This window comes from Pempheris klunzingeri, chromosome 3 (assembly GCF_042242105.1).
Source record: "Pempheris klunzingeri isolate RE-2024b chromosome 3, fPemKlu1.hap1, whole genome shotgun sequence".
NCBI lineage: Eukaryota > Metazoa > Chordata > Actinopteri > Acropomatiformes > Pempheridae > Pempheris > Pempheris klunzingeri.
The window spans coordinates 28,059,321-28,338,300 of record NC_092014.1 but is presented as its reverse complement, the minus strand read 5'-3'; the positions used below and the strand labels follow the sequence as shown (position 1 = coordinate 28,338,300).

The following is a 278,980-nucleotide window of genomic DNA, read 5'->3' as shown; positions in this document are numbered from 1 at the left end:
CAGAGCTGGCTCAGTTCAATACCAAATTCAAAACAAGCACACTTCAACAAAAATGTTGTGTAAGCTACCGAACATTTTATAATAGTTAACACTTTAAGCGCCAAAGTCGCAAAATTGCGACAAGCAACATTGCTGAATAAAACAGGCTGTATCTATAAATGTGGTGCCGAATCTTGTTACTACTTTTCACCAGGAGATGGCGGACATGTGTGCCTGTAATCTGAGCAGCATTTGTGGGCGTGGTTCTATTCAAAGTTTTAGAGTAAAAAGAGTTTGTAAAACACCCTCCGGCGCAGAGACGCGGAGGCGAAGCAGTGGTAGTAGTGTAGAGCGTAGCCAGAGCAGATGCCGAGAGGTCGGTTTACCGTCGACGAAGTACTTCGTCAGGTACTGGCTGACTCTGATTCCGAGGAGGAAGACATGCAGTTGTCCAGTGAAGCAGAAACTGACATTAGTAGTGACGGCGAGTCCGCGCGCCATGGTCCACAATCAGCACATGGTATAGCAGATGCTTCACCTCAGCGTGGCCGGGGTAGAAGCATTCTGCGAACGCCAAGCAGGGGACGTGGTCGAGGTGGCAGGGGGGCTCATAACACCGCAAATATGGGTGAATGTAGCGGGGATGAAAACAACCGCGGAAGAAGCCGTGGGAAAAAACACACCTTGAGAGAAGAGGAAGAGTATCAAAAGTGGATCCAAAATTTTGATGAGCCTGTTGGTTATTGTGGAGACGATCTGACAAATTCTGAGCCCATTGATTTCATCTCTCTTTTCCTGAATGATGAATTCTGGAGCCTCATCACCAATGAAACAAACAGATATGTCCACCAGTTCTTTGAAAGGGACATTTTGAAACCAAACTCCAGATTTCATGACTGGTATGATGTGACTGTCCCTGAAATGAAAGCTCTCATGTCACTTCACTTTGCATGGGGCTTGTGGAAAAATCTGAAATTGAGGACTACTGGGCAGGTTTTTGGCCAACTTACACACCTGGCTTTGGCAAAGTGATGGCGAGAAACAGATTTGAAAACATTCTTTCTTTCCTTCACTTTGTAAATAATGATGACCGCATTGAGAGGGGCCAGCCAGGTCATGATAGACTCTTCAAAGTGCGTCCCATAATTGATTTGATCATTCCTCGTTTTGCTGCTGTGTATGGTCCACTCAAGGAACTTTCCTTGGATGAAATGACCATTGCATTCAGGGGAAGGTCAACATTGAAACTGTACAACCCCAAAAAACCTGACAAATATGGCTATAAAGCATTTGTCTTGAGTGAAGTTATGTATTAGAGTGGTGCATCTACAATGGCAAAAATACAAGCGATGAGGACAATTTAGGGGCAACACACCATATTGTCCGTCAGCTGCTTGCCCAGCACACTGGGAAAGGGCATGACGTGTACATGGACAGCTACTACACATCACCAGCCTTAGCTAGTGAGTTAGCTGCTAAAGACACCAGAATGTGCGGGACAGTGGACTGCAACAGGAGAGGGATGCCAAAGGGGCTGAAACCAGCCCAGTTGCCTCTGAGAAGGGGAGATGACCCAGTGTTCATGCTGCACGATAAACTGCTGGCTTGTGCTTGGCATGACACAAAGCGTCTCACTCTGCTGTCCACCATTCATGGCAACGCAGTCACCCAAAAACGGATCCGGACAAAAGAAAATGTGACTGGGTTCTGTCAAATTATGAAACCAGTGTGTGTGGACGGTTACAACTCCTTTATGGGAGGAGTTGATACATCTGATCACACACTGAAAAACTACAAGCAGTGCCATCTTGATCATTGAAGGTCTTTGAAAATAATACAATTCCATATGGCCGCCGACCAGTGCTAAAAGATTATACAAATTGGATCAGTGAATTTATTTCTATCCCAAATTTCGTTTCATACTAAAGATATTTCCCATTTACAGTATGCCTTTATCTCAAACCACTTTAAAGTTATAGCCTTTTGAAACCTTGATATCAAAATTGAACATTTTCCAATATGGCCGCCACCTTGTGACGTCAAAATGTGCAAATTAGATGAATAATTTCACTCCCATCACATACATATGAGTCATGGTTAAGTTAAAGGAAAAAGCAAAAAACACCACTGAATGAACTCCAAAATATTACTCTGACAATTAGTATCCCTCAACACAAACCAGAGTTAGAGTTAAAGAATAAACATAATTTAACCACTACCAGATTTTTCACTCCAGAAATTTGCTGTGCAGGTGCAAACTGCTGCAATGTTAAAGAATCTGTTCCAAAAAAAAGGAGACTTTCTGAGCAGACGTTTTTAGCATCGTAGTGGAACTGCAGTGACTTCAGCTCTCAACCACGGTGGCAGTCACTTGCTTCTGACAGACATGGGCGTGAGTAGATAATAACTGAATTTGTATTTGGGGGGAAAATATAATGAATGACTGAATAATATGCAGTTCAGTTGCACCAGCCGTTACGCTATTGTTTACAGCTGATCTGATGTCAGTCTTCCACCTCATGCACGCTGCTGGTCACGTAAAGGCTTCAGTCATGCTTTACATGCACGGATCCATAATCTTCATTATAATTATGATCTGCCCACAAAACTGCAGAGACTGCTCCGCGCTGCCAAAGTGCTTCTCAGTGCACAGTGAACCTGTGGCTGAATGCTTCCAGTGTGGAAACTGATAAGGAACTGCAGACACTTTAACTAGCTATTGTAAGAAAAGTGCAAAGTAGTTATGTTAAAACCTACTTTAAGTCACATTATGCTTCTCCTCTTGTAATATATAGATTTAGATTTTACACTGGCTGAAATTTAGGACATATAGACTCATGGTATATTGTGCTGGTAAAAAGCTTTGAAGATGAAATAATGTGAATGTGTGTGGGTATTAAAATGCTGATTTCCCACCAGCCAGCTGCTGTTATACTAACACACCTCATTATTTTAAGAAGTGATTGTAGAACAAACTAAGAATAGATAAATAAAAACCATGCACCGTGACATTATTGGAACAACGAGCAGTGCTGTCCCCTTGATTACCCTGGAGCCAGAAGCCACAAGCTAGCCTTCCAGACAACAAGAGGCAGAAATCAATTAGTTATATTAGTAATTATTAGTTATAAATCAAGTTACACTCAATCTGCAATGTTTTACATTTAATATGAGTGACCTGGTGAAGCTCAGGTGTTCTGCACCCATCAGTGGAGAAAGTTAGTGCAGGATAAGTGTCTGAAAACTACATAGCAGCCATCAGCATCATGATGTCTGACGAAGGAGCTCCACTATCAGCTGGCACCACGAGAGCCTTTCCTCGATCCTCGAGTAAGGAAACAGTCTGGGCGGTTCAGGCAAAACTTATGGGTTTACTACTCCGTTCATTACATATACACAATTTATATTTCCTATTCATTTGCTTCGAGTTTCATTTTTAAAGTTTGTTATGAGCATCCCGTGGTATGTGGTCAAAATATATGATGTTCTTTTACTGTATGTAATTGTACTTTTTAAACAAATGATGTATAAAAAACTTGCAGGGAGAGTCAAAAAACCTGGTTCATTTTCCACACTCACTATGAAGATCTTTTTGCTAAGCAATAGAAATTAGACAATATTCTCTGAAATAGTGTGAAAGGCTATTCAACACAAAAGCTGTGCAGCAATGACAAACATTTCATGCTTCTCATGAACTTGTTCCTCATGTTGGCCTGTTGTCACTAAACAGAGGGCGACAGCGCAGACTCTCGTTGTTGTAGTTTTCGTTCAGGTGGATTCTTAAATAAATGACACTAGGAGCACCAGGAGGAGCCAGAGGAAGCAGGTTGTTTCATAGATTACCTGTGAACTACAGTCATGAACTTGCGTCAGGATCTAGCGACTATTTCAGCAAATATGACATCGGTGTGTCAAATATATCAGTGTGGAGAGTCTTTAAAGTGAGGATGAAGCTGTAAATGTTAAAGCGAGAGAGAGAAAAAAGATTATTGTAATAGAATTAAAAGACAGATTAGGGAATAGAAAAACAAAGTATTTTTTAAACCAATAAAGTCTTTAATCTCATCACTCTGGTCTTTGTGTAGGGATTAAAAGAGCAGAGGGAAGTGTTAGTGTGGCTGAGAGAGAGAGAGGGAGAGAGGGAGGGAGGGAGGGAGAAAGAAATAGAGGGAGAGAGAGAGAGAGACGGAGAGAAAGGGAAAGAGAGAGGTTGTTTTAAAATGACATAGCTCTGCACGGCTGCACCTGTTGAGCAGGTTGGATTGGATAACCTTTGCGGGTGGGGGGTCAGGAGGGTGTGTTCAACTGCATAATGACAGATGAAAGGAAGTGAGGGAAAAGGAGAGGGACGTGACAGCTGACATCAGGAGGAGAAAAGCCTGCAGAGAGTCTAGGATACACGCTGCATCTGTAACCATCGCGTCTCTGAAACCGTTTGAGTCCTCGAACAGGTAGGCGACGTTTAGCAAACTTAGAAACACACTTCCTGTGTGTTTCCTCTCACACAGGAATCTGAGTGTCTCACATGTTGTCTCGTACCATCATGTGAAACATAAAGTTCTCTTTCTTGGTAAGTGGATAGTATCTGGACCTTGTTGGTGGACTAAACAGCAGCCTGTTGAACATTTGCAGTAACCACAAAGGTTTTCCACACCGTGGTCTGTTATCTCAGAGTGAGTACAATATGTGAGATAACAGACAATAGTAAGCACTGGTACTTAAATTAATGTTACTTCACTATCAGGAGAAAAATCCACGCACATCATGTTCTTGTGAGGTGTTGTACGGTCCAGGCTGACCACAGTGTTTGTTTAGTGTCCAGTTAAGCACCATCTTTAGCCTTAGATTAATTATTTAGATTAATGTTTGTTGATTACAAGTGTGGGATTGTGAGTAGTGTGGGAAAGAATGGTGAAAATCCATTTAATGGGTGTCGGTGGATATGTGGAGATAAGCTCTCAGTGAGAGTGTAGAAATCACAAATTACACCCAGCACAAGCCAATCTCTTGCTCCCATTCAGGTTAAATACACTCGCTCTGGACAAAAGCGTCTGCTAAATGAGTGTAATGTAATGAGAAAGAAAGTCAGATAACACAGAGTGGGCACCAGGCACTGTGGTAAACTGTCCTCATTTTTATTTACGTTGTAGCTTCACAGTTTCACCGTGCAGAATTCAGCTCAAGACCGATTTCTCAATATGTAAGAATGTCCTGAATGGTCCTGTTGACAGGTGTCGAGGAGCTGCGTTGTATAACGAAGAGAAACAAGTTTAGATTTGTGTCCTAGATGTGACGATCACTTTAGCACCAGCTCCAGATGAGCAGGCTTCGTAATGTGACGATTGTTTGAGGGTGATGTAAACTTCTGGAAAGTCAATCAAAGAAACACAGAGATTTAAGAGTTGGTACTTCTACACTTCTATACGATGATCTCACTGACGCTTGTCGCCAGTTTGCTGTTGCTATTTTTCAATGAATGTAGCTACGTGGCTAGCTAGCTATGTAGGAACATAACATCCCTATTGTTACCTCTGTCTACAAAGCTCTGATTGATCGACAGATCCTCCAGACGGCAGAAACAGTGTCTGTATGAGGACTGAAACCAGTCTTGCATTGAATGATTCATAGATTTAAATCTTTATTTAGAAAATGAAAGGAATGAGGACTATTTGCTTCCTGGTGACAGCGTTCCTGATCAGATTTAGACCAGCATGAATGAAATGTTGATCTGACACATTTGCACATGGATCCAGACCTCCAAAACACACAGTTAACACAGTCTCATTTCCTCTATTCCAGCTGCGATCATTATGCTCAGGATGTTGAACGCCTTTAGCTATGCCTTACCTAAGGGACTCTGGGTGTTATTGGCTTCTCAGGAATAGAAGGCTGTGGAAAGTGTCCCTCTGCATGTGATCAGACACATACTGGCTTAGTTCTGTCTTAAATTTAGAATTAGGATTAGCTGTGGCCAATAGTTAAAGTTAGTTTTAGATTGAAACTGGGGGACAAACACAGCAGCACATGCAAGGTCCTTGTAGCAGCAGTACAAATAGATACTGCATGTGTGCTTGTGTGTGTTGACTCGTATAAACAGAGCAGACAATGTGTGAGAAAGACAAAGATAGTTAAACAGTCTGTCTGTGACTCAACATGATGATGCTGACACGTTCACTGTAAATAACACGTGTCCCACAAGTCATTATTGTCCCGTATCACTACAAGTTTGAATGAAATAAACAAAAAAATCAGTTGAGAGAAATGTAAATTGTTAACTAAATACTCTAATGTATCATGGTTGGGGAACATCTATCCCTGCTGCCAATCAGAGCCAAGTATTCTCTGTGCAGCAACGTTGATTTTACTTTTGTATTTTCGCAAAAGATCTCAAAAACCTTGGGGAAGATTCAGGTTAAAAAAGAAACAAGAGGAAGTGTGGATGACAGTCAGGTTTTGAGTTTGTTGTCATGTTACATTTTAATCATAACCCCATGACAAACATGGACAGGGGCTACACGTTCCAGCCAAGCCTGAATTTCCAGATCTTGCGAAACTACTCGCTTGTATTGTTTCAGTGTGTATGTGAGTGTGGGACTTACCGACACAGCTGAGGTGGCGGATCTGGGTGGAGCCAGCGTTAGCTTTAGGTTGGGCCCAGGGTTCAAATTATCTAATGATTAGGTCAGATAATGAAACCTGTTTCTAAAGCCCACTTTGAAAGTCGATGATTCCACTCAACAGTTATATACTGTACTATACTGTAAATTCCTCTAAATCTAAAAATAAATCTCAGTGAGCAGCCGGACGGATCAGTGCTACCCTGTAGTGTAGTTGCTTTGCTGGGTAATAATACATAAGGATGTAGAAAAAGTAGAGCTGCACGCTGCTGTCGGTGACTCATTGTGTAATCAGCTGCTGCCTTAGTAAACGTGAGTGAAAGCAGAGCCTTTTCATGCGTGTTAATCCAGCCTCACATTATGGAACCTGTTGTTCTACAATTTCGGTTTTAGCAAAAGGTTTGATTCTTATCCTTCCCAACCCAAACACATCACTTTGCATTAAGAAAACAGAATGTCTGTCATTATGGTTTTACGTGTCCCTAACTACGTATTTCTTCCCAATGGACACACCGTCTGTGTGTTGACTAGCTATGGCGATGCCTGCGTCCTTTCTGTCGGAGGACCAGTTCACCTGCTCCATCTGTCTGGACATGTTCAACAACCCAGTCTCAACTCCATGCGGCCACAGCTTCTGCCAGGCCTGCATCTCCTCCTACTGGGACGGAGGAAGAGGAGGAGGGGGAGGGGGAGGGGCCGCCAAGTCCTACCAATGTCCCCTCTGCAAGGAGTCCTTCCGCAAGCGACCAGAGCTCCATATTAACAGAACCCTGAAGGAAATCACCGAACAGTTCAAGTGGATGGTTAACACTGACGTCCCAATGGATGGAGGAGGTGGAGGAGGAGGGGAGGACCTGCATCCTCACCATCTTCATCACCTGGACCAGAGGCAGGGGGAGATGCCGGAGAGCGTCTTTGCTGAGATGATGACTCGTTTTCAGCAGCTGCCAACTCCCGGGGTGGCTCATACCACCCACCCTCATCCCCTCGACCCTCACATCCAAAGCTCCAATCAAGTCAGTGCTCACCTGTCTGAGCACCACGACCCGCCTCCGCCCTACTCACCCCCCCGCAGGTACCAAAGTACACTCCTTAGACCACATTAGCCTCTTACACTCCACACACTTTTCAAAGACTGAAACATTTGTGCGCTTATGAAAGTGATGTTGGCTGAGCCGAATAACAACATGATGAGACAAAGAAAAGTGGAATATTTCTTTTTTTTCTAATTTTCCAACCTTTCCTTACCAATTGGGTTAAGTGTAACAGTTGCTGTGGGGGTGGCGCTAGAGGGTTCATCCCCTGCTCGTAGGCAACATGAACGTAAGCAGTTACATGTCATGACATTACAGTACACAGTCCAGGCTTAAAGTGGTGACTTTTGTCACTGTCATTTTCAACGCTATCACTCGGATTCACCAAAGTTGGAATCCAACACATCAAGTCTTTAAAGGTCGTTCAATTTTTGTCATTGCTCTTTCAGTTAGAAGGATTTAGGCCACCACATATGCTCTAGAGCCTGACATCAATCTGTGGAATTGTCAATTTCATACGGATGTCGAATGCTGTCTGTTGAGCCTAAATTTGACCTTCACAGTATTATTTGAGAGTAAAGCTTGCACCCAGCAGTTATTTGCATAATCTGCCAATTGTTTTCTCAATTGATATCAAAAAGAGGTAAAAAAAAAAAAAAAAAGCCTAGTTGATATATTTTAATGTCTTGTTGTGTTTGACCGAGATTCTAAAACTCACCATTAGTGTGTGGGCTCTGACATCGAGCTCAGCTCCGCAGGAAAGGGGAGCGACGGTACTAACCTCCCCCTTGTGGGGAAAGGCAAAGCCCCTGGGAAGACGTTATTACAGTGAGGTGCTTTTGAAATGCTGACGGCAGCAGAAAGCGGCTGCATAGCTTTCAGGGGAGCGGCCTGACTGAGCAGAGCACTGATGACTCTGATAAATCTGACCACTGATAAATCCACAGCTATGATTAAAAGGGTGTGTTGTCATGTGAGTGTAGCAGAGTTGGTCAGGCTGGCTTTGCTTCATTTCCTTTGCTATATGACAAAGATGACAAATGTAAGGATTTGCTGATTTAGCTAATCCTGACATTTGCGCAGCCGGAAAAATGACTGAAATGATTAATCAATTATTCAAATAATTGCTGATTAATTTTCTTTTGATCAACAAATAGTTAAATTGATTACTCATTGCAGCTCTAATTCAAAGTCGGTTCACAGATCGATGGTGTTTGTCAGCAGCATGCAACCGGTACGGCTACTAATACAGTTTTGCACTAGAGCCTGAAATAAATAAGAAATAAACTGATATTTGTTCATGACATGAGTGTAAGTGTGTTTTAGAGCAGGTCAAATGAACACATGTGGTATGGAAGGGGTCATTCATAGTGGCAAATTCTCTAATCACCCACCCAGTAGTGCAGTTTAAGACTAGAACATTTTACAGAGCTTTTCAGCATCTTTCAGCTAATTGCTTTGGTTTTTTTATGGCCATAACTTCACTTCACTGTCACTCAGCATCACTGCTCTTATCACAGTTGTGTCTAACAGCAAGAGGCAGCTGTTTTCATTTAAAAAGGCACTGATAAGCAGCACTCGGGGAGCATTTAGTAACTAAAGAGCCAGATATTTTCTTCAGGAGCTGGTGGAGACCAAAACAGAGCTGGATGGACAGTGAATAGAGTCAGGGCATCAGAAACATGAGTCCAGATGAACTCTGGTGTTGCTCTGAGCCGGTTGAATGTTTAAATGTGCAACTGTTAATCATAAAAAAAAAGTATCAAATATATGTATGTGATGTTCAGTGTATTGTGGAGTTACGCACACTGTGTGCATTTCTAGTTCCAGTGAAAACAGTTCCTTTAGAGTAGCATACGTACACACAAGTTTTCAAGCACTAACTGTGCATGACTGAAGCACTGCTCTATTTTGATCATTTGTGATCGTGATATTTCGCTGTTGCAGGTACAGGTACAGTCTGAGTGGTCCCAGTGACTCCTCCCCCAGGCTGCCGCTGTGTCCCGTCCACCTGAGAGGTCTGGAGCTCTTCTGTCGGACAGACAACACCTGCGTCTGCAGCGCATGTGTTGAGGCAGCAGAGCACCAAGGACACAACGTCATCCCTGCCAAGAGAGAGTGGCTCATCAAGAAGGTATTTGTGTGTGTGTGTGTGTGTGTGTGTGTGTGTACTTGCACAGCTATCTATGTGAGAACCAATCTGACTTTTAGACCTTGGGAGTGATGACATGTGGCCGTAACTGAGGGTTGCGACTTTGGTTTTAAGGTTAAGGTTAGAACCAGATTTAGGGTAAGGGGTTTGGGAATTAATCATGCCAATGAAAGTCCTCACAAGCATTGAAGTAGAAGGTGTCTGTGTGTGTCAGTCAGTGAGGGAGAGTCGTCTAGCCGGGCATAAAATGGTGTTTTCACTGCAACTGCATGATGAAAAGAAAGGTTTGTTTGATTGATGTTATATCAAAGGTGATGAGCTTGGCAACACCATGTACTGTATGTATGCCATAACTAATAATGAATGTCCCAGGTGATTTCAGGTCAGGGTCAGGCATGTTACATCCAACACAAACAATCGAGCTCTTGCATTAGACATTAAAACAGTGTTACTTAATCCTTTCTCTCTCTGTAAACAAACGATCTGAACCAAGACCACTGATACTGACCAGCGTGTCCTCTTTTTTGCTGCGATGGAAATTCTAATCTATTAGAGCTTGTATGTCACACACACATACACACACACGGACTGCACGTGCACCCGGCATGCAACATGTGACAGGCTTCAGGGTTAGGATAAAGCTTATAGTAGCTATTATCCTAAGTTAAGATGTATGTTTTCTATCCTCTCCAGTCCCAGTTAGGTATTTCAGAGGTGGAGCTGAAGGACCTCATCTGTGAGAAAGAGAGGAAATTGGAGGAAATACAAAACTCCTTACGAGAGATCCAGGTGAGTTTTCGGTCTGTAACAAGGTGGGTCGTTTTTCAGATTCAGAACTCGTTTAAGAAACATTTGAAAATCAGCAGTCTTATTCAAACCAGATTGTCCTTCCTGACGGCTGAAGAGGAGGTCGTGCTCACATAGGAGGTAGTCAAAAAACAGATTTATAGGTTAGGCTGAACGCATAAAACACACGAGCAGCAATCAGTCCAGAACCATCAGTCATTTATGACCATCACTATGGTTGCTTAGCCTGAGTGTTGGAAGGCATTAACAATCCCATACTTACTCATTTTACCCATACAGAGATGGTGAATTCAAAATTGCACCACCTCCTGCACCATGTGCTGTCATTTCATGGCCTCCTGATAAAAGCTTGCTAACCCTCCAAGACTTTTCATTCCTCGTGAGTAGCTGCTCCCTAACCTGGCCAGTAAAATATCATTTGCTGTTTTCCTTTTATTCAGGCTGCTGCCGAGAGAGAGACAGATGGAGCTGTTGGCGCGTTTTCCAAGCTGATCTCCAGTGTGGAGCGCTGCCAGGCTGAAGTCTTGGAGGTAAATACACTGACCAATCTGGAGAAAAAGCTCAAGGCCTTTCCTGTTTTCATTGAAATCAAAGTATGACTAATAGAATCTAGCATTATTATTATTATTATTATTAACAATGCTAACTCAGCTGCATGGGAAACATTTTTCCCGTTACCTCCAGGTGATAGAGATGACTCGGCAAGCGGCTGAGCACAGAGCTCAGAGTCTGCTGCGAGAGCTGGAGGAGGAGATAGCTGAGCTGAAAAGGAGGAGTACAGCACTGAGCCAGCTGGCTCTGTCTGAAGACTTCATCCACTTTCTCAGGGTATAGATGAATGAATGGGTAGAAGTGATAAATATACAAGACTGCACTAGTTATGCATTCAATAAATCTAATTCAGCCATTAAATGTAGAAACTTACTGGCAGCAGCGGTAATGGGAGAGACGCTGAATGTCTTGGAGACATTCTCCATCTCTTTTTTCGGACATTCGTTCAAACATCACACCATCACAATGACCCTGGGTTTATGTCATGCAAAAAAAAATCTACTCAAAGTTGTCACTGTTCATTCTTTTAATGATCCAGGCCACATCTGTTTTTGACTCGATGTTCTGGCCCTGCAGGAGTTCCCTGCCCTGTCCACCCACCCTCCAACGAAGGACTGGTCCGGTGTCTCTGTGGTGTCTGAGCTGACCTCGGGGGTGTTTCTCAGGACTGTCAATCATGTGATGGAGCACTTTCAGGAACAGATGAGGAAACTGCCAGAAGCCTGTAAGTCTTTATTCAGACTTAGAGTGGAGTGTCAAGTTAACAGGTTGAATTTGAGTGAAACATTCTGCCATTGAAAACTCAAACAGCAGCTAAAACTGAATGATCAAGACCAAAGATGGATTCTTCTTTACATTTTATTTACAGGCCTATATTACATTCATTATATCTTTTCTGCTTTGACTTGCACGACCAAATGCATGAGCTGTACTGTTTTGGTCATTGTGGCAAAGGAAAAAACATCTCTCATGTATTTAGATGCTCTAATATTGTCTAATATGCCTTTCTGACTCAGAGCTTGGATGATGTTCACTGATGACAGCTGAAATGTGCTTTTCCCTAATTTATAGGCCAGCGATCCTCAGTGGACCAGTCTGTACCGAGGCCCAACTCAAGTAAGATTCTGATGAGCAAACAGCACAAAGTGTTGTTTATTTCACTTTTTCTGATCCTTTTGAATTCAATGCATCAATAAAGAATGTCAAAATAAGTCAAAAGTCAGTTTACTGTCTGTTCTTCGCAGAGGTACGGAGGGTTCAAGAGTATGCAGGTAAGGATTGTGCAGTCCTTTTCCCTCAGCTGTCACATGTTGGCCTTGTGGTATTTTCTTTAGCTGCACTGTCCATTAGTCTCATCACCAACCATCACTCTCAAAATCTGTCAGCTGACATCACTTTAGACCCCAGCACAGCCCACCCACGCCTCATCATCTCAGAGGATGGGAAGCAGGTGCACTGCGGTGACCGCCATCAGCTGCTGCTGGACAGCCCTGGACGCTTTGACCGGGTGGTGTGTGTGCTGGCCCACCAGGGCTTCAGCACAGGACGCCATTACTGGGAGGTAGGTGGGACACAGTGTGAGGCTGTGTGCATTTCAGTGGTGACGGCGAGCGGTCGATAGAGGGCGCACATGCAGGCTTAACTCAGAGTCAGCAAGATTAATACATTCATATTAAATACTTGAAAAGGGCATAAATGAATTAGTTTTTACTTCTTATGCATTTCAATATTACTTCAAGTAAAAGGTATACAGTACTGAAACCACAAAATTACGTATTTCATATGTCACAGCCGCCATCTCTGACTGCACTATCTGCATTGCCGTCACTATCACAGAGGCCTTTAAGCATTAAGGAGAAAAACAGAATATGACAAGTCTAGCAAATATTTTTTTAATGTAGTTTCAGTATCTAAAGGTCCCATATTCTGCTCATTTTCAAGTTCATACTTATATTTTGTTTTTCTTGTACCAGACTGGCTGCTGCAGCTGTTTTCAGTCTATTTCTGAAGGCTTCATTTTAGCCTCACATGATTAACAGATCCCCTCATGACATCATAAAAGGAGCCAAATCTAAACAGTGTGTTTTCACACACATTTAGTGAAAGATGGAGCAGGTAAAAAAGAGAGAGGATGTTTTCTTTCTCTCCGTTTGGCGGCCTGTAGACACACTGGGGACATGTTTATGTTGAGAAGATATTAAAAAGTGTGTTTCAGATAATATGGGACTTTTAAATCTAAATGTTTAAATTCAGATACACTCCAAAGTTGGTTTTGTTTGGATTAGTTTGGATAACAGATTAGTTCTCCAAATATTTTACAGTTGATATAAAAACACATTTTGAACATTTTAATTGTAATCAGCATGTGTTCATCATCAGAGTGAAATGCTCACAAACATACAGTAAGTCCATCAAAATAGGTGATCTGTACTATTTTATGATTTTATAGAACATATATATTGTTCCACTTATTTCTAATGAATCCACAAAATCACTATTAAGGCTTTTCCAAAGGAGAGAGTTAAGCTATTATTAGATCAGGTAAAATCATCTGCAAATTATTTCATTGATAAAAAAAAAAGCCCTCATTTTTAGAGTTATTTGACTTGATTCTCTGTATTGTTTTTCTTCTTGTCATTGATTTAATTAGTGCTCTTGGATATCAGACTAAAATAAAAAAAATATATAAATGAACAGATTGAAATTTGCAAAGAGATAACTGCAAACTGTTACTGATGAAGCTTTGGTCAAAAGGAGGAAAGACCAAATCGAGACCAATATTAAAATCAGCATGTTGACCTAATGGGTCTGCACTTTTTGCAGTCAACTGTAAAATGCCCTGTTCCAGGTGGAGGTGGGTGGAAAGACAGACTGGGACCTGGGAGTGGCGAGCTGGTCTGTCAATCGGAAGGGCAAAATCACCGTAAGCCCCACCCACGGGTACTGGTTCCTCAGCCTGCGGGATCGAACCGATTTCGCCTTCCGGACAGAGCCGTCAACCCCCCTTACAGTCAACCTCAGACCCTCCCGGATTGGGATCTATGTGGACTGTGATAAGGGACTGGTGTCTTTCTACAACGTGGAGGCCAGAGTTCTCATCTACACGTTCACTGATTCTTTTTCTGGCACCATCCATCCGTTCTTCAGCCCCTGTACTAATAGATCAGGACGGAATGAGGCTCCACTAATCATTTGTCCCGTTGCAATGATAGAGTGAAATGAGTGAGCCAACAATTCAAGGGAATCCAATGCAGAATGCCTCCATGTATGTTGGAAGAAGAGATACACAAACACACCTCAGAACAGACTTCATTGCAATAAAGTCGGTAATGTGCAGGCTACACAGGTTACTTCAGGCTACGGTGTCACGGATGTGCCTTTGTTAGGGGCCAGTGCCAATGCTTTTAGACTGAAATCAGCAGTAGCCCAAAGTTTCACCTTTTTGGCAGGGGAACAACACAAGAAGCTTAGAGATTTTATGGCTAATGTGTTTAGTAACTCCAATATTCATTCTTTTAGTAACTACTGAGAAAAATGTCTGCCTGTTCAGCAGCTAGTTATTCAGCTTTCTATAATGTGAATTCCAGGATATTAAATGTTCTTTCTGTTGTGATCGCAGTAATATTTGTTCTTAAAGTACACTGAGGTAGCAGATCACGTGGCATGATTATAATGAAGCAAATCACACTCACTAATAGCAAATGGTAGAGTTTCAGAGTCAGTATATTATGAAATCAATACAGGGTGAAAGATGTGAGCATGACAAAGTCTGTAAAGTTGAGAGTATTTTTTCTGTTTTTTGTACTGAAGCCTGTGTATTAAATGAATATATGATACAAAAAAATAAATGAACAAACTAATTGCACCATCTGCTGTATTAATTGTGATTAATCACTTATTTCTCTGGAAACTGAAACTTGCAATGATGGAGAATAAAAATGTAAAATCACAAAAATCATGTTTCTGAGGAAGCAAGGATGCTCCGTTTTTCCTGACTGTCACTGCTTTCCTGTTAATCGTTTCTCAACATAAGTGTCCTTGACATCTCTATTGTGTGTTTGTCTGTAGCCGGAGTGGAGTCGAGGAGTTTACTCAGGGTCATTCCACCCACACACCTGCAAACATCACACACCTATTCCTGATTGGCAATCAAGCCGCCCACACCTTCCCTGCCTATTTAACCCAGCTCTGTTCATTCCCTCGCTGCCAGATTGTCCGTTTCTGACGGTGCACTTCAGGCTCTCGATCCAGCAATTCCTTGCTACGCTAGATATTCTCCCTCTCCCGTCAGCTACCCTGGTCTCCGTCCCGGTCCTGCTCCTTGTCTCTCCAGCCTGTCTACCCTGGCCCCCATCCCAGCCCTGCTATCTGCACCTCCAGCCTGCTTCCCCTGGTCCCTTCCCCGTTCCCGCTCCATTTGTGTTTCTATTAAACCTGATTGTCTTCGAACTCAAACAAGTTCAGTGTCTGCATAGTGGGTTCCGCCAGTCCGTTCCGCTTAACAAGCCATGCATTTTAAAGCAGTAAATGTCCGTTTATTTTTACCTACATATGATTCATCAGAAGGAGCAGAAGACATGAGGGGCACCTCTATAATATCTGATTCTGGATGAATCAGAAAAGTGCATGGTCTAGACAGTATACACAGGTGAGAGCATACTTTATTCATAGGCAGGTATACATCAGAGTCCCGATGGACTGATGGTGCAATAGGACACATACTGTATGGTGGCAGATTACAACAAAGCACCACATAATGAATCCACACATCCATAATCAACAATGTTAAATGGAACAGGAGAGGTGATCAGAATCGTCACGTTTAGTCATCAATGTGTCTTTGGTAGATTACAGGCATTGGAGCTCCATTCCAACACTTACAGTAAACATTCATATTGAGTAACAGGCCACTGGTATGAGAAAGTATGACTATGAAGTATGAAGACTTCTGCAGCCCTGATACTGATTCTGATTCTATACAGAGTACCTATCGATCCCCGTGTTTAATCAAATATCTGTATGTCTCACTGTGTGAAAAAGACTAGGATCTTTTCAGACTGGACTTTAACATTGCTTTCCTAACTTTGCAAAAGTAAACATAACAAATCAATACACAGATATACATTTACTGACCTCCTATTTATCATTAAAATAATAAATAATTGGGGGAAAAAAAATCTTCCACATTAAGAGGAATCACATTTTAAGTGTTCAGACCTTTTAAATGCAGCTGTATGGATGCCGTACAGGTCCGGCAGTCTCAGTAGTTTGTCTTACAGCCTGGCTCTGGACAGCAGCTCTGGTCAGGGGCTTCTTGTTTGTGCCCATCCGGTCACACGCACAGACACATCGGTGGCCAACACTGGCGGCCGTCTGCTCGGAAGTTGCAGTTACAAGAGGTTCTGTCTGGTGGCCCGCTCTAGCCAGAGTGCCGCACCAGTAACATACCACCGTCCACTCCTTCTCATCTCTAGTTGGCCACGACACAGCCAGTTTATATATCTTATAAGGAAGCACGGAGGTACTGTCACTAGTCAGCCATTAAATCACCTTTCTGTCCTGAAAAGGAGTAGTAAGTAGCAAGATAATCCTTATTAGTGTGTTTGATGGAGTCAGCCGTGCTCTGCTGACACATGACGCAGTACGCACTTGTAGATATAAACATAGAATTGAACTGAATAGATTAGCCCATTGTCATTGATCCCTGATGCAGCTGTCTGTAGTCAGTATCGGCCCGATATCCGACACCAGTATCCGGTGTGTCTCTACTGTGAAGCCTATAAGCCTCAACTAGACTTTGCAAAACTGATTGAACAATGTGAGGAAAATATCTAAATGTGACTTTTCTGAGCAATTATGTGATTCAAAATGCGAATATTGCCAATAAAAACCTTGTTTGTATAAACCGTAACCATGACAATTCTGACATATGTAGCAGGTGCCTCTTGTTCATGTCCTCCCTGGCTTCTTCATATCCTTGTGCCAAATAAATGTGACACGAAACATCAAAAAAAAAGTACCATCTTACATTTAGTAAGTAACTTGCTCTAACTGTGCTGTTAAGTCACGTCCTATAAAGTCACTAAAATTTTGGGGTATCAACAGGAATCCCTTAAAGCTTGCCGAGACATTGATAAATATTTACGAGGCTATGTCTTATGGCTTTTTATGACCAGTCACTTAATATACTGCATGGTAAGGGTTTTCATGGAATACATTACTCAACAGATTGTATGCTAAAATGCTAGCATGGGGCTCAATACTGATTCAAATCAGACAATAGATCAAAATGTTGGTCTATTCCTGTAATAACTAACACCTTCTGGCAACATCTTCCATTTTCTGAAGTTACAATGTAATGAATAAAGTACAGTAACAAACAAATAACACACAAAGGCCAGTTATTTACCTGGCCTATCCTAATTATTTGCTCAGAACAGTTCATTTGGCTACACTTCATGACATACAGAATAAATCGTGCAAACAGAGGCAAAAATCCCCCAACCTGTTTCTATCATTTGCTGATGTAAGCAAGTCATAATACACATGAAGAAGGCTACGCTGATGTCAACAGAAGAGATGCATAAGGCAGATCTTCTTTTCTTTTCCAAATCAGAAAATCAAGTTAAGTACTCATTAGTAAATACTTATTTCTAATAATAATAATAATAATAATAACAGTAATAATAATAATGATTATAATAATGGCATTTCCTGCCAGATTGTATTCTGCACCACAAACAGTCAAACGTTCATATAACACAGTCTTAGAAGATGGTGTTTGGACGACACATTCTGGTTTATAAGATGACATAATAAAGACATTTTTATAGTATCATGCTATTTAATACTTTGTAATGAAATGTCCCATATCATACACAGCCACTACATAATAAATGACCCCCGTTTTGTTATCCGACAGTAAAGTGAGATGGTGGACAGGTCGATTGATTAAGAAATCCGCTGAGCAGTCACAAGTGGCTCTTCCTGCCAAAGTGCACTTGATCAAATGACCCCAGCTGAACTGTTGTCACTAAGGTTGAATCAATTTTCTTCACATAATATATCAATAGTACAATCAGAATTGGTGCAATAGTAAAAGTAAGGTGCAGTCAGTAAAATATTTGGTGGCAGATGTGGGAAACTACAACAGCAGCGGTGAATGTGTGTCATCCTGCACAAAGGATGCTAACTACAACTTGTTGCTTTTAGCTAATTCTATATTGACATTTGACTTATCTGCAAATATTAGATTATTATGAATTTCAAGCTTACTGCCTGCAGGTAGTCAACGTAAGAGAAGACCTAAGAACTGTGAGTGGCTCCAGGCCAGCTGGCTCTGGTTTTAAAGCCACTGACGATAACAGAGGAATGACTGACTCTGTCCAGCGACATTCCCCACTGAACTGATCAAATAACATGAATCACTGCACCATTGCCATTATGGAAGTCTACTGTTTTTCTTGATGTAAATCACAAACATTCATTGTACTGTGTTTTCATGAGTGTTCTTTATGGTGGGTGGTGCACATTGGTAAGGAACAAGTGAAACATTTTTCTTGTTTGGCTTCTGTAAAATGATAATCTATCTTATTTATACTTAACATGTGGGGCTGTCTGTGTGTGTGTGTGTGTGTGTACCATGTCTTACTCCTTTTGGGGACAACTGTAAGTCATACAAATTTAGGGCAAAGACTTAAGGGTTTAAGGTTTGGGTTAGTTTAAGACTAGGTTGAGGTTGGGGTAGGGTTTAGCTAAGTAGTGGTTATGGTAAGTCTCCGGGAAATTAATGTTAGTGAGTTTAGTGCCTTCCAAAGTGATGGAAACACAACTATGCGTGTGTGTCCATGTGTCAGGGTGTGTGTGTGCATGTGAGACGCTGGCTAGTGTTCAGTGCTGGTTTGTTATACCTCTGTGCAACAGAGGCCTCATCATTGTCTAATTTGAATGGCTGTTGTCAAATGCCCATGTTGAGCTACAGGCTGGTTTTTAAGCTGTCTTGCCAAGGATACCAAGCTAATATTTATATATGACCCTGCATTTTTGATTGTTGTAAAAATGAATCCACTTTGATTACAGTATTTGACTGACCTGTTCTTTTCCAACAAATACTTTGGAACGCCACAATAGGAGAAAATAGCTTCACAGACCCATCATTTCCCAGACAAGTAAAGCGGTTTGTAGATTGGGGATTGGTGCTTCCATAGTACCACTCTGCACATCGATCCAGTCTCTGAATAGCACTCCTGTTAGTATATACATACATTATATATCTTATACGTGTCTTGTCATCATATCTTCTTACGATCACTGCTGTGCTTTGCGTGGGCATCTTTCAGGGTACTCAGGCACCTCACCCCCTCCTGCAGCATGGGAGTCCCGTGATGTGGGTCTGGTCAGAGGAAGAGAAAGTAATGTTAGGTTGTTTTCCTAAGTGACTTTAACTATTGCCGTCAAATGTAAATGGGATTTAGTACAGTCTAAAGTCCTAATGTACTGTAACACTGTTTCATTTGGCTCCTTTAAACTACAAAAAACAAAGATAGAACTCCTGCTTGTGTTCATAGACATCAAACTCCAAAAGTTAACTTTTGCTTAGGCAAAATAAAATCAACAATAATAATTCAGATTTAGTTTTTTCAACATCCACCATAAAAAGGGAACACACATATATAATATTAATATTGCAATTATAATTATATGAATATATTTTAGTGATGATAGTCATGTGCTCAGCCCTGCACTAGGCATCACATGACTGCAGTATTGCAGTAATACGTTTATTGTTACAGTCCTAGCTCACATTGGAAGAACTGAGAGCAGATTAAAAAATGTATTCACTTTTGAATGTGCTGTTGATGTATTTGCATCACGAGACATTTAGGAAACGCCTCCAGCTGGAAAATGTTCAATGAAATGGAGCGTAGATTCATTCATGCTTCAGTTACTGGCTCAGGGTGGCATCACACTGGAGCATATATGTAGTGTGTGTGTGTGTGTGTGTGCACATACCAATGACTTTGGCCTGGAACCGGACCTTCAGACTGCTGTCTTTCCTCCCTTTGGTTACCAGGGTGATCTCCTCCTGCAGCACACCTTCATGGTGAGTCCTGTACTCACACATGACTTTCACTCCTCCTAAAGAGAGGGAGGGAAGCAGCATGGAAAGAGGCCAATCAATCAGGCAGCGCTGGACAGGTGTAGAAGGTGGGGAAGGGTATTTTTTTTTACTTATGCTTCAGATGCAGTTTAAGATGTAATTTGTCTGTGCAGGATATTGCTAATTCAGCTCTACATCAAAACGCTTGTCAGTCCCTTGAGCTACATGGCACATGTTTGGTGCACAGGGTTCATGAAGTTTCTTTGGAAGAGTGGGGAGGCTGACAGTGTCAAAATCCCCCCCTAACCTCTGCGCAAAGCTCGACAGCCATTTTTATGATCGCTTGTAACAACTGCTCCACTGGTTGTTTCTTCTTGGAGAGACGTGTCCATGACATAGAGCAGCGTCTATGTTAGCACTACAGATGTCACATGCACAAGGGTGACCCCATATTTTCCAAACCAGAAACCAGGACACTTAAGTGTACACACACACACACATATGTTGAATTTGGAGAAACCACCTGTAATATTAGTTTTGTTGAGCTATTCAAATTGTTCTTGTTTGAGCTGTTCATTGAACACAGCTGAAAGTCTGTAGAATACTAATTTGCAATGGGGGTTGAATAATTTTTAGTGCAACTGTATGCATGCAGCGTAGGCCTTTTCATCAGGATGAGGGACTATTATTTTAGCACTTAGCACACCTAACAAGCACGCCTTTCAACACCATGGACAACGGGTGCAGCATTTTCGTTGCCAGGAACTTTATGAGGGAAGAAGTCTTCAGCATGACAGCCAATCAACAGCACACTGAGAGGTTCAGTCAGACAGAGGCCTTGCATTCTAGGCCTTGACAACAACACACGGTTGGTGAGGTTGGTGCATTGTTTATGTTGATGCATGGGACAGAGCATGATAAATGTCTATGTAAGCCTGAAAATATGTATGTATGTATGTTTCATTCATCGTTACATTTGGTCAAAACTGGGACATTTAATGTTTTACAAATATTTGACAGGACTCGGGACACCCATCTGGAAACCAGGACAGTCTGGGACATCTGATCACTGTAGCTTTAGCTGCAGGCTTGTCAGCTGCCCTGCTAGCACCAGCGTCAGCATGGGAAGGCCATTACTGATGTGATATATACATCAGAAACCTATGGCTGAGTACACTCTATGAGCTCAGCTGATACTGGATTTTTGAGGCCCATACTGAAAGGTCCGATAACAATATATCAGCAAATAGCAGAACATGAACAAACAAATATGATACAGATCCCTGAGATGTCATGACCAAGACACATATTAAGTTGTCCCACACGTTTTCTGGTTGCCAAACTATGCAATTATCTCAAAACAAGTTTTGCATTTCTGTACAATTTCTTGTTACTATCAGTCGACATGATGTGCAGTAGGCTAATATCAGTGGATAGAACCACCTAGCCCTTATTTGCCTACCTCTGGACCATAATAGTGGACCGGTTGCAGTTTTAACCTGATTATGGCACTGGACGATCATCTGAGTAATTAGGATGAACTCCCAGACAGTTCATCCTAAATACTTGGATGATCATCTAGTGCCATAATCAGGTTAAAACTGCAACCTGTGAATGTTGAATGTCTTTACAGAATTTGTGCCAATCCATCTCATGGTTTTTGAGATATTTCACAGGGTAAGCGAGAACTTTGGCCTGCTGGTAGTGCTAGCAGAAAAATCAGGGGGTGACAAAAACTAGGATTCACCTTCTGGGAACTTATCAAAATTGGTAATCATTAATCAGTTTGTAAATCTGACATGTGTCCATTTGTGTCGGAGGTTATGTATGTGTGTTGAGAACTTCTGCTAATGCAGTCTGATGATGACAGAGTTTTAATATCTGTGTCTTCCACTGGATCATGAAAAGACACTGCAGAAAAGGAGGGACAGAGTAATATCAAAGAGAGGCAGATGGATGGATAGTCTGAGCAATGAGTCACAAAGCACACAGCACACAGCCAGTCTGGCAAGTCCTCATGGTAGGACAAGAAGCAGACAAACCAAAACCTCCCCACCTCAACCATCCATACATTCTGTCATGCCAGGCATGTTAGGCTCTATCAACCATCACTACACATGCCAGTGTGGCCAGAGATGGCACAAGCCTTTTTCCCCCTAGCAGTCTGTGACCTCTGACCTTTTTGTCGCCACCATCAGTTCAACAAAATCTAATGGTAGATTACCAAGGAATTTGCTGAGCACATTCATGCTACCAAAGGAATAACCCTTTTTGATTTTAGTCACCCCATGGCCATTCCTCTTGTGCTGCCCTCAAGCCAATGATTACAATAGCCCTTCCACGGGTGACATTATCAGCCTGCATTAGATAAAATGTAGGGGTCTATTTTGGTGTGGGTGCGATGCTAAAGGCTGAGGTGACCAGATTAAATACCATCCAATTTGGGAAATAAATCCATGAGTCTAAAAGCTTATCAGTATGTATTATATGACCCTACAACCACACCAATGATTTTATTCTACAACCCCATGACTAAAGTGACCGAGTATTTTTCCAGGAATGTGCACTTGCATATCTATGATTGTACAAAGCAGCATGTTACCGAAGAATCACCCAATCCTACAATTAACCTTTTTAATAATGAAGCAAGGGACACATAGTTATAGAAATGCATTTGTTTGAACGTACCCTCCAGGGTGGAGTTAATACGATGAACGCGGAGGCCGGACGACCTCCGAGTTGGAGAGGAGGAAGGAAGACAGGAGAGCTCTTTGCCCAGTGTAGGGACATCAGGGACAGTGAAGACAATCTCATAACAGTGGTGGCTTTTTAGGAAACCAGCCTGGGGAGAGGAGGAAGAGTGGGAGGGAGATAGGAATGTTTGTGTGGTGACTTATAATAGTACCTATATACACACACACCCACACACGTACACACACACACACACACACACATGCACACACCTTGACCAAGTAGCTGCCATCCTTCTCAAGAACAGCAATGAGAGTACAGAGGTTTGACTGATCGTCTCTCCGCGTTGGAGAGCCGGGGGGCTCGTCATCATCGGGGAAACGCACCCCACCTGCCTTGGAGGTGGAGCCTGGTGACGGAGAGAAATTACAGCATTACAACATCTAGATGCCCAAACTAGATACAAAACAAAAACAGAAATGTGTATTTTAATAAATGTTTAACAAATTCCTGTAAAGCAGGAAGCTGAAGATGCATGCATAGATGTAGCAAAGCAGATGTGAGTCAACAGAAACTTCTGGATAAATTAACAGCATGTCCACTATTATTTAAGGCATCACAGATGCATTTACGCTCAACTGCAACTGAATGTTTGACTGTTATAGTGAAGCCAGATCACATAGACCTTAAAACACATTGCATGATTTTGTTTGGGCCTGAGGACACATGTTCAGTGTCAAAAAGTGGTGACATTGACAAATGTTAGAAGTGGCCTGAGAACATTTTGGGGTGTAGTAGTGTGTAGTGTAGTGGGAGCTCTAACAACATTGGAGCATTTTCAAAGATAAAAATTGACCATCACATCCTGTTACAGTGACTGGAACACTTCATTGGCATAAAAGGAACTGCATTAAGATGGTTAAAGTCCTATTTATTAGATCGATTTCAGTTTGTACATGTTAACAATGAGTCCTCTGTCCACACTTAGTCAGACATGGAGTTCCACAAGGTTCAGTGTTTGGACTGATACTATTTACATTGCTATGCTTCCTCTGGGTAATATTATCAGGAAGCACTCCATTAATTTCCACTGTTATACAAATGATACCCAATTATTCTTATAAATAAAGTCAGATGAATCCAATCAGTTAACTAAACTTCAGTCTGCATTAAGGACATAAAGTCCTGGATGAGCAGCAACTTTCTGCTGCTAAACTCAGACAACACTGAAGTTATTCTGCTCGGCCCCAAACACCTCAGAGACACCTTTTCTAACAATATAGCTACTCTGGATGACATTCCTCTGGCCTCCAGCTCCACTGTACAGAATCTGGGAGTTATTTTTGATCAGGATTGGTCCTTTAACTTTTTCCAGGGCTGCCTTTTTCCATCTATGTAATATTGCTAAAATCAGGCCCATCTTGTCTATGAATGATGCAGAAAAATGAGTCCATGCATTTGTCACTTCTAGGTTGGACTATTGCAGCTCCTTATTATCAGGCTGCCCCAATAAGTCCTTAAACCTCTTAAGACCCGAGCTCTTGTTTGATATGCATTTTTTATTTCTCCTTGCTATTTGGGCTTATTGGACCCTGATAAGTATAAAACCTAAGCATCATCTTTTTACATGGTGTAGTTTTAGAGAAACATTATGTCCACATATGTGGACAATCGGTCTTAATTTCCAGAAAACACAATAAAGTCACCTTTGTGCAAAACTCTTTATTTCCACCCTGAACATAGCAGGTTTTTTTTCCTGACTGCTTTTGCATGTATTTATAACACATACAAAACATATTTTGAACATGTTTTGAAAATCACGGTGCAAAAAACAATATGAAATATCAACAATTTTGCCCACATACACGTCCATACGGCCCCAGCTAAGCAGAATTAACTACTATGGTAATATTACCCAAAATGTGATGTCCACGCATGTGTACGCCAGGTCTTAAGAGGTTAAAGACTCTCCAGCTGGTCCAGAACTGCTGCTCGTGTTCTGACGAGAACTAAGAGAAGAGACCACATTTCTCCTGTACTGGCTTCTCTTCACTGGCTTCCAGTAAAATCTAGAATAGAGTTTAAAATCCTTCTCCTCACCTACAAGGTTCTTAATGTTCAGGCTCCATCATATCTTAAAGAGCTCATAGTACTGTACTACCCCACTAGAGCACTGTGCTCCCAGACTGCAGGCCTACTGGTGGTTCCTAAAGTCCTCTAAAGTAGTGCAGGAGCTTTCAGCTATCAGGCTCCTCTCCTGTGGAATCTCCTTCCAGTTTGGGTTCGGAGGGCAGACACCCTCTCTACATTTAAGAGTAGACTAAAAACCTTCCTTAGTGATAAAGCTTATAGTTTAGAGCTGACTCAGGCCTTGGAGCAGCCCCTAGTTATGCTGCTATAGGCTTAGACTGCTGGGGGACTCCCATGATGCACTGGGCTCCTCTCTACTCCTCTTCCTCTCCATCCTGATGCTTCATGTCTCTTTAATGTCTGTTAATTTATTAGTGACACTCCTATTGTTAGTGCTATAGTCGCTGTTAGTATGTTGGTTGCTCTCTCTCTCTCTCTCTCTCTGTCCAACCTCCACCCAACACGGACCCTGACAGAAAGCCGCCCACATCTGAGCCTGGTTCTGTTCAAGGTTTCTTCCCACTGTTGCCTAATATAATATCTGATGCTGCTCATGTGGGGATTCTTGAATCCGTAATTTTGAATTTGTCGGGTCTCTGTTAATTAAAGAGTTTGGTCTAGACCTGCTCTTGAGATAACACTGTTGTGAATTGGCGCAATATAAATAAAGATTGATTGATTGATTTGCCCAAACAGTTCCAGTTTAGTCTCATCAGACCAAAGGACAGACTTCCAAAACTCAACTTTACCTTTCAAATGTTCACGGCAAACTGGCTCTGATGTGCCGCTCTTTGAGTAAAGGGGTTCTTCCTGAAGCCCACCATGATGAAGAGCCCTCACAACCTCTTCAACTCCAGAAGAGGCCAGGTCAGCAACAATCATCCTGGCAGATGTCCGGGGCTTCTTGCTGACATCTCTAACTAATTTCCTATCCAGAGTTCTTGAAGTTTCTTACAGAATTTGTCTCCTTGTACTTGGTAATAATGCAACTTACAGCTGTTCTAGATACTGTAAAACGCTTGGAAATGGCAGTATAGCCTCCCCCCTCATTATGAGCCTCCCTCCTTTGTCTTTGGCATGGTGAGTAAGAGTAGTCCCTCTCAATAATGTGTTCAAGTGCTCTGTTTGGAGTCCCTTAAGTAAAGCTCAATGCTGATTGGATGCTCAGGTGTTGTTTGAAAGCAAAAATTCACACGAGGGCCAATATTTTTGATCACCCCATTTTTCCCTATATTTGATGTAAAGCAAGCCTAAAAATGTATTTTACATTCCAAAATACCAATACTAAAAGCTTCTAAATAGCACTGTCGTTTGATTATATCAAGTTCTATCAATGATGGAAACATTGGGCAGAATTTTAGGAAAATGTTCCATAATTCCTGGGGGGCTAATAGGCCTCAACTGTATTTATATAGCACGAATTCATAACAGCGTTATCTCAAGACGCTTTACATGAAGAGCAGGTCTAGACCAAACTCATTAATTAACAGAGAGACCCGACGATTCAGGAATTCAAAATTAAGGATTCAAGAATCCCCACATGAGCAGCATCAGATATTATATTAAGCAACAGGAAAGAAACCTCGAACAGAACCGAGAAGAGGTGGGCGGCTTTCTGTCAGGGTCTGTTTTGGCTTGGAGGTTAGAGAGAGAGAGAGAGAGAGAGAGAGAGAGAGAGAGAGAGAGAGAGAGAGACAAAACAAACAGCAACCAAAATACTAACAGCAGCTATAGTGCTGATCGTAGGAATATGACTAATAATTAGAAATATGGTAACATTGAAAAACTTAAAGACAGAAGTCACACAGGTTGAACACTATCTGACTCTTGTGGAATTGGTCTGGTTTTATATTGAATCATTTTTGGTCAATAATCTCATGTAAATGTTCATTTTCAGGGCATGCCCACATCTCCAATGTCTAAACTACAGAGAAAAAAGGAGAGAGGGAGGCATCAAACGCTGAAAAGTGAGAACGTGTTTTAAGTTTTCCTGCATTTACACTGCTCCCCTTTCTTTTCCCACCTTTTCCTGTGGATTCTTGGATTCAGTGTCTAAACTACAGTGAACTGAAGTGAACACTGGCCTCTGCTGAAGGCCAAACTACTGCCAGTCAATGGGAGCACTCACACACGCAGGCACACATGAGCACTGGCGGTGTCAAACTTACCTTTTCTTCCTGTTGCCATGGTAATGTGGTTAGGAGTAAGGAAGTGTCAGACAGTAGCCGCGCGGTGTCATCACTGACCTCCTGAGTATGAGGACAGACAATGACCAAGAGGGACACGGAGAGAGACAGCGCCACATGTTTGAGCTTGTCAGATCTGACTGTGTCGGCTTTGTGCTGCGTCATGTCATGTGAGTAAAAACAGCTTGTAGTATCGTCAAGTCGCTCCCTTCGTGTCTTTCGCAGTCCCACACATTGCTGTCTAGTCTACTATATCCACAGAGCAAAAGATGCTGACATGGGAATAAACTACAGGATGTGCTCAGAGTTTCAGTTGTGTTAGAGGAGCAGGCTTGTGGCTTGTAAAACTGCAGGATAAATGTGGGTAAGCTAAGTTAAAGAGCAGCACTTGCCCCTCACTCATTAGTACAAAGTGCCCTTGAAAAAGGCCCCTAACCCCGAACTGCCCCAGGGGAGCTGCTCATCAGCAGCTGACAGATGAGACTGTGGGCGTACCGGGCAGCTCGTGTGTGAGAGTGTGAGCGGGGTGTTCCTGAAAAAGAAAGCATTGCCGCATTGCCTGAGTGATACTTGATAAAAATGTATAACAGGACCTAAAAATAGATATCTGCCATTTAGAAAATAGGACACTTGCACTGGTGTCTACAGAAATAAATAGATTACTGAGTATCACCAAAGCCATGAGACAGCCTGAGGGACTTCCACAGTAGTGACACACACAGCAGTGAATGTGCAGGCTTCAGACAAAGCAGCCTACCTGTCAATCATCTAACTGGGTCTGGGTCCCTCTTTCCGATCTTCCAATCGGTCTCTCATTTTCTACACAACCACTGTTTGTGCCACACCATGACTAACTGTGGGGGGAGATCAGGGAGGCTGGAGGCTGCAGCCGGGAGGAGGCAGAGTGTGTCCCTTCGGCCTTTAGACGTGGTAACACGGCACATCGGACAATCTAGTTTGTCTGGAGCGAACCAAGGCCTCAACTGTGTACTTGTACTTTCTTCAGTTACTGGGCAGCGCTGAGTGGTGAGCTCCAGATAAATACTTTTCATATAGATTGAAAAAAATAGAAACTACTGCTCAAGGCGGTTGTTTCAATAAATGTACGCATTTCAGCGTAATGTTTCTCTGTGCTGACACAGAGATGTGGGCCTTTATTCTACATTGGGGAAATTTGCAATGCATATTTGTAATATATATTTTGTAAAAAGATTTATTGTATTTTCTAATGCGATGAAAGAAGAAGAAAAAAAGCAGATGCCCCGAGGCAAATAAACCCAAAGCTATGTGCACAGAAGAAGGAGGCCTGCTGGTTCTTCCCTCCTTTGGTTTTCAGATTGGGTGAAGCTGCCCTTTAACTGGAGGCTTGTGGCACACACTGAAGCCTCTCTTCACTGTTCCAACACTTTGATGTTTTTCTCATGCTGATTATTTTTTGGATGGTTGTTCTAGAGGAGGTCTTTTTTTCGGATTCTTTAAAATAGTGTGTAGTGTTAAAGATGACATGAACACTGTGGAATGACTTTGGCTAAAGGGGCTACAGACTCTTTGTCATCATGAGTTCACACAGGAGGATTTCTGAGGAGGAAGGCAGCAGCTCTGCTCTTAAACGCATGACATTTTCACTGAAGGTGTGAAACGCGGTGACTGACTCTGATCTACTGACTGAAAGAAACCATCAGAGGGGGTGTAAACACAGACACACGCCCTTCAGTGACAGCAGCATCCTGCAGCGAGCCTCTGCTGCCTCCGGAGAGAGGAGAGGAGGACCTACCTCTGGATGGAGACGTGCTGGACGGCTGCGGCGCTTCTCCACCTCCGAAACAGCAGCGGCGACGTGGCATCATTTCACCCCGAGCACCGGCAGCATCTGTCTGTCTGTCTGTCTGTCTGTCTGTCCACAGACTGTCTGTACAGGGAGAGAGGAGGCTCAAACACGCCTCATGCGCGCGGCCGCTGAGAGGTCCCGCGCCCGCGCGCATGGCGTGTAGCTAATAACAGAGAAGGTGTGGGGACAACTGTCTGTCTGTCTGTCTGTCTGTCTGTCTGTCTGAACTATAAACTGTCTGTCTGTCTGTCTGTCTGTCTGTCTGTCTGAACTATAAACTGTCTGTCTGTCTGTCTGTCTGAACTATAAACTGTCTGTCTGAACCATAAACTGTCTGTCTGTCTGTCTGAACCATAAACTGTCTGTCTGTCTGTCTGAACTATAAACTGTCTGTCTGTCTGTCTGAACTATAAACTGTCTGTCTGTCTGAACTATAAACTGTCTGTCAGTCTGTCTGTCTGAACCATAAACTGTCTGTCTGTCTGTCTGAACTATAAACTGTCTGTCTGTCTGAACTATAAACTGTCTGTCAGTCTGTCTGTCTGAGCCATAAACTGTCTGTCTGTCTGAACTATAAACTGTCTGTCTGTCTGTCTGTCTGTCTGAACTATAAACTGTCTGTCTGTCTGTCTGTCTGTCTGAACTATAAACTGTCTGTCTGTCTGTCTGAACCATAAACTGTCTGTCTGTCTGAGCCATAAACTGTCTGTCTGTCTGTCTGTCTGTCTGTCTGAACCATAAACTGTCTGTCTGTCTGTCTGAGCCATTCAATTCAATTTTATTTGTATAGCCCAATATCACAACAGAGTGTCTCACAGTGCTTTACAAAGTTCACTGAAATAAACAAGTGTAAGTGAACAAACAATCTAATAAAGAGTCCAGCAGTCGATGAGGCCAGTGGATCAGTCCGATGGATCAGTCCGAGGCATCACCTGCCCTTTATGACCCTCCTTCTTCGGGAAGGAAAAACTCAAAAAACCCAGTGGGAAAAGAGAAACCTCCGGGAGCACCACAGTGAAGGAGAGATCCAGCTCCCAAGGACGGACAGGCTGTAGCCTTGGACAGACGCACATCCATTGGCTGATGGAGAACCACATCAGGGGGACCAGGACCAGGATCCATAGGAACCAGAGAACCACATCAGCAGGACCAGGACCAGGATCCATAGGAACCAGAGAACCACATCAGCGGGGCCAGGACCAGGATCCATAGGAACCAGAGAACCACATCAGCGGGGCCAGGACCAGGATCCATAGGAACCAGGGAACCATAAACTGTCTGTCAGTCTGTCTGTCTGAACCATAAACTGTCTGTCTGTCTGTCTGTCTGAACTATAAACTGTCTGTCTGTCTGTCTGTCTGAACCATAAACTGTCTGTCTGTCTGAACCATAAACTGTCTGTCTGTCTGTCTGAACCATAAACTGACTGTCTGTCTGTCTTCAGTGACAGTTATAGGAAATATGACAGACAGCAGTTCTTATGAAAGCTTCCTACAGAACCTTTCTGCGCTGTGGTTCTGTTGAAGTCACTGTGTGTTAATGTGGCAGCCAAACTCTGTTTTGCTGTAACCACAAGATGGGATTAGCTTCATCTGACAAATCATACTGCAAGTTGCTGTCTTTACCATAAGACAGTAGAGTGTGAACCTGCGGAGCATGGCAGCCACACTGAAATCTTATTTCAAATTCAAAGACAGTTTTGCAATATACACAGAAAACGTCAGGAGAGAAAGCTTCACTTTGACTTGTGTTCAGAAAGGCCTAAATATTCTACTGGTCTTGTAGCGGCCATGTGGGTTTTTTTCTTCGTTTAGATGCAGCAAAAAACCAGACCAAACCACACACACCTGCTAACGTTCTTGGTGATAGAAAGCCAAAATACTATCACTATCAGGGACAATACATCCAGAGTGAAGGTATGACAGTAGTTTTTTCTGACCAAGTTGTTTATGTCAGATTTTGGTGACTGGACACACATGATCTTAACTTTAGCAGATTTGACTGTGACCCTCCCTTTATTCCTCAGTGGAAATAGGTTTTGATGACAATGTACGACATGTAAGTCTTCCATTATGTATGATGCACACAGCAAAATACATATGGCACCTTCATTCTGATTTGCCAAGAGTAGAATAGATCTGTAATGTTAAGGTCTGTATTGTCTGTGATTAAGTGGTGCATATTCCCCAAACTAATTTGCACTTGGTCCAATTCGTGTGCTGCAGATGCTGAAAGCGGCACTTACATAATGTGCCTTTTCAGCCGGCTAGCTAGCCAGCTGTACACCGGGGAATCGCCTGGCTTTTGCTGAGAGTAGGGAGGGCATGTGAAGCTGATGGCTCTACTGTGTGGATCCTGGGGCACTGTTTTCACTGGGGGATGCGGGTCAGTAGATACCTCCAAACTATAGGACAGCTGCTAGTTAGAATTAAATTTTTCTTTCTCCTCGTACTTGTGAGCACAGAATTGCATCATAGTATTGGAGATTGAAGACGCATTTGACCAGTAACTTGCCCGACACTGTTGCTGTTTTGTAAGCTGAAAGTTTGCAAGAAGGTTTGATTCAGTGGTGACTTTGACTGATGAATCATCATTTTTCAGCTGATACTGAGGCTGAGTTACAACTAGCAAGGTCATAGAGAACAGCAGTCCCATTTATCTAAAGCCGGTTTGATGGTTAAAAACCAAACAAGGCAAAATCCCTTAAACACATTTGTGAGATTGCGATTTACATGCTTTCATGATTAATGTATCTCTCTTAGTAAAGAATGAGATCATAATCTTGTTTAATTTTGGAACTAGGGACGTTGCATTTAAATAGTCAGCTCAACTTGTATTTATTCATTAAATGTATTTATTCTGTGATTGCATGCAGTTGATGTAATAGCATATGCAGTGATTTGCCAGAATATGTTAATAAGCGTGTACAGACACACAGATGTATCCTGTCATCACTGGGTAACACTGGTGACAAAACTCCCCATCTCTCAGTGTCTTAGAGCTACTTGAAGGTAGACAAAACTTTGTAACTCTATGGTCAGACATTCTGCACTAACTACATTTTCAAGCATAAAGTACATAAAATAGTAGCTGACTGAGATCATGGACGGAGCGTTGACTCATCATCCAAGCAGGAGAACACGGGCAGAGGTCATGACCATGATTAGGCAGGCTTCTCTTATCTTAAGGAACTAATATACAAAATGGAAACAATGCAAGTAAACTCTCTCTTTATGAACAATTGTCATTGTATGTTCATGTGAGACCTAAAAAGGCTCTGATGCGTTTCAGCAGAAATGCTTCGTCAGGGAATCAAACACATCTCATGGAAGAAAATGGCCCTTTGATAGTGGTACACCACCAAAGGTACTCCAGCTTTCCATTATCCTAACTTATGCTTCCTCGCCTCCTCTCTCCTCCTGTGATCCTCCGCCATCATGGAGGATCTTCTGATCCCTTAAAGGCACCTTAAGGAGAGAGGAAGCTACTGGAGGAGCTTAAAGCGAGGTGTTGGAGGAGTGGGGGAAGTGAGGAGACATGCTGCCACAGTGAAAGTCACCCCATGGTGTTGTGTCTTAGAGAGGGTGTTGGCAATTCACAAATCCAGCAGATGGCATAGTTTCCCCCACAATATTTAACATAACATAGTGAATACAGACAGTGGTTACTGTTGTGGAAATTATTCTATTGGTGAGAACTGAAACTTTGGAACAGGATGTCTTTTTGAGGTTTATTCTTTGCAAAGAAGGTCAGACTGCTGAATTCAGCAGCCTGGGCTGAATAGTGGGATGGCAGGGAGCCACATTTCAAAATCTCATGGTGTGTGACAACTGCATGTCCTGCTTGATTTTGTCCAGTGGTGGGATTGCATGATGCAGAGCCAACTAGAGAATGAGCTCAGAGTTAGGCAGTGGAGGTTCAGAGAGATCTGTGCAGGGGGAGCAAACTTCATCAGCGTTTAACAGTGATGTTAGACATGTCAAGTAACACTATCTTATATCTTAACCTTTTGGCAAAATGTGATGTTTTCTGCTCTAACAGAATGAGAGAGACAGAGTGAGGAACCAGAGGAGTAAGATCAGAATAGCCAACAATGTCCCTGGATGCCATAACAGCTTTCTCAGCTTCTGCTACAGCACAGAGACAGTGTGGCTACGGGGTCACGTTTGGCTAAGAAGTAGGCTACAGGCGTAAGTCTGCCACTGTAACAACACTGACGTCATACATCCATTTCTTTCATCAACCGTCTGTGTAAAGGGTCTGGTAGGATCAGGCAAACCTGAGGTCGGTGGAGTCTGTAATGTTATTTTCAAGTCATCGAAAGCTTGGTTTGCTTCAGGTGTCCATGTAACCTTATCATGTGACTGCAGACCCTTACCATGCACTATTGCACTGAGAGAGGCTTCCAAAACTGCATAGTTAGGGATAAAGGTTCTGCAGTAGGAACACATTCCTAAAAAGGAAAGAACTTGTTTTTTGGTGACTGGTCTTGGTATATTTTGAATAGCTTCAACAGGCTTGGGTGAGAGGGATTTGCCCTCTGCTGTGATCACATGACCCAAAGAAGTTACCTTTGGTGTACAAACTGGAGTTTGGAAAGGTTAACCTCATGACCTTCCACTGACAGCTTGAAGGTCCAGTACAAAAACCTCCACTCAGTAGGCTGATCAGCATCACGTATCTTTTTAAAGGAAAAATGGGTGTGTTTAGACTGATTTAGATTCTGTCCAAAACAAGTGTGTGAGTGAAAGACTCACTTTTGCATTCATCTTTGTACCATTTTCTTAAAAGTGTTTTTACCGCCGTTTTGGCTGCTTTTTTAACCAAGGCTGTCACGGAAACAACCTGTGTCTTTAGAGAAATATTGCAATGAGAAGATAAAAAAAAAAAAAAAAAAAGAGGGACAGAGAGATGTTCCATTAAACAAACAGATAACAAGCAGTAATGTGTTGATCCTAAAGGCCTCCTATTGGTTCACTTCATTCAAAATGTGTTCCAGCCTGGTCCAATTATGTCAGAAGTGTTTTCATTTTTTATCAAGGAGACGAGCATTTAATTCATCTGACATACATAGAACACACACACACACACACACACACACACACACACACACATTGATTCAGTTGTTGTCACCTCACAATTACTCACCATGTATAAAGTTCTATCAGTCCCCTGCTTACTTTTAGACAGATTAGCTTCAGTACACAATCCTTGTTCTGCCTCCAGGAGGTCGGGCTTCCCCATCCCTCCCTCCTTCATTTACAAGAAATGGAAGTGGTTCTTATAAATGGCAGCAAACACTGCACATCTCCCCCTCATGAAATGAAAAGGAACTGCATTCTAGTCCAAATGAATACATTTGCTTAAAGTTATGAATGGATTTGCATTTCTTCAAGTCTGTCGTAATGCAACACTCACATGGCTATATGTGCATTTGAGTAACAAATCTAACTTGTTTTTTATATTTGGCTTTCTAAAAGAAGAACAATGCAGCCCTTCCACCCATCATTGTCAGGTGTAACGGTCAGTGCCACGTCTTCAGTAATAATGTGAAGGATCGCTCTCAGGTCACTGAGCTGCTCCAGAGGATCAGAAGAACGGAGGCAGCAAAACTTTCTCAGTTTTTAATTACAATTAGCTTGAAATCCCCAGTTTGTAAAGCAATGTAATCCGATGTTGTTGCTCAGTCCTAATGCACATAAACACAACCAAAGACCAAGGTTTGACCAGCACACACAACTTTTCATGTAATATATAACAGTGGAACACAGTTCATTGCAATAAGCATTTATTTTACATGACACTTTGAATACACGGAGATACTTGAGTACAGCAGTGGTTGCCTGGACATAGCAAGAAGCTGAAGTTGGTAAAAAGCAAAGAATACACAGAACCAACTACATTTCCAAGCATATAATAGGTGTGACTGTGATATGTGGCCATACTAAAAAGAAAGGTGGTTTGAGCGAGCAAACAGACACACAGGGTTCTTAATGATTGACATGATTAACAAACAAAGTGACTTTTCTTGTTCAATACTATCTTAAAGAATGAATAAACACCATGTGCTTGGCCTAGTCTTACCAAATTAGAAATTGAATCCTTATCATTTCATCTTTATCAAGGAAACAACCATTTAACTCATCTGACTGGCACCGAAGACACATACACACTTAACATCCACCACGTGACTCTGTTTAAACGAAGAGATTCAAGAGGTTTCTAGAAACATTTGGGGACAAATGCTAACTACCCTGAAAATGTTTTTGACTTACAGTTTTACTACCCATTACTTAAACACGTGAATATGAGTAGAAGTTCTTAAAAGGCTCTGAAAATGGTAGCTGAAGATTTTAAGTTGAGATGAGAATGATTAACTTATCTAACCCCACTGGCGTAACGAACAAAGACGACAGGATGATTTCACTGAACTGATTAGCAGATTACACACCAAGATGAAGATTTCTTTTCAGCCATATTTCTGGCCTCATTTGCATGTCTTTCCTGCAGCAATTTAATTTCCTCTCTCAGTGTCAAGTCATGCTGCGCCTTTATTTCATTCAGCATCCTTTCTTTCTCCTGTCTGTCTCTCTCTCTTTCAGCTTCCCTCTCTGTCCTCTGCCTGTTTCTCTCCGAATTCCACGCTTCCCTCTCCAAGTTTCTCTCCCAATTCCACTGTTCCCTCTCCCTGTTTCTCTCCCAATTCCTCTCTTCCTCCCTATTTCTTCTCTCCCTTTCTCTGTCTGCCTGGAGTTGTTCATTAATTGTCTTCATTTGTTTTTCATATTTTTCCTGTATTTTCCTCTCCAGCTCCTCTCTTTCTTTACGTATTTCCTTTTCTTTCTCTTTCAGGATGCGTTGTTTCTCCTGCTCGACTGCCTTCTCAGCCTCTTGGAACATTTGGTTGGTGTAGTGGCTTCCCCCATTCTTCTGGACTATATTTCTGATCTTCTGGAGCAGCTCAGTGACCTGAGAGCGATCCCTCAGCTTATTATTGAAGACATGGTAGTGGCCGTTACACCTGGCCACGAGTTCCTGTATGTCTAAGCTCTCATCCAAGAAGTTCTCAACAGTGGTGCCCTCAAGAAGGTCGCCACCAGTAAAGAGAACCATGCTGTATCTGTCTGCAGCCTGGCCAAAGATTTCTTGAATCTTTTGCACCGTCTGCTTTTCCTCTGCAGTGAATCTGCCCAGCCTGATGACCACCAGGAACACATGGGGCCCAGGAGCACCATAAGAGATACACTGGCTCAAATCTTTTGTTGTTTTGTCCATGTCAAACCTGGTGTCAAACATGCCCGGGGTGTCGATAACAGCAACTTGCTGCCCTTCCACCACAGCTTTGCCCTTAGAACAGTCTACAGTCATGGACTTTGCACTGAACTTTGACTCAAAACACTGTCGCCCCAGAATGGTGTTTCCAGTGGCACTCTTCCCATTTCCAGTCTTCCCCACCATCACTATCCTCAGCTCCTCCTTTTTTTGCTCTGTACGGAAAAAAAATACATAATATTAGAAAAGAATGAATCCTCTGGATATTCATAAGCCTTCATAAACCACATCAATATCATGCAAGCTTTTATATTCTGTGCTGAACTGAAGTGGAGACGTTTAGGTCCATGATATAACATGGGACTCTTGTGGAGCTTTATTGAACCCTTTAATTGAAAAGGTCCTATATTCCTATAATATATTATATTACCAGGAGCTGGCGTAAGTGAGCAAAAAACAATGTCAGATTCAGGAGGTTGTCAGTGGGCGGGGACAGTCGGCCTGTTGAAGGGCTGGAGGAGGTCACATGCTCAACAGATCCCTTATGACATCGTAAAGCAAACCAAATCTAAACACTGTGTTTTCACACACATTTACTGAAAGATGGAGCAGGAGAAAGAGAGAAAGGACTGTTTTCTCTTAGTTTGGTGGTCTGCAGGCACCACAGGGACACATTTATGGTGCAAAGAAAGTAAAATGTGGATTTTGCATAATATGGGACCTTTAAAGCTTAGATATAATAGATATGCTTTTATCAGCACATTGGACTTGAGACACCAAAGTATTCCTACATTCCTCTACATGTTTCTCAATTCAAGTGAGTCTGTTTTCCAGCAACAGTATTTGATTTTTTATTTATATATATATATATATATATATATATATATATATATATATATATATATATATATATATATATATATGTAAATGTGTAAAAATGTCTCCATTCTGGCAAATCTTTTTCTTTTGATTAATATGTAACTGAGATTTTCAGTAAATGGTGGGAAGCTACGAACCAGGAGACTTCAATAGATAGTTGCCTTAAGGATGGTGTGTCCCGATTCAGGGGCCCCTGACGAGGTCTGTCTCATTTCATAGAATGCTCTAAATGTGTCCTTGAAGTCTACTTCAAGATAAGCTGCCTTCCTTCGCAGTTAAGGGAAAATCAAAGCTGATAGTTGGGAGAAAACGGGTGCCCTGCAGCTGCGACTTCACTCAGGGTCGCATGAACTGAAGCAGAAACATGTACTGTACTGTTTCAGATCTGTGTCTATCGCTGAAGCTGCATGATTGAAACTCATAATCGCAGAGACGAGAGGAGAAAACATAAAGGATGTGAATATTTCTACAGCTAATGTATAATGAGCTCATGTCCGGCAGGATTTGCCCTCTCTAAAAAAAAGGGATGCATCTCTCTGTGGTTTATTGTCCGCATCATTAGAGAACTCTACCACAGCATCTGCATTACAATGTGAAGCCTTGGTGATTTTAAGAAAGTTACACAGTGGTTAATTCATTAGCATACAAGAAACAACAACTCAGACACCTATTTACCAGTGGACAGTGAGCAAAATGTGATATTGTAACTGCTGCTTTCTTCTATATCCACCCATGCTCTCTTCCAATGTTACTTCTTTTTTAACATTCACTTGCTACTTACTAAGTCACGAGAAGTGATGCTTTGATAATCAGGTGTCATGGTGTTAACAATGAGCCGAGAGGAAGCTTCAGACTGCTGCTGGATACCATAATGAAAGAAGGAGCATCATGACTTACCGTTGCAGTATTTGCTGGCCATGTTTGGGTCACAGTGTGCAGGTGCTGGCAAAGATGCAGAGCTGAGAGTCCTTTGGCTGCTTGTGCTCTTTGTCAGATGGCTTCATTGCAGTAAACCACGCCTAGAAACACCCAGCAGACTTCACAGTGAAAGTGAAACTGAACCGTGGCTCGTTCTGCTACAGCAGGGAGACATTATACAGCCATTTTTATCACCATGTAATTATTATGGCATGACTTTGAACAATTTTTACAACTCTATATTCTATTCATTTTTCAATGAAATTAATATGATTAGTTTAATTTAATTTATTTACATACAATAGCTAAACATTTAAAAAGTGTATCAGGACATACACACATATGTTTTCACATATGTAACCTGCAATGACAGTCACACTTTGATGAGTGCGTGTAGGACTGTAGCCCTGAACAGTAAGAATTTCCTGCTGAGGTTGTTTGTGTATCAAGTGTTTCCTACAACTCGCTGGTGGATTCTGTTGTGGAAATTTTTGTATTGTATGAATAAAGAAGAGTCTGATGTCTGGAGTATACGTTTTTTTTTTATAAGGTTTAATTGTCTTGCAAGAGGAAGAGACAAGTCATCGCAGGAGTGATACAAGGTTCTTCTCCGAGCTAATCCCGGGGTAGGAGTTTCATAGTAAGTTTGCTCCTTGGCGTTTGCGTCAGTCTCCTGGGCAGGTGCTACCCCTTGTCAAAAAGGGAGTTTTGCTTGTGCAGAAGACTGAGGCAAAGGGAGTAAAGTTGAAAAGTTGAAACATTGTCTGATCTTCAAGGTCAGTTCAAAATGGAGGAAGATACTGTTAAGACCATGTAAGCTAAACGAGCATATAAGAACTGATGATCATGAGAATATGTAACACACAGAGTATATGATTACAATTCCTGCTCAGTGTGCTATCAATGTATGGAAGACCACATCTGAACTGCTAGGAATAAACAGGTACATGAATGGGGGAAAAAAAACATTTTAGAAAATGTCACTAGCAGGATTATATTTTTCATCACCAGACAGCACTGACATGTTGAATGGCACATTTAAGTCCTAATGTTATCTTCATATTGTAACTAAAACACCATGAATGAATGAATGAATGAATGAATTATTAAGGAAATAAATAAAAAATCCAAAACACTGCAAAGAATTATGAGATGGCACTAAAGAATGTTACGTGACGGCCATGTACCTGGAGTGGGCTCCTCCTGTCTGACTCACTTCAAACAGGGACAGTCTTAATGAGGGCAGATCCACACCGCAGGAACCATTTGGTTTATTTCTGTTGGCTTTGACCGTCAATAGAAATGTGTTGGATGCAGTACGGGAGGGAACACGTCTTTGTGCTGTCTGTTTTTGTGAAAGTATGTCAGAAATCTTTGTGGTATCTACCTGTGTGACAGAAAGGTGTACGGCTGCTGCAGAGCTAAAGAAGGTGGACAGGACATTCACTGACAGGACATGTCTGAGTGTGGCAGAGTTACAGCTCTCTCAAACATCTTCTCCACATACACTACTCACTAAAAGTTAGGGATATCCAGTTTTCAGGTGAAATTTCAGGATGAACCTAAAATGCATTCTAACCTTTCCAGGTGAACTTAATGTGACCTTCTCTAAACCTTTGAATGCACATGTCCAACTGTTCAGTGTCTCAGTACTTTCTGCACCAGCTGCTGTTCTCTAACAAGAAGCTTAACAGCAACATTCACAACAGGTTTGATCCATGAATCCACCAATACATTTCCTGCTTCAGTCAGAATTGGTATTTAAACAGTCCTCCTCATCCTGCTGTTCACATTCTGACATCATGAGACCAAGACGACACCTAACAGTTGATCAGCAGCACCTCAACACTGGAGGCTTCAAACAGGAAGTCCTCAGACGGAGGTGTTCACTGAGCTTAGAGGGTCACAGAGTGTCATCAGGAGGTTGGAACAGTGATACAGAGACTGGAAGAGTCACAGAAAGGAGAGGAGTGGACGTCCTTTGGCCACGTCCCAATTTATTGAGACACTGAACATGTTTTGTTGTGGTATACCTACCACTGTTGGTAGATTTTCTTTCAATAAATTGTTTAAGATGAAGAAATTACCAGTGCATGCTTCTACTTAAATGCCCTACTTTCATGATATAATATCACTGTAGCATTCACTTTTTACATTTTCCATATATTTCACCTGAAAGTCGAATATCCCTAACTTTTTGTGAGTAGTGTAAGTGTGTCTATGTTCCCACATTTCTAAGTAATGTAACTATATAATAGAGAAAAGTATTTCTGTGTGTGTGTGTGTGCCTGAGGCCTCTTTTCTCCTCATTGGGTTAATCCTAACTCTAACCCTAACCCTCTAACCCACAGACATACTTTTCTCCATTATATAGTTAGATTACTTAGAAGTGTGGGAACATAGGGATGACCCCAAGTATGCCATGTATCTGCTCAGTCCAGCCCCTTTATGTGTGTCTTTTATATTACCTCAAACACTGTCAAAATACGGCTAAGTCTGAGTTGATCATTTCCTGATTTATTACTTATTTTGTTGCACAAGATGTTGTACACAGAGCTTGGAGTTATTAGTAGCTAGTTGTAGTAATCTTTCATTGAAACGTCAGTCAGAATCAAAATTTGTAGAAATACATGAATGAGCTGTGAATTAAAGAAAGAAATTTTAGGTAATGATAAAGACAAAACAGTGATTTCTTGGTCGTGCAGGAATTTAAAATCATTTGTTAAATATTAAACCTTTTAGGCCTACACGCTCTCATTAATTAAGAATTTAAAACTTTGTAGCTCAGTGAGTTCACATATTGATCCCCAATTACAATGTAATTGACATTTTCACAGATTGTAGCAAGGTTGGAACTTCCGTCCGCTTAATGACGCAATGAATTGATCATTTTTACTTGTCCCTGAGTTTCAACTTTATTATGTTTATATTCAATGAAAGAAAATGTTCAAATGTACTGTATATGCCCACGGCCCCCATCACCTCCCTCAGTCGGTACTCTTTTACTTTTAACATGTCAGTAAATGTGGAAGAGTAAAAAAAAAAAACAGCACTGATGGTTATGCACAACCATGTTTGTTTATTACCAGATTATTGCACGCAGGTTCCTAGCTGTATAGAACAGAACAAAAATGGAAATGAAGCGAGAACCATGGTTTAACATCAGAAATGATGGGAAGAAAGTTCCTGTGAGTATCCATCACTCTACCTTTCATTCAACAGCACATACTGTACACACACAGTGTGTGGAATGATCTGTACAATAAATAGTCACACCTGCTTCACATGCCTTTTCTTAAGTTACAACAGTTTAATCAAAATGTACATGAACATACACGAGATACACGTGAGTATTTGTCAAAGGATGAAACCGGTGAAGTGGGGCCTGAAGCTCACACAAATATAAAATACCAGTAGCACAGATTCAAATAAAGCACCATCTAGTAAAAGCCTGGTGTCTTACTGCAAAGTGCTCCAAACTGAAGTGCAAAAATAAAGAATTTCCATGATGAGCCCTGGAAGAGTTTCTTCCTCGAAGCCCCCCAAAGCAACAGATATCAGTCTCTCTCTCTCTCACACACACACACACACACACACACACACACACACACAGGTCAACTGATATAAAAATGTAGGTAGGAGGTAAATCATCTTTAGTAACATTTATAAATATTGCCCATGTAGCTGCTGTTATTCAATTAAATAGAATCAAAAACAATGTTTTCACATATGGTCAGGTACCCTCAGCCACAAACACCTGACAAACACCCCCTCCACCCCCCCCCCACCCCCATTCCCATGAGTCATTTCTGGTCACTTCATAAAGAAGCTGGCAGTAGAGCAGCGTGTCCATCCGTAGTGGGCCTGCAGAGGGGCGCTGCTAAGGCTGCCACGTGACACAAAAGACGAGTCAAAATTGAAGCAAGACGTCTGTCTGTGAGCTGTGACGCACATTTACAACGGACGGCTGGATCTCTATTTCACTGTCAAACCGAATCTTCTGGGGTTGCTCGCCACATCTGACCTCTTTTCAATCATGTCACAGATCTCAGCATCTAACTTGATGGATACAATGTTGTTAGAAAAGATAGAAATTACAGTTGTGACAACAAAAATACGACCCAAGTTGTAATAAACTGCAAGTATACTTCAACTCAACTCGTCAAATCAGCCACACGCACTTTTTCCAGGAAAGCCTCTAGAATTGAAGGCAGCGTAGTTCAGTGCAGACTGAGTTCAGTTTGATTTGGTTCAGTAGTGAAGGGGTGTGTGTCACCGCTCTGTGTGGGTGGGCAGTGATGTGTCGTGGACCCTGACTGAGCTCTGCTTAGACCACTTTGCTTGAACCACAGACTGTATAAAAGAAATGAACGTAGCTCCCGGGTGCTAACAGTGAAGCCGATGCTGAAGAGCCTTAAAGCTGCATTCTCTCTAATGTCCAGCAGGGGGCGACTCCACTGGCTCCAAACAGAAGTCTGATTGGATGGAAGTCAATGAGGAAAATGAGCCGACTTTTCACTTGATTTATGAGCTCAGAGAACATTTTCCTGGTGAGTTTATGGTCTCAGTTGTTAGTTTACAGTCTTCTTGAACACAGCAGGATGTTCACTTAGTAAATTATGGTCCCATTTAGAGGAAAATAGACGAGGAAAAAAGAGTCACTTCTGGCTCCAAAAAAAAAAAACGGCCAAAATGCCAAAATTGAGGCTTCAAAACAGCAGTCCAGAAACCATGGGGCGACGTCACGGTGGCTACGTTCACTTTTAGAAATACAGTCTACGGTTCAAACCCTGCTCTCCGCCTGCCTTAGCCACCTCGTACTTTACACATCCACCACAGGTGGCACTCTAATCGCCAACTACTATACTATGTGTTTACTGTGACAACACAGAATTAACAACACATGGCAGATGCTGGGGTCAGAATTGGATTCTCAGTATTAGCAAAGCAACATTCAGTGTTGCTTTGTTTGTCTGCTAACAGTTAGTGCTGGTGCATGTCACGAGTTCAAAACCAAATCCCCTCTGAGCAGGCTTATGTCTGGGCCTCCGGCAGGGACCGGCCAGGCTCACATGGCACTGAGGGCCCAGCCACTACTAGTCCGTTTGTGTTGCGACACAATAGAGCTTTGGTTGCTGTGGTGACTGTTGTTGACGAGGAAACGCTGCCACCAGTTATGGTACCGTTGAGGTTTCGGTATGGCCGGTGCCGTGGTAACGAAGCCCTTCGGCGGGGGACAGGCATGGCAGCTGAACCACGGAGGCACACCGAGGGGAGACTCAGACCGACCAGACAGCAGCCTGGACAGGAAAGGACCTCATCTTGCTCAGAGGGGTCACTAGGGTCAGACGACAAGACCTGGGCTCCGCTGTAACCATTAGCCCGTCCTCCCCCATCCCACTGCACCTGCTGCCCAATCGCAAGGCCTGAGCCGTTGTTGTTGTCCAGCCGTGGCAGCGGAGGCAAGGTGGGCGGCCCATTGGAGATGGGAAGTCGCCAGCCGTTGGTCCGCAAGGAGGAGGAGGAGGAGGAGGAATTGGAGGTGAGCAGGGGTCTTCCAGCTGTGGAGTCCAAGACTTCTGCTGGCTCTGGAGACTTGGTACAGTCCATGGGCTCTGTTAGACATTCACTCTCCTCCTCCTCCTCCTCCTCCTCCTCCTCCAACCGCTCCAGAGACACCATCTCCAGCTCCACAGACAGACCTGAATCCTCTCCCATCCCGTCCTCCTCCTTTAACAACTCTCTCTTCTCAGTCATCTCCCCCTGATCTAGCTGCAACCTTTCATCCACCCCTGTGTTCTTCCTCATCTCGTCCTCCACATCACACCCCGTCCCTCTTTTAGTTGACGCCACTCTGACATCCTCGTCCTTTTCCTCCTTCCTCTCTGTGTCTCTGGGCAAGGCTACAGTCCGGCTGAGCTCTGGGGTGCAGGGGAGAGACTGGCATCTCCTTGGTGGTGCTCGTGCCCCCGGCATCCCTCTGTGAAGGTGGGGGGAGGCGCACGGGTCCCGAAGTGCCGGCAGGGTGAAGGTCAGGGAAATGACTGACTTGCTGGGTGTGTCTAAGAGTTTACACCGGCCCCCGTTTAGGTCCTGTCTGAGAGAGAAGGGGTTGACCCGCACAGGGGTCCCAAGGAGAGGGGGGGTCAGGATTCCCGGCGGTAACATGTCCGACTGGCTCCTCGCCAAGCCTTGCCGTTGCTGGCTGCGGTCACCAGGGTGACAAGGAGAGCTGCGGCGCCGGTATGGGCTGACGTGTACCGCTACTGGCTCTGAGCAAGTTTAGGAGGGAGAAAGACATGTAAGCGAGGTGCAAAATGAACAAGGACAAGGACAAGGGAGGTAGAACATTCAAATCACATCAAGAATGTGTAACCCAAGCTGCTAAGAGGGTTTTCTGCATTGCAAAATCAAAGTGGGCTCGCTCTTTAGGGTGATTTAGGGAGGAGGGTTTCCCATAATTTTGAAATTCTTATGTGGTGTTACTGGTATTATATGGAACTGATATTTATAGAATAACATGCCACTTTAAATGTACGGCACCTTTGAGGTGGAAACACAATGCCAACCAGTCATGACAAGTCACGACAGGTTCATCCGCTTTTCCACATCACATTCTCTTGCCGGTTTTAATCAGACTGTGTGCTTTTAATTGCGTGGAGCTACTGAGAACATTCAGAGGAGCTCTCTTTGTTTTCCTGGTTTTGCTGCAGTATAATGTGGAAAACCTCCAGGGGAAAACCTGAGAGGGGAGACGTGTGAGAAGGGAGGGGCTAAGTACTGTGCTACTTTTATTGAAAGTTTTGTTTGCAAACCTGATCTCAAGGTTTTCTCTTGTAGAGAAAGAAATATCCCCAAATCATTAACCCTCCAGTCACCAAAGAGGAAACGGGGGGTTAATAGGGACACAGTAGGTCTTTTCGGCCCCCCACCTGCACAGTTATTTGAACATAATACACCCCCGCCAAACCCCCGGTGAATCAGCATGTTGCTATTTTGTATAAATGAGGCATTTCCCTGCACTCCCTCCTGCAGCACTGTATATATCATATGAATTCATATGACTTGAGTTTTGGAAATCATTCATTTGATCCTTTTACCAAGTGCAATAGGTGTCTCTGCCTGTCCGTCCCTGTCCATGCCCTCCAGCGTGAAGACAATGTCAGAGAAGGACGGTCGCCTCTCTGCACTCATCTGAAAACAGCACAAAGCACCAAAGCACAGGTCCAGAGACGGCGAGGTGATGACGAGTACATTCACATTAACACAACTTTTCTTTTGTGTGTGTGTGTGTGTGTGTGTACTTACATTACAGCAGGTGACAGCGAGGCTAAAGAAGGCAGGTGGACAATCCCCAACCATGTTCTCAAATGCATCCACGTCCAGACCAAAGTCCTACACACACACACACACACACACACACACACAAACAGATGATCCCCTCCTGTCTCCCTCACAGCAGAGATAACTCTACTGTTCTATACAGTTTTTATGGTTATACTTATATATACTTGATACACAGCAACAAGACATGAATCAATAAATGTATTTCACTGAGTCACCAGTGAGTCTGTCTGCAGCTAGACTCTCAAACTACTGGACCAATCAGGCTAATATATATTTTTGTGCACACTTCTGCGTGTATGCTGAACAACCTGTGGTCTTTTACCGTCACTGACCGCCGTCTCCTGTGAACCAGTCGGTCAGGGCCAAAGGTCATCCACAGCTGCTTCAGCCAGACATCGCAGAGCTAAAGGCGTTCCATGAGGCTAAAAACAGGCCTCACCTCGTTTATTCAGCGTACATTTTGGCTTTTGTTGTGGCTCAAAATCAGCATGGAGCATCTGCAGATGATTTCCATACCCGATATGCTACACACGACACAAAGTCAATAAATCCCTGTTTCTGTTGACTTCCCTGCCATCATGGCTGTGAGTGAGCCGGCGTTAGCAGCTGTTCCCCATCAGATACTGCTTCCTTAGATCTAGGTCAGGTTATGGTTAGGTAATGGTTATGGCTGTTGCTAGGTTTAGTTAGGTTATGGTTAGGCTAGGATTAGGCGTCCTTCTCTCAATGCTGACTGAGGAGGAGCTTCATCTGGACCACAAACTGCCGCTAGTCCTAAAAACCAGTTTGGAAAATCTTAAAGTAGCAACATGTTTCTGTCAGTGAAGGTTAGGGTTAGGGGACACATCACACCTTCACATCCGACACAACCAAACTAAATCATAGGCAGGAAAAGAGCCCAGCGGGATGGCTGTCGGTTAAATCCACTGTTGGACTGCAGACTCTTACCTCTGTCCTGGGTAAGAAGTCAGGATCGGCTTCGATCCGGGCGATGATCTCACACAGGATGATGCCGTACGCAAACACATCCACCTGAGCAGAGAAGAAGTGCACACGTGGGTTGAGGCTCAAAGATTAAAGTAAACTGAATCCTTATGGGTGGAAGAGGACTGGAAGTGATACTAAGAGTTTCAGGAGTGATTTTTAAAACCCTTTTCACCCACTTGAAGTTGGCATTCCATAACTTACAGCGAGTTCATTGGGAGTGGCAAACAAATGTAAATTAAGTTTTTCTTTTAGGAACTCTTAAAAGTGAGATTACGTCATTTTTCTCTTTCTCAAGTCTGTCTGACACTTTTGTGACAAAGAGTGAGCCAAAGGGTTCTCCTGGTGAGGTATTGTGTGTTTAGCTCTTATTTTACTGTATATATGGCGTGTATCTGTCTAAGGTTTGCTAACATTAGCCTCTACAAGCTACTGGTCACCAGGCTGCAGCAGCAAAACCACTGACTGTACTGAAATGACCAAAGGTGAGTCTTAGTGTTTACAATTGAGCTTCTTGTAAGAGCAAGAACTGTTTCATCCTTCTTTCAAAGTTACATAGTGTTGCCTTATGTACTGTGCTCCAGCCTTCCAGAGCTTTGCAGAAACCCAAGAAGAAGCCCGTTTACCTTCTCGTCGTACAGCTCTCCTCTCAGAACCTCAGGGGCCATCCAGTAAGGGGAGCCCACGATGGCCAGCGGCTGCTTCCCCACGCCGTCGCTGCAAAGACACCGAGGTTTTTTTCTGTGAAGTTAGGCGCTCATTCGGATGGAATCAGATGGTGTGAGCTAGTGCTGTGATTTCAATTAGAATATTTTTCATAGTCTAGATACACAGCTTTTGTTCACACTGCGATTGTCTTTAATGCTTCGGTGTTGCGTTGGATCATATTATTTTGATGCACAGAGGAAAAAATATTAAAGACACCTCTTTGCCAAGTATTGATTCATAAATGTATGAATTATTAGAAGAAAAAAAATAAAGCCTTATCCCTAATAAAGAAATGTAGTGTCAGCTCACAGTAACTCTTCATATTTGATTTAGACATGATCTCCTGTCGACAGCTGGAGGGAATGTTTTCTCGCTCACAACATCCTGCTTTCTTGCTGGACAATGTTTTCACGTAGGATTTGATTTTCAGAAGACATCAGGATTCTGGGTTTCACCCCACTGACCTGTAATCAGGGATCTTCTCTGCCAGGCCAAAGTCTCCCACCACAGCAGTGAACATGCCGTTATCACAGCGAACCAGGCAGTTCTGCACAGGAAAACAGTCAAGAGGTCACATCTACAAACGTCTATTGGTAGGAATGTGCCGGTTAAATGTTTGAATTAAAATCACTATGTAACACCATTCACTATCATTAAGTAAGCTACCAGGAATGGGCACTTGTATGTATTTGATTGGCTGGATGACACGGCGCTGGGATGCTGGTAATAAATAATAAAATGATAAAACAGAAGAAGTTCAGGGTAGAACAAAATAAAAAAAAAAAGGATTAAAAAAATACATAAAATCAACTAAAATACAGTTACAGTGTCTGTTTAGTGGCTCTCCTGCTTCTCATTAGGACTCTGGCAGCAGTGCTGTTACTGAAGTTATCTAAAGGTCTTTCTGTATTTGTACAGCACCTTTCTAGTCATTTCGACCACTCAAAGTGCTTTTACATCACAGGAGGAATCTTAAGTTGGAGGAGACTGTTCTTTCACACACTGAAGCTGCTTCAGGAGCAAGTTGGGGTTCACTGTCTTGCCCAAGGACACCCCGACATGCAGACTCATAGGAGCCGGGGATCGAACCAGCGGCCTTCCGCTTGATGGACGACCCTCTCTAGCTCTGAGCCACAGCCGCCTTACGGTCCATGCTGCTGGAAACGACAGCATGAACGAGCCTCTCGAAGTCATGAGAGCGCTAATTCTTGCTATTTGTTTGAGATGATGACATGCTGATTTATCAACAGCAGCATCATGCCAGACGTGTATGAGGGCTCTCCATGTAAAGATCGCTTTTGTACGTATTTAATGTTGGATCAGCTGATTAAACAGTTTAGTTCATGCTCCTTACTTTATGGTTGATCATCAAATCTCAAACAAACTATTACTGTGATTGGCAGATGTCAGCAGCAGTAACCAGACATCGTGGTCAGCGTTTGGGGTAGGGAGGAAACAACGTGACTTTCCCACCCCTAAAGAACGGCGCTGATGTTAGCAGTGTGCATCTACTGTCTGTAAGCGGTACCTTGGAGGTGAGGTCTCTGTGAAATATGCCCTTGCTGTGCAGGTACTGCAGCCCGCAGGCGATATCCAGAGACAGACTGATCCTGACGCCCCACGACAGGTACAGATCACTGTCCAACAGCTGCTCCAGGTTACCTCCATTTATATACTACAGAGAGAGAGAGGGGGGGGGCAAAAGAGAGAGTGAACAACAAGAGACAGCAGGCTCTGTTCTCTGTCTATGAGCCAAACGCCACTGCTGAAGCCACACTGGACATGTCTTCAGTTAAACTGCTTTGAACACAGTGTGATGGACAGTCAGCTCACACACACGCACACACACACACACACACACACACACACACACACATTTGTGCGTGTACAGCCAATCAATAGCAGCAGTCAAAGGAGGCACCAAATACATGAATTATTTATTATTTACTTCATTTTAGTTTCTATTAAGATGATATATTTTGCTGTAATGTGAGCAGACTTCCTGAAGCACGACATGGTGTCTGACTAAATGCTACTGTTCCACTTCTCGTTGCCTAAGATGACCCTCCCCAGCACAGTAAACAGTCCTCCGGTGGCAGGCTCTGTGGTATCCATGGTAACCAGCAGCTTGGGAAAATCTCTTTGTAAACCACCGGGTATACCATAATCTAAAGCCAATACTTCTAAGATGCATTTTGTTTGTTATTTCAGCGTTAAGTTATTTCGCCATGTGGTGTTTCAGTTATTGTATCTATAACTATCTGCGGCGTGACCACAGACGTGTGAGCCTTGTGTCCGTATGAAAGAAGAGGGATGGTTTTACCTCAGTCAGAGCGTGGAGCTGACCCTCGTGCACACAAACCCCAAGAAACCTGAGGACAAGTGACAACATATGATTAAAAAAAAAAAAAAAAACTTCCCCCACTCCTCCCATCATCACATCAGTGTTTCAAAACCACTGGGAGGCAGAACATTTGTAAACTCTGGCGACCTCTTGTGTTCCTCGGCGGTAGTGAAAAAGCGCTGTCGCAGTGCGATGTGCACTTTTAAGATGTGCTGATCAGGGGCCACATTCAAGTTTAGCATTCAGTCCAGCAGCTCTGCCTCAGCAGCTGGTTAAGACCCTGCTGTGTTATCAGCGGTGCAGGATGTGGACACCATCACATACGTTACCTCAGCCAGTCTTTTGTGCATCCTTCACAATATGCCTAAAGTGCTGCTTTCCAATATTTACTGTATTCTTCTGTGGATGAGTTTGTTCTCAGTAAGTGGTGAAGCTGCTCTTCACAATCGTCCATCTGATTTCATTCAATTCGATACAACATGACCGCTGGTGAGTGTTTCCTACCAGCTGCACTGTTTTTACACATTAAGACAGTATACGCTACCTGAGTATGTTGGGGTGGCAGAGCCTGTTCATGAGCTGCACTTCCCGTAGCATGTTAGCTTTGTTACTAGCCAACGTGTTCATTTTCAGCGCCATCACCTGCCCCGTGATCCGATGCTGCACCTGCAAAACAACCGGAGAAGGTTTTACAGTGAGAGGGCTGCTCAGAGGATTCAGTCAACGAATGAACACAGAAGAATTCATCCAAGTCTTTCCGAGCTCAGTTCAGCTCATCGGCTCTGTCGGTACACGTGATTTATCGGGAAACATCCCATTCATCTGCCACATGTAGGATTATCTGACAGGGGAAAAGATGAATTGTTAATAATGTGATTTCTTCCTCCGGTAGCGGCAGATCACAGATGGATGGTTTCAAGGAACACAGCCGATGAATCTGTAAACAGTTGGGTGCCACTGCAGTGCATGTAGGGGACCATCAAGCAAACAGGAGACATGTTAACAAAGGTAGAATTTGGATTCCCCTGGTTTTACTAAGGCCACAGGAAATTCTCCCCCTCCAGAGAGCGAGTGCAAACCTCACCAGGGGTGAGGTTGTAGTGGAATGTTCAGAAAGCTGCACTGTTTGTATTAACTAACACAAATATAGACTAACCAGTCTCAGGCTGGGTCCTTTAGTGTTTGGACATCCGATCTGATCCTTACACTACCCTAAATGTTGTATGTGAGTAATAAGCTCCTGACACATTGAAATAACAGCCATAGCTACTAAATACAGCCCTTTTTATTTCTCGTGAGCTAAAACGGATCGACTTAGATCATCGATCTGACATGGCTAAAAGTTTAAGTTGTAGAATGTGACGTCTTAAACGGATGTGATCCACTCTGTTGGACACGTTGGGCTACAAAACCACTCTCGGGTGTACAGAGGTGTTAGAGACAAAGCGCTGTTTTGGCTTGTCATCGCTTTACTCTTTGAGTTCTATAGCTATAAGCTTTAAGTTCATTTCAGTTTAAACTGTACACAGCAGAGAAGAGAATCAGTGTCACAGAGCAGGAACATCGCTGAAACGTGTGAAGCTGCAGGCGCAGTAGGTCTGGGGTCACGTGTGAGACCAGGTGGGTCATTGACTGCAAACTTCATCCAGTGTCTGGACCTGCAAGTGCATGGATCTGTGTCTGTGTGTTTGTGTCTGTCTGTGTGTGTGTGTGTGTGTGTGTGTGTGTGTGTGTATGTGTGTGTGTGCGCGTGTGTATTAATAGCGTAACTCTAATAGGCTTTCTGGATTTCCCATCACTCCTCCTGATCTGCACAAATCCACTGGGCCATTACTGATGCCTCACCCAGCAGCAGCCAGGAGGCACACACACACACACACACACACACACACACACACACACACACACACACACACACACACACTGCAGAGTTAACTGGAAAACAGTAGGCTGGGTTTAACAGTAATAATAAACTTAATGTACTGCATGCATTTGAAACTCAAATTCTCATCCATTACCACTGATTGGTGCTCTTTCAGTCGGGGGGGGTGGCAGCAAGTGCAGTGGGACACGATCTGACAATCCTTTTTGTTACGTCCTACATAAACACTGTGCAGTATGGATAGAGCCTCAACTACAGACCTAGTTTGAAGCTACCATTCACCTCCATAAGTCTTGAGAAAATCGTTTCACAGCAGCTCGTTGAGGTAAATGAAGAATCAGCACTGACTGGTGCAGGCTGACCATGGCAAACAGTCTCTCATGGCTAAGAATGATACTGCAGATGGAGGGCCTTTACATACATGACTGCATGAAGGACCTTTTTCCAAAGTTACATTTACAATAAATCTTTAAAATGAACCCTCACCCATCCAACAGTACAGGCTGGCAGTGAGGGGCGCCCCTCTACACACCTGGTCCCTGTTTGTGGATGTGAGTGTGCAAAGCTTTGGCTATTTCAGATAAGAGCAGAGGAATGTGCTCTGGAATCCACTTTGTCTAAACCCTCAGCCTGAGCTCCAGCCACTACGCCACATGCCTTTACCGTGCGTGGTCAGGACCGGGGCAGGCGGAGGCTGTGTGGAGTCTTGATGTGGTGGTCAGGAGGTGATCAGTTACATACGTACATGAAGGTTACCGGGGAGGAAACAGTAGGATGTCCACCAGTAGTAATCTACTTAGTCTGGACAGTGGGGCCTGTCCTCTAATCAGCCACACACACACACACACACACACACACACACATAATGTCAGTGCAAAACACAGTATACACCACTGAGCACATGCAAACATTCATCTATGTGTGTGTGTACAGTATGTAAGTAATATAATAAACAGGAGTGTCATGTGAGGAAGCTACAGTCAGGACCCTTCAGGTGTGTGTTCTTAATGCTGTGCAGTAATCCATGCTCAAACAGACAAAAACACTGAAAACACACAACGGGGGGGGGGGGGGGGGGGGGCTTCAGGTGCTGGAGAGACGCTGAAATTAATGAAATATTTGATTCAATATTCAAATTCCATTGTTGGATATCTGTATGTTGTGCTGTGAGGAGCTGGGGGGGGTGAACATGTGAGAGAGTGATGCAAATGACCTCAGCCAAAAATGAAATCATTCATTGTCCCCATCACAAGGACGTCCAGCGGGGGGCTGGCAGGTGCTCAGATGATACGGCACACACAGTGACATACTGCACCGTGGTGGCCAAAGGTGAACCAAGAAAGCAAAAATGACACATAGGGTCTGGTTCAGCTTGTCAGATGTGATGATTCGCCGTTTCTCTAATTCCTTTACCATTCATTAACATCTCTGGGTTTGGGACTGTGACACCGTAGAGACGCACCTATCCAACCTGTTCTCTTCCAACATCAGTTTTGATACCTTAGCTCCTCCACACAGTACCAATCTGATGCCAGTGCTTACACACACACACACACACACACACACAGTGCTCACACACACTGTCTCAGACACCAGTGATCATCAGACTGCTGAGTCAGGGCCCTGCTCAGATGAAGAGCAGCAGTAAACATGCCTGTTGTTGTTCCAGCTGACCTGCAGAAAGTGGCTCCCCACTGGGGGACTTGGTGAGACTGACCTCACATCAGCAGCCTCACACCCTGACCATGAGCTCTCATTGGTGCCACTGACAGCTTGTGGTTTCATCAGCAGACCAGGTCACGTACCTTGAAGACCTCTGAGAAGAAGCCTGAGCCGATCTTCTCACAGAAGAAGTCGTCGATGCGGGCCAGACTGGACACGGCGCTCCGCAGGGCTCGGTAGGAGGACGGGCGGATCCGGTTGGGTGCGTGGATGCTGTGGAGCGGCGGCTCATCCAGGCCAGCGTGCCCCTCCTCGGGGTCGCAGAAGCAGCACTCAGCGTGGTAGTCCATGGTGCTGGTGGACCACCTCGCTCCAGGAGGTCCGGCTCTCTCCCACTGGGGAACCGCAGTGTCTGTTAGACCGCAGTAGTCCTGGGGCACGGGGTGGTGGAGGCCCCCACCACCATGGTGTCAGAATGATCTCCTGTGGGCTATATGGCTGACCCAGTGACCCAGTGGTAGTAGAGAGAGGCTCTGAGAGCATCAGCTCTCCGGCTGCAGGTCTGCTTCTGCTCCCAGCTCTGACGCCCCAGCAAAGATGGAGAAGTCTCACTGGAGAAAAGTGAAGTCACTTCAAACGTCCAAGTCGTCAGTTCTACGAATTCCCGCAGCCCCTGAACGTGGCCTCACCGTACGTGAGGAGGCTCGGGTCCCTCCGCCATCCCGACACTGAGGAGGCTCGGACCGTGGATGCTGCAGCTGCACCGTACCGGGGGAGGAGAGGAGAGGAGAGGGGGGGAGAAGAGAGGAGAGGGGAGGGGAGTCACACAGAGACATCATAGAGACTTCAGCCCTGTGACACATCTACATGTCTATGTAATAAGTATGTAGTATGTATGACACAGGCTCCCGTGGCCCCTCTGCTACGGGAGCCGCTAGTGGCCACAGGGAATCAGCGCTCTATCAGCGATAAGCCATAACCTCCCCCGGATAACACGGACCTGCACAGGCTTAGAGATAATTACAGGCCCCATTCAGCCTCCACCCCCCCTTTGTTCCGACTGCGTGTTGTAAATACTGATGTGAGCGGACCTAAATCAAACACAGAATTTCGCCTTTCGGGATCCCACATTTCTCCCGGCCAGTAAAATAAATCCTCCTGCTGGAGCTAACGGGAGCTGTCAATGACAAGCGGGGCAGCAGCGGCAGCCCGGCGGCTTACCTCCGTCCTCACGGCGGCTGGATGGGGGCGTCGGCGTGGGTCCGACTGTCGGAGGAGAACCGGGGCCGCGTCCGTCGCTCGGCGGTGTCGGTTATCCCGTGTGGGTCTCTGCCTCCCGAGCCGCTCGTCGGGACGATCACCACCATGAAAGAGCCCGGAGCCAAGCTAGCCGGAACACAGGAGCACAGGACTTCCTGTTGGAGACTTCACAATAAAAGCTGGAAACAGGCGACATAGGGTGCATATTCTTCTCTGATACTGTTAAATGTCTTTAAAAAAATAAACTATCATTATTTCTAATGATTTATTTGAATTATTTGTACTGATGATGTCTAATGGTCTGTGAATATTTTTGCCAACGTCACTGTAAACACGATTATGTATCAGTCAATTAACAAGTTTACTTGGGGAACAATTTCACTTTTGTCATCAGGGTGAGGTGAATGCAATTTTAAAACAGGAACATAGTAACTACGACATATATTCAGCAGTAATAAGACAACCTTTTACAGGCTAAATGAAATGTAGACTGTGTTAATAGTTTTAAAAGTCTGCTGATAGCACTGCACTGACCTCACGTGTGGTATGAATTGTTAAATGTGTGATATGAGAGGACAGGTCTTGACTTATTTGATGAAAACTGTACTAAAATACACACAGCAAGCTATTGAAAGAATGTGACTACATAAAAACAATTTCATGTGGTGAAATAGTTGAAATAAATTCTCACTAGTCAATGATTTCCCCCTTAGGCCTAGTTTCAGTTATTATTTCGTCCCTGTAAGACCTTTGTTTTGAAGGCAAGGTGAAGCTTCCTGTGGGTCTCCCTCTGACTCTGTGGACTTTGACAGCTGGCACACACTCCCCAGGGCTGATTGGAGCACAGTCACACCCTGACAGCTGACCTGGAGTCAGTTAGCTCCGGCCAGACCTGAGATCTACTGCGACAAACCGATCCTAGACCAGCTGCCTGGACGGGAGTGGAGAGCTGACACACACACACACACACACACACACACACACACACACACACACACACACACACACACACAAATAATATATATATATATATATATATATATATATATATATATATGTATAATATTAGGAAAATACTGGTATTAATAAAGCATCTTAATAATTAACCACAGAGCAGATAAATAAGAGAAAAGATAGGCCATCTTCATCTCCTCCTCCTCCTTCTCCCTCTCCTCCCTCTCCTCCTCCTCCACCTCCTCCTGAGCTCCCGTCATGCTTTTCCTGTTCACGTTGGAGGAAGTGATGAGGGAGCTGTGCACGCGCCCACACACGCGCCCACCGGACGTGCATGGGCCCGCACAGCGCCCCCCCCTAGGAGGAGGTCATTCCTGCACGGTGACAACATAATCCGGTGCCACACTGAGAGCAGAGAAGATCACACCTGAGTGATCACACCTGAGTGATCACACCTGCAGTGATCACACCTGCAGTGGGACTGTGGAGCTGCTGCTTTAATAACACTGGAAACACGACAGTCAGAGCAGCAGCGGCCTTCTCTGCTCAGCCCACTGATGAAGGTGATGAAGGTGATGAAGATGATCAACTCTGCGTGCTCAGGGGGTGACGTCACTGAACGCAAACAGCAGAGACTGGTGCTGCGTTCAGGTCAGATTGGAAAATAGGTAAATATAATAAGAAGCGTTCTCACACCCCTCCCCTTTCTGCCACCCACCCACACATGATGGCAGGGTGCTTAGACCAAACCAAACACTGTGATCACAGTTCACATACGGTATTGTACCCACAGTCAGTAAACACACCATCTGTGCCCGCTTCTCAAACAGGGGCTGTGTGTGGACAGACTGACAGGCAGACAGACAGACAAGTCCTGCAACACAGCCATAAATTAGGAACAATAACAATGAAAATTAGGATTCAAAATGATTACACAACAAATATTTAATCAACATTTAAAATTAACAAATTCTTTCCCCAATATTTTTGAGTGAAATGTATGAGATAGTCAGTGTGTTACCATACCTCTTTTGACTCAGAGCTCTGAGCTCTGAACACATCACAGACAGCAGGGAGACAATACACTCATTATGGAACGACCATATAAATCACTAACAACAGGCAGCATTGTAGTTAGTGTCACTGCTGACTGCTGAAAATATCTTTTATTCATCCATTATCTAAGATTCTATTGGGACAAAAATAAAGCCACTTCTTTACTGAATGGATTATGCTGTTTTACAGTAAATGTCACAGATTTTGTCTGATGAATCAGAGTGCACACAAGCTGAACTAAAATAATCACACATACTAACAAATACAAACAAATACAGCTAAAATCCTGCAGTGAACTATTAAAGTCCAGCCTCACTGCTTTAGCACCTCTTTCTTTCAGATGCACTGATGTCCCACACAAACAGATGCATTTTGGGTTGGAGGTGCACCATATCTACCTTACTAACATCTGAAAGTTTGGAAGCTCCACACAGAGCCAGAGCACAATGGTAAACATTTCAGTGGAATGTAACAGAGCCAAGTTTACCAATGATTTATGGAATAATAAATGATCAGACAGGTATTATTACATGACAATGAACCAATCAGCAGGTACTAGTTCTGTGCTCTGACCAATCAGCACCTGTTATGGCACATTCGTCCTGATTGACCTCCGCTCTTCGTCCCGCCCCTTTAAATCAGTCTCTCTTTGCATTTTCACCGACTGCAACTGCAAAGCTGAACCAAGCTACCAGAAGTTCACACAGTTATACAGGAAGCTAGGTTTTCCACCTTCAAATTAAAAGCAGATTTATAACTATTTGGGTGACAAAACGCACCAGTGGGTATAAATAACAGATAAAAGTAATTAAATATTAAGCAAAAACACAATATTTACTTAAATACATATAAGAAATACATTTAAGGGCGACACAGTGCATGCCGTTTTATTATGAATGGTTTTATTTTTAGTATCTTAACCGGAAGTTTGCTCTGCGGCTACTTTGTGAATGTTGAGCATCAAGCTAGCTCACACTGTTAGCTAGCTAGCTAGCGTTCAGCAGTCAGTCTGCGCTAACAGCTTCACCACCGGCCCACTCCTTGTTTCCGGGGTTCGGTCCCGTTATAGTTTTAGAGCGACTGTTAAATTGAAAATGGCCCTACTAACGCCATTACTCGCTTTTCTGTACCACCTGCCGCAGGTGTACAAGTGGCTGCTGAAGCCCTACTACATCGCTTCTCTCTTCATGTCTATAGCCTTCCTAGCCGTCCGCAAGACGCCGGGCATCTGCGACCACCTGGCCACACAGCGAGAGGACGGCAACTCCTGCGACTTCGACTGGGTCCGTAGAAAATGCAAAAATCACAAATTTGCTTTTCAAAGAATTGGTATCAGCTGTTTGTCCAGCTGGTCAGTGGGCAGACACAGGTCGTTGAGCAGGCTGGCAGCAAAGGCCAGGTGACATTAGCTGCAGGGACAGAATGACAGGCCAAACTACGGTCAAAAAACTGGAAATTCATGCTGGTTTGCTTATCGGCAGATATACAAAAGACACAAACGCGAATTTACACGTCATTACAATTAATCAAGGCATTGTATTGCATACGGCACAAATAGACTCTGTAAATTAGCGTGTCCAAATGTAGAAATAACTTGGCTAGTGGCATTCAGTGTTGTTTCACCGAGCTAGCTAGTGTTAGCTTTAGTATTGACGTCCCTTAACGATTATCAATAGCTGTGGGGATCAGTACAGGACACTATATATGTCCACGTTTTACATGAATTTAAGCCAAGTCTTGTATTAACTCTGGATCCCCCCAAAAAATGTCGTATAACTCAGACTCTCAGACAAGTAAAGTCTTAAAGATCTCAGTGTTTGTTCATGGGATTTGCTGTGATCTCTGCCAAGGGAGGGTCGACCTAAAGCCACGGTGGCCTCCTGGATGCACCTGCTGCAACTGTCAAGGTCTCCTCATAGACATCCTGCATCCATCCACTGTAGTTTGATTAACTGCATTGAGTAGCTTGTATTTCATGTGTGCCAGATTTCCCCCCCCCCCCCAACATCCCAACCCATTCAAAGATATGCAGTAATTATTATTCACACATTGTACAATTATGGTGTCACAGGTCTGATTCTATGGGACTTTCCTGTGTGTGATTTTAAAATGACCAAGAAGTCTGATATCAAGGTGTCCCACCGGGATCTAATTGATTGATGATATTACAGTAATCTGCATTTTTAAATATGTTGGTTATTAACATCTTGGATCGGAGCACGGCGGCGTAGTTCTCGAAGGATGAGACCTGTATGAACAGACTGGTTAACGCAGGCCGCCACAGTTAAGACGTGTCATGTTTGTGTTCTCAGAGAGAGGTGGAGATCCTCATGTTCCTCAGTGCCATCGTCATGATGAAGAACAGACGAGCGAGTGAGTAAATGTCTTCTGTTCAGAATTCTTTTTTTTTCCTGAACAGCAACTTGATGATCCGTCATGTTAAAATCTGACGCATGGATGATGATAGTATGTCCCTATGGTCCACGTGAAGTTACAGGAAGTGCAATGATACAAGCACTGGGCCTCAAGTGGCTCCTGAACTGTTGGACAGAGGGGGGGGGGGGCACTTACAGAGTGTTTATTTTAATAACATGTTCTGTGGGAAATGGTTTGGTCTCTCACAGTTTTTCCTCTGTGACAAGAATAAAATTCTAGAAGAAATGTGTGACATGTTTTAAGTTTTCTTCCTGTGTTTTAGGCCACAGTAGCACTTCAGCTATTGTCATATTCAGATAGAAAATCCTGACATTTTTCTTTAAAACCCTTGTTGGTCTCAGAAACGCCACTGACACAACGTTTCCCCTGTATCTGTTCACATCAGTAACGGTGGAGCAGCATGTGGGCAATATCATCCTGTTCAGCAAAGTGGCCAATGTCATCCTGTTCTTCAGACTGGACATCAGGATGGGACTGCTCTACCTGACGCTCTGCATAGGTCAGTACAGCCTCTACTGTCTCACACACACACACACACACACACATCAGCTGATCCTCTGTTTCCTGTCTGATAGCACACACACTGTCCAGAAGGGAGGGGCCATGATTTTTAATATTTGAATAGTAGTGAAACTGTGCAGCTGTGTTGTCTACTTGTTTACCGGCGCCTGGTGGTTACCATGATGTTAGTTAATGTGAATATCTTCCAGCTAATGTGTTTCTTCAAATGCAGTTAGAGGTTTGATCTGTTAACTGGCTTCACTGCAGCTGCACTGCGTTTTAAAGCTGAGGTGCGACCCTAAATGAAAATGAATGAAATGAATCCCTGCCAACATCAGAGCCCACGCTTTAACCCTTCACAGTCTGGGGTAAAACGGCGTTTTTTACTACTTTTCATTTTCCCTTTGTGTTTCCCAGTAAAACTGCTGAGCTTGCCTTTCTTTGTGTCTTTCTTTTCAGCACAACCTCACCTGTGTGATTCTACAAGTGTTTATTTATTTTGACATAATATATGGACACACTGTATGTAAAAGTGCAAAAGAAACACAAAATCTGAGTAGGAACTAGTTGGATCTTTGGAGGAGCGGGGGTCTGCGCGGACACCTCCTCTCGTTCGTCTTCACGCGCAGCATCCACTTCATCCTCTGAAAGGAGTCTTCCTCAGAATCAGAACGTTCTTCCCCAGATTCAGCATCTTCTAACTCGTCGAAGAGCTGAAGTGCGGCTCTTCATAACTTTAGTGTTAATAGGCCGATCGAGAAAATTCAAACACCTGTGAAAAGTTTGAAGTGTCCGCTTTCCAACAGTCTTTGAATGGAGCACCTGCGTGCTTGTGTCACAGCTTTACGTTTTCAAACGTGCGACATGTGACTTTGACGCCTTGTTGCGGTCCTAGACTCCGCAGGGTTAACAGCAGATATCTTCTGGAAGAGGGCTGGTGAGAGTCAAAATATTCCATTAGAGATGCTTGAAGGGCAACTCGACAGTAAATGCAGATGTAAGACATGCATGTGTTTCATTGAAGCAGCCATCCTACATGTACATGAAGCATTATTTGGGAATCTCGAGCCACGTCGATGAACAGATGATGATCCTGTACCCACTGAGCCCGCACACAATAGACAGGACTGTTTGCTGATTGTTGTTCCAAGTCATAGTTCCATTTATAAAATGTCAGAAAATCTTGATAAATGCCCAAGGTGAAGTCGTCCGATTACTTGTTCTGTCTCACCATCACCAACAAAATGAACCAAACCTGTTTCAGCACTCTGTGAACGTCTTCATAGACCCAGACCTCATTCTGCTGCTTCTCTGTGTGTTCCAGTGTTCCTGATGACCTGTAAGCCTCCTCTTTACATGGGACCAGAGTACATCAAATACTTCAGCGACAAAACTATCGATGTGAGTAAAAGTCCTGCAGCGTGTGTCAGCAGGTCATCTGTTACCAGGAGCGCAGATCTGTCATATTATCTATTATGTTATGATCAGAAATCAACTGTGTGTGTGTGTGTGTGTGTGTGTGTGTGTGTGTGTGTGTGTGTGTGTGTGTGTGTGTGTGTGTGTGTGTGTGTGTGTGTGTGTGTGTGTGTGTGTGTGTGTGTGTGTGTGTGTGTGTGTGTGTGTGTGTGTGTGTGTGTGTGTGTGTGTGTGTGTCCAGGATGAGCTGGACAGAGACGGCCGTGTGACGTGGATCGTTGAGTTTTTCGCCAACTGGTCTCCGGAGTGCCAGTCCTTCGCTTCTGTCTATGCTGATCTCTCCCTCAAGTAAGACTGCGTCCACCCGCTCACTGACAGCCTGACGTGACGTCAGCCAGAGTAACTTCACCGCCCTTGTGTTTCAGGTATAACTGTGCCGGCCTCAAGTTTGGCAAAGTGGACGTTGGACGTTATGGAGAGGTTTCCAAGAAGTAAAGCTTTTTTAATTTCTCTTTGTTCTCTTCAGTCTTTAAGACGTCAGACAGGACTGAGGGGGAAAAAAAAGTCTCATTTGGGCTGAACTGTGTTCTGTAGGTACAAGGTGTCCACGTCCCCGCTGTCCAAGCAGCTCCCCTCCCTGGTGCTGTTTCAGGGGGGGAAGGAGGTGATGCGGCGCCCCCAGGTGGACAAGAAGGGTAGAGCTGTATCCTGGAGCTTCACTGAGGTCAGACTGGACAGGACGCTTCAGACTAAACACTGTTTCTGTGCTTTTGTGTCTCAACTATTGGGGTCACGTTTCTCACGCTTCCATATGTAGGAGGGGGGGGCTCCTAAAGCCTGTCCAGTGGAGGTGATGGAGGACGCGGTCCTCGCTCCACACTCAGAATGAAAGTTCAGCTGAAGCTAATTCAAAGCAGGGATATTGTTCTTAAACTATGGGAGATCCCCACTTGTTCTACTTAACTCAGGCTGCTGCTGCTGCTTCACATCAACTTGAGCTGAACTGGGGACGGTGCACTGTGACCCCCCCCATCACCACCACTCAAACTGCTGTAGGATAACCAATAACTCGTACTGGTGGTACTGGTACTGGACTGAATAACAGACCATGACAAACTCTGAGCCGCTTCTTTCAGTTTGACCGTCTGAATACAAATAAAATGTAAAGTGGAATCTAACAGTTTCTGTCTGTGGCCTCCAGGAGAACATCATCCGGGAGTTCAACCTCAACGAACTCTACCAGAAGTCCAAGAAGCTCAACAAGACTAAAGGAGACAAGATCAACCAATCCCAGTTCCCGCCGGTCCCCGAGGAGGAGGAGGAGGCAGAGCAGCAGGGGGCCGACGCTCAGGAGGAGGAGTACGAATCCAAGAAGGACAAGTAGGCCGCTCGCCATCACTCAGCCCGGACTTCTGGACGGAACTGGTGGCTCTCCTTCCCCCTCCTCTTCAAAATGTTCAGTTTGTTCACTCGTGACTCAGGACTGGTGCCCCCACCTCCCCCAGAAATATTGTCCTACTGAGAACAGGTCCAGGCATCCATGTTGGCTTGTGTGTCTGACCTTTGATCTCTCAGAGCACATGCGTGCCTGGACTTTGTGTTTTTCTGCTTTGAAAATGAAAATGAAAATGACCACAGTGCTGCTGCCTTTCTGCAGCACCATCAACTCTGAGCCTCCTTCAACCTCAGCAAGAATCTGACGCCGGTGCAGCTGCACTGAGCTCACTGTCTCCCCCTTATTAAAGAACACATAGAACAGCTGTAGGCTTCAGCACAGGAGCAAACCGGGCTACGACAGACGAGCCTTTGAGGGGGGGTTGTTACGTTAAAAGCTGGTCCAGCATCAGTGTGAGGCCTGAAAATGTGCTCCGGGTTCATAGAGTCTGCACTGCACATTTCTGATGGGTAAAGCTGTGAAGTCTGAGTGATTTAGGAGAGCCACTCAGTGAATGTGATGCTACTTTTGTTGTTTTTTTCATTTCAATTTTGTATGTAACTAATTTAATGCAGAGTAGATTTTTTAAAATCATTGTATGATTAACTGTATGCTCGTGTAAACTAAGGCAACAAAGTAGGTTGGCAGGAGTCATCGGCGGTGTTTAAACAGTACATTCGGCTTCGTGCTGGTTTTGGTTCAAAGGGAAAAGCAAGTGGGGGGGGGGCCCTGAACACCACCAACACACCTGCACAAGTCCTCCGGAGGCACCCAAGTTCACCAGTGTTTGGGCAGCAGTCCCTGTTTGTCTCCAGGCACCTGAACAGACCTCGCTAAGCTCTTCTGACGCAACATTTCATTTCCTTGTATTTTAAGGACTCTCCTCCGTTGTTGGTGTTTCCTTCAGTGTTTTGGCCTCTTCAGCAGAGACGACTTCAGCTGTCAGTTCACACGTCATGCTGCCTACATCCACGTCATGCTGCATGGCTAACCTGTGACACACGTTCTTATTTGAAAACACTTTCAGGTGACACTTTTTTTTTTTTTTGTTAACCACAACCCAGGCAGTTCCAGAGCTTCAGCTTCCACTGGCATCCATGTTTTACCCGTTCTGACCAGGCACAGTGTTTGAAGCTCCCAAAGCTCTCAGGACCCCAGCAAACAAGTCAAGTAGAGGTTGAATTTAAAGATGATAATCTCTTTGTCTTCTGTTTTCCCGGGCGTGGAGAAATCCCCCCCCCGACTCTAAAGTTAGTTGTGGGCCCACCACCTCGTGGTTAAAATCAGGTTGGGAATCGTAGCGTGTCTGCCTGGCTTTAGTCTGTTTCACTGTCTCTGATGATGTTCCGCAACAAACGGTATCAAGTATCAGTGAGAGATTTCGTCCACATCTGTACGTGTGGCCCCCACCTTCACACCACTTCTGTATTTCCACAGCTCCACTTGTTGGCCAATCAGGTGAAACACTCGTCCTGCCTGCTTGTGTGGCTGCTGGACAAACTGGGAGCACGTTGGCAGCTTCAGACTCAAGTCTGGTCCTAATAGAACAACATCACATTCCATGACATTCATTCACACTTTCCTTTTTCTAGTTTTGTTTTCTATTATTTTGTATTAATTGCCTTCATGTGATGGGTTGTCAGACAGGATGCGTCTCCCTCTGAGCTGCTGCTTCTGGTCTTTTTGGACCAGAGAAAACTTGAGTTTTTCAGGCATTTGATTGAATTTCCCTTAATTATTTCCTGTTTTTTCTGTTTCTCGTTACATTCCTAATTTTCAGCTTTTTTTTCCTCCATTGCAGTTAGTTGAGAAACATACGCACATATAAACTGTTTAGATTTGTTTTTGAAGACACTGACTTTATTCTTTAACGATTATTTTATTACTAAATCTCTTTTTGTTATGTGTTGTACACTTTCGGCATTTGATTTGAGCTGCATCCCGAGGCTTGTGTGTATATTTGCTCCTGAACACCTCAGAGGAGTCTGGCCTGTTTTGTTATTCATGCAATAAAACAATGTGTACGTGAGTCGTTTCACTGCAGCCGTCATTCTTCAGACAAATAACAGTTTGACTCTTCCTCTGAAGCCTTCAGCGTGGCTCATGTCCTCATGACGGCGTGACCACTGACACAGAAAGCCCTGCTCAGTGCAGCACTTCCTAATATTGGTGCAAGTTTTGCCTGTTAAAACAGTTTCATCACTTTTCACTTTGAGACATCTGTGGATTTCACTCAGGAACTGTCAACTTAATTTGCTTTATTTCTGCTCCTCTGCATGGTTCCATTAGTGGCCTACAGCTAAAGCTAAATGCTCCGCCACGTTTCCCAGCTGTGTCAAGTAGCGTTCAGGTAGCGCTCTGTGGCTCCACCACTGTGTGAAGTCGTTGGGAGTCAATCAGTAACGTCAGGGGCTGCAAAGCTAGACAGGGAGTGAAAGGTACCCTTGGGAGATTTCTTGCAAAGTGACAAAGGTTATATATTAACATTCGGTGTTCTGTTGTAATCTTTAGCTCTGACAAATGTGCTGAATGCATTTCCTCACTCATCCAACATGTGCAAAGGGGATTATTTGGCGTCGACACATCCTGGTCTCCCTGCTGACAGTCGTGCCTTTGATGGTGCACTGCTGCATGTCTCGGTCTGTTACTGCCGCCAGTGGATCGGTGAGACACTGGAAGAGAATCCGGCCGTGGAACAGAGAGCTTTGGTCACAAAGTAAATGTTTAATTTAGTTAGAATTACAAAAGGTTTTGATTTCTCATAGCAGCTGCTGTAGTGGATGCCTGTTAGTCTCAGAATGTGGAGGCTTCAACCTCAGGAACACACTTTCAGAAAGACTGATGACAGAAATTTCATTGCTCTCTATTGGCAGAGGACCAAATGTTAACTGGGCTTCATCGCACTACTAGAGGTCCGAGAAACCACGTCTGCTGCTCCGACCTCACGGGGTTTAGAAATCCAATCAGCACGAAAAGAGCGACTGCGTTCCACCTCTTTGTTTTAAGTTTATTATCAATCCTCCAGCCTCGCACCACATCCATCCATCCATCATCCATCCATCATCCATCCATCCATCCATCCATCCACAAACACACACCCGAACAAACAAAACTGTACAGTACACATATTTGTCACATCTTTGATTTGAACTCGTTTCCCAGCCCAGGAAAAGAAACCTTCAGCTCACTGTCCTCATCTACCGTCTGCTCTGCTCAAGGTACAGCACAATAACAGAGCAGAGACTTTTCCCTCCTGTTCAATTCTCTGCTAGTACTTCATGTGTGTGTCCTTTATTCCACTGTAAAATGGGCAAAGAAACAAAGGCTGGTGTAACTGGTTCAGTGTACAGCTCAGCCCCAACAGCTGGACTTGATGCCATAAAGCCGTCAGACACATTTGTGAAAGTCCAACACGTCAGATCTTTAGCAAACAATGATAGTTGATGTTTATGAGGGAAAAGGAAGACTTGGCGGCCACTACGTCATCACAGCTTCAGCAACATGTTTTAACCACTGAACACATTTTCTCTTCTGGAAATGTTTTCTCCCATTTCTGTTTGAACTGGAGATCACCTCCCCTGGCACATTCAGGTTCGACTCAAAGACACACAAAAGGACGTCTGTAGCTCGTCCACAGTTTGACTGGTGAAGAAGAGTATTAGGGCCACTGTGAGAGGAAGACTTTCAGAATAAAGTCCAAACATTTTCCACCGAAAACAACATCCTGTGGAGTGTAAAAGGACGGCGAGGAAACGCTGGACACGAGGACATCCGATCAGCTCGGGCTAATCACAACATACGTGTCTTTGTCCACAGAACCTGGTTTTTGTCCGAATGACTTTGAATATTCCAACCTCTCATGAAATTAAGCACTTAACACTTCCGACTTACTTTAGTAAGATGACTGTTTGCTGCTAAAACTACTTAACCCTTTATAGGGCACTCATTGACATACATAGAATAGATCATTACAAGACTTTTTTTCTTTTGTGAGTTTTTCAAAAAATGTTTAATGTTATGGTGAAAATCAGGGTCAATGAAGTCACCATATATGGTTTCTTGCCGGTCTGTCATGTAGCCTGATTGATTGTTTTTGAGAAATCTCGTAAGGTAAGGGGCAGGCATTTCGAACTCCCACTTAAGTTACCAAATATGGTCCCTTGCCCGATAAAGGGTTAAAGTAATGAAAACACTTTATCTTTTCATTACTTCCTTATAAAATTCAGATGTTTTCTCATACATTTCTGACTTTGTCTCTTAAAGTTGACAGCTTTATCTTTTAATGGCTTTTTTACTCTCGTAAAAAATGTTTCTGTCTATACTAAGAAATCTCCCACTCTTTTAAACGGTGGCCCTAATACTCTCAGCGTAGAACAGATCCTTCCCGTGTTCAATCTTTCCAGCCAACTGCTGCGTGAAGTCATTCCCGGAGATGCACTCTGGCTGTGAGACCATCTCACAGACGCGGTTGTCTGCCGTTTCTTTTTAAATCCGATGTGATCTGGGAAAATAAGACATTTAGGACATCTCAACACCGGATCAGCTGTGGAGCCTCAAGCTGAACCAGTAAGAAGGGCTCGTTTTTCATGCTTCTGAAACGGACAACACAATTGCTCTTCTGAGTCAATATTAAAAACTCTTCATTTATCAATAGCTATATTTCCATATAAATCCATATAAAACAATTCAAATTAAATAGGTGACATAAAAAAAAAAAAAATACACTTGAATTTTCAAGGCAATTGCTCAAGGAATTAATTTTCTAGAAAAATCTGCCTCGTCTTAAGGACTCCATTGACAACAAAAGGCCAAACATGATTTCCTTGCTCACTTTTGTTTCCTCACTTCCTGTTTGTTCAAACAGACGACATGGTCCACAGCCAAACACAGCGGCCGCTCGTGGCTTGTAATAACAGTGGTGCATGCTGCAGTCCACTATGAACGCCACTTTAAAAAAAAAATCCACATTTAAAATCACATCATCCTGTACAAACATGGAATCATATTCACATCTAGGAATAAATCAACAACTGAATCAAACAAACAGCATTTTGTTTAGTTTTTTTCCTCTCAATGTCACTATTCACGACAGCCCCCCCCCCCCCCCACCCCCACCCCCGTTAAAAAGGAAAGTCAATTCACGCAGCGACATCGAGTGAAAAGTTCATGGGTGACGTTCCTTCCAGCTGCTGGCAGATTGTCACAGTTCCACCGTAGATCGTCCAAACCGCCTGACTGGGAGTTGTGCATTTCCACGACTGACTGGGAGGCTGCGAACGAGACGACGGCCTCGAGGAGAGTGACAGCAGGCTGCAGGGAACCACGACGCAATCACACCACACTGCAAGTGGTGGTTATGAACTAACCAGTGGGTCCAGAACTCGTGTGAAGAGCCTGCTCTGACTGAGTCTGATATGACTGCCGTCTGCCTGAACACACTTTGCGCTTAACTGGTCGTCTAAGGGAAGCCCTTAACTTTGACCGAAACCTACTTCGATTCGGATCGGGTTCCACAGACTGTGCACAAGTACGTTCACCATCGTCGTCGGGGTTCTGCGTTCAATGATGTGAGTGTGAAAATGGTGAAATTGGCGGTGAAATGTTAAACGGCTGCACCAATTTGTACCTAAATGCAGCTTCAGTCCAAGCGTGCTAATGTGAATGTCCATGAGCCGGTTCTCGCTGGTGGCCCCAGCGAGGATGGAGCTCCTCACCCTTGGCAGTGGTGACGCCGTGCGCTGCTTGTGTAACTTGGCGAGTGCCTCCTGCTACCTATTGAGCTACAGTGAGGAGAAAACCCACAGCAATGAGCCAAATCATGGTTCCTGTTTGGTCCTGTGAGAGTATAGCCTGGTGCCACCAAGTCCTGGCACACATCAGCCCAGTCCGAGCTGGATGTCTGGAGGCAGGAGAGGTCCAGTACAGTTAGGCTCCTCAGCCAATCAGCCAGAGGGGAGTGAGCAGAGGACAAAATGGTTTAACTCATCTTCAGATGTCTGGTCAGATCATGAAAGCCAGCGTCTCTCCCTCAGTGGCAGAGAGAGGCCGCTGGGCCTCCAGCTGGAGCCTGGCTGCCACTCAGACAGAAATCTCGTAGGTGGTGCCACCAACGCCCGTCACCTTCTTCACCCCCCCACCCTGGGGCTTATGGGCGGGGCTCTGCACCAATGCTGAGCTGGGATAGGCCACTCCAGGCCGGGCGGACACGCTGACTGGGTGAGAGGGAGAGGAAGGGGCGGAGCAGGAGGAGGTGGAGGAGAAGGGCTGGCCGCCATTGGTCCGACTCAGAGGTTTCATCTGGATCAGCTCATCCCTGATTTCAGATAAGACAAAAAACAATGAAACTATCAGTGTGGCGGCTCAGGGCAGGAAGTCCAGAGGTCATGTGAGGCAGAGATTAAGACTGCAATGACACCAACTGTCAGAAAACAGCTGCTCACTCCCTACAGTACATAGTACATGTGGTCTGCACCGAGAAAACACTTCCATCGCTGCTCTGACGTTTTCCAAAAGGACCAAGGGCTCGTACAAACTGGCTGGTACCAGTTACATGTGCCATGCTGTCATACGGCCCGGAATGAAAATTAATACCTGTTTCAGCATCCAGTGTAAAGAGTGAAAGCAGAAAGAGTTATTATCCTATTTAAAGCATATTTTTCCCCTGGAGTATTCAACAACAGTTCCTAATGACACAAATCATCAATCATTAGTACACATTACTGTGGGATGGATGTGTCACACACTTTAATGGACTTCATGAACTGCTGAAGTACACAAGGAGGATACAAACTCATGACACTGCAGCGTTAACTGCTCCTCGCTGTGTGAATAGTGTTCGCAGACAGATTTAATGGTGTCTTAGCTTTTTGCTTAAGTCACATGTGTAATAATCCTGCGGTCATTTCATTTGCTTTCACGCTGTAAATGAACCCTGCGGTTCAGAGCCGCTCTGACCAGCAGTCACCACTGTACTGTAGTAGTTGGTTAAGCTTTAACACATGCAGCTTTCACTCTCCACACAGTCCACTTCATCACAGCGAAGATACACAATCAGACATTCACTTGGATACAGAACCGCAGCAGTAAAACGAAGCTCATGCAGCTGTGGAGTCACAGCAAACAGCACAAACAGTGAGCAGGATGGAGAAGCAACAGACAGAAACACACACGTCCACATGTCAGAGACCAAACAGTGGAAATGTCCTCATGCAAACGTTTGACTGTGCCAACAAGAGCTTATCTGGTACTGAGCTACAAAGCACAAGTGTTGGATCAGGTGCTCTTGTTCATTTCTGGAAAGACACACACAAAGACACCCCCCCCCCCCCATTTCTATCCATCCAAACAAAGCTGTACAGTACACGTATCTGTCACGTCTCTGATTTGAACTCGTGTCCCAGCCCTGCCCAGTCAGACCCAGGAAAAGGAACCTGTCCTGACTGTGCTGGCTGACACCCACCTACAGCCCACTGTCCTCACCCACCCTTCGCTCTGCTCCAGGCACAAACACACACACAGTCCCATATACGTGCTGTTCTGTTACATATGTTTGAGGAGACGGTAAAAATCTAACATCATCTCATGTCTTCACTCACTTTACTATCAGTTCCACCGCTGCCACTTTTACACAACCTTCATTCATAAGTTGTTGAAAGTAACGTAAGTGTAATACTAACAGAGCGTGATAACATTAACATTAACATTAACTGCTGAACCATTACAGTTAGAGTTATTTTGAGCTTTTTATTCGGGCACACATCTCCTGTAGTGTGTATGCACACAGGTGTAGGTAGGTGTGTGTGTGTGTGTGTGTGTGTGTGTGTGTGGTACAAGAGAAAGCGCTGACCAAACAGAAGGTGGTAATAATGAAGAGGACAGGAACAAACAGGCAGAACACAACAACGTCACACAGTGAGAAACCTCACAGACAGATGAAAGACAGGCAAAGGGAAGAGAAGGAGAACTCACAGGAAATCTGGCAGGAGGAGGAGGAGAGAGGGGAAGAGGAGGAGGAGGAGCAGTCAATCAGGTAGTCAGGTTTTCAGGCGGGCAGGTGGTTTTTTTCAAGGTTAGCAGCAAACCAATCGTCCTGACAAAAGGCGAGACTCATACTCACTTCGGCGCTTGTATTCCTCCTCCTCCTCCTCCCATCCCTCCACTTCCCCCTCCTCCTCCTACCCCCGCCGCATTCGCTCCGGCTGACGCGGAGGCCTTTCGGACCAGCCGGTACTGCATTTCAGCAGCGGCAGCGCTCGAGTAAGACAGCGACTTGCCCAGAGGTGGGGGGTGCGGGGAGCGGGGAGGGTGGGTCGTGGAGGTGGTGGAGGAGCCCAGTGGGGTGTCTGTGGAGCGGGTGCGGTAGGGATAAGCGTGGTGGGGTGGAGCGTGGGGGGCAGCGAAGCGGGGAGGGCGAGAGGTAGAGGAAGAGGAAGAGGAGTGGTGGTGATGATGGGAGTGGTGGTGGTGGTGGTGGTGGTGATGATGGTGTGGGGGAGGCGGGGCAGACGAGGAGGGGGGAGCAGAGGCCTGCTTGGCGGGCGGGGGGAGAGCAGGGTGGGGCTCGCCCAGTAGGCGCTCCCTCTCTGGAGGAGGCGGTGGGGAAGAGGACATGGAGGAGGAGGAGCGATGGAGGAAGGGGTGGTGGTGGTGGTGGGAGGAGCGGTGGTGGTGGTGGGGCGACTGGGAGGCCTGGGAGTGCATCTCAGCCACTCTCTGTTGTGACGACATGAAGGGGGAGCTGTAGCCGCCTGCTGCCGGCGTGCAGGGTCTTCCAGAGGAAACCTCAGGGGCCACCGAACCTGCCGCCACGCCTTTGTCGAAATCATCACCACCTGCCAGCAAGCTGTCGTACGACAGGCTGCCGTTGCGGGACGGGTGGTCAGGTGGGGGTGTCTGATTGGCTAAGCTCTTGAAGCTGGCTGAGGTGGTGGTTGCCTCGGAGACGTGGGCAGCACCTGCTGAGGTGTGAGTGGAGCTGGAAGATCGCGACGCCACTCCCGATAGGACGGTGGGGTCGGAGAAGGAGGGATATGAGCGTCCGCCGAGAGAGTAGCCAGGGATGCCCCCTCCTCCTGGCTCTCTTCCCCCCTCCCTCCTCTCCCCTCCTCCTCCCCCTCCCACTCTGTCCGATGAAGTGTCCCTCCGGTCCAGGCTGGGCTGGGAGCGGAAACCAGGCTGCTGGCTGGCCTGGAGGAGGGAGGAGGTGGAGGAGGAGGAGTCCCTGGCACTGCCAACACTCTCCCCTCGACTTAACTGGAGGAGGCAGGAGGAGTGGGACAAAGAGGAGGGAGGGGGGTGAAGGAGACAGTGGTCAGAAGGAGGGAGAAGAAACAAGACGCTGAGCAAATCAGCGCAGAGAGTTACATGGGAGTTTAACCACGACTCTCTGCTGCACTCTGCTCCCTCTAGTGTTGACATCCTGACACGACACCTCAACGTTTCCTTGTCAGACTGGAACGGACCTACTCCTGACATTGTTGGTGTTAAGCTTCATACAGCTCATTTTTAATATACATTCTTTGTGTTTACTCTGAGAGCATCCCCGCACAATGTTAAGATGAGGCCGAAAACCTCGAAACATGGAGAAGTTAAGGCTCTGCACACTTAGGTCCAGTGCAAGTATCCAATAATTATGGCAAGCTTTCTGTCACTGGAGACCGTCATCACAGCGATCAGGTGATTGCTTTTTAAAACGGATGCATGCACAGTTTCTGTGTTGTGGTTTTAGCTTACTCTGTTGGGCGTGCTCTGACACCCGACCGACGCCCACACAGCACCAACAGCACTGTAGAAGCTCAGTCGCTACATGCCTGCCATGAGACACGAATGTTTACTACTGTGTTTAAAAGCTGTGAAAAGAGTATGTTAAAGTTCACCACAGCTTCTCTACCAGCAGCAGCAGGTGGTAGAGATTTAACATCATACCTGCTGCCCACACTTCCATCTAACCAGCCATGCCAACATATCACCATGTAGCTGTTAACTTCCCCAGTGGACTCAGCTGTTCTCTATTTGATGTCATTATAAACTTTTGCCTTTATAAAGGGCTCCCCACCACAGGCATGTCTTGATATTCATAACAGTTAACGTGCCAAGATCATAAATATGCTTAAATTTCCATGACAACATTCTTTTAGTACAATGTTGTTGTGAGGGTTTAAAAGTCACTAAGAAAGCACCAGAGACTGAGTGTAAAATAGAAAGTAGAAAATAAATAACGCATTTATGTTTGCATTGTTCATCGGTACTAACCGCACAACAAGTGTACTGCAGGGGAGTGCAGAGGTCACAGAAGCCATTCATTGTAATTAATACAAAATATTCCACGTGAAATGGAAAAAAAAAAAACTACTGTCAAAAATTGAATTGAACAGACATAATTAACAGAATTCATTTTGTCAATACTTTTCTAGGCAGTAATGACAATACAGATTTGTTACTGAGATTAAGACACTTCCTCCTTGTATCTCCAACATCCCACAAGACAGGAAACTAGTTGATATTCGCTATTCATTCCTCTATCTTAGGCGTCTGGATTTTTTCTTCATGAAGAGACCATCCCAGGTGAAAAGAACATGAAACATCAAAATTAGAGATCAAATGTTGCTCGTGATACATTACTGGAAGGATAAAATTGCCAAATGATGGTAAACTTTTGAGATTCTAGTCGTGTATCTGAGCTGCAGGGGGAACATTTCTTGAGGCACGTTTATAATCAGGGAGGAGAAAAAAAAACGAAAAGGAAAGTCAGAAAGACATTGTTGGAAGCTGGAACAACAAACTAAAGAGAAATGAAGGAGGACTAAAACAACGGTGATGCAGAGTGCTGGACTGACAGGTGGGAGGGTAGGGAGCAGACATGGGTACAAATACTGAGTAGAACCAACTTATCTGTACCAGTCCAAAGCAGTCAGGTACAGTCCTTCATTCAAACAAAACACAGAGCCTTGTCCTCCTGTTTGACTCATGAATGATGAATCCAGCCACTAACCATTTCAAATGTATTCAAACAGTATTTCACCCACGTCCAGAGCAAACAGAAAGGGACAGGAAACAAAGTTATAAGTGAAGATAAGAGGAGGGGAAATGCTTTCAGAACAATCACTTACTGATACTGATCAACAGAAAGCCACTGAGAAACCAAACCAAGATGGCCGACAGGAAATCAAAAGGAAAAACAAAAACAAAAAAATATGAGTGCACAGATGATTTTTCTCTCCCATGTTATTGTCCTCGCACATCACCTGGCTGACTGTCCCGTGTGTTAATGTGTGCGTTACCTGGTTAGCATAAGCATGTGTGAGCGCTGTGTGGTTCTTGCCGGGGCTGTAGGTGGGCCTGTATTTGTACATGGTGGGGGTGGGAGGGGCTTTGTTCAGTAGGCTGCACTCTGCAAGAGGGTGGGGAGGGAAACAAGGAAACATATCACTGTGAATGAGCGCACAATTGAACCAATGTTCAGTTTTTACGATAAGAAGACGAGACAAAGTTCATGTGCAGATGAGGGGATGAGAGCCAGAGCTGTGGCAGGAAGTGAGAAAGTCTTACCCTCTGCATTTCCTCTGGTGATTCCTGGGTAGCGGAGCTCTGGCTTAGGAGGAGGAGGAGGCTCGGCGTCACACGACTGGCTCTCCATCATCTCCAGACTGGACTTTGACTGCAAAGAAGAGAGAAGTTAGATAAGAATCAAAGACAGAAAGTCTAAGAGTTGCATTCAGTTGCTTTGTAACAATCAGCAGACACTGTTATTCCAAGGCAGTGACTGATTTATAATTTCACAAAAGGTCTACATTTCATTATTATTACACTATACAGAACAGCTCCTTGGGGAAGGGTTAGGGTCAGGGTTATGTGAGGGCAATTCCCAGGCTGTGGTTAGCCCACGACAACCTCCACCAAGCACCGTTTTCCACACTTTTGCAACATTACAACAATTTCTCAAAAATTTACACAAATAATTGCAAATGACATTCGGGGGTAGCGACTTAGCTGTGCCAGAGTTAGCCATAAGCTAATTTATATACTTATCCCTGGGAAGGAAACAGAGAATAAAATATCTGATAATACATATACCACCCTGTTGGACTGACAAATGTACATAATACTGAGTCCTGACATCAGGACTCAATGATTGAGCAAACTTGCTGGATCTGGATCTGCCTATATGCAAACTTCGCTGGTGCAGATTTGAATGAGAAGCATCCTTACATGAGACATGTTTACCAACAGATGAAGACAAATCTTTTTTTTTTTTTTTCTTTAACATGTTTAAATCAAACAAAATAATGACAATACTGCAGTATTTATGGCTCTTTAGTAAAGTTTTGACGAGCACCCATTCTGCTGTTCTTACCCGGTGCAGGTCTCCCTGTATGCCGTTGTCCAGGATCTTTGCAGCCAGCTGGGCCTCTGTGAGCTGTGGCCGCAGAAAAGGAGGTTGCACACACACACTCTGCACACACTTCTTCCTGCCCAGATACCTGCAGAGAGCGCAGAGACAGTGAGTGTCCACGTCCTAGAGATCTAAAGGCCAAAGTGTGCTGCTGTTTTAAGCTTTGTTCATCATTGGTGCGGTTTTCAAATATCATAGACTTAAAACACTTGCAAATACTCCACGCATTCTCAGTTCACACACATTTTTGGTGCTGTGTCGCAGAGGGATGTTGAGAGATTACAGGTGGACACGTGCCTTTGCACGGTTATGTAATGCTTATCAACAGCTCATCAGAGAAATAGTTCAGTTATAAAGAAAACTTTTTTAAAAAAGTACCTTGGTGCTTGTGAGCTGCAGAGGACATGAGAGACGTTCTTCCAGCAGCCATTGGTGAACGGGTTCACACCGCCTCTAAACTTCCCCGTTACCTGGAGAAAAAGACAAAGAGAGCGACGACAGAGTTACATTGAAAAATGAGCATTCAGATGTGCATTCACTCAAAAACTGAAGAGGATGGACAAAGATTCTAAAATATGTCACCACTTTCAAAGGTTTCCAATTAATGTGATTAATTAATTAATTAAGGGAACTACAGGATGTCTGGGACCCAACAACAATTTTACCGGTCACTGCTGCACATGGACTGAAGCGCTGAGTTTCCTACCTGCTCATTGGTAGTCCTGCCTCTGGCCACAAGCACTATGTGGAAACCTGTGAGGCCAGCAACAGGGATGAAGAACAGGCCTGCAACGCACATTACAGCCAGCCTGAGAGCACGGGGGTCAAGGGAATATCTTACAGAGACCAGATTCAACAGACACACGAGGACCATTGGAGAATACTTAGATAAATAGATTTCACAGCAATATGCCCATTGGATTTAGTTATTTCTTGTGTACTAATGGACAGCTTGGCCTGGTGGTGGTGTTTGACACGTACAGTAAGAGTCACCAAAACAATTAGAATTCATCATGGAAATCTGTTGCTCTGGACCAACCCATCTTTGTCCTCTCTTCTAAATCTCTCAAGCAGCATCTGGACTATGAGGATACTTCAATGTGCAACCAAAGACAGGCCCTTTAAGCCAGTAAAGGGCGGGGTTGCATTACTTGACTTACAATGTTGAGTGAAACCGTCCCACATCACACTGAAATGAATCCTCGGGACATCTGGTACAACTATAACAACTCGTTGAAGCCAAGGAGGAATTTCAGTCATTGCTGAGATGAACAACGCTGTAACTGAACTGCACAACAAACCTAGAATGGTTAGGACAAAAATACATGGGACGGGTCCTCAAAGGATACGTGACAATGGCGTGCAGGCGGTCGATGTTCTGGCGATGGTAGAGGATGAAGAGCAGGCCAAAGCCAAACACGGCCATGATATGAGCCGTCAGAGACAGGAGAAAGAGGAAGAAGTAACGGTAGTTCCTCCTGCCGATGCAGTTGTTCACCCACGGACAGTGATGGTCGAAGTCCTGCAATATGAAGGTTGGAGGACACTGTGGTAAGGAAACTAGTACAGTGGAACACATGAGTGTGTGCTGTTCAGCATGAATACAGTTAACAGAAAGGCTCATCCGTCCTTCCGTCCTGCTACAGCGGTTCACATTAGCATACACCATGTGAAGTGGCATGATAGCATGAACATTAAATTCATTTCAATGTCGTAAACATAATAACACGTTTTTGTGGTCTTTGAATGCTTCTACAGTCTGCAGTCAGGTCTCCATGAGGTAATCTAAAGTATGGCTCAAATGAAGATGTCTACCCTGCTGCTGCTGTAGCCCATCTTGTGCTCTGCAGTTGCAATGACTGTCTCTATCCGCTCAAACCCGTCTGGCCATTCTCCTCTAACCTCTGTCATCAACAAGGCATTTTCACCAGGAGAACCGCTGCTCACTGAATGTTTTCTCTTTTCAGACCATTCTCTGTAAATCCTTAAGATGGTTGTATGTAAAAATCCCAGTAGTTACTGTAATACGTCTGGCACCAACATGCACACCACACTCAAAGCCTCTTAATTAACCTTTCTACCCCATTTTGATGTTTGGTCTGAACTTCAGCAGTCCATCTTGGCCATGGCAAAGTGCCTAAATCAAGCCCAGAGGAACTGAAGCCAATTTTTCCATAGACTTACACTGTGAAAGAGACGTCTGTAAATCATCCGATAAATGTTTTGTCACAACCGCCGCAAAATTACTTGTTTCACCATCAGAATTGAATCCATTCACATTTGTAAAGTCTAGAAGAGTGGCACGATTAATCACTTTATCCTTCTATGCTCTGTGGGCGCAACGATGCAGAAGATCTGGGTACTTTTACTGTATCCAGTTCCCTTTACACATTCGATCCAAGGCCACTGAGGAGGTGGCCTGAGGAAGTGGCCTTGATATGAGTGATATGATATGATCATTCTGTTGATAAGAACAGCTGCAAGGTTTAGCTAATGCTAAGCTTGTTACTGCTATCCTGGCAGTCCTTCAGGTTGCCAACCAGACCGTCTGTAGTACAAAGCAGAGGTATGATCACATATACTCATTTAAACAGTGATTTATGGTTTTTCACACCAAGGGTTAAATCTAGCACACTCTTGCTGTGAAAGGAGCAATTGGAAGTCAGTCACCTTCAATGACTCATATACCACAAAGTATAAGGTCTAGGGATAAAAACCTTTCAAGAAACCATTATAGGAAAGCCAGATTTCAGGAGGCATATTGTTGAAGCTGATGTTTTGTCAAATGTATGTAAAGTGGATCGGCTTTGCTAATTTTACGTACGTGGGCCTACTTTAGGCTGTGTGTGCATGATGCATCTGTTGAAACATCACTTAGGGCGATATTAGTGTTCACAGTCTCTAAATTATTCTGCGTAAATGTTGAATGGGTGAGTGTCAGCACACCTCGACACAGTTGTCACAGACAGAGCAGTGGGAGCACCGTGGTGGCCTGTAGAAGCGGCAGGTTGAGCACCACTTCATCCTGACCTGGATCCCTCTGATCTCTACTGTCTTGTAGAGGGGAGCACGGAAATCGTCCTCCTTGTCCTCGTCCTCCTCAGCTGCAGAGAGACAGAAGCACCAGTCACTGGTTAGTGCAAAATCTGATGACACCAATGTCACGTTGCACAAACCTAAATAATCTACAGGTCTATTAATTAATCAATCAATTGGGCATTTTTTGTGGATCAGTTCTTTGACTGCTGTGAGCACTGATTACATTTAAATCAAACTACATAAAATACTGAATTGTTAACTTCAGACCTTACCCCTTTACTGACTCTGTCTGACACAAACAGAACGGTTTTTAAGACCATTTAGTTTGAAATAATATAAATATAATAAAATAATATATGTTGTAAAAGAAGCCAAAAGGGAAACCTGACATTTTGCAACAAGAGTAATTGCAGACAATATACCGACTTAGTATTTAGTCTCCTATTTGGTGCCACGTGAACAGCGTGGCACACATACATGTCTTTCAACCAACAGCATACACTCACCTCTTGGGAAGATGCCGGGGTCCATGAATGTGGCCATACAGAAGTTAGCCAAAACAAACAAGAAGATGACTCCATTGTAGATGGGCACCGCGACTGAGAAACGCTCTGAAAGCCACGGACACCTGAAACATGAACACAGAAGACTGTGGCTGACGCTCAGAGGAAGAATCAAACAGAGATTCTGTCACATTATACGACTCCGTTGTAATGAAAGTGAAGGTGTGGTCCCCAGAAGAAAATGCCACTTGTTGGTCCTTTTACAGGCTAATTATCATTATCATCATAAATGAATACGTTTGTTTGATGATGAGGTCCAGAGCATTGTTCTCCATATGTGGATAACTGGGAGTTGGTTTGATTTGATTTCACACGAGCTTAGATTTAAAGTTGGTTTAAAATTTCCATGGATATGTGCATGATGATTCAAAGTGAACTGAATCATTGCTCAGGCCCCTTAAAGGATAAGGCTGGCAGTTTTCTCTAGTTCTCTTATCTTGTCTGGTTAACAACTCCCATGAAAAGACAAAAACCAACAATGTGTTAGTCCGTCTCTCAGTACTCCGACTCCCCTACCCTGTCTGTTCCTCAGCATCAAGCCCATTGGTTCCTACTGAGGATGCAGATCTATGAAAATGACTCCCTGATACACAGTTGAATTAAATTCCCTGAAACAGTTTGGGTTAGGGTTAGGCCACTGTTGTTTTTAACTAAATGTTACTCAGACAGGCGGAGATGGTGTATTTGTTGGGGAGCATTTTCAGCGAAGGATTAATTCATGTTTGGAGCTCTACAGAGTATTTGGGGCGGCAGGACGGTGTGTGTGGGACTAAGTCAGAATAAACTGCAGCGTGTGTGCTCATGGTGATGAAGGAACATGCCACCCAGGGCACCAGTGTGGCTCACTGATGTGTTTTTAATAGGTTTTGGACAACACAAGCTCTGTGGTGCAGATATGTACACGATACTCGTCAGTAAAATAAATTCATTGATGGTTTTGGGCTTTTCGTGGGATTTGTTCATAGTAAGAAAATTATCAAATATCACCACGTCGATCCTTAATCCCAATCCATTGGCCCAAACAGTTTACAATTATGAACCCACACAAAAGAAATGACATTAATTAAAACTAATAAATAAGAACCAACCCATATTCGTTTGGGTTAACAACGGCCATCTAATAACCCTAACCCAAAACAGACTCAACAATATTTTGACTGTCACAGAACATATACAACCTCTCTCCGATATTTTGTGATCTTGTGCTCTCAAAAAACAAAAAAAGAAATGTGCTGTAACTACAAAACTGTAGTTGGCACATTAGACGTTGTTAGCTAGCAAATCCGCTACTCAAACTACCTTTATGAGCTCTGGTCTGGCTTCAGACCGGAACACTGGCTACTCCAATGTCTTGTTTCTCCATTTCTACTAATGTGTCAGTAAGATTTTAGGAACATTAACTATACTCACAGTTTGCTTCCAGTCATTGCGCTAAGCTATTCTGAGGCAGCACGTGCTTGGCAAAATGTCGAACTGATTGGTAGGACTTTTTGACAGTTAACGAGAAAAATGGTTTTGGAATCGATATACCTGGTAATGGTAAAGACTGCGTGCTATTATTTTTCCAAATGGAAGAACAAGTGAGCATATCAAAGTGAATTAACACGGTACTACTGCTTGATGATCTCAAAGGGTGGTTTCTTTGTTATTTTTGTATTATTCCCTCATCTTTCAGATACCTCTCAGCCTTTTTGTGAAGTGCTGTATTCATTTACTGCTGAAAATGAGAGGGAATGTGAAAGGGACTGCAGGGATAAAAACACTGACAGACTGAGGGAGAAAGAATCAGTGAGAGACTGGATGATGGGCTTTTGTCAGGGTGACAGATGTTGGCCTATTTTCTCCTCACTAATCTGAAGCACAGAGCTGACTGCCCACCACATTGACCACACACACAGATTAGATTTTCTCACATGTGCACGCACAAATACACACAGAGAGGTGGGCAGGCGGGCGGGCGCGCACGTATACACACACACACACACACCTGTCAATCTGACTCTCACACATATGAACAGACACTGGTTCTCACCATGATTTTTCCCATCACACACTCACTCTCTGACAAACACTCATAAATCCACTCCAGAGCGAGGTGTCAGCTAGATTAGTGATGACAGCCTATAACACCATTGACTTAGCACTGTCACAAACACTCATGGGGCTTGAAGGCCACACTGAGGCACATAAATCTGAAATGTGAAAACGACCTAGTTATCTAAATGCGAAGAACGAGGCCCTGCTGGATATCATCTCTTATACATTGTAATGATATATTTTTCAGCTTGGGAGATGAAATAGTCCTATCATCGTGGCTTATAAACGGTCCTGTATGTGAGTGAGACAGGAATGCTAATAGTCAACATTTAACCATTAGCCGACAATAAGTAAAAGATAAGAAGTTAAAAGATATATATTAATATTGCTTATACAGAGATTGTACAATGTATAAAGACAATAAAAAGCAGCAAAAGTACAGTGTAGAATAAGGCAGGTGAGGCAGATAAATCTGAAAATGCTATGACGTGTATTCGGGTTGTTTCTGGAGAAGTTCTGCATTCATAATCGAACTGCCTTTAAAACCAGCTGAATCTCTTTTTGTTGACAGACAACAAAGTTGTTCAGGCTCTATGTGACCTTCTCAGGACAGACGCAGCCTGGTTACAGTCTGGACAGACAGATCTCTCTAGGTTAAATATCCGTACTGCTGACCGGCTAAAACGATCCTGTTGGGGGGTTAGGGCGTTGACCATGAACTGCAGTGTCCCTGGTTTTGTGTCTGGTTGATGACATCTCTTGCATGCTGTTCCACACTCATTTCTAAACTGTCACCATCAAATAAGGCGACGAATGCTCCAATAACCTGTTCAATTTTAAAAACACAGCTCAAGGTCCAATTTGCTCTCGGATGAAGTTATCTTGCATGACAATGCGCTCTTATTTTTAAACAGAAGTCAACATGAATAAAGTCAAAACTGTGATCAGATCTAATGTGACTGATTCAGTGCTGATTATATTTTTGTACTCGTGACTGTCTGCCGTGTCAATGTGGCTACTGACAGGACATCTTCACTGCAGCTTCACAGTAGTTCATTTAAAGCTGATTTACCTACGCAATGAAAACAAAAAGATTAAACTATGACAAAATATTAAGCCGTATGGCAAATATCCAGTAAACTGGGATCAGTAAGCGAGCTGGAAACACACTTAGATACTCTCACCTAAGACGGTTGTTAAAGCAAATCCAGCACATATTGAGGAACTATTTGTCTTGCTCGTGTCCAACTGTTGAATCTAAGTCCAATATTCTCTCTCCATTTTGTCCTGTTTTGATTTCTTCCAACTCCTGAGAGAAACATCTGGTTCTTGCTGATAAATGCTCCACTATGTTCACCAGCTAATCACCAATTTAGTCTGCCGTTAGGTGCTGGGCAGGTAGTGCGTGGAGAGTTTATCAGAGCTTTTTCACTTAATGACAGCGGACTGCTGCAGCTGTAAACAATGCTGCTAAGAGATACACCAAGAGACAGTAGAGCCGGGGGCCACAAAACATGAACAATGAGCTGAAAGACGTTTCCACACACGAGCTGAGGGAACTGCAGAGTTGGTGACTCTCAGTGGGTACGTAGCCACAGGCGACACCGCTCTCATTATACAGAGTCATTTGCCCCACTGTAAATATACAGATAGATTAATACAGCTTAAAGGACAAGTTGCTCTGATAATACAACACCAAGCCAGTCAAACAAACTATCCACGTACAAAGAACAAGGCCCCACTGGAAACTATCCCTTATATGCTGCTGCATGTGAGATGAAATCATATCAATGTGGCTCATAAGCACGCCTGTATGTGTGTGAGATAGGAATGTTGATAGTTAACCGTTTAACCCTTAACCCACAATAAGACTTTTGACCAGCCAATACTAACTGTTAAAAAATACACATCAATATAGCTTAAACAGAGCTTGTACAAAGTATACAACCAATACAGTCTCCACACACCAGACCCTTTGACTGCAGCAGTAGATGGAGCTCACAGCCTGAACAGTGCGCACCCTCAGCAACGTCTATGAGGCACTTCAATTAGCAGTGAGAACACGCCCCTGGCAGCGGACTAGAGGGACACGCAGCAGGACCAGAGGCAGATAACTGGCTAGAGATCGTGAACTTGAGGTGGTGAAGAGCTGGGATTGCAAAAGCGCAAAAATGGCAGCCGTGGGTGACATCACAGGTGAGGAACTCTGATTTTAAATACATCAACAAGTGTATTACACATGTGAGAAGGAACACTTTGTTTAATGGGCTTCTATTTAATGGGTCACAGACACCCATTCTACTGGTACACTGTCATTGTCGGTTAACGGTTAACGATCGGTTAACAAGGGTTGACTGTTGGTCAGGAAAAAAAAATCTAAATTAGCATCCCCAAATGGGAGACTGTTGCCACTTACGTGAAGCAGAAGAAGAGCGTGGTGGAGCCAACGAGGAAGAAAGTGGCTGCCGATACTGGGACGTAGCGGGAGGGTCGCAGGGGTCTGCTGGGTGGGACCACAGAGTGGGGGAGGGGTGACGAGGATGGACCCCGCCCTCCACTCTTACTGCTGCCGCCTGGCATCACTTCCTGTGTGTGGCGGTGTGTGTGTGTATGTTCAACGACTCCTATGCCAAGGAATTAGTCATTCAGAGTTCAATGCTTTGGTATTTTGTGTGAATTTGCAGTTTGGGGGCAGAAATGATGGTGCGACAAAAAGAAAAAGTAAAGGAGAGATACAAAAGTGATGGAGGGACAGTTGAGGAGGGCTTCTTCTTTCACGTGGAAAAGAGGAAAACACTCCTCTGTATCACCACTCTGACAAAGGAGGAGGAGCAAGCGCTTGTTTCCTTGGGTTCTTAGGTCAATCCTGATCTACTGTGTGAGGGATTAAAAGAAGCTTACAAGTCGCTCTGCTGTAAAAGCCTTGTTTTCCTTCCAGTCAGGAAAACAGGTGGGAAAGCGGGTGGAACAAATAAGCCACTGATTGTAAAGAGGAAAAAGGTGTCCAGCTCTCTTACAGAGTTGCAGATAAATTTACAACACGAGTTTGACTCTGCAATGGATTGACAGTTTGGGTAGAACAATGTCATTAAATTACAAATGCAGTCCAGTAGAAACTGATAATTCTGAGTAAAATCAGTCTAAAAATAAAAAATCTGCTTGTTGTACAGCAATGTGGAAAAAGGCTTGGTGAAAATCAAGATAATAGTGCAATTTAAAAACATCGCTGTTTTTTAGATGTAAAAAAGGATTTGGACACAATAATTTCTTCAAAATCTTAGGTGATTGGGTGCTGTGAAAATCCAGTCAAATCCTAACAACAGAAAACCTCAACTAAACTGATGAACCTTGCATCTGATGCGAACTGGTCCAGTTTGACTGGATTGGTCTGTACATGGGGTTTAATGAGGTACACGAGTTGGCAGAGGTAGACCTGTGTTGGTAGGAGATGGGACTTACAAGATGGAACAACAGCAACCGCAAGAAATGAAATGAAGCTGAGAGAAAGAGAAAATGGAGAGGAGAGCTGTAAAGAAAAAAAGACTAGGATGATAATCTGATTTAGCTTTCTATTCCTTCCTCTGTGACTTAGAAAAAAGTGTAGGTCAAGGTGGGTTTCAATGGGCCTTGTTTATACCCAAGTCTGTGGTAGCAAAATGTATGGAGATTCCTATTCACTTAAATCTTTTTAGCACCCAGAGACCGGCAGCCTGGGCAGCTGTAGCAATGTGAGAAAAAGCCTTGTAAATTAAAGATGACAACCCCTTGCTCTCTGTTAGAGATGGAGACAGCGTGCTTTCAGTCCAGGACTCGTATTAGAAACAGGAGTCTGTAAGCGGGCCAGTGGAGTAGCCTGGTTTTCCTGTGTCGGGGCATCCCTAAACCCTGCCGGTGGCCGATTCAAACCACCTCACCTGCCAGCTGCACCAGGGATGTGATTGGAAGACAAAAAGCAAGAAGTGATGGTGTGGCTCTTTCCAAAATATCGGAGGGAAAATCCAGTGGAATATCCATTAGTATCCATGTAAATGAAATTTTTGAGGAAGCACTAAAATTACAGCGTTGATCTAGAGTGCTGGGTGTTATGTGGGAATAGATAACAGTATTATGTCACATCAGCCAGCAATGGCAAGACAGAACAGCTCAGTTCCCCCACTGGTCTCCTTGTTCCACTGTGTTAGTGGACGGCTGCGCCTTTTAGTTATGTAACTGTCGGCCTCCCAGCTTCAGGCCATTTACTTTTTTGTCCTCTTCTCCAGGGACTTCCAGGGCCTTCCCTCTGCTTCCTTCCCAGGCAGAGATCACTGAGGCTTGGATAACACTGTCCCACGACAATCCCTTTGGAGGTTACAGCCTCCCTGCATCAAACGTCCTGACAGTGACCTCAACAAAAATGTGAAAAACTGTGGCTTTTATGTGTTAGATGGAGATGGAGACTCCTTGGGCCATTTGTTACTTGAAGTTTTTCAGGTTTGTATCCTTCTCCTTCTCTACCCTTGAAGCAAGCAATTATCCCCATGCAGTGCTGATCGGTGGCCTCCTCGTCTGCGATGTGGATCGATTTGTATATACTGATAAAACCCAGAGGTGGCAGTATTGAATATCAGCTGCAACAGGTTGCCAAACGCGTGAATCCAGTGTGATGGTTGGTCAGGATCCTGCACCTACAACGTAATGAGAGGAGGAAAGGCTTCGTTAAAGACACTGCAGTATGTAAACATTTATGTAACAAATAAGTTACAGGTACTGTATTTTAGATTTTTTACCCACTCTCTCTGCAACAATAAAGTTCAGTCAATCCATGCAGTAAGGATCATGTGTGATGTGTGATGACAATATTATGTTTTCGTATCTACAACACTATTCAACATATGATTGTGGTTCTGAGCTGCTGCTGCTGCTGCACAGCTACTCACTTATCTACACTGTCTTCACATTCATTAAAACAATACAAACTGAAACTTAACCATACCCCAACAATCACCGGTGCCTGACAACAATTCTAGGGGAAACTCAGACTTCCTTAACTCTTGCTAACAGTGTCTGCGTACCACCAAAAGATTGAAGGACAAATGGTTTAGGGCGTCTCCACAGCAGGAACTCTCCAGGGGACCATGAACCTTTTGAGGAACTCAGGAACTAAATCTACGTTTATACAATTTGTCCACCACGAGCAGATAAATCCACCTGATGATATGTTGGCTGATATTGCTAGCTGCAGATATATCGTATCAGTGTATGTGGCCTTAAAAACCTTTCGCTAAGTCCTGCCCTTTGAATGCAGACTGGCCAGTCATGTATCTATGCTACACTACATTACGCTTTTTTGTAACAGTGAATAAAGATCTGCCCTGCTTATCAGGACCACTGCTGCTTAAAGAGAGACCTTCTGCCGGCTATCATTATAACATGGGTGGTATGTAAATGCGGCTAACCGTTTAACTTTAGAGCTAGTTGTAGTCTCCTTCTAATTTCATGGTCTTCAGTCTGGATGGCCAGGTGATGTGGTGGTTCACTTTTCCACTGTGATCCGTAACGTTGGGCTTCTGTCTTTATCTTTTGACCTGGTACTGGCTGCTCAGTCAGTTTGACATCCTGGATATTAGGGATGGGCCATGATATTCGAATATTCAAATATTTGTTAAATAATTTTTTTAAAAATCGAATAGTTTACACAACTATCGTCTTGTTTTAAAAAATATATTTTCCTCAGTTTTTTTTTACCAACAGTAGATTAATAAGGGGCACTGAGATAAAGCCTGGGGGTAGTTGTGAACTATTTGAATAATCTTTGAATCTTCTTCACTGTGACCTAATGGAACCTACATCCCTACTGGGCATATCCTTTAAACTTAATATAGACCTTTCTGTCTGCTTCGCTTTTTCTAAAAGTTAGACAACATTTCCTCAGGAAGTGCAGTTCCAACAGCTCCAACGAATAGCAGAAGATAACAACGAGGGGACGGGGCTTAGCAAAGGGTCACGAGCTTTAGATGCAGCCCAGGTGAAGATGCATCAAAATCCAGAGCATCTTGCTCTAGGCTTCATTTCAATTATTTAATGTAAAATTGACTTGTATCACAATACAGCTGGTGTTTTCAAGAATCCAAAAATCCAAGCTGTTCAAAGTTTGTTTGTACACATGCACTGCAACCCTGAACTTATCATCACCCGCAGGAGCTGTATGTGAGAACACAAATGTCCGAATCAGTTGGAGCGGACATTAAAGGGGCGTTACTCTCCCAGTTCCCTGGTGCAAAGTCTGTGCAACGTCTGACTGAGCCCATGTGTGAATATAGCAGGTCATTGTCTGGCAATTAACAGTGAGTATGTGGACGTGTTAATGACGTTTCTATCATGAGATTGGCAAAAAGGCAGAAGAATAAAAATATCCATTCTCTTTTCTCTGACTCTTCTGTCGATATTGTGGACACATCCAAATACACGTAGAACTGATGTCAATGCAAAAACGAAGGAAACCACAACGCCATCTTTGATGTGCTGTAAGCAGAACTTTAGAGTACTTTTTGCCTCATGTCTACATCCAGAGCGCTCTACCCAGGCGCCAACCCTGACCTGAAGACCAGACAGAGTATTTTCAGTAGATGGAAACACGTCTTCCACGGACACTCTGCTTCCTGTTGTTGTGTATTACATGTGTGAAAAGGCATCAATGCTCACATGAGAAAACAGCTCCTTAGTAGGGTGCAGTGTGTATCAGCTCATCCTCACAGGATTCCAACAAACTACTCAGCGGATCATTTCCTCTGTATTGTATACATTGTATACGTAAATATATGTAAGTAAGATTGAGTGTTCAAACTTTAGCAGAGATCCTCTGCAGGCAGGTTGTATGTGTGATCAACAAGAACACTTTCACTCTGCGTGACCAATAAAGCTACCACCTGCCCCTCGCCTCCTCTTATCTTCATCATGGAGCACTCACAGCTCAGCAGCTTAGACAGAGAAAACTGTTTGCAGAGACAGACAGAGAGACACAGTCCCTGTACGCAGTTGTTCACTTTATGGACTCAAGACTTCAACCCTTCAATCAATAAGCAGATGGGTGCACCTGTTCAGGCCAGGCATGATGGATGGACCTGTCCTCCTAGACTTTATCTTTATCGCTTCCCCATTCATCAACATTAACTGGGCTTAACAAGCACAAGCTCAGCATTCAGGTGTGCAAGGAGGTCTGATAGCACACACGTGCATCCTACCGGGCAAACTAGCAGGAAAACAAGATTGACTTGATAGGCTGCTATAGTGGGCCACGTTATGACATGTCAAGGCCGACATTAAAGTTTGTCAGTCTGATAAATGGACCTGTTACCTTCAAGTGGCATGGCGCCCAGTACTGAAAAGACTGTACTATGAGGGATACATGTGCTGTGACATGTTGTAAAAAAAAAATAAATAAAATCAAGGATTGCACTGATGAAAGCAAACCAATAAATCCCAGCCTATCACACTCAGAGACTACACACACAATGAGATGATTGACCTTATTAAATGCTCTCAATTCACCCGAAGCTGTATTTCAGAGTGGAAAATGTACTTGTTAAAATGTGAGCATCTACCAGCCACTGACAGAGAAATGTTCTAATTCACCAGCCACTCAATAACAAATCATTATTTTGTGTCTGAAATCTACCAGCCACGCTCATGTTCTGCCAGCGTTTGGCTGGTGCCCGGTGATAATGTCTCACCCTGGAACATAACCAGCTTTACTGGCATTTCCTCAAGCTCCATGAAGATGGACAGTAAGATAGTTATTTCCTTATCTGGCCAAAAGTCCTTTCCATGAGGTCTGATCAATACTCCCGTCGATCTAAAACACTGCATGCTCTCTCCATCAGGCAGACTCTCTGCCCTGTGAATGCTAGAAAATCCCCAGACACAATGGCACCTTCTCTCATCCAAAGAAGCCTACAGCATTGCCAGCACTCACACACACACAAACCCTGGGTGTGTATGGCCCGCTGCAGTCACGGCAGCGCTGTAACCACAGCAGTTATAAGCACCACACCGGCTAAATGATGGCTCCCTCCCATAGATGCCAACAAAAAGCATCCGTGAGCCCAGCAATGGTTTGCCATTTTAATTGAATTCCGCAACGCTAAAACACTGTTTTGAAGGGAGTAGCTTACGGATAGCTCAGATGCAGGCAGAGGATGCCTCATAGACACAGCTGGAGCAGGTAACACGCAACCCCTCCAATGGCTTCAGTGTCACGGCCCGGCAGCGCTTGGTTTGACAGCTCAGTGGTTTCACGGTTCAGCCCGGCAGAGATGTGCCCTTCTCTTTTCGAGGCGGACTGGACGTCGGGCCAAACTACACTGAAAACCTCCCAGTGTCAGGTGGCGGCAGTGATGAGCAAATGTACATGTTTCAACTCGTCTTTTTTTTTTTTTTTTTTTAGCCCTTCCTAGATCCTGGTGGGATCCACTCGGCTGTAAATCGGCGTGCATCTGGGTTTCTTTACCGATAAGCGAATCGGCCGATCCCAGCTAGATGTAGGGGACAGAGGGCGGCGTGACGCTCTGACATCCAGCCCACATCGGACAGTGGCTAATGTTGAAGCCGGGGTGGGGACCACAATAGCGCTGTAGACCTTGGATCAACATCAGCATTGAGCTACCACATACACTCCGCCGTCCCGTTTACAGAGGAGAGTCCATATTAATGGCTCAATGCTGACTGTAGCGAGTCCATAGTGGCGAAATGAAAGTAGGGTGGAGACAACTACTGTAAATGAGTCACAGCGGCAGCACGATAATGGAAATGATCAAACAAGGAAATGTATTTGCACACAAGCATTACACCAAAGCACAGTCCATTCGTGGTTTAAGGGAGAAACGGAGTGACTGGTTAGGCTCAGTGAACCGTGTATGTAACATTAACATTAGCTAGCCTTCAGCTACCCTGGTCTCTGCCGGGTAACCGTGGCTAGCAGCAGGCTAACAATTCAGCTCACCTGTGAGGGGCTTCACAATGACTCTGGGTCCATAGGCGCTGAATGGGATGTGCCAGCCTGGGTGGTGTTATTTCCTCTCGGGGGTGTAATCAGCAGAAACAACTCGTAACATCCATAATTATCCATACGGGTCACTCAGCGGTGCCAGCGAGCTGTGCGGGTCTTGCTTAGGTGGCTAGCTAACCCAGCGCCAAGCTAATTTAGAGATAACGTTAAAAGGTTGGCTAGCTAGCCAGCCACCGATACGCCTGCCGTTATTTTACTACGGGCAGTTAGCTTCACTAACTGTTAGCTAGGGCTGGGAGCTGCTTGGCTTTTTAACTTCTTTAAAATGGCTAGCATCTGTCTGCGGGCGTCTCCGCCAATACGGAAGTTAAAAAGAAGAAACCCTCGGGGATGTAATCCCAAAACAATTGTGTGCTCTTCTCATATTTCCATAATATTTGTGACCAAGAGATTCCCAGCGGCCGACATATTTGCCAGTACTACAAAACTCTTGATGCCAGGGTCCAACAGCAGAATTGTCGCAATGGAAATAGCGCTGATTGGACGACACGGCTGTCAATCAAGCAGAGAGCGAATTCTATTGCATCTCCAGACAAGAGCCCGCCCCCTGATAAGGAACGTCACGATTGCACTAAATCGTGATTAAATTTATTCCCCGGCGCCGCAAAACGCCGTCCGGGGCTTGTTGACTGAGTTGCAAAAGATGGTAAAGCCTTGGTAATATTTTTTATTGTCACTAAGCATGGTTGGCACATAAGCTGTCTCTGACATGAGGTTTTAATCCTCTCATGTGACACACTGACACAGTAACGTATGTTTGTGTGCGCGTGTGTGTGAGTGCACGGACAAGTGCACAAAACTGTAAGAGCCTCAGTGCCCACAGAACGAGAATAAACATGCACTCACTCACTCGACTTACTCTCTCTCTCTCTCACACACACACACACACACACAGGCAGGCTACACAAAGGGGAGATTAGAATGACAGCAGGGGCAGTGGGATAAACCCACACCACCAAGCTCCTCATCAACACACACACACACACACACAAATCTCCAAAATAATAGCAAATCCAAAATCCTGCCACCAGGAAACCATACATGGAATTGAATTGTGGCTACCCGTGTGTGTGGTGTGTGTGTGTGTGTGTGTGCGTGTGCCCCTTCCTTTGAATTTGGCACAGAAATCCATAAAGCTCTTAAACTAAAGGGGCAATCATGGCATTAAAGAAAAACAATGCATGATTTTGTGATGACCCATTTCCCATAGGGGGTCGACAAAGAAAAATATTTTTCATTATGTGCGCCTCCATATGAAGCTGTGCAAAGACCTGACTGTTAAAGCACAGGCCTATCTTAGTACAATACTATAATGCTGCAATACCATAGTTAATCTGTCCACATACTACAATTATCATTATTATTATTATGGTCTTGATCTGTGAGGGTCCGAGTGGAACACAGCTGACACTGGACTTCCACATTGATGGTTGAGTCTGAAACTTGGAAATATTGAATAAGTATGGCTAGTCTTACCAGTCAGGATCTATTTTCAGCCTTAAACTGATTCGTTAATATAGCGATGGATCATCACACTGGCTCTGAAGGCCAGCAGGAGCCTGGTGAGGAGCAGCAGGAGGAGCCCTGCTCCAGTCTCCTCTGCCTCCAGGAAACAGTCATGCAGGTTGTGCCAAAAGTGTTGCAGGGTTTCTGGCTGCATCCTCCCCTCCCTCTCCTCACTCACTCACTCACTCACTCACTCACTCACGTGGCTGTGGAGTTCACAAACAAAGGTTTGGTCATGTGGTCCATTTCTGTAATCATCACGGACCATCAGGCCACACACTCACTCTCTCTCTCCCCATCAGGATGAGATGGTTCTTTCCCTCTCAGAGAAGGTCAGAAGCCAGATGTGCTGGTGGAGGAGCTTCAGGTCAGAGGCACTGACCATCATCATGTCAGAACCATTTAACTGTTCAAACACTACATCTATTTTTGCAGAGGCTACTTGAACTTGGCTTCGATTCTTCAGTCCTGGTCACCTCCACGACATCAATACAGCATAATCTGAGTTTGGGTCATTTGTATGGGAGGTAATCAGTCTTTGGTATTTGACTTTGCTGTTGCAGGGTAATGCCACTGCAACACAGAACCAATGTTGTAAGAGGGGCTGAAAGTCTGCTGCGATGGATGCGTATTCTTTATAATTCATGTGTTCACAGAACAAGAACAGAAACACAACTTCAGTGAGCATTTTCAATGATTTTTAATTCTTTTACATTTTTCTACAGCAAACCAAAGCAACATTGCAAATCAAGAACCCAGCCCAGAACCCGAATAAATGTAACACAAAATACACCCTCCTCTTTTGAGAAAAGTTATTTACAGTCAGCAGTTCTTTTGAATTATTTTCTCTCTGGTCATTCAATTTTGAAGACAGTGAAGGCAGAAAAAGGAGGATTTGTCTGTTGCCTTTGTAAACACAACATTCAAAGTTGGCCCCTCCTCCTCAAGGACACCGGGGGCGCCTGCCTTACAGTGTGGCATCTGATCGCTACGTTCCCACCCTCACACTGTGCACACTGTTATTGGCTGGGGGCTACACACCCACTGCCCAAAGGTTGACACCCAGAAACGTCCTGATCACAGCAAAATAAATCCAATAAATAAAATCCAGACAGAGGGCAGCAGGTTCTCTGCAGATACAGACACACATTAGTAATGACTGAGAGGGATTCTTTTTGTAGGAGTTTACAGGTTGTTATCAGCACAATAAGTCTGTGTAGATGCTGTGACCAAAATGACTTTATAACCACTAATAAACAATGAAATAATAACCCACATTAGATGGATACAATAAAAGCAACACCTGTACATTGCAATCCAATACAAAGGGTTTACAATAAATATTATCTTTCCCATGTGCTGCATAGTTTGTCAGAATAAAAGATGTATCCAGTGTTTTTGTATTGGACTGCATTAAATTATAAGATGTACCTGCTGCATATTCTGTCAAGTCTGTCTATAGGTGGCTATCAGGTGAGCAGGTGCATGTCAAAAAAACGTGATTTCTCGTAAGGTGTTTTCTTCATTTGTGTGCGTGCTGCCTTCAGATCAAGACACCTACAGGACAGCAGATTGCACTTTGTAGGGGCTCAACCCAAGGCACTTCCAAAACATGCAGATTATGTCACACATACAAACACATATTTCAAATATTTTACATATTATGACGTAATGACTGGATAAATCTTACCATTGAACTAATGTCATACTTTGCTATTAACACTGTACAGATTTAACTAGAAGCCGCGCTGTGCTCTCAGCTTGCAGCCATTCACAACAAAACACGGTTTTCAAATCTTTATTGATCATGGCGTGGTGGCTTTGCTACATTCTAGTGCCTCTTGAATTTAATCAGTAAGATAAGGTAGTTTAGTTACTCTCTACTACCATATTACAACATACTTCACTCATCTTATATGAACTCCTTCACTGTATCTTATAGATTTCATCACTTCATTTTCGTTTTTGCTCCAAACAAGTCTGTGCCTGCACAGAATCTCAGAAAAGCTTTAGGAGAGGAGAGGAGGAGGAAATGCTGTTGCAGATATCCCCTGGGCTAAGATAAGGGTTGGCAAATTACATTTCTGTGACATCTAAATCTAATTGAAATTTGTCACGTATGAAACCAGCACCTGCACTAACTGTTTGGTGCTGATTATCGGTCATTTAATACCGAGGTTATGTTCTGTGACATCAACTCCTCCTCCTGCTCATTTTTGTCCAAAGAAAAACTGGCCTGAACAGAGCTGTGATTGGCTAAAACATCCCTGGATTGTGAGGTCATGTTAAACAAGAACAACAATCTTACTAAACTGACAATACAAAACACAACGCACTTCTACATGATTGTGACTATGAACACATTACCACACGAAAGTAATTTTGTAATTCAGTGAAACATTCAGAGAAAGTTTTTGGCATCAGTTTAGAGATTCAACAGTTGATATGATACTTGTTATTTAGACATTCACAAGTTATGGGTTTGGACTTTGGAGTGGTGTTTCTGGCTACCCGTTGGATGTAAGTCTGATATTCACTCTCCTTTTAGCTCTGTTTTGGTTTCCACCAACTCTTGAGGGAATTGTCAGGCACTTTAGCTGCTAAATGCGCCACAATGTTTGATGTTAGACTTCAGTTGTGTCTGTTTGCCTTTTGGTGCCGAGCAGGGGGTGTACACTGGGGGTTTTACAGCTTTCTTTCTAGAAACAACACTATGAGATTGGTGAGGTTGAAGCAAAACAGCTATACCATGAATGAATGAATGAATGAAACTGACTATAACATGGAATCGCCGCTCTGTGGGCTCACCACTTGCAAGGGCCATCACAGGGGCCAAAGTGTGGTCCTGGGCATGCGCGACCCCCTGCATCGCGGACTACATCTCATCTGGCCTGGGAACGCCAGGAGGAGCTGGAAAGCGCTGGTTGGGAGAAGGATGTCTAAAGTGCCCTGCTTGAGTTGTTGGCACCGCGACCCGACCCTGGATAATTGGAAGACGATGGATGGATGGAAATTATAGCTGATTTAATGTGGCGTATTGTTGTTTAGAACCTTTTGACTATGAATGGTCATGAAAACAAGGGAATAAACTAAATAAAACCCTGCTTGGATCTACATGTTTTACAACAAAGTAGTGCAAGTGCAAGCCCTAAACCTCCTAAACAAATTCCCTTACTAATAGGTTTCAGTTACCAAAATGGATATTCAACTGAATTTATAAAGGCACTTATCCTGACTCCCCTAAAAACTGAAACTTGTGGTTTTCACATTTCTGTCTTTTCTGAGCTTTTAAGGTGCTGGAAGGTGAATTTTTTTTAATTTTAACGGAGCCTAGCAAGCTGTTTCCCCCAGTTTACAGTCTTGCTAAGATAAACTAATCGGCTACCGACAAACTAATTAACACAAAAGTGGTATCAATCTTGTATTCAGCTGTTCTAACTTCTCCTCTCAGTGGACTCAGGCTGTGTGAGTGGGAGGGGCAAAACATAAAAAGGGCACCAGTTGCATGTGGTGGGACACCAGCCTGCAGAGAGATACATTTAACACAGTGGACTGAGAGTGATCACATCTGTCACATTGATCACTATGGGTGGATGATTATTATGACAAAATTGTTTTCTTTTTCTTTATTTGTCACGCGTATACCATCTATTTAACATTTGTGTATTTATTACATGAATATAACGTGACGAAATGGACATATTCTCTATTTATCATGTAACACATTATGTCACATTATCAATCCACCTGATGAGGGCGGCTCCACCCACAGCTGCTTTCCCCATTCACTCTCTGTCTCCATCACCAGCAGCCTCGACTGTTTTGTGTGGTTTGAGTCGACCGTAGAGGGTAGTTTGGCTGCTGCATCTCGTTGGCTCGTTTTTGGAAGTATGTTAAAAAGTTTTGAGGAGGTGACGTTTCTTTTTGAGAGAGAATGACTTTCTGTTTCCTGTCATGATTTCAGTGTGCGATCAGCTGCAGCCTCAGATACCCACATGTTACGGTCAGGGGGTACATGGGGGTAAACTACTGACTACTTGACTACTAGAAGTGAATTAATAAAAGAATGTTTATATTGGAGTGATTCTGTCCCAAGCTGTCTGATCCATATAAGTGTTAATCACTGTAACCACGGTCACTTTAAGTGGTTTCCGATGTAATAATACATTTTTAAGTTTAAAAGTTTTGTTATGTACAACATGTATGATGTGTAGAACTACTATATCTCTGTAATAAAGGCATACAGTAACTATTAACTATTTAACCATTTCCAGGCATCCAGGGGCCAACTAATATTTCAGCATGTGGGGCAGCCTGTATGGTACTGTATCACACTTTCTCCACTGGAGGGGCATCCTGGAGGGGCATCCTGGAGGGCACTTCATCAAGCTTCATCATGGCAAGTCTGCCATACAACAATGGTCAGGGGACCAGTGTCAGCAGTGACTCTGGCTTTGCTTGCTGTTCATACAGGCTATGGAGAGATCTCCTCCTGATGAAAAGTAGCTGTTCTTATTCCATTTAAATATATTTTATAAGTTTATCTAAGGCAAATACGAAGTTTCAAGTTAGACACACACTGACGCCTCAGATAAACTCAGGAAAACTCATTTGCTTTTTTTTTTGAACAGTAGATTTTGTTCCCCCGTAAGTTTCATTTAAAGTGTATTAGGAAGGGATCCTTCAATAGCCGGTATAAACATGAGGAATGATTACAGCAATCAAAACCTGTTTCACTGTACATACAGTATGGTGCCTGAGTATTGTTTTAAGACAGACTTGAGATATTGTGAAACTATCCTTTAAAGTAGACATTAAAAACATGTCTAAATGATCTAGTTATGCCAAGATAACATATAGTGCTCATAACTGAGTATGTGTGGGCCTGCTTTGTTGGTTTGCACTATTTACCTTAATCGATTATTTAACAAGTTCCAATCCCATTCAATAACCTACAAAAGTACATGGCCACTAGTAAACAGTATAAAACATGCAGAAACATTGGTATGGTCCTAGAATTTCGTCACACGGGTCAAGGGTTTGGGGACTGGAGCCTTTCCCAGCATGCAGCCTGTTATTTGTACACATTCTGAGGATGGAGCAGAGCTGAGGTCCCAACACAAGACCTCTATGTTGTGCAGTGACAGTGCTAAACACTGAGCTAATTTTAAAGGACGGGATGATGGACTTGTGTTTTGTTTGTTTTAACTGAAGAAAACTTGTTTTTTTTGTCTTGTTTTTGGTACTTGTTATAGTTGTCAAACCAGAATGAGGTTACATGTGTGTCCTCAGAATAGTCATGAACTACTGCACAACTAACACTGGAGTATAACTTGATCATTTCACTCGTAGCAGCCGCCTTAAACTGTACATCCGTTTGGTGTGTAACCATTAGTTGCTCGCCCATTGGCTTGGCTCTTAGCAGTTCCACTATCTGATTGGGTTAGAGGAGCGTTCGCTTTGTGTGATTGGCTGGCAGCCAGCTTATCACACTTTGCCTTTGCATTGATCAGGTTTCTACGGTGATAGAACAGATAGCCCGGCAACAGGAAGCCAGCCAGGGAGAAGATGAGGAGGCCCAAATTGATCTGTTGTAAAAAGAGACGTGTCAGTGCCTGTAACAAACCTGCTGAGAAACTTGCCATGTGTATTTGCACACTCCTGCCTTCTCTCCGATCGTGTGTGCGTGTGCTTCCTACCCAGTAAGGATCTCCATGGAGGTGTCCCACCATCAGCATGAACAGGGGCTGCTGGAGCAAGGCGAAAGCAGCACTGACCATTGACTGCATGCCCGTCAGTGTCCCAAAGTGGTTGGCTGGATATCTACAGTGCAAATTGGAGATAAAAATGATTAGCAATCATTACGAGAATTATTTTTTTTATTTTTCACCGCCAAAATATGTTAACCCTGACACGACAGGGTAATCAAGTATAGATTCAGAGGTACAGTATGTATCTTACACCGCGTGTGTTATAGGTGCAGTTACTTCTTACAAATAAACTTGCCCCTTTACACTCCAAGCATGTGGAAAGTTTTTATTGTTAATGTTTGAGCAAACAATTACTTTTTTACAGGTTAAGCGCACCCAGAGCAACATGAGCATTCATTTAGGGTCATTATTCATTGCGGATCACTTGTTAATATAAAAATATTTATAAGTACAGCTTTAAAGGGCACAGATACTCACACAGCAGCATAGAGACCTCCACAGCAGGAGTGGATAAATCCTCTCACTATGGTATGCAGAACAAACGACACCAACTAAGACAGACAGAAGGACAGAGAACAGATTTATAAATGACCCTCAGAAGTGTCTCTGTGTGCCTCTTTATCTGCATGTCTGTACATTCATAGGCTGTATTAATACTGTTTTAGCATGCATGGAAACTTTGACTTGTGTATTCCTATGCAGTATTTATCTAACCTGTATGAGAAGGTTGTCAATCAAGGAAATTACTCCAAAGGTGACCAATAGGAGGTTGGTGAAGATGAAAGCTCTCATGGCATTGGTCAGTTTCTGGACCTTTCTGTCTCTCTTTGTGGGATCTGATTGGCTGAAGGGGACAAATGTCAAAAGAGGCTTATAGCTAAGGAAAAGGTGTGGATGAGTCCAGGATGCAGATGAGTCTGAAACTGTGTTGTTGTCAAGAGGGATTTTGTTTACAGTGCAGTCAACCAGGGGTGCCTGCAGGGCCAGCGTGGACAGCACCCAGTCTTATTCTTTCACTGCACATATGGCATGTGCATATTGAAAAAAGGTATCTGCAGCAGCCTAGCCTGCACAATAAATGCTTGTCTTTCTGACCGATATCCAACAATGTATATATATATATATATGTCGCAACACAATGCCTACACTTAAAAAGAACCGCTGAGACCGCTTTGTACCTCTTCTCTGCTTGTGTGTTTGGCTTTTCGTCTTCACATTCCTTCATCCTCCAGTCCATGATGTAGCCAATCATCGGACAGGTCAGCAGACACAGCAGCTGCATTGTGCCGAAGATAGATGAGTAGAAACCAACTGTGGAGGATATGCGGAGATAGAGGGAAGTCCACAGAAACATATGGAGAGAAATAAGTCAGAGACAGATTGATGCCTCAACATCCAACACGTATTACCAACATTTCGGCCTCATCAGTCATTAATGCTCTGATGAGGCCATGTTAGCATGTTTGTTGACACGGCCGGAATAAATTGGTGAAATTGAGATTAGTCAACTGAAGATCTGTGTGTGAGCTGCCTATGACTTTTAGGTATGGAATAGTTAGGGTATATTTCATTTGGATTAACATCACAAACATCACAAACTTTTCAAATACAGCATGTATTTTAGATTTTAGAGTATAGTCTACTGAGGTCATTAAGCCCAAATGTTATAAGGCTTCATTCCATGATGTGAAGGTCTAAATGGTATTTCAAAGCCCTCTAAACTCTGCTAGAAAGTTCTGACGGACAAATACTGTATTCTGGTGGAAAAATATAGTGTATGCTTTTAACCGTTCCCGTATTCCCAGAGAAAAACCAAGGACATGACCTCAGGGACCTCAGTGACGGCTATAGCGCTGCCTATTGTTCAAGTGATGAACACAAGATCACAACAACGACGAGTGGTACAGATGAAGCCGAAATTACTTTACTGTATTTCTCAATATGAGTATTGCTATTTTCATAATTACTACTAATAAGTGTCTTAATAACAGTTTCTAGTGCCCACTGGTCTCCAAATGCTCTCTCCAAGAGCTGACATGAATACATTTGCAAGAAGACGTCAAGTGCACACAGAAAATACAACCAGCAGCATCAGTCAAAACCTTCTAGTAACTCCACCGGTCAGCCCACTGTGGATAGTAGCCACATATTAACACAAGTCAACCTACCCTGTTCCTCCACCTCCTTCTGCATCTCTTCTGAGGCTGAAAGAGACAACAGCTGTTAGTACTTAAACTGAAAAACTCTATACTATTTACTATAGTACTATATAGTCATGTAGGTTAGGATTCTTACGGTTAGGGTCACCGTGGGTGACCAGGAACTCGAGCATCTTGTTCATGGCACCCATGAAGAAGATCAGCCTCAGCTGGGTCATCGCCATGGTGATGACACTCCACAGGAAGATGGGAGAGCACATAGAAGTACACAGCGGCAGCGAGGCTGAAGGTGGAAAGGCACGTAATGTGTGAATGCAGCCATGAGGTCAGATTGAGAATAAGTTGGGGAGTAACGCAGGTACTCAGACACTTCATCTGCATTGTAACAGTTCACCGTGGGCTCAGTTTCATAATTAGTTCCCAGAAAGCACTTTGTACAGTTACTTTCTCTTTTCTTTTCCATGGCATTTTGTTGCAGTGTGCCCAACCCTGGAAGACCTGGGGTCAGTGTTACATTATTAGCACGCAAATTGAGGTTCATGGAGCTTACTGACATGTCAGTGTCCTCATATTCACTGAATCAGTGTCCTAATTCACTGGATAGTTAGTCACTGCGAGCAGAGACAGGAACCGGTTTGAAACACTCCCGCAGTGTGAGACAGATGGATGAGACTAATAAAAACGTTACACTTGTGATGACTGACACGTTCAGTTGAAGCCTCAGGGAGTTTCACACTACACTAAAAGAGCCAGTTTCACTGTTAAAAGTAGTACAGTAGAAGTAACAGAAGAGTTCATCCAAATGTTCTCAATTGTTCTGAGGAAAAAACGTGTTGATGTGTTGCCAAAAGCTCTGGTGCTGAATCCACACGGTGCACCGGTTTGCAGTTCTGTTGATTGGTGGTGGACGGCTTTAGTATTTGCTGTAAAGTACACAGCCAGCTGGCTCAGTCTGAGGCTGTGGTACAGCACACATGTAGCTGATGGTAGAATTAGGGTTTGTGTCTGTGACTACAAATTTAAAACAGAGCCTGCATTACAAACTGTGTTGTGAAGTTTTAAAGACAAGGGTGGGAGGTGAACAAAGACGACGTGGAATTGCATTCTTTGGAACTTGACCCATAGTGGGGGTTAAAGTCAGGATGCATCTATTTTGACCACTGTTTTTTACTGAATCTGTCTCTTGGGATTCCCCCAACTTTATGGACTTTCTTATTGACACCTGAATGATTCCATTCTCTGCATTTCACATGTTGTGTCACACAAATACATAAATGTAAATACAACAAAGATGTAATCTTGACAATGACGTTCCTTACCCTGGGTTGTGCTTTGGGAGTCTGCCTGCTCGGGCTTTTGCTGATTGGCTCCCATCGTGTCTTCCATGACAGTCACATGGGTGACGTACCTGTCCCCGGTCATCTTGTCCTCTGTCACAACCCCACTCAGCTTCACCTTTTTACTGCTTAGAGAAGACAAAGAGATCAAATGTATAAAATGAACGGCATCTAAACTCACTCCAGCTCTAGCCTAATGGTAATGCAAAGGGAAGGGAAGTAATTATCTGCACCGATCACCACCACAAAAACACTTTAACCTGGAAGTGACATAAAAGTGACAATATCAATAATCCTTTTCCAAGGTGACACTCGATTTTCGGATGTTCAGTAAGTAATCAGTCAGCCTTTTTAGATTTTAATATAAAGAGATTATTTAACCTGATTACCACCAAAATCATGAGGTATTATTCTCTGATGACTGTGAACATTAAGACCAATTTTCACAGTAATCTAGCCAGTAGTTGTCTTGCTGTGACTGGATTCTCAAAGTCCTGACACTCTCTCGTGTATCGACTGTTCACATGTCAGAGCTGCAGCCTCATGTACATGTATTTACTGCCAGATTGTCTTATGTGATTCTGTCAGTCTTCTGTGCCACCTGCCTCCGTCCTGCCTGCCTGCTTTGAAGGGGGGTGTTATGGAGTAGCACTGTAAAACTCATCAGTGGATTCTCCAGGGAACCTGTGACTACAGGAGACATAAGGGGTACTGACATGTATCTGATGTCTTCAGGGGCAGGGAAGGACTCAGCGGGCCAGTTGAGGAAGCAGTTGAGAAAGACCAAGCAGGCCATACCAGTCCAAACCCACATGATGATACGGAACGACACGCCAAAGTCATAAATCAACTAGAGAGGAGTGGAAAGATGAGGAGAAAGAGGAGGTGTGGCAGGTAAGGAGAGAGGGACAGATAGAAGAGATGGGGAGGGAAGACAACTTGTTACATAAGTTCAACGTATTGAATCATTCTAATATTCAAGTTAATCTGCTGCTCAAAGGTCATCAGTGAAATCCCACTGCCTCCTCCCTTCTTCTCTTCCACTTCCTCTCTCTCTCTCCCTTCTTGTCTTTTGTGTGCCTTCCCTTTTATCTTTTCTTTCTAAAAGGGGTCTGGTTTCTCTCTCTTTCCTTGTTAATGTCCTTATAAAACCATGCAGTCCTTCAGCCGCTTCTTTTACTGTTTATCAAGCATTTGTCAGATTTCAGAAGTCACATGTATTTTCTCTGGAAAATCTATGATTATGTTATTGACTATCGGGTGACATAGAGTAATGTGATAAGCACAGCTGGCAAAAGATGTTTTGGGTTGAATATTTAATGATAAAGCTGCACAAGCAATTCAACGTATTTTTGTGATGCCTGTTGAATGAAAAGTTAATCTGTGCTTTTTTAAATTTGCCAGTAGATTTGAGCGCGTGCGTGCGTGTGTGTGTGTGTGTGTGTGTGTGTGTGTGTGTGTGTGCGTGTGTGTGTGCTTGAGCACCTTGACACCCGGGAAGGTGACGGCTGAAGAAGCATAGGAGCCAATCATCAGGGAGAGGATGGTTGAGCGTATATTCCCAAACATGTTCGGCAGCTAGATGAGAGACAGATGAAATGAAAGAAGACCAAACTTGTGAATCAACCATACAATCAATCAGCAGTAAAGGTGAAAAATGTCACTTTTATCAACCATTTGTATAGAACAACATACAATGTTAAACCAGCTGCAAAATGAACTGAACAGCTGTTCTGAGGAAACTAAAGTACATTCAATGATTCAATGCACTTTACAAACTCAACCAGCAGGCAGCGCTACTGTGTTCTTATGAGCACTACTGTTTCATCTGAGGGGGCGAAAGTTGAGCTGACTAACACACACACACACGCACACACACACACACACACAGAAACAATATGGTTCAACAGCAATATATGGGATCTGTATTTTCAGCTCGAACTCCAAAAGAATGCGCTTTTACCACACACACACACACACACACACACACACACACACACACACACACACACACACACACTTTGTTATGACAACTTGGCATGCGAGTGGATGTGTGCATGTGAACATTCTCTGGCCATGCAGATGGTAGGGTTTGGTGTTTGGTGTGTGTGTGTGTGTGTGTGTGTGTGTGTCTACAGACTCCACTCTAACTATAGATGCAGCTGGAGTGCTGCCAGTCACACAGCACACTGCACGTTGCTCTGTTCACACTACAGGCCGTAATGCTCAGTTTAAACCTACTGCTCATATGAGATTTGTTTCGATGACTGTGCATTTCTATTCCGGGACGTCATCACACCAGTGGTGACTGGTGTACATCCTACACCAGTATGAAATCAGGCCACGTCCAGAACACCCACACTGACACCCTTCTGTTTCTGAACTGTCCTTATTAGTCAGATTTTCATGGTGTCAAATCCAAAATGCTTCCACACATGACTACATTCAGAGGGTGATCAGCTGTTCAGCATGGCTCGTAGATTCATCCATTTTGTATTAGCAATGCTAACAATAGCCTAATTTACTGATAGAAGACAATGTGCGGTGGATCTTAGGAAAGTAGATCCAATACTCAAATGGTCATTTGAATTTTGAATGAAAACTGACAGCCCACACACACATTTTAACATCACTGTCTGTGACGTGTCAAAACGTAGCGTAACAAAGAATCTGCAAATGGATTCAGCGACATCATTTACAAGGTAACATCAAGCCAACGCTGGTTAATGTCAGCTGATGCACAACATAAGACTGTAGTGGTAAAATCCAAACTAAAAAATTAGAAAGTTAAACTGCCATTTTCAAAAGACAATAGCTGCACGTTTCAGTAATTCAGTTCTGGTGACGTTAATGTGGCTGGAGGAAGGGATTTCTTTCATTCCATACAATGATATGAACATACAGTGTCTTTGTAGAAGTGTTCAAAAAGTGTGATGTAATAAATCTTGGGTGCTGTGACTCGGAGGGCTTTTGTGTGCCGTCTCAAAGGTCTACACTGACATAGTCTACATTCAGCGGATTAAAGCTGTCCTACTCTGTGTCCAGTTGCTATGTCGTTCAAATTGAAACCGCTGTATCCACAGGAAGTTGTTTGGTGTGTGGGCACACTATGCTCTCATATTTTTATGTGAACTCTATGGACAAAAGTAGCTCTAAGACACAATGTACATGTGGAACAAGTGAGATGTTTGCAGGTTGTTCAAAATCAAACTGCCATGCCATGTTCAGAGTGAGATAAGTGATCAAATGTCCATTTACCCAGAATGAATTGACTCATTGTCTCGTCTCTTGTCCTCATCGGTCTGTCTGTTCATCAGCCCAGTGTGTCAGCTGCTTTTGTTTCATACTGCCTCTGTGTCCCATTCCTGTGAAGCTTTCAGCCACCCGACACCTTCTGACTTTCCAACCTGCCTCGGTCAGCTGACGCCCTAATCCACCTGCTCACCTGTGTCCTGTGTATTGTATCACCCTGTTAGCGAACATGCAAGCCCCCTGTTCCCCTGTTGTTAGTTGTCAGGCAGTCAGTGTTGCTTCAAGCCTTTGCTTTCTATCCTCTTGAACCTGAATCCAAAAATCCAAATCCAAACGCTGACTGGGCAGCATGGTGGTGCTGTGGTCAGCACTGTTGCCTCACAGCAAGAAAGTCCAGGGTGTGAACCCGGTTTGAACTCGGGGTGTTTCTGTGTGGAGTTTGCATGTTCTCCCCATGCCAGCGTGGGTTCTTTCCGGGTACTCCGGCTTCCTCCCACAATCCAAAGACATGCACATTAGGTTAATTGGTAACTCTAAATTGCCCGTAGGTGTGAGTGTGAGAGTGAGTGGTTGTCTGTCTGTATGTGGCCCTGCGATTGGCTGGCGACCAGTCCAGGGTGTACGCCGCCTCTAGGCTCCAGCTCCCCCCGCAACCCTGACGGATAAGCGGTATAGAAAATGGATGGATGGATGGATGGATGGACTCGCTGACCATTAAAATGACCAAAGTGTTTCTGTCCTCCTGGTTTTGTGTGTTTGGGTGATAACATTAGTTGCAGTGGTGGTAATGATAGTAGTAATAGTGGTGGTAGGTACAAAATGTATATTGTACCCTCGAGTACTGAAATGCCTCATGGTAAGGATGTTGATGACCAAATATGACCTTTATGTTTGTCGCTCCGTCTACAGTCCTCAGCTGAGGTCACAGCTCTCTGCTCTGACTCTCTCTCCTCCGTAATGTTTCCATGCCGTTTCTACTTTTGTTTTCCATTCTTATCTGCCCTCCCCTCTTTTCCTGGCTCTCCCCCTCTCTTTCCATTAGCTGTCCATTAGCTTTCCATTTGTTCTTGCCTGTAGTTCCCAAAGCCTGATTGTTATCATTCTTTCTTTTATTCTTGTTTATCATTGTTTCCCCAGTATACAAGCATTTAATCAATTTCTTGAGGAGTCATCAGTATGGTCCAATTCTACAAAAAACAACTTTTAAGTCAGATGCCAGTGCTTTTCAAATAGTACAGTACAGTTACAGTTAGGAAAAAGATCATGGTAAACTATGGTTGAATTATGATTACAAGTAGGCAACAAAACATTTTTAAGCTTAGATTAAAAGACAGGCGACTTATTATTATTATTACTTATTACATTTTACGTGCTAGTAAACCACAGAGAGGAATGAATATCTTTCCTGTAGCACCACCAGCAGGCCAGGTTTTACTCATCCACTGAATAGTTTGACACCTAGTAGATGGATTGGCACAATGTTTGGTAGACATTAATGTTCAGCAGGGAAATGAACTGCAAAAAATTCTGACTTTTCATCCAACACCAACATCAGACCAACATTTCAATTTGTCCAGTACTTTGGTTAATGCCCAACTACCTGCAAAGCTAATGACTAAGATGGTGACTATGGTCATGTTAACATGGGAGCATTTTCTCAGTACACTTTCAGAGTCTTTCTAAATATCTAATATAACCAATATTGACCTCTACGTAGATTCCTGGAATTAAGAGATTTTAGGCCTAAGCTGTTGTATTTGGTTTACCCCGGTACAAACTGCCTCAATAAAGTTGACAGAGAACCAAAAATGTTGTCTGCTAGTTAGGTTAGCTGGGAATGTACACCGTTCTCGTCAGGTAGTTACGTAAGAGCTTATCAACGAGATAACACTCACACACACACACACACACAACAGACAACAGACACAAACACACACCAGACCAGGAATGACAGCAGTCAGGCCAAAATGACCATGTCAAGTCCAGGACATGGTCTAGGTCAGAGAGAGAGAGAGAGAGAGAGAGAGAGAGAGAGAGAGAGAGAGAGAGAGAGACAGAGAGAGAGAGAGAGAGAGAGAGAGAGAGAGAGAGAGAGAGACAGAGAGAGAGAGAGAGAGAGAGAGAGAGAGAGAGAGAGAGAGACAGAGAGAGAGAGAGAGAGAGAGAGAGACAGAGAGAGAGACAGAGAGAGACAGAGAGAGAGAGAGAGACAGAGAGAGAGAGAGAGAGAGAGAGAGACAGAGAGAGAGAGAGAGACAGAGAGAGAGAGAGAGAGAGAGAGACAGAGAGAGAGAGAGAGACAGAGAGAGAGAGAGAGAGAGAGAGAGAGACAGAGAGAGAGAGAGAGAGAGAGAGAGAGAGAGATCATGTTGACAGGGGGACAGGGCTGTGGGAGGGTGTGTTGACCATCCATGGTTTGGATTGGATGAGAGGTCGCAGCAGAATTTAGAACAAGTGGAACAGCATGTGCTGCTTTCCAACACACACACACACACACACACACACACACACAGACACACACACACACACAGACACACACACAGAGGAACATGTGCGTATAATCACAGGTACACAACTCAACAAACAAAGCGGTCAAAAGCACATGTGCCTCTGGAGCATGAATAGGCCTGTTGATCTCTGCGGCTGCTGATAGGCTGCTGCTCTGCTCTCTGGAGGCTGAAACCTTTAAGTCAGCATTTACACTTCTGGCCACGCCCCACTCTGTGATGTCACAACAGGTGTTTTGACTGTGACAGATAAAAAGATGGGACAGTGGGTATAGGGGACGTCCTGGTGACCCAGCGGTCTTTGTACCATTTTACTGTGACGTCCCAGGTTCAAGTCCAGACAGCAGATCCCTGTCCTATGTCCCCGTCCTCATGTTTCCTGTCACCCTCTACTGCTCTCTGCATGACATGACTCCCAGCTTCCCTTGCTCTGATGATGCACTTAGACTTCCTGTCAGTTGGACATTCAGATACTAAATATCTTATGTTATTGTTCTTAGTTTCATCAGCATTAACAATAAAATGTCAAAGAGGACTGAAAGTAAGTTCATGTTTCCAGGCTGTCGTCATACAACTAAACTTAGGAGAACTCAGGGACGCAGGACGGAGTGAAATAAGATTCTGTGGGGTTCTGTGGGTGTGTCACTTCGAGAGACACCCTTCAAATTACACACAATTCATTTGATACACTTATTTCATCTGATCCACTGCTGGTGTAAGACACTGGTTGGTATAGAAGGTAGTGTGCAGTGGGTTTATGGGAGCAGCTGTCTGCTACTGCAAACAAAACAAAGCATACAAGCAATAGACCTCATTCACCAACCATTCCTAGGAACAAATTTCTTTATAACTCAAATGACAAATGACTTTGTGTACTTTTCTACTGACTGTCATCATCAGTTGAATTTACTAATATGAGCATCCCCTCCCATGTTTGCTGCATGCTGTTCCCCTCCTGCTGCAGTGCCTCCACTTCAGAACTAGAGAACTTTTTCTTACGTTTGGAGCTCCTCACTCTTTTCTGTGTGTGGTTTCTGTGTGTGGTTTCTGTGTGTGATTTCTGTGTGTGCCCTGCAGTCTGATGGCCTTTTGTGGTGATTGGTAAAACATTAAACTTTGGTAATTAGGGACAACTGGATGAGCTTTCAACTTATGAGGACAATGGGAAACATCATTATAAGAGCAGAGGTGGGAACAATTCTGTGAATTATTAAATCCGGTGTAGACTTTTCTTAGGACCTTTCTTAAGAACTTCTTTTTTCTTTAAGAAAAAACATAGGAAGATATTGGTGAATAAGATGAAAGACACTAAAACAGAGCTGAGAGGAACCACAGTGTTGGATGGTAGCTCTTTTTAGTATCGTCCTCCACATTATGCATAGTCGATGCATAGCCCATCGTTAGTATAAAATTATCAAGGTGGAGCTTCAAACAGAGAGCATCCCATGTTACAGTTGTATTTTGTATGTCAGTTGTGGGCCTCTAAGCCCACTTAGACACACTGTATTAACCTTTTCAGCAACAAGGAGGTGCTCCAACACCGTTATTTTGTCCTTTAACGTCCTGTCTAAAGTGGGAATGGTTTGCATTTTATAGATTGATATGTGTTGCTTGTGATTACCCTGCACCCATATTTTAGCCAATATCCAGCTTTTATGTATTTAGTGACGGGTGAGACAGCACCAGACAGAACTTAATCCAATGGGGCAAAACACACATTGAATACATACAATGGCAGCAAAACAGCAAAAAAACACAACAAAAAAACAAAGGTTAGGACTTCTGATGTGGGGCATGTGTGTTAGAGAAGCACATGACAGCCTGTGGTGGAGGATTCAGGTCTTTTGTCTCTATCTTTACTTTTTTAATTTTAGCTTTTCTTCCAAATTTGGCCATAGCAGTACACAGCATGAGGGACTGACAGAGCTGGAAGAAAATGAGAGACTTTCTCCTCCAGCAGACGGACAGACAGGGCTGCTACAGTGTGCCAGAGCAGCATTCGGTGGATCAGAGCCGGGATCAGCTGTTCATGTTGCCGTACCATAAGAGTCATAGTGACTCATCAGAAGCCATGTGACGTCCTCAGAACGTGGAGGTGTGCACCCAACTTTGGGAAAATTATAAGGTTGAAACCGACAATTGCAGCACAGCAACTGCATTTTATGAGACAAAACTGGCAATGGACTGAACTAAAACATGGATGGCTATGTGATATTGGCCAACGCAGCTAAACTCACCATGTCAGTGAGAATACCCAACAACTTGTGGAGATAACAGAGTGTTGTGGCATTTCGTCTGCCAAGTCCTTTATTTCTATATATATCTGGACACCTCCCTGTGTATCATAGCACATGCTGTGGTCTATGGTCTTTTAGCAGAAAAAACAAAGTTGGCTGTGTTTGAGGTCAGTTTAACTCCTGGTGAGCTCTTAGTTAGCTCTCAGTCGTATATAAGAATGGTCACAGAGGAGAGTGGATCAGACCCGCTGCTCCTTCCTAATGACAGGAGTCAGTCATGTCTGGAGGGATAATATATCCTGGGAAGGATTCCTCAGAAGGGCACTTTAGGAGGTGGCTAGGGAAAGGCATGGCTGGGCTACTTTAACTAGCCTGCTGCCACCGCGACTTTGTAATGTAATAGAGAGTAGCTATCTTTCTCTGTTTTCTCTATTTTGAAAAGTAACTGTCCTCTGCACTGATTCAGATGTGAATGCGTTTTTGACACCTCTCAGCTAGTTTACAAGCGTGTGTGTGTGTGTGTGTGTGTGTGTGTGTGTGTGTGTGTGTGTGAGAGTTGGACTCATACTGTGAGTGAGGTGAAGGTCAGGCAGATTCCTCCAAAGCCGTTGAAGGAGACAGCGAGGAAGATGAGGAAAGACAGCACTGATGGAACACACGGCAATGAAGGAAACTATGAGATACCATGAAACTTTAAAGGTTCATTCAGTGTTTTTTTTATGATGTTGGTCTTTTTTTCCCTGTCTGTCATAATCTCTGATTGCACATGAAAAGTGTGTGTACACACAACTTCGGGAATTTATGTTTACAACAGACAATTTGGGTCGTAATCATTTTAACTGGCTTGATCTTCCAAGTTAGTAAAAGTTTCTACTCTCCTTGTCCTGTTGGAGTCTGGTAGGATCACTGTTAGGATCACAGAAGTACAGAAATAACCAGAACTTCTCTTTAAGTACTGTTTCTCTATTGGATTGAAAGAAGAGCATGATGATTGAAAGTCTGACACGTCGATGTGCTGTCTTACCTCCAGGGTCATAAGCAGCGGCAGCTATCATCGCACAAGAGGCTGCGAAACATGAGCTGAAATATGGACACAGGACGTCAGAGCACATTTGGTGTTTGGTTTCGATGTCACTTCGATTTAATAAGTTGAAAAATGTCACATTCAGATGAAAAGCCAAAAAAAGGTCCGTCTGTCATACCTGCCAATGAGCCTCAGTGGACGAGGCCCATATCTGTCCATCAAGATCCCCAGAGGTAGAGTGGCTGCACTCAAGAGGAACGAGCCAATGGTGAAGCCAAGATTCAGAACCTCTTCCTGCTCCACACAACTCGGCCAGTCTCCTCTCTCCATGGAAGTCACGTTGGTGTTGACAGTCACATTTTCTGGATAGGGTCATCAGGACAGGGTAAACTGTTAAAATAAGAACTGCTAACCTGCGAAACCACACAAGACTGTAACTCATGTTGCGTTTGCTCTGGATGATGTGTTTGGTCCACCTCCCATACAGACAGCCTACTTGGCTGAGGTTGGGTCAATCGTGACTGCGTCACAGCTTTTGGTCCGTGCGTGCTGAGAACACCCCCTCCTTCCCAACCGAAAGCGAGCTGACAGGCCTCAGACTGATTTGCATTTAAAGTAGGTCTGGTGATGTCAGGCTACACTAAAGTTGCTTTGCCAACCATAACACTTCCTCGCTGGACTGAGAAGACTAGACAACATGAGCTATGATTAGAAATAAACATAATATACGACTACTGACAGGACCCAGATCACTCAGAACCTGTCAGTGGGAAGGTTCAGAGGTAAAAACTAGGGGTTGAAACAGCACACAGTTTGGGCTGTGATTGGTTGGAAGTTAATTTTGTCCATTTGTTATCAGCCACAACAGATCGTAGTGTTTTTATTTTAGAGATCCTTAAACTTTACAGGTCTCTCTCTGTAGGGATCCTTTCCATAATGCTGTCAGACACTTGGAATAACAATCTGAGCCTGTCAGTGGATCAAACAAGCACTTTTAGTGGACCTACTGTGATCAGGTGCAGTTGTCCCACAGGATTGGATGATGTTTTTTTTTTATTTTAAACCTAGCATTAATTTCGAACCCAAAATCTGTATAAATGGAGTCCAGGTTTAAAAAGCAAGTTGTAAATAGAAATAAAGATAATAATAAAGAAGTTATCCTTTAACTTGATGAACCCAAAATGCAAACATTCAGGGATGATGCCCTCACAGAAACACTTGGTAGTCTTTTTGGCAGAAAACTAAGAAAGGATTTATTTTTCCATTATATTTGTATCAAAAACAAGCAATAATAAGAATCAGCTGCTGATTTGCTGTTGTGTCTCTTGGAGAAATCAGCCCTCAAATGGAAGATCCACCTCACTCATGGTCTCCTCAAAGAACCAGAAGCATCGGCAGAGCACAAAAAAATTCAAGCATCCTGTCCATGGCACTGACTTTCACAGAGGCCACATAGGCAGAGGCAATCAACATGTGACCATGAAAGACAAAACAAAACTGTATTTTAGTCAAACTGCAGCTTTGAAACGACCCGAGACAGGCAAGCGTCTGACAAATCTGACAGTGGATTATCAGCGTAACATAGACATAGACATGGTGGTCTTACCAACACAAAGGTGGGAATAGAAGCCTTCGTTTTTCAGCATGATGAGCAGTGAGCCCCAGCCCAGCAGCACAGCAGAGAAGAGTAGGTTCTCTATAATGGCTGTGATGGCCATCCACCACCTCCTCCGGTAAGCCTGGGCCAAGCTGGGGGCCATGACAGCTGCAGACACACAAGGAGGAAGAGGAAAGCATTAGTCCACCAAACAGCAGATAGGAAGCTCTGCTAGGAACCACCAAGTACAACAAATCCTTACTTTGCACCAGCTTATTTCACTACCTCAGTGTCGCATTAGAGGTTCATTCAGATGAGCAGCAGAAAATCTTTTTCTGACAGTTTACCCACATTATCTACAACTTCATTTGGAGGTGAGATGTAAAGTCTCTCAAAGTTTGGGTGATAAATTTACTCTTTGCCATCTTGTCCTCTTCCAAATGTGTCTTGCTAACCTGGAGGTTTGTTTAAAACCTGCCTGATGCTTATTTCCCTGTTGGACCTACAGTACTAGCAGATAATACAACAGTATCATCACCGCTAGAACTGATGGCCAGGGACACAACATTAGAATTAACCCTTTATAGGGCACTCATTGAAATACTTAGAAATTCAAAATTTCAACCCTAGACCATTACTGGTGGTCATTACAAGACTTTTATTTTACTTTTGGGAGTTTTTAAATTTTATTTAAAAATTTTATGGTGAAAATCAAGGTCAATTAAATGATCATATATGGTTTCTTTTCAGTCTGTCATGTAGCCTGATTGTTGCTGATTGGCTTGGAGAAATCTGGTAGTTCTACTGCCTCATGGTGAGGGAAGGGGCGGCATTTTGAACTCCCACTTCAGTTACCAAATATGGTCCCTTGGCCGATAAAGGGTTAATGTTGTAAAAGAGTTTTAGGGCATCTTATTGCTGCAGTAAAATTTCACCAGTTACTTATTTAAAGTACGTCAATTTATATGATGCTAAAATCCTGCAAATCTGAAACCATCAAGAAGCGACTCATTGATTTGCAGCGTTTCCCACAAACACCAGATATTAAAAGGCAGCTATCTCATTTTAAACGGTGTTGCAAATCTCCATCATGTCATAGTATACAGTGACGTCAGCTTGTGAACCTGAAAGGAAGCAAATGAAGGACTAACGAGATGATGGCAAGATGAGAGACCAAAGAGGAAAAGGTTTGACCTTGTTTGATCCGATTCTACTGTAGCTGGAGCTATCAGGTGTCATCAACTCATGTGCACACGCCCCCACGTGCCCTCACACACACACACACACACACACACACACACACACACACACACACACACACACACACAGACTTGCCATAACTTACCATAACTACTACTTAACTACTTAACTAACCCTGACGTGAACCACTGACCCAAAAATCAATGTTTTACCAACTGGGAACACCAAATCAATTGGTCTTAGTCTGGTGTGTGTGTACCTGAAAGTGACTTCAGTCAAACCACCCATCCACCCATCCACACACACACACACACACGCACACACACACACACAGAGACACACACTCTCTCTCTTTCAGGTTGAACTAGAAATCAATAGACCCAGTGTTCTTCCCATGTATGAGTGTGTAAATATTTGATGGACTTATGAGTGTGTGTGTGTGTGCGCAAAGCTTTGGAAAGCAGTGACTCAACCTGTGTAAGGCACATGTTTGCACACCGGGAGTCCTGCCGACCATGGAAATAGCAGCTCTCTCTGTCAAACACACACACACACAGACACACGCACACACACACTGTGAGCGAAACACCATTCGGTCTGCGATGAATTGTGTCATCATTGCAATGTGATCATTGCTGTAATGAAATGTGTTGCTTCACAGATGAAAAAGCGCTGCATACCACATCCTTAAAAAGGTGTGAATTTCCTTTGAGTATAATCATGGAATTATAATTCACAATCTCGGGTCATTTCCATGCAAGTTGGGTCCCAGTAAGGATGCCCCCAATATGAGAGCTACCCCCCCAAAAGCCACTCTAGTGTTATTCCCATTATAGTCATTCTCATATTACCATGGAACCCTCTTCAGAGGGTTTGCTAGCTTGATCACTTTTCCCTACTTGTGCTAACGCTGTCTTAGTATTTCCCACTATCCTGCAATTGTCACTTGTGGCCACATTGGCAGCTGTCCAGCTAAAGTCACCCATAGGCTGTCTTTAGAGCCAGATCACGAGCCTTTAAGGGTAAGTGAACACAACAACTGGCCCAGGTTGGACCTGATGGAAAATGTCACACAGTAGACACCTTGGCACACTGGTGACCCACACAGGCACACACGAGGCTGGATGCAGTGTTTGAAATCCCAGCACACTTCACCCACAGTATGTGGGGCCCTCAAGGACATGCTGGCTGTCCGTTGTCATCACCACTGTAGCAAAATGTAGCTTTAAATGTCCGTCATTATTACGTTAAATAGTCTGAGTACAAATGTTTGTCATCTTCATTAGCCGACGGCAAAAGATCATTTCCATTTTCTAATGTTTCCTCCCCAAACATATTCCATCTTATCTCATCTGTCTCCTTTAAATTAATGCTACAGTTTCTCTTTTAATGTTCCTGCTGTAATTTGAAGACAGTTGTCTTCACCTACACTTGTGCAGCCAGTTACAATAAACTCTAACAGAGGAGCAACCAACAGAGCAGTTTAACCCTTGTATGGCGTTCGGGTCTGTGGGACCCGTTTTCATTTTTTTATCAAGAGCAAAGTGATATGATTCATTATTTTTTCAAACTCAGACTCATTGGCCTTGACTCATTTTGATGAGTCTGAGTTTGAAAAAATGATTGTTAATGAATGATTGATTAATTGTATAGTTTTTCTTTTGATAAATAACATGAAAACGGATTATATCGGGTCCACAAACCTGAACACCATACAAGGGTTAAGGAGCTCTGGTTGGCCAGCCATCGTGTTCAGGAAGAGTCTCTCTTTTCTGCTGACCGCTCAGGTGATAGAGCACAGCTCTGGTTATATTTTTGTTGTTTGCATTTTAATGTTAAGTTTAGGAGTGACAAATGAGCAGACAACAGCAACAACAAACAGAAACGAAGGTAAAAAGTTCAGACATCCAACATATTTGAACAAAAATCAGCTTCTCCTGCAAATGTCCCCTAAAGAGATCATAAATATCGTGCTAGGTCAGATGTGCTCTGCTAATGAGCACAGTTAATGTGATCACACATGTCGACAGCATGTCCTTCCTCCTCTCCCTCTCTGAATAACCTTTCCTCAGCCGAGTTAATAGAGGACTGTTTCCATGTCACAGCAGCTCTCCCCCATCACAACAAGCTACAGGCCATCTCCTCATCCCAGGTCATCACCAGGGCTTACTTTCCCCACTCTCTGCTCCCTTTCCAGCGTTTTACATGTTGGACAGATTGACTCACTTGAGGAGCTCCTACAGTTCTCTTGACAGGAAGAATGACAAGATAAATGCACATCAGAGCCAGTGATGACTGACAGGAGAGGAAACTATCTGATCCTAATGCACCTTTAACAACACGACCCTGAGTCTGAGTGCCTGCAGAGCACCGTCCCACACAGCAGCAACGCTCCTCACCACAGGCTCCCTGAGGAGGCTCCTTCACATTGGTCTGCAGGGAGGAAGCCTTCCCAGCGAAGGTACGTGATTAAAGCCACTTACTTTACGAGGTGGATGGTCTGTGTTTATATGGTGGTGATTCAACACGTTCTCTTCACAGCTGCCTCTGTTTCCCAACAGGACAAAGTTTGATCCTCTTGCTAACCTTTCTTTTTCTTTCTTTCTTTCTTTCTCTCTAGGTGTGATATCCTTCTCTCTGTGTGGCAGCTGTATTCACTGGCACACGTGCACTCACAGTGACTCTCTCCCTCTCTCTCTACGTACAGTATGTCTATAAATGGAGCTCAAGTCTTGCCCGCCCACCCCACTGACCTTAACAGCCACACACACACACACACACACACACACACACACAGACACACACAGACACATTATCAGGTACACAGCACACTTTTTTTGTGTGTGACTTAATTGCACCAGAAGCTTTGCTAAATAAATAATTGAATAAATGTGTCTTATTTGCTTTTAATTGTTTGGTTCCTGAAAAGCTGACATGTTGGAGAATAAAGTTCTCAGCACTGACGTACAGCAGCTCTCTCACTGGCCCCATCATGTGGTCAGATACTGTACGTCTCTGAACACTTTCATAAAAAGCTTCTTTCTTTTTTTTTCCATTTGAGGTCTATTAGTTAACCAGAACCATTACCAACATGGTCTTTTCACACACAGCACTTGTCCTGCAGTTAAGAGCTGGTAATTGTGAGTGCTGCTGGTCGACGTAGGACGTAGAAAACATATAACACACATGCCAGACCTTCAGGACCTCTGCAATGTGAATGCAGCAGCAGACTTGTGACACCGGTAGTGGAGCTTTTGTAATGTGTCAGACAAGCACAGCACACTTGAGTTTGAACCATCTCATGTTTTTATTGTTGTTTTCATCCTGTAACATCATTTCCAACGACAACAAGCTCTTCCACAGTAGGGCTGAGGAAAATTTTTTAAATAAAATCCACAAAATGGCGCTCCCTCGCGTGGCTTCAGTGTGAATGTTGTTGGTTACTTAGCGGTGAGGAAGAGAGGGACAGGAAATGGAAACGAAGAGAAGATTTGAAAATGTTTTCTCTAATTACGACGTCCTTTGGATCATTATTCAATCAGGCGAATCAGTCGAGAACAACTTTTCACTTTATTTATATTGTGACAGTCTGGAACCATATAAACCCTCCTTTCCTTTCCACTGATTCTTCTCCTACATACATAGAGTGAGCTGATAAGAATAAGAATAAGAATAACAATAGTAAACAGTGTTTGCCAGAGCTGGGCTGTCATGGCATAATACACTCAGAAATAATGTATTCATAAATAATCATATAACAATAATAAACAACTCAGTACTTAGTGCATCTACATGCGTTTCTTTTGCTTTAATGTTATCAAAATGAAAATAGTCTATTGGAACAAACGTCCTCTTAATATATTTTTGCAATTGTCAATCATGTGAGAAACATTTTGGACTAAAAATTGAGCATAAATAAAAAAACAAACAAAAAAAGAGGCAGAATGTGGGCAGCAAGGACGCAACAACTTCTCCTGGCTTTGGAACATTGACGAGGAGTAGCGACTAAAATCAAGTTAAACTAAAAGAAGAAACAACAACAACAAGTGAGCTGTTCTAACCTGCATAAGTGCTTCTGACCTCAGAGAGTTTGCTTCTCTGTTTTAAGCAAAAGGTTCATGTTTTTATTACAGTGGTATCATAAGAGAGTTAAGTTGTCATTTTAAAAAAATACAATATTAAAACAGAGTCACAGTTTTACATGAAAAAGAAACAATATTACAGGAGTAAAGTCACGGTGTTATGGAACAAGCAGCCAGAATCAAGTGTGGAGACGCTCTGCAGAGTTACATCACCAGGGAAGGGGAGCCCGACGTGTACACGGTCCCACCAACACAAACCTTTACCAAGCAGAAATAGAGGCTGCACACATTGTGACTTTACTCTCATAATGTCATGGATTTCTTCTCATGAAAGTCTGACTTTATCTCAAAACTATTTCTTGTAAAATTATGACTTTAGTCTCCAACTCTTAGATTTTGTTTCTTAATCTTAGGGCTAATACTCCATTTATCAGGTCAAATGTGACATACAGCAAAAGTTACTGAACTACACGAATAAATAATGCTTTCCTCACTAACTAAAAAATCCCTTCTATGGCAAAGAGAGTGAGATGCCACAATGGCATCATGGGAGGAAATGGCAGATTTGGTCACTGATTCGCAAAAAAACAAAACACCACACATTTAGATGAAACACTCACTCACTTAACGTCAGGCTCAACGTCAGGCTTAACGTCAGGCTTAACGTCAGGCTTAACGTATGACTTGTGGTACGAGATCATTGGGAGTCTGTACATTACAGCTCTGCTAGAAGCATCGACACTGACAACGCAAACAGAGAGGCAGACCTGTGGTACAGAACTGAGTAAAGAACTGAAAAACAAAACAGTAAAATGTGTGTGTACTGAGAACAATAAACACGTATAGTTTATTTTAAGCCATAACATAAAGAACCATATTAGTCCATTTATCTCGCATACATGTAGCTACTTAACAATGAATATAAATAATATGATGAACAGTACTAACTAATCAAACTGACTGAACTCATTCATCCTGGAGTGAAGGCTTCAATTCAGCTCTGGTCAGCCTGTGAAGCCACAGGATGTGTAAAGAAGCAGCTGAAGTCTTATCAAATCAACTTACAGTACATCTAAGACTTGAAGAGCTCCTCAGTGTCAGTAACAGCCAATGGAGAAGACAATGAGGGGTACTGAGCTGTAGAACTATCAGAATAAAGGTCTAAGTGACTGGCCTTCAAGAATATAAATGCTATGATGAACTGTACTCCAAACCCCTTTCCGACCTGCAGACACCCAGCTGTGCGCCCCCCTTTACACCCCGAGACTCTGCAGGAAGTGGTGCGTGTCTGCACACCGAAGTATTCTTTGAAGCATTTAGAAACGTGTGATGCACCTCGGCGTGTATTCTGGTCTAATAGTCATCCGTCACAGGCTGAAAGCTTGTTTTAGGGATCTACGAGGAAGATTTAACAATAATGTGACCAAATATTTGTGCATTGCAGCATGGCGACCGTTTGGGGGATTCTGTCGTACATCTATTCATGTGGCCTCATCACCTGTTCCCGACCACACATTATTACTGGTGAATTACTGTGTGGATGTAATGTAGCTGTGTGTATGCATGTGTGTTTGTGTGTGTGTGTGTGTGTGTGTGTGTTTGATTCTGGACCATGTATTGCTTTTTCCCCTTTCTTTTATGTGATTCATTCATTGTCATCTAGATATTTCATCTAAAAAGGTGCCATGTGTAGCATTTTACCATGAATGAATCGATCATCTACATGCTGTTAGCATTTCTCTGAGCTCAGTGAACTTTTACACCCTCTGGTTATTTGAAGTAGTGTTTAGTTTGACCTTTTCAGGAGGCCGCTGCACCAGCGCTTCCACAGTTCCATGTTAGCCTTGTTGTAGTGTCTGTTTTCTCTAAGTGGAGGCTTATTCATCACCGACTGAAAACCAACAAAAAAAATGTTAGCTTGTTAATATTTGGTCCTTTAAAACTAAAAACTAAAATATCTGACACATCTGACTTCACAAAAACGGTTTCATTACGATGGGAAAGCTTTCATCTCATCTCACAAAGAAAACAAAATATCTCAAATTTACAGAACCTTATGATAATAATCTCACATCACATCTTTTTTTAGGGTAGCTTAATTATTTCCCTACCACTCTAAACTACATGAACAACCCTCAAACAAACTGATTTCTCTCTGTGTTTATATATGAGCACAGAAAAGTCATCCCCACATTTAAAAAAAGGTCTACTTTACTTTATTTGGACACCTAAAACTGTAATTTTCCAGCTGGTGATGATTTCGTGCTGACTGCATTTGTATTGTACACGTTACTTAAATCTTCACTACCTAAGACGAGTTTTATTGGTGCAACTTGATCTAATAAACTACTAGTGGCCAGTGGCCAGTGGGCTAGCAGTCACTACGAACTTAGAGGGACTTTACACACAGTTTTAGTGAAGGTTTTACAAACAGCTGGTGCAACACAATCCTGGTCAAGGTCAAATGAAACAATCGGAGAGGGAAATGCCATTATTTGGAAAATTGGTGCAACAAGCCGAAAAAGTTCATAATCCAACACAAAAACTGATTATAGCATGCTAACATGCTAATGTTACCTTTGCTATTTTAAAATGCAAAGGTTAGCAGGTGAGCATGCCAAGTTAGCATTAATGTTCAGCTTTACAGGAGCCTGTCACAGACATATTTCACTCTGGACCGACAAACTGACTGATGGTAGCATCCTAGGAGCCAGAAAAGGAAGCTCGTACAAGTAAGTAGAGTCTAGGTGGGCCAAAAGCGATGATGACTTGGAGAGGGGCCATGAGCTGCACATAGCACCTTTTACTGATAAAGAAGAGATGGTCTAAAACCGCCCTGCACTTCCTTTTTTGTTTTCTGATTGTCTGCTGGCTAAAGACTTCCCTCTTCATCCTTTACATTCTTGTACGTCAGCAAAGTATTTATGCTCTCTGCTGGCCTCGTTTCCGCTCACCTCGCCCTCACACATTCCACACCCCCCCACCCCCAATCGTTGGCATTTTACTCAACCAGTTCCTCTGTCTTTCCTGTCTCTCACCGCTTCTCACCACAGTCCACCTCTCTTTCTCCCATCACTCCCAGAAGATGTTGGTGATGTCAGAGTCCAGGCTGAAGATCCAGATCACTAGTGGTGCAGAGATCAGGACAAATGACCAGGACACGCCCTTCACTGACTGACGTAGCCTTGTCGTCATTGCTCCGACCAATCCGACGCTTGGCCCCCTCCTCTGCATCTCCTCCTCCTCTTCCAGTGACTTTATGAACAACGAAGGAAAGGTTTACACACAGACCGCTCTCAGAGACCACACCCTCCCCACATTAACAGAAGCACTGTTGGCTACACCGTCCACTGACCTGGATCTGGCTTCCTTGCTCGATGTAGTTACGAGCCAGAAATTTAAGAACCTCGTCCATCAAGATGACAGGAATGGACATCTTCAACACCACCACCCACTGAGGCCACGACAGAGGGCGTATCTGGAATATCACCTGTCGGAACGGACGGAGGGAGCGGTGAATATTCAAGTCCCAGATGAATACAGGCACGTTTTTTTAAAGTGTGGTGCATGACACACGTCAGTGCAGCTGTGCAACTGTAATCAGGTGGTGAGTTGTTGCACTAACTTTTAGAGCAAACAATCATATCGGTGGAACCTTCGACCTTCAACCTTCATGAATGCTTACCGGCAGAGGGTCTACATATAGGATGAGGAAGTGTAGAGCCATGGACAGACAGATGGCCCCCACCAGCCAGGGGTTTGACCAGGGAGGCATTTTTAGCAGGGACTGGTTCTCTGAAAGACTGCACAGCAGAGGAAAGGATGTTTTTAGAAAAAAAAAAAAACTACCTACCTGTGGTTTTACACCAAATCATTACATATGGAGAAAAATGTGTCTCGTAATTCGACTGTGTGTCCCGAAGCTAACTTATGTCTTGTAAAGTGACATTTCAGTGTGCAATGATTTGTACAAATGTGTACATATTCACGAATTCAAATTTTTAAAAAAGTATGTATATTTTTCCTGTGTCCACATGCATTAGTTCCAGTAAGATGTGATCTAAATCTAAAATCATCTGATGAACATTTGGATCATGTGACACGTGAACATTCCCTGACGTAGTTTTGAGACAATCTCTTTTACTCTTTTGAATTTTTGAGACAAATTTCACCGTTTTCGGATGTGTGATTCTCACGCTGGTAACTACCCATCGACACCTTAGTGTCTGTCTACTGAGGCACTTTCTACGGTGGTGGGTTGGAGCAGCTCAGCACTTAGGGAACTCAAATACCTCGGCCTTGATCACAACACAAGAAAGTATTATAAGAGCTGCATACGGCGCCAAAAAGAAAAAAAAAAAACTAAGCACTGCTGTAAAGAGACGTCTGTAAAACTGCTGCCCAGACGCCTCCAGCTCTAAACATGGTAGATTATTGCTCTTTGAGTTGTATATCTTTAAGCCACGTGGGTTTAATCTTTGTAAACTTTCCCAAAGCCCTGAAAAATCACTGTTTTCACGAGCCATTCACCAGCATGGCTGGGCCAGAGGCATGATGGGATGGATACTACTGCGCATCTTCAGTGGGATAACCTGCGTAACCGTATTCTTATTTGACAGAATGGGCGCCATTTTCCGTCTGGTATGCAGTTCTTCTAATACATCCTTGCTATAAGCACACCCTCTCATGTAATATTGCTTAACTATGTACTGGCCAGTTCAGCTGACGTTACTTGCTAGAGCAGTAAAGAGTACTTTCATTATATCGGAGTCTGTGGATGTGACCGATTGTTTTCCAGATATTAGTCAGATGGCACACAAGCCAATCTTCATTTTATATTATTAAGAACACAAATCTCTCACCATAATTAGCTGTGTCGTACAGGACAGCACTGTGGGATATGTAGTTTAGTATGTGAGCGTGTTTGCTTTGTTTTTACCTGTTCAAGGCGTTGCACATCTCTATGGTAACCAGGACGGACAGGGCCATAGTCATTGGATATGGAGACTCAAAGACTGAACACTGCACACCAGCAAACTCAGCGTGGCCTTCACTGCACTGCAGGTAGTGGGACTGTGGAGAAAACACATCCTCCTGCTTACATGTCTCACTCGCCTACCGACACAAACATTTCTAATGTTGTGATCCTTTCGTCCAGCTTCTATCCTGTAGGTCACAGCTTTTAATCAGATCTTGACTGATTCATCGTCAAGGCCAACATTTCTTCTATATTCCATTTTATTATGTTTTAATAGAGTCTGCTGTGGTCATACGCCTTCACTAAGTCCTATTTTACCTAAGCTGTTGGTAATATTATCATAACATGCATAAGCTGTTACTTTTATGGTCTTATTTTTAAATCTTTATGCAAGACATAAAGGTTAACGTATAACATAAAGGTTAACGTGATGCTATTTTACTTATTTTTCACTCCATGTTTACGGTGACAAGAAGTTCTCAGCTGCTTGTCCTGATTGTGTTAGTGCCACAAAGTGTTCGGTGGCTGTGTAAGGCCGCATAGCATGACAAGTATGAAGGAGGTGTAGTGATGGGGAGATGTGTGTCTACCAGTTGATAGAAGGAAAGTTTTGGTCCGTCGTGGGCTGCCATAAACCACCAGGCAGCAGCTCCGACAGTGGCTGCTCCCACATAACCTGCAGAGGAGGGAGGGAAGGAGCATTTAAAAAAAAATAAAAAATGATCTGGACATTTTTGCTTATGTGTTCAACTGATCATAATTTGATGATGTGCTTCTGCTCTGGGCTCATGACTCACATCCGATGATGAGGTAGCGACAGAACAACCAGCTGGAGATCAGCGGCTCTTTGGGGGAGCGGGGGGGGCGGGACATGATGTCCAGGTCTGGAGGGTTGAAGCCCAGAGCTGTTGCTGGGAAACCGTCTGTGACCAGGTTGACCCATAGCAGCTGGACTGGGATCAGCGCTTCGGGCATGCCCAGTGCTGCCGTCAGGAAGATACTGAGGAGGCAACAAATATTCATCAGCTAAGTGTCCCCGTCAGTCTGTAAAGTTAGGATGTCACTTGACTTTCTTAAAGCTTTTTGACCAAATGCTCTGCATCAGCATATATGAGCTGTTGTACTAACCAGACCACCTCTCCTATGTTGGATGATATCAGGTATCTGATGAACTGTTTCATGTTGTTGTAAATGGCTCTGCCCTCCTCCACTGCGGCCACGATGGTGGAGAAGTTGTCATCAGCCAGGATCATCTCAGAGGCTGACTTGGCCACCGCAGTGCCGCTGCCCATAGCAATGCCGATCTCCGCCTTCTTCAGCGCTGGAGCGTCATTCACCCCGTCACCTGTCTGAAAGCGTGAGACAGGGGAGGGATGGGGGAGGATAACGTGGTGACGTGACAGGAGAAGGAGTGCAGTCACACTGGTCACAGAGAACAGGGCAGGACTCTTACCATGGCAGTGATGTCACTCAGGCTCTGCAGGTACTCCACTATGCGACTCTTGTGTGCTGGTTCCACCCGGGCGAAGCACCGCACTGTCCTGCAGGCCTGACGCTGCAGGTGAGGGGGCAGCTCATCAAACTCCCGCCCCGTCAGGCCCCCATTTATCCCTGCACTCTCCTGCTCCTCTTCCTGCTCTGTGATGATGCCCACCCTCCGACAGATAGACATGGCTGTCCCTTTGTTGTCACCTGGAGAGAAGAATTAAGAGTGACAAACTGCTGATTGATTACTTGTGTACTGATTACTGTTTACTGCCAATTGTTGGTTTGTCCATATGTGATCAGAGATAAAGAAAGACACAAGGTTTCCAAACTAACCTCAACGTTCAGTTCAGTTCATAGATTTAAGATGCAAAACAGAATAAGTAACAACACATTCCAGGCAGTCGTGTTGGTGAAGACTGATGTATTTCTAACTAAAACAGGATGATGGGTGAGAGCTGATAGGACATTTTTAAAGTGTAAACAAATAAATTAGTTAAAAAGGCTGATTGATTCATTGTTTTTGTATCAAAATCATGATTTGAAAGAAAAAAAAATTCAAATTGCGAGAACTTCCATTTTAGTTGTAACCATTTGCAAATGTAACTTTTTTGGTAAGTAATAATGTCATTGTTAATAATGGAATACACCAGTGATCATACTGGTACAGGACACGAGATAACTCAAGAATGGTCTAAGTTAAAGCAGCTGGGGCCGCTATATCCTGATCTTTCAGTGAGTCATACATTTCCAATAATACAACTAACAGCATCTTTTTACTAGCCCTGTCCTGAAAGCCTCAGAGCCTCATAGGAAATGACATGTTTTCACAGGCTAGGTGGTATTAACCATGACAGGGACACTGATCTTTATGAGTAAAACAGGTGGAATGCCGCTTAAACAAGAGTTAGGGGAAGCCCATCCTTATTTTGGTTGGTAACTGCTAATATTGCAATCTAAATCAACAGCAGTGATCAAAAACAAATCACAGTTCCCACTTACTGTGGACCCAAATCCTTCATCCCTGTGCAGGTAAATGATCCACATCTCTGCTGTTGTCCTGAGAGTGTGCTGCGTCTGTGTGGGTTAGTGTATGTGTCTGCACGCATGTAGTGTACATTTGATGATTAGATGTGTGTGTGGTTGTGTGTGCGGAAGCTTACCTGTGATCATGATGACTCTTATGCCAGCCTGCCGACACATTCGCACCGCACCCAGCACCTCTTTCCTAGGGGGGTCCAACATGCCCACACAGCCCACAAAGGTCAGGTCCGACTGGGGAGAGGGAGGAGATTGAGGTAAGGTGAAGAGGACTAGTTCAGCTCCTCTACTTTCACCATCAGTTCAGTTCTTTATTTAGAGCGACTGAAAAGGAGGGACATGCTCCCTCGGCAGCTGGAGCAGGTTTTTTTTTTTTTTTCCAATATTTTATTTTCAATTTTTTTCATTTTTGAACAAAACAGAACAAAGTGAACAGGCTCTGCACAGACGAAGACAGACATACAAGAAAGGGAAAAAAAAAAAAAAAAAAAAAGCCAGAGCAGGTTTTGACAATGTAGGTAATCACTATCTTACATCTTCATCATCATCATCATCACCTCATAGTTAGCAAAGGCCGCCGAGTTCTCCAGGTTGAGGCAGTGGATCTCAGGGGGTGTGTCCCTGGTTGCCATGGCGAGGCAACGCAGCGTGTCTCGGCCTGATCCCCATTCCCGTACAGTGGACAGGAGCTGCTCTCGAACTGCCGGGCTCAAAGGCACACGAGCAGAACCGCTGAGCCGGATGTAATTACAGCGCTCCAGCACACTCTCTGGAGCTCCCTGAGGAGAGACGGCGTGCGGAGGCGTGGGGGGGTAGTTAGACACCGGACGGAGGAAGTCATGACAGTCATAACCCAGTGCATCATAGCGAGGGGTGTGCAACTCACCTTGACAAACATCTTGGCTCCAGACGCAGACCTGGTGAGTTTATTGGACGAACAGAAGACAGACATGGACTTCCTGTCTCTGGAAAACTCCAGCGTCAGCTCCTTTCTCATCAGCTGCTTTATCACCTGAAAACAACCAATGATGATAAAAAACATTCAGTGCAGTGACTTGATAGGCAATCACACACAGGGGAGAAGGGAAAGCATGGAAAAGCTTTTAGCACATGGAGGTCATGGGGAAATGGTCGATGAGCCGTTTCCAACAGAAGTCTTTCTTTCTGTCTAGCACACACACTTACTGAGCAGCACGCTGTAGCTCTCTCAGCAGGGCTCAGTCCTCTCATGTCAGTGTCAAACACGTTCATTTTCTCCACGAGGCAGCAGAGGGCAGTCTCCGTAGCCTCCCCCACCTTCTCAAACACACCCTTTGCCTGGAACACACACACACGCACACACAGGAACAGAGGCTCGGTTATGCTGTAGACTGTCCTCTTTCCTAACCAGTATATATTGGTGGCACATACTCAGAATCAGCCTCCAGCTGTAAATGCTGCACAGCCGTATACGGTGATGTATGACGGTCTGAGCCGTAGCTGCAGTCATGTTTGCATGTCTTACCTCATTGTAGTCCAGTGATGAGTCATTGCACAGTGCACAGATGGAGGCCATCTCCACCAGGCCTTCATACTGACTGCACGTCACCACTGAGCCATCCTTATAACTGGGAAGAGAGAAGGACGGGCAATGACAGAGAAAAGAGGAGCAAAGGCATACAGATTATAGCAAAAAGCTATAAGCCGATCCACAATCCATACACTACCAAGGGTTAGATGTTAACGGATAACTACAGTATTTCTAAACCTGCCCGTATTTTTGCATATTTTGGGTTTGAAATGAATGGTAGGTAGAAAAGTTTTGAAATTGGTCCAGTATATTTCCTCAGCCTGCAGCAGAGGGTGGGCGCCGAGCGGGCTTTGTGTTGTAATCCTTTGGGGCAATTGCGCCCGATCAAGGAGCGCTCACTAAAAGTGCTTGTTTTAGCCACCGACATGCTCAGGTTGTTATTCCAGGTGTCTGACAACATTATGGAAATTATTTCTACAGAGATGGACCTCAACCACAAACCCCTTTTGCCATATTCAAATCCACCAGACTCCACTGAAAAAACCCACTAACAAACTCACTGATCAAGACCAGCCGCTGCCGTGTTGTATGAGGTAAAATTAGTGTTACTGGGCGTTACACAAATATTGTTTTGGATCCTAACTAACCCTCTAACACACCAAATCCACACAATTATGTAAACAAACCAACTAATCGAAACAATGGTAGAACAGCAACTCCCGTGTAAAATTCTGCTTTTCTCAAAGGCATCTGGTGGCTTTGAACCCTGTGATATAACAGCTGTTTGTGGTTGAACCAAAAGGATCTTGCAGGTTTGTCTCTGTAGGGATGCTTTCCATAATGTTGTCAGGCTCCGATTGTTTCTAAAGTGATTGAAATGTCAGGGGCAAAAATAAACATTTTTAGTGGATGTACTTTGACCTGGTGCAATTGCCCCGAAATAACATCACAGCCCTTGTAGCTCGTTCACCGTCCGTTCTCAACGGCTGCCGGAAGTGATCTACTGGCCGAAATTCAAACGGTTTTGTACCTTTGTACGCCATTTTGAACCCAAAATATGTGAAAATGGTTTCAAAATACCGGAGCTGTCCTTGGGGTGTTATAGGTTAAAGACACTCACACTTCCCCTTCTGGGGCATAAGTAGATCCAGTCACTGTGAACTCGCTCAGTCTGCAGCGCTCCCCCGACACACTGTCTACAACAAACATCTAAACACACACACACACATTGACAGACATTGCAGTGGTTGATTAGTTTGATTATGTTAGAAGATCACATCCCAACAGGCTATTCCACCTGAAATGTGTTAGCAAATAAATGGAGAAAAGAAATATTTACTAAATAGCATTTGCGTTAGAAAGAGAAACTACGAGCAGCAGGCTGGTGTGTATGACACATGACCATCAATGAATGATGGAATTAGTGCTGCGGAAATGAGCATTATGTGTTTGCATAAAATCTGCATAAGCTGATACAGGATCAATCTGCCGTTTGACATACGAATCCTTACAATAGTTTAGTACGGTGCATCTGAAGCTGATATTCTTCAAACTAAATATGCGAGTGGTCTGATGCAATATTACCTGCCAGAGACAAATATTCCTCCAGTAATATCAGTCTGAAAACGTGTCTTTGAGCACATACGTGTGATATGTACATTTCCACAGCAATAACTCCTTCACTACAACAAGTCACATCATACTCACCAGCGGGGAATTGACAGTAAATCTATTTAACCCTTTGTTAATGTAATTAGTTGTTACTTTGGAGTACAAACTACTTTTTTTAGATTTTAAAGTGTTGAATGCTTTTGCCCGCTCCCCTCATGTATTACTGATCAGTGCCACAATGACCACTCAACAAAATGCATCACATAAATCATATGAGAGCTGACTGGGGCTGACCGGTCCACGCACAAACTTTGATAAAAAGGTGGAGTCAGCTCCAGATTTACCAGCCTGCTGTGACACTCCCTCCCACATACTTACCCTGCAGACTGACATCTGGTTGGTGGTCAGTGTTCCCGTCTTGTCAGAGCAGATAACAGAGGTGCAACCCAGCGTCTCCACTGAAGGCAGGCTGCGGACGATGGCGTTCTTCCTGGCCATCCTCCTGGTGCCCAGTGCCAGGCAGGTAGTGATGACTGCTGGGAGGCCTGAGAAGAAACCCAACAGGTAGACAATGGTGATGATGAGCCTTTCTAGTAAGAGAGGGGGAGGTATTTGAACATCCACACATCGAGAGAAGCTTCACTGTCTTTTGGAGCACCTATATTTTTGTCCTAACTCTAATTGTAAAACCACGAGGAATACACATCTGTACAATGTGAGTTTTCTGCATAGACAGATGGATGAGATGTTCGACCTTCTGGGATGGCAGCTACAGCCAGTGCGACTGCAATCTTGAAGTAGTAAACAGCTCCTCTCAGCCAGCTACCTCCGTGGACGGGGTCATTAAAGTGTCCCACATTGATGGCCCACACTGCCACACAAATCACACTGATGACCTGCAGGTTACAGCAAGACAAGTGTTAGGTAGTAACGCAGACAGATTCATCCTACGGGTTGTAGAATCAGTTTTATAAAGTATCGAAAACAAAGACAAATTCAAAGTTAGAGTGCAGAGTGACCCAAAGCACTGAAATACACATAAAAACACACGGGGTCTTGCCTTAGACAACTGCTCTCCAAACTGGTCCAGTTTCTGTTGCAGCGGGGTCCTCTCAGGGTCAGTGGAGGCCATCTCATCTCGGATTTTACCGATTTCTGTCTGCACCCCTGTTGCCACAACAACCCCGATGGCTCGGCCCGCTGCAATGTTGGTACCCTGGGCAAAAGTCACGGCATAACTTCACTGTCTGACTGTCAGGCTTGTACATTTGGTTCCATCACAACACACCACAGTTGCTAACATCAGCGAGTGTGACCTGCATGTTGTTTTTATGCTTTGTCTATTTTCTCACATTGAGCAGTCAAAAGTCAAATCTAATATGTACGAGTTTACTGAGTGTCCTCCTCTCCTTTATTAGCATTAGCAGGCTCTTCATTGTGTGTGAGATCACACAGTGAGTGCGGCAGAACTCAGATAACCTGCAGGTCTGCAGCCTGTCAGAGTGATGGCGCTAAATAAAACATCAATGGCTGTTGTTCTTTGACCACAGACCACCTGGTGACTCAGCAGCCTTTGAGCTCACACACACACACACACACACTCAGACACACACACTCAGACACACACCATGGCTTTGTCCCATCATAGGGTTAGGGTATATATATATAGTCTTGTCATTTTGTCATTGCCTTTAAGATTTTACCATTTAATATTTCACTTTTAATTTCATACTTATCATATTCTCCATGTTTGTGTTCTCTCACAGAACAAATCTTACAGAGGATGCTGTTTAAGAGAGGGGATAGTTATTTAGATGATGGAAGGAAATAAAGTACTTAAAGGATAAGGCTGGCTTATTCTTCATTTTTCTAACTGTCAACAAATCCCATCAAATGACCAAAACCAACAATGTGTTAATCCACTTCTCAATCCTTAGTAAGATCCTGAAACAGCTGCTCACTAAAGTTTTCAACAAACGTTAATCAAACAGAGGAACTAGTGCCTTTGTTGGGGACTACTTTCAGTGACGGATTAATCCACATCTGGGGCTCTAGTTGGGGGGGAGGGGGGGGGGGGGGGGGCAGGACAGTGTATGAGAGACTGAGTCAAAGTAAACTACACAGTGTGTGTTCAAAGGAATGGCAGTAATGAAGGAACATGTGTGGCTCAGTGAAGTTGACAGTAACAAACAAACGGAGTATTACCACCTTTCTCCTTTGATTTGAACTTAAACACCTGAGCACCTGGCAGTCTGCTTATTAGTCCTGTTCACTTGATTGATTTTTGCCTGCCTGCATTTTAAGTTGATTGTATCTGACTTGGGAAAAGGAGGAGGCAGATGTAGTTGTTGAGACTCACAGAGAAGAGCATGTTCTTCTTGTCCTGGTTGACAGCTCGGGGATCTGGTACAGGGTCGGTGTGTTTGAGCACTGACACAGACTCCCCCGTCAGAATGGATTGGTCCACCCTCAGGGTGGTGGAACGGATGGACGTCAGCCTGATGTCAGCTGGGACCTTATCACCCACTGGAGGTGTTGGGAACAAAGACGAAAAAAAAGAATAATTGCATGAGCCAACAATGGTGACAAAACAAATATGGCTCGAAACTGTAGCAGCATGACAAACTCTGTAATACTTTTATACGTCTTCAGCGTAGATTGTGTAGCATAAAGATGTCAGCCCTCCCTTTTAGTTTTTGTTTTAAAAAGGAAGGGTTAAAATCTGGATCACTGCATTACTGCAGTGGCTCCTGACTTGTGAACTTGCACATAATACTGTAATGTGGGCAAAGGATTTTATTTTTTAAACGCTTTAGCCAAGAAATCTGTCCAAGAGATCTCATAGACCCTTTTACATGTTAAAAATAAAAGGCATGAAAATCCATTAAGATGAAGGATAGGATCTATAAAACATAGCTTAGCCTAGTTTTAACAGACGAATGGACATCTAGTCTGGGCTGTCCTGTTATCAGCTGCTGCAACAATGAACCTCAAATATAGGAAAACAAGTATCTGATGCATGAAATAACTTTTCTAAAGCTCCATTAAGATTCCATTCTCAGCGACATGCAGACAAGGACCCACCAGGGACGGCTTAATGGCCAAATGACAACCATTAATTAACATTACCTGCTTCCTTAAGAAATTAAAGGTATCCTTTGGAGTTTTCTTTTTGGAATATTTGCCTGCATTATTTATATTAATGTTTACATCAGCTAGCAGTTCTCTTCTTCTTCCCTGACTTGTGGTGGCGCTGTTGCACAATGTGACATTCTAGCAGATAAAGTCTCCAGCTTCCTCCCACAGTCCAAAGACAAGCAGGTTAAATGGTGACTCTAAACTGTCTGTAGGTGTGAGTGTGAGTGTGAGTGGTCGTCTGTCTCGGTGTGCCGGCCCTGTGATTGACTGGTACCAGTTCAGGGTGTAGCCCGCCTCTCAACCAATGTCAGCTGGGATTGGCTCCAGCCCCCCCGAGGCCCTTAAGGATAAGCGGTATAGACAATGGATGGATGGATGTCTATAGGTTTTTCCCCCACAGTTGGCCTAAACATTACTTAAAATGGGTAAGTCATGGAGACGTTTCCTTGTAAGTTCAGGACAAGTTTTTTGCTCTCTGATTTCTGGAGTGATGATTGAATGTACCTTTATCTATCACATGAGAGCTTTACACTCCTACTAACTTATCTTAGTGACAGTTTTTCACTTTTGATTTGATGGAACATTTTACAGTGTCTTTATGTAGTTTAACAGGCCAATTCACTGGTATAGAAAAGTTCTATTAATTCATGCATGCATGGGATTTGGGAGGATCTTATTGAAGGCACACACCAACAGTCTTACAGTCTTTCCTGGAAAAGATCTTGACTCGCATACGAGCCAAATCCAGGCTCACGTGAAACAAGTGAATGAAAGTTTCACAAAAAACCTTTCACTTGTTTTCCAACAGAATCCAAGAAGAAATCATGAGTTAGAAAACATGACTGCTTTATGCAAATACGGACAGATTGCCACGCATGAAAGGTTAGCATTCTTTCTTCTGGAAGAGCACAGCCATTCATAAACTGTTTACAAGTGTTTATATGTGTGTGAGTGACTCAGAGAAACCCAGAGAGAGAAATGAAGAAAGAGAGGCTGCACTCGTATACGAGCCTTTGGACGAGACACTGGACATTGTTGGCGAGGGTACTGAAATGTTTCCCTAGAGCAGAAAATACTCCTACGTACAAATTATGTATTACATTAAATTCCTGTGTATAATCCTCATATAAGAGCATTGCTTCAAAAACTGGTGATGAAGTCGTGGAAGTTGCCATGTGCCACAGCTGCACAGCAGCTGGATGATGAGCACGCAGGAAGTTATTACTAACGATTATTAGTGCATTGTTGTTCATTTGCATATACTACCCAAACTGTAATGATACGAAGCCAGTTAAAAATCAGGGAAGTTTCCCTTTAATATCCACCCAAGTTATGAACACAATCTGCCAGCAGCTTTAGTCCAGAAATGTGCAGCTGGGCCCAAAAGCTCATGTCGGTCACTCAGTTACATTTGGCTAAAGATGTCAGAAGGAATACAGGAGTCACATCAAACACAGCCTCCAGCTCAGTGCTGTCGTTCCAGCTCTGATTAGTGTCACTGAGTTCCCATGCTCTGGAAGTCAAATACTTTTACTACAGATAGCAGGGCACTGGATCACTAACACACACACACTGACGCACACTCACACACACTCACTCCTAACCCTGTTTCCTCTCTCTGAGCAGCCTGAAATAGCAGTGGGTATCTGGAGGATTCAACAGTTTCCTTACTGGGTCAAGATCGTGTGTGTGTGTGCGTGCGAGAGAGAGTGTGTGTGTGTGTGTGTGTGTGTGTGCGTGTGTGTGAGAGAGTGTAGTCTACAGCTGGACTGATTTTATCTGTGGATACAACTGACCTCAATGTGTTTATTCAAATACATAAACATTTTCACATTTCAGCTGATAAAATGTGAAAATGTCAGTGGACCAATAGGATGAAGTCCCATCTGGTCACATCTGTCCAGCTGTCATCTTTGACAAGAGAAGACATTTGGAAATTTGCCGATGACCATCTTCTCTAATGTGACTGGTCACAGTGGTGACAAACCAGAGGCTACATGAGGTTCACAGACACGGAGCACTGAATTCAAAAGCTGGCAGTCTGCCTTAAGCTGAAGATGCTGTAACACCCGAAAACACTTGAGAAAAAAAATAGGAAGAAAACACTCCAATGAAAAGAAAAGGCTTACACACAGGGCCATCGACTTAAATGTCACATATAACCTTAACATGCTTTTCAAAAGATAGAAATAATTGTGTCAAAGCCTCCTATTCTTGTAACGTAGTTTAACTGTGATGAACGTGTACTACAGATTTTGAGATTGGGCCTTTCAGATGCATTCCAGTCAAATATTTTCTGTGAAGGCCTTGTGTGCCTCTCACTGGGTTACCATGGCGATAACAGCCAGAGGAGAGAGTAGAGATGTAGCGGCAGGCATGCAGATTAAGATGTTAGCCAGGAATGACTAAACTAAGAAGCCACTGTGTTATTTCAACCTCGTCTAAACAACCGTGCAGTGGAAATATACTGTGAGCTGTAAACACGTCGGTCTTTCCAAGCTACGTGCGGACGCTTGCCCCATTATGACACGATGAGCTTCGTGGCTGCAGTGGTGACGGTGCTGACCGAAACTCTGAAACTCCACAGAAAAGGACGACCCTCCGTCACAACAATCCCAAACCATTTTATCACCAACACTGCTGCCTATAGCAGGCAAGAGGAAAAATGAAATCTAAGCCATCTAAGGCCATTTTAGAACACTGAAATCAATGCTTTTTAAAGCTTTTCAAGGCCTGAAGATACCCTAAATGAAGAGCTGGCAGGGATTATCTTGCAGTACAACCACACATGCTGGACTAATGGATGCTGAGAGCAGACAGGGATTTAGGAGCTGATGGAGAACAAATTATTGAGGCCGCTCCAAATGAGCGCTAATGATGCCTCATATCTGCACGCTCGGCTCAGCTCTGATCGCTTTTGGTACCAGGTACTTTTCTCTGTGTGGGCGGGATTCTTGGCTGATCGTCATAGTGACACTGTGCCATGTTGTTTCCCACAAACACACAGGAACAATGGAGGTGTTATCCTTCCTGCCCTGACAACTTCACTGCTAACCTTCCTCTCTGCGTGGCATGAATTCAGTTCCCGGGTACCAGGTATTATCCACAACTTTCACCAAAAAAGAACGAGTCCAAGCAAGTCAAGCTGAGCCAAGCTGAGCCGTACCGTGCAGTGGAAACGAGGCTTAAATGGGCTTTTGTTTGACGTCTCCTCTGCCCCCTAGTGGCCAGAAAATGAATCAGCGTAGCTTTAAAACACCTTCTAAAAATCTCATCTCATCTCATCTCGTTTTCTATACTGCTTATCCGTCAGGGTCGTGGGGGAGCTGGAGCCTATCCCAGCTGACTTCGGGCGAGAGGCAGTGTACGCCCTGGACTGGTCGCCAGCCAATCGCAGGGCCACATACAGAGACAGACAACCTTTCACACTCACACTCACACCTACGGGCAATTTAGAGTTACCAGTTAACCTAATGTGCATGTCTTTGGATTGTGGGAGGAAGCCGGAGTACCCGGAGAGAACCCACGCTAGCATGGGGAGAACATGCAAACTCCACACAGAAAGATCTCGGGCTCAAACAGGGATTCGAACCCGGGACCTTCTTGCTGTGAACAGTGCTAACCACAGCACCACCATGCTGCCCCCTTCTAAAAATGCCACCTAAAATACCCCGCACTAAACTCCGTGAAGCTTTTGCTGAGCTTTTGTTTTTGGAGGTTGTAAGTTGTGTTGTTGCACTGCAAATGTTTTGTTCACATTGGACATAATATTGTAAACCCACAATATGCAGCAAGTACATGAATAGTGGTCATATGTTGATCGGCTGTATGATCTAGGCAGGACAGGTGGCTGTACAACTTGTATATGTCTGGATTATTTTCATAGCTTCTGGGTAAAATTTGTATACTGATGCAAATGAATCCCTTTTCACCAAGATGTGGCTGCTGGGTTATGGTGCAGGGCTTGTTTTAGAAGTTTCTATGGCTGTTTTGATACTTTTTCCACGGTGAAACGTCACCATTGGAATACCTATGAGACATAAATCCACTAAAGGTTACATTTCAGGCCGACAGAGGGTGGACACTATCACCTCCAACAGTTTTTAACGTGAAATAGAGAAACAGCACATTTTTCACCTCAGGCAATCTAGAAGACGGTGACAAGACTTTTATAACCAATACATTTTTCATTATAAGTATTATCACTACTACTACAGTATATGATGGGGATGATGCTTGTGCCATTTGTCTACATACCAGCGACTTCCACAATGTCTCCAGGAACAATGTCTCTGGCTCTGACCCTCTGGACGCTCTTCTTGTCCTGTCGGTACACCTTACCCATCTCTGGCTCGTACTCCTTCAGAGCCTCAATGGCATTCTCTGCATTGCGCTCCTGGGGGACACAGCAAGACACAAGGTTTCTGTGAGTTCCTTTCAATTGTCGATGTGGAAAATCACTCCCAGTCCCTCATGCATGTGAAGACAAAGACATCAGGGAAAGGGAGGCCGGGGGCAACAGGCATTCTAGACGATGGCGAGGTCTTTCCACAGCAGGCAGTTCTGTTTTTAGATATGAGCGTTTTTTTTTTTTTTTCCTTACAAGGGGCACCATTGAAGAGTTCACGAGTGTGCAGTATTCCTGTAGGAAAAATTTCCCACATACACAGATCAAATACTGCAGCTGGATTCTCAACATCCATTTAAATGTTATAATTCAAGCATCACACCACCAAGCAGAGAAGATGACAAACACAGAAGCTAAACCGAAGAAACAGAAGCCTTCCAACAAAAGCTGCAGCTGCCTTCATTTAATCTTTGTTAAAACCTTAACTAGGTCAACAGGAAACATCAGACCGAAAAAAGAAACAAATAGTGGCCAGAGTCTCTGAAAAGAACTGGAGGACATGTACCAGGCCTTGACCACATTAGTTCTGGCTAAGTGTACCTAATAAAGTGACAACTGAGCGCAGGACCACAGTTTTGAGTTGATGATTTAAGATTTTATCATGTTTCTCTCATGACTTTCACTTTGTGTCCTTGGCAGCCCAAAATGCCACCATCAAAACACCCACTGGTTCCAGGAAGCTAAAGATTAGATTCATGGGGAGATTTAGCGGGAAGATAACAACAGGCCTTTAGCAGAGCAGAGACTTGGTTAAACTTGGTTAAAGTGAGAGAGCAGAATGGTTTGTGCAGATCCAGACAACCTGACTGGACTCCAGCTCCTGCCCCAATTATGACTTCATCACCTTAAATAAAGCTGAAAAGACAAACGCCGGCAGCTCAGAGAATGTTGTGAATTTCACTTCAGGAGTTTGAGATACTTGGCGGTCGTTTCTTAGATCAATTCATTTTCGATGCTCCAATCAAATCGTGAAATTCCCAAATACTCGCAACCTTAGGAACGACAAGAACTGTGATCGGTCAGCTCAGGCTGCTGGTGTTTCATCCAACACGTTTCTGCTGCAAGTAGAGAACCACCAACAGAAATATAACATGGATCTTCTCTTTTTCTGTGACACACATCTGACGTCAGATTGTCATTTCAACAGTCACGCGGAGGAGTGGCACCATACTCATGCGAAACAAGGTGAACCATCACACCATCACTCTGAATCACAAAGTAAAAGAAAACACAGCCACGGTGGAGAATAGAATTACCGGATGATACGGCCTGATCACGTACAATAGCCTGTGGAGACATCTACCACTGAGGTATGAATCACAACCAATCTACAGCGGGACCCCCACTGACCCCTTGTGTCAAGGAGAAATCCAGCTTTGGACTAGTTCGGGTGACATTATAGCTGTGAATCCACCAAACCCACACACACTGTTTACCTGCCACACTCCCACAATAGCATTGGCGATGAGGATGAGGAGGATGACAAAGGGTTCAACAAAGGCTGTGATTGTTCCCTCCCCTTCTTCGAACCAAGCCAGGGTCTGTAAGATGAGACGGAGAGAAGGTGAAGATTTCTTCAGTATGGCTCTGTGTTATCAAACACTCCTGTCATGTATGTGTATTCATGGCAGGGTGAAACTAATACATCAGATTACATAAAATACTTGGTGTAGAGAGGATGGTGATAACTTGTGTACGTGAGTGTGTACGAGTTTGTGCACACAGTTGTGTTTCCTTACAAAGGAGATGCACGCGGCCAGCAGCAAGATTCGGACCAACAGATCCTCAAACTGTTCCAGGACCAGCTCCCAGAGTGACTTACCTGCCAAAGACAGGCTGTCATTTAGATGAGACAGTGACGATTGACAGATCGACAGACAGACAGATCGACAGACAGACAGACAGACAGACAGACAGACCGACAGAGAGACAGACAGCTCACCTTCTTCAGCTGGTAGTTCTGTGAATGAGGAAAGAGTTGAAGACAGAGAAAAACAGTTACATCATCACCATTGGTACTTATATAAATTACAATGCAGAACAGTCATCAGTCATGTTCCTGGCATTTGGTGCATGCGTTCTTTTCCTTTCACAGCACGACTAAACTGATTGCTTGCTAACACTTGAACATGATGCAGATATACAGAACGCCTTTTAGTGAAAACAGAATCTATAATGGATATGAAGCAGATTGACGACACACTACATTTCATCAATGCAACTGTAGCATATGAGAAGCCTTTTTAAGCCAAATTATTCATATGAACATGGTTTTTATTATAATGACGGTTGTCGTTTTTTGGTAGTAGCAGCAGTGGTAATAATTGTAATAATTTGATCATCATCATCATCATCATCACCATCGTCACAGTGTGACATTTAATAACAAAAGACGGATGAAACCCGCTGCTGTTTTACTGATATTTGGCGACAGTGAATACTTGATATGTTTTGAAGAAATGCAGTGACTGGAGGACAAAATAAAAAGTCTCCATTTGTACCGTTGGGTCCCCATCTCTCCCTGTTCTTCTTCAGCTGCTCACAGCTCAGACCTGTAGACTCATTCACGCTGAAGAAGCCTAAAACCTCCTCCACCGTCTTAGTGTGAGCGTTATCCATCACTACGGAGGGAGGACAGAGAAGACAAGGCAATTTTAATATCAGTCAGTCTTCAAACCGTTATTTTATCAACACACAGAGGCAGCAATAAAACCGGAAGAGCAGTTCAATACAAAAGCTGTGTAGTCTAGTCATCCTTCCTTAAAATGAACACTAAAGCAAAATAATTTGGCTTCAATAGTGCTGATAAGGTTGTTTTTTTTTTTGCTGTATTAAGCATTTTCTACATTTTACTATTTTCATGATCACAAGTTATAACATATTTCATAAAATCCAGTGCTGTCCCACAGACTAAGATGTTCTTATTAGTCCTGTTTAACTTCATCAGAGATGGAGCACGCCCACTGGAACTAATCTGGTTTTCATTCAATAGGCTGTATCTCGGTATTACACACACTTGAAGGATGGCCTGTGTTTCTCAGCACCTGCAATAAGAATGACACACTGTTACAGCATTCATCGGCTGGGGAATCAAATGCACTACATAGCCAAGCAACCGCACAAACTGGTCCACAGAGTCCACAGAGACAAACAGGCCCACAGCACATGAGCTGTCATCCATAGGGTGTGAGCTGGCTCTGAAAAACATCTCCCTGTGTTGCATCAAATTGGATAATATCTATTTCTGTGGGGTGTGTGTGTGTGTGTGTGTGTTTTCTATGCTGTGTTGCTCTGGAAGGCTACTTGGCCTCGGTTTTTCTCACGTCGCCCCAGATCTCCATTCAAAAATGTGACAATTTAACGCATTCTTGCCTGTAGACAAATCAGATGTACCTGATCGAACAAGACACGAATCCTTGACAAACAAACAGGAGACGCTCCTCAGTTCGGTGTACAAATACTGCGCCCAGTGGACACTCACTCATTTAGACATGAATGTAAGGCTGATTATTCCCGTAATGTCCTCCCCCCGCTGCGGCCATGTGTAAGCGAGCAGCCTGGAATAACTCAAAAACTTTCTCACATCATTTAAGTGCTTCACGGTCGGTCATTCATCACAGGGCTGCTCTAAATGACTGGCACAGGCCCTCAGCCGGGTTGTGAAAACCAGGCCTGTGTTTAAGATGATCAGCTCTGACGTTATGGTATCGCCCTGAAATCACTGGTGCCGATGTCTGCACCTGCAGAATAGCCCCGCACCCCGCACTGGAGCCGGGCACTGCGCTCATCCACGGAGCTGTAGCTGCTACTAATAATTCAACTTGGGGCCATTTGCTCCACATTGGTCGTTAAATACTTTCTGGCCGCTGTTATCGTGAGAAGCTCCGGCTGAATCCCGGACGACATGAGACGCTGGACTGATGCAGGTTGACGTGGCTGCACGGTGAAGCGGTTTTCCGCCGATGAGCCATGTGTCAAAGGACAGGTGGAGACCCGGAGGATGCTGAAGCCTTCGGCCGTGAGCTAGCAGATGGCCCGTGAGCTACACGGCTGTCTGTGCTAGCTCTAGCTAGGAAGCTAGCGGGACGCGTTAGCCTTAATCCCCCGGAGATGAACAGGTCTCTTACCGGAGCGCCTGGTCGTCCGTGAGTCCGCTGTCCCCGCAGTTCTAGTCAGACAGGTCGTCTGTCAGCACCATGCGCCCTGGACCACGGTCCTCACAGCCACCACAAGAGCAGCAGCAGCAGCAACACTTGGAAAACAGAGTTTTTACGACAGGCTATCTAGCTCAGTTTTACTATGACAGACGCTCATACGTGGAAAACACGACTTTTCCATTGACACAGTGTCTGAGCCCAGGGGGCAGCGTTAAAAAAACAAACAACGTAAGGCTTATTTAAGGCAATACTTGTCTAAATGTGGTTCCAGACTAGTTCGTCCCTACAGTGTGGTGTTATTGCTCCTTATCCTGGCTGCAGGAGTGTCTGTGGGTCAGTTATGTTCAGCCTACAGGCTCCAGCAGCCAACACTGTCAAGCTGACCGACCACAAAGTGCCACTTCCTGTCTGAACTGTCAAGGTAAAGGCTTCTCCGTGAAGAAAACTACATGGCAATATGTAATGTTAAGCACATTTCACGACAATGAATGTTTCATGGTGTTTTGTAAAATCCCATGACCACCTCACAGCTCTAGTTCCTCCAACACTAGTAGGTTTTGGGGCTTTTATTTTAGATAGGGGTCGTCGTACTTCCGGTATCATCGCGGCCTGTCTATTCTCACTTGGCGCTTCTGCCTCTTAATGAACGTGATTAGCGGAATTTGCGAATGCAAAACGAGCCGAAAACAAACCAATGAGAGGCCCTGGAATCAGACTGACGTGACGCATTAACCAATCACCGTGTAGGAAGTTCTGAAGGCCCGCCCACTGGAAGCTTTACTAGATGCTCTCGACCAATCAGCGGGCAGTGCGTCTGCGGCGGTGCAACAGATCGACGTGCGAACCAGTCGGTGTTGAGTTGCGGGTGTTTGACGACGCTGCAGACCAATTGAACGGCGCTGGAGGCGGGATAATACGACAATAGTACGGTCCGAAATGTTACATGTGAAACTCCTTTTCACAGTAAAATCATCCGTTCACTGTGGATTCATACTAAAATTGATAAAAGTAGCATCATTTTTCACTTCAAAAGTCAGAAGTTGTTGTTTTTTCCCTCTCAGCAGCATTCTCTATGGATATTCAGCATATAAAGAGAGGCCTGTATATTCAAAGACGTGTTGGATGTGTATTATGACTAATATGTTCCAATAACCATGCTCATGTCTGTGTTGCCATGAACCTGAACCACAAACACAGGCCAACACAGACCTCTCATGGATACAGTGAATGGTGAACTCTTTCCAACTGCTTCGCTCACTCATCCACTCCCTCGCGTATCTTTTTTTCTTTTCATGCTCTTCATTGAGTTGGGATAAAAACAGAGCGTTAAGTGTTAAGTAGGTCAGCTATGAAAAGACAGAGGCAAATGTATGTCAGTGGGAAGACTGCATGGGAGACACCAGAGGGAGGAAAATTATGTGAATGTGTCATTTATGTCTCCTTCATCATTTTATTTCTGCAGTGTCAACAGTGTGCTCCCCCCCCCTCCCCCCCCATTACACATCACAACACACTACTACTTTTAGTTTTTTTAATTAAAAGTGTTAATAAAAAACACAATGTGTGTAGAAGACAACAAAAGAAAAGAAACTGAAATTAAGATCCTCCTCTGTCGCTCTTCTTGAGGTTTCTCCCTTCCGATATTTTGCCCCCATTCTGGGAGGTTTAAGGACAGGAAGGTGAATCCCTCTGAGACACATCTGTGATTTGGGGTGATATGAATAAACCTGACTGTGGTTGGAGAGTGCGCTTGTTTCTTTGTGTTGTGACGTCTTCCTCACAAAGGATATTCGCTCCATAGGCTGAAAGACAAAGAACCAACAAAAGATGACTAACTTTATTAACATGGATCTGTGTCTGGGAAAACAAAGCAGACCCAGACCGTCTGAGAGGTCTGGATGGTTCAAAGCGAAGCAGCAGGTCAGAAACATACTGTGGCCCTGAACCACTGAGTACTTTATGAACCAACAGTGGTGTCTTTGACAGACAGGAGACCAGCACAGAGACCTGGGACCTAAGGTGATCCGGTCCACTCTGTCTGTCTCAGTGAGGACTCGAGCAGCAGCGCTCCGGATTATCTGCAGCTGTCTGGACACCTCACAGCAGCTGGACACCATTACAGAGGTCAAGCCTGAAGGCAAACGTCCTTTAATGCTTGATATATTCTCCAGGAGATGGTGGACTGACTTTGTAATGGCCTGTTAAAGTTCAGCTCACATGGAGTTTTGGTTTTTGACATTACTGTTTAAAGCTGAGCGCTCACTTTAAATTGTTCTTCCTTGGCTGCACAAATAATTATTTCAGTCTTGCCTTTGTTTTATTGAACAAAATCCTGGCATGTCCAATGCTCAGTGCTTGTATTGAACCACAGTCCCCTGGGTGCTAGTGGGATAAAACAAGACCATATTTAACGCAGTGGCACTTGATGTCTTAAATGTGTGTTTCCATGCTGCCATGGGCTGAGTTCTCCAGGGAACATGCTTTAGGTGTGATGTCACCGTGGCGGGAGTTGATACAAACCTTAGGTCGTACTCTGGGCCGATGTGTGTCTGCAGCAGCAGGTATCTGATCTCCTCAGGTGGGTTCAGACCATGAAGTTTTGCTCTCTCCCATCTCTGCATCCTGCTGATACCTGGAGAAAAAACCCCTTTATGGTCAATGTGCTGAACTGTGGCCAAACTGTGACACGTGCAGTCAGTGCTGGTGTCTATGCTGAGAATTCCTGAGGTTTCCTGGCGTTCATTACATTCGTACAGTCTGTTTGATTGGACCTGGTGAAGGGTGTGCTTTGTCTTTTTGTTACAGTCAGGCTAGCAGCTTCCCATCTCTGAGCTAAGCTAGGCTAACCCCATCCTGGACATGTGTCTGTACAGCACACCGCCAGATTAAACTACTATGGACCTTCTCATTTGACTAACAGAGCTTCAGAGCCTTTATTCTATTTAACATGCAGCACTTGTACTAAAGCCGGTCCTCATGTCATTCCTTTTTCATACGATTAACTACACAGTTCAAACAAATGCTTCGTCTATGCTGAAGCCAGATATTTGACAGTGTGTAGGAATGTTACCTGTGCAGGGCCCAAACCTCCAGTCCAGATCAAACTGTCTGAGCTTCTGCAGCTCCTCCTCTCGGGCCGCATCACTTTCAGCCTCTGCTCCAACAAAAACATCCACAGAGACTTCCTGTCACTGCTACCGTGTGTCACAACATCAGAGAAATCTAACACTGGTCTAACTTTGATCACATTCAACTGAAACTGAATTTTCTCTCTAATGTTACAGCCTTATTTATAATGTAAAATGGACATTGCATTTTTCATATACTATGACACGAATCGTACATTTCATATGTTTTTCATAGTGATGCTGCAAATAATTCACTTCTGTTTGGCTGGGGGGGGCATCAGACACAGCACAGACCCCATGACGGGGCCTGTGTACCAACACTGTGCTGCTCCTCACCTCTCTCTGGTGGCGAAGGAGGAGGCGTCTTCTCTCGTTTACCTCCCCTCTTTGCTTTCTTCACCACCTTGAATGAATCAGTTATCAGTCTGCGCTTGGTTGTCATGGTGACTGATCTGGAACACACACACACAGGATGAACTTTACTGTATGCTTTACTTTACTGATCATTGTGCTTTTTAACAGTGAATCAGGGATTTTTCCCCCTTAGATAACAAAAATAATTCTATTGTGAAAAGATATTAACAGTCACCTGAAGGTTGTGATTACCTTCTAATCGTTCCCTACTGATTTGAACATTGCTGACAATATTCAGATACATGGGGTCAGTGACAAATATGGGTTGGCATGATGAGCGATTTAAAAAATGTTTTAAAACCTTGTTTTTAAGAGCGTGCATCGTGTTTTTTAAAGTGTGCATTTTGTATTTTTGATGGCTTCATGTCATTTCAAATGACATTTGCACCATTTTTTTTTTTTTTACAAAAGGTGTCTGTGTGTCTGAAGATGTCAAATATTGTAACCGGAAAAGAGTGATGAATTTTAAGGTGTCACATTAAGATAGATTCTATTAGGCTTATCTCTAAACTTAAATTTCATGTGTTTCTACAATATTTTTAGTGGGACATTTGCTGAGAACACCTCTTGTTTTCTGAATAATCTTTGACAAATGATGTAAAAAAATGGTTGAAAACCACGTTTTAACGCTGCAGTAGATGATTACATTATATTCCACATTCATTTCCATGTATATTATCATATTTTTATTAGAAGTACTGGTTACGCCACCTGACTGTGTGGCTTATAGAGCAAAAGGCCATTATTTGCTGAAGAAATTGACAATGGAAATCGAGCACAACAGTCGACAAGATCAACTGAACTGGTCTGATTTTGTGAACTGATCGGACAACAAGAACCAGCTTGTGTCCTCTACTGCTGTGGCTAACGCTGTGTCCTAACAGCAAGCGAGTGTCCGACGGTCACATCTCACATCATCACACAACATCAGACGCTCTCTGTCCACACTGAGCCCTTCTGTTGTTGTCACCATGGAAACAAACCACGTAGCAACCAGCTGATCAGACTGGAGACGTCACCATGTGAACACAAAAAGCCTGACGTCACATCACTGACCCAGATACAGCTGCACTGCAAATTAGGTGTATTGGAAAAATGCACAGACTTGCAGCTGTTTTGAGACTGCAGTCGTCTTTAAGAGTGTGATATTGTGCTGAATTTGGAGAAACCACCTGTAATATTAGATGTGTTGAGCTGTTTCAGCTGTTCTTGTTTGAGTTGCTCATTGAACACAGCTGATAGTTTGTGCTGATGGTACTCTGAGGCATGTTTGCTCAGAGGCAGACTAGTAGCTGCTGCTTTTTATTGAGGGTCACACAGCAGGTTCAGTAAGGATGCACTTCAGGGACACCTCACCCCTGCAGCTTTTAGCCTGCGTGTGCTCCACTACTACGTCATCCACACCCTGAGCATCGTGTCTGGGCGAGGCCTGTGCCACTTCCGCTTTTACCTTTCAAAATAAAACAACCAAGCAAACGGGAAATAGAGCGATAATGCTCTGCTGGCTTTGGTAAAGCGCTGTTCCTGTTCGTGTATCTTGCTGTTAATAAGGGGCATGAAATCACACACAGACCAGATGAAGGAGACCCACATCCGCTCCTCTGCTCTGCTGTCCTTTGGTCGGACGGTGAAAACAGGAGCATGAAGCTGTTATTACACCGTAACAACCAATTATTACTATTCTATTATTATCATCTAAATTAGAATGCTTACTATAACTATTCACTATTAAACACGGTACTCAGACGCCCTCATCGCTTCAGAGCAGAGAGCAGAGCCACAGAAAGTCTGCAGGAAGTGACCCGTGTTTCATTATGAGCACGGTAGTGAACACAGCAGGGCTCCAGCTGCAGGTGGACGTACCTCAGTCTTCAGACAATAAAAGCTCTATCGGTGCAGAAAAAACCAAAGACCAGCCGACCAAAACAATGACGACGCTTCTTCTTCTTCTCCTCCTCCTCCTCCTCCTCTTTCTCTTTCTTCTTCTTCTCCTCTCCTCTCCTCCTGCCTGCGCCACATGTTTGGGCCCTTTGCTGCCGCCTGCCGTCTGTGTGTGTTATGACACCCTGACAGGAGGGGGCGCTGTGTCCCACTCATCTGGAAGTTTTCCCTGATGTTCAGACAAACGTGTGATTCGATGAGTCACATTGTAAAAACACCGTTCAGCAACAATCAGCCTGCAGGACTGTTTAAATGAGACAGTGGGAGGGAAGGCTCAAGGGTCGCTACACTTCAACACTACAGCCAGAATACATACGGCTATATGAGTCTTACAGATAAAGTGTATCTGTATTCATTTTTAAAAGGCCATCTTACATTGTTACTGGCTTGTTCCTACATCAGGGAACAACAGGAATGCTCATAAAGCCCCAACGCACCCCCGACTAGATACAGGATGTCCTGTTTCAATATGTCACCGTACAGAAGGAAGGAGGTCATTTCATGTTTTCTCTGATCTGCCATTCAAACAGAAAGATTGGGCTGATGATGACAGCATTATTTTTGATAGTGCTGTTATTGTGTTGCCTAAGTTGACCCTGTAGAATATATATATATATATATATATATATATATATATATATATATATATATATACTGTATGTGTGTGTGTGTGACGGATGATAGAAATATGAGAGCTATTTTTTTAGAAAGCAGAGATTTTAGCTAAAAAAGTTTAAATGTGGCACCAGAAGAGACATCGTTGAGAAGATAGAAAGCAGCAGCTACAATCACTTATTATGTGCACTACTAAGCCAATAAAACTTTATGTCAACTATAATTTCCACTTTGATTCTCTCCAAGGTACCGAAACATGCTGCATTTGTTGTCATGAATGAGTTCCTTCATTCACCTTGACGAACAGCTCAGACGCAGTAGAGTGTTCAGCAGCTCTGTCTGCTGCTGTTTTCATTTAATCTATTTACAATAATCACGAGAACAACAGCAGCAGCACTGAGAACAACGGCCAACAGCATAGTTGTGTATAACTGTGATGATAATCGTTTATTTACTCCATTGAGACAGCTGGACTCAGCAGTGACGGCTGAAGTCTTCACCACTTCCAGCCAAAAGAAGACCTTTACTCTACTTTATTCTATGGAGCCCCATATCTTCCAATTAGCTCCCACTAAGTGGTGGCAGAGTCCAGTTAAAAGTATACTGACGTGATCTTAGTGGCTAATGCTTCGATCATACAGACAGATGTAATCTTTACAATGAAAATGGTGGTGATGGTGATGATGATGATGGAAGTTAACCTAATGATGATGATGATGGCGGTGAGTGACAGGACGGCAATAGCAGCCTCTCTCTTTTTCACTGGGCGTTAATACCAAAATCAATACAAATCTTTTTGACCTGTTCTGCAGCCTACTTCCTTAGTATTTCCCTCTTTGTGTCTCCCTCATCCCTCCATCCAGATAGACCACTTACCATCTAATCTAATCTAAGGTGTGTGTGTGTGTGTGTGTGTGTGTATGCTGCTGGCGAGAAAAGCCACTTTCTCTTTGTCTGTGTTTAAATCAGAATCAAGTGGATGCTAATGACAGACTTACACTTGTGGAAATGCAGTTCACATGTCGTGGTTTGATTCCTTTTTGTCTTAAATGGCAGTGTGATTTTATAATGAGCAACGTTGTGACAGCATAAACCTTTGTCATAACTGCTACCTTCATTTAAAAGGACACCATTGTTTTGTCTGCAGTAGAAAGAGCTTATAGTAGCACTAAAGTTATTTAATGAAAAATGGAATTGGACATTTGGATTCCTGGTGGAATCAAGACACAGCATGAAAGTCTGAAAGTGTGTTTACTGATTATTTGATATATTCACATTTCACTACAGAAGAAAACCCTGAACAAGGTGTACCAGCACCCCTCTGATCTTAGATGTATATTTCTATATGCAAATTATGCAAAATGCACTTTTTTTTAATGTATTTCCAGCCTAAATATGCCTCCCCAGTGTGTCTAGAGACCCTCAAAGTCTGAGAAAACACCATCCCCTCCCTGCTCCTCCTGCTCCATCTTCCAGTAAATGTGCATGAAAACGCTCCATTCAGATTTGGCCCCAAGCGTGACGTCACACGCAGGGATCTGTGAGCCATGTGATCTCCTTCAGCCCCTCAGCAGGCTGGTGGCTCCTCCCATTGAAAACCTGAATCCACCTCGCTGTCCTCCATTGCTATGTGGCCAACGCTGCTCTGTTGGCGACTCAACGAAAAACCCGCTGGGGTCAGAAAAGCATTTTCCTCATTGACCATCACTGTAATCTGTAACACTCTGGACAGGACATCTCCAGCTATAACTGCACCAACTACTAATCTTAGTATTTTACACTTCTAAGCCACAGAGGTTTAACCTTTGTCAAACTTTTCCAAGGCCCAGAAAATTCATATTTTTTTTTAATGACGTCACTGCAGTGGTACGAACCATCCACCTGTCTGGCTGGGCCAGAAGTTTGATGGCTTATTCAGTGGGCCACATAAACGTAAGGATTTTATGTTCTATGCAACATAAAATTTAACAGAAATAGTTCATCATCTTTGGAAACATGTTTGTGCGTATAAAGCTTAGCCCAGCTACACACAATGACTGGAAACAGGCAAACAACTAGGCTTGAGAATCAAAAGCTCTCCAATGAATGCAGTTTGTTACCTTGGCACAGAGCTGAGCCGTCTGTTTCCCTGATTCCAGTCTTTGTGTATGGACAGTGGACGAGGCTGGGCTGGATGACGGCGTCTGTGTGTGTGTGTGTGTGTGTGTGCGTGAGAAAAGTATCCTCTCCATCTTCTTGGACACAAGTCGTCAGTCTGACTGGCGACACTGGAAGGACATAAACAAGGTGGCTTCCTGCTCTTCTCAGCTTTTATTTTATGTGCGCGTTAACCTGCTCGCCCCCCATCACTTTGCTCTTTTACCAGTTACTCCCCCCTCATTGTCTTGCCCCCCTCCTTCATTCCTTCCAATCCTTTCCCTGATCCCACTCCTATTCTCTGTTTCTGTTCCCAAGCTGCATCCTCCTCCTTTTCCTCCTCTTCTGTTACCTACTCTGCCTTGCTTTTCCCCTCCGTTTTTCAAGGTTATAACAGTGCAGATCGTTAGAGAACACACTTAACAGTTACAGGGCTAATAGTTCTAGGAAAAATAATTAATAACATTTTTACCACTTCCTGGTTCTCATCCAATGGCAGTCCATTACTGACTTGTCGTGAGTGACTGCCGTTCGGTGTTCAGAGAGCGTAGATGGCATTAGACTGAAGGCAGCTATGATTGAATCAGTGTGAAACATTATCTCCTGGATGTGGTTTGTGGTGTGTGTTTGGATGTAGAGACTGATAGATGTGGCTAGCTAGTAGCTTTTTATCCAAGGATGTATGAGGTCTGCTCCACTCACTGTGGTCAACCTGTGATATGATGGATTTAATGCAGTTTCAATGATCAATTATTTATTGTAGAACTGATTAACCACATCAACAGTCCAGGGAAGACACCATCACTAGTTGCACAAAAGGCAAAGGAAAAACACACGAAACACACTCTCCCTGCAACTGTTAGTTTGCCCTCAGTAGGTGTGGGCCCCCGTCATCCCAGGCGTTAGACGTGGGCCGACGTTTGTCCGTGTCACCTGGAACAATATAGAAGCTGTTACAGATCACTGTTGGTAGGTGTGGTATCTGCTGTATGATGTGACAGCACTCTGGTTAAAGAGGAGTTAGCTTTAGGGCAACACCACCGTTTGGCTTTAAGTAAGGTGTTAAGGTTAGGGGAGCTTTGTCGCCACGGTGACAGTAGCAAACATGCGGTTAAGGTTTGGCAACGATTGTGGTCATGGGAAAAAGAACGAAAGAAAGCTGACTGTCGGTTGGAAACAGGTAATTATCTTCCAAAACCGATCCAGCACCATGGACGGGGACGACAGTCATGAACGAACAACTGTCTATTTTCTCCACCTGCTTCAGTTTTGAGGTTTTTAATGTTCAGTCCACTTTAGTGCCAGCATCACGAAGAACTCTGTCGTTGGTAATGACAAATCTGATATGCTGAACTGTTTTAACGAGTATTTTCAGGCTCTCTGGTTGATTCATCCTGTGAAACCCTGTCCTGATGTTCTCATGAACGGTAGCCCTCCTTTTAACTCTTTGCCTTTTACTGCACAGGAAGCACATAAATATTTCACAGGAGATTGATGGACAGAACTTTTTGCAGTCACAGGACTTTTACATGTTGTCTGTAACAAATGTTCGCACAGAGAGTGGGAAAAGGGCCTTTAGGTATTGTTGGACTTTGGCTCATACTACCTTACTTTGTCTATGTGAGAGCCTCGTCCTGCGTGTTCGTTTGATGGAGCAATAGGAGAAGATATTTAGGCTTCAATCAGTTTTATTGAAGAATACAGCAAAAGCAATACAGCATGCAGAGCTCTGGGCCGATCTACGCTTCCCTGACAAGCAACAAGGTGTCTCTCCCTGACCCAGTGTTTTATAATACAAATAAAATGCAGATATGGGCGTTCCCGTCGTCTGATTGGCTACTGCTGGGCGTGGTTCCAATGTCGTTGGTGACACCCCGATTCCTCGTAGTACCTAAACTCCCCAATCCTTGCCAACATCCCGGGCGTAACCTGAAACTCAGCGATTAGGGAGACAAACATCCTATCTTTGCACCACACACGTTACATATTTTGATTAAGCCTGCACAGTTTATCATTCCTTCGTCCAAATAAGGAGCTGTTCTGCACTGAGACCTTCAGTTACATCCTATGGTTCCTGTTTTCTTTCATAACACTGAGAGCATGCACAATGTATTCTCTCAGACTCAGTTACCCCCCCCCCCCCCCCCCTGCTCCAGTACTTCTTCCATTATGCAGCTACTCAACTTATAACTATTATAAATGCATCTTATAAAAGAATAAAGATTAACCTGTGAGCGGTATTAAAAATGAGTCAAGTGATTAAGGATAACATAACACAGTAAATAAGTGCACAGTATTATAGTATATTATATAGTTTTAAAACTCCATGTCCTGATTTCTTTTAATGCTTTGTAATTTATGCCTAGCTTGTACTAAACCTTGGTCTTTGGTCTGCTAGCTTTATTTCTTTTGCTGCTTCCTGTTGAAAACTCTTTGAAATTTTGTTTTTTTTTATCTCAATGGGACCTATCCTGGTTATATAGAGGTTAAAACATTTAAAAACATTTTTAATTTAGGCTTGTTGTGTTCAGGTAGGTTTCCCTGTGACTCTGTTGTCACTTAAGTCCAAAACAGTGGTTACACTTACTGATTAAAGTAAAGAATTATATAGCTTTGGTTGGAATAGGAATCATGTTTGTCGTGAAGTTTACACTGTGAAATTAAAAAGCAAATGCTGCAAGTCAAAAAACAGATATGAAATAGATACATCTCTAATTAAAAAAATGAAAAATGAATACATAAAATATACAAAGAATATGTCAATTATGTCTGTTTAAAAGGAAAGAGCCGTACAGTTTGTGCAGGAATGTGAAAAATATGAACCATGGAACATACAAATGGCTGAATTTGTCCTGATTCAGTAAATATTCCCATCACAAAACATTTGCTGTAGTTTTTTTTTTTTTGCTCCCTTGACCGTAAAAACCCCCACTTCAGCATGAATGCCCATGGTGCTGTGAGAAGATGAGGGAGGGGAAGTTTGAGGAGTCATTTAGATAATGGAGGGGGGAACCCGAGAAGGCAAAGAAGAAAGAGAGGGGAGAGTAGCTGAAGAGAGAGATAAGGACAGAGAGAGAGAGAGAGGAAGCTGCTTACTTGTTGACCAGTTGGTCATCGTGATGCATGAGGTCTGAAGTAACAGGGAGGAACATCAGCTCTGAACATTACTGTCACTGGCAGGACATTCTCGCACGGATTCCTCAGCTGGGTTTTTCAAAGACAACTCGACCTTTTCCAACGAAGAGGAGATAAAGCTCCTGGATGTCTGGATACTGCTCTCAGTTTTGGACCTGAAATATCAATAATTTTTCTTTTCTTTCTCACTACTAAATAATTATGAAGATGTCAGCCACATTGTGATCTGCTACACGCACACACACACACACACACACACACACACACACACACACACACACACACACACACACACTAGCAGCTGCGCCATTTGGAGTTCAGTTTCAGCCTTAATATCCACAGTCCACACATAGTGGGATTTTAGTTTTCTAAAAAAAGTCATATCACCCACAGAAAACACAGTGAAACGGTTTTCTTTTGTATTTACTCTCTCTCACACACACACACACACACACACACACACACACACACACACACACACACTGCTGGGATGTGGTCTTGTATAACAGACTTCTTCACCTATGAAACCACCAAGTCGGTGGTGGTGAAGAGCTGGACCATAGGCATCATCAACCGTGTCGTCCAACTCATCATCATCACTTACTTCATTGGGTAAGTATTTCATTTTGTCGTTATAAAGATTTACATCACAAAAATGTTTGCCCATGGAATGTCATGGATGATATAAGGGTTATTAAATCACACACACATCCTGATTGATTGACTACTCGTTCCTAAGTAAATACTGCAGTGGTGATAAAAGGAAGCTATAATGTGTTTAAAGCTAAAATGACACATTATCATATTGTCATATTATACTATCATAAAGGATTTCATCATAGTTGTAATTACGCCACTGTGATTTATTCAAATATGTCATACATTAATGCAAAACTAACTAACTAATTCAGATTTAACTCAGTCTCTCCCTGTACGTTTTCCCACAAAATGTGATTGTATTTTTGTCCACAACACGTTTGTCTTGCAATGTGGAGTTGTGCAGTATTGACGCAGCATGTGGAGAGCAAAGATCATTGCTGTTTATCTCCCTCCCAACCATTCCTCACCGATCACCTCCTCACGTAGTTTATGAGTTCTCGGTATCAAGGTATGGTTATTCAGCCCTGTAACCGAAGGTCTGCCACACAAATCTGAGCATCAGCATGTACACAACACCAGCAAACTTCTCATGCTAACAAACGCTAGTGTTTTGTGGTTAAAGCAATGTTTTAATGTGTCTGTCAGCTTGATTTCAGCTAATTGTCAGATTTTGTATTATTTATGGTGTGTGTGTGTGTGTGTGTGTGTGTGTGTGTGTGCTTCAGGTGGGTGTTTGTCTATGAGAAGGCCTACCAGGTGAGAGACACAGCTATTGAATCCTCGGTGATGACCAAGGTCAAAGGTTTTGGAGTGTACAATGACAAGGTCATGGATGTTGCAGACTACGTCACTCCTGCACAGGTGGGACGGACGGATGGCTGGATGGACAGACACGTGACTGACAGTAGACAGAGACAGAGTTGGTGATGCGCCATGTGTGTGTTTTCTGCAGGGAGCTTCGGTCTTCTGCATCATCACCAAACTGATCACTACAGAGAACCAAGTCCAAGGATACTGTCCTGAGGTCAGCTACTGTCACTGCCTTTACTGCGACACTCCCACCACTGCTGTGGCCTCACAGTTGTTATCACAGTTATTATATAACTACTGTGCTTGACTTGAACTCGTTACTACTACTCATAATAAATATAAAATTTCTTCTAAAACTGACTCATTAACAGAGGAGTGTAGCAATGCAAGGTGTGAATGTAAAGCACCTCAGATAGGAATGAAGAACACAAACTATGCTGCCGAAGGGAGACGATGAATGATGAATTTACAGGACATAATCTGCTTATCTCCTGTTCCATTGTCTGAGGCCGGATGGCACGCCATCATGCAAAGTATAGCACTGTAGAAAACATCAGGTCAGGTATGAGAGGCATGTTAAGGCACATACAATAAGAGAGCCAGTGCTTTACAAAGCTTCTAAAGATACCACTCATGGACCTGTCCTGCCTCACTGGCTAAACTCCTGCCCATGTATCGACTGCTCTCAGCATGTGGGAACAGGCTGGTGTTCTTCACTGTTGTGTCCGTTAATGTGATCATTTCTGGGTGTAACTGAAAGAAACTAATCCATATCTGTTGATTTGTATCAAGATCCCTCTCACTCTATGTCATTACCTAAGTGCTTAGTTTAAATGCTTTGTCAGGTCATGTCATGTCAAGTTTTCAGGTCAGACTGCAGCCCGTCTGTTTCATACATATCAGTTACGACAGGCTCAGCCGCTGCTTACGCTAAGATACAAATGTGTGCATCAGTGTTATTTTATGTGTAACTGACACTGACACTCATTAATGATGTGACCTGTGCTGCTGCTGCTGCTGTCATTGACCAAGGTGCCGTTATTTTTGGTGACTGCTGAGGAAAGCTCCTTGTGTGGTGACAGTATGCTGGGCGCTCGGTGGCATCAAGAGACACACCAGTGGGCACATTCATCATAACTCTGTCTGTCCACTGTCTTTGAACATTATGTTTTTCCCCTTCATTTACTTTTCATACAATGTTCCTGTTTGTAGATGGAGCTGGGCCAACCCCCCAGATTGTCATGAGGGTCCCATTTTTCAGTGCCCTCTTCAGCTCCTGTCCACCAAATTTCACATTTCAGTACCAGATTACTTTATAAATGGAAAAATGGTTAGAAATAAGATTAATTACCCTGATTAGGTTTAGCCTCCTGCTTTAGGCTCTGAAGTCTGGAGGCAAGTATACTGATACCAACCAGACTTATTCATCATTGACTATGATAATCAACCTGGTTTTTCATCTATTAACTTCTGACTTTGGCTGCAGAACTTTTTAAAAAGCATTTCCTGCTGGTGAGGAGTGATGACCACGACCCCCACGGTGGGTGATGTCACAGAAGTCCTGCTGTGACACCGACACCGAATCTCACTCCAAACTAAATTGAAAAGTTTACAATGTTTAGATAGATTTACGTTTTTTCACACATTGTAATCTTGAATAATACAACATGTCTTCCATATTCAGCTGAATGTTTGTATATCTGCAGTATATTGATAATGTGTGTGTGTGTGTCTTACCCAGAGTGAGAAGAAGTATATTTGTACCGAGGACAGCAGCTGCACGAAGCACCTCAACAAGCCAGGAAGTTATGGTGAGATCCTCTGTCTGTCTCTTTTTCTTTTCTTGTCATGCATATTTCACAGTATAAGATGAAATCAATTACAGAATTATTACTACTGTTACATTATTGCATATAAGTTTAATCAATACTGCAGAAGTGGTAATTACTTCTGTACATAAAATGCATTTCTGCTTTTGTAGTTTGCATAAAAGCTTTTCTTTTCCTGGCCAGGAATTCTCACAGGAAAATGTGTTTCTTTCAACGACACCATCAAGATGTGTGAGATAAAAGGATGGTGTCCTGCCGAGATCGACACCATCAAGACGTAAGGCGATACTCTGCATGTGATAGAGACCTTTTTACAAGCCTTTGCTATTACGGTTCTGAACTGAATGAAGAATGTTGACCTGAAACTACGGTGGCTGGGAGGTGCAAAACAATTTTACAATATGAGAAACACTTTTACAAAGCTGGAGACAAATTTACATTTTAGAAAACATTTTTACAAATCAGAAAACAAAATGACATTGCCATAACACATTTACAAGTCCTGAGACAAATTTACATTTGAGAAAACAAATTTACAAGACGTGAAACACTTTTACAAGCGTCCGAAACAAATTTACAAGTAACTTTTTCAACCGGAAAGGGAATGTACCGCGTTAATCGGCTTATATGTTCGCCACAAAACGGGCAAAAGACCGCTTGACTGCCGTCCATCGTGTTGGTACATTCCCTTTCCGGTTGAAAAAGTTACTTGCGGCCGAAACAAATTTACAACTAGCTTTTTCAACCGGAAAGGGAATGTACCAACTGTCAAGTAGAACCGGAAGTGATAAGGAGTTCATGGCGACCCACGATGGACGGCAGTCAAGCGGTCTTTTGCCCGTTTTGTGGCGAACTTATGAGCCGATTAACGCGGTACATTCCCTTGCCGCTTGTAAAACTGTTTCGTCACTTGTAAATTTGTTTCGGTGTTTGTAAAAGTGTTTCACGTCTTGTAAATTTGTTTTCTCAAATGTAAATTTGTCTCAGGGCTTGTAAATGTGTTATGGCAATGTAATTTTGTTTTCTGATTTGTAAAAATGTTTTCTAAAATGTAAATTTGTCTCCAGCTTTGTAAAAGTGTTTCTCGTATTGTAAAATTGTTTTGCACCTCCCGGCCACCGTATGAAACATTGAGAGATTCGATGATAAAAGTCATGTCATGTTTTCAGTTCAGACATGTCACTACGTTGTGGCAGTGCGCTCTTTAAAGGGTCACTAACCTCTGGTTATGTCAGCTCATGCTGGTTGGATCAGCTTTTGAGATATCTGTCATTGCAGTGGAGGTGAACACGGGTAGAAATCGAAGTCTTGCCACACCACGGAGAAAATTGTGTTCTGGCTCTGTGACAGTCAAGAAAATTAACAATGTGCCACGCAATGCTTTTTGTATGTCTTTCTGTCTTCTCTCTTCTCCACATGTTCCTCTCTTCCTCTCTCTCTCAGTACACCAATGATGGAGGTGGAGAATTTCACCATTTTCATTAAGAATAGCATCCGCTTCCCAACCTTCAACTACACCAAGTACGACAATCATCATTTTAGAGATGCTGATGATGCTGATGACACTGATAATGAAGTCTAACATTTTGACTCAATCACATGTCCGTATGTGTGCAGAGGGAACTTCCTTCCAACCATCACTGACAATTACATCAAAAAATGTAACTTTGACATGGTCAACAACACCTACTGCCCCATCTTCAGAGTAGGAGACGTGGTCCGCTACGCGCAGCAGAACTTCACCAAACTGGCAGACAAGGTAGAGTCAAAAGGTGTTTTTAAGGGTTTTGAGCCAAGTCTGAGCTGTGTCTGTAAAAGGAAACTGCCAGTCAAGGCAGATGATTTTTTTGGTTTATCAGAACTGCCAATTACAAGGATACATTTTCCCCTCAAAGCTGTGTCAACAGTTTTTATGGAAATGAAATCTGATCATTCCTAACAACCATGCAAAGAGTGTGGGTGCTGCCTCTGGCTCTCTTATCTAGGATGGTTGTGGGGTTTTACCAGGGTACCACTTGAGACTTGTCATGTGCCCATGTGTGCAAGGGTCCACGTGGATGCAGACGTCCGTGTGCAACCCAAACTTTGGGAGTATGTGGACTCTGTGTAGTAAGCATGCTGACTGTGCATGCTCCAGATAACATAAGAGATACATTATGAAGGGGGAGTTGTGCAAATGTGTGCTACCATTGCACACATTTATTTAACTCAGCTTTTAATGAATACAGAGGCAGCCAAATTATATTGAATCCCTGGCAAGAAATTGCACGTTTGGGAGAAATTTTGATATTCAGAATTGGCTCTTCTATCTGATGATCAATCTGATTTTGATGTCAAGTCAAAGTGTGGCTGGACTGAAATACAGCCATTCACATAGCTCTCTCTCTTTTGAAAATTCTGTTAGGGAGGAGTAATTGGAATAAAGATCGGCTGGATCTGTGATCTGGACAAGTCAGACGACCAGTGTAATCCCTCATACTCATTCACCCGACTGGATGCCATGTCACAGAAGAACGCCGTGTCACCAGGCTACAATTTCAGGTATGTACATGTGGTTGGACTCTATCTATCTATCTATCTATCTATCTATCTATCTATCTATCTATCTATCTATCTATCTATCTATCTATCTATCTATCTATCTATCTATCTATCTATCTATCCGTCTATCTATCTTTACAGACCTTTTCTTTAATATCAGACCCGTGCTTCTGTAACCCCAACATCAGCAGTATTTTATCATCTGCACATTGATCCATAATCTTAAATGTTTTTGTCTTTAATATAAAAATGCTGAGATTTGTCTGGTTGCACAGGTTTGCCAAATACTATAAGACGGAGAATGGGACGGACTACCGCACTCTGGTTAAAGCTTATGCTATTAGGTTTGATGTTCTGGTCAATGGGAACGTGAGTATATGTGTGTCAGAGTTTGTGTATCAGCTGCTCATTCCCAATCAGTATAACAAGCTTTAAATGAGTCCACGCAGAGGGAATTTGCATGCAAGAATATTGACACAGGGATATTGATCTGTACGCTGTCACTAAGGGTTCCTCTTTGAAAATACTAAAAGATTTTGTTGCATATGTTTTTTTTTAGTTACATTCCTATTGTTAGTGCTATAGTCACTGTTAGTACGTTGGTTGCTGTTTGTGGTCTCTCTCTAATTAAAGAGTTTGGTCTAGACCTGCTCTTTATGTAAAGCGTCTTGAGATAACACTGTTGTGAATTGGCGCTATATAAATAAAGATTGATTGATTGATTGACAAGACTTCTACATCGCTTTAAGCATCCTATGTACTACAGGTTTGAGGTTTTATATACAATACATCTACACGCAGTCTTGACAACGGTGCGACCTTACTGTTTGGTCGTTGGACACTGAAACGGTCATTGTCTTTAAAATAATTTTAAATAAAATGTATTATTATAATTTCAGGCTCGGATAAAATTGCTATGATCAGTGAAATCTGATTATTGGGTAACACTACATTAACATTTCTGGATAGCGGCCGAGGTCCGCCTGTGTGGAGTTATTTGTGAAATGGAAACTGTGTTGAGAGAGGCACCTACCTGTCACCTTTGGAGACAGTGATAGTAGAATTAAACTAATTGAAGAAGTAATTACTTGCACTCATGCATTTAGAAAGTGCTAGTGATGCCCAGGAGACTGAAACTTGCTGACAAAAGCACCGTTCTTCCATTGTAGGCAGGGAAGTTCAACATGATCCCTACGCTCATCAACATGGTGGCAGCCTTTACGTCAGTGGGAGTGGTGAGTTTAGCTGACACAACAGTGTGAACAGTTTTCTTCTCAGAACTGATAAATGCAGACAAAATAAAACTCTATTATGTCAAGTATAATTTGACTTAAATACATGCCACTGACACCAAGCTGTAAACTGTGTGGAGTTTTAAAACGTGAATAATTAGCTTTGAGGAGATTTGGGGCTGCTGATGGGCTCCGCAACAAAATCTTACAGTGAATCTTTACACTTTCATCTCTACTTGGGTGGTACTAAGTTCTTTACAAGTAATGGTGATTCTTCTTCTTCTATTATTATTAACGTATAGGGCACTGTGCTGTGTGACATCATACTGCTGAACTTCCTGAAAGGAGCGGAGCAGTACAAGGCCAAGAAATTTGAAGAGGTGAAATACCCAGTTTAACAGTTCACTTACGTAATTTGATCACAAATTTGTCATTAAATTAGATCAGTCACAGCGTTAGATATCACAAATACAGGGTTTGTTAACCCTTGAAGCTGCATTAATTATTTTTAGCCACTCAAAGTTTCTATGGTTAACTCGTTAGTCCAGCATTTATGCTCCTTTTAGCTCTGTTTTGGTCTCTGGATTGGTGCTGAGCAGGGAACAATGTGTTTATCAGAGCTTTTTCACTGAGAACAGCAGCCTGCAGCGCTACTTGATGAAAGCAGAGTTGCACTCCAGAAAACCAATGTTACAAGGTTCATATTACATTTAATGATTTCATCCATGGATCATATAAAGATAGTGAGTAGTGCAGCTTTAACTTTATCAACTGTAAAAGCGGTGTGGGTTCAAGCTTCTGAATAGGGTGAAGGGTGTATGTGTGGTAACATAATAAGCATCTCTCCCTCCCTCCCTCCCTCCCTCCCTCTGTCTCATGTAGGTGTCGGACAACCCGCTGGGGTCCCGGAACAATGGGCTGTACCGCTCACAGCTGTCACTCAGACATAATGAGACCATCAAGAGGTCCAGTGACTCAGGAGCGTTTTCTATTGAACATTACAGCTAAATGGACAGGAGCAACAACCAGTGGTCAGATGGTCAGGGAGCAGTGGACTGAGGAGGATAGACATGGGTGGATTCAAATATTATCAAGTTTATGCATTCAGGGCCCCGTATTTCTATAATACAGCACCTCACCTATATGGTTATGTCAGTGTCAAAAGAAAACCATCTTAAGGGCCTTGAATTGTTGCTATGTCACTCTTAAATTTTCCCAAACTGCTACAGATAATTACAAACTAAGTTAAAGAAAAAACAAAAGCATGAGTGCATGAGGAAGGAAACTTTCTTTTGTGTTTAAAAAAGTTCAAATTCAGCCTGAAAGATGTCGTGTTTGAGTTCTCTTTGCTGGTTTTGTACTTTGAATTGAAACTGCTGAAATGCACCACATAAAAAGTCTCTCTGATGAGAAAGCAGGAATAAACAAAACAACTTGCTTGGCCCTCTTTAGTATCTCCATTGTGGTTCCTACTCTGATTTACTCTCGATAATGGAGCTGGATTGTGGTTTGGTTTGACAAAAGCAGGCACTTTGTCTCTGATAACAAGCTGGATAAAGCCACAGCAGTGATCTCTAATGTATGTGTAATGTGCACGTGAGGGTCTGTATCACATAAGGACCAAATGGATTGCAATAAACTTTAGCAAAGATGCTGATGTTCCTGTCAGATTGATTGGGTTGTCCCGCACCATCATCAAGTCAGCATGACTTGATGATGCTCGCTCCTCATCCTGGGGATGCTTTGTCTTTGTGGTGAAGATTAAACCAACAGGACATTATCACGACCAGTTCCATATTCTTTTGCATGTCTCTTTGACTTTAGACTTTAGACTTTAGACTTTCTTTATTTGATCCCCCATAGGGGGAAATTTTCTTGTTACAGCAGCAACAATATAAACAGGGAGAGTGAAAAAAACAAAGCAATAGAAAAGACAAAAATAGCAAAAATAAATGTAAATATAAATATAAATATAAATATAAATATAAATATAAATATAAATATAAATATAAATATAAATATATGGTTGTGATGAAATGAAATAAATATTTACAACATTTCTACATTTAGATTGGAACATCCCCATTATATGCGATGCTCTCACCATTAAATACATAAAACTACTGTTGTGTTTCTATGGTATCATGAGAGTCCATACTGCCGTCTCTGGTCATTACTGTGTGGACTTTTTGCCTGTAGCCAGGAACAGGAATGAATTCAGTTCATTTCTTCCCAACAGATCAACAGCAAATATGATCAAATACCAATGAATGCAAATTCTACTCATGACCTCCACAACAACGTGGGAATGTAACTTAAAGTGAATGACACCATGCAATGGGCCTTTCTCAATCTGCGTTCTTGTCCGTACCAAGTACTGCTCCAATTCAAAGTCCGCATCAAGCCAAGTACGGTCCCAATGCCCGGATGTGATCTTGATCTAGATGCGTATTCAGAGCTGAGATGGTGACGTCATCAAGTCTGCTGCCGTTCCAAATGCAGAGTGACCGCTCTGTGTCCTCCAGAGTCTGGACTCTGGAGTCTTGCCCAGTCCGAACCACCAAGTACTCAAGTCTGAACTTGGCGTACTTGGAAAAGGCCTTCTGTGTCTTTTAAAGAGTTCCTGTTTAGAGGCACACAGTAAGGGAGAATGGGAGAACGTTCTTCTAGCTGTTTTCAAGCTGCTGTGTTTTTTTGTGATAAAAGTTTGTATGCAAGTAGGCATTTCATAATGGAACAGTTATTAAAAAGATGGAAGATAACAGCTTTAATTTTAGTCTGATTTTCAGTTTCAAGCTAAATACATGTGGTAGCTAGCAAAAAAAACCTTCTTATTAGATGTTATATTCACAATGAGTTGTCATGAAACTGGCTGTAACAAAAGAACAGAATATTTCCAACACTGTGAATTCCTTCATTTTACTTCAAATTAAGAAAATAATTCAAACGGACAATCATGAATCATATTCATGGTTTCAACAATTAGAAAAATACAATGAGTATTATAGAGATTTGGTGTCTCTAGTTTAAAATCTTAAACTTAAGCTTAATCTTAAACTCTCAAATTGGTCCGCAGCCTATTACAGCAGGACTAATAAAGGAGCATCTTGTCTTATCTTACCTCATAAGTGTCTTGTCTTGAGCCTCAACAGCAGAAAACTATTTCTTGTGTGCTTCATTACTTTCCAGACGGTCCAACACGTGTCAGAAGAGCCTGGAATCAGAAGTTATTTAGCTGCAGTTAACACAAATCAAAGCTGGAGTTGCACTGTTGTGGCTATGTGATTGTAGGACATATCACAGTGTCAGTGTGTTGGTTTTCATCTCTGCTGATGGAAACATGCCAAATTAAACCTTAACGTTCACATGAATCTCAGTAACAGTTTAAGTTCTCACAAACCTCGTGATGAATACACAAATAGCAAGAAAGTAGATGTGAGGAGAGATGTATTTAGAGGACTGGGGGATGGATGAGTCACAGGAAACACCAAAAAGACAATAAGCAGAAGCTGTGGAGAGAAAGAAAAGTCATTCAATAAAGATAACCACACAATATGATGTCTTCTCATGGTCCTAATGCAGCATCCTACAAAGCATTGTTGTGTTTGTTGAGTTTCACTCCAAGATAAAGTCAGGATGGTATGATGTAGTTCAAGACAGATGATAAGGAGGATGATACAGACGGAGCAAAGCAATGTTATGATGCCGGATAAGAGATTGAGGCTGTGCAACAATTGTGTGCTGGCTCAACAAACAATAAACTCAGTCAGAGATAGCAGGCATCACACACACATGTTGAGTATATATATATATATGTATATATTTATGTGTGTGTGTGTGTGCAGGTGTGAAGAAATGCTGTAATTAATGCTTTCAACAGTGTAAAATTTAATTGTTTTCTAAATCAAATCAATATTTGGTGTGAGCCACACAGAGCGGCCATCTGAACAGAGCTGCCCACTGCTTCATGTATGAATCCCACTTCCTTCCTCTGTCTGCTGGATGCTTGGTTTCCCAGGTTGTCCATCTGATGTGGATCTGTGCCACATTTAGACCTGAATAAAAAGATCAGTGTTAGAAGAACATGTAAAAACATCCAGAATAACTCTCTTGTCCTTTTTCCGTGTCTTATTGTCTCTGCAGTACTTCTGACTGGATGATGTGCTGCACAGCTGCTATTGTGACTCAAACCTCCAAGAGGAGACCTCCTCCACCCAGTGAGAGGCTCAACCAATCACAGGAGGGGGACCACACAGCCCTATTAGCAGCGGAGACTGGATAAGAAGAGCAGCCATCCTCTGCACCACTCATCTGTTACTGTACAGAACCAGGAGAGAAACATGCCTGAACCCGCCAAGGCTGCACCCAAGAAGGGCTCCAAGAAGGCCGTGTCTAAGGCCACCAAGACCGGCAAGAAGAAGAGGAAGACCAGGAAGGAGAGCTACGCCATCTACGTGTACAAGGTCCTCAAGCAGGTCCACCCCGACACCGGCATCTCGTCCAAGGCCATGCTGATCATGAACTCGTTTGTCAGCGACATCTTTGAGCGCATCGCCGGTGAGGCCTCCCGTCTGGCTCACTACAACAAGCGCTCCACCATCACCTCCAGGGAGATCCAGACCGCCGTCCGCCTGCTGCTGCCCGGTGAGCTGGCCAAGCACGCCGTGTCCGAGGGCACCAAGGCTGTCACCAAGTACACCAGCTCCAAGTAAGCAGCTCAGCTGCTCCTCCAACCCAACGGCTCTTTTCAGAGCCACCCACTTCAAGTGAAGACCACAAACTACCTTCCTCTCTCATTCAGTCATTCTGCTTCATCTCCTTTCTGCTCTTTCACTTTGGCTGCTGTTTCTGTGCTCCACAAACAGAAGCAGGTGTGGAAGCTCCTCCGTCTCTACGTGCTTAGAAAGTACACTGAGTGGACAGTCTCCTCCTAAAACCTTATTTTTCACATCATAAACGCTTCGCCCTCTTAGCCTGGAGCTTCCTTCCTCACTGGTTCTTTCCGCCACCACAAACTCACTCCTGCTCCAATAAACCAAACAAGAAGCGCTCCGTGCCCACGCGCTGCGTCATGCGTAAAGACGCACCACAGAGCCCCGTGAACGCGCCAAAGGCACAAAGTATAACGAACACAGAAGCTCACGCACTTTGTGTTGCTAATTATAGAGCTTAGTGTCCCGTATGTTTCAAATATCGGTGGTGCAGTGAGGCTAATGGATAGATAATCCAGTAAAGGAGACCATGAGGCAGAACAAAGTCCAGTCTATTTCTCAGCCTCTGTGTGATGGTAATGATGTTGCTCAGTGTACTCTGCACTCTATGGAGCCAAAGTGTCCTACGTGTTTGTGGTTCATCCTTCAGTCAGAGTGGCATATATACATCCTGTGTCCATGTTTAGCCAGCAGAGGGCAGTATGAGCCAACAATGGGACATTCATTTATACTGGGTTCATTTGGAGAGGTTGTATATCCAACCTGTCTTTGATTGTTTCAGCAGCTCTTCATTATTTCACATGTCCATAAAAAGGAAATGAAGCACTGGACGATACTCTGACCAGTGCAGACAACCGTTATTCACCATCACGGGACGTCCGTACCTTCTGACTGAGGACAGACACACATAGCTGCAGCTCACCAGCTTTAACGCACACAAAGGCTCCAAACACAGCAAACAAGAAGGTGCAACAGCCTCTGTGATGGGATGAAGGCTGGGGACACAGAAAGCCTCCTGCTGGGAGAGAGGAGACGGAGAGAAGATAAAGAGGAATACAACTAGTCAACCAGTCAGAGAGCAGGGAGAAGAGCAGGAAGCAGCAGTGCAGACGTCTTCCTCTGTCGTCCCTCCATACAAAGCTGGAGGATGAAATTCCTCTGCTGGATGTCAAAACTACAAAGATGTTCAGTTGTTAACTGTCATGGTGATGAGAGACAACAACAGCTGCTGAAGGACTGCTGGAGATCACAAGAGACGTGGACCATCTGAAAAGGACTTGGACTCTCAGTGAGCATCAACTGCAATCATGTCTGGACTATTTTTTGTTATTATTATTATTGTATTTATTACAGCAGCAACAGAGGCAGCAGCAAGACAGGCTTAAATAGGAACAATAAGCAATAGTAGGAAAACAGGACAAAAATAAGACAATAATACAATTAATAACAATAATTAATATCTACACTATGTACCCCTTTAAAACAAGAGGACTTTACTACACAAAAGAAGAATACAGTACTATGAGGAAGGTGAGTTGAAAATAAATAAGTGATTATTGCACATTAACATCAGCCAGTGATGCTGCTGTTAAAGAGTCTGATGGCTGATGGGAGGAATGACCTGCTCCTCCTTCTTGCAGGGTGGGGGCCTCCGCCTGCTGCTGAAGGAGCTGCTGAGGGCCCCCACAGTCTCATGCAGAGGGTGAGAGGGGTCGTCCACGATGGATGGGAGTTTCATTAACCTCCTCCTCTGGACAGAAGCGGCCCTCCTGACCGGTCCGTTCAGTCTCTTCCTGTCCCTCTCCCTGCTCCCTCCTCCCCAGCAGACCGCTGCATAGAAGACTGAAGACGACCACCACAGAGTCATCAAAGGTCTGGAGCAGAGTCCTGCACGCTCCAAAGGACCTCAGTCTGCTCAGCAGGTGGAGACCACTTTGGCCCTTCTTGGACAGGACATCTGTGTTGTGACCAGTCCAGTTTGTTATTGATTTGGTATCATCTGATTGATTGGTATTTGTTATTAGAGGAGAAGATGCCCCCTAAACAAGAAGAACCATTCCAGCTCATCATCAGCTGCTGCCCCCAAAATACTAAACACTGAATCCTTTCAGCTCCATTTGAGAGTGGTTTTCATGATCAGCTCCATCAGGAGCTGGAGGTCCTTTTTGATCCCACTGCTTCCACAAAGCTGTCAGAACAAAGCCAGATAGTTGATCTGAGCTCTGTAGGATCTGAAGTGCTGCGTTACTCTGAGATCTCTCAAGTCCAGATCCTCACTGTGAGCACTGCAGAACACAAAGCATCTACTAGGCTGCCACAGACAGCTGCTGTCATCTACTGCTCAGTGTGTTTGCTCATCAACACTGACTGTAACTACAAAGTGTGACACAAACAAGTGGCAGCGAGCGCACAGATGAGCGGAGCACTTTGCTCATGTCAAAGTGTCCTGAGCAGCAGAAATGTGGACAGCCACGGTGAGCAGCTCTGACAGGAAGTCTGGCTCAAGGTCACCATGAGCCTCGTTCATCCTCACTGTGTTTGCTGCTCCCAGAATAAGTGTAGTTTATCACACAGTGACCATCAGCAGGCGCTTGTTTCTACTCGGAGTCCCTGAACAAACATGTGGGCCAGCTGCTAGACCACCTTTGGAGGAGCTCCGGTGCATTTGACAGTGTTTTAGCAGAGAAAGGAGAGGGAAAAGCTGCGGAGCGGTGCCGGCCACGACGGGGAGCAGGTGAGGTTTGGAGGCTCCCCGCAGTAAATGCAGAGAGCTCCGGAGCTGTGCGTGAGCTCAACACGGAGAGACAGTGGTCCGCTGTGGGCTCCTTCTCTGTCAGCCTCCAGCACTTGTCCCACAGTTAGTTGGAGCCTTTGATCGGGGAAGAGAAAACACAAGTGGCGGCGTTCAGACTGCTCAGAGGAGCCGCGGGCTGGGCTGACTCTCCACGGTTCTCATGGTGTGTTTAAGTTCCGCCTCCTGCTCCGGACTCTCCAACACTCCAGTCACACACTCCGACCGCTCCGTGTGCGAAGCGAGCGTCGATTGAACAATGGCAGAAGTGGCTCCAGCTCCGGCTCCGGCCGCCGCCCCGGCTAAAGCGGCCAAGAAGAAGGTCTCCAAGCCCAAGAAGCCCGCCGGCCCCAGCGTCAGCGAGCTCATCCTGAAAGCGGTGTCCGCCTCCAAGGAGCGGAGCGGCGTGTCCGCGGCCGCCGTCAAGAAGGCTCTGGCCGCCGGAGGCTACGATGTGGACAAGAACAAGGCCCGCGTCAAGACCGCCATCAAGAGCCTGGTGGCCAAGGGCGCCCTGCTCCAGACCAAGGGGACCGGGGCCTCCGGGTCCTTCAAGATGAACAAGAAGGCCGAACCCAAGCCCAAGAAGCCGGCCAAGAAAGCCGCTCCCAAAGCCAAGAAGCCCGCAGCCAAGAAACCCGCAGCGGCCAAGAAGCCGGCAGCAGCCGCCAAGAAGTCCCCCAAGAAGGTCAAGAAGCCCGCGGCGGCGGCGGCCAAGAAAGTCGCCAAGAGCCCCAAGAAAGTCGCCAAGGCCACCAAGAAAGTCGCCAAGAGCCCCAAGAAAGCTGCCAAGAGCCCCAAGAAGGTGGTGAAAAAGGCCCCTGCAGCCAAGAAGTCTCCCGCTAAGAAGGTGGCCAAGCCCAAAGTCAAGAAGGCAGCAGCAGCCAAGAAGAAGTGAGCTGTCATCACTCTGCTCAACTAAACACCCTCAAAAGGCTCTTTTAAGAGCCACCACCATCCTCAGAGAGCCTCTTCCTGCTGCTGCTTCTTCCTCTCACTAATGTCACACATCACCATCATCATCATCATCATCATCATCATCATCATCACTGTTACAGTGAGGGGGGGGGGGGGGGGGGCTGATACATTGAGACAAATACAGGCTTTTACAGCTTCTTTCTGCTCACAGCTGGATCTTCAATCTACTTCTCATTTATGCTTCATTTCACACTCACTCATCGTTTCACTCTTTGTCACACTGGAACATTTCAGGACTTTCTCATCATCTTCTTGCCTTTATTTCTTTGCTCTTTCTTCTCTTACACTCCTCGCTGGCACAACCACAAGGTAAAATCACCTTCTATTCAGCCTCAGCTCACTAATACACTTGTCACAGCAGCACGAGGAGAAACTCATCAAACAACAAGAGAAGAAAAACAGGAGCTCAAGTCACTGCTGTGATTAACAGCACCACACTCAGTGGACTGCTGCTTTTGGCCTCCATGAAGAAGAAACACTAAACACTACACCAGTGGAACATCTTCTCAGTGTACAACATGGGCCAGTAGAATACAGGATGGGATCAAGTCATCAAGTGCAGCAGCACAACACAACATAGAGGACAATCAGAATCAGAATCACTTTAATAATTGCTTTTTGTTACACACAGCTCCAAGAGAATAAGAATAAGAATAAACTTCAAACACAAAGTAAAATATAAATATATAAAAGTATGAATAACAAAAAAGATGTATTAAAAATTATTATTACAAATTATTACACAGAGGTAAATTACTGCACCAGGTGAGTCCAGAGTCTTAGAATAATAATAATAATAACAATAATACCACTACTAATAAAAATATATAACAACATGCACAATCATAGTAAGGCGCTGTACTATAATACCAATAATACTACTACCACTACTACTACTACCAACAATAATATATAACAACATGTACAATCAGAGTGAGGAGTTGAATCATATAATAATAATAATGATAATAGTAATAATAGTAATAATATATAACACCATGTACACTCAGAGGGAGGAGTTGTATAGATTAATGGCCACAGGCAGGAATGATTTCCTGTGGCGCTCTACATTAGTCTGGCCCTGAAAGAACTCCTGTATCTAACCAGCACTTCATGGAGAGGGTTGGACACATTGTCCAAAATAGCTCCCACTCTGTGAAGCATTCTCCTCTGTGACACCACCGTCAGAGAGTCCAGCTTCACTCCCACAACGTCACCGGCCCTGCGGATCAGTCTGTTCAGTCTATTGACGTCCTCTATACCCTCAGCCTGCTGCCCCACACCACAGCAGAGAAGACAGCACTGGCTACCACAGACTCCTAGAACATCCTGAGCACAGTCCTGCAGATGTTGAAGGACCTCAACCGCCTCAGAAAATAGAGGCGGCTCTGGCCCTTCCTATAAAGGGCATCAGTGTTCCTCCCCCAGTCCACTTTGTTATCAATGTGTACCCCCAAGTACTTATAATCCTCAACAATGTCCACACTGACCCCCTGAATGAAAACATAGTTAGTGCAGCAGAGCAGCTCAATACTGTCATCCTGCCATCTTTCTCTTTACATGCACGGTGCACTTTACCACCACTGCTGCTCTTCCCTCAGCTATTGTCTTGTTATAGTTCATTACACATGCTTACTTACATTCATTTACACCCTTTAGTTCAGTTTTACAGTCTTACAACTTGCTTAGTTTGTCTTCTTACAGTCTCGTACTTTGTTATAGTCTACTAGTAAGTAGGAAGACATTAGGATTTGGGCTCCTGTTTAACATTGATTCATTGATTGATTGAGTGCAGGTGGTTGTAAAGTAATAATGTGGAGGCTGCTGCAGGAGAGGCTCTTTGGTGAGAGGTGTGTGTGGCTCTTAAAAGAGCCGTTGTGTGGGTCCAGATCCGGGTCTGGGTCTGGGTGTGGGTCCAGATCCTGCTTACTTCTTGGCGGGCTTCTCGGTCTTCTTGGGCAGCAGGACCGCCTGGATGTTGGGCAGCACGCCGCCCTGAGCGATGGTCACTCCGCCCAGCAGCTTGTTGAGCTCCTCGTCGTTGCGGACGGCCAGCTGCAGGTGACGGGGGATGATCCGGGTCTTCTTGTTGTCGCGGGCGGCGTTTCCAGCCAGCTCCAGGATCTCAGCGGTCAGGTACTCCAGCACAGCCGCCAGGTAGACGGGGGCTCCGGCACCCACACGCTCCGCATAGTTGCCTTTGCGCAGCAGCCTGTGAACGCGGCCGACTGGGAACTGGAGCCCGGCACGGGAGGAGCGGGTCTTTGCCTTTGCTCGGGCTTTTCCGCCGGTTTTACCGCGTCCACTCATGATTCACTGCTTTCTAGAGTCGGGACTCACAGAAACTGTGGCCCCGGCACACACAGCCCTTCGTTATATGCCCGCCCCAAGGAGGGCGGCCTCCCGGGACACTTTTGGCGGACTCTTTCAAAGACTTTCTGTCCAATGAGCAGCGGGCACCCGGGCGGTGTCTCCCTCCTCAGGGCGGTGCTGAGCTCCAGGAGGAGCCCCTCACCAATCAGGAGCCGGAGCTCTGGAGCAGCGTCACCGTTTCACAGCTTAAGAGCAGCGAGTCTCCTCTCTGGGCCGCACTCTTCTTCTTCTTCTCCTCCTTCTGCTCCTCTGACTGAGACGAAGCACACAAATAATGGCAAGAACCAAGCAGACCGCTCGCAAGTCCACCGGAGGCAAAGCCCCCAGGAAGCAGCTGGCCACCAAGGCCGCCCGCAAGAGCGCCCCGGCCACCGGCGGCGTCAAGAAGCCCCACCGTTACAGGCCCGGTACCGTGGCTCTGAGAGAGATCCGTCGCTACCAGAAATCCACCGAGCTGCTCATCCGCAAGCTGCCCTTCCAGCGCCTGGTCCGTGAGATCGCTCAGGACTTCAAGACCGACCTGCGCTTCCAGAGCTCCGCCGTCATGGCTCTGCAGGAGGCCAGCGAGGCTTACCTGGTCGGACTCTTCGAGGACACCAACCTGTGCGCCATCCACGCCAAGAGGGTCACCATCATGCCCAAGGACATCCAGCTGGCCCGCCGCATCCGCGGAGAGAGAGCTTAGACTCTCTGCTGCTGCTGCTGCTGCTCCACAAACCACAACGGCTCTTTTAAGAGCCTCCTCACTCTCTGCTCAAGAGCTTCTTCCTCTGCTGCTCCTCTTCACTCACTCTGGGACCCGTTTACTGCTCACAGTCCACCACAAGTCACCCCCCCATCAGTAACACTTTACTTCTAAAAGACATCAGTGCTGAAAGCAGAGCTCCTCAACCTTCTCTGTCTCCATTATTCACCTCCTTTACACTCAGTCTTAAACTGGTTGTACTGTGTAAACTTTGCTCTTCATGTTGCATGATGCACAAATACACTGCTCACAAAAAGTTAGGGATATTTGACTTTCAGGTGAAATATATGGAAAATGTAAAAAGTGAATGCTACAGTGATATTATATCATGAAAGTAGGACATTTAAGTAGAAGCATGCAATGGTGATTTTATTCATCTTAAACAATTTATTGAAAGAAAATCTACCAACAGTGGTAGGTATACCACAACAAAACATGTTCAGTGTCTCAATAAATTGTACACCACCTTTCTAGTCATTCTGACCACTCAAAGCACTTTTACATCACATCCTCATTCACACATTCACACATCATTCATTCAGGACGAATCTAAGTTCACACACTGAAGCTGCTTCAGGAGCAAGTTGGGGTTCAGTGTCTTGCCCAAGGACACTTCGGCACGCTGCCTCATAGGAGTCATAGGAGCCGGGGATCGAACCAGCGGCGTCCTGGTTGATGGACGACACACTCTACCCCTGAGAGTGCTGCACTGTTCTGTGCTCACTTTAACCCTCCTGTTGTGTTCGTTTCAGCGAACACTCATAGTTTTCCCGGTCACATTTTATTCCATTATAAATCCACAACAATACGTATATTATCACCTAATGTTGTATTAGATCTTTTCATCAAATACATCACTTGTGAGCACTACAAGTTTTAGTTTTAGTCTCACTCATTCATTTCCAATGACCGGGAACACCATGGGTGTATACAAGTTCCATAAAACACACACATTTTCCTTCACTCGTGGACCCCTGAGGTCCAGGCCAGACTGATCAGGGAGAGGAATGAGGGAAGTCTGTATGAACATTCTTCCATTTCTGCTATAAGTTTAAATGTGGTTAAAGGAACTGTCCAAAGTGCCCACAGATCAGTTAATACTAATTAATGTGTTCTTTTGTCTAATGGTGTAACTCACATGTTCATGAACATCCAAGGATGACCAACTAACCAATTACAACTTTTGAGGATGCTGCTTCAAATCCTGTGATAACACTGCAATTCACCAATGAGTGAGAAGACTCAGGAAGTCCATATAATTAATAATCTGTGTCTAATAAGTTAGAAACTAACCAACAGTATATTCAATCCAGGTCTGTTTAATCTGTGTAATGTGACAACAAGAGTAATGGAAGTTAATACAAACTTGAGAATGTTAAAGATTAGGTCATAGTGTGTCATGTCATTCAGGAAGTTATTTGGTAAAGACTTAATGAATATATGTATTGGAAATGAAATATCTTGATTCTGTATACCATGCAGTGTTAGGAATGAAAATGGATTTGGAACATAGTGAATATGAAACAGAAATCTAATTTAGTACGTCTAAACTTTTAGTGATGACACAGGCGTCCCTCTGTCAGAGGAGAACAGGCCCCTAAGATGTCTTCCCTTCTGTCATTGCTTAGCTCTTCTTTTCTGCTTTGACGTTTTATTTTTATTTTTCCTTTTAAGTTTTACTTTGTTACTTATAATCTTTGTGCCTGCTACCTTCAAGTTAAACTTTTGTAGACCGTTCTTCTGAAGTTATAGCTGATCACTATGACTGAAAGTATAACAGAGTTTTCTTAAAGTCCTCTTAAATACCTCCTGAAACACCAGCCAGAACCAAGTACTTTTGATAGCAACTCTCGTTTTGATAACTCTGAACTGTTGCGTGTGACCAGCGACAACTGTTTCTTAGTGAGCTTTAAATGAGTTTTGAAGCTGAGGCCAACATCAGATCCAGATCCAGATCCAGATCCAGCACCCTGCCTAGTAAGAGCTGAACACCACTGGCTGTCCTGTAGTCCGAACGGACCGACAGACGCCACCGCCAAGAACCAGCACATCCTGATCCACCAGAACCTTCAAGTTCCCGAACCACGGTGCCGAGTGAACTGAGCCGACATCGCCAAGGCCCTCCAGCCTCCTGTCTCAGCCTCCAGAGAGAGCTCCTCTCTCTCCTCCTCCCCTGGAAACCTGCCAGGGACGCTGACAGCTGACCCTGCCTGTGTGACTGCGGACCACCGCTGGATGCATCGCTGCTGGACCAAAGGCCCACGTGAAGTATAACAGCTGGTGCTAGTTCACATGTGGTGTCAGTGTAGCTCTGAGATCTATCTAAATCTGCAGGGAGAGTAGTCAGTGGATCCTCTGTGGTTCTAACTACAACGTTCTTAAAGTCAGACAGGTTCCCCTCGTCCTCCGGTACAATCTGTATTCAGTTTCATTACACTATCACCAATCCAAAGGTTTATCAGCAATGTTAGTCTTCTGTCCTGATTGTTGTCTGTCTAGAGTCATTTCTGTCTCATCCACCTTTATAGTCATTAGTGTTCTATGTTGATATTTAGCATTTATTAATAAAAAGGTGTATTAACCACCACTTCGCTGCCTGGATATTTCTTCATAACAAGGTCTAAGAGGATCAATGCCACTGAGAACTTACACATTTAGAACTGAGACTGTCTAATGTTTAATGCTTAATTCTTAAGGTTAAAGACCTGAAGCCATCTGTGCTAAGAAAATAATAAGTTGAATTTCCCGTCCAATGACGGGTGGTGCCCCTATTGATACGACAGCTTTTAATTAATTAATTAAATGGTAGTCAACCTGCTACCTTTATTATGGTGCCCCAGTGAGAGGCCTATATTTGCTACAACAACCTAAATAGTGAATTTCAAACAGTAATCCCTCTCATGACTCCCTCCTAAAGGAAGAACCACTGTCGTTATCTTCACTGCAACATGCAGCTTGGTGAGTCGCCCATCACTGTAAAACTAAATTATAAATGATGAAAAAAGACTCCAAAACAAGATTCGCTCAAATAAGCTAGGATAAGATAAGCAAAGCTATCTGCTATGGCAGCAGCCTCTGGTTGCTATGCACACAGTATTTTATTTCTATTTTTGTTTTTATTGGATTTCATTTCCTTTTGGTCTGTTTCATTGTTTTCGTCTCGTCTACCCAGTGAGAGCAGCGCTGGTTGTTTCCTGTGTTTTGTGTGAACTGTTCTGTTAATCAAGTGTCTCAGGTGGAGGAACAGCTGATTGTTATTCACACAATGTTACAGTTCATGTTTTTCTTCCTAGTTTCTTCCTCTGCGCTTGGATAGTCTACCAGGTTTGATTGGTTTTGTTTACACATATTATGACTGTACTACATGTGCACATGTGTTAATAGCCAAAAGTGATAGGAAGTACAAATGTTACACTATTATATAAGTAAAAATATTTCAAGTTTCATTATTGGACACAAGAAGTCTCCCACTTCACTGAAACGTCCTTTGTGTCCTCTATGTGCTTGTGTAAATGGTACATTGGACCATGAATGGCCTCCAAAAAACTAAATCCTGGTTTTCTGTTCATGTGAAGAACTGAGATTTAACCCTCCTGCTGTGTTCTGGTGAAATCTGACCGATTTACAAGTTTCCTCTCTAAAAAAGTGCAGTAAATTTCATCCGTTTGTCATGAGGGTCCATGACTTTGTTCACACATGACATTTGAACACATGAAATAAATCTGAAATATTTTTATAAAAATGTGTGTGTTTTATGGAACTTGTATACACCCATGGTGTTCCCGGTCATTGGAAATGAATGGGTGAGACTAAAACTAAAACTTGTAGTGCTCACAAGTGATGTATTTGATGAAAAGATCTAATACAACATTAGGTGATAATATACGTATTGTTGTGGATTTATAATGGAATAAAATGTGACCGGGAACACTATGAGTGTTCGCTGAAACGAACACAACAGGAGGGTTAAAGTGAGCACAGAACAGTGCAGCACTCTCAGGGGTAGAGTGTGTCGTCCATCAACCAGGACGCCGCTGGTTCGATCCCCGGCTCCTATGACTCCTATGAGGCAGCGTGCCGAAGTGTCCTTGGGCAAGACACTGAACCCCAACTTGCTCCTGAAGCAGCTTCAGTGTGTGAACTTAGATTTGTCCTGAATGAATGATGTGTGAATGTGTGAATGAGGATGTGATGTAAAAGTGCTTTGAGTGGTCAGAATGACTAGAAAGGTGGTGTACAATTTATTGAGACACTGAACATGTTTTGTTGTGGTTTACCTACCACTGTTGGTAGATTTTCTTTCAATAAACTGTTTAAGATGAATAAAATGACCAGTGCATGCTTCTACTTAAATGTCCTACTTTCATGATATAATATCACTGTAGCATTCACTTTTTACATATATTTCACCTGAAAGTCGAATATCCCTAACTTTTAGTGAGTAGTGTATTTGTGCATCATGCAACATGAAGAGCAAAGTTTACACAGTAAAACCAGTTTAAGACTGAGTGTAAAGGAGGTGAATAATGGAGACAGAGAAGGTTGAGGAGCTCTGCTTTCAGCACTGATGTCTTTTAGAAGTAAAGTGTTACTGATGGGGTGGTGACTTGTGGTGGACTGTGAGCAGTAAACGGGTCCCAGAGTGAGTGAAGAGGAGCAGCAGAGGAAGAAGCTCTTGAGCAGAGAGTGAGGAGGCTCTTAAAAGAGCCGTTGTGGTTTGTGGAGCAGCAGCAGCAGCAGCAGCAGCAGCAGCAGAGAGTCTAAGCTCTCTCTCCGCGGATGCGGCGGGCCAGCTGGATGTCCTTGGGCATGATGGTGACCCTCTTGGCGTGGATGGCGCACAGGTTGGTGTCCTCGAAGAGTCCGACCAGGTAAGCCTCGCTGGCCTCCTGCAGAGCCATGACGGCGGAGCTCTGGAAGCGCAGGTCGGTCTTGAAGTCCTGAGCGATCTCACGGACCAGGCGCTGGAAGGGCAGCTTGCGGATGAGCAGCTCGGTGGATTTCTGGTAGCGACGGATCTCTCTCAGAGCCACGGTACCGGGCCTGTAACGGTGGGGCTTCTTGACGCCGCCGGTGGCCGGGGCGCTCTTGCGGGCGGCCTTGGTGGCCAGCTGCTTCCTGGGGGCTTTGCCTCCGGTGGACTTGCGAGCGGTCTGCTTGGTTCTTGCCATTATTTGTGTGCTTCGTCTCAGTCAGAGGAGCAGAAGGAGAAGGAGGAGAAGAAGAAGAGTGCGGCCCAGAGAGGAGACTCGCTGCTCTTAAGCTGTGAAACGGTGACGCTGCTCCAGAGCTCCGGCTCCTGATTGGTGAGGGGCTCCTCCTGGAGCTCAGCACCGCCCTGAGGAGGGAGACACCGCCCGGGTGCCCGCTGCTCATTGGACAGAAAGTCTTTGAAAGAGTCCGCCAAAAGTGTCCCGGGAGGCCGCCCTCCTTGGGGCGGGCATATAACGAAGGGCTGTGTGTGCCGGGGCCACAGTTTCTGTGAGTCCCGACTCTAGAAAGCAGTGAATCATGAGTGGACGCGGTAAAACCGGCGGAAAAGCCCGAGCAAAGGCAAAGACCCGCTCCTCCCGTGCCGGGCTCCAGTTCCCAGTCGGCCGCGTTCACAGGCTGCTGCGCAAAGGCAACTATGCGGAGCGTGTGGGTGCCGGAGCCCCCGTCTACCTGGCGGCTGTGCTGGAGTACCTGACCGCTGAGATCCTGGAGCTGGCTGGAAACGCCGCCCGCGACAACAAGAAGACCCGGATCATCCCCCGTCACCTGCAGCTGGCCGTCCGCAACGACGAGGAGCTCAACAAGCTGCTGGGCGGAGTGACCATCGCTCAGGGCGGCGTGCTGCCCAACATCCAGGCGGTCCTGCTGCCCAAGAAGACCGAGAAGCCCGCCAAGAAGTAAGCAGGATCTGGACCCGGACCCGGACCCGGACCCGGACCCGGACCCAGACCCGGATCTGGACCCACACAACGGCTCTTTTAAGAGCCACACACACCTCTCACCAAAGAGCCTCTCCTGCAGCAGCCTCCACATTATTACTTTACAACCACCTGCACTCAATCAATCAATGAATCACTGTTAGACAGGAGCCCAAATCCTAATGTCTTCCTACTTGTGCAGCCTACAAGTGAAACAGTCTGAGGTGGAACATCATCTTTGTGTCCAGCTTCAACACACATTATTGTGGCAAAGTGCAGGATGTCCACATGAACCACTGACACAAGTGGCATCAGTCCTGTTTGAACTCAAAGTCTTCAAATGTCCCTCTCAGTATAAACTCTGCTGAGTCAAAGGAGGCTCTTCCTGCAGAGGACCTGTTCAGTCAGGCTGCACTCACTGCTCCAGCTCTTCATCCACAGTATTTCCTCAACAAACTCCTGAACACTAGTTGTGAGCAGGCCGTTGGTCCACACGGTCTGCTTCTCTGGACACACTCCCTCCGCTTGGTTTGTGAATATTCTACCGGTGCCATACTCCACCAGTGTTTGTACTGAGGATGTTTATTGTCATGTGCACAGAAGCAGACAGTTAGACTGTACAATGACATTCTTACTGTGCAGGATCCCTGAACAAATACTATCTAGTAGACTATAACAAAGTATGAGACTGTAACAGACTGATCCGCAGGGCCGGTGACGTTGTGGGAGTGAAGCTGGACTCTCTGACGGTGGTGACACAGAGGAGAATGCTTCACAAAGTGGGAGCTATTTTGGACAATGTGTCCAACCCTCTCCATGAAGTGCTGGTTAGATACAGGAGTTCTTTCAGGGCCAGACTAATGTAGAGCGCCACAGGAAATCATTCCTGCCTGTGGCCATTAATCTATACAACTCCTCCCTCTGAGTGTACATGGTGTTTTTTGTTATTACTATTATTATTTATTATTATTATTATCATCATTATTATTATAATTATTATTATAATTTATATAATACAGCTCCTCACTCTGAGTGTACATGTTGTTATATATTTTTATTAGTAGTGGTATTATTGTTGTTATTATTATTATTATTCTAAGACTCTGGACTCACCTGGTGCAGTAATTTACCTCTGTGTAATAATTTGTAATAATAATTTGTAATACATCTTTTTTTATTCATACTTTTATATATTTATATTTTACTTTGTGTTTGAAGTTTATTCTTATTCTTCTTCTTTTGGAGCTGTGTGTAACAAAAAGCAATTATTAAAGTGATTCTGATTCTGATTGTCCTCTATGTTGTGTTGTGCTGCTGCACTTGATGACTTGATCCCATCCTGTATTCTACTGGCCCATGTTGTACACTGAGAAGATGTTCCACTGGTGTAGTGTTTAGTGTTTCTTCTTCATGGAGGCCAAAAGCAGCAGTCCACTGAGTGTGGTGCTGTTAATCACAGCAGTGACTTGAGCTCCTGTTTTTCTTGTCTTGTTGTTTGATGAGTTTCTCCTTGTGCTGCTGTGACAAGTGTATTAGTGAGCTGAGGCTGAATAGAAGGTGATTTTACCTTGTGGTTGTGCCAGCGAGGAGTGTGTGAGAAGAAAGAGCAAAGAAATAAAGGCAAGAAGATGATGAGAAAGTCCTGAAATGTTCCAGTGTGACAAAGAGTGAAACGATGAGTGAGTGTGAAATGAAGCATAAATGAGAAGTAGATTGAAGATCCAGCTGTGAGCAGAAAGAAGCTGTAAAAGCCTGTATTTGTCTGAATGTATCAGCCCCCCCCACTGTAACAGTGCTGATATGATGATGATGATGATGATGGTGATGTGTGACATTAGTGAGAGGAAGAAGCAGCAGCAGGAAGAGGCTCTCTGAGGATGGTGGTGGCTCTTAAAAGAGCCTTTTGAGGGTGTTTAGTTGAGCAGAGTGATGACAGCTCACTTCTTCTTGGCTGCTGCTGCCTTCTTGACTTTGGGCTTGGCCACCTTCTTAGCGGGAGACTTCTTGGCTGCAGGGGCCTTTTTCAGCACCTTCTTGGGGCTCTTGGCGGCTTTCTTGGGGCTCTTGGCGACTTTCTTGGTGGCCTTGGCGACTTTCTTGGGGCTCTTGGCGACTTTCTTGGCCGCCGCCGCCGCGGGCTTCTTGACCTTCTTGGGGGACTTCTTGGCGGCTGCTGCCGGCTTCTTGGCCGCTGCGGGTTTCTTGGCTGCGGGCTTCTTGGCTTTGGGAGCGGCTTTCTTGGCCGGCTTCTTGGGCTTGGGTTCGGCCTTCTTGTTCATCTTGAAGGATCCGGAGGCCCCGGTCCCCTTGGTCTGGAGCAGGGCGCCCTTGGCCACCAGGCTCTTGATGGCGGTCTTGACGCGGGCCTTGTTCTTGTCCACATCGTAGCCTCCGGCGGCCAGAGCCTTCTTGACGGCGGCCGCGGACACGCCGCTCCGCTCCTTGGAGGCGGACACCGCTTTCAGGATGAGCTCGCTGACGCTGGGGCCGGCGGGCTTCTTGGGCTTGGAGACCTTCTTCTTGGCCGCTTTAGCCGGGGCGGCGGCCGGAGCCGGAGCTGGAGCCACTTCTGCCATTGTTCAATCGACGCTCGCTTCGCACACGGACCGGTCGGAGTGTGTGACTGGAGTGTTGGAGAGTCCGGAGCAGGAGGCGGAACTTAAACACACCATGAGAACCGTGGAGAGTCAGCCCAGCCCGCGGCTCCTCTGAGCAGTCTGAACGCCGCCACTTGTGTTTTCTCTTCCCCGATCAAAGGCTCCAACTAACTGTGGGACAAGTGCTGGAGGCTGACAGAGAAGGAGCCCACAGCGGACCACTGTCTCTCCGTGTTGAGCTCACGCACAGCTCCGGAGCTCTCTGCATTTGCTGCGGGGAGCCTCCAAACCTCACCTGCTCCCCGTCGTGGCCGGCACCGCTCCGCAGCTTTTCCCTCTCCTTTCTCTGCTAAAACACTGTCAAATGCACCGGAGCTCCTCCAAAGGTGGTCTAGCAGCTGGCCCACATGTTTGTTCAGGGACTCCGAGTAGAAACAAGCGCCTGCTGATGGTCACTGTGTGATAAACTACACTTATTCTGGGAGCAGCAAACACAGTGAGGATGAACGAGGCTCATGGTGACCTTGAGCCAGACTTCCTGTCAGAGCTGCTCACCGTGGCTGTCCACATTTCTGCTGCTCAGGACACTTTGACATGAGGAAAGTGCTCCGCTCATCTGTGCGCTCGCTGCCACTTGTTTGTGTCACACTTTGTAATTACAGTCAGTGTTGATGAGCAAACACACTGAGCAGTAGATGACAGCAGCTGTCTGTGGCAGCCTAGTAGATGCTTTGTGTTCTGCAGTGCTCACAGTGAGGATCTGGACTTGAGAGATCTCAGAGTAACGCAGCACTTCAGATCCTACAGAGCTCAGATCAACTATCTGGCTTTGTTCTGACAGCTTTGTGGAAGCAGTGGGATCAAAAAGGACCTCCAGCTCCTGATGGAGCTCATCATGAAAACCACTCTCAAATGGAGCTGAAAGGATTCAGTGTTTAGTATTTTGGGGGCAGCAGCTGATGATGAGCTGGAATGGTTCTTCTTGTTTAGGGGGCATCTTCTCCTCTAATAACAAATACCAATCAATCAGATGATACCAAATCAATAACAAACTGGACTGGTCACACAACACAGATGTCCTGTCCAAGAAGGGCCAAAGTGGTCTCCACCTGCTGAGCAGACTGAGGTCCTTTGGAGCGTGCAGGACTCTGCTCCAGACCTTTGATGACTCTGTGGTGGCGTCTGCAGTCTTCTATGCAGCGGTCTGCTGGGGAGGAGGGAGCAGGGAGAGGGACAGGAAGAGACTGAACGGACCGGTCAGGAGGGCCGCTTCTGTCCAGAGGAGGAGGTTAATGAAACTCCAATCCATCGTGGACGACCCCTCTCACCCTCTGCATGAGACTGTGGGGCCCTCAGCAGCTCCTTCAGCAGCAGGCGGAGGCCCCCACCCTGCAAGAAGGAGGAGCAGGTCATTCCTCCCATCAGCCATCAGACTCTTTAACAGCAGCATCACTGGCTGATGTTAATGTGCAATAATCACTTATTTATTTTCAACTCTCCTCATGTTACTCATGTTATTAATTGTATTATTGTCTTATTTTTGTCTTGTTTTCATACTATTGCTTATTTTTTCTATTTATGCCTATCTTGCCCCTGCACCATTTTTACATCTTTCACATCTTTCCATTTTTCACATCTCTAAAATACTAAAAATAATCTAATAACAATGCTTTAATTTGTCACATGCCCTTCAGGAGGCCATATTGAAACCCTTTTTTGCAGACTTTCAAAGGAAAAAGCTTTGCCATTTTGTTCCACAAAAAGGGTTTGAAAACATAATTTCCTGGCCCCTTTCCATCTGGAAAAAAATGTATTCGCACTAATAGGTGAGTAAACCTTAATGTTTGATAGTTTAATGTAAATTATTTGTTAATTAAATAATGGAAACTTGTTAAAATGCAACTCTTGCCCTGAGGCAACAGTGAACCATTATGGAATCACCATGGCAGCATGAAATGTTGGTAGTGTGTGTTGAAGGTTATATATGATCAAAAGCATACCATTCATCATCATTTTCTTTTTTTATCTTTACAGTTTAGCAAAGATAAATTTGATGTTGGTTGCAGTAAAGTAAAGTTCAGGCTGTCTGAAGATTCAGTCGTACAGGTCATAGTTATTCCTGAGGAGTTGAGCAAAAGTCAACTGGACTTGTTGAAGGTACTTGAAGACGTTTCTCCTCCCATCCACTATACTCTGTAGGCCAGAGTCTACTATTACAGTGACCATTGGCCTCATAGGGTGGAGAAAAAGGACTGGTGCAAATACCCTGGATGTAAGGATATAGTGGAAGTGCAGTGCACAAAGTGTGTCACCTACCTGTGCTTCACTCCTGAAAACACACAGTGAAAAAAACCTGCTTCATAAGGACAGAGCAGCAACACCATAAATTATAGTGACGCATGTCAGGTAAGACACAGGAGACTGACAGGAAACATGCACTGAAATGAAGCAGTGATGATCAAACACTGGAATTTGACACCAGTTTCTTGTTTTGCAAATGGTTATGATCTTTGTTTGCATAAGTAGTTCATGTAAAGTTCAAAGAATTATGCTTGGACAGTGCTTCTTTTCCTTTTAATGTGAAATGTTATCTGGAATACAGACCTGCTGAAACAATCAAAGACAGGTTGGATATACAACCTCTCCAAATGAACCCAGTATAAATGAATGTCCCATTGTTGGCTCATACTGCCCTCTGCTGGCTAAACATGGACACAGGATGCATATATGGAAAATAGAGACGGGGAAAGGTTCTACAGTCTTTGGAGCGCTCAGGGGGCTCTGTGGTGCACGGAGCGCTTCTTGTTTGGTTTATTGGAGCAGGAGTGAGTTTGTGGTGGTGGAAAGAACCAGTGAGGAAGGAAGCTCCAGGCTAAGAGGGCGAAGCATTTATGTCGTGAAAAAAGGTTTTAGGAGGAGACTGTCCACTCAGTGTACTTTCTTAGCACCTGCTTCCGTTTGTGGAGCCCAGAAACAGCAGTAGATCTATCATATAGTTTAACCCTCCTGTTCACACCAGCTACCTCTGACAAGTCTTCACTTTTACTAGTAATGTTAATAATGTTGCACATTATGTAAATATATTAGTAATAGTTTATTATGTTTTTTCCTCTCAGTGTAAAGTACAATTTTCATTGTACAGGAAACTTATTTCTGTACTGTACACATGACAATATACACTTTGAATCTTTAACAGGATAGAGATGAGATGAAGCAGAATGAGAGAGAGGAAGGTAGTTTGTGGTCTTCACTTGAAGTGGGTGGCTCTGAAAAGAGCCGTTGGGTTGGAGGAGCAGCTGAGCTGCTTACTTGGAGCTGGTGTACTTGGTGACAGCCTTGGTGCCCTCGGATACGGCGTGCTTGGCCAGCTCACCGGGCAGCAGCAGGCGGACGGCGGTCTGGATCTCCCTGGAGGTGATGGTGGAGCGCTTGTTGTAGTGAGCCAGACGGGAGGCCTCACCGGCGATGCGCTCAAAGATGTCGCTGACGAACGAGTTCATGATCAGCATGGCCTTGGACGAGATGCCGGTGTCGGGGTGGACCTGCTTGAGGACCTTGTACACGTAGATGGCGTAGCTCTCCTTCCTGGTCTTCCTCTTCTTCTTGCCGGTCTTGGTGGCCTTAGACACGGCCTTCTTGGAGCCCTTCTTGGGTGCAGCCTTGGCGGGTTCAGGCATGTTTCTCTCCTGGTTCTGTACAGTAACAGATGAGTGGTGCAGAGGATGGCTGCTCTTCTTATCCAGTCTCCGCTGCTAATAGGGCTGTGTGGTCCCCCTCCTGTGATTGGTTGAGCCTCTCACTGGGTGGAGGAGGTCTCCTCTTGGAGGTTTGAGTCACAATAGCAGCTGTGCAGCACATCATCCAGTCAGAAGTACTGCAGAGACAATAAGACACGGAAAAAGGACAAGAGAGTTATTCTGGATGTTTTTACATGTTCTTCTAACACTGGTCTTTTTATTCAGGTCTAAATGTGGCACAGATCCACATCAGATGGACAACCTGGGAAACCAAGCATCCAGCAGACAGAGGAAGGAAGTGGGATTCATACATGAAGCAGTGGGCTCAGGTTGGACAAAACACTGAGGCCCAACTTTGTCCTAAAGAGCTTGAGTGTGTGAAAGGAGGGTCTCAGGCCTTTATTGCTCCTGTATGAATGAAGTGTGGATGGGATGTGTAGAAAGGTGCTTGAGTATATCAGAGGGAGTCAGCTCTCCATACAGGTGTGGGGACTGAGGGGGTGTCGGTTCAGGTGTTCAGCAGTAGAAGTGGTCCGACACAAAGATCCTGTCCTGGTGTGGGTGTGAAGCTGCTGATGAGCTGCAGGCTCCTCATCCTCCACTCACACAGAGAGCAGACTGGATGGAGCTCAGCTCCACTATGAAGACCTGAAGAGTCTGAACAGGGTTCAGAGACTTTGGTGTTCACTCTAGTTTCCACCATGAAGCTCTGGTTTCTTCTTACTGCAGCTTTAAATGACACTTTAGTACAAAATGTGATCTGTTGTTTAGTTTGATGATGGTATTTGATCAACACTCCTGTTCTACATCCAGTCATATGACACCTTAACCATTATTATACTACAGTAACATGATGTGACAGCACAATGTGAGGGGACCAGGACATTTGAGTGAGGAGCGAGTAACCGGTGAGACGGAGGACATGAGCTCTGTGGGACTCGGTGGGCGGCTCTGAAAAGAGCCTTTGGGTTGAGCGGGCGGTCGGTGAGCGGGTTTAACCTCCGAAGCCGTAGAGGGTTCGGCCCTGCCTCTTGAGGGCGTACACCACATCCATGGCGGTCACGGTCTTCCTCTTGGCGTGCTCGGTGTAGGTGACGGCATCCCGGATGACGTTCTCCAGGAAGACCTTGAGCACACCGCGGGTCTCCTCGTAGATCAGACCGGAGATCCGCTTGACTCCGCCGCGGCGAGCCAGACGGCGGATAGCGGGCTTGGTGATGCCCTGGATGTTATCACGGAGGACTTTACGGTGCCGCTTGGCGCCTCCTTTACCGAGTCCTTTTCCTCCTTTGCCTCTTCCGCTCATTTCTGCGTCTCTTCTCTCTGCGGTGACTACAAACAGTCTGCTGTCGGACGGCTCACCGGCGATGGTTGTATCGTAACTGCGGACGTGAAAGAGGACACCTCCTCTGGGCGGAGCCAACCTCAGCGGCCCCTCGTCCTTCTGCACTTTGAGCAGCTCCGAGTCAAAAGTCTTCCTCTGGTTTGTCTCGCTTTGAAACGGTTTCCTACATTTTGTGACAAGAAGAAAGACAGAAAACACAGAAGCAGCAGTGAATCAGCTGGAAGCTGCATCAAGTCACACACATCTGCAGCATCAGCACCTTTTCATCACTGAAGATAATAAAGGTTATGTTTGCTCATTGATGCAGCGTTGTGCTCTGACTTGAATGAGACCCAGCAGTGTCCTGCTTGCTTCTCCTTACAACAGGTTCAGGTGCCTTGTTGCTACTTCTCGTTCCACCAGCGATGTTCCCGAGTGTCTGCCTGTCCCCGTCTATTGTGATGAACAAGTCACTGTCACTGACATCTGAATGAGAGCACGTCATCACTTACACATTCTGTCTCTGTGTCAGTCCATACACCTGCACAGCCTCCATCAGGTCCCTGACTGTCACTCCCATCTGTGGGTGCTGCCACAGGTAAACCAACCCTTTGTGCTACATGAGGCAGATTAGATGTTTGCTCAACCTGGGGAGCAAGGACTTCCTCAAAAACAACAAAAGCAGGTGCTGGTGACTCTGGGATCTCCTCAGCTACAGGCTGTGCTCTGTCACTTAGTTTTAGTTCTGGGTTTGGGAACTGGTTTTGCTCATGGCCTCAGTTCTGATTTATGAACTTTCTTAACGGGACCTCCCTCAAAGGGTTCAACGGTGTGTGTGGTGCCCTAGATGTTAAGTACCTTGTAGACTGTTGGACTCCACCCGTCTTTAATCTTATGTCCACCTGAAGGTCTGTGATGAAGGAAAACCACCTGACCAACGTCTACAGGAGGACAATACACCTTCTCATTTTGCAGTGCTGTCCTCTCAGCTGCTTTCTGCTCTCTGATGTGCCTGATTGAGTTTCTGCTGTTGAACAAGTCCTGTTTCCTATCTGACACACACTCACGCCCTGGTAATGCATCTACTTTGAGATGTGTGTTGCACCCAAAACTGGGCGTGAATGCGTTATGAGCATCTCTTCAATTCACTGGAAATGCAGAAACAAGCACATTTGCTCAGCCTGGCCGCATACTGCCGGATATCTCGATCTGATGGGGGTGCGTGTGCACCCGTGCACCCTAAAGACCCCTCAGCTGCCCAGAAGTGCCTGTGTGAGCCATACTCATTTTACCCACCAATAAACCTACTAAGATGTGACTAGCACTTTTGTGCATGAGTATAAATCATATTACAACTGCAAAATAACTAAAACATGAGGATGGGGGTACCCAGTGTCCATTCCGCAGGTCTTTTATTTCGACTGCAGTCAAACTGTACAATGCTGCACTATAACCTGCTGCACCAAATACAATCATTACTCAACATAGTATGACTGATATTTTACTGGTGTTACTGAAAAATGCACTTTATTACTCAACCAATCCATGTTTCCATCCCACCCTGTTGTTGTGTCTTTATAATTGTTGTATTACTGTGTATATAATGTTTCTTTTTGTGTATATGAGGTTTTTCTGTATATATGTTTATTTAATTTTCTCTTTCTTAACTGTGTGCTTTATGTCTGTCCTTTGAGCTGCAATAACAGCAAACTTTCCCCATTGTGGGATCAATAAAAAACATCATCTTTTCTTCTCTGGTGGGAGTGTCCTCAGCAAATCATGGAGTGTTCGATCGTGTGGCCTGTAAGGAGTTGTCCAGGTTTTTCTTTTAACCCTGCAGAGTTTACACAGCTCTGCTATGACTTCAATCTCAAAATGTCTTCCTTGGTCAGAGTGTAGTCTCTCTGGGACCCCACATTTCATGAACCACTCCCTGAGCACAACTGTAGTGTCAGCTTTCTGTTCTTCAGTAAGATGTGCTTGAGTGGATGCACCTCCACCGTTTCAGCAGTTGTCACACTTGGCTAGAGAGGACTGCTCTCTCTCTGGGGCTTGGCCTCCTCCCCCGATCCCAAAATGTCCTGAGTCCTTTCAGGGTGGGATCACTGGTCTGAAAACGTATCAGGTTCTCTGTGGGATAACCTGGCAGTGTGGGAGTGTTGCCTTGCCCAGCACTGATCTCACCACACCAGGACTCCACAGCATGGATCTGCCTCACTTTGTAACACTCAAGGCCTCTAGTGACAAGACTGCAATCCTGTACTGACTCTCATCCTGTTTTAAATATCAATACATCTGTCAAAATCCAAATCAGTGGCTGTTTCAGGCGTCTGTGACAGCATTGCTACTACCTGGACAGTACTTAACCTCAAAATCTTCCCACCGAGCCACCTTTTCAGCAATTGCCCATTATAAGGCAAACAACTGTACTGTACTAGTACTGCTGTAGTTCTGGTAGCCTATAGCAGCATAACTAGGGGCTGGTCCAAGGCCTGAGCCAGCCCTAAACTATAAGCTTTATCACAAAGGAAGGTTCTTTAAGATATGATGGAGCCTGACCATTACGAGCCTTGTAGTTGAGAAGAAGGGTTTTAAACTCTCTTCTGGATTTTACTGGAAGCCAGTGAAGAGAAGATGATCTCTTCTCCTAGTTCTCGTCAGTACACTTGTGACCATGTGACAGAGACAGGATGTAGTCATACTGTTCTTCTGCTGTTTGTGCTCTGGATCTTAAAATCCTACCAACCTCTTCACTAAACTCTTGTACAGATAAGTGGGCCATACTCTTCACTAGATGGTTGTATCTGGCATTCTCTTGGAACATAGACATAGGAACGTTAACTATTAACTCTGATATTGCAACAAAATGTCTTCAGTGTAAATTAGAACTCTAAACCATCAAATGTTTCACACGTTTCTCAAACGTTGTGCAGGTCAGTGTGACCTGACAGACTGGTGTCTCCTCATTGTTTTAAGAAGCAGGTGTAATATCTTGATTGTAAGAAACAGAGAGTTCTTGTTCTGTAAACATATTCCTGATAGACACAAGCCTACGCAGACAACGCTGACGGCTGGTGGAGACTGACGTACAGACCCTAGCGTCCAATCAAACAATGGTTACGTGTGATATTGTGATACTCTGCCCTTTAAAATCTGTTGGAAAACCCAGTTCTTAGCTCCTCTGACCAGAACCAGTCATGAGCCCGGCGCTGCCTGAACCCCGGCGTTGGATTGCATTGTATTTCACCTGTGAATCTGAATTAAAGGCTCTTCTGAGACCGACTGAACCCTCCGGCTGTGATGTCAAAAATCTTGGGCTGTCCATTAAAGAATACGGGTGCTTGTGTTTCCAATAGGAATGTGTGGGTACTCTGTTACCATTTGCCCCATGAGCCAGTGTTTCACTATCTAACCTGGTAAACTCATCTTGTAATCTGTTGAGCTCTTGCATCTGAATCTGTATTTCTTCTCTAGCATCTCTACTTGTACCTGTTGTCCGATCTGACTGCTGCTCTAACTGACCATTGTTGTTACTTGAAGCACCTTCATCACCACATCTACTAGATATGGTGAAATATTAGCTTTTACTCAGTCCAGTATAAATATGAATGTTCAGTATAAATCGTGGGTCGAGGATACTGCGAAGACGGCCTCTAACTTGGAGCCCTGCTAAATCTTGCTCTTTGCAACAACCTGCTCAGGTACTAATGAGTCGTTTTGATCAGGGAGCATCCAGACAGACTTGCCTCTTAGACTCAAGCACCAGTAAAACTCACTTGCAATCTTCACCACTGCTGTATTTTCTCCCATAAAAAGAAACCACTCCGCTGCCAAATGCAAAAAGTCTGTTTTAGCTGCAACCCTTCTCCTGGTACCAAAATTATTTCAGGGCTTCGTGTAGCTTTGGTTTTTATTGATGGCCACATTTGCAACTGGTCCATGAGTCCTTTACTCGACTCCAAACACTCACACAAGGAGAACTATTAACAGAAACACAAAATAAAACCAGATAAGTGCACATTTAACAACCATAAACCCACAAAAAATGACCAGCAAATATACAACACATCACCGTAAAAGACACTCCCATTACAAAAAGTTTCACCAAAACTGAACTTCCTGGAGACTGTCTGAAGGTAAATGACCATGTGTGGAGCTGTGCAGACTTCAAATGGATGTAAAACCTGCACTATTTCTCTCCCAGAGTCCAACAGCATGTGTGGCCTTATGCACTCTAACATTACCATGTAACTGAGAAGACAGTGTTTGACACCTGGCAGCCAAAACTCCACAACATGAAGTCCAGAAGTGTCTAAATGAAACCTTCTTGTTAAAATATGATCAGATAACATTCTTTAATTATCTGGACAAGAACATTTGGTGTGTCTTTGCCTCCTGCTCTACATGACGGGGTCGCAGCACTGAGCCCTCTGCAGGTCTGCAGGTTGTCCACACGGAGACAGAAAAGACCAAGATGCACCTGGCGGGTGTAACGATGTGTAACTCAATGGCGCCGCCTTGTGACCACAACCAGTAATATCAGGTGACTGTGTGAGCCCGTTCACAGTCTGCTTCACCTTTGGATCAAATGTCTGAATAGATCGACCACCTGGTTACAGATCTATAGGTGATCAAACTCAGTGGGCAGGAGGCCGTCTGGACCAGGACTTTTCCCCACATTGAACTGTCTGATGACCTGAACCACCTCATCTTGACTTTATTGTCCAATAAGTGATGGAGACACTTTCTCTAAGAAGGAGCTTCACAGTAGCTGAGTGTGTTTGTAGTGTCTCATAAGCATGAGCACATGGTTCTTTAACCACAGCATCACTGCTTCTGAACAGAGTTCAGCATTTTACTTTGAACACGTTTTGGTTCAGATTTAAGAGCGTGGACCACATTTCCTCTGTTGTCTAATTGTTCATAATAAAAGTGATCTATTTGTGTTTTTATCTAAATTTGACAGTATCTTCTTCCAGTATTTTTTATTTTAATAAACAGTTTCATGAATACATCAGAACTAGTGTGTGTTTTTAAGTTAAAGTCTTAAAGAAGTCTGTTATTCCATGTTTTGATGTTTCCCATAGTTTAATATCAGATTTAATGAGGATATCTGGTTACTATAAGTAGAATTAATTCTTTATCTCTTAAACTTTACTGAGGGTTCAGAGACACAGATGCTTTAACTAAAACATGATCAGATCATCATTTGAAACTGGTCCATACTGGATCATTTTGAAGTTTGTGGATACATATATTCTGTCTATAGGTTTTTGTTTTGGAGTGAAATCTGGTGAAGTCAGTTCATTTACCAGAGGTTATCTTCTGGTCTCAGTTTCAAGATGGTTGTCATCTGACAGTGTCTGACAAGCATCTCTTCCAGCAGCAGCTTCCATCAGCCAGACTCCACCTTCATATGCTCTGCATGCTGCCTGCCTTTGATAATAGCAATAAAGAATCAAAAAATTTCACTTCAATTCATTATAAGCTTCACATAAAGAGACAAATGAAGGGACTACAGGGCTTTTACTTACTTACTTTACTAAACAGGAAGTGTCATTTAAAAAAATTATTTACGTTTCCATTTTCCAAATATGTGACAGAATCATCACATATGGACTTTGAAACTATTAAATGCATGGACTCATTTTTCTGCATCATTCATAGACAAGATGGGCCTGATTTTAGCAATATTATGTAGATGGAGACAGGCAGCCCTGGAAATCTGTTTAATGTTGGAGTTAAAGGACAAATTCTCCAAAAATAACTCCCAGATTCTGTACAGTGGAGCTGGAGGCCAGAGGAATGCCATCCAGAGTAGCTATATTGTTAGAAAAGGTGTCTCAGAGGTGTTTGGGGCCGAGCAGAATAACTTCAGTTTAATCTGAGTTTAGCAGCAGAAAGTTGCTGCTCATCCAGGACTTTATGTCCTTAATGCAGACTGAAGTTTAGTTAACTGATTGGATTCATCAGGCTTTATTGATAAGTATAATTGGGCATCATCTGCATAACAGTGGAAATTAATGGATAATATTACCCAGAGGAAGCATAGCAATGTAAATAGTATCAGTCCAAGCACTGAACTTTGTGGAACTCCATGTCTGACTTTAGTGTGGACAGAGGACTCATTGTTAACATGAACAAACTGACATGATCTGAGAAACATCAGTGATGAAAAGGTGCTGATGCTGCAGATGTGTGTGACTTGATGCAGCTTCCAGCTGATTCACTGCTGCTTCTGTGTTTTCTGTCTTTCTTCTTGTCAGAAAATGTAGGAAACCGTTTCAAAGCGAGACAAACCAGAGGAAGACTTTTGACTCGGAGCTGCTCAAAGTGCAGAAGGACGAGGGGCCGCTGAGGTTGGCTCCGCCCAGCGGAGGTGTCCTCTATCACGTCCGCAGTTACGATACAACCACCGCCGGTGAGCCGTCCGACAGCAGACTGTTTGTAGTCACCGCAGAGAGAAGAGACGCAGAAATGAGCGGAAGAGGCAAAGGAGGAAAAGGACTCGGTAAAGGAGGCGCCAAGCGGCACCGTAAAGTCCTCCGTGATAACATCCAGGGGATCACCAAGCCCGCTATCCGCCGTCTGGCTCGCCGCGGCGGAGTCAAGCGGATCTCCGGTCTGATCTACGAGGAGACCCGCGGTGTGCTCAAGGTCTTCCTGGAGAACGTCATCCGGGATGCCGTCACCTACACCGAGCACGCCAAGAGGAAGACCGTGACCGCCATGGATGTGGTGTACGCCCTCAAGAGGCAGGGCCGAACCCTCTACGGCTTCGGAGGTTAAACCTCATCCTGGTCCGCTGATGCTGAACCACAAAGGCCCTTTTAAGGGCCACTCACCTCCTCTAAAGTGTCTCTCCTGCTACAACTGATGGAAACTCTGCACATTAAAAGCACTCAGTGAAACACAGAACGTGATGCACAGAACAAGAAAACAACAATAACCACCAATATTTATATCCATCTATCTAAACACAACACACACATCTGCTGCTGTGTGTTCAGCTCCGTCAATAATCAAGTGTTCATGTTGTGGAGCTTTGCTCTGGTTTAGTGACACTATTGAAGGTCCTCTGGCTTCAGACTGGAGGTTCCTGCTGGAGCGAAATGACAAACTACTATTAAAGACCATCTGAAAAAGAAACTATGCTGAATTGTGAGCATTTCTAATTTTGCTCCTGCAAACTGTTTTGGTTGCTCACTCAGTGAGTAAAAACGGCTGTACTTAGTCTTTTATGCACATATTTGTTGCTTAGTTTTCCCTGCAGCCTCTAGCTAGTTGCCAAACCAACATCAGTGCTGACAACACACCCAGGGCTGTTTGTCCTTCACAGAAAGATGGTGAAAACTAATTTAAATGTTAAGTACATACCTCCACCTGCTGATGTTTCACTCACCTCATTCCAAAATATCAGCTGATGCATTACATTTCGCAAATATACACACATACACAGCACGTGTACAAAACAATCACCAGTGATTTTTAAAATCAAAAGACATAAATATAGAAAATGATTAACAAAGATTTGTCAAATGATGAAACATTTGTGTCTAAAAAGACAAGAGAAGTGACATAAAAATAGATAGTGAAGATAACATTAAGTACAGAGTAACAGTGTCCTCCTCACCTGAGCTGTAATGTTGGCTGGCTCAAGGTGAGCTAGTGGTCAGGAGCACGAGCCTCTCATCCACACATAGATTCATGGTTTGTGTAGCTTGATAGAAAATATGATTGTGACTTCTTTTGTCTTTCTCTCACTAGAAGTACTGTGGGGCTCAGTACTGATCTCAGAATGTGAAGGAAAAGCTCTTCTTTGTTTTTCATGTGGCCCCTAACCACATGGGGTGGAAGGGTTTTCTTTTAATCACGAGGGGCAGTGAGGTGCTGGTAGCTACTTTAATACCTGACCACTGTTCCCCCACCAGCGTCTGTAGGTCATGATGCTGGCTACAGGCCGTCTGTCTGTCCTCTGCTCCTCCACACAGGAACGGTTCATATCTGTCACAACCTGAACTCACATCAGTCACATGGCTGCTAGGTCACCACGTGCCCACAGTCAGAAATCAGCCAACCTGGAAACATCTGGAAACACAAACTACATCCGTTTGTTTGCTTTTTCGTTTTCCTTGATCATGAAAAGTGTTATTTTCCAGGTGGTTTTGGTGACGACAAAAACAGAAACTCTGACCCGTTTTTCAGCCTCCTGTGTGTTTTCAGGTTGAGTGAAATGACTGAGAGAACAGATGAAACACGGAGCCTGTAACACATATTGATTGTAGTGATGTCATCTTGTGTCTCTCTGATCTTCTCCCAGTCTGTCTCTGTGTTCACAGGACCAGCTGCTTGATGATGGCGCGTGCTCACTCTGAGCACAGCACTCTGACCAATCCTGTGCGAGCAACAGCTCACCTCATTTGCATGGAGCGCAAACAAAGGAGGCGGCTCGACGCTGTAAACCTTATAGTTGTCAGGAAAACTGCTCTGTAGCCAACATGCCAGACGCCGTGAAAGCTCCCAAGAAGGGCTCCAAGAAGGCCGTGTCTAAGGCCACCAAGACCGGCAAGAAGAAGAGGAAGACCAGGAAGGAGAGCTACGCCATCTACGTGTACAAGGTCCTCAAGCAGGTCCACCCCGACACCGGCATCTCGTCCAAAGCCATGCTGATCATGAACTCGTTCGTCAGCGACATCTTTGAGCGCATCGCCGGTGAGGCCTCCCGTCTGGCTCACTACAACAAGCGCTCCACCATCACCTCCAGGGAGATCCAGACCGCCGTCCGCCTGCTGCTGCCCGGTGAGCTGGCCAAGCACGCCGTGTCCGAGGGCACCAAGGCTGTCACCAAGTACACCAGCTCCAAGTAAGCAGCTCAGCTGCTCCTCCAACCCAACGGCTCTTTTCAGAGCCACCCACTTCAAGTGAAGACCACAAACTACCTTCCTCTCTCCCTCAGTCATTCTGCTTCATCTCCTCTCTATCCTCCTAAAGATTCAAAGTGTATATTGTCATGTGTACAGTACAGAAATAAGTTTCCTGTACAATGAAAATTTTACTTCACACTGAATGCCTTGAGTGAGAGTAAAAACATAATAAACTAATATAAATATATTTACATAATGTGCAACATTATTAACATTACTAGTAAAAGTGCAGACTTGTCAGAGGTAGCTGGTATGAACAGGAGGGTTAAACTATATGATAGATCTACTGCTGTTTCTGGGCTCCACAAACAGAAGCAGGTGTGGAAGCTCCTCCGTCTCCAAGTGTTAAGAAAGTACACTGAGTGGACAGTCTCCTCCTAAAACCTTTTTTCACATCATAAACGATAAGCCCTCTTAGCCTGGAGCTTCCTTCCTCACTGGTTCTTTCCGCCACCACAAACTCACTCCTGCTCCAATAAACCAAACAAAAAGCTCCAAAGACTGTAGAACCTTTCCCCGTTTCTATTTTCCATATATACATCCTGTGTCCATGTTTAGCCAGCAGAGGGCAGTATGAGCCAACAATGGGACATTCATTTATACTGGGTTCATTTGGAGAGGTTGTATATCCAACCTGTCTTTGATTGTTTCATCAGGTCTGTATTCCAGATAACATTTCACACTAAAAGGAAAAGAAGCACTGTCCAAGCATAATTCTTTGAACTTTACATGAACTACTTATGCAAACAAAGATCATAACCATTTGCAAAACAAGAAACTGGTGTCAAATTCCAGTGTTTGATCATCACTGCTTCATTTCAGTGCATGTTTCCTGTCAGTCTCCTGTGTCTTACCTGACATGCGTTGCTATAATTTGTGGTGTTGCTGCTCTGTCCTTATAGAACTCCATGAAGCAGGTTTTTTTCACTGTGTGTTTTCAGGAGTGAAGCACAGGTAGGTGACACACTTTGTGCACTGCACTTCCACTATATCCTTACATCCAGGGTATTTGCACCAGGCCTTTTCTCCACCCTATGAGGCCAATGGTCACTGTAATAGTAGACTCTGGCCTACAGAGTATAGTGGATGGGAGGAGAAACGTCTTCAAGTACCTTCAACAAGTCCAGTTGACTTTTGCTCAACTCCTCAGGAATAACTATGACCTGTACGACTGAATCTTCAGACAGCCTGAACTTTACTTTACTGCAACCAACATCAAATGTATCTTTGCTAAACTGTAAAGATAAAAAAAGAAAATGATGATGAATGGTATGCTTTTGATCATATATAACCTTCAACATACACTACCAACATTTCATGCTGCCATGGTGATTCCATAATGGTTCACTGTTGCCTCAAGGCAAGAGTTGCATTTTAACAAGTTTCCATTATTTAATTAGCAAATAATTTACATTAAACTATCAAACATTAAGGTTTACTCACCTATTAGTGCGAATACATTGTTTTCCAGATGGAAAGGGGCCAGGAAATTATATTTTCAAACCCTTTTTGTGGAACAAAATGGCAAAGCTTTTTCCTTTGAAAGTCTGCAAAAAAGGGTTTCAATATGGCCTCCTGAAGGGCATGTGACAAATTAAAGCATTGTTATTAGATTATTTTTAGTATTTTAGAGATGTGAAAAATGGAAAGATGTGAAAGATGTAAAAATGGGGCAGGGGCAAGATAGGCATAAATAGAAAAAATAAGCAATAGTATGAAAACAAGACAAAAATAAGACAATAATACAATTAATAACATGAGTAACATGAGGAGAGTTGAAAATAAATAAGTGATTATTGCACATTAACATCAGCCAGTGATGCTGCTGTTAAAGAGTCTGATGGCTGATGGGAGGAATGATCTGCTCCTCCTTCTTGCAGGGTGGGGGCCTCCGCCTGCTGCTGAAGGAGCTGCTGAGGGCCCCCACAGTCTCATGCAGAGGGTGAGAGGGGTCGTCCACGATGGATTGGAGTTTCATTAACCTCCTCCTCTGGACAGAAGCGGCCCTCCTGACCGGTCCGTTCAGTCTCTTCCTGTCCCTCTCCCTGCTCCCTCCTCCCCAGCAGACCGCTGCATAGAAGACTGCAGACGCCACCACAGAGTCATCAAAGGTCTGGAGCAGAGTCCTGCACGCTCCAAAGGACCTCAGTCTGCTCAGCAGGTGGAGACCACTTTGGCCCTTCTTGGACAGGACATCTGTGTTGTGTGACCAGTCCAGTTTGTTATTGATTTGGTATCATCTGATTGATTGGTATTTGTTATTAGAGGAGAAGATGCCCCCTAAACAAGAAGAACCATTCCAGCTCATCATCAGCTGCTGCCCCCAAAATACTAAACACTGAATCCTTTCAGCTCCATTTGAGAGTGGTTTTCATGATCAGCTCCATCAGGAGCTGGAGGTCATGTTTGATCCCACTGCTTCCACAAAGCTGTCAGAACAAAGCCAGATAGTTGATCTGAGCTCTGTAGGATCTGAAGTGCTGCGTTACTCTGAGATCTCTCAAGTCCAGATCCTCACTGTGAGCACTGCAGAACACAAAGCATCTACTAGGCTGCCACAGACAGCTGCTGTCATCTACTGCTCAGTGTGTTTGCTCATCAACACTGACTGTAATTACAAAGTGTGACACAAACAAGTGGCAGCGAGCGCACAGATGAGCAGAGCACTTTCCTCATGTCAAAGTGTCCTGAGCAGCAGAAATGTGGACAGCCACGGTGAGCAGCTCTGACAGGAAGTCTGGCTCAAGGTCACCATGAGCCTCGTTCATCCTCACTGTGTTTGCTGCTCCCAGAATAAGTGTAGTTTATCACACAGTGACCATCAGCAGGCGCTTGTTTCTACTCGGAGTCCCTGAACAAACATGTGGGCCAGCTGCTAGACCACCTTTGGAGGAGCTCCGGTGCATTTGACAGTGTTTTAGCAGAGAAAGGAGAGGGAAAAGCTGCGGAGCGGTGCCGGCCACGACGGGGAGCAGGTGAGGTTTGGAGGCTCCCCGCAGTAAATGCAGAGAGCTCCGGAGCTGTGCGTGAGCTCAACACGGAGAGACAGTGGTCCGCTGTGGGCTCCTTCTCTGTCAGCCTCCAGCACTTGTCCCACAGTTAGTTGGAGCCTTTGATCGGGGAAGAGAAAACACAAGTGGCGGCGTTCAGACTGCTCAGAGGAGCCGCGGGCTGGGCTGACTCTCCACGGTTCTCATGGTGTGTTTAAGTTCCGCCTCCTGCTCCGGACTCTCCAACACTCCAGTCACACACTCCGACCGGTCCGTGTGCGAAGCGAGCGTCGATTGAACAATGGCAGAAGTGGCTCCAGCTCCGGCTCCGGCCGCCGCCCCGGCTAAAGCGGCCAAGAAGAAGGTCTCCAAGCCCAAGAAGCCCGCCGGCCCCAGCGTCAGCGAGCTCATCCTGAAAGCGGTGTCCGCCTCCAAGGAGCGGAGCGGCGTGTCCGCGGCCGCCGTCAAGAAGGCTCTGGCCGCCGGAGGCTACGATGTGGACAAGAACAAGGCCCGCGTCAAAACCGCCATCAAGAGCCTGGTGGCCAAGGGCGCCCTGCTCCAGACCAAGGGGACCGGGGCCTCCGGGTCCTTCAAGATGAACAAGAAGGCCGAACCCAAGCCCAAGAAGGCGGCCAAGAAAGCCGCTCCCAAAGCCAAGAAGCCCGCAGCCAAGAAACCCGCAGCGGCCAAGAAGCCGGCAGCAGCCGCCAAGAAGTCCCCCAAGAAGGTCAAGAAGCCCGCGGCGGCGGCGGCCAAGAAAGTCGCCAAGAGCCCCAAGAAAGTCGCCAAGGCCACCAAGAAAGTCGCCAAGAGCCCCAAGAAAGCCGCCAAGAGCCCCAAGAAGGTGGTGAAAAAGGCCCCTGCAGCCAAGAAGTCTCCCGCTAAGAAGGTGGCCAAGCCCAAAGTCAAGAAGGCAGCAGCAGCCAAGAAGAAGTGAGCTGTCATCACTCTGCTCAACTAAACACCCTCAAAAGGCTCTTTTAAGAGCCACCACCATCCTCAGAGAGCCTCTTCCTGCTGCTGCTTCTTCCTCTCACTAATGTCACACATCATCATCATCATCATCATCATCTCAGCACTGTTACAGTGAGGGGGGGGGGGCTGATACATTGAGACAAATACAGGCTTTTACAGCTTCTTTCTGCTCACAGCTGGATCTTCAATCTACTTCTCATTTATGCTTCATTTCACACTCACTCACTCATCGTTTCACTCTTTGTCACACTGGAACATTTCAGGACTTTCTCATCATCTTCTTGCCTTTATTTCTTTGCTCTTTCTTCTCACACACTCCTCGCTGGCACAACCACAAGGTAAAATCACCTTCTATTCAGCCTCAGCTCACTAATACACTTGTCACAGCAGCACAAGGAGAAACTCATCAAACAACAGGAGAAGAAAAACAGGAGCTCAAGTCACTGCTGTGATTAACAGCACCACACTCAGTGGACTGCTGCTTTTGGCCTCCATGAAGAAGAAACACTAAACACTACACCAGTGGAACATCTTCTCAGTGTACAACATGGGCCAGTAGAATACAGGATGGGATCAAGTCATCAAGTGCAGCAGCACAACACAACATAGAGGACAATCAGAATCAGAATCACTTTAATAATTGCTTTTTGTTACACACAGCTCCAAAAGAATAAGAATAAGAATAAACTTCAAACACAAGTAAAATATAAATATATTAAAGTATGAATAAAAAAATATGTATTAAAAATTATTATTACAAATGATTACACAGAGGTAAATTACTGCACCAGGTGAGTCCAGAGTCTAATAATAATAATAACAATAGTACCACTACTAATAAAAATATATAACAACATGCACAATCATAGTAAGGCACTGTACTATATAATACCAATAATACTACACTCAGAGTGAGGAGCTGAATCATATAATAATAATAATAATGATGATAATAATAATAATAGTAATAACATACAACAACATGTACACTCAGAGTGAGCTTGTGCTTCTTTTAGTTGGCACACATCATGCAGATGCTATACAGCAGATGCTCGTGTCTCTCTGAACAATATAGACATACTATGGGACGGCCTCTTCTGATCTTACACCAATCGCTATGTCTTCAAATGTTGACAACATACCTGTGCTGAGCGTTGTTGCTAACGCTTGTGTAGCCTGCAGGGAAGCAGCAGAATAATAACCTCTATGACTCCTAGAAAGAGGTGAGAGTTGTGAAAGACTGTAAAAGCATCCAGCACTGAGGGTCCAGCACGTGCTCCTTCTCATTCTGTCACCTCTGTATTGTTAGTGACCGTCATGGCGGACGAGGCCTCTAAACTAAATAGCCTGGAAACTGTGGACCTTGTGCCTTTGGCCAGGATTCTCCCAAAAGAAGTGTAGAGGATCCAACTAACAGGGAAACTTTTGTATGAGTTTGCTGAAGAGTCCCTGATGATAGTCAGTGTCACTATATCTGTCACTGTCCAACCTACTCACAAACAAACTTATGAATTGTTTTCCTCTCCTGCTGCTTAACTTTAGTTTTCTACACCAGTGCTCAACAGTTATCCACTTTGTCCTCCTTTACCAGATGAGAGACTCAGTGTGATGTCTGATCCAGAGGACAGAGTGCTGAATACTGCAGAGTTTATACTGAGAGGGACATTTGAAGACTTTGAGTTCAAACAGGACTGATGCCACTTGTGTCAGTGGTTCATGTGGACATCCTGCACTTTGCCACAATAATGTGTGTTGAAGCTGGACACAAAGATGATGTTCCACCTCAGACTGTTTCACTTGTAGGCTGCACAAGTAGGAAGACATTAGGATTTGGGCTCCTGTTTAACATTGATTCATTGATTGATTGAGTGCAGGTGGTTGTAAAGTAATAATGTGGAGGCTGCTGCAGGAGAGGCTCTTTGGTGAGAGGTGTGTGTGGCTCTTAAAAGAGCCGTTGTGTGGGTCCAGATCCGGGTGTGGGTCTGGGTGTGGGTCCAGATCCTGCTTACTTCTTGGCGGGCTTCTCGGTCTTCTTGGGCAGCAGGACCGCCTGGATGTTGGGCAGCACGCCGCCCTGAGCGATGGTCACTCCGCCCAGCAGCTTGTTGAGCTCCTCGTCGTTGCGGACGGCCAGCTGCAGGTGACGGGGGATGATCCGGGTCTTCTTGTTGTCGCGGGCGGCGTTTCCAGCCAGCTCCAGGATCTCAGCGGTCAGGTACTCCAGCACAGCCGCCAGGTAGACGGGGGCTCCGGCACCCACACGCTCCGCATAGTTGCCTTTGCGCAGCAGCCTGTGAACGCGGCCGACTGGGAACTGGAGCCCGGCACGGGAGGAGCGGGTCTTTGCCTTTGCTCGGGCTTTTCCGCCGGTTTTACCGCGTCCACTCATGATTCACTGCTTTCTAGAGTCGGGACTCACAGAAACTGTGGCCCCGGCACACACAGCCCTTCGTTATATGCCCGCCCCAAGGAGGGCGGCCTCCCGGGACACTTTTGGCGGGCACTTTGAAAGACTTTCTGTCCAATGAGCAGCGGGCACCCGGGCGGTGTCTCCCTCCTCAGGGCGGTGCTGAGCTCCAGGAGGAGCCCCTCACCAATCAGGAGCCGGAGCTCTGGAGCAGCGTCACCGTTTCACAGCTTAAGAGCAGCGAGTCTCCTCTCTGGGCCGCACTCTTCTTCTTCTCCTCCTTCTGCTCCTCTGACCGAGACGAAGCACACAAATAATGGCAAGAACCAAGCAGACCGCTCGCAAGTCCACCGGAGGCAAAGCCCCCAGGAAGCAGCTGGCCACCAAGGCCGCCCGCAAGAGCGCCCCGGCCACCGGCGGCGTCAAGAAGCCCCACCGTTACAGGCCCGGTACCGTGGCTCTGAGAGAGATCCGTCGCTACCAGAAATCCACCGAGCTGCTCATCCGCAAGCTGCCCTTCCAGCGCCTGGTCCGTGAGATCGCTCAGGACTTCAAGACCGACCTGCGCTTCCAGAGCTCCGCCGTCATGGCTCTGCAGGAGGCCAGCGAGGCTTACCTGGTCGGCCTCTTCGAGGACACCAACCTGTGCGCCATCCACGCCAAGAGGGTCACCATCATGCCCAAGGACATCCAGCTGGCCCGCCGCATCCGCGGAGAGAGAGCTTAGACTCTCTGCTGCTGCTGCTGCTGCTGCTGCTGCTCCACAAACCACAACGGCTCTTTTAAGAGCCTCCTCACTCTCTGCTCAAGAGCTTCTTCCTCTGCTGCTCCTCTTCACTCACTCTGGGACCCGTTTACTGCTCACAGTCCACCACAAGTCACCACCCCATCAGTAACACTTTACTCAGCTGGATAAACTTAGCTTCTGACTAGTCTTCCACAATCAACTACATCCATGTTAATATTTCTCATATTTCAACTCCAACCTAAAGGCCCACAGATGCACTAACAACAAAGCACACGTTCATCAGTGACTGATATATTTGGTTTTTCTACTTCTTTATGTTACAATATTATTTTGGTTGTTGAGGGAATTCTTCTATTGGTGAGAACTGAAATAAAGACTGTGATACAGAAGGCCTTTCTGAGTTTTATTCTTTGTGAAGACGCTCAGACAATCAGAACAGAGAGTGAGACAAAACCTACTGTAACACAGTAATATTTATGTGATAGGAGGAATGAGAGAGAGCAGAGACATTTGCTCCCACGATAACAAGCTCTCACCACTACCTGTTACCTTGCACTTACACAATGTGCACAGCTGCATAGTAAACATTGAAATAGTTGTACAAGGACGAGGTTGTTAGCTCTCCTCCACTCAGCTGGATGGTGAGAAACTTGACTGCTATCATTTTCCCATGACATGGGAGCTCAAGTTGTGTTGTGTGTGTTTAATAGTGACAGGAACAGTGACAGAGAGCCATTAACCTCCACTGTTATTTTCTTGTTCCAACATTTGTTCTGTGCATCACTTGTGTTTCACTGAGTGCTTCTAATGTGCAGAGTTTCCATCAGTTGTAGCAGGAGAGACACTTTAGAGGAGGTGAGTGGCCCTTAAAAGGGCCTTTGAGGTTCAGCATCAGCGGACCAGGGTGAGGTTTAACCTCCGAAGCCGTAGAGGGTTCGGCCCTGCCTCTTGAGGGCGTACACCACATCCATGGCGGTCACGGTCTTCCTCTTGGCGTGCTCGGTGTAGGTGACGGCATCACGGATGACGTTCTCCAGGAAGGAAATATTAGAATTACTGGGAAACTGGACCATGGCAATCAATAGAGCAAACACCCATAGTTGCACTGGCTGAGTCGTTTGCCAAATTCTTACAATAATTCTTAACATTATAAGAGTCGTACAGAATTTTACTCTGATGGCAAATCAGGCTTTGACGGATATATATTATATATAATTATAAGATATAGTATTGAGGGCTCCTGTTAATAACCTGTCCCAGTGAACAGGGGGAGAACTGTGTGACTTGAGCAGGTTGGTAAGTTGAACCACCCATTGTTTCTGGGTAGCCGTAGAATAAACGGACATTTTTGGAGAGTCATACATTTTACTCACCCTGTGATGGATAGAAGCCAATGGGCTAAGTGGTAGGCACATACAAGTTCAAGTTTTTCAAGGTATCATGAGTCTTGTGTCAGAACAATTACATTCAAGTGTGGCAAAATTGCAAATGTTGGTATTCTAAGAAGTTACAACATGCTTCCAATCTGGGACAACAGCCATTATAGGAGAGCTTGGATATGATACAAAAGTATCTGGCAAAGCAATGGTGTGTCCCTACTACCTTCTCCTGTCGTCTAAAGGCTCTGATTAAAGAATACAAGCTAATGTTAAAAGTGGGGTATGCATCTTATTTTAGAAGCATTTTTTGTGATATTTGTTGAAATGTTCACTCCATCCTCTCACAATAGCAATCAGTAATTGAAATAGTTAGAAAAAAATAATCAGTAGCTGTGGCATTCACAGCACTGTAAGAAGATGTCCACTTTGCCTGTGTACCTTCTGTGCTTGCCTACTTACAGTCAGGTCTGTAGTGGCCAGTGTCATCTTCTTTGCCGTTGTGTGCTGGGGGGGTGGCATCGGGAGCTGTGGTACCAACAAACCCAACAAGCTTGTCAGGAAGGCCAGCTCTGTGGTGGGGATGGAAGTGGACAGCGTGGAGGCAGTGACAGACAAGAGGATGAGAGGAAAGCTGAAGGCGATCACGGACAATCCCTCTCATCCCCTCCACGCCGAGCTGAGGAAACTCAGGAGCACGTTCAGCCACAGATTCCTCCAACCAAGAGCCTCAAAGCGACTGGGCGGCTCCTTCATACCATCAGCCGTCAGACTGCACAACACCGCAGCACCCAGCACCTCCCAACGGCAGAGACTGTCACCGTTTATCCACAATAGCTCATTTTGTAAATTTCCACTATTCACCTGTGTACATACATCAAGATTTGAACTATATTTTTTAATTTGCACTATATTTTATTCTTGTACATTCTTTTATTTTGTACATTTGTATTATATTTTGTATATTGGTATTTATTTTATTTTCTTAACTTTTAACTTCATTTTCCTTTTTCTTTCACTGTAATTTTTTTCTGAATGGAGCTGTGTGTATATGTGAATTTCCCCTTTGGGTTATATTATTATAAAGGTGCATCTTGAATCTTGAATCTTGAATCTTAGGCCCATAAATATTTGGACATTGACTCATTTTTCAGCCTTTCAGCTCTGCACACCACCACAATGGATTTGAAATTAAACAATCAAGATGTGGTTTAAGTGCACACTTTCAGCTTTAATTTGAAATCCAAATCAGGTGAACGGTGTAGGAATTACAACACATTTTGTATGTGCCCTCCACCCTTTTAAAGGGACCAAAAGTAATTGGACAAACCAACATAATCATAAATCAAGTTGTCACTTTTAATATTTGGTTTTGGTCAATGACAGCCTGAAATCTCAAACCCATAGACGTCACCAGACGCTGGGTTTGGTCCCTGGTGATGCTCTGCCAGGCCTCTACTGCAGCTGTCTTGAAGTGCATGCTCAATTGGATTCAGATCAGGTGATTGACTTGGCCATTGCAGAACATTCCACTTCTTTGCCTTAAAAAACTGTTTGGTTGCTTTCACAGTCTGCTTCGGGTCACTGTCCATCTGCACCGTGAAGCGCCGTCCAACTAGTTCTGAAGCATTTGGCTGAATATGAGCAGATAACATTGCTGGAAACACTTCAGAATTCATCCTCCTGCTTTTGTCAGCAACTTTGTCAACTCTAGACCTTTTATCTGCTTCTTGTGGATGACATAATGAGGGAATAACACACACCTGGTCGTGGAACAGCTGAGCAGCCAATTGTCCAATTACTTTTGGTGGAGGGCACATAATAAATGTGTTGTAATTCCTACACCGTTCACCTATTTGGATGTAAATACCCTCAAATTAAAGCTGAAAGTGTGAATTGTTTCATTTCAATTCCATTGTGGTGGTGTACAGAGCCAAAATGCTGAAAATTGTGTCAATGTCCAAATATTTATGGACATGACTGTATGTGCGTGATCTTCCACTAGGTTAAAATGAAAGTGCAACCACAAATTGAGCTGTACCTTAGCAATGGACTCCTGCTGACTGACTTTATGCTGGGAGTTAACCAGTGAGCACCAGTCATTATTGCAAAATGAACGCCGACAGGGCGATGCAGGGCCACAGTGTGAAGCAGAGTGGTCTTTCAGGGATTCGTTTTTCAATAATAGCCACGCTGTTCATTATCCCTTACATTTTTGATGTGTTGACATTATTAGCTTGCTAAAACATGCTATGAAACAGCATAAGGAGACACCACAGGAAAATAACGTTCAAATAGTTTATTTAAGTAAAGTGTACTTAAGTGCATGGAATTTAAAATGACACATAAAACAGCCTTGCATAAAAGCTTTCAATTAAATAGTTACGTCAAATTGCAAGAAATGTGCAATAAGCCAAGTTAAATTAATGTTTTCACAACACTTGGTGCATAAGAACAACACCAAACAAACACATAGCTTATTTCATTGAGAACTGTTAACAGTAGAAAAAGCAGAAGATCTCCAGAGCTGCATTTTAAGTGCATTAACATAACTTTTCAGATACGTGCATAAAAATGAATTAAGAAAACACAAGTGCATTTGAATTTTTTGAAATGTGAATAAAAGCAGAAAATAACTCCACAAAGGTATAGCTTGGTTTTAAAAAGAGCACATATTAAGAGATTGTTTGTCTAAAAACAACTGATCAAGTAAGACCAAGTGGTCCAAAGCCAATAGGCTGTGTGTGTGTGTGTGTGTGTGTGTGTGCGTGTGTGTGTGTGTGTGTGAAATATCCACCTTTGTGCTTATGTCCATTGTTGCCCTAGTGTAGCTGCAATGCAGCTGTTCAACAAGAACGCTCCATCAAAACTCAGTGAATGCAGTAGTCAGTGCCTTTGTGACTCTCTGTTGACAGGTCTTGTGATATTTGTAAAGTTACTGTGGTTCCTTTTGCAGAACATCTCCTACAATATTTTTGTGCCTGGTCTTTCTCATGCTGTGGGGAAGAGAGTCAGGACATCCACGTTGGAGGCGATGGTTCTCTGCACGAAAATAGTAGATCGCCCCCTCTGGGTTGGGAGTGAGTTGCTGCCCTAAGTGAGGGAGTTCAAGTATCTCTGGGTCTTGTTTAGGAGTGAGGGTAAAACTGAGCAGGAGATAGACAGACAGGTTGTAGCAGCATCAGCAGTAATGTGGGCACTATACCAGACCATTGGTGGTGAAGAGGGAGTAGAGTCGGAAGGCAAATCTCTTCATTCACCAGTCGATCTGTGTTTCAACCCTCACATATGGTCATGACGTCTGACTAATGACCAAAAGAATGAGATTGTGGCTACAAGAGGCCAAAACGAATTTCCTACTCAGCACACAGTTATCCATAGACCCGAAAAGTTCCAGTTTTGTTTCATCGCTCCACTAAACAGAATCCCAAAACTTCTGTGGCTTATTTATATGGTTTCGAGAATATTGGAGCCGACTTGTCTTATTCTTTTGGGTCAGTAGTGAGGTATGTCTTGGAGTTAGGGCATGGAGGCCTTCAGCAGTTAGGATGCATCTGACTGTAGAAACTGAAATTTCAGTGCTTACTGCACCAAGTCTTGCTGCAGGTCTTTTGCAGTCACTTGTGGGTTATTGACCACCCAGAAATCTGGTGGCAGTCGTTAATAGCTTCCTCTTTCTGCCACGTTCAGGTAATGTAGCCAGTGTGATGATCTCCTCTTTTTGGACAATTCTCGACACACCCATATTTCTAACATGAAACCAAATGTCACTGTGAACAAACCCCTTGCCAGTCTTTTATGTGTTCTATGTCAAGCTCACCTGATGCTACATATATATATATAATTTATACAAACATGTTTTCTCACACACACACACAGTTGCAGTTACATATGTTTTACAGTTATAGTTATTATGAGTGATTTATACAATCTCTTATACAGCTCTGTTGAATACTCAATTCTGATTGGTCAATCACAGCATTCTACAGTCTGTTATTTTTGTATAGCACACCATTGCCATGTATAACAGACTGTTGCTATGGGAGCCGCTCTAATAGTGGAGGGAAGAAAATAATGTTTTCAATAAAATTTAAAACTAAAATTTAATAAAGTTTTTAAGTCCGTATTTTGAGTCAAGTCGTTGATTTCTTTGGTGCAAAGCCGTGTAATTAGCGGGATAATGTACAGTACCTTCTTATTTGAAAACGATGCATCTCTAGTGTCATTGATTGCCTTATCCTCATCACAGGCCATCGTAGACCTCTGTAGTGCATAGTTCAGTTCAAAAGACACAAGCACCTCTTTTCTTTGTAGTCATTACAGCACTCATTTGTGGAAATGTGATGTGAAAATTATATCGTTGAATAGTCTTGAAAAGAAACATAAAGCATTGCAACAACTGCTACTGTAAAATCAATGTAATAGCAAAATAAAACTGGAGGAAGACTTGTGTAAAACAATCATTTATTTGTCTGTGGTGTGATTATGAAATATTTTTAAAAATCAAACACAACCTTACATTGTACATCAACAGCAACATATTGCCTATTCTTAAAGCTAGGCCAGTTAGTGATCGTAATGACCATTCATTAAAGTTTTATTTCCAGTAGCAATTCCAACTCTCTTTATTTAGATACAATCAACCATACAGTATATTTTTAACTTCATAATGCCACTCAGTTTGTCATCAAGTGACAAAAGAAGAAACCTGAACTGATTCTTACATGACAACTTGATCAAATTCCACATTAAAATATATCAAGATCCTGGATTTAATTGGAGAGTTTTGACTGAACAGCCACACAAAATATCTTTTACAATAAATATGGTTTGAATCCCATAATTCAGTACTCTAGTCCTGTTTCCACACATTGCAGTTTATTGTCAATAGCGCATGTTGTACTCAGACTCACTGGCACTGCTGCTGTTGCTTCGTCTATTCCGCTGCCTTCCACCATCAGACTTCCAGCTGAGTTCTTTGGATGGGTTGAGGACCTCCATCCCAGTCTCTATTCCCAGGAGTTGCCTTTGCACCAGTTTATAGTACAGCCCCTCACTGGCCATCAACTGACTGTGACACCCCTGCTCAGCCACACAGCCCTTGTCGATTACAATGATGTTGTCTGCTTTCTCCACTGTGCTGAGCCGATGGGCAATCACCAGCACTGTATGTTCCTGCATGATGTTATTTAGAGCCTGCTGAACCTGCAGTATATACAACAGAGATGAACAAAAATGATCACAGAGATTAGTCAACACACATGTTAATGTTAGTCCTTTTTCAACCACTCAAAGCGATTCATCACAACATCCACACTCCATTCAGAGACTGATGGGACAATCCTGGCATCAGGAGGAAACTAATCATTCACACACCAAAGCTATGCTTCGAGAACAATTTGGGATGAGCTGCTTTAACTCTGTGCCACAGTTTACTACTGTAGCGTGTATCTCGGGGCCATGTTACTAGAGCACTGTGTTTCTTTTTTCTGCCTCCTGTACATCAGATTTCATTAGGCATTAGTAAATGTAGGGCTGCACTTACGATGTGCTCACTCTCTGCGTCCAGGGCACTGGTTGCCTCATCTAGGACAAGAACAAGAGGGTTGCGGATGAGTGCTCTTGCAATGGCCACCCTTTGTTTCTGCCCACCTGACAACTGGGCACCTTTTTCTCCGACACCTAGGGAACATCAGGGAGCAATAATTCAGCTTCATGGCTGCATCTTTATGAAGGCCAGATATGTGTATGTATGATATGATATGTATGATAATATGTAGCTGCCCTTTAGGCCAATGCAAGCATGCAAATTCCACACAGAAAGACCCCAGGTTCAAACCTGAAACCGTCTTCCTGTGAGGCAACAATGCAAACCACTGCACCACCATGCTGCCCCTGATACTGATATTCTTAGATAAAATCAGCTGGATCCAATCCCAACCTTCTTTCTGTGAGGCTAACCACCATGCCACCCACACATGATGGTATTGGAAAAACATAAATCAACATCTCTCTAGCAAGCCCACTGATAATTATGTGTTAGTGTTTGCTTCCATCTTGATGACAGTAGCTCATCAACCATTTCATTACTAATACATGAATGGGTGACTTTTAAATAGATGCATATACTAATTACTTGTCTCATAGCCTTTAGGGAGGGCAGTGATAAACTCGTGAGCATTAGCCCTGGAGGCAGCCTGCACCACAGCCTCCATGGGGATGTCAGTCAGGCCATAGGTGATGTTCTCTCTGACCGTCCGCGCAAACAGCACAGGCTCTTGGCCCACAAGAGCTATCTGCAGAAGTAAGACAGTAAATGCATGGCGTTATGAGTGAAAGACCTGCATCCTAGTGACAGTGTAGTACAGTCAGCTTAGATTTGACTGCCACAAACGGGGCAGGGTGGTACACACCTTGTTAATTTTGATCTTTTGTTGAGATTTGCTGACAATAAGGCAAATAAAGAATAAAAGGACATGTTCTAGCCTGCCCCAAATGTTGAACTCTGTCAACTGACCTTGGAGTGGAGGTAGTCATGTTGGAAGGTGTGAACAGGTTTTCCATCCAGCAGCACTTGGCCGTGCTGAGGAAGGTAGAAGTTTTCCAGCAGACTCACACAGGAGCTCTTTCCACTCCCTGAAGGCCCCACAAGGGCGGTGACCTCCCCGGGCCGCAGAGTGAATGACACATCCTGCAAAACACAGTGATTAAGGACATTTGAACACATTTGCCATCATAAAAAGTTGATAAGTTGATATATTGGATTAAGGTTTATCAACACATTGTGGCAGCAAGATAACTCAAAACAAACCTTAAGAATATCAACCTCAGGGCGTGTTGGGTAGCCAAAAGTGACGTCTTTAAATTCAACTAGACCGACGCATGTGTCTGGAGCCTCTGTGCCATCAGCTGGGTGTTTGGGTTCCCTGTCCAGGTACTCAAAAACCTTCTCAGCAGCCCCCACTCCCTGCATGAGGCCTGTGTACACTGATGCAATACTCTGTAAGATACATACACACATGACATTGGGTAAATGGATCAATGTACTTTAAATGCTTTCATACACAACGCAATAATAAACAAGTAATAAACAGCTGAAATACCTCAAGACATTCTCCAAGCTCGAGCACGTATATGAAAAAAGATATCAAGGCACCACTACTCATCTGACTTGTCACTACTAGGTGACCGCCATAGTAGAGGACTGCAACCTCTAAAGCAAGCTCTGAGATCTGGAAAAACAAACACCCCCACCCTATTAATGCCCACACTGTAACCTATCAATAAATACATATTTTAAATCTTCATTCGGTGTGGCAACTGCTGATACCTACACAACTGGACCACATGTAGCAAGCATAGGCCAGTGCTTGTTTTTTGTTGAGCTGGAACATGACCAAAAGTTTGGCATAGTAGGAGTTGACTTCCCCACACTCGTTGGCAAAGCTCCGTACTGTCCTCACAGCTGAAATGGTTTCTTCTGCCACTTTATTGGCCTCTGCAAGGGTTGTTTGCACCTCTTTGGCCAATTTCTGCAAAGAAAAATGCAAAGAAGTTAACTGAAGGTAATCTGCAAATGAAATGATCAACACAGACACAAAAAACCTCTTTACCTTGTAGTATTCACCGTAAAGTTTAGAGACGAGGGCGATGAAGGGGAACCCCATGATGGACACCAGTGTGAGCTTCCAGGACATACTGAACATGAAGACGAAGAATCCAAAGCCCTTGATGACGCTCCGCAGGAAAATGTTGATATTCTGGGAGATGAGGTCACTCACCTGGGTGGTGTCAGCTGACAGACGTGAAATAATGTCACCTATAGGGTGTGATATAGGCATGTTATAACATTAGAAGGACTGCTCTTTGGTCAAAGAAGACCCACATACAGAGGGAGAAATCAATAATCCAGATAAAAGGGGTGAATGGATGTATAGTCTTCCTACATCACCTGTGTGGTTTTCATCAAAAAAGGCAATTTCTTGCCTCATCAGAGTTCTGAAGAGATGGTTCCTGAGTCGAAGGTTTAATCTTGCAAACGTCAGGGTGAAGACTCCTCCACGTATACCCATTGCAAGTGAACTAAAGAGAGAGTAAAGATGTCATTTAAGTCTGGCATTTCTCTGGTTTGGGACGTGACTCATGATGTTTGGCTTCAAATCTAGTCGAGCAGCTTTCACACATTAAGTCATTAAGTTATCACACTCTTCTACCTGATCCCTCCAAGCTCTGTTCAACAATGGCAAAATGTCAAAAAATAATAAACACTGTTACAATAAATATAACCTAGTGTACAACAGTCTCTAAACAAATGCCTTTGTCACCTTACATTGATCTGTAACTTGGCCAGTTATTTTATTTTGAAAAAGCACACAGGATAACTCCACCTGTACTCACCTGATTAAGGCCAGCACTGACAGTGTGATCACAGGCTTAGCAAAGTACTCCATGCTCTGGTGAACCACAATGCTCTCTATTGCTTTCCCACAGTAGTAAGGTATGAAGGCCTCGCCTGCAGGTTAAAGACAGAGACTGGAACATTTTTGGGTCTTACTGCAAGTGATTTACCAACAAAAAAAAAACGTGACCGTTAATGTCTCCAAAATAATTCTCTGTGTAAGTAATTTTGAGAGTTTCTGGTTCCACATTCTCAGTTACGATCATTTTGATGGAAATGTTTCTTATTTTCAGATATTTCACAGACTGCTAATTATTTTCTCAATTTAACATCCAGACTACTCAGTAATAAAAATTAGCTGCAGCCCTTGTTAAGATGGTGAGGCATTTTACCTTCAGTCTACTCTTTATGGAGCACTGATTTGAATGTGGAATATGTCCTGAAAAACACTGCGTCTTCGATAAGGTGCGGTAGAGTCCATTAATGTCTGGGCATATATAAACACTACTCACTAAAAGTTAGGGATATCCAGCTTTCAGGTGAAATTTCAGGATGAACCTAAAATGCATTCTAACCTTTCCAGGTGAACTTAATGTGACCTTCTCTAAACCTTTGAATGCACATGTCCAACTGTTCAGTGTCTCAGTACTTTCTGCACCAGCTGCTGTTCTCTAACAAGAAGCTTAACAGCAACATTCACAACAGGTTTGATCCATGAATCCACCAATACATTTCCTGCTTCAGTTAGAATTGGTATTTAAACAGTCCTCCTCATCCTGCTGTTCACATTCTGACATCATGAGACCAAGACGACACCTAACAGTTGATCAGCAGCACCTCAACACTGGAGGCTTCAAACAGGAAGTCCTCAGACGGAGGTGTTCACTGAGCTTAGAGGGTCACAGAGTGTCATCAGGAGGTTGGAACAGTGATACAGAGACTGGAAGAGTCACAGAAAGGAGAGGAGTGGACGTCCTTTGGCCACGTCCCAATTTATTGAGGCACTGAACATGTTTTGTTGTGGTATACCTACCACTGTTGTTAGATTTTCTTCAAATACATTGTTTAAGATGAATAATATTACCATTGCATGCTTCTACTTAAATGTCCTACTTTCATGATATAATATCACTGTAGCATTCACTTTTTACATTTTCCATATATTTCACCTGAAAGTCGAATATCCCTAACTTATTGTGAGTAGTGTGTGTATATATATATATATATATATATATATATATATATATATATGTGTATAAAATAAGGAGAAAAAAGACATTTGTGGTTTTTAATTTTAACATGTTTCATTTTAACATTGAGGTTAAGCTATTGTGACTTAAGTGGAAACTCACATACAGCAGAGATGATGAGGAAAAGGATGGCTACAGACAGCAGCCCCCCGTCCTTTCTGCAGTAGCTTAGCAGACGTCCCAGTGTCGCCCCAGAGTTGGTCTTGTCCTTCTCCTGGCTTCTCTCCTCCTTCACCTTCCTCCTCTCACACCCGGCCTCCTGCTCCTCCTGATCAGCTGTCTCCAACAGCTTTTCAGTGTCCTCGGAGCCCCCTTCTCCTCCTCTGCTGCTGCAATTGTGACTGCGTGCATAGTTCGACTCCATCCCCAGCAGCCTCCATGACAGCACAAGACCCAGAGAGGAGGCACAAGTCCAGCACATCAGGCTCAGGACCCAGGGTTGGTGGGTCAGAGGCCAAATCTCAGACAGTATCAGTAGCTTGGCCAGGGTGAAGGTGATGATAATTAGGCAGATGAGGAGAATAAGTGTGTTGAGCTTAGTGACCCTCTGTGGACCGTCTTTCCTATTCCATGACACCCCGATGGAGGCTCCCAACAGGAGGGAGGCTCTGAGCAGTGCAGTGCCCCACAGGTCCAACACTGACTGGAGGATGTTAAAGTTTAGGGCATCCTTTGTGAATATGCTCAGGTGTGATCCGTGCGTGTATAGGACAGTTGTCACAGCCACGTCCAGCAGGCTGTACAACACAGAGCAGCTCACCGCTATTTTGATTCCCATGCTGAGTATTACGATAGAGTTGTACAGAGAGTTATGATGAGCACAACCAATGTTGCAACTGTCCCACATGAAAACAAAAGAAGGCGGTTAGTATCTAGATTGAAATGTAGGAAATCTGGTCGAAACTTAAAGCCATTACATTCATAGTCAGATTGATACATAGTGCAAAAATCATTCAAGGCTATCTATTAGTTCACTCTGAATTTAGCAGACATCATACAACCAAATACGAATATCTTAATTATTTCTTAAAACGTATGTTTACTTTGAAGGACTGCACTTCCTCTCCGGTAACGTTACCTCAATGATGATGATGATTTTACATATGTGTGTGTGTGCGTGTGTGTGTATATATATATATCTTTTTCTTATTTTTATATTCTTATATTTCTATTTATGTCTGGTGGTATGTTATATGGGAGAGGTCAGACGAAATCTCACTGTACTTTGCTGTATGATGACAATAACTCTGATGATCCAGTGAGGTTGCAACACATTATTACATTATTTAGTAGCTACGTCAGCTAGCTATTAGCAGGCGGTTAGCTGCGTTGCGTTGGGTTTCAAATAGCTCTATGTCATTAAATCCCTTACTGTTCGACCAGTTGTCCATTCAATACACTGCAGTGTGTCTCTACTCAGCACACAGCAGCGTCAGTGTAGTACTTACAAACACGTCTCACACCCTCAGTCAAGTCAGCTTAGACAGAAATCATAGACTCCGCTGAACACCGGTATCAAAGGTCGTCTATTTTACAGTAGGTTTGGAATATGTCTCAACGGCACGTGACATGCGGAAGTCCACTTTGTGAACACCTAGTGTGACAAGTCCAGACTCTGGAGGAGGCATGACGTCACCGTCCCAGCTCTTAATACGTATCTCGTCCGGTTACCGTCTCTGAAATATAAACACTTAACAATTAAACGGAATATGAGATTAAACAAAACTCTGTATCGTTTGTTTCCGCTTTAAAAACCACACTAATATTTAAAAAAAAAATCCAAATGTTGTCAAATCGTCCATAGATTTGAAATTTAAAAACTATAAACTCGCTATAATAATATTATAATTATAGTATTATATGCTTTGTTATATTTCTGATTGTAAACTCAAAATGGTGCATTAGAAATAATATTTTAAATTCCTATAGGAGTTGCAGGGATTGATAATTCTAGTACTAATTGATTTAAGGTCTCAGAAAAATAGTACGATAGAAGTGAATATCTGGAATACCTAAAGTCACTATGAAAACTTAAGTAAGCCTTTGTTAAAACTGCAATAATAAATATATATATTTCGTATCGACAGTGGATCAAAAGACTGAGAAATGTGAAAGGGGGTGTTTTGTAGTCTGCAGTTCCCCTGAGCTATAATATGAACAGATAACATTCTTTAATTATCTGGACAAGAACATTTGGTGTGTCTTTGCCTCCTGCTCTACATGACGGGGTCGCAGCACTGAGCCCTCTGCAGGTCTGCAGGTTGTCCACACGGAGACAGAAAAGACCAAGATGCACCTGGCGGGTGTAACGATGTGTAACTCAATGGCGCCGCCTTGTGACCACAACCAGTAATATCAGGTGACTGTGAGAGCCCGTTCACAGTCTGCTTCACCTTTGGATCAAATGTCTGAATAGATCGACCACCTGGTTACAGATCTATAGGTGATCAAACTCAGTGGGCAGGAGGCCGTCTGGACCAGGACTTTTCCCCACATTGACCTGTCTGATGACCTGAACCACCTCATCTTGACTTTATTGTCCAATAAGTGATGGAGACACTTTCTCTAAGAAGGAGCTTCACAGTAGCTGAGTGTGTTTGTAGTGTCTCATAAGCATGAGCACATGGTTCTTTAACCACAGCATCACTGCTTCTGAACAGAGTTCAGCATTTTACTTTGAACACGTTTTGGTTCAGATTTAAGAGCGTGGACCACATTTCCTCTGTTGTCTAATTGTTCATAATAAAAGTGATCTATTTGTGTTTTTATCTAAATTTGACAGTATCTTCTTCCAGTGTTTTTTATTTTAATAAACAGTTTCATGAATACATCAGAACTAGTGTGTGTTTTTAAGTTAAAGTCTTAAAGAAGTCTGTTATTCCATGTTTTGATGTTTCCCATAGTTTAATATCAGATTTAATGAGGATATCTGGTTACTATAAGTAGAATTAATTCTTTATCTCTTAAACTTTACTGAGGGTTCAGAGACACAGATGCTTTAACTAAAAGATGATCAGATCATCATTTGAAACTGGTCCATACCGGATCCATACCGGAAGTTTGTGGATTCTTTCGAATCTGGAGCAGAGTGCACATTAATGATAAGATACCTTTGTCCTCTATTAAAACAGGCCAACATGAGCAGCCTGCAGTTTGGCTCCGCCCAGAGAAGGTGTCCTCTATCACGTCCGCAGTTACGATACAACCACCGCCGGTGAGCCGTCCGACAGCAGACTGTTTGTAGTCACCGCAGAGAGAAGAGACGCAGAAATGAGCGGAAGAGGCAAAGGAGGAAAAGGACTCGGTAAAGGAGGCGCCAAGCGGCACCGTAAAGTCCTCCGTGATAACATCCAGGGGATCACCAAGCCCGCTATCCGCCGTCTGGCTCGCCGCGGCGGAGTCAAGCGGATCTCCGGTCTGATCTACGAGGAGACCCGCGGTGTGCTCAAGGTCTTCCTGGAGAACGTCATCCGGGATGCCGTCACCTACACCGAGCACGCCAAGAGGAAGACCGTGACCGCCATGGATGTGGTGTACGCCCTCAAGAGGCAGGGCCGAACCCTCTACGGCTTCGGAGGTTAAACCCGCTCACCGACCGCCCGCTCAACCCAAAGGCTCTTTTCAGAGCCGCCCACCGAGTCCCACAGAGCTCATGTCCTCCATCTCACCGGTTACTCGCTCCTCACTCAGATGTCCTGGTCCCCTCACATTGTGCTGTCACATCCTGTTAATGTAGTATAATAATGGTTAAGGTGTCATATGACTGGATGTAGAACAGGAGTGTTGATCAAATACCATCATCAAACTAAACAACAGATCACATTTTGTACTAAAGTGTCATTTAAAGCTGCAGTAAGAAGAAACCAGAGCTTCATGGTGGAAACTAGAGTGAACACCAAAGTCTCTGAACCCTGTTCAGACTCTTCAGGTCTTCATAGTGGAGCTGAGCTCCATCCAGTCTGCTCTCTGTGTGAGTGGAGGATGAGGAGCCTGCAGCTCATCAGCAGCTTCACACCCACACCAGGACAGGATCTTTGTGTCGGACCACTTCTACTGCTGAACACCTGAACCGACACCCCCTCAGTCCCCACACCTGTATGGAGAGCTGACTCCCTCTGATATACTCAAGCACCTTTCTACACATCCCATCCACACTTCATTCATACAGGAGCAATAAAGGCCTGAGACCCTCCTTTCACACACTCAAGCTCTTTAGGACAAAGTTGGGCCTCAGTGTTTTGTCCAACCTGAGCCCACTGCTTCATGTATGAATCCCACTTCCTTCCTCTGTCTGCTGGATGCTTGGTTTCCCAGGTTGTCCATCTGATGTGGATCTGTGCCACATTTAGACCTGAATAAAAAGATCAGTGTTAGAAGAACATGTAAAAACATCCAGAATAACTCTCTTGTCCTTTTTCCGTGTCTTATTGTCTCTGCAGTACTTCTGACTGGATGATGTGCTGCACAGCTGCTATTGTGACTCAAACCTCCAAGAGGAGACCTCCTCCACCCAGTGAGAGGCTCAACCAATCACAGGAGGGGGACCACACAGCCCTATTAGCAGCGGAGACTGGATAAGAAGAGCAGCCATCCTCTGCACCACTCATCTGCTACTGTACAGTACCAGGAGAGAAACATGCCTGAACCCGCCAAGGCTGCACCCAAGAAGGGCTCCAAGAAGGCCGTGTCTAAGGCCACCAAGACCGGCAAGAAGAAGAGGAAGACCAGGAAGGAGAGCTACGCCATCTACGTGTACAAGGTCCTCAAGCAGGTCCACCCCGACACCGGCATCTCGTCCAAGGCCATGCTGATCATGAACTCGTTCGTCAGCGACATCTTTGAGCGCATCGCCGGTGAGGCCTCCCGTCTGGCTCACTACAACAAGCGCTCCACCATCACCTCCAGGGAGATCCAGACCGCCGTCCGCCTGCTGCTGCCCGGTGAGCTGGCCAAGCACGCCGTGTCCGAGGGCACCAAGGCTGTCACCAAGTACACCAGCTCCAAGTAAGCAGCTCAGCTGCTCCTCCAACCCAACGGCTCTTTTCAGAGCCACCCACTTCATTTGAAGACCACAAACCACCTTCCTCTCTCATTCTGCTTCATCTCCTCTCTGCTCTTTCACTCTGACTGCTGTTTCTGTGCTCCACAAACAGAATCATAAATGATGAGCCCTCTTAGCCTGGAGCTTCCTTCCTCACTGGTTCTTTCTGCCACCACAGACTCACTCCTGCTCCAATAAACCAAACAAGAAGCGCTCCGTGCCCACGCGCTGCGTCATGCTTAAAGACGCACCACAGAGCCCCGTGAGCGCGTCAAAGACGGTGTATAACCCTCCTTTCCCCGTTCCTATTTCCATATACATCCTGTGTCCATGTTTAGCCAGCAGAGGGCAGTATGAGCCAACAATGGTGCTCTTACTCATACTGGGTTCATTTGGAGAGGTTGTACAGTGAATATAAAAAGTCACAGCCCTGTTAAAATGTCAGGTTTTTGTGATGAAAACAATTAGACCAAGACAAATCATTTCAGAAGTTGTTCCACTTTTTAATGTGACCTATAACTTGTACAACTCAATAGAAGAACAAACTGAAATCTGTTAAGGGGGAAAGTAAAAGTAAAAAAACAAAATAATGTGGTTGCACAAGTGTGCACACAACCTGGCACTTTAACAGGGTGTGTAGACTTTTTATATCCACTGTGTATACTGTCAGTCAGTAACAAGTGTCCATTTTCTTTGAACAGAAACAGCCTTTTTGTCGCCACCAGACTCCACTGACAAAACAACAGTCATTTCCCCTCACAGAACACTGTCACCTAGAAATGACGTCTGTGTATTTCACCCAATTGTGGTCATTATCAGCCCGTGTTGTGTTGACAGACGACAACAGCGATGTAGAGAACACCTCTCCTGGTGTGGAGAGTGAATGAGACACTACATTCATGGAATACAACAGAATAGAATAAGAATCTGAACATTGCACAGTGGAAAAAACAGTTCAGTTCAAACTTGTTTCTGTGTCTAGTGCAGTTATGGCTTTGGCATAAAAACTGTTATTTAACCTGTTAGTCTGTGTTTTCAGTGACCCAAAGCGTCTGCCTGAGGGCAGCAGTTCAAAGAGTGGATTATCTGGGTGAGATGGGTCCTTGAAAATATTGTGTGCTTTCCTGAGACGGCAGGAACTGTACAGATCTTCTAGGGAGGGGAGAGGGCAGCCGATAATCCTTTGGGCTGTGGTGATGACCCTCTGGAGAGCTTCCCTGTCTGCTACAGCATCCTCCGTGGACACTGGTAAAGAGGGGCGATGGGTAAAGTGGGACAGTGCCCAGTTAAGCCCCATGCCCAGTACATGTGAACTTAAATGATGCCAACCAATCAGAGTGTTTTAAAAAGTTTCAAATGTCAGTCCAATAAGATGTGGGAGACACTATTGAGCATGATTTGAAAGCAGGACTTCCTTTTCTGACACATGATCACAGGAGCACATGGTGTGAGAAGGTAAGAATATTTGCCCTAGTAATATTTAAAATGACATACTGTAAATAAAAAATACGTGTGTGTGTGTATGAAGTTGTAGAGAGGTTTTATAAAGTATTTTTTATTTTGGCTTGTTCAGAAAATCAGTTTTTCTTGTCGTTGTCTCGGGGCAACGTTGTGCGAAAAGGGGTACTTCTTGAGGGAGACTTTGCTAACAGTGTGTTTGAATGTAATCATATTTTATTTCATGTATTTGTGCTCAAGGTTTGAGCAGAACAGAAAAATAGGGTTTTAATGTCATAAAGCAGACATCACAGCTGTAGTTGTTCTGGTTGTATTTTCATTAGCATTGAGAGATACCAGTGACAGTGAAGATGAACAAGAAGATGACCAGTACCAGTATTTTAAAGCTCTTCTCTCTGACGACCTCCTTCAGCTAATTGTTCAAGAGTCCTGCACAGCATCCAGTGCAATCCTGGTAAACCGATCAACCTTACTGTTCAAGAACTTGACCTGTTCCTTGGCACTGTGCTGTGCATGTCATTCTTTAGTCTTCCAGCTGATGTGATTCGGCCTCCTAAATCACATCCTCATGAAGCTGAAACAGCTTCCTATGAAAGAGACATTGTGTGTGGATGAGGAGATGGTGCCATTTAAGGGCAAGAGCAAATTCAAGCAGTAATCGCTTGCCAGGCAGTTCCATGATGTCAGATGCTGGTCTGAAAAGATGTGGTTGTGGATCCTTCCAGGAAAAAACTGCCAATGTTGGAGATACGCAGCTGCATGCAGTAAAATGGTGTGACAACAGGTCAGTCACCCTCCTCAGTAGCTACATAGGTGCTCACCCTGTCTCCCATGTAGACAGATGGGACTGAAGCCAAAAGACAACGATCAAAGTCCCATGTCCGGCAGCTGTATCCACGTGGGAGGTGTTGACTTGCTAGATTCACTGATTCCACTGTATCGCATCAAAGTCAGGTCAAAAAGTGGTTCCACCGCCTTGTCTTCCAGAGTCCACAGGAGAGCTGCCTCCATCCTCCAGGACCCCACCCTCCCCCAGCACAGACTGTTCACACTTCTACCCTCAGGCTGGAGGTACAGAAGTGTGAAGTGTAGGACCTCTAGACTGAAGAACTCTTTCTTTCCCACTGTCATCAGACTCCTAAACAGATAACAGGAGTCTAGAATCAACCACTGACTACCTCAGATGTTACACACCCTTAGTTGCACATGTGTAATTGCACATTTTTTGCACTATTCATTTAGCTCACTTTAGATTATATGATATTTCTTTTCACATGCTGCCTTCTAAATTGCCTTTTATTTATTATTTATTTATTTTTCTTTTCTTTTTTTTTTTTTTACTATTTATACTTAAATTGTTAGGCATTCATTGCAGACAGCAATGAAAGAATTCCATTGTACATGGAAACATGTTTCCCTACTGTACATATGACAATAAACACTTTGAATCTTGAATCTTGTCTTTCATTTGACAGACATGACAGTGGTGCCCTGCCGGCTGCTCTACAGACAGACGGGACAGCACTGAGGATGGGATGACAAAAAGCAACCACATGCACTTGTGCATTTAAATCCCAAATTGCACAAATCCAAAAAAGAAAGCAAGAAGAGAACCAGTGGTGGGATTTCCCAACAGTATGAGGTGAAGAGGAAGAAGCAGGGACCCACGGCTCCCATTCCAAATCAGGAATACATAACACTGGCCAACGATGTGTGACAACGAGGGAAGACGCAGGGTTCCTGGGTGCACAGGAACACCAAAAGTAAGTGATGTGTATATAAAGTGTAATGTGCACCTCTGTTTCACACTCAGAGTGACAGCAATGTCTCACAACATGAGAATCAATATGACATGACAGTGGACAATACAAACCTAAGCCTGTGTGGGGAATTTTATTGTTACTTTTGATCACTACTTATAAAAGGCCAATTATACAATACTGAGCCTCAAATTTGTACTAACTGCGCTAAATATATATGTAACAGAGTAAGTACTAACAACATCATATATAACCAATTACAGAACACTGGATTTGAATTAACACTATTAAAGTATTGATTAACGTTACCACAAACTGTATCACCTTTATTTGAACTAACTACATGACCTGTGAGTGAACTAATAACACTATATAACCAACCATTAGAACCATTTGTGTTGCTAACATTGGAAGCTCAGTTCTTACTGACAATGTATGCTCTATGTTAATCAGCAGGGAGAGACTTATTAATGCAATGCACCGCCACAGGGAAGAGCCATACCCCATAGTTACTAAAGAGGGGAACAAGCACTGGCCCCAGGTTCTGAAGGGTCAGACACATGACGATCAGGTGGGACATTTATGGCAAGAAAGCACAAGCACGCTTACATGCACCACTACACATCTCATAAACTACTTCACACCCAGTACTGGGAGCTCCAGGGACGAGGCTGGTGGGAGGCCGTTACTGGAACAGCAGGATGAGATAACTGCAGGGGAGGGATGCTCTCAGAATAACTCCATTGTAAGATGCACACACATGATAGGGAAAGGTCACCAGGGAGGATACTTTGTTACAGGTACAGCTGCTGGATGAAGGTCGTGATGCCAAGAGGCTGGGACCAGCCTGTGCACCAACGAAGGGAGGGCCAAGCATAAATCCACGGCTACTCCCCACAGAGACAACCAATCAAAAATAATTGTATTCTTGCTGGAATGTATATACTGTTACTGCACATGTGTTTCGGGGCTCACTCTGTGACCTGTTGTCTACAGACTAACAGCCTGCTGACTGTGGTTTTCAGAGCTCAGACTGAGTCCTTGATCAAGCTCAATACTTATTCACACAGAAAATAAAACACCTTAAATGAGAGAAGTTGCCTGTCCTTCATCGAAAAAAACGAACACGCTGACAGGAGTCATGAGAGGGATTACTGTTTGAAATTCACTATTTAGGTTGTAGTTAGACAGTCCGGCAGCAGCCAACAAGGCGGCAGCAGCTAAGAAGTCCCCGACTGGGTTGATGAACGTGTGAGAGGTGAGCTAACATATCACCATGTTAACCCCCTTCATTACCATTAAATGGCCTTCTGAAAGTTTGTTTATGGGAAACGTTTTGGCCTTAAAAACTATGTGATGTAATTTATAGTTTTTACAGTGGATTTTAGTTCATATCGGTTGAAACATGAATAAATGTATTAGTTAAAATATACTGTATATTAAGCACTCTAATACAGAGATTGTCATTACTGAAGTGAAATAATCGTAAAGGCTTCAAGAATATATGTTTAATCAAGGGGTTTGTTTTATGTCTTTCACCAGCTCTTACGGTGTGTTCAAGTGCGTGAATGTGCCAATATGTCTTCACTAAAGGACACTGAATCATCAGTCAGAGAGCCAGACCGTTATTCAGCCGGGGCCTCTGCACAGACTGCTTGGCAGTCACTGAGGTCTGTGCTGGCTGTCCAGCTCTATTCATTTTGGATCTCACTGTCCATGAAGTGTCCTCTTGCTTTTCTCTGATCCTCCAACTTGTTGCTGTAGATGAGAAATTATCGCAACAAAATTATCCTGCAGCAAACTGATATCAGTGTATCCCAGCAACGCCTGTTGCTAGACAACAGCCATCGTGGCGTGGACACTCACAGGACTTCAGACCGGCTTAAACAAGGCCAGGTTTAAGTCTGGCAGGTTAAAGTCCAGTCTAAAGACTGGTCTGAACAAAGACCAACTTAGCAGTCACTTGCATGAATAGACACAGAGTTTCAGCCAGACTAGAGACACTTAGATTTACCTGTTGCAGTAAGTCATTTCCTATGAGGGTCAAATGTAAGACGTACCTGTCGCCCAATGCATTGTGGGTAAAGAGGGACACTTGACAGAAGAGAAGAAATGGCAGATACAACAGGAAGATCAACACCTTTTGTGTGTGTGTGTGTGTGTGTGTGTGGTCTTTTAATTGCTTCTTGTTTTTTGGCTTTGGACATCGACAGCGCTGACAGTGTCCCTGAAGGAGAGACAACTGAGTATTTTAACACCACATCTTCATGTGTCATCAACGTCACGTTATTTCTTTATTTTCAAGCATCTGATTGATTTATTTCAGCTTTGGACAGCGAGGACAGCACCGACGGCGGCCCTAAAGGCGACACCATCCCCGGAGTCCCCACGGCCGAGGAAGCAACGGGAGCTGTCCGTGGTGCTAGAAAAGAGCCCCTGGCTTTGGTCCTGGAGCGGCACAACAGGGATCTGGATCTGGAGCATCGACAATTAAAGCTGAAATTGAGAAAATAGAATTAGTGAAAGAAAAACTGAATTCAGAGACTCGCTGTAGTGAAAGAATAAAGTCAAACAATGAGGAGTTCAGCCTGAACTGATGTAAGAGCTCCACAGAGATTAAACTAACAACATGTCAGTGAATACACTGAACTCTGTGAGGACCTTTAAAGTTAGCTGGTACAAAGAAACACACTTCAAGTCGTTAGACACAAATAATCACTAGACCTTGTTGGCACTCCCACTGGAGCTAAACTCCCGTCGTAGTTTACTCCTGCTGTTCATTCGGACTCTTTTAGTGACACTTGTTACCAGTGGTGGGCCGTCAGGGCCAGCAAGGCCTTCTCTGCTGGCCTAAACTCAGAATCACTGATTTACGTTTTAATATTTTCCCATCAATCATTTTAGATTATTCCTAATAGTCTATGCTCATCATTTCATAGCGTGTCTCTGTGTCTCTGGGCTGGGGGGCTTCCAGCAGTGTATGTCTATATTAGAGCTTTTATCCAATCATATTTCAGTCACCATGTGTTGCCAGGGTCAAAGAAAGTGCAGGCGCCCATAGCTTAAAATACATCACAATGAAACTGTTGCTTTAACCAATCAGATTTCTAGTTGGTGACCCCAGGGCCTTCTAGCAGGTGTACGATGACCTCAGTATTTTCACGTCCTCTGATTGGCTGGTCAGAGAGCTTAGCCAAAGCTAGCGATTCTTATCTGTAGCGACCTGCACAAGCTAAAACTTTATCATGATCGTAAGTATTAATAGCTGTTTTTTACCCACAATGGCTGACGGAGGAGAAGATGTTAATTTGGTCGCAGATCTACTTAGAAATCCATTTTCAAGGCGGACTTTCCAAGAAAAGCTGGACATTTTGAGGAAATGTCGGCCCACCCCGAAGCTAGCGAGCCTGTCCCAGCCGGGAAAAGGGTTCGTCCGCCACTTTCAGGTCAGCAACTACAAGCGGTACCTTCGGCTTACAGGCCCAGAGGAGCAGATTGTGTTGCTGAGAATGTCTGGTGTTGACAACTGAACGACTCTGTGTTTGGAGCTGAGTCGGTGGTTAGAGTGTTTGGTGACTTGTTGAATTATTTTAATTGGGTTTCTTGCTTTAGTGATGTCATTCACTCTTGTAACATGAGATACCTGTCTGCGGTGCAGTGTCCTGTTCTACTGCCTTTCTGTATAATACTGATGGTTTCTATAGCCGTGACGTCACAATGATGGTATTAAGAGGTGGTTTGATTCAGGTAGGACGCCACTGAAGGCCCAGGTGTAAAATGAACGGCCCGCCACTGCTTTTTTTTTTTTTTTTTCAATGCTTTATTGAAAAAATACACAAATAAACAAGTATGGCAACTTGATTTAACAGACATTGTAACAATATAAAGAGATTACCAAGGGAACATTAACTTATCTCAAAATATAATACATACATTTGGTGCTTCAACATAATAAATTCAGAGCAGATTGAGGTAGACGTAAGATAAATAAATCTTAAAAAGACAAAATTAAAATAAAAAAGTAGATAAGATAATAATCATTGATATCATAAGGGGCAATTCCTACTAATTTCAGCTATCCAATTCAGTTGGGAAATCTTTTAAGATATCATATAATTTCTGTGCTTTTAGACCTTTAAGAAGGTTTAAAGATTTCATATATGTTTTATATGTTTCAGGAAAATAATAATTTTGGGGGATGTTTTCAGTACTCTGTTCTTAAGAATTTTGCTAGACAGAATTACATTACAGCACAGTTCATCATTTTTGTTTTGCAAGATCAAACCAAAGGTTATATCGTCTCTAGAGATAGAAGCTGGAAGCAATGGAATTTTTTGTTTGATCCATTTGTGCATGTTAAGCCAAAACGTTTGTATTATACCACATGAGAAAAATACATGGTCCGTAGTTTCAATATCATTTTTACAAAATGTGCATATATCATCATCAATATTAAAGCGTAGTCTGAGTAATTCTTTAGACGAATAAATATTGTTCATAATTTTAAAGTGTGTTTCCTTCGTTTTGGGGGGTCTAGGGAATGTTAGGTACATTGTTCTTAGTTTAACAATTAATTCTTTATCAAATTTGTGCAGAATGTCATTTTTGTTTTGTCTTCCAGGGAATAATTTTTCAGTGAAGCAGTTTCTTAGAAAGTTATTGTTACATGTTTTGTCCAGAATTAAAATCCCCTGTATTGATAGTGGGGCGAGCTGTGGCACTATAGGTTGGTGTGTCAGTATGTTTTTCGTTAAAAATATAAATTCTTGAGGAAGTGCTTTGTGTAAATTAATAAAGTCTAATTTTGAAGGGTTGAATTTATGTTTCGTGCAAAATTGTTGATAATCCAAGATATTACCACTGGCATCCATTAATTCAGCTGTGGACCATATATTTCTCTCTCTCTCTCTTTCGGTATAATACTTATCTATTATTCCAAAGCATGGTGGTATGGGGTGAAAAATTATGCACATATAACATTCTCCAATATAATAGAATCTGTTTATGGAACTCTGACAACGTGATAGGTAGTTTATCGATATTAAAGTCCGCCATGAGAAGACACTTCAATCCTCCAGTCTTATTAAATAGGGAATTTGGGATACAGTACCAGAATGAGCTGCTATGTTTGATCCAAGATTTCAGCCAGTTAATCTTTAAAGTTCCGTTAATCAATCAAAGTCAATAACTTTTAGGCCACCATCCTTCATTTCTTTAACCATATTGCTTTTTTTCTTATAGTGAGGTTTGTTTCTCCAAATAAAGTTTAGGTTGATTTGATTAATAGATTTCTAAGAGTAATAGGTCTTCTGTTTTCAATCAATCTGGGGTCTTTGCCTGGTTTAGGAATTGAAATGATGAGCCCATGTCTCATTGTGGGTGGAAGTGAGCAGGTTTCAAATACTTCCAGAAAGACTTGATGTAGCAGTTCTTTTAAATCTTCCCAGAAATGTCTGTAAAAGTGTCCTGTGAGGCCGTCTGATCAGGTGCCTTGTTAGGAGAGAGGAGGCCAATCACTCCGTCCAGTTCTGCCATTGTTATTTCATTATCACATGTTTGTTTGGAGCCATCTTCAACTTTGGGAATATATTTTTCTATGTCCTTTAAAAATGCATGGCAGTCTTCATTAGAAAATTTAGAGCTATAAAGTTGTTTATAGAATTTAAAGATTCCTGAGGAGATCACTTTTGGATCTGTGGTTTCTTTATTATCAACTATCAAGGAACTGATGTTATTTTTCCCTTGTCTTCTTTTTTCCCCTCCTCTATCCATTTAGCCCTTGATCTAACAAAGGCTCCTTGTGCTCTTTGTAGATATATTTCATCCAATTTAGGCTGAAGATTTAGAATTTTCTGTTTGTCATCTTCAGTAGGGTTAAGTTTATTGCAGTAAACATTTAATTGTTGGATAATGTCTAATTCCTTCTTCTCAAAATCTTTTTTAATTTTTTTACTGAATGAAATAGTAAACTGGCGTATTTTATATTTAAGAAATTCCCATTTTTTGACAGGTGTTGCTAATTCTTCTAAGTTTATAATTTCTGTAATTAGTGATTTCATTTTTTTTACAATATTCATCATTCTTAATTAGGCTAGCATTAAACTTCCAATATTTGTTTGAATATGTTCTGCTGTTGTTAGGTTTCATGTGTAGAGAGGTAACACTATGATCAGTCAGTGGAGCAGCAGAGATATCAGAGCTGAGGTCAGAGCACAGCAAGTGGTTTGCAATTAGCCAGTAATCAATTCTGGATTTAGATTTGGAGTTGAACCATGAGAATTGAAATATTCCTGGGTTTAGATGTCTCCAAACATCAGTTAGGCTTTGGTCATTAAAAAAGGTAGTAAAAGTACTGTTTGGATGACTTGCTGAGAATCTGGAAGGAAATTTATCATAAAATTCATCATGGACTAGATTAAGATCACCACCAATTATAACATTATCAGTGGAGTGTACTGATTTAATGTTATCTAGGTGTAAGCCAATTTGTTCCATCAGGTTTTTGTTTTCAGTGGTCCTGTTGTAACCATAAATGTTGACTAAAATGAATTTGAAGTCATCAAGGGTCATGATAAGTATCAGCCAGTGACCATTATCATCTGCCATAATATGAGAAATAACCTGACCCTTAAAGTTTGTCAGGAGGATGGTGACCCCACTGTTTAGACCAGAAAGTGACATCTTCAACTTTAGAATGAGAAAAACTATATTAAAATGTTTCCCTTTACAAAACAGGAAAAAGCTTTTCCTCTTGGTTATGTTTACTATGCAGCTGTGCACATTGTATAAGTACAAGGTAACAGGTAGTGGTGAGAGCTTGTTATCGTGGGAGCAAATGTCTCTGCTCTCTCTCATTCCTCCTGTCACATAAATATTACTGTGTTACAGTAGGTTTAGTCTCACTCTCTGTTCTGATTGTCTGACCGTCTTCACAGGGAATAAAACTGAGAAAGGCCTTCTGTATCACAGTCTTTATTTCAGTTCTCACCAATAGAAGAATTCCCTCAACAACCAAAATGATATTGTAACATAAAGAAGTAGAAAAACCAAATATATCAGTCACTGATGAACGTGTGATTTGTTGTTAGTGCATCTGTGGGCCTTTAGGTTGGAGTTGAAATATGAGAAATATTAACATGGATGTAGTTGATTGTGGAAGACTAGTCAGAAGCTAAACTGTTACTGATGGGGGGGTGACTTGTGGTGGACTGTGAGCAGTAAACGGGTCCCAGAGTGAGTGAAGAGGAGCAGCAGAGGAAGAAGCTCTTGAGCAGAGAGTGAGGAGGCTCTTAAAAGAGCCGTTGTGGTTTGTGGAGCAGCAGCAGCAGCAGAGAGTCTAAGCTCTCTCTCCGCGGATGCGGCGGGCCAGCTGGATGTCTTTGGGCATGATGGTGACCCTCTTGGCGTGGATGGCGCACAGGTTGGTGTCCTCGAAGAGTCCGACCAGGTAAGCCTCGCTGGCCTCCTGCAGAGCCATGACGGCGGAGCTCTGGAAGCGCAGGTCGGTCTTGAAGTCCTGAGCGATCTCACGGACCAGGCGCTGGAAGGGCAGCTTGCGGATGAGCAGCTCGGTGGATTTCTGGTAGCGACGGATCTCTCTCAGAGCCACGGTACCGGGCCTGTAACGGTGGGGCTTCTTGACGCCGCCGGTGGCCGGGGCGCTCTTGCGGGCGGCCTTGGTGGCCAGCTGCTTCCTGGGGGCTTTGCCTCCGGTGGACTTGCGAGCGGTCTGCTTGGTTCTTGCCATTATTTGTGTGCTTCGTCTCAGTCAGAGGAGCAGAAGGAGGAGAAGAAGAAGAGTGCGGCCCAGAGAGGAGACTCGCTGCTCTTAAGCTGTGAAACGGTGACGCTGCTCCAGAGCTCCGGCTCCTGATTGGTGAGGGGCTCCTCCTGGAGCTCAGCACCGCCCTGAGGAGGGAGACACCGCCCGGGTGCCCGCTGCTCATTGGACAGAAAGTCTTTGAAAGAGTCCGCCAAAAGTGTCCCGGGAGGCCGCCCTCCTTGGGGCGGGCATATAACGAAGGGCTGTGTGTGCCGGGGCCACAGTTTCTGTGAGTCCCGACTCTAGAAAGCAGTGAATCATGAGTGGACGCGGTAAAACCGGCGGAAAAGCCCGAGCAAAGGCAAAGACCCGCTCCTCCCGTGCCGGGCTCCAGTTCCCAGTCGGCCGCGTTCACAGGCTGCTGCGCAAAGGCAACTATGCGGAGCGTGTGGGTGCCGGAGCCCCCGTCTACCTGGCGGCTGTGCTGGAGTACCTGACCGCTGAGATCCTGGAGCTGGCTGGAAACGCCGCCCGCGACAACAAGAAGACCCGGATCATCCCCCGTCACCTGCAGCTGGCCGTCCGCAACGACGAGGAGCTCAACAAGCTGCTGGGCGGAGTGACCATCGCTCAGGGCGGCGTGCTGCCCAACATCCAGGCGGTCCTGCTGCCCAAGAAGACCGAGAAGCCCGCCAAGAAGTAAACAGGATCTGGACCCACACCCAGACCCACACCCGGATCTGGACCCACACAACGGCTCTTTTAAGAGCCACACACACCTCTCACCAAAGAGCCTCTCCTGCAGCAGCCTCCACATTATTACTTTACAACCACCTGCACTCAATCAATCAATGAATCAATGTTAAACAGGAGCCCAAATCCTAATGTCTTCCTACTTGTGCAGCCTACAAGTGAAACAGTCTGAGGTGGAACATCATCTTTGTGTCCAGCTTCAACACACATTATTGTGGTAAAGTGCAGGATGTCCACATGAACCACTGACACAAGTGGCATCAGTCCTGTAATAAAGCAAACAGCATGTTTTAATCTTGGTCTAATGCTGGTAAGTTTTCTGTGTTCAATGAGCCCTTTGTAGGCCTTGGTGACTCTGACCAGAGTTTAAAAGCTTCTCTATCTGCAGCCTGTTCCTCAAGCAGAAAGAGAAAAGAACATCCAGGTTTAATGTTCTGCACCTTGTCCTTATGTTTCCAAAGGAGCTTACTTCAATCAATCAATCAATCAATCAATCTTTACTTATATAGCACCAATTCAAAACAATGTGGTGCTCGCTGCCACTTGTTTGTGTCACACTTTGTAGTTACAGTCAGTGTTGATGAGCAAACACACTGAGCAGTAGATGACAGCAGCTGTCTGTGGCAGCCTAGTAGATGCTTTGTGTTCTGCAGTGCTCACAGTGAGGATCTGGACTTGAGAGATCTCAGAGTAACGCAGCACTTCAGATCCTACAGAGCTCAGATCAACTATCTGGCTTTGTTCTGACAGCTTTGTGGAAGCAGTGGGATCAAAAAGGACCTCCAGCTCCTGATGGAGCTGATCATGAAAACCACTCTCAAATGGAGCTGAAAGGATTCAGTGTTTAGTATTTTGGGGGCAGCAGCTGATGATGAGCTGGAATGGTTCTTCTTGTTTAGGGGGCATCTTCTCCTCTAATAACAAATACCAATCAATCAGATGATACCAAATCAATAACAAACTGGACTGGTCACACAACACAGATGTCCTGTCCAAGAAGGGCCAAAGTGGTCTCCACCTGCTGAGCAGACTGAGGTCCTTTGGAGCGTGCAGGACTCTGCTCCAGACCTTTGATGACTCTGTGGTGGTCGTCTGCAGTCTTCTATGCAGCGGTCTGCTGGGGAGGAGGGAGCAGGGAGAGGGACAGGAAGAGACTGAACGGACCGGTCAGGAGGGCCGCTTCTGTCCAGAGGAGGAGGTTAATGAAACTCCAGTCCATCGTGGACGACCCCTCTCACCCTCTGCATGAGACTGTGGGGGCCCTCAGCAGCTCCTTCAGCAGCAGGCGGAGGCCCCCACCCTGCAAGAAGGAGGAGCAGGTCATTCCTCCCATCAGCCATCAGACTCTTTAACAGCAGCATCACTGGCTAATGTTAATGTGCAATAATCACTTATTTATTTTTGTAGTAAGTTATATACCTCATAGGAGGGCACCAATAAATGTAGGGAAGTATAGGTGCTTCACCACGCGGGCACCAAAATATGTAGGAGATATTATAGGCCTCTCACTGGGGCACCATAATAAAGGTAGCAGGTTGACTACCATTTAATTAATTAATTAAAAGCTGTCGTATCAATAGGGGCACCACCCGTCATTGGACGGGAAATTCAACTTATTATTTTCTTAGCACAGATGGCTTCAGGTCTTTAACCTTAAGAATTTAGCATTAAACATTAAACAGTCTCAGTTCTAAATGTGTAAGTTCTCAGTGGCATTGATCCTCTTAGACCTTGTTATGAAGAAATATCCAGGCAGCGAAGTGGTGGTTAATACACCATTTTATTAATAAATGCTAAATATCAACATAGAACACTAATGACTGTAAAGGTGGATGAGACAGAAATGACACTAGACAGACAACAATCAGGACAGAAGACTAACATTGCTGATAAACCTTTGGATTGGTGATAGTGAAATGAAACTGAATACTGATTGTACCGGAGGACGAGGGGAACCTGTCTGACTTTAAGAACGTTGTAGTTAGAACCACAGAGGATCCACTGACTACTCTCCCTGCAGATTTAGATAGATCTCAGAGCTACACTGACACCACATGTGAACTAACACCAGCTGTTATACTTCACGTGGGCCTTTGGTCCAGCAGCGATGCATCCAGCGGTGGTCCGCAGTCACACAGGCAGGGTCAGCTGTCAGCGTCCCTGGCAGGTTTCCAGGGGAGGAGGAGAGAGAGGAGCTCTCTCTGGAGGCTGAGACAGGAGGCTGGAGGGCCTTGGCGATGTCGGCTCAGTTCACTCGGCACCGTGGTTCAGGAACTTGAAGGTTCTGGTGGATCAGGATGTGCTGGTTCTTGGCGGTGGCGTCTGTCGGTCCGTTCGGACTACAGGACAGCCAGTGGTGTTCAGCTCTTACTAGGCAGGGTGCTGGATCTGGATCTGGATCTGATGTTGGCCTCAGCTTCAAAACTCATTTAAAGCTCACTAAGAAACAGTTGTTGCTGGTCACACGCAACAGTTCAGAGTTATCAAAACGAGAGTTGCTATCAGAAGTACTTGGTTCTGGCTGGTGTTTCAGGAGGTATTTAAGAGGACTTTAAGAAAACTCTGTTACACTTTCAGTCATAGTGATCAGCTATAACTTCAGAAGAACAGTCTACAAAAGTTTAACTTGAAGGTAGCAGGCACAAAGATTAGAAGTAACAAAGTAAAACTTAAAAGGGAAAAATAAAAATAAAACGTCAAAGCAGAAAAGAAGGGCTAAGCAATGACAGAAGGGAAGACATCTTAGGGGCCTGTTCTCCTCTGACAGAGGGACGCCTGTGTCATCACTAAAAGTTTAGACGTACTAAATTAGATTTCTGTTTCATATTCACTATGTTCCAAATCCATTTTCATTCCTAACACTGCATGGTATACAGAATCAAGATATTTCATTTCCAATACATATATTCATTAAGTCTTTACCAAATAACTTCCTGAATGACATGACACACAATGACCTAATCTTTACATTCTCAAGTTTGTATTAACTTCCATTACTCTAATTATCACATTACACAGATTAAACAGACCTGGATTGAATATACTGTTGGTTAGTTTCTAACTTATTAGACACAGATTATTAATTATATGGACTTCCTGAGTCTTCTCACTCATTGGTGAATTGCAGTGTTATCACAGGATTTGAAGCAGCATCCTCAAAAGTTGTACTTGGTTAGTTGGTCATCCTTGGATGTTCATGGACATGTGGGCTACACCATTAGACAAAAGAACACATTAATTAGTATTAACTGATCTGTGGGCACTTTGGACAGTTCCTTTAACCACATTTAAACTTATAGCAGAAATGGAAGAATGTTCATACAGACTTCACTCATTCCTCTCCCTGATCAGTCTGGCCTGGGCCTCAGGGGTCCACGAGTGAAGGAGAGACCACGGGGTCGCTCGGACAGGACCCTTCTGTCCTAATCACTGGTTCATAGAGGGTTCAGAACGTATATGTCGATAGAAGCTCTGTGCTAATTTTTGTGGCAGTCACTGTGAGGCCTTTTACACAACACCTACCCAGAGGCAGGCTTTGGGTTCCATCACTTCATCATTGTCACTTATCAGTCTTTTTAACGTTCATCACGTTATCATCCAGAACTCTCATACAATGGCTTCCTGTTTTGGATAAGTCAGTTCAGGGTTAATTCAGAGCCAGTACACTGTTAAAGCATGGGTTTGTGGCAAACCCCCCCTTTCCTCTGTCACAGGACAGTCCGGGAGGTCATAGGGAAAGTGAGTCAGCCACACTACTGGTTCGACGGGCTACACAAAACTGGAACTTATCATGTCTATAAATCAGCAGTAAGTCTGGAGGAGGAAGAATGAGGTAGACACTGAAAAGAACAATTGAACAACTGACTAATGAATGATTCCAGGCTGTGTGGTTAAATACAACACAGGACTGGAGCAGCCACTACAATACATTTCATCAGCACAGTACGCATTTGTGGTATTTGAAGGAGTCAGATTTCAGTGCCTCAGAGACTGACCTCTACGGGACACTTCAGGAGCCATCAGCATTTAATCACCATCCTCAGGTTGTGACTGAGAAAGAATTACTTGTTCGATAATTCCTGTAATGAAAACTGTATCAAACTCTCTGTTCATCACTGTAATCAGTTGACGTTTTTGAGGTTGCCTCCATCACGACCGTCACTGTTCACACATCATATCCCTATGAGGCAACCTGCTGCAGCAAAGCTGGGAAATACCCAAAAGAGACATGATTTGATTCGTAACATGTACATGAGGAGGAGAAAAGTCAAGAAAATTCGCTCTTGATTTGATGGATCACATGTCGGCCCCTCTCGCAGACTCAAATCCTGTTGGATACTTTCAATGCACGATGGGAGAGAGAGCAGATCAGAGTTGTGCAGGGGGAGAGAGGCAAATCCCCTCATAAACTCTGAATCTGTTTGCCATTAATCCTGAAAGAGGAACATACAATACACTTAACATATATCCTTTTGCTCAGCACATGCACATCAAATTTTGTCCAAGCGCTGAGTCCAACAACTATAGCTTATATAACATTATATATAACACACTATAACATTTCAAGCTCAGGCGTGTAGTAAGTAAGTAGTAACAGAAACACCTGCAATACAATAGATCCCACAGTAATACACTACTGTATACAGTGTTATACATCTTATTTTTATTTTTCAATCCTTAATACTACACTTGTTAGTATTAGCGGACTATAAATCCACATTTTAATGTTTCTTGTTAAACTGTTAATGCTTGTGAGGATCAGTCACTGTGGGCATAAATGCTAAATGGTCTGTATTTGTACAGCATCTGAACTTGAACTGATGTCTCCTCCTGTGCTTTGACGAAGAGCCAGTTTGGACTCAAAACACGCTGATAACAGCAGTGAGCAGTTTTTAAGTTTTTAAAATATATGTGTGACCTTTTGACATTGAGACTTTGCGACTGCTGTCCTGAGATGGTGTGTCGTCTTGCACATTTCTCATTAAACAGTCGAGGTTAAAAAAAAAAGGAGAGATTAAGATGAAGACGATGTTTGACTACCAAGACACCTGACCCAACCTGGTCAGCGACAAATATAAATAATAAAGAGAAATACACGGCGTTCACATACTGTCTGGTATCTCGTCCTCTCTTTGGGAACGCAGATATGAGATCACTGCAGCCAAAGCAACCAACACCACCACCACCACCACCAGTATAACAACAATAGCCCACTGCGATGCTACAGGACCTGTGAACGGATGAAAAAGCTTTGATAATCTTCTCTCTGTTAAATATAATATACACTACTCACAAAAAGTTAGGATATTCAGCTTTCAGGTGAAATTTCAGGATCACAGAGGGTCACAGAGTGTCATCAGGAGGTTGGAACAGTGATACAGAGACTGGAAGAGTCACAGAAAGGAGAGGAGTGGACGTCCTTTGGCCACGTCCCAATTTATTGAGACACTGAAAATGTTTTGTTGTGGTATACCTAGTATACCTGTGGTATACCTAGATTTTCTTTCAATAAACTGTTTAAGATGGATAAAATCACCATTGCATGCTTCTACTTAAATGTCCTACTTTCATGATATAATATCACTGTAGCATTAACTTCTTACATTTTCCATATATTTCACCTGAAAGTCGAATATCCCTAACTTTTTGTGAGCAGTGTATATAGCAAAGTTTTATATTTATGGCAAAGTAAGTTGTTTACTAGACATATTACATGTAAGCATGTTGTATTGGCACATTGGTATCTTTCAAAGCGAACAATCCAGCTCAGCATCCACTTTACATGCCCTCTGCAGACATACCGACAATCATCTCATCCGAACAACAGTCGGGACGAACTGTACCTGGACGCTGAGGCGGACACCACAGTGTGGAGTTGACTGTCACCGCCCTCGTACTGGCAGGGTTGGCTGCCACACAGCTGTAGACGACTCCACCCTGATGCTGGATGACCAGAGGGAGGGTGAGGTTAGTGGGGATGTCTGGGTTGCTCGTCTGGTTTATTCTCCTCTGTCCTCTGTACCACGACAGGGTGACATCAGGTCCATTCTCCACACAGCAGTTTATGTAGCAGCTCCCGTTATTCAGTGAACGTGTTGCAATATTGACGTGTGGTACGAACACGGGATCTACAAGAGGCAGAGGAAAGCCACTGAGTTGTTTCATTACGCTCCCTCCTACTTTATTAGAATAGCTGTCTATCTTTTAGGAGATAAGACCAGACCTCAGATCAGAAAGTTAGCAAAGCAACTCTCAATGTCTTTCTGCACCTTCACCATTACATTTCAAAATAGATGTGGACATTTTCTTCTCATAATCATGCAGCTGATACAATAAATATACTTTCTAATCCTGTATTAACACAGTTTATTATGAGTGGAGTTTTGTCTGTACAGACTGCAGACATCTATCATGCATGCCAACATTACTAATATCCAGAATCTGCTGACTTTGTGCTGCTAACTTGAGCTGCAACAAATAGCAGCAATGTCATACTTGCTACTGTTACTCTGCTTTAATGCTGAGATTAAATGGCGATATGTTTTGTGCTCCACACACATCTCGGATTGTTTGCAAAACCTCCTCTTCTCTAATGTGTCCTGACAAACATGCACCTACCAAAGACAGTGATGGAATATTGTCTCAGTATGTGTGGTTCACTATCCAGCAGCATCATGACACAATAAGTGTCGGTGTAGTCTTTGGTCACTCCGATAAAGATGAGCGATCCATCGAGGGGGTTCAGCTGCAGAAGACTCTTGTAGCTCTCCTTGATGAAGGTGCTGCCATTCTTCCACTGAGCTATGAGCTGGCCAGTGAAATGTGGACCCCGTGTCCACTTGACGTTATGTTTTTTCTGTAAGTGCTCTATTCCGGTTTCCAGCGTGACATTGTCCCCCTCCAGAACATTAAGAGGAATAAGTGAATTATCTGGGAAAAACATACAAGTATAGTGAGAACATTTGATTGTCATTATTTTCAGAAATGTAAATATACTGAAACTCAAGGCTATGCCCAGATCTTTAAGTGTAGACATTTTTAAAAGCATCACATATGAATATTACTGGAGGCGACGAAGCGGCCACTCACCCTGGACAGTCAGGTTAAATCTTTGCATCACAATCCCTGTTTCCGCAATGACCTGAAGCAAAAACACCCCACTGTCAGCGACGGTGAGATTAGAGATGGTGATTGATCCAGTTTCTACATGTGTGCGTAGCCTATTTCCAAACACGGTCCCATTGACATGGGTGACTTCTCCTTTGATGACGATGGCAATCGCTGTGACAGGGTGAAGATGCCCAAAGGTCCAGAGATAGTCCTTTTTCATTGTTTTGTTGGTGTCTAACGTCACAGTCTCGCCATCCCGCTTTATCACTCGTGTTTCAGAAAAGACAGCCCCTGAAATAAGGAATAAATTATCTCTGCACGCCGTGCAAAACAATGAAAGATCAAATAAATCATAATGGCTTTTAATAGGGGAAAGCATTCAGTGTGACAGCATGAAATAATAGTGCACTTCTCTCCTCTCTCCGCTTTGTTACTTTAAAATGCATATTGCCTTTAACACACTGTGTTCCAAATGATTACACATATGCTGTTTTTGTTCATTTTTCCTAGTCAATACAAATGACAGTCAGTACGAATTTTTAAATCCTCAACAATTATATTATAATCAGGATTTTATTAAAACAAATAACACATCAGATGATGACAACAGTATTTTTTTTTTTAAATAACTCAAAATACAGCGTTCCAAATTGTTATGCACAACAGAGTTTCAAAGCATTCAATAGGTTATAAAGAATTGAAAATGGAAATCTGTTGTATTTTCTGCATTAGGAGATATTTTTTTCTCAAAATAAATGCTGTTTCAATCAAAAACATCTTTACAGGTCAAGTTACATGTTAACACAGGAGCCCTTCTTGAATATCACCTTCACAACTCTCCCATCCATTGAACCTGTGAGTCCATGTATAGTTTCTGCCTGGATTTCATTTGCGTATGTCAGAATTGCCTCCCAGAGCTGCTGTTTTCAGGTATACTGCCGCCCACCCTCATAGATTTTAGACTTCTAAGGGTGCTCCACAGGTTCTCAATAGGGTTGAGGTCAGGGGATGATGGTGGCTACACCATGATGACACCATGACTCAGTGCTATCAGCATGTGATGGTGCATTGTCTTGCATGAAAGGGATTGTTGTGCACTGGATGGAGCTAGTTTAGTTATTGGCAGTATTATCAATAAGATTTAGCACTTATCAGTGTACTTATCGATATCAGTAAAAATTAGTTATTAATTAATTATTAATTAATAATATCGGGGCACCACCCTGGTATCAGGGACCAATAACAAACTGGAATACAGTCTCAAAAGGGGTTATTCACTTCAAAATGTTGATATTTAAATCACTATCTCACATTTATAAGAGTGAATAAAAAGGGGCCTCACTTAAAAATGTCGATATTTAAATTACTATCTTACATTTATAAAGTGAGTGGAAAGGCATGAATCCGAGCACTGACTATCTCAACCAGCTGTTACCACAACAAATATATGCACAGTAATCACAAACAACTACTCTTTAAATGCATAACAGAGTTTATTCAACAAGCACAATGATTTGTGATCAATAATACTAGTTCAAATAAACATCTGCTATTCAACTATCTAAAAGCAGCTATTGGTACAAATTGTTAACACTCAAAACAAGATATATATACAAGCATCCAGCATGTGTGTGTGTGTATTTGTGTGTGTGTGTGTGTGTGTGTGTGTGTGTGTGTGTGTGTGAAGGGAAAAGGGGGGGGGCAAGGAGGAGGCCACTGAGTGGTGACGCAATCACGTGCGTGAATACGTCACCCCAACCCGCTGTGTTAGCGGGGAACGGCGCGCTGGTCCGCGTGTGGCAGCGTGGAGCAGCGGGAGTCGACTTAGAGGGAGAAGAACGTTCGTGATCTTTCCCTGGAGAGGACAGCGTGCTGTCTCTCCCTTCCGCAGGTAAAAATTGAGGGAAAAGCCGCGGGTTGCTCGGCGTTTCTCCTCAGGATCCTAACGAGTCCGGTGAAGGACACAAAAACGAAACTGAAACCAAAAAAAAACTAAACGGGGCGAAAACAGCCGGTTGCTCGTCCAGCGAGTGTGGGGAAGGCTGTTACCTAGGTTTAAAGGGGAAAGACGTCCAAACAGAAAACACCCCCTGTAGTAACTTTACGTTACAGTGGAAAGGCGGTGTGTCTTAGGTGTTCACTGCTTATAAACGTTTAGTGATGTCATGGCCGTACTGGGAGTTCCTTGTGGATTTGGGGAGTTTTCCCCCAATGAGAACTCCTGGTGTTGGATCCAGGCCACGCCCCCTACCTGAGTTTATTGGAGGCAATGCCGACAAGTTTTGGCGCCCGTTTATTTTATGGCCCTTTGTTCACCGTCTGTTCCTTTGTTAGGCTTTTCCAGGTACATGTAGGCCGCTCTTTGTCTGGCCATGCGGCAAGGCCCAACAGGATTTAACTCCGGAAGGCACAGTTCTTCTTTTTATACCAAGGCAGGAAATGACCAGTTAGGAACTCCACATATTTTTGATATATTATTATTAGATTATTACATTATATTTCTGAAGGATCCTGCATCGAGAGGTTCTTGGGACTCCAGAGGCACCAGCAGCTTCAAATACCTGTTTGCTTTTTAACAGCTCTTCCTCAATACACCTTTATCTGAACGAACCCGTCTGCACTCTGAATCACACACATATCTTGTTTTTTCAACAACCTCCTGAAGTAGTTTCCCTTTAATTAGGCTAACCTGCCAAATTAATTATCAACATACCTGTCTGTAATTGTGTTTTAAACAGACAGGAGAAACAACACAAGCAAAATGTTTCATTGAAAACCAAAAGATAAAAGTTTATTTAACTGAAATCCTACTTGCATAATAATGTGGAACACGGTGTAATGAAAGTGAAACAGTTCACTAGAAACAACAAAATACAATGATGGCTAATTCAAGTAATAAATGTCCTCTTACCTATGAGAAACAAGATGAGTATTGGTATTATCATTTTATCATCAGCTCAGTGAGGACGACAACATCTGAGAATTGACTTATCCCATGAAATTCCCTGAAGTGGGACAGTATATTGCTGCATGTTGCTGCGTGTGCAGGCTCCTCCTTCACTCCCTTATTTCCTGTGTTACATGAAGAAGGTCCAGCTCACACAAGGCTGGTGAGAACAAACAGTAGACTGGATACACCACTTCCCACCACAGTTCACTGTTCACTGTATAGTTGTGTGTCTTTTTGCATGCTCAGCACAAAATCAGTGCCTCAGTACTTTTGGGATTTTTTGAGTTGTGACATTTATTACAACAAGAACTTGTGATAACACTGAGTGGCTGCGTGTTTCAGTTTGCTTTTGCTATTTTTGCTATTTTGTTTCTCTCAGTAAGCTGCAGGGACGGCCTGCTTTAGCTTGGACATTAGACTCTGCACACACAGGTTTGGGAAACTGAGCAGCGGCATTCCACTTGTATCGCAGTAAGGGTGCGGCACAGCAAGTTTGTACACAGCAACATGCAACACTTGCAAAGTCATTAGGTTTTTCTTCTTTGTGGGTATTTATGGTTAATCCTAACTCCTTTGTAGTAAAAAAAAAAGAATCCCACAGAATCATAGGACATAGTAAAATCTCACTCATTTCTTAAGAATAAATGAAGAGCAATGATATGACGATAAAAAATAAACCAATATCTTTGAAGAAGTGACCATGAGTGTGTGGAAATAGCGAAATTTCCAACAAGGGAACATAACACACTGAACCACGTCTACAGTAACGTGAAGGACGTCTAGAGGCTGTGCCCAGGCCCCATTTTGGACAATCTGACCATATATCTGTGTTCCTCTACCCTGCCTACAAACAACTCCTCAAACAGAGACGGAGAGCATCCTGACCAACTCCATCACAGTACGGTATGGGAACTGTACCATACAGGAGAGGAAAGCTCTCCAGCATGTCATTAAAACTGCACAGCACATCTGCGGAGCAGCCTTCACACCACTCCATCACATATATACGCCAGCCGTGCCACAAAGAGGGCACAGGACATTATCAGAGACAGCACACACTCTTCACACTCCTTCCATCTGGCAGACGCTACAGGAGCACCACCACCAGAACAACAAGACTGAACAACAGCTTCTTTCCACAGGCCATCAGACTCTTGAATAAGGACATATATATATAATCTGGAGCTGTGAACCACACTGTACATAACTTCTGCAACCTGTAAATACTTGAATATTTTTTAAATGTCTACATCTTTGCACATTATATTTGCACTATCCTTTTTTTTGCACTGGTGAACTGCAATCAAACTCTAATACACTGTTTGTTTCTTTTTCTTCTTAAATCGTTCTTCTGTACATTGCCTTTTTTATAATTTATAATTGTTTTTATCCATGTGGAGGGAAACTAGCAAAGTAAGTATTTCATTGCTCAGTGTTACCACCGTGTTTTTACTGTGCACATGACAAACATCTTTCATCTTGAATGAAATTACTTCTAAAAGAAAAAGTAAACCTTGTGGCAAAGGACTAAACTCAGAATGGTTGCTTAATTGACATTTGTCATATATTCAAACATTTTTTACAGCGTAAAGATGTAAAGACTTCACTAAAGCTAAATTCAGCTTTGACCTGTCTACAACTGTCCGTCCATTTCTTTTTCTTGTGTGGCGTGAGGTTTGTTTGGGCAGCCTGAGGCAAAGCCTGAGAGCAGCTGTGACCAGTGTTGGTCAAGTTACTTGGAAATAGTAATAAGTTACTGATTACTGATTACTTCTCCAAGAAAGTAATCCAGTTACTTTACTGATTACTTACTTTTAAAAGTAATTAGGTACTTTAATTACTTTACTTAGTTACTTTTCAAAAACATGATGCACAACCTGAATACACTATAAAGCGATAGACCTTTCAGCCTAATTCTATTCTTTCTGCATATTCCATTATAGAAAATTGAATCAAATGAAACTGTCTTTTTTAAAACTTGTTTTATTAGTTTCAGTCTTTTAACGTTATGCACATAAACTTATGCACATTTCATCAACCAAAAATTAAATGAAATGCAACAGTCTCTATTAATAAAATAATATATTTTAATAAAAAAAAGCAAGTGTTTTTTTCTGTTAACTTATATTTCTGCATATTCCAGCATATAAAATAAAAATCTTTTTTGTGTGTACACTCCATTCGAATAAGTGTAAAAAAAATATAGCAATAAAATAAATAAAAGCAAAGTCTCTCCTGACTGTATTCCAAATGATTAACATTTACATCTTTCAAGAGTTGGTTAAGTGCAGAGAAGAGTAATAATAAACAGAAAATGCTGCCACATGCCACAGTTGGGCTGTTAGTCCAGTCTCATTTTATGGTTTATTTGTTTTCTTTTGGAGTGAAACAGTGGTTATATCGCATCAGCAGAAGCTTCTCAAACCTCCTATCAGACAGTCTGTTCCTTTTCGGGGAAAGCACCAATCCACCTAAACTGAACAGCCGTTCCACTGGTGCACTGGATGGAGGTGGAGTGTTGTATTTCATGTACATCTTTTTGAGGTTTGGGAACTGATTCAGAATCTCAAGCTCATACCCTGACCTTAAATAGTCAGTTACTTCTTTTTCTGCTGAGAAGCTTTCTGTGGACTGGTTCTCAAAATCAAAAAAGTCCATTTCAGCTGGGCAGGCTGCCAGTTGGGACACATTAGCATTGTCAGCTACAGGAGCAGCTTTACGACACTCTGTTGTCAGAAGCTCCTTCACATGCTCTCTCCTACGCTCATCTCTCAGCCATCGAAGTTTGAACTTGGGACAAGTGGCTGCTGCAAGAAGTCCTTCTTGGCTATCCAGTACAGCATCAAAACGAATCTTGATGGCCTGTAAAATACAATATGATATAACTAAGACTATATTTATTTCACTACATAATTGGCTATTTTAATTATTTTGTGGGCTTTACTGACCTAAACCATCTCATGTGCTATCAATACTGTATGAGATTTAATTTTGGTTGAGGCTGTTTTGACTTCTATTTCAATCTTCTGTTGATGTTAAGATTAATTTTCATGATCAATTATGATCAGTATCCCTGATATTGAACAGGGGATGAATAATTGATCTTTTATTATATTCTATCATTTTAAAAATTCTACTCACTTCTTGAAACAAACAAAATGTAACATCTGCCCACCATGAATGGTATAATAAATTCAACAAATCCACCCAAATCAATTATCAAATAATAATCTTACCTTTACAATGACATCTGGAAGGCTGGCTGTCATTCTAGAGAGGTCATCTTTCAGGGCAAGTGTCTTTGACATCAGGCTTGTGAGTGTTGGTAGTAAAGCCCCATAGGTGCACTCATCCCCTTGTAAGATGTCCAGTGCTACTGTCAGGGGCTTCATCACGGTGCAGTACTCTTGTAAGAATAGGTACTCCCTTTCATTAAGGCACTTGATTCCCAGTTTTACACACAGGGGATTCAGCTCATTCATTGGAACTGTGATGATTCTGGAAATGGCCTCGTACAGGGAATTCCACCTTGTGGATGTGGGTACCATTAGCTTCCTGCGGCTGACTTCCTCCACCTGTTCAGAGGCTAATGTTGATCGACTTGCTTTAGTCCAAAGAGCAGAGCATTTTGCAATACTACTCCTATATACAGCCTTGGTGTCTGCACTGGAATTTAGATGTTTGTCAACATCGCTTGTTGAAATCAGGTTAATTGTGTGTGATGCACACCTGTAGTGTGGAGGGAGGCTAAACTGTCCATCACCAGATGTGGTTGAAAGAGCTTCTATGACATCTGTACAAGTCGGCTCCTGGTCATCACCTTCCTCTTCATTTTCAGATTCAGACTCTAAATTAGAAGGCTGACAAATTCTGAATGCTTTGGCAAAATTAGATGCATTATCCGTTACAGTGGCAACAACTTTGCCATGCAGTCCATATGATGAATGGATTTCTTCAATCTCTGCTCCAATTACATCAAAGGTGTGCCTGCCTCTAATTCTCTTACATGCTAGGGCGGCCTTGTTGCGCTGTAAACTGGAGTTAATCCAGTGAACTGTTACACCCATAAAACTTTTGTTATTCACTGTCCAGATGTCAGCAGTGGTGGAAACAAAGTCTACATCTCTGAGTGCAGCCTTCAAATTAGCTTCCATTATGGCGTATTCTCTCTCCAGGTATCCTGCAAATGACTTTCTCTGCGGCAGCTTGACGCCGCTTTCATTTGGGCTGAACTGGGTCAAATCCATTATCAGAACTTGAAAATGTGAGCTCCACTATGTTCTCCCAGTTGCTAATTATTGTTCAGAATTCTAGTTTGATTCTAGTTTGATCTACTTTGTCACTGAGTTTGTGAGCTTGTAATGCTCCAAATGGACACATTTAGTGTCACATGACATTAATTTATTCTCTGTATATGACAACAATGCTATACTCTGTAGGAAATATAGGCCTCTCACTGGGGCACCATAATAAAGGTAGCAGGTTGACTACCATTTAATTAATTAATTAAAAGCTGTCGTATCAATAGGGGCACCACCCGTCATTGGACGGGAAATTCAACTTATTATTTTCTTAGCACAGATGGCTTCAGGTCTTTAACCTTAAGAATTAAGCATTAAACATTAAACAGTCTCAGTTCTAAATGTGTAAGTTCTCAGTGGCATTGATCCTCTTAGACCTTGTTATGAAGAAATATCCAGGCAGCGAAGTGGTGGTTAATACACCTTTTTATTAATAAATGCTAAATATCAACATAGAACACTAATGACTGTAAAGGTGGATGAGACAGAAATGACTCTAGACAGACAACAATCAGGACAGAAGACTAACATTGCTGATAAACCTTTGGATTGGTGATAGTGAAATGAAACTGAATACTGATTGTACCGGAGGACGAGGGGAACCCGTCTGACTTTAAGAACGTTGTAGTTAGAACCACAGAGGATCCACTGACTACTCTCCCTGCAGATTTAGATAGATCTCAGAGCTACACTGACACCACATGTGAACTAACACCAGCTGTTATACTTCACGTGGGCCTTTGGTCCAGCAGCGATGCATCCAGCGGTGGTCCGCAGTCACACAGGCAGGGTCAGCTGTCAGCGTCCCTGGCAGGTTTCCAGGGGAGGAGGAGAGAGAGGAGCTCTCTCTGGAGGCTGAGACAGGAGGCTGGAGGGCCTTGGCGATGTCGGCTCAGTTCACTCGGCACCGTGGTTCAAGAACTTGAAGGTTCTGGTGGATCAGGATGTGCTGGTTCTTGGCGGTGGCGTCTGTCGGTCCGTTCGGACTACAGGACAGCCAGTGGTGTTCAGCTCTTACTAGGCAGGGTGCTGGATCTGGATCTGGATCTGATGTTGGCCTCAGCTTCAAAACTCATTTAAAGCTCACTAAGAAACAGTTGTTGCTGGTCACACGCAACAGTTCAGAGTTATCAAAAACGAGAGTTTCTATCAGAAGTACTTGGTTCTGGCTGGTGTTTCAGGAGGTATTTAAGAGGACTTTAAGAAAACTCTGTTACACTTTCAGTCATAGTGATCAGCTATAACTTCAGAAGAACGGTCTACAAAAGTTTAACTTGAAGGTAGCAGGCACAAAGATTATAAGTAACAAAGTAAAACTTAAAAGGGAAAAATAAAAATAAAACGTCAAAGCAGAAAAGAAGGGCTAAGCAATGACAGAAGGGAAGACATCTTAGGGGCCTGTTCTCCTCTGACAGAGGGACGCCTGTGTCATCACTAAAAGTTTAGACGTACTAAATTAGATTTCTGTTTCATATTCACTATGTTCCAAATCCATTTTCATTCCTAACACTGCATGGTATACAGAATCAAGATATTTCATTTCCAATACATATATTCATTAAGTCTTTACCAAATAACTTCCTGAATGACATGACACACAATGACCTAATCTTTAACATTCTCAAGTTTGTATTAACTTCCATTACTCTTGTTGTCACATTACACAGATTAAACAGACCTGGATTGAATATACTGTTGGTTAGTTTCTAACTTATTAGACACAGATTATTAATTATATGGACTTCCTGAGTCTTCTCACTCATTGGTGAATTGCAGTGTTATCACAGGATTTGAAGCAGCATCCTCAAAAGTTGTACTTGGTTAGTTGGTCATCCTTGGATGTTCATGAACATGTGGGCTACACCATTAGACAAAAGAACACATTAATTAGTATTAACTGATCTGTGGGCACTTTGGACAGTTCCTTTAACCACATTTAAACTTATAGCAGAAATGGAAGAATGTTGATACAGACTTCACTCATTCCTCTCCCTGATCAGTCTGGCCTGGACCTCAGGGGTCCACGAGTGAGGGAGAGACCACGGGGTCGCTCGGACAGGACCCTTCTGTCCTAATCACTGGTTCATAGAGCGTTCAGAACGTATATGTCGATAGAAGCTCTGTGCTAATTTTTGTGGCAGTCACTGTGAGGCCTTTTACACAACACCTACCCAGAGGCAGGTTTTGGGTTCCATCACTTCATCATCGTCACTTATCAGTCTTTTTAGTGTTCATCACGTTATCATCCAGAACTCTCATACAATGGCTTCCTGTTTTGGATAAGTCAGTTCAGGGTTAATTCACAGCCAGTACACTGTTAAAGCATGGGTTTGTGGCAAACCCCCCCTTTCCTCTGTCACAGGACAGTCCAGGAGGTCATAGGGAAAGTGAGTCAGCCACACCACCTGTTCGACGGGCTACATGTGTTTTGTGTGAACTGTTCTGTTAATCAAGTGTCTCAGGTGGAGGAACAGCTGATTGTTATTCACACAATGTTACAGTTCATGTTTTTCTTCCTAGTTTCTTCCTCTGCGCTTGGATAGTCTACCAGGTTTGATTGGTTTTGTTTACACATATTATGACTGTACTGTATGTGCACATGTGTTAACAGCCAAAAGTGATAGGAAGTACACATTTTACACTATTATATAAGGAAAAATATTTCAAGTTTCATTATTGGACACAAGAAGTCTCCCACTTCACTGAAACGTCCTTTGTGTCCTCTATGTGCTTGTGTAAATGGTACATTGGACCATGAATGGCCTCCAAAAAACTAAATCCTGGTTTTCTGTTCATGTGAAGAACTGAGATTTAACCCTCCTGCTGTGTTCCGGTGAAATCTGACCGATTTACAAGTTTCCTCTCTAAAAAAGTGCAGTAAATTTCATCCGTTTGTCATGAGGGTCCATGACTTTGTTCACACATGGCATTTGAACACATGAAATGAATCTGAAATATTTTTATAAAAATGTGTGTGTTTTATGGAACTTGTATACACCCATGGTGTTCCCGGTCATTGGAAATGAATGGGTGAGACTAAAACTAAAAGTTGTAGTGCTCACAAGTGATGTATTTGATGAAAAGATCTAATACAACATTAGGTGATAATATACGTATTGTTGTGGATTTATAATGGAATAAAATGTGACCGGGAACACTATGAGTGTTCGCTGAAACGAACACAACAGGAGGGTTAAAGTGCAGCACTCTCAGGGGTAGAGTGTGTCGTCCATCAACCAGGACGCCGCTGGTTCGATCCCCGGCTCCTATGACTCCTATGAGGCAGCGTGCCGAAGTGTCCTTGGGCAAGACACTGAACCCCAACTTGCTCCTGAAGCAGCTTCAGTGTGTGAACTTAGATTCGTCCTGAATGAATGATGTGTGAATGATGTGTGAATGAGGATGTGATGTAAAAGTGCTTTGAGTGGTCAGAATGACTAGAAAGGTGGTGTACAATTTATTGAGACACTGAACATGTTTTGTTGTGGTATACCTACCACTGTTGGTAGATTTTCTTTCAATAAATTGTTTAAGATGAAGAAAATCACCATTGCATGCTTCTACTTAAATGCCCTACTTTCATGATATAATATCACTGTAGCATTCACTTTTTACATTTTCCATATATTTCACCTGAAAGTCGAATATCCCTAACTTTTAGTGAGTAGTGTATTTGTGCATCATGCAACATGAAGAGCAAAGTTTACACAGTAAAACCAGTTTAAGACTGAGTGTAAAGGAGGTGAATAATGGAGGAAGAGAAGGTTGAGGAGCTCTGCTTTCAGCACTGATGTCTTTTAGAAGTAAAGTGTTACTGATGGGTGGTGACTTGTGCTGGACTGTGAGCAGTAAACGGGCCCAGAGTGAGTGAAGAGGAGCAGCAGAGGAAGAAGCTCTTGAGCAGAGAGTGAGGAGGCTCTTAAAAGAGCCGTTGTGGTTTGTGGAGCAGCAGCAGCAGCAGCAGAGAGTCTAAGCTCTCTCTCCGCGGATGCGGCGGGCCAGCTGGATGTCCTTGGGCATGATGGTGACCCTCTTGGCGTGGATGGCGCACAGGTTGGTGTCCTCGAAGAGTCCGACCAGGTAAGCCTCGCTGGCCTCCTGCAGAGCCATGACGGCGGAGCTCTGGAAGCGCAGGTCGGTCTTGAAGTCCTGAGCGATCTCACGGACCAGGCGCTGGAAGGGCAGCTTGCGGATGAGCAGCTCGGTGGATTTCTGGTAGCGACGGATCTCTCTCAGAGCCACGGTACCGGGCCTGTAACGGTGGGGCTTCTTGACGCCGCCGGTGGCCGGGGCGCTCTTGCGGGCGGCCTTGGTGGCCAGCTGCTTCCTGGGGGCTTTGCCTCCGGTGGACTTGCGAGCGGTCTGCTTGGTTCTTGCCATTATTTGTGTGCTTCGTCTCGGTCAGAGGAGCAGAAGGAGGAGAAGAAGAAGAGTGCGGCCCAGAGAGGAGACTCGCTGCTCTTAAGCTGTGAAACGGTGACGCTGCTCCAGAGCTCCGGCTCCTGATTGGTGAGGGGCTCCTCCTGGAGCTCAGCACCGCCCTGAGGAGGGAGACACCGCCCGGGTGCCCGCTGCTCATTGGACAGAAAGTCTTTGAAAGAGTCCGCCAAAAGTGTCCCGGGAGGCCGCCCTCCTTGGGGCGGGCATATAACGAAGGGCTGTGTGTGCCGGGGCCACAGTTTCTGTGAGTCCCGACTCTAGAAAGCAGTGAATCATGAGTGGACGCGGTAAAACCGGCGGAAAAGCCCGAGCAAAGGCAAAGACCCGCTCCTCCCGTGCCGGGCTCCAGTTCCCAGTCGGCCGCGTTCACAGGCTGCTGCGCAAAGGCAACTATGCGGAGCGTGTGGGTGCCGGAGCCCCCGTCTACCTGGCGGCTGTGCTGGAGTACCTGACCGCTGAGATCCTGGAGCTGGCTGGAAACGCCGCCCGCGACAACAAGAAGACCCGGATCATCCCCCGTCACCTGCAGCTGGCCGTCCGCAACGACGAGGAGCTCAACAAGCTGCTGGGCGGAGTGACCATCGCTCAGGGCGGCGTGCTGCCCAACATCCAGGCGGTCCTGCTGCCCAAGAAGACCGAGAAGCCCGCCAAGAAGTAAGCAGGATCTGGACCCACACCCAGACCCAGACCCGGATCTGGACCCACACAACGGCTCTTTTAAGAGCCACACACACCTCTCACCAAAGAGCCTCTCCTGCAGCAGCCTCCACATTATTACTTTACAACCACCTGCACTCAATCAATCAATCAATCAATCAATCAATGAATCACTGTTAAACAGGAGCCCAAATCCTAATGTCTTCCTACTTGTGCAGCCTACAAGTGAAACAGTCTGAGGTGGAACATCATCTTTGTGTCCAGCTTCAACACACATTATTGTGGTAAAGTGCAGGATGTCCACATGAACCACTGACACAAGTGGCATCAGTCCTGTTTGAACTCAAAGTCTTCAAATGTCCCTCTCAGTATAAACTCTGCTGAGTCAAAGGAGGCTCTTCCTGCAGAGGACCTGTTCAGTCAGGCTGCACTCACTGCTCCAGCTCTTCATCCACAGTATTTCCTCAACAAACTCCTGAACACTAGTTGTGAGGAGGCCAAATACTATCTAGTAGACTATAACAAAGTATGAGACTATAAGAAGACAAACTAAGCAAGTTGTAAGACTGTAAAACTGAACTAAAGGGTGTAAATGAATGTAAGTAAGCATGTGTAATGAACTATAACAAGACAACAGCTGAGGGAAGAGCAGCAGTGGTGGTAAAGTGCACCGTGCATGTAAAGAGAAAGATGGCAGGATGACAGTATTGAGCTGCTCTGCTGCACTAACTATGTTTTCATTCAGGGGGTCAGTGTGGACATTGTTGAGGATTATAAGTACTTGGGGGTACACATTGATAACAAACTGGACTGGGGGAGGAACACTGATGCCCTTTATAGGAAGGGCCAGATTTTTCTGAGGCGGCTGAGGTCCTTCAACATCTGCAGGACTCTGCTCAGGATGTTCTAGGAGTCTGTGGTAGCCAGTGCTGTCTTCTCTGCTGTGGTGTGCTGGGGCAGCAGGCTGAGGGTATAGAGGACGTCAATAGACTGAACAGACTGATCCGCAGGGCCGGTGACGTTGTGAGAGTGAAGCTGGACTCTCTGATGGTGGTGTCAGAGAGGAGAATGCTTCACAGAGTGGGAGCTATTTTGGACAATGTGTCCAACCCTCTCCATGAAGTGCTGGTTAGATACAGGAGTTCTTTCAGGGCCAGACTAATGTAGAGCACCACAGGAAATCATTCCTGCCTGTGGCCATTAATCTATACAACTCCTCCCTCTGAGTACATGTTGTTGTATGTTATTACTATTATTATTATTATCATTATTATTATTATTATTATATGATTCAGCTCCTCACTCTGAGTGTCCATGTTGTTGTATGTTATTACTATTATTATTATTATTATTATTATTACCATCATCGTTATTATTATCATTATTATAATTTATATAATACATCTCCTCACTCTGAGTGTACATGTTGTTATATATTATTGTTGGTAGTAGTAGTAGTGGTAGTAGTATTATTGGTATTATAGTACAGTGCCTTACTATGATTGTGCATGTTGTTATATATTTTTATTAGTAGTGGTATTATTGTTATTATTATTATTATTCTAAGACTCTGGACTCACCTGGTGCAGTAATTTACCTCTGTGTAATAATTTGTAATAATAATTTTTAATACATATTTTTTTATTCATACTTTTATATATTTATATTTTACTTTGTGTTTGAAGTTTATTCTTATTCTTATTCTTTTGGAGCTGTGTGTAACAAAAAGCAATTATTAAAGTGATTCTGATTGTGATTGTCCTCTATGTTGTGTTGTGCTGCTGCACTTGATGACTTGATCCCATCCTGTATTCTACTGGCCCATGTTGTACAATGAGAAGATGTTCCACTGGTGTAGTGTTTAGTGTTTCTTCTTCATGGAGGCCAAAAGCAGCAGTCCACTGAGTGTGGTGCTGTTAATCACAGCAGTGACTTGAGCTCCTGTTTTTCTTCTCCTGTTGTTTGATGAGTTTCTCCTTGTGCTGCTGTGACAAGTGTATTAGTGAGCTGAGGCTGAATAGAAGGTGATTTTACCTTGTGGTTGTGCCAGCGAGGAGTGTGTGAGAAGAAAGAGCAAAGAAATAAAGGCAAGAAGATGATGAGAAAGTCCTGAAATGTTCCAGTGTGACAAAGAGTGAAACGATGAGTGAGTGAGTGTGAAATGAAGCATAAATGAGAAGTAGATTGAAGATCCAGCTGTGAGCAGAAAGAAGCTGTAAAAGCCTGTATTTGTCTGAATGTATCAGCCCCCCCCCCCCCCCCCCACTGTAACAGTGCTGATATGATGATGATGATGATGATGGTGGTGATGTGTGACATCAGTGAGAGGAAGAAGCAGCAGCAGGAAGAGGCTCTCTGAGGATGGTGGTGGCTCTTAAAAGAGCCTTTTGAGGGTGTTTAGTTGAGCAGAGTGATGACAGCTCACTTCTTCTTGGCTGCTGCTGCCTTCTTGACTTTGGGCTTGGCCACCTTCTTAGCGGGAGACTTCTTGGCTGCAGGGGCCTTTTTCACCACCTTCTTGGGGCTCTTGGCAGCTTTCTTGGGGCTCTTGGCGACTTTCTTGGTGGCCTTGGCGACTTTCTTGGGGCTCTTGGCGACTTTCTTGGCCGCCGCCGCCGCCGCGGGCTTCTTGACCTTCTTGGGGGACTTCTTGGCGGCTGCTGCCGGCTTCTTGGCCGCTGCGGGTTTCTTGGCTGCGGGCTTCTTGGCTTTGGGAGCGGCTTTCTTGGCCGGCTTCTTGGGCTTGGGTTCGGCCTTCTTGTTCATCTTGAAGGATCCGGAGGCCCCGGTCCCCTTGGTCTGGAGCAGGGCGCCCTTGGCCACCAGGCTCTTGATGGCGGTTTTGACGCGGGCCTTGTTCTTGTCCACATCGTAGCCTCCGGCGGCCAGAGCCTTCTTGACGGCGGCCGCGGACACGCCGCTCCGCTCCTTGGAGGCGGACACCGCTTTCAGGATGAGCTCGCTGACGCTGGGGCCGGCGGGCTTCTTGGGCTTGGAGACCTTCTTCTTGGCCGCTTTAGCCGGGGCGGCGGCCGGAGCCGGAGCTGGAGCCACTTCTGCCATTGTTCAATCGACGCTCGCTTCGCACACGGACCGGTCGGAGTGTGTGACTGGAGTGTTGGAGAGTCCGGAGCAGGAGGCGGAACTTAAACACACCATGAGAACCGTGGAGAGTCAGCCCAGCCCGCGGCTCCTCTGAGCAGTCTGAACGCCGCCACTTGTGTTTTCTCTTCCCCGATCAAAGGCTCCAACTAACTGTGGGACAAGTGCTGGAGGCTGACAGAGAAGGAGCCCACAGCGGACCACTGTCTCTCCGTGTTGAGCTCACGCACAGCTCCGGAGCTCTCTGCATTTGCTGCGGGGAGCCTCCAAACCTCACCTGCTCCCCGTCGTGGCCGGCACCGCTCCGCAGCTTTTCCCTCTCCTTTCTCTGCTAAAACACTGTCAAATGCACCGGAGCTCCTCCAAAGGTGGTCTAGCAGCTGGCCCACATGTTTGTTCAGGGACTCCGAGTAGAAACAAGCGCCTGCTGATGGTCACTGTGTGATAAACTACACTTATTCTGGGAGCAGCAAACACAGTGAGGATGAACGAGGCTCATGGTGACCTTGAGCCAGACTTCCTGTCAGAGCTGCTCACCGTGGCTGTCCACATTTCTGCTGCTCAGGACACTTTGACATGAGGAAAGTGCTCCGCTCATCTGTGCGCTCGCTGCCACTTGTTTGTGTCACACTTTGTAATAACAGTCAGTGTTGATGAGCAAACACACTGAGCAGTAGATGACAGCAGCTGTCTGTGGCAGCCTAGTAGATGCTTTGTGTTCTGCAGTGCTCACAGTGAGGATCTGGACTTGAGAGATCTCAGAGTAACGCAGCACTTCAGATCCTACAGAGCTCAGATCAACTATCTGGCTTTGTTCTGACAGCTTTGTGGAAGCAGTGGGATCAAAAAGGACCTCCAGCTCCTGATGGAGCTGATCATGGAAACCACTCTCAAATGGAGCTGAAAGGATTCAGTGTTTAGTATTTTGGGGGCAGCAGCTGATGATGAGCTGGAATGGTTCTTCTTGTTTAGGGGGCATCTTCTCCTCTAATAACAAATACCAATCAATCAGATGATACCAAATCAATAACAAACTGGACTGGTCACACAACACAGATGTCCTGTCCAAGAAGGGCCAAAGTGGTCTCCACCTGCTGAGCAGACTGAGGTCCTTTGGAGCGTGCAGGACTCTGCTCCAGACCTTTGATGACTCTGTGGTGGCGTCTGCAGTCTTCTATGCAGCGGTCTGCTGGGGAGGAGGGAGCAGGGAGAGGGACAGGAAGAGACTGAACGGACCGGTCAGGAGGGCCGCTTCTGTCCAGAGGAGGAGGTTAATGAAACTCCAGTCCATCGTGGACGACCCCTCTCACCCTCTGCATGAGACTGTGGGGGCCCTCAGCAGCTCCTTCAGCAGCAGGCGGAGGCCCCCACCCTGCAAGAAGGAGGAGCAGGTCATTCCTCCCATCAGCCATCAGACTCTTTAACAGCAGCATCACTGGCTGATGTTAATGTGCAATTTTTATTTTTATTTATTTTCATCTCACCTTCCTCATAGTACTGTATTCTTCTTTTGTGTACTAATGTCCTCTTGTTTTAAAGGGGTACATAGTGTAGATATTAATTATTGTTATTAATATTAGTGTATTTTTATCAGTCTTATTTTTGTCCTGTTTTCCTACTATTGCTTATTGTTCCTATTTAAGCCTGTCTTGCTGCTGCCTCTGTTGCTGCTGTAATAAATACAATAATAATAATAACAAAAAATAGTCCAGACATGATTGCAGTTGATGCTCACTGAGAGCTAAACATGGACACAGGATGTATATATGCCACTCTGACAGAAGGATGAACCACAAACACGTAGGACACTTTGGCTCCATAGAGTGCAGAGTACACTGAGCAACATCATTACCATCACACAGAGGCTGAGAAATAGACTGGACTTTGTTCTGCCTCATGGTCTCCTTTACTGGATTAGCCTCACTGCACCACCGATATTTGAAACATACGGGACACTAAGCTCTATAATTAGCAACACAAAGTGCGTGAGCTCCTGTGTTCGTTATACTCTGTGCCTTTGGCGCGTTCACGGGGCTCTGTGGTGCGTCTTTAAGCATGACGCAGCGCGTGGGCACGGAGCGCTTCTTGTTTGGTTTATTGGAGCAGGAGTGAGTTTGTGGTGGCGGAAAGAACCAGCGAGGAAGGAAGCTCCAGGCTGAGAGGGCGAAGCGTTTATGATGTGAAAAACAAGGTTATACGGGGAGACTGTCCGCTCAGAGTGATTTCTAAGCGCATAGAGACGGAGGAGCTTCCACACCTGCTTCGGTTTGTGGAGCACAGAAACAGCAGTCAGAGTGAAAGAGCAGAAAGGAGATGGAGGAGGGAGAGAGGAAGGTAGTTTGTGGTCTCTACATGAAGTGGGTGGCTCTGAAAAGAGCCGTTGGGTTGGAGGAGCAGCTGAGCTGCTTACTTGGAGCTGGTGTACTTGGTGACAGCCTTGGTGCCCTCGGACACGGCGTGCTTGGCCAGCTCACCGGGCAGCAGCAGGCGGACGGCGGTCTGGATCTCCCTGGAGGTGATGGTGGAGCGCTTGTTGTAGTGAGCCAGACGGGAGGCCTCACCGGCGATGCGCTCAAAGATGTCGCTGACGAACGAGTTCATGATCAGCATGGCCTTGGACGAGATGCCGGTGTCGGGGTGGACCTGCTTGAGGACCTTGTACACGTAGATGGCGTAGCTCTCCTTCCTGGTCTTCCTCTTCTTCTTGCCGGTCTTGGTGGCCTTAGACACGGCCTTCTTGGAGCCCTTCTTGGGAGCTTTCACGGCGTCTGGCATGTTGACTACAGAGCAGTTTTGCTGCCAACTATGAAGTTTGCAGCGTCGAGCCGCCTCCTTTGTTTGCGCTCCATGCAAATGAGGTGAGCTGTCGCTCGCACAGGATTGGTCAGAGTGCTGTGCTCAGAGTGAGCACGCGCCATCATCAAGCAGCTGGTCCTGTGAACACAGAGACAGACTGGGAGAAGATCAGAGAGACACAAGATGACATCACTACAATCAATATGTGTTACAGGCTCCGTGTTTCATCTGTTCTCTCAGTCATTTCACTCAACCTGAAAACACACAGGAGGCTGAAAAATGGGTCAGAGTTTCTGTTTTTGTCGTCACCAAAACCACCTGGAAAATAACAGTTTTCATGATCAAGGAAAACGAAAAAGCAAACAAACGGATGTAGTTTGTGTTTTTCAGATGTTTCCAGGTTGGCTGATTTCTGACTGTGGGCACGTGGTGACCTAGCAGCCATGTGACTGATGTGAGTTCAGGTTGTGACAGATATGAACCTTTCCTGTGTGGAGGAGCAGAGGACAGACAGACGGCCTGTAGCCAGCATCATGACCTACAGACGCTGTTGGAGCAGAAACATCCTGAGCTGAAGGCCTCAGTCGGCCGAGCATTTCCATCGTGTTTCATAATGTTTCTACGTGTCGGCACGTTTCCACCACTGTCACTGTTCTGCTGCCGTCACTGACTGCAGGGAGAGTTAAGTTACTTGTTGTCGTCCCTCGTGGGTCGAAGGGAAAGGAGCTGTTTGTGCTCTCGTCAAGAATTCATAGCGTCTCCACCTGAGGAGCAAACGTCCTGGATGTGTGGACGCCATCGTGTAGCGCCCTCGTTCAACCAGGACCATCGTGAAGCTGCTTGACTTCTCTAGTTAGTCAGATTTCATGTGGACTCCCTCTGGCTCACTGTTTCAGGTCAGATGGTCCCTGAACTGCTGGTCTGAATAATTCTTGGTGTGCTGCTTTGGTAGAAACTGTGTGGAGACTTTTCTTTACTCACGCTTCCCGATAGTTGTTCCGCTGTTTGATGGAGCTTTATTTTCTTCTTCCAGGCTGATGAAATTACCGAGTGTTGATCTGCACCAGTAGAAACCAGTAGACAAAGCAGCTCTGCCGAGAGAGTTGGTGGTTTATCTTCGTGTCTCAGGATCCAAAGAGACGGCAGACCATCATCATCTTCATCACTTCATTTAAGACACATTACTTCATATCTATATACAATTATTTTTGCTGTTTTCCCCCCACATAAAAACAGCACTGCACAAATAGTTATTGTTGTAATGTGAAGACATGGCTTTATTCTACTACTGTGAACTAATAAAAAGTACAGGAAGAGCTGGAAAGAGGAGATAAATAAAGCCTTCAGAACCAGCCTCCATCCAACATGGGAGACACTCTTGCCATCTTTCCCTCACACATGTATAAAAAAAGTATTTTATCTACCCGTATTCTCCGTCATGCTCTCCACTTGTGCATTCATTAGACAACACAGTCAGAAAAGTGTCTTGGAGTTTGTGTTTGCACTTTTATCAGCGATGATCAGAATCTTCCAAATGAACTCTGGTCAAATGTCCCCTCTGTAATATAATAACTACATTCTACTTCATTGTACATACTGCTAGACGTGGTGCACTGTGATCAAATATGTGTAAGCTTTGTGTTTAGATCTTCCTTTTATTATACAGAAGAAGCATATACTGATAAAGTATATAGTTTACTCTGTATACAGGCTGTACTGATGTCAAATACACTGTTTTCACTTTGATATATATTCAAATAGGACCTTTCCACATATTGGTTCATGTTTCTGAAAAAGGACTCTTGTGTGTTTGCTTCTCTACTTTATTGAATCTGGTGCATTGAAACTAAAAGAGCAAAGCTGCTTTATTTCCCTCTTTAGAGTTCTATTTAATGTTGATGTCACTCTGCCTCACTGTTTCAGGCTGCTTGACTCCGTCTGGACCTTCAATAGTGTCACTAAACCAGAGCAGAGCTCCATCACATGTTGGAGCACATGAACACTTAGCTGTTGGTGGTCTGGACAACAGAGCTGAACACACCTGCAGATATTACAGCCCCAGTTCAAGTAGTGTTTTGGCTCCATGTGTGTTTAATAGTGACAGGAACAGTGACAGAGAGCCATTAACCTCCACTGTTCTTTTCTTGTTCCAACATTTGTTCTGTGCATCACTTGAGTTTCACTGAGTGCTTTTAATGTGCAGAGTTTCCATCAGTTGTAGCAGGAGAGACACTTTAGAGGAGGTGAGTGGCCCTTAAAAGGGCCTTTGAGGTTCAGCATCCGCGGACCAGGATGAGGTTTAACCTCCGAAGCCGTAGAGGGTTCGGCCCTGCCTCTTGAGGGCGTACACCACATCCATGGCGGTCACGGTCTTCCTCTTGGCGTGCTCGGTGTAGGTGACGGCATCCCGGATGACGTTCTCCAGGAAGACCTTGAGCACACCGCGGGTCTCCTCGTAGATCAGACCGGAGATCCGCTTGACTCCGCCGCGGCGAGCCAGACGGCGGATAGCGGGCTTGGTGATCCCCTGGATGTTATCACGGAGGACTTTACGGTGCCGCTTGGCGCCTCCTTTACCGAGTCCTTTTCCTCCTTTGCCTCTTCCGCTCATTTCTGCGTCTCTTCTCTCTGCGGTGACTACAAACAGTCTGCTGTCGTTCGGCTCACCGGCGGTGGTTGTATGGTAACTGCGGACGTGATAGAGGACACCTTCTCTGGGCGGAGCCAACCTCAGCGGCCCCTCGTCCTTCTGCACTTTGAGCAGCTCCGAGTCAAAAGTCTTCCTCTGGTTTGTCTCTCTTTGAAACGGTTTCCTACATTTTGTGACAAGAAGAAAGACAGAAAACACAGAAGCAGCAGTGAATCAGCTGGAAGCTGCATCAAGTCACACACATCTAAAATAAAGAAGTCTAAAGTCTAAAGTCTATCAGCACCTTTTCATCACTGATGTTTCTCAGATCGATGTCAGTTTGTTCATGTTAACAATGAGTCCTCTGTCCACACTAAAGTCAGACATGGAGTTCCACAAGGTTCAGTGTTTGGACTGATACTATTTACATTGCTATGCTTCCTCTGGGTAATATTATCCATTAATTTCCACTGTTATGCAGATGATGCCCAATTATACTTATCAATAAAGCCTGATGAATCCAATCAGTTAACTAAACTTCAGTCTGCATTAAGGACATAAAGTCCTGGATGAGCAGCAACTTTCTGCTGCTAAACTCAGACTAAACTGAAGTTATTCTGCTCGGCCCCAAACACCTCAGAGACACCTTTTCTAACAATATAGCTACTCTGGATGGCATTCCTCTGGCCTCCAGCTCCACTGTACAGAATCTGGGAGTTATTTTTGGAGAATTTGTCCTTTAACTTCCACATTAAACAGATTTCCAGGGCTGCCTGTCTCCATCTACATAATATTGCTAAAATCAGGCCCATGTTGTCTATGAATGATGCAGAAAAATGAGTCCATGCATTTGTCACTTCCAGGTTGGACTCTTGCAGCTCTGAGTTCTTCCTCCACTGTTTCCTAATATAATATCTGATGCTGCTCATGTGGGGATTCTTCAATCCTTAATGTTGAATTCCTGAATCATCGGATCTCTCTGTTAATTAAACATTGTTTGGCCTAGACCTGCTCTTTATGTAAAGAGTGTTGAGACAACGCTGTTATGAATATAAATAAAGATTGATTGATTGTAGGCTCCCATTGATTGGAAGTGGTGCAGGAATGGGGAATGGCGATGGCTTCAAGGTTGCTGTAGCAGTGGCCAGCGTGATGGAGGCAGGGGGGTTCATGGCTGCATTAACTGCCTCCCTCAGCAGCACCTGTGTGTTGCAGAACCCGTCTATTTTTTTTCCAGCTTCCATTTGACTCTGGTCTGGTGCAGCTCATCTAGAGATTCAGAGTCCTGCCTATTTTTCCACGACACGTGCAGCAGAAAGAACCGTGAAACTGATATATTTCACAGTCCACATGTGATGATTATGTCACATATTTGGAAAATGGAAACGTAAATATTTTTTTAAATACACTTCACGTTTCCCTTTCAAAGTAAAAGCCCTGTAGTCCCTTCATTTGTCTCTTTATGTGACATTTATCATGAATTGAAGTGAAATTGTTTGATTCTTTTTTGTCATTATCAAAGGCAAACTCAGGGTGGGCAGGCAGGCAGCATGCAGAGCATATGAAGGTGGAGTCTGGCTGATGGAAGCTGCTGCTGGAAGAGAAGCAAGAGGTGCAGCTCAAGTGTTGTGCCAGAGGGGGACTCCATGGATGTAACAAGCAGCACAATAGTCTTATTTATCTGCTGTGGAGTAGACTGCCAAGGATCAGGATTTCACCTGTCTGCACTTGGCTTGAAGCTAGCCGCTAGTCATACACTGTCAGATGACTTGTTCCAAATCTTGTTCCTGTAGGAAGGAGGCAACTAGCTTGGCTACTGTTTGCTCATTCTTCACCTTCTGGCGCTGGCACGGTCATGGTTCAGGCTCCATCGTACAGTGCTTACCTAATCTGGCTCAAAGGACCAATGTGAGGACGGGACCTCAGGAAACACTGGTTGGTTGGACAACTATGATCAAATGACTCTGGCCAGAGAATCGGTTCTTTATTTCCAGAAAATGGGAGGTTAGAAGAGTGAATATGTGTGGTTCTTAATCACTCACACACACAACTCAGGAAGGTGAAGGTACGGTGCTTTGATTGTCTCTACAGAGCTTAACTGAGCTGTGTGTCACTGCTCTGAAGGTGTTCAGGATGATCCACAGGTTTGTTTGTCCGCTGCTCCAAGCTGCCGACCACCAGGTGAAGCGGTGCCACACTGTAAAATGCTGGAGATGTGGCAGCCCTGGCCACAAAGCCCAGGATTTACATCAGAGAGCCTGTGCGGCTGAAGCGGCCACATATTCTCCCGCCGGCCTGCTTCATACACCAACAAGACGAGAGCCAAGCAGCAGCCCGGTGTCCAGCAGCAGGGATCCTGTCCCTATTCCTGACAACTGGAGGTCCAGCTACACCCCCCTCAGCGAGACAGAAAATATCGAGCCGCACGATTCCACACGTCCGCTGAGCTCTGCCTTCAGCTCCCCCATGATAACAGCAGGCCAGCGGGCCAGGACTCCACTCCCCCAGCCTGAAGCAGACTCTGCTCCCTCTGAGAGCGACTCAGGCTCCTTCTCCCCCACAACAGACTTCTCTCTCCCTGAGCCTCCAGACTGGTGGGGGCAAACACCTTTGACAGTTGGAAGAAAGAAAAGACAAGCACAGTTTGCATGTAATAAAAGAAGGAATATTTTCACTGCCACCTTAGATGCTCGGGGTGTCAACCTGCAGGGAATGAATTATTTAATAAATACTGACTTTGATATGTTGTGTATGTGTAACAGGCCTAAAAAGGAGTATTTGAGTGAGAGATTAACAGACATAGACTTTCCTCACATCATGTGTGTAATAAGAGAGGTAAGAGCTCACTACAGTGTGCAGCTATTCAAAAGCTGTTTTCTTGTATATGCATGCGTTTTGATGGCATAGTTGCACATCAGCCACTACAGTGAAGCTGCTGCATCATCTCAGACACTGACTGCTGCCCAGTGGGAAGACAGTGAAAAACAAAGAGTGAAACCAAGATGGTCAACAGACAGCCAGAAACAAGTTGTTTTTCTGTTCAAACCTTCTTTAAAAAGAAACCCTTGCAGGTAAGAAAACTATGGGGACATCAAGTAACATCTAAGGAGTCATGCTATTGCTAAATTGCTAAAGTATTGATTTTATATTGGGAGGAAATTATGATTAATCACATGTCCACTGAACTGTACTTCATGCATCACTAGCTATATTTCAACTACAATTCATAGGCCACAATTAGTCTATTACTGCTGCTGTTCTTGAAAATACTTCATCTGCAGTAACTGGTTTTGGCTGTAAACCAACTTGTTTATGCTTTTAGAAAGTAACTTGAATTTTTTGTGTCTCTTTATATTTTATAGAGCTCAGGAGCAGAGCGTAATAGACAGGCCTACAAGATAGTGGAGGAATTACATAAAGCTAGCCATAAAAACATTCAGTGGAAGTTAGTGCTGCAGCAGTGCAGCTTACTGTGGTGACAGTCGATGGATTGTGAGCCAGAGACTTGGGAATCTGTACAGGAGAGTGAATTCATCAATGGTGTTTTGGTTATGCATGAACAAATTATATTATTTTATACTTCACATCACATTTCAACACACTTTATTATGTAATTTTTTTCATTTGTTTGTTAAATCCATATTTCTACAGAAATGCATGCTGTAAAGAATAAAAAATAAAGTCAAGATGAGGTGGTTCAGGTCATCAGACAGTTCAATGTGGGGAAAAGTCCTGGTCCAGACGGCCTCCTGCCCACTGAGTTTGATCACCTATAGATCTGTAACCAGGTGGTCGATCTATTCAGACATTTGATCCAAAGGTGAAGCAGACTGTGAACGGGCTCACACAGTCACCTGATATTACTGGTTGTGGTCACAAGGCGGCGCCATTGAGTTACACATCGTTACACCCGCCAGGTGCATCTTGGTCTTTTCTGTCTCCGTGTGGACAACCTGCAGACCTGCAGAGGGCTCAGTGCTGCGACCCCGTCATGTAGAGCAGGAGGCAAAGACACACCAAATGTTCTTGTCCAGATAATTAAAGAATGTTATCTGTTCATATTTTAACAAGAAGGTTTCATTTAGACACTTCTGGACTTCATGTTGTGGAGTTTTGGGTGCCAGGTGTCAAACACTGTCTTCTCAGTCACATGGTAATGTTAGAGTGCATAAGGCCACACATGCTGTTGGACTCTGGGAGAGAAATAGTGCAGGTTTTACATCCATTTGAAGTCTGCACAGCTCCACACATGGTCATTTACCTTCAGACAGTCTCCAGGAAGTTCAGCGTGAGTTGTGATGAAACTTTTTGTAATGGAAGTGTCTTTTACGGTGATGTGTTGTATATTTACTGGTCATTTTTTGTGGGTTTATGGTTGTTAAATGTGCACTTATCTGGTTTTATTTTGTGTTTCTGTTAATAGTTGTAGCCCACTGCCGTATTTTGACTGTACGGATAGAAACTGAGAGGAAAAACTGTGTGAAGTTAAAGATGAAGTGAAGACATGGGAAAACAAAGATACCAACCATAAAACCAGTGTTAATATTGTCAGAACTTTCTGTCTAAACTCCTTTTCCTGGCAAACATTCTTCCTCCAACCATCAAAATGATTATTAAAGTGAAAAAACAGTGTGTTAGCTTAGTGTGGGGAACAACCAGGGAGGATTTATCATTGGAAAGTCAGGGACATGGTGCTTTAGGGCTGGTGGAGCTCGGCTGTAGGTCAAAAATAGCTTTTGTTAAAAATGTGTGTGCTGCCGTCCCTCACGGTGCTCTGTGGATCAGAGATCTCTCCAAGTGGAAAAGGGAAAGGGAGAGCCAGACACAGTCCTTGTTGTAAATCATTATATGGTGATTTTACCAGTGAATATCACCATTTGCAGAGAGACTGGTGTGGCCTATCCAGCAAACTTATCTTTAACCCTTTAACATCCTCACCAAGAAAAAAGCAATGAAAAAATCTATTCTTTATATATTTTATTTCCTTGGGGCACTAATTACAAAAATCAATGTTTTTTTATGAACAGACCCCACATTTTTTGAAATATTGGCCTCTACCAAATGGTTGAGATGTCGTAAATAAAACATGTTTTCAATAAGATATAGTGAGTCAAAATGTGCTCTACCAGAAGGTTAAAGGGTTAAAAGCCATCATTATTGTAAGTGCGGGGAGTTAACAGTGCGGTGATTAAAATATTAAAAAACAAGAACACTTCAGAGAGCATTAGAGATGTCTGGAGTCTGTTCACAGACCTGCAGTCCGAGCTGTGGTCTCCTGGAGCTGCTTTGTCACCTCTAAGAAGTGTCCAAAGATTTACTGTGAGGAGGATGAAACACAACAACACCTCGTCATGGACTGACACAGAGCTCAGGAGGTCTGGTCCTTGCTGACCGGCCTCCATTTAATGTTCACTCACAACTCTAACTCCTCTTTATGGACTATTGGAGGAGACAATGCCCCCCAAGAAGAAAAGAACTCTTCTAACTCATCATCAGTGACGTTTGCTTAAAACTGTGGAGGACCAGGTGTGTTGTGGTGATGTAACAGACTGTGATGGACAGCGTCAGGGTCCGCTGACCTCAGGAGGAGGACATGGGCTGATAGATCATTGAGCCTCCCCTGGCACGGACTGGACATCTGACACCAAACGCTGTTACACACTCAGATTTTTGTGAAAGGAAAAAAGATACTCAGCACTGACTAACACACTTTTAGCCACAGAGGAGGAACTTTTCAGTGTTATCACTTGAGTCTTTGGTTGGAAGGAAAACCCTGCGTCATGGCCCTCCATGACACATTTAGAGTTAGACACCCCTGAGCAGTAACAGGGTTCTTAGACAACTATTGTTCTGTGTGAAGACAGTTTTGGATAAAACTTAAGACTGAATAAAAAAGCTTCAATTGCAACAGCTGAAGTTGTTGTTTTTTTAATACTCTAAGTTATGCACAAGTGTATATCTTTGAGTTAGTACATTTGTATTCAATTAAGTAATGTCACATATTACAAAAATGTATGTATGTATATACTCACATATATATATGTGTGTATATGAGCACAACATCATGCTACTCTGGCAAAAATGTACGTAAAACATTTTGAATTGTTGTCTCAGAATACAGAGTTCACACAAAAACTTGCCCTGCTCATGAAAAGTCACAGTGTCATCATCATAAATACACTGTGTCCTGTGTCCTGCTGATACTTTCTGCAGTTTGGGAACCAAGAATCGGTGGAAATTTGGACCTTGAGATCCTGTCCATCAATATCACAAACAGAATCAGTGACAAGGGACCGCCATGTCGGAGTCCAACACCCTCTGAGAACGTGTTTGTACCGAGAACGTGGACACAGCTCTCACTTTGGCTATGCAGGGTGTCACAACCAGGCCAGTAAGGCCGTGACTAAGCAGGACACACACTGTTTTCAAATGTCAATGTTTTCAAAAAAACAGATTCATTTGCTGCATTACAAAACATACGGAGTGTGGAGATCAGTAGAAGCAGTCGAGTGGGGTAAGCATGAGAGTGAAGATGGTGTGTGAGTGTTGCAATGTGAATGTTAAAGAGACCTGAAGAGGAACTAAAGCAGCAACATAACCAGGGAAGGAGAGAGTTGGACTGTTAGTAGCAGCCACCACTTTATACAGGTTATGTTCCCAGTTCACCCTCACTACACATTTGGGTCTAATAGGTCTATCTGGCAGCCTGCTCCACCATCTGATCCAATTAAACAGCAGCTGGTGATCAGTTGACAGCTCTGCTCCTCTCTTCACCTGAGTGTCCAAGACATACAGCAGCAGATGTGATGACACGACCACAAGGTTAATCATGGATCTTTGGCCTGAGGTTTCACGAACAGCCCTGTGCTCAAACACAGTGTTTGTTCTGGCCAACCCATGACTAGCACAGAAGTCTAGTGGTAAAGCAGCACTCTGGTTCAGATCAGGCGGGCCCTTCCTCCTGATCAGCTCCTCCAGGTTTCCCCCCAGTAGAACCCTGGAGTACCTGGACAGAACCCCAGCCAGGATCCCATCCAGAGACTCCAAGAAGGACGAATACTCCGAACTGCTGTTTGGTACAGAAGCTCACACACACACACACACACACACACAACAGTCAGAGCCTTCCCTCACGACCCGTCTTCACACAGATGCAACCCTCTCATTCACCAAGGAGAACTCCAGCACAGTGGTGCTCAGCTGGGGGCTTGTGGGTATCCCCCACATCCACCCTGCTCCTCTCACCATGGGCAAACTCTGGAAAAGGAGTCCAGCTCCACTTCAGGAGTTTGGTTCCAGAAACAGCACTGCGCATAGAGGTCTGTGATGTGGATGTTCTGCACGCCCTGGACCCCACCTTTGCTTGTTGGCCAGCTCACAGAGCACCTGAACCCTGTGACAGTCCTATGAGCGGTGGGCCTGCAGGGCGGTGGCTCCCGTTCCAGGTGAGGGAACACAGCTCTTCTGTTCTGAACGCATGTCTGTACTATTAAGCTGGTTCAGTCAGTCCTATTAGGACACTGTAAACCAGGGGTCCCCAAACTTTTTCCTGTGAGGGCCACATAACTTTTCCCTTCTCTGATGGGGGGCCGGGGTCAGTCTGTAACAGAAAAAGTGTGACGATCGCAGGGGTGCCTAAACGTAAACATTTCTTGTTTTCCAGAAAGCCACACATAACCAAATATTAATAACCCTTTCCGGGATCTTCACAGAAAAAAAAAAAATCAGGAAATAAATAATAACACTATTTCTGAAATAAAATTACACTATTTATGAAATCAATAAAATTTCAAATCAAATATTTTTTTTCCGGGGGGGGGGGGGGGTTCAGATAGGGGCACAGACTGCAGAAGGGTGGAAGAGAATGTCACGTTCTATGGGTGTATTAGTCTCGATCGCGTGGCCAGACTGAAAAAAAAAATCATAATGTGTCTCTGGTATTGTTCAGGGGGCCAAATGTGGAGGCAGGCCGTAGTTTGGGGACCACTGCTGTAAACGGATCTCTCCAGTTTAAAGACAGATAAAACAAATGAGGATTAACAACACATGCAGGGGCGCCCCCAGAAATTTTTCACAGGGGGGCCAGATAGGGCCAGTGAAAATCCTGGGGTGGCACACCAAAACCAAAAACAATAACGGAATTTCAAGAAGAAAAGCTGTTGTAAGTATTGAGGCTAGTCAAAATCAATGAGAGTTAAGGAATCATGTACTCATATACTTTCTAATTTTACAGTTAATGTTACTTAGATGTACATGGACTAATACAGAACAAGCCTGTTTTATTTAGTGTTGGTTTATTTATGAGTTAGGAAATTCATTGTTCTAATAGGGTAGTTGTATTATACAGCTTTACTATTAGGGAGTACATTCATGAAATGAACTAAACAGTTACAGGGAACAAGTCTACTCTAGTTTAAAAGCACCACACAGAGGCCTTTGATTGTTTTCAGTACAGCTTTATTCTGCTGTAAACATGTAACAGACTATGTCCACTAAAGCATTGTCTTTGACAGTAGACATTTGACCACAGCTCTGAGAGGATTGTAGCCATGTGTGAGCACTGTGCCAGTCTTTCTGGAAGCCTCGTCTTCTGCCCCCTTGAAGAGTACGAGGGAAAAACTTGAGATGCTGCTGTTTGGGCCCTCTGATGTTGACTGGGAAATATCTGTGATGAAACATGAGGACAATAAACAACAATAATAACATGTCCATAGTAATCCCAGATTACAGTTGTATTATGGACCCACAGTCAGTTCTGTTCTGACTGTTCAAACTCTTCTACCTGTAAACACGAATGAGAAGCTTTCTGTTGTTGCACCAGGATTCATAACTCAGTGTTGACACCTTGTTACCACACGTTTATCCAGGTGAAGTTACTCTCTTGCCATTCATTTCCTCATGAGGGACCCTGTTCTCAGCTCACCTGTTGGTCCAGCAGTAGGATGATCAGCTGTGTCCTGCCTGACCCTGCTCCTCTGCACTGCCCTGCTGTTGTCCTGTTGAAAATAACTTCCACTGTCCATCTCTGAGTTTGGGCAGCAGCTGCTGCAGTGCTGCCTTCACTTGCACTCGGACAACGTAGCTACAATTTCCTAAATTTTCTAATGTGAACTTGACCTGTCAGAACTGGGGGGCCACTGGGGCCCCCCCTTGACGGCACCTCTGTGTGTAAGTGCAAGGTAACAGGTAGTGGTGAGAGCTTGTTATCGTGGGAGCAAATGTCTCTGCTCTCTCTCATTCCTCCTATCACACAAGGTTACAGTTCATGTTTTTCTTCCTCTACACTTGGATAGTCTACCAGGTTTGATTGGTTTTGTTTACACATATTATGACTGTACTGTATGTGCACTTGGGTTGATAACCAAAAATGGGAAGTACAAATTTTACACTATTACATGGAAAAATATAAAGATTATGAACCATCAGCCTCACTGTTAAAATATTGTCATATTTAATATCTTAAGATCCTCTCCAGACATGTTTTAAAGTTTTGATGGGGTGGTGACTTGTGCTGGACTGTGAGCAGTAAACGGGTCCCAGAGTGAGTGAAGAGGAGCAGCAGAGGAAGAAGCTCTTGAGCAGAGAGTGAGGAGGCTCTTAAAAGAGCCGTTGTGGTTTGTGGAGCAGCAGCAGCAGCAGCAGAGAGTCTAAGCTCTCTCTCCGCGGATGCGGCGGGCCAGCTGGATGTCCTTGGGCATGATGGTGACCCTCTTGGCGTGGATGGCGCACAGGTTGGTGTCCTCGAAGAGGCCGACCAGGTAAGCCTCGCTGGCCTCCTGCAGAGCCATGACGGCGGAGCTCTGGAAGCGCAGGTCGGTCTTGAAGTCCTGAGCGATCTCACGGACCAGGCGCTGGAAGGGCAGCTTGCGGATGAGCAGCTCGGTGGATTTCTGGTAGCGACGGATCTCTCTCAGAGCCACGGTACCGGGCCTGTAACGGTGGGGCTTCTTGACGCCGCCGGTGGCCGGGGCGCTCTTGCGGGCGGCCTTGGTGGCCAGCTGCTTCCTGGGGGCTTTGCCTCCGGTGGACTTGCGAGCGGTCTGCTTGGTTCTTGCCATTATTTGTGTGCTTCGTCTCAGTCAGAGGAGCAGAAGGAGGAGGAGAAGAAGAGTGCGGCCCAGAGAGGAGACTCGCTGCTCTTAAGCTGTGAAACGGTGACGCTGCTCCAGAGCTCCGGCTCCTGATTGGTGAGGGGCTCCTCCTGGAGCTCAGCACCGCCCTGAGGAGGGAGACACCGCCCGGGTGCCCGCTGCTCATTGGACAGAAAGTCTTTGAAAGAGTCCGCCAAAAGTGTCCCGGGAGGCCGCCCTCCTTGGGGCGGGCATATAACGAAGGGCTGTGTGTGCCGGGGCCACAGTTTCTGTGAGTCCCGACTCTAGAAAGCAGTGAATCATGAGTGGACGCGGTAAAACCGGCGGAAAAGCCCGAGCAAAGGCAAAGACCCGCTCCTCCCGTGCCGGGCTCCAGTTCCCAGTCGGCCGCGTTCACAGGCTGCTGCGCAAAGGCAACTATGCGGAGCGTGTGGGTGCCGGAGCCCCCGTCTACCTGGCGGCTGTGCTGGAGTACCTGACCGCTGAGATCCTGGAGCTGGCTGGAAACGCCGCCCGCGACAACAAGAAGACCCGGATCATCCCCCGTCACCTGCAGCTGGCCGTCCGCAACGACGAGGAGCTCAACAAGCTGCTGGGCGGAGTGACCATCGCTCAGGGCGGCGTGCTGCCCAACATCCAGGCGGTCCTGCTGCCCAAGAAGACCGAGAAGCCCGCCAAGAAGTAAGCAGGCGGACCCGGACCCACACCCAGATCCAGACCCGGATCTGGACCCACACAACGGCTCTTTTAAGAGCCACACACACCTCTCACCAAAGAGCCTCTCCTGCAGCAGCCTCCACATTATTACTTTACAACCACCTGCACTCAATCAATCAGTGACTGAATGTTAAACAGGAGCCCAAATCCTAATGTCTTCCTACTTGTGCAGCCTACAAGTGAAACAGTCTGAGGTGGAACATCATCTTTGTGTCCAGCTTCAACACACATTATTGTGGTAAAGTGCAGGATGTCCACATGAACCACTGACACAAGTGGCATCAGTCCTGAACCAAACTCATACAAATGTTTCCCTGTTAGTTGGATCCTCTACACTTCTTTTGGGAGAATCCTGGCCAAAGGCACAAGGTCCACAGTTTCCAGGCTATTTAGTTTAGCGGCCTCGTCCGCCATGACGGTCACTAACAATACAGAGGTGACAGAATGAGAAGGAGCACGTGCTGGACCCTCAGTGCTGGATGCTGAGGAACTTTTACAGTCTTTCACAACTCTCACCTCTTTCTAGGGGACATAAAGGTTATTATTCTGCTGCTTCCTTCCAAGTGAATCACTGCTTTTCATTTCTTTTAATAAAGCAAACAGCATGTTTTAATCTTGGTCTAATGCTGGTAAGTTTTCTGTGTTCAGGCAATGAGCTCTTTGTAGGCCTTGGTGACTCTGACCAGAGTTTAAAAGCTTCTCTATCTGCAGCCTGTTCCTCAAGCAGAAAGAGAAAAGAACATCCAGGTTTAATGTTCTGCACCTTGTCCTTATGTTTCCAAAGGAGCTTACTTGAGTGATTAAGAGCTGGCACAGTTATGCTATCCATGGTACATTGTTCAGTATCACGGTTCATATTAAAACACATCACGTCCACAGGCAGATCAGCTGGCTGTTATTTAACTTGTTGTCAGTTATGGCTGAATAGCTGTTAATCTCCTCCTGAGTCAGATGTGTCCAGGCCAGCTTCCCTGCAGGCTACACAAGCGTTAGCAACAACGCTCAGCACAGGTATGTTGTCGACATTTGAAGACATAGCGATTGGTGTAAGATCAGAAGAGGCCGTCCCATAGTATGTCTTTATTGTTCAGAGAGACACGAGCAGATGCTGAAGATCTGAAGATCGGCACACATCATCTTCCCTCGGTGTGTATACAGCAGATCTGTATACACACCCGAGGGAAGATGATGTGTGCCGATCATCAGTTGTCACCTCCAGAAATGCATCCGATGACACTGCCATCATGGGAAGTGTGTCAGAGGAACGACTGTGAATGCAGGAAGGTCATCATGGACTTTGTTGACTTGTGTGAGCAGAATCACCTTCTAGTTAAGACAAAGGACAAAAACAAAGGAGATGGTGGTCGACTTTCACAGAAAACCCCCCTCCAACACTGCACCGGTGAACATCCAGGGACTTGACATCGAGAGAATGAGGACATACAAGTACCTGGGTGTTCACCTAAATAACAAATTTGACTGGACAGACAACACTGACTCTCTTTATAAGAAGGGTCAGTGTGGTCTATACCTGCTGAGGAGGCTAGGATCCTTCAGTGTGGACAGGCCACTGTTGGGAACCTTCTATAAGACTGTGGTGGCATCTGTGGTCTCTTATGCAGTGGTGTGTTGGGGAGGGGGACAAGAACAGGCTCAACAGACTGATAAAGAGAGCCAGCTCAGTCTGTGGCCGCCCCCTGGACTCCATAGAGGTGGTGGGAGAGAGGAGGATTTTGGCCAAACTGTCCTCCATCATGGACAACACCTCCCACCCTCTGCATCAGACTGTGGGGACCCATACACCCTAGGAGTAAGAAGGAGAGTCTTTCATTCCCACTGCAGTCAGTCTGTACAATGCTGCACTATAATCTGCTGCACCAAATACAATCACCACTCACAATACAGTACAACTGATGTTAAGAGATAAGATAAGATAAACCTTAATTCGTCCCACATTGGGGAAATTTGCACATTTGCAGCAGCAAAGAAGAAGAAAAGCAGTGCGAAGATAAGTTAAACAACAGGTGCCTCTATAAGTAGAATATAATATAAATATAATTTAAAAAAGCTATGCAGTAAATACAAATATAACAAAGAGATTGCAGCTTTCTCGTCATTTGGACGACTCAAAGTGCTCCAACATGATTTTCTCACAGACATTGACACACTGAAGCTTTGCTCCACTTGGGGTTCAGTGTCCAAGGACGCTTTGATGCTGATTTAGAAGAGCTGGGGATCGAACCGCCGTCCCTCCTATTGGTGGACGACCCACTCTACCTCCAGCTGCCTGAAGTCAACATCATAACAGAATGACAGAAACGTGAATTGAACCCGTAGTTTGGTTCCAATATGTAGTTTCAGACCACAGTTCAGTCACATTTCAGATGCATTCAGGTTTTATTATTGTGAAGAATTTAGCGGTTAGTGCTCGTAGTGACTGACAGTTTGACTCCAGCATGTTTTGTTGTTGTCAGACAGCAGATCAGTCGCATGTATATTCATAGTGAGGAGGTCTAATGCTTTCTCTGTCTCTGAATATCCCTGTCTTAACCCCCCCAAAACCCACAAAGTGTTAACTAAACTTGAACATGCTGTCTCCGTTAATCACAAACATGACCGATGGTAGGAACAGATGTGTGACAGGTTTTTCTCACTACGTGTGTTACTCTGTGTGTTCTGTATTTTTCCCTTATAGGCTGGATGGAAGTAGAAGCCTTCCCACATCCATCAGATTAGTAACGATACTTGATACAAATATCAAAGTGATGACAAGAACATTCAGTTACCGACTTAGTGGTGTTAGCAGTGTTTTGAACAGACAGTCACCCACAATGCCACTGTATTGTCCTTGCTTTAAACTCTGTGCATCAGCAAACATTTTCCTGTAACCTTGATGTCTAAAAAGATGTAGAAAAATTAATGTGAATCCACTGCTGCTTAAACCATCACACAGGCACCGCTCCGCAGCTTTTCCCTCTCCTTTCTCTGCTAAAACACTGTCAAATGCACCGGAGCTCCTCCAAAGGTGGTCTAGCAGCTGGCCCACATGTTTGTTCAGGGACTCCGAGTAGAAACAAGCGCCTGCTGATGGTCACTGTGTGATAAACTACACTTATTCTGGGAGCAGCAAACACAGTGAGGATGAACGAGGCTCATGGTGACCTTGAGCCAGACTTCCTGTCAGAGCTGCTCACCGTGGCTGTCCACATTTCTGCTGCTCAGGACAGAGCAGTGTGTGAGAGAGTGGTGCTGACCCACATTCGGAGCTGCATACCGGACACACTAGACCCCCTACAGTACGCCTACCGGACCAACAGGTCCACTTCAGACGCCATTGCTGCAGTCCTGCACACCTCCCTCTCACACCTGGAGAATAAAGACTCCTACATCAGGATGCTCTTTATCGACTACAGCTCGGTCATCCCCCACAAGCTCACCCACAAACTGTTGTCACTCGGACTGCACCCCCCCCCTCTGTGACTGGCTCCTGGACTTTCTGACTGGCAGGCCTCAGTCTGTCAGGATAGGAAACAGGACTTCAGCCAGCATCATCACCAACATCGGCACACCTCAGGGGTGTGTCCTCAGCCCCATCCTCTACACCCTGTTCACCCACGACTGTGTTGCCTCCCACAAGGACAACACCATCCTGAAGTTTGCAGACGACACTGCTGTGATAGGACGCATCACCGGTGGAGACGAAGCATCCTACAGGAGGGAGGTGGACACTCTGGTGACATGGTGTGAGGACAACAACCTCACCCTCAACACGGACAAGACTAAGGAGATGATAGTGGACATGAGGAAGGAGAGGAGCCCTCATCAGCCACTGCTCGTCCGAGGTCAGGAAGTGGAGAGGGTGAGCAGCTTCAAATACCTGGGGGTCCACATCAACGAGGACCTCACCTGGACACTGAACACCACACAGCTGGTGAAGAAGGCCCAGCAGCGGCTGTATTTCCTGAGGAGGCTGAGGAGGTTTGGCATGTCGTCAAAAATCCTCACCAACTTCTACAGCTGCGCTGTTGAGTCCATCTTGACCGGCTGCATCACCGTGTGGTACGGCAGCACCACCATCATGGACCGTAAACGCCTGCAGAGAGTGGTGAAGACCGCGTCCAAGATCACCAGGACTCCCCTGCCCTCTCTGCAGAGCATCTACAGGCACAGAGTCCACCGGAGGGCTGCCTCCATCATCAAAGACCCCACCCACCCCCAACACAAACTGTTCCCTCTCCTCCCCTCAGGCCGGAGGTACAGGAGTCTGAAGTGCAGGACGTCCAGACTCAGGAACTCCTTCTTTCCCTCCGCCATCAGGCTCCTTAACAGCCGATAGGAGTCACTACTACTATCTCCAATGACTGTACTTTATTTTAAGTATTTTTATCACACATGTAAATATATTTATCACACATGTAAATATATTTATCACACATGTAAATATATTTATATTTAGCAATAGCAGTTTATATTTACAGTTATATTTATATGTTTTATATTCTATTCTATCCTCTCCTTTTTCACTCTTTGGCATTCGGTGCGGATGGCAAAGCAAGATTTTCATTGTACAGGGAAACTTGTTTCTACACTGTATACATGACAATAAACACTTTGAATCTTTGAATCTTTGATCTTTGAATCTTTGACATGAGGAAAGTGCTCCGGTCATCTGTGCGCTCGCTGCCACTTGTTTGTGTCACACTTTGTAATAACAGTCAGTGTTGATGAGCAAACACACTGAGCAGTAGATGACAGCAGCTGTCTGTGGCAGCCTAGTAGATGGTTTGTGTTCTGCAGTGCTCACAGTGAGGATCTGGACTTCTCCTCTAATAATCCAGACATGATTGTAGTTGATGCTCACTGAGAGTCCAAGTCCTTTTCAGATGGTCCACGTCTCTTGTGATCTCCAGCAGTCCTTCAGCAGCTGTTGTTGTCTCTCATCACCATGACAGTTAACAAGTGAACATCTTTGTAGTTTTGACATCCAGCAGAGGAATTTCATCCTCCAGCTTTGTATGGAGGGACGACAGAGGAAGACGTCTGCACTGCTGCTTCCTGGTCTTCTCCCTGCTCTCTGACTGGTTGACTAGTTGTATTCCTCTTTATCTTCTCTCCGTCTCCTCTCTCCCAGCAGGAGGCTTTCTGTGTCCCCAGCCTTCATCCCATCACAGAGGCTGCTGCACCTTCTTGTTTGCTGTGTTTGGAGCCTTTGTGTGCGTTAAAGCTGGTGAGCTGCAGCTATGTGTGTCTGTCCTCAGTCAGAAGGTACGGGCGTCCCGTGATGGTGAATAACGGTTGTCTGCACTGGTCAGAGTATCGTCCAGTGCTTCATTTCCTTTTTATGGACATGTGAAATAATGAAGAGCTGCTGAAACAATCAAAGACAGGTTGGATATACAACCTCTCCAAATGAACCCAGTATAAATGAATGTCCCATTGTTGGCTCATACTGCCCTCTGCTGGCTAAACATGGACACAGGATGCATATATGGAAAATAGAAACGGGGAAAGGGGGGGGTTGTTATACACCGTCTTTGGCGCGCTCACGGGGCTCTGTGGTGCGCCTTTACGCATGACGCAGCGCGTGGGCACGGAGCGCTTTTTGTTTGGTTTATTGGAGCAGGAGTGAGTTTGTGGTGGCAGAAAGAACCAGTGAGGAAGGAAGCTCCAGGCTAAGAGGGTTTATCATTTATGATGTGAAAAATAAGGTTTTAGGAGGAGAGTGTCCGCTCAGTGTGATTTCTAAGCACGTAGAGACGGAGGAGCTTCCACACCTGCTTCTGTTTGTGGAGCCCAGAAACAGCAGTCAGAGTGAAAGAGGGGAAAGGAGATGAAGCAGAATGAGAGAGGAAGGTAGTTTGTGGTCTTCACTTGAAGTGGGTGGCTCTGAAAAGAGCCGTTGGGTTGGAGGAGCAGCTGAGCTGCTTACTTGGAGCTGGTGTACTTGGTGACAGCCTTGGTGCCCTCGGACACGGCGTGCTTGGCCAGCTCACCGGGCAGCAGCAGGCGGACGGCGGTCTGGATCTCCCTGGAGGTGATGGTGGAGCGCTTGTTGTAGTGAGCCAGACGGGAGGCCTCACCGGCGATGCGCTCAAAGATGTCGCTGACGAACGAGTTCATGATCAGCATGGCCTTGGACGAGATGCCGGTGTCGGGGTGGACCTGCTTGAGGACCTTGTACACGTAGATGGCGTAGCTCTCCTTCCTGGTCTTCCTCTTCTTCTTGCCGGTCTTGGTGGCCTTAGACACGGCCTTCTTGGAGCCCTTCTTGGGTGCAGCCTTGGCGGGTTCAGGCATGTTTCTCTCCTGGTACTGTACAGTAACAGATGAGTGGTGCAGAGGATGGCTGCTCTTCTTATCCAGTCTCCGCTGCTAATAGGGCTGTGTGGTCCCCCTCCTGTGATTGGTTGAGCCTCTCACTGGGTGGAGGAGGTCTCCTCTTGGAGGTTTGAGTCACAATAGCAGCTGTGCAGCACATCATCCAGTCAGAAGTACTGCAGAGACAATAAGACACGGAAAAAGGACAAGAGAGTTATTATGGATGTTTTTACATGTTCTTCTAACACTGATCTTTTTATTCAGGTCTAAATGTGGCACAGATCCACATCAGATGGACAACCTGGGAAACCAAGCATCCAGCAGACAGAGGAAGGAAGTGGGATTCATACATGAAGCAGTGGGCTCAGGTTGGACAAAACACTGAGGCCCAACTTTGTCCTAAAGAGCTTGAGTGTGTGAAAGGAGGGTCTCAGGCCTTTCTTGCTCCTGTATGAATGAAGTGTGGATGGGATGTGTAGAAAGGTGCTTGAGTATATCAGAGGGAGTCAGCTCTCCATACAGGTGTGGGGACTGAGGGGGTGTCGGTTCAGGTGTTCAGCAGTAGAAGTGGTCCGACACAAAGATCCTGTCCTGGTGTGGGTGTGAAGCTGCTGATGAGCTGCAGGCTCCTCATCCTCCACTCACACAGAGAGCAGACTGGATGGAGCTCAGCTCCACTATGAAGACCTGAAGAGTCTGAACAGGGTTCAGAGACTTTGGTGTTCACTCTAGTTTCCACCATGAAGCTCTGGTTTCTTCTTACTGCAGCTTTAAATGACACTTTAGTACAAAATGTGATCTGTTGTTTAGTTTGATGATGGTATTTGATCAACACTCCTGTTCTACATCCAGTCATATGACACCTTAACCATTATTATACTACATTAACATGATGTGACAGCACAATGTGAGGGGACCAGGACATTTGAGTGAGGAGCGAGTGACCGGTGAGACGGAGGACATGAGCTCTGTGGGACTCGGTGGGCGGCTCTGAAAAGAGCCTTTGGGTTGAGCGGGCGGTCGGTGAGCGGGTTTAACCTCCGAAGCCGTAGAGGGTTCGGCCCTGCCTCTTGAGGGCGTACACCACATCCATGGCGGTCACGGTCTTCCTCTTGGCGTGCTCGGTGTAGGTGACGGCATCCCGGATGACGTTCTCCAGGAAGACCTTGAGCACACCGCGGGTCTCCTCGTAGATCAGACCGGAGATCCGCTTGACTCCGCCGCGGCGAGCCAGACGGCGGATAGCGGGCTTGGTGATCCCCTGGATGTTATCACGGAGGACTTTACGGTGCCGCTTGGCGCCTCCTTTACCGAGTCCTTTTCCTCCTTTGCCTCTTCCGCTCATTTCTGCGTCTCTTCTCTCTGCGGTGACTACAAACAGTCTGCTGTCGGACGGCTCACCGGCGGTGGTTGTATCGTAACTGCGGACGTGATAGAGGACACCTTCTCTGGGCGGAGCCAACCTCAGCGGCCCCTCGTCCTTCTGCACTTTGAGCAGCTCCGAGTCAAAAGTCTTCCTCTGGTTTGTCTCGCTTTGAAACGGTTTCCTACATTTTGTGACAAGAAGAAAGACAGAAAACACAGAAGCAGCAGTGAATCAGCTGGAAGCTGCATCAAGTCACACACATCTGCAGCATCAGCACCTTTTCATCACTGATGAGAATAAAGGTTATGTTTGCTCATTGATGCAGCGTTGTGCTCTGACTTGAATGAGACCCAGCAGTGTCCTGCTTGCTTCTCCTTACAACAGGTTCAGGCGCCTTGTTGCTACTTCTCGTTCCACCAGCGATGTTCCCGAGTGTCTGCCTGTCCCCGTCTATTGTGATGAACAAGTCACTGTCACTGACATCTGAATGAGAGCACGTCATCACTTACACATTCTGTCTCTGTGTCAGTCCACACACCTGCACAGCCTCCATCAGGTCCCTGACTGTCACTCCCATCTGTGGGTGCTGCCACAGGTAAACCAACCCTTTGTGCTACATGAGGCAGATTAGATGTTTGCTCAACCTGGGGAGCAAGGACTTCCTCAAAAACAACAAAAGCAGGTGCTGGTGACTCTGGGATCTCCTCAGCTACAGGCTGTGCTCTGTCACTTAGTTTTAGTTCTGGGTTTGGGAACTGGTTTTGCTCATGGCCTCAGTTCTGATTTATGAACTTTCTTAACGGGACCTCCCTCAAAGGGTTCAAAGGTGTGTGTGGTGCCCTAGATGTTAACTACCTTGTAGACTGTTGGACTCCATCCGTCTTTAATCTTATGTCCACCTGAAGGTCTGTGATGAAGGAAAACCACCTGACCAATGTCTACAGGAGGACAATACACCTTCTCATTTTGCAGTGCTGTCCTCTCAGCTGCTTTCTGCTCTCTGATGTGCCTGTTTGAGTTTCTGCTGTTGAACAAGTCCTGTTTCCTATCTGACACACACTCATGCCCTGGTAATGCATCTACTTTGAGATGTGTGTTGCACCCAAAACTGGGCGTGAATGCGTTATGAGCATCTCTTCAATTCACTGGAAATGCAGAAACAAGCACATTTGCTCAGCCTGGCCGCATACTGCCGGATATCTCGATCTGATGGGGGTGCGTGTGCACCCGTGCACCCTAAAGACCCCTCAGCTGCCCAGAAGTGCCTGTGTGAGCCATACTCATTTTACCCACCAATAAACCTACTAAGATGTGACTAGCACTTTTGTGCATGAGTATAAATCATATTACAACTGCAAAATAACTAAAACATGAGGATGGGGGTACCCAGTGTCCATTCCACAGGTCTTTTATTTCGACTGCAGTCAAACTGTACAATGCTGCACTATAACCTGCTGCACCAAATACAATCACTACTCAACATAGTATGACTGATATTTTACTGGTGTTACTGAAAAATGCACTTTATTACTCAACCAATCCATGTTTCCATCCCACCCTGTTGTTGTGTCTTTATAATTGTTGTATTACTGTGTATATAGTGTTTCTTTTAGTGTATATGAGGTTTTTCTGTATATATGTTTATTTAATTTTCTCTTTCTTAACTGTGTGCTTTATGTCTGTCCTTTGAGCTGCAATAACAGCGAACTTTCCCCATTGTGGGATCAATAAAAAACATAATCTTTTCTTCTCTGGTGGGAGTGTCCTCAGCAAATCATGGAGTGTTCGATCGTGTGGCCTGTAAGGAGTTGTCCAGGTTTTTCTTTTAACCCTGCAGAGTTTACACAGCTCTGCTATGACTTCAATCTCAAAATGTCTTCCTTGGTCAGAGTGTAGTCTCTCTGGGACCCCATATTTCATGAACCACTCCCTGAGCACAACTGTAGTGTCAGCTTTCTGTTCTTCAGTAAGATGTGCTTGAGTGGATGCACCTCCACCGTTTCAGCAGTTGTCACACTTGGCTAGAGAGGACTGCTCTCTCTCTGGGGCTTGGCCTCCTCCCCCGATCCCAAAATGTCCTGAGTCCTTTCAGGGTGGGATCACTGGTCTGAAAACGTATCAGGTTCTCTGTGGTATAACCTGGCAGTGTGGGAGTGTTGCCTTGCCCAGCACTGATCTCACCACACCAGGACTCCACAGCATGGATCTGCCTCACTTTGTAACACTCAAGGCCTCTAGTGACAAGACTGCAATCCTGTACTGACTCTCGTCTCATCCTGTTTTAAATATCAATACATCTGTCAAAATCCAAATCAGTGGCTGTTTCAGGCGTCTGTGACAGCATTGCTACTACCTGGACAGTACTTAACCTCAAAATCTTCCCACCGAGCCACCTTTTCAGCAATTGCCCATTATAAGGCAAACAACTGTACTGTACTAGTACTGCTGTAGTTCTGGTAGCCTATAGCAGCATAACTAGGGGCTGGTCCAAGGCCTGAGCCAGCCCTAAACTACAAGCTTTATCACAAAGGAAGGTTCTTTAAGATATGATGGAGCCTGACCATTACGAGCCTTGTAGTTGAGTAGAAGGGTTTTAAACTCTCTTCTGGATTTTACTGGAAGCCAGTGAAGAGAAGATGATCTCTTCTCCTAGTTCTCGTCAGTACACTTGTGACCATGTGACAGAGACAGGATGTAGTCACACTGTTCTTCTGCTGTTTGTGCTCTGGATCTTAAAATCCTACCAACCTCTTCACTAAACTCTTGTACAGATAAGTGGACCATACTCTTCACTAGATGGTTCTATCTGGCATTCTCTTGGAACATAGACATAGGAATGTTAACTATTAACTCTGATATTGCAACAAAATGTCTTCAATGTAAATCAGAACTCTAAACCATCAAATGTTTCACACGTTTCTCAAACGTTGTGCAGGTCAGTGTGACCTGACAGACTGGTGTCTCCTCATTGTTTTAAGAAGCAGGTGTAATATCTTGATTGTAAGAAACAGAGAGTTCTTGTTCTGTAAACATATTCCTGATAGACACAAGCTTACACAGACAACGCTGACGGCTGGTGGAGACTGACGTACAGACCCTAGCGTCCAATCAAACAATGGTTACGTGTGATATTGTGATACTCTGCCCTTTAAAATCTGTTGGAAAACCCAGTTCTTAGCTCCTCTGACCAGAACCAGTCATGAGCCCGGCGCTGCCTGAACCCCAGCGTTGTATTGCATTGTATTTCACCTGTGAATCTGAATTAAAGGCTCTTCTGAGACCGACTGAACCCTCCGGCTGTGATGTCAAAAATCTTGGGCTGTCCATTAAAGAATACGGGTGCTTGTGTTTCCAATAGGAATGTGTGGGTACTCTGTTACCATTTGCCCCATGAGCCAGTGTTTCACTATCTAACCTGGTAAACTCATCTTGTAATCTGTTGAGCTCTTGCATCTGAATCTGTATTTCTTCTCTAGCATCTCTACCTGTACCTGTTGTCCGATCTGACTGCTGCTCTAACTGACCATTGTTGTTACTTGAAGCACCTTCATCACCACATCTACTAGATATGGTGAAATACTAGCTTTTACTCAGTCCAGTATAAATATGAATGTTCAGTATAAATCGTGGGTCGAGGATACTGTGAAGACGGCCTCTAACTTGGAGCCCTGCTAAATCTTGCTCTTTGCAACAACCTGCTCAGGTACTAATGAGTCGTTTTAATCAGGGAGCATCCAGACAGGCTTGCCTCTTAGACTCAAGCACCAGTAAAACTCACTTGCAATCTTCACCACTGCTGTATTTTCTCACATAAAAAAATTGCCAAATGCAAAAAGTCTGTTTTAGCTGCAACCCTTCTCCTGGTACCAAAATTATTTCAGGGCTTCGTGTAGCTTTGGTTTTATTGATGGCCACATTTGCAACTGGTCCATGAGTCCTTTACTCGACTCCAAACACTCACACAAGGAGAACTATTAACAGAAACACAAAATAAAACCAGATAAGTGCACATTTAACAACCATAAACCCACAAAAAATGACCAGGAAATATACAACACATCACCATAAAAGACACTTCCATTACAAAAAGTTTCACCACAACTCACGCTGAACTTCCTGGAGACTGTCTGAAGGTAAATGACCATGTGTGGAGTTGTGCAGAGTTCAAATGGATGTAAAACCTGCACTATTTCTCTCCCAGAGTCCAACAGCATGTGTGGCCTTATGCACTCTAACATTACCATGTGACTGAGAAGACAGTGTTTGACACCTGGCAGCCAAAACTCCACAACATGAAGTCCAGAAGTGTCTAAATGAAACCTTCTTGTTAAAATATGAACAGATAACATTCTTTAATTATCTGGACAAGAACATTTGGTGTGTGTTTGCCTCCTGCTCTACATGACGGGGTCGCAGCACTGAGCCCTCTGCAGGTCTGCAGGTTGTCCACACGGAGACAGAAAAGACCAAGATGCACCTGGCGGGTGTAACGATGTGTAACTCAATGGCGCCGCCTTGTGACCACAACCAGTAATATCAGGTGACTGTGTGAGCCCGTTCACACTCTGCTTCACCTTTGGATCAAATGTTTCACTGAAACCAAAACAACAAAGGACGAGTGTGTGTGTGTGTGTTTGTGTGTGTGTGTGTGTGTGTGTGTGTGTGTGTGTGTGTGCGCACGCACACACGCACGCAAGCATGGCCATGGACTCAGTCTGTTCTCAGAAAAGCACAGTCAGCAAGCTGTTATTCTGTAGCCATTGTGGATAAAATGTTATTTATGTATTTATTAGTGATTGGTTTAGACTAGGTGGGGGGTGACCATGGTTTAGACTTGGCTCTCCCTTGTTGGTGCACAGGCTGGTCCCAGCATCACGACCTCCAATCCGGTAAAGCCGAACCTGGAAAAGGTTCCTCCCTATTCTAGTCTCATGCGTGATCATCCCTCAGTGCAGCCTGTCCCTGTTGTGTCTATCTTGTCTATCCTCTACAATAGTGGCATTCAGAGAGAGCATCTCTTGTCCTTGGAGCTCCCTTATATGGAGTTGTTAGTGTGGTGCATGTAAGCTGTGTGCCCTCTTGCCAGACTTCTCTCATGCTCTCATGTGTCTAACCCTTCAGAACCTGGGGTCAGTGCTTGTATCCTGTCATTAACATTATGAAGCTGGCCAACTCTATAGCAATACATTTAAAGAATATGTGTCTGTCCCTGTAAATACAAAGCAGTGAATAAGGTACAAAATAAGGCACTATGAATAATAACAACATGATCTCCACACATCATAAGGCACTTGGAATAGTAATACTATATTCTTCACTCTTGGAATAGTAACACTATTTAGTTTAGCAGCAGTTTATACAGTTTAGCAGCTGATAATTGCTGCTCATCCAGGACTTTATGTCCTTAAGATAAGAGACTTGAAGTTTAGCCAACTGATTGGATTCATCTGGCTGTATATGTATAATTGTATAACTTGGTATCATCTGCATAACAGTGGAAATGAATGGAGTGCTTCCTGATAATATTAAATATAAGTCTGTGGCCATGACATCACTTCTGGGGGTGACTCACTATAGTGAACATCCTGTTGAGGGCAGCAGGTGATGAATTGCATCTCTAATAGTACATATTTTATCATTAAAGAAGCTGCTCGACTTTGACACTAGTGACATGTTTTAACATGTACAACACATCACGGTTTGGTGAAACCAAAACAACAAAGAACGAGTGTGTGTGTGTGTGTGTGTGTGTGTGTGTCGACATTGAACAACTTCTGGGATTGACACCAAACCTATGTAGCAAATAGTGTCTGAATAGATCGACCACCTGGTTACAGATCTATAGGTGATCAAACTCAGTGGGCAGGAGGCCGTCTGGACCAGGACTTTTCCCCACATTGAACTGTCTGATGACCTGAACCACCTCATCTTGACTTTATTGTCCAATAAGTGATGAAGACACTTTCTCTAAGAAGGAGCTTCACAGTAGCTGAGTGTGTTTGTAGTGTCTCATAAGCATGAGCACATGGTTCTTTAACCACAGCATCACTGCTTCTGAACAGAGTTCAGCATTTTACTTTGAACACGTTTTGGTTCAGATTTAAGAGCGTGGACCACATTTCCTCTGTTGTCTAATTGTTCATAATAAAAGTGATCTATTTGTGTTTTTATCTAAATTTGACAGTATCTTCTTCCAGTGTTTTTTATTTTAATAAACAGTTTCATGAATACATCAGAACTAGTGTGTGTTTTTAAGTTAAAGTCTTAAAGAAGTCTGTTATTCCATGTTTTGATGTTTCCCATAGTTTAATATCAGATTTAATGAGGATATCTGGTTACTATAAGTAGAATTAATTCTTTATCTCTTAAACTTTACTGAGGGTTCAGAGACACAGATGCTTTAACTAAAAGATGATCAGATCATCATTTGAAACTGGTCCATACCGGATCATTTTGAAGTTTGCGGATACATATATTCTGTCTACAGGTTTTTGTTTTGGAGTGAAATCTGGTGAAGTCAGTTCATTTACCAGAGGTTATCTTCTGGTCTCAGTTTCAAGATGGTTGTCATCTGACAGTGTCTGACTAGCATCTCTTCCAGCAGCAGCTTCCATCAGCCAGACTCCACCTTCATATGCTCTGCATGCTGCCTGCCTGCCCTGAGTTTGCCTTTGATAATGACAAAAAAGAATCAAAGAATTTCACTTCAATTCATGATAAATGTCACATAAAGAGACAAATGAAGGGACTACAGGGCTTTTACTTACTTACTTTACTAAACAGGAAGTGTCATTTAAAAACATTATTTACGTTTCCATTTTCCAAATATGTGACAGAATCATCACATATGGACTTTGAAACTATTAAATGCATGGACTCATTTTTCTGCATCACTCATAGACAACATGGGCCTGATTTTAGCAATATTATGTAGATGGAGACAGGCAGCCCTGGAAATCTGTTTA

The 278,980-nt window shown here is 44.3% G+C and overlaps 39 protein-coding genes across 42 annotated transcripts; 16 read left to right on the top strand and 23 right to left on the bottom strand.

The window, feature by feature from the left end:
* Positions 1 to 4,324: 4,324 nt before the first annotated feature.
* btr01 (bloodthirsty-related gene family, member 1) lies at positions 4,325 to 14,997 on the top strand. Its single transcript, XM_070828077.1, has 11 exons — positions 4,325 to 4,430; positions 7,128 to 7,671; positions 9,584 to 9,764; positions 10,476 to 10,571; positions 11,030 to 11,119; positions 11,274 to 11,417; positions 11,718 to 11,865; positions 12,213 to 12,257; positions 12,386 to 12,412; positions 12,527 to 12,702; positions 13,990 to 14,997. Exons 2-11 carry the CDS (start codon positions 7,130 to 7,132, stop codon positions 14,356 to 14,358), a joined length of 1,818 nt encoding a protein of 605 aa, XP_070684178.1. The 5' UTR covers positions 4,325 to 4,430; positions 7,128 to 7,129; the 3' UTR covers positions 14,359 to 14,997.
* A 4,435-nt stretch (positions 14,998 to 19,432) lies between these two features.
* LOC139199445 (adipose-secreted signaling protein-like) lies at positions 19,433 to 27,301 on the bottom strand. The gene is made up of 5 exons (XM_070828516.1): positions 27,231 to 27,301; positions 23,205 to 23,341; positions 22,930 to 23,083; positions 20,154 to 20,279; positions 19,433 to 19,533 (listed from the first exon to the last, which is right to left on the bottom strand). The coding sequence occupies exons 1-5, from the start codon at positions 27,247 to 27,249 to the stop codon at positions 19,433 to 19,435; spliced, it is 537 nt and encodes a 178-aa protein (XP_070684617.1). The 5' UTR covers positions 27,250 to 27,301.
* Positions 27,302 to 34,847: 7,546 nt separating this feature from the next.
* On the bottom strand, positions 34,848 to 38,192 carry LOC139199138 (GTPase IMAP family member 4-like). The gene is made up of 2 exons (XM_070828162.1): positions 38,125 to 38,192; positions 34,848 to 36,563 (listed from the first exon to the last, which is right to left on the bottom strand). Exons 1-2 carry the CDS (start codon positions 38,144 to 38,146, stop codon positions 35,512 to 35,514), a joined length of 1,074 nt encoding a protein of 357 aa, XP_070684263.1. The 5' UTR covers positions 38,147 to 38,192; the 3' UTR covers positions 34,848 to 35,511.
* Positions 38,193 to 42,877: 4,685 nt separating this feature from the next.
* On the bottom strand, positions 42,878 to 53,698 carry tesk1a (testis associated actin remodelling kinase 1a). The gene is made up of 10 exons (XM_070828161.1): positions 53,216 to 53,698; positions 50,073 to 50,194; positions 49,508 to 49,556; positions 48,713 to 48,859; positions 47,649 to 47,731; positions 47,103 to 47,193; positions 46,441 to 46,524; positions 45,454 to 45,540; positions 45,246 to 45,339; positions 42,878 to 44,417 (listed from the first exon to the last, which is right to left on the bottom strand). The coding sequence occupies exons 1-10, from the start codon at positions 53,420 to 53,422 to the stop codon at positions 43,180 to 43,182; spliced, it is 2,202 nt and encodes a 733-aa protein (XP_070684262.1). The 5' UTR covers positions 53,423 to 53,698; the 3' UTR covers positions 42,878 to 43,179.
* A 3,632-nt stretch (positions 53,699 to 57,330) lies between these two features.
* tmx2b (thioredoxin-related transmembrane protein 2b) lies at positions 57,331 to 63,028 on the top strand. The gene is made up of 8 exons (XM_070827749.1): positions 57,331 to 57,625; positions 58,655 to 58,715; positions 59,164 to 59,277; positions 60,604 to 60,680; positions 60,937 to 61,043; positions 61,121 to 61,186; positions 61,290 to 61,419; positions 61,897 to 63,028. Exons 1-8 carry the CDS (start codon positions 57,437 to 57,439, stop codon positions 62,077 to 62,079), a joined length of 927 nt encoding a protein of 308 aa, XP_070683850.1. The 5' UTR covers positions 57,331 to 57,436; the 3' UTR covers positions 62,080 to 63,028.
* Positions 63,029 to 65,116: 2,088 nt separating this feature from the next.
* zdhhc5a (zinc finger DHHC-type palmitoyltransferase 5a) lies at positions 65,117 to 89,611 on the bottom strand. 2 transcript variants are annotated; one of them, XR_011584118.1, is made up of 13 exons: positions 89,138 to 89,611; positions 82,577 to 84,824; positions 78,067 to 78,188; positions 77,468 to 77,625; positions 75,871 to 76,043; positions 75,228 to 75,330; positions 74,900 to 74,991; positions 74,483 to 74,609; positions 73,678 to 73,786; positions 73,410 to 73,519; positions 70,247 to 71,382; positions 67,466 to 68,443; positions 65,117 to 67,419 (listed from the first exon to the last, which is right to left on the bottom strand). XR_011584118.1 is itself a non-coding variant. In XM_070828381.1 (12 exons), exons 2-12 carry the CDS (start codon positions 82,738 to 82,740, stop codon positions 68,209 to 68,211), a joined length of 2,529 nt encoding a protein of 842 aa, XP_070684482.1. In that variant the 5' UTR covers positions 82,741 to 84,824; positions 89,138 to 89,611; the 3' UTR covers positions 65,117 to 68,208. The 2 variants fall into 2 exon arrangements, 1 of the variants encoding a protein (XP_070684482.1); XM_070828381.1 differs by having other exon boundaries at positions 65,117 to 68,443.
* A 5,987-nt stretch (positions 89,612 to 95,598) lies between these two features.
* On the bottom strand, positions 95,599 to 114,261 carry slc43a1b (solute carrier family 43 member 1b). 2 transcript variants are annotated; one of them, XM_070827899.1, is made up of 15 exons: positions 114,217 to 114,261; positions 110,543 to 110,701; positions 109,115 to 109,298; positions 108,937 to 108,992; positions 108,481 to 108,557; positions 101,402 to 101,494; positions 100,633 to 100,766; positions 99,899 to 100,044; positions 98,716 to 98,862; positions 98,589 to 98,624; positions 97,599 to 97,731; positions 97,135 to 97,264; positions 96,898 to 96,971; positions 96,409 to 96,532; positions 95,599 to 96,297 (listed from the first exon to the last, which is right to left on the bottom strand). In XM_070827899.1, exons 2-15 carry the CDS (start codon positions 110,694 to 110,696, stop codon positions 96,070 to 96,072), a joined length of 1,716 nt encoding a protein of 571 aa, XP_070684000.1. In that variant the 5' UTR covers positions 110,697 to 110,701; positions 114,217 to 114,261; the 3' UTR covers positions 95,599 to 96,069. The 2 variants fall into 2 exon arrangements, with proteins under 2 accessions (XP_070684000.1, XP_070684001.1); XM_070827900.1 differs by having other exon boundaries at positions 99,899 to 100,041.
* A 4,310-nt stretch (positions 114,262 to 118,571) lies between these two features.
* LOC139199448 (sarcoplasmic/endoplasmic reticulum calcium ATPase 2) lies at positions 118,572 to 138,402 on the bottom strand. The gene is made up of 24 exons (XM_070828520.1): positions 138,114 to 138,402; positions 136,488 to 136,607; positions 135,929 to 135,946; positions 135,726 to 135,808; positions 135,423 to 135,527; positions 133,836 to 133,974; positions 128,800 to 128,966; positions 127,501 to 127,656; positions 127,195 to 127,336; positions 126,819 to 126,985; positions 125,950 to 126,038; positions 124,824 to 124,926; positions 124,505 to 124,636; positions 124,206 to 124,331; positions 123,877 to 124,098; positions 123,442 to 123,553; positions 122,247 to 122,485; positions 121,922 to 122,142; positions 121,591 to 121,793; positions 121,384 to 121,469; positions 120,755 to 120,888; positions 119,501 to 119,618; positions 119,171 to 119,305; positions 118,572 to 119,070 (listed from the first exon to the last, which is right to left on the bottom strand). The coding sequence occupies exons 2-24, from the start codon at positions 136,603 to 136,605 to the stop codon at positions 118,888 to 118,890; spliced, it is 3,198 nt and encodes a 1,065-aa protein (XP_070684621.1). The 5' UTR covers positions 136,606 to 136,607; positions 138,114 to 138,402; the 3' UTR covers positions 118,572 to 118,887.
* Positions 138,403 to 139,660: 1,258 nt separating this feature from the next.
* Positions 139,661 to 143,687, bottom strand: pold4 (DNA polymerase delta 4, accessory subunit). The gene is made up of 5 exons (XM_070828012.1): positions 143,549 to 143,687; positions 141,608 to 141,723; positions 141,214 to 141,297; positions 140,664 to 140,775; positions 139,661 to 139,945 (listed from the first exon to the last, which is right to left on the bottom strand). The coding sequence occupies exons 2-5, from the start codon at positions 141,711 to 141,713 to the stop codon at positions 139,921 to 139,923; spliced, it is 327 nt and encodes a 108-aa protein (XP_070684113.1). The 5' UTR covers positions 141,714 to 141,723; positions 143,549 to 143,687; the 3' UTR covers positions 139,661 to 139,920.
* Positions 143,688 to 149,487: 5,800 nt separating this feature from the next.
* p2rx3b (purinergic receptor P2X, ligand-gated ion channel, 3b) lies at positions 149,488 to 158,181 on the top strand. The gene is made up of 12 exons (XM_070827742.1): positions 149,488 to 150,124; positions 150,838 to 150,973; positions 151,065 to 151,136; positions 152,664 to 152,733; positions 152,935 to 153,028; positions 154,195 to 154,272; positions 154,369 to 154,510; positions 155,156 to 155,292; positions 155,568 to 155,661; positions 156,462 to 156,527; positions 156,827 to 156,904; positions 157,407 to 158,181. Exons 1-12 carry the CDS (start codon positions 150,003 to 150,005, stop codon positions 157,530 to 157,532), a joined length of 1,215 nt encoding a protein of 404 aa, XP_070683843.1. The 5' UTR covers positions 149,488 to 150,002; the 3' UTR covers positions 157,533 to 158,181.
* Positions 158,182 to 160,864: 2,683 nt separating this feature from the next.
* LOC139198636 (histone H2B 1/2) lies at positions 160,865 to 161,307 on the top strand. Its single transcript, XM_070827543.1, has one exon. It carries the CDS (start codon positions 160,865 to 160,867, stop codon positions 161,234 to 161,236), a length of 372 nt encoding a protein of 123 aa, XP_070683644.1. The 3' UTR covers positions 161,237 to 161,307.
* Positions 161,308 to 164,270: 2,963 nt separating this feature from the next.
* LOC139224318 (histone H1-like) lies at positions 164,271 to 164,946 on the top strand. The gene has a single exon (XM_070855990.1). The coding sequence runs from the start codon at positions 164,287 to 164,289 to the stop codon at positions 164,923 to 164,925; it is 639 nt and encodes a 212-aa protein (XP_070712091.1). The 5' UTR covers positions 164,271 to 164,286; the 3' UTR covers positions 164,926 to 164,946.
* Positions 164,947 to 166,882: 1,936 nt separating this feature from the next.
* Positions 166,883 to 167,331, bottom strand: LOC139224576 (histone H2A-like). Its single transcript, XM_070856007.1, has one exon. The coding sequence runs from the start codon at positions 167,313 to 167,315 to the stop codon at positions 166,932 to 166,934; it is 384 nt and encodes a 127-aa protein (XP_070712108.1). The 5' UTR covers positions 167,316 to 167,331; the 3' UTR covers positions 166,883 to 166,931.
* A 296-nt stretch (positions 167,332 to 167,627) lies between these two features.
* Positions 167,628 to 168,063, top strand: LOC139224447 (histone H3). Its single transcript, XM_070855999.1, has one exon. It carries the CDS (start codon positions 167,653 to 167,655, stop codon positions 168,061 to 168,063), a length of 411 nt encoding a protein of 136 aa, XP_070712100.1. The 5' UTR covers positions 167,628 to 167,652.
* A 4,781-nt stretch (positions 168,064 to 172,844) lies between these two features.
* Positions 172,845 to 173,319, bottom strand: LOC139224431 (histone H3). Its single transcript, XM_070855998.1, has one exon. The coding sequence runs from the start codon at positions 173,292 to 173,294 to the stop codon at positions 172,884 to 172,886; it is 411 nt and encodes a 136-aa protein (XP_070712099.1). The 5' UTR covers positions 173,295 to 173,319; the 3' UTR covers positions 172,845 to 172,883.
* A 299-nt stretch (positions 173,320 to 173,618) lies between these two features.
* On the top strand, positions 173,619 to 174,059 carry LOC139224592 (histone H2A-like). Its single transcript, XM_070856009.1, has one exon. It carries the CDS (start codon positions 173,635 to 173,637, stop codon positions 174,016 to 174,018), a length of 384 nt encoding a protein of 127 aa, XP_070712110.1. The 5' UTR covers positions 173,619 to 173,634; the 3' UTR covers positions 174,019 to 174,059.
* Positions 174,060 to 175,952: 1,893 nt separating this feature from the next.
* LOC139224302 (histone H1-like) lies at positions 175,953 to 176,649 on the bottom strand. Its single transcript, XM_070855989.1, has one exon. The coding sequence runs from the start codon at positions 176,609 to 176,611 to the stop codon at positions 175,973 to 175,975; it is 639 nt and encodes a 212-aa protein (XP_070712090.1). The 5' UTR covers positions 176,612 to 176,649; the 3' UTR covers positions 175,953 to 175,972.
* A 3,270-nt stretch (positions 176,650 to 179,919) lies between these two features.
* Positions 179,920 to 180,309, bottom strand: LOC139198617 (histone H2B 1/2). Its single transcript, XM_070827515.1, has one exon. It carries the CDS (start codon positions 180,307 to 180,309, stop codon positions 179,938 to 179,940), a length of 372 nt encoding a protein of 123 aa, XP_070683616.1. The 3' UTR covers positions 179,920 to 179,937.
* A 1,002-nt stretch (positions 180,310 to 181,311) lies between these two features.
* Positions 181,312 to 181,695, bottom strand: LOC139199266 (histone H4). Its single transcript, XM_070828313.1, has one exon. It carries the CDS (start codon positions 181,673 to 181,675, stop codon positions 181,364 to 181,366), a length of 312 nt encoding a protein of 103 aa, XP_070684414.1. The 5' UTR covers positions 181,676 to 181,695; the 3' UTR covers positions 181,312 to 181,363.
* Positions 181,696 to 188,149: 6,454 nt separating this feature from the next.
* On the top strand, positions 188,150 to 188,496 carry LOC139199264 (histone H4). Its single transcript, XM_070828310.1, has one exon. The coding sequence runs from the start codon at positions 188,171 to 188,173 to the stop codon at positions 188,480 to 188,482; it is 312 nt and encodes a 103-aa protein (XP_070684411.1). The 5' UTR covers positions 188,150 to 188,170; the 3' UTR covers positions 188,483 to 188,496.
* A 1,695-nt stretch (positions 188,497 to 190,191) lies between these two features.
* LOC139198640 (histone H2B 3-like) lies at positions 190,192 to 190,623 on the top strand. Its single transcript, XM_070827547.1, has one exon. It carries the CDS (start codon positions 190,192 to 190,194, stop codon positions 190,558 to 190,560), a length of 369 nt encoding a protein of 122 aa, XP_070683648.1. The 3' UTR covers positions 190,561 to 190,623.
* Positions 190,624 to 193,870: 3,247 nt separating this feature from the next.
* Positions 193,871 to 194,567, top strand: LOC139224244 (histone H1-like). 2 transcript variants are annotated; one of them, XM_070855985.1, is made up of 2 exons: positions 193,871 to 194,337; positions 194,401 to 194,567. In XM_070855985.1, the coding sequence occupies exons 1-2, from the start codon at positions 193,909 to 193,911 to the stop codon at positions 194,545 to 194,547; spliced, it is 576 nt and encodes a 191-aa protein (XP_070712086.1). In that variant the 5' UTR covers positions 193,871 to 193,908; the 3' UTR covers positions 194,548 to 194,567. The 2 variants fall into 2 exon arrangements, with proteins under 2 accessions (XP_070712086.1, XP_070712085.1); XM_070855984.1 differs by having other exon boundaries at positions 193,871 to 194,567.
* Positions 194,568 to 196,548: 1,981 nt separating this feature from the next.
* On the bottom strand, positions 196,549 to 196,992 carry LOC139224495 (histone H2A-like). The gene has a single exon (XM_070856002.1). The coding sequence runs from the start codon at positions 196,972 to 196,974 to the stop codon at positions 196,591 to 196,593; it is 384 nt and encodes a 127-aa protein (XP_070712103.1). The 5' UTR covers positions 196,975 to 196,992; the 3' UTR covers positions 196,549 to 196,590.
* A 296-nt stretch (positions 196,993 to 197,288) lies between these two features.
* LOC139224399 (histone H3) lies at positions 197,289 to 197,744 on the top strand. Its single transcript, XM_070855995.1, has one exon. It carries the CDS (start codon positions 197,309 to 197,311, stop codon positions 197,717 to 197,719), a length of 411 nt encoding a protein of 136 aa, XP_070712096.1. The 5' UTR covers positions 197,289 to 197,308; the 3' UTR covers positions 197,720 to 197,744.
* Positions 197,745 to 203,967: 6,223 nt separating this feature from the next.
* LOC139224196 (ABC-type oligopeptide transporter ABCB9-like) lies at positions 203,968 to 209,542 on the bottom strand. Its single transcript, XM_070855981.1, has 11 exons — positions 208,867 to 209,542; positions 207,514 to 207,628; positions 207,068 to 207,198; positions 206,730 to 206,935; positions 206,451 to 206,648; positions 206,220 to 206,348; positions 205,928 to 206,116; positions 205,634 to 205,807; positions 205,253 to 205,412; positions 204,662 to 204,798; positions 203,968 to 204,321 (listed from the first exon to the last, which is right to left on the bottom strand). Exons 1-11 carry the CDS (start codon positions 209,540 to 209,542, stop codon positions 204,001 to 204,003), a joined length of 2,436 nt encoding a protein of 811 aa, XP_070712082.1. The 3' UTR covers positions 203,968 to 204,000.
* Positions 209,543 to 212,013: 2,471 nt separating this feature from the next.
* LOC139224720 (histone H4) lies at positions 212,014 to 212,398 on the top strand. Its single transcript, XM_070856021.1, has one exon. It carries the CDS (start codon positions 212,035 to 212,037, stop codon positions 212,344 to 212,346), a length of 312 nt encoding a protein of 103 aa, XP_070712122.1. The 5' UTR covers positions 212,014 to 212,034; the 3' UTR covers positions 212,347 to 212,398.
* A 1,002-nt stretch (positions 212,399 to 213,400) lies between these two features.
* LOC139224656 (histone H2B 1/2) lies at positions 213,401 to 213,789 on the top strand. Its single transcript, XM_070856013.1, has one exon. The coding sequence runs from the start codon at positions 213,401 to 213,403 to the stop codon at positions 213,770 to 213,772; it is 372 nt and encodes a 123-aa protein (XP_070712114.1). The 3' UTR covers positions 213,773 to 213,789.
* Positions 213,790 to 224,359: 10,570 nt separating this feature from the next.
* On the bottom strand, positions 224,360 to 224,795 carry LOC139224334 (histone H3). The gene has a single exon (XM_070855991.1). The coding sequence runs from the start codon at positions 224,768 to 224,770 to the stop codon at positions 224,360 to 224,362; it is 411 nt and encodes a 136-aa protein (XP_070712092.1). The 5' UTR covers positions 224,771 to 224,795.
* A 291-nt stretch (positions 224,796 to 225,086) lies between these two features.
* LOC139224560 (histone H2A-like) lies at positions 225,087 to 225,528 on the top strand. The gene has a single exon (XM_070856006.1). It carries the CDS (start codon positions 225,105 to 225,107, stop codon positions 225,486 to 225,488), a length of 384 nt encoding a protein of 127 aa, XP_070712107.1. The 5' UTR covers positions 225,087 to 225,104; the 3' UTR covers positions 225,489 to 225,528.
* A 4,725-nt stretch (positions 225,529 to 230,253) lies between these two features.
* LOC139224212 (SLAM family member 9-like) lies at positions 230,254 to 232,935 on the bottom strand. Its single transcript, XM_070855982.1, has 5 exons — positions 232,628 to 232,935; positions 232,157 to 232,468; positions 231,382 to 231,666; positions 230,351 to 230,768; positions 230,254 to 230,286 (listed from the first exon to the last, which is right to left on the bottom strand). The coding sequence occupies exons 1-4, from the start codon at positions 232,866 to 232,868 to the stop codon at positions 230,641 to 230,643; spliced, it is 966 nt and encodes a 321-aa protein (XP_070712083.1). The 5' UTR covers positions 232,869 to 232,935; the 3' UTR covers positions 230,254 to 230,286; positions 230,351 to 230,640.
* Positions 232,936 to 243,868: 10,933 nt separating this feature from the next.
* On the bottom strand, positions 243,869 to 244,299 carry LOC139224415 (histone H3). The gene has a single exon (XM_070855996.1). The coding sequence runs from the start codon at positions 244,277 to 244,279 to the stop codon at positions 243,869 to 243,871; it is 411 nt and encodes a 136-aa protein (XP_070712097.1). The 5' UTR covers positions 244,280 to 244,299.
* A 296-nt stretch (positions 244,300 to 244,595) lies between these two features.
* Positions 244,596 to 245,046, top strand: LOC139224479 (histone H2A-like). The gene has a single exon (XM_070856001.1). The coding sequence runs from the start codon at positions 244,614 to 244,616 to the stop codon at positions 244,995 to 244,997; it is 384 nt and encodes a 127-aa protein (XP_070712102.1). The 5' UTR covers positions 244,596 to 244,613; the 3' UTR covers positions 244,998 to 245,046.
* A 2,350-nt stretch (positions 245,047 to 247,396) lies between these two features.
* Positions 247,397 to 248,097, bottom strand: LOC139224228 (histone H1-like). Its single transcript, XM_070855983.1, has one exon. The coding sequence runs from the start codon at positions 248,057 to 248,059 to the stop codon at positions 247,418 to 247,420; it is 642 nt and encodes a 213-aa protein (XP_070712084.1). The 5' UTR covers positions 248,060 to 248,097; the 3' UTR covers positions 247,397 to 247,417.
* Positions 248,098 to 250,487: 2,390 nt separating this feature from the next.
* On the bottom strand, positions 250,488 to 250,883 carry LOC139224672 (histone H2B 3-like). Its single transcript, XM_070856014.1, has one exon. It carries the CDS (start codon positions 250,871 to 250,873, stop codon positions 250,505 to 250,507), a length of 369 nt encoding a protein of 122 aa, XP_070712115.1. The 5' UTR covers positions 250,874 to 250,883; the 3' UTR covers positions 250,488 to 250,504.
* Positions 250,884 to 253,178: 2,295 nt separating this feature from the next.
* On the bottom strand, positions 253,179 to 253,526 carry LOC139224739 (histone H4). Its single transcript, XM_070856047.1, has one exon. The coding sequence runs from the start codon at positions 253,503 to 253,505 to the stop codon at positions 253,194 to 253,196; it is 312 nt and encodes a 103-aa protein (XP_070712148.1). The 5' UTR covers positions 253,506 to 253,526; the 3' UTR covers positions 253,179 to 253,193.
* A 9,617-nt stretch (positions 253,527 to 263,143) lies between these two features.
* LOC139224350 (histone H3) lies at positions 263,144 to 263,606 on the bottom strand. The gene has a single exon (XM_070855992.1). The coding sequence runs from the start codon at positions 263,579 to 263,581 to the stop codon at positions 263,171 to 263,173; it is 411 nt and encodes a 136-aa protein (XP_070712093.1). The 5' UTR covers positions 263,582 to 263,606; the 3' UTR covers positions 263,144 to 263,170.
* Positions 263,607 to 263,897: 291 nt separating this feature from the next.
* On the top strand, positions 263,898 to 264,299 carry LOC139224544 (histone H2A-like). Its single transcript, XM_070856005.1, has one exon. The coding sequence runs from the start codon at positions 263,916 to 263,918 to the stop codon at positions 264,297 to 264,299; it is 384 nt and encodes a 127-aa protein (XP_070712106.1). The 5' UTR covers positions 263,898 to 263,915.
* Positions 264,300 to 270,193: 5,894 nt separating this feature from the next.
* Positions 270,194 to 270,629, bottom strand: LOC139224640 (histone H2B 1/2). Its single transcript, XM_070856012.1, has one exon. The coding sequence runs from the start codon at positions 270,626 to 270,628 to the stop codon at positions 270,257 to 270,259; it is 372 nt and encodes a 123-aa protein (XP_070712113.1). The 5' UTR covers position 270,629; the 3' UTR covers positions 270,194 to 270,256.
* Positions 270,630 to 271,630: 1,001 nt separating this feature from the next.
* Positions 271,631 to 272,015, bottom strand: LOC139224730 (histone H4). Its single transcript, XM_070856033.1, has one exon. It carries the CDS (start codon positions 271,992 to 271,994, stop codon positions 271,683 to 271,685), a length of 312 nt encoding a protein of 103 aa, XP_070712134.1. The 5' UTR covers positions 271,995 to 272,015; the 3' UTR covers positions 271,631 to 271,682.
* Between the last annotated feature and the right edge of the window lie 6,965 nt (positions 272,016 to 278,980).

Bases quoted from the DNA above. Each gene is read 5' to 3' on its own strand.
- LOC139199138 (XM_070828162.1), bottom strand. From the start codon at position 38,146: ATGGCCAGCAAATACTGCAACG. The intron at 36,564-38,124 runs GTAAGTCATGAT...TTTTCCGTACAG, and splicing joins GGCCAGCAAATACTGCAACG to AGCAAAAAAAGGAGGAGCTG.
- LOC139224544 (XM_070856005.1), top strand. From the start codon at position 263,916: ATGAGTGGACGCGGTAAAACCGGCGGAAAAGCCCGAGCAAAGGCAAAG.
- btr01 (XM_070828077.1), top strand. From the start codon at position 7,130: ATGGCGATGCCTGCGTCCTTTCTGTCGGAGGACCAGTTCACCTGCTCC. The intron at 9,765-10,475 runs GTATTTGTGTGT...TATCCTCTCCAG, and splicing joins GAGAGTGGCTCATCAAGAAG to TCCCAGTTAGGTATTTCAGA. The intron at 12,413-12,526 runs GTAAGGATTGTG...AAAATCTGTCAG, and splicing joins GAGGGTTCAAGAGTATGCAG to CTGACATCACTTTAGACCCC.
- LOC139224244 (XM_070855984.1), top strand. From the start codon at position 193,909: ATGGCAGAAGTGGCTCCAGCTCCGGCTCCGGCCGCCGCCCCGGCTAAA.
- LOC139199448 (XM_070828520.1), bottom strand. From the start codon at position 136,605: ATGGATAACGCTCACACTAAGACGGTGGAGGAGGTTTTAGGCTTCTTC. The intron at 126,986-127,194 runs GTCGAACATCTC...GTTTCTTCTCAG, and splicing joins TGTAGCTGCCATCCCAGAAG to GCCTCCCAGCAGTCATCACT. The intron at 126,039-126,818 runs GTAAGTATGTGG...GTGTGTGTTTAG, and splicing joins ACCAGATGTCAGTCTGCAGG to ATGTTTGTTGTAGACAGTGT.
- LOC139199266 (XM_070828313.1), bottom strand. From the start codon at position 181,675: ATGAGCGGAAGAGGCAAAGGAGGAAAAGGACTCGGTAAAGGAGGCGCC.
- LOC139199445 (XM_070828516.1), bottom strand. The intron at 20,280-22,929 runs GTACGTTCAAAC...CCCTCTCTTTAG, and splicing joins TATTAACTCCACCCTGGAGG to GAGGAGTGAAAGTCATGTGT. The intron at 19,534-20,153 runs GTATGTGCACAC...TCCTCTGACCAG, and splicing joins GTTCCAGGCCAAAGTCATTG to ACCCACATCACGGGACTCCC.
- LOC139224302 (XM_070855989.1), bottom strand. From the start codon at position 176,611: ATGGCAGAAGTGGCTCCAGCTCCGGCTCCGGCCGCCGCCCCGGCTAAA.
- p2rx3b (XM_070827742.1), top strand. From the start codon at position 150,003: ATGTGGTCTTGTATAACAGACTTCTTCACCTATGAAACCACCAAGTCG. The intron at 155,662-156,461 runs GTGAGTATATGT...CTTCCATTGTAG, and splicing joins ATGTTCTGGTCAATGGGAAC to GCAGGGAAGTTCAACATGAT. The intron at 156,528-156,826 runs GTGAGTTTAGCT...ATTAACGTATAG, and splicing joins CCTTTACGTCAGTGGGAGTG to GGCACTGTGCTGTGTGACAT.
- LOC139198636 (XM_070827543.1), top strand. From the start codon at position 160,865: ATGCCTGAACCCGCCAAGGCTGCACCCAAGAAGGGCTCCAAGAAGGCC.
- LOC139224415 (XM_070855996.1), bottom strand. From the start codon at position 244,279: ATGGCAAGAACCAAGCAGACCGCTCGCAAGTCCACCGGAGGCAAAGCC.
- LOC139224720 (XM_070856021.1), top strand. From the start codon at position 212,035: ATGAGCGGAAGAGGCAAAGGAGGAAAAGGACTCGGTAAAGGAGGCGCC.
- LOC139224447 (XM_070855999.1), top strand. From the start codon at position 167,653: ATGGCAAGAACCAAGCAGACCGCTCGCAAGTCCACCGGAGGCAAAGCC.
- LOC139224196 (XM_070855981.1), bottom strand. From the start codon at position 209,542: ATGGGAATCAAAATAGCGGTGAGCTGCTCTGTGTTGTACAGCCTGCTG. The intron at 207,199-207,513 runs GTGAGTACAGGT...CTCTCTCTTTAG, and splicing joins TCAGTGCTGGCCTTAATCAG to TTCACTTGCAATGGGTATAC. The intron at 206,649-206,729 runs GTAAAGAGGTTT...TTTTCTTTGCAG, and splicing joins TTTACGGTGAATACTACAAG to AAATTGGCCAAAGAGGTGCA.
- LOC139224318 (XM_070855990.1), top strand. From the start codon at position 164,287: ATGGCAGAAGTGGCTCCAGCTCCGGCTCCGGCCGCCGCCCCGGCTAAA.
- LOC139199264 (XM_070828310.1), top strand. From the start codon at position 188,171: ATGAGCGGAAGAGGCAAAGGAGGAAAAGGACTCGGTAAAGGAGGCGCC.
- LOC139198617 (XM_070827515.1), bottom strand. From the start codon at position 180,309: ATGCCTGAACCCGCCAAGGCTGCACCCAAGAAGGGCTCCAAGAAGGCC.
- LOC139224334 (XM_070855991.1), bottom strand. From the start codon at position 224,770: ATGGCAAGAACCAAGCAGACCGCTCGCAAGTCCACCGGAGGCAAAGCC.
- LOC139224576 (XM_070856007.1), bottom strand. From the start codon at position 167,315: ATGAGTGGACGCGGTAAAACCGGCGGAAAAGCCCGAGCAAAGGCAAAG.
- LOC139224739 (XM_070856047.1), bottom strand. From the start codon at position 253,505: ATGAGCGGAAGAGGCAAAGGAGGAAAAGGACTCGGTAAAGGAGGCGCC.
- LOC139224479 (XM_070856001.1), top strand. From the start codon at position 244,614: ATGAGTGGACGCGGTAAAACCGGCGGAAAAGCCCGAGCAAAGGCAAAG.
- slc43a1b (XM_070827899.1), bottom strand. From the start codon at position 110,696: ATGGCCCCCAGCTTGGCCCAGGCTTACCGGAGGAGGTGGTGGATGGCC. The intron at 100,767-101,401 runs GTGCTCAAGCAC...ACTCCTCTCTAG, and splicing joins TCACCTTCCCGGGTGTCAAG to TTGATTTATGACTTTGGCGT. The intron at 96,972-97,134 runs GTTAGATAAATA...TGTCTGTCTTAG, and splicing joins TTGACAACCTTCTCATACAG to TTGGTGTCGTTTGTTCTGCA.
- LOC139224495 (XM_070856002.1), bottom strand. From the start codon at position 196,974: ATGAGTGGACGCGGTAAAACCGGCGGAAAAGCCCGAGCAAAGGCAAAG.
- pold4 (XM_070828012.1), bottom strand. From the start codon at position 141,713: ATGACAACCAAGCGCAGACTGATAACTGATTCATTCAAGGTGGTGAAG. The intron at 141,298-141,607 runs GTGAGGAGCAGC...TTGTTGGAGCAG, and splicing joins TCCTTCGCCACCAGAGAGAG to AGGCTGAAAGTGATGCGGCC. The intron at 139,946-140,663 runs GTTTGTATCAAC...TTTGTCTTTCAG, and splicing joins GGCCCAGAGTACGACCTAAG to CCTATGGAGCGAATATCCTT.
- LOC139224228 (XM_070855983.1), bottom strand. From the start codon at position 248,059: ATGGCAGAAGTGGCTCCAGCTCCGGCTCCGGCCGCCGCCCCGGCTAAA.
- tmx2b (XM_070827749.1), top strand. From the start codon at position 57,437: ATGGCCCTACTAACGCCATTACTCGCTTTTCTGTACCACCTGCCGCAG. The intron at 61,187-61,289 runs GTAAAGCTTTTT...TGTGTTCTGTAG, and splicing joins TATGGAGAGGTTTCCAAGAA to GTACAAGGTGTCCACGTCCC. The intron at 61,420-61,896 runs GTCAGACTGGAC...TGTGGCCTCCAG, and splicing joins TATCCTGGAGCTTCACTGAG to GAGAACATCATCCGGGAGTT.
- LOC139224656 (XM_070856013.1), top strand. From the start codon at position 213,401: ATGCCTGAACCCGCCAAGGCTGCACCCAAGAAGGGCTCCAAGAAGGCC.
- LOC139224399 (XM_070855995.1), top strand. From the start codon at position 197,309: ATGGCAAGAACCAAGCAGACCGCTCGCAAGTCCACCGGAGGCAAAGCC.
- LOC139224730 (XM_070856033.1), bottom strand. From the start codon at position 271,994: ATGAGCGGAAGAGGCAAAGGAGGAAAAGGACTCGGTAAAGGAGGCGCC.
- LOC139224431 (XM_070855998.1), bottom strand. From the start codon at position 173,294: ATGGCAAGAACCAAGCAGACCGCTCGCAAGTCCACCGGAGGCAAAGCC.
- LOC139224640 (XM_070856012.1), bottom strand. From the start codon at position 270,628: ATGCCTGAACCCGCCAAGGCTGCACCCAAGAAGGGCTCCAAGAAGGCC.
- LOC139224350 (XM_070855992.1), bottom strand. From the start codon at position 263,581: ATGGCAAGAACCAAGCAGACCGCTCGCAAGTCCACCGGAGGCAAAGCC.
- LOC139224672 (XM_070856014.1), bottom strand. From the start codon at position 250,873: ATGCCAGACGCCGTGAAAGCTCCCAAGAAGGGCTCCAAGAAGGCCGTG.
- LOC139224560 (XM_070856006.1), top strand. From the start codon at position 225,105: ATGAGTGGACGCGGTAAAACCGGCGGAAAAGCCCGAGCAAAGGCAAAG.
- LOC139198640 (XM_070827547.1), top strand. From the start codon at position 190,192: ATGCCAGACGCCGTGAAAGCTCCCAAGAAGGGCTCCAAGAAGGCCGTG.
- LOC139224592 (XM_070856009.1), top strand. From the start codon at position 173,635: ATGAGTGGACGCGGTAAAACCGGCGGAAAAGCCCGAGCAAAGGCAAAG.
- LOC139224212 (XM_070855982.1), bottom strand. From the start codon at position 232,868: ATGAAAAAGGACTATCTCTGGACCTTTGGGCATCTTCACCCTGTCACA. The intron at 232,469-232,627 runs GTGAGTGGCCGC...TGTTTTTCCCAG, and splicing joins ATTTAACCTGACTGTCCAGG to ATAATTCACTTATTCCTCTT. The intron at 230,769-231,381 runs GTACAGTTCGTC...ATCCGTTCACAG, and splicing joins GTGTCCGCCTCAGCGTCCAG to GTCCTGTAGCATCGCAGTGG.
- tesk1a (XM_070828161.1), bottom strand. From the start codon at position 53,422: ATGGACTACCACGCTGAGTGCTGCTTCTGCGACCCCGAGGAGGGGCAC. The intron at 49,557-50,072 runs GTAGCGTATACT...ACTTGTCCTCAG, and splicing joins TGCCACCCCAACATACTCAG to GTTTCTTGGGGTTTGTGTGC. The intron at 45,541-46,440 runs GTAAGAGTCTGC...GTGTGTGTGTAG, and splicing joins ACTTCTTACCCAGGACAGAG to GACTTTGGTCTGGACGTGGA.
- zdhhc5a (XM_070828381.1), bottom strand. From the start codon at position 82,740: ATGCCAGGCGGCAGCAGTAAGAGTGGAGGGCGGGGTCCATCCTCGTCA. The intron at 75,331-75,870 runs GTATCCTTTGAG...CCGTGCTCTCAG, and splicing joins CGCCTGCACGCCATTGTCAC to GCTGGCTGTAATGTGCGTTG. The intron at 71,383-73,409 runs GTAACGCACACA...TGCCTCCTCCAG, and splicing joins CACATGCTTATGCTAACCAG to TTAAGTCGAGGGGAGAGTGT.